Here is a 265,326-nt window from a genome sequence, read left to right as displayed (position 1 = left end):
AATAATCTGCAGCTTTGTGTGCTGGGTGTTTTCAGTAACTGGGATAGTTGCTTCTTAGTTCTGTTGGGCTGGCTTTTAATGGGCTGTGCTGTGAGCATTCTGTGTTTAGGGCTGCTTGCAGTTAGCACTGTTCTGAGTTTACTTTTTTTTTGCAAAAGCCACACTTACTTCTGTAATAAATTCCCTGTTTGAAGTTGATGGGGAGAGAGGCCTGAGGCTCATGCAGTAGAGCAAGCCTAGACATTACAATAAGAATGGCAATAAATGTAGCCATAAAAGGGATTTTAAATCAGCAGTCACATTTTTCCCCCCCTTCCCTGAAAACATTTTAAGTATTTTCTCAGTAGTCTGCCAGAACTGCTGTTCAGGTGCAGTTAAGGGCTTTACCTATTCTGCAGCTTGTTCATTTAAAATATAAATACTAAATTTTGTCTGAGAGGTCTGTTGGAACTCATTGCTTCACCACAAGGACTTAATGTTTGCAATAGCAATGAGAGTTACCCTGAGGACCCTTAAAAAGCTTTTTTAAATAGGAAAGTTGGCCCAAATTGGATGCTGCACCTGTTTTTCTGTGTTAGCTCGGCTTGCTTCTCTTGTTGTCCATCACATAACCTGGGCTCCTGTATGGCTCAGCTGAGCACAGCTTCCAATTTCATGTGCATTGTGCTCACTGGAGCCCATGGGACAGAGCTGTGCCTCATATTTGTATGAAAGCATACAAATATGCTTTCAAGTATTATTTAGTGCCAAGAGTAGAGCTTTGGTGAGAAGCTAAATAAGGTACAAATCTCCACTGAAACACAATTGGATTAAATACCAGGAAGATCTGATTTGCTTCCGAAATACTATACTCTAGGTGATGACCTCCAGCAGTGGGTGGGCTCCCCTTGTCTTGTGGTATGGGCCAGACTCTTGCAAAGTGGTTTTTATTTGTATGTAGAGGGAAGCTGGAGAAAAATGAACCTCTTTTTCAGAAGACACTGGTTCTTCCATGTGAGAAACTGATCCCCTTAAAATCACAAAACCAACTTTTCAACCACTGTCAAACTTGCCCTGTGACAATGAATACAAGTAAATGGGTGCTGAGGCTTTTTTCTGCTTGGGTTTTGCTGCAATGTAAATTCAGAGCATTCCTGTAGGTTTCTGGGAGGAAAATCCTAACTCTTCAATGTAATATTTCAACAACGGTGACAAAAAACTTAATGTTACTAAATCACACCTTTTCCCCCCAGCAATTCAAATTTCAGTTATGCTGGGCTGATGAAATTAAGTGCTCTGCAGTATTGTAGTGGTGTTAAAGAGCACACGTGGACTGTAGGTGATGCTTTTGAGATTAATGACACCGTGTGTACAGAAAGATACGAAAGAGGGCTGGAAAGTGAGGCTGATGACATGAACAGAATTCACTTAGAGCAAATGAAGCCTTCAGTGCAGCTCTTGTGAAATGTGAAAAATTGTGACGTTTCAGCAGATTCTGTTTCAAAATCTGTGTAATGATATTTGACAATTACATGTTTGGAGGCAATTTAGTCCTGGTCACCTCTGCCGTGCTGGTGCAGGGCCAAACCTTCTCCATTGTGTGTGTATCCATCAGGGTCACACATCTTCATAGGATTTCCTCATGTTGCCAATGACCTTATTTGAAACAGGGCTTGATTAAGGATTTGAGCCCTTTGCAGTAATTGCTTCTAGTACCAGCATATACTACAATTTCAATAAAAATAATATGATGACAGCCTACAGCAATAAAATAAATCCATGTGGGTTTTTTTTTGTTGTTGTTGTTTTTTTTTGTTTTTGTTTTTTGGGCTAAGTAATCAGCTTTATTGTACTTTTAAAATTTCTTTTTTTCTTCCTTTTAACAAATACAGTTAAGTCATCTCATGCCAAGACTGAAGAATAGCATTACCTATTTAGATAGCATTACCTATTCCTGTACTACCTGGAGGAACCATCTCAGTGGTATCAGGAGAAGTACTGTTTTATTTAAAGAGACAAGGTTGAAGCAGAAAATATCAAATAATCTCTGACACCTATACATCAGCTGCTGAACTGATGGGCTCTGCCAGCCAAAGGGATTGCAAGTGGCAAGCAGTGACAACATTAGGTGGGATCTAGTGGGATCCCCACTGCAGAAAATTTTATATGGATGCTTCTCATTAAAAGCAAAAGATTTTAAGGTTGTGTCTTTTCTTAGTTTGGATCTTTTCATAACTGTTTATCTGCATTTCAAAATGACTGTAGTTAAAGAAAGCATGGGACTTCAGGGATACCAGAACAGAGCTATCACCTGGTAGGAGCACTGGGCTGGGTTATAGACAAAGTGGACTCAAACTGTGGCTTGGTAATTTTAGTTCTGTGACCTTGAGCAAGTCATTTAAACTGATGGTGCTTTACCTGGTCTCCTGCAAGATGGGGCTGACACTCTCTTTTGTTGAGGAAGTGTGTGTGAGGTATTTGTGGGTACCCAGGAAACACCACGGCTCTTTTTGCACTGATAGCAGGTGGCCACCTCAGGGCTTGGGGCAATAATTCAACTTGTGAAAAGGGGAGCAGGCAGACACAGAAATGAACTTAACTGAGCAGAGGAAGAGGAGCCTGGAACTGCAATGCTGCACGTTTCTTGGCACTTCAGCTGATTGCAGGGATGGCAGTCTAGCAGTGCTTGCTGTTTTTACTGAAATCTGAGCTCCTGGAACCATGGGAATCTCAGCTTTAAATAAAAGGGGCAGGGGGGGGAAAGTAATCTAATCTTCATGGTTTCGTTCATGGTTTATAAATGCAGAGCTGGCTGTATTGAATTTGGTGTAGCAATATGTTCTCTTGTGAAAATGTATAAAACAAAATTTGCTTATCTTTTGGTAACTCTCCTATGTTGTCATAGTGTTGGAATTTTTTTTAATGTGCATGGGATTAAAGTTATTTTGGGACCTTAAACTGTTAATTTCTTCTTAAAAACTGCCAGAAAAACATAGGCAGCCTTTCTTTCTGTGCTGCCAGCTGAGAAGAACTGGGTTTTTTTGATAGTTTTGATAATTTTGTGGAAAACAGCCCCTTCTCTCTTGATGGCATTGTCTGGCTTCTCTCAAGGGTGGGGAGATGGTAGAGCAAGGGTTTGAGCAGTCCAACTGAATTTCTCCTCCATTTGTAGATGTGTGCTGGGAACAAACTCATGGATTGTTTGCCTTTGTATATCTCAAAAGTTAAGAGTAGTTATGCTTTCCTTAATGGCTTAAATTTCCTAAGGACTTTCCCACACACAGTCAGTTCTCTCTCTTCTGCTCTGACCTCCCAGCAACAGGGTGAAGAAGGGAAAAGAGCTCAGGATCTCTGAGACATGGAGAATGGACCTGCTCCAGAGTGCTCTGGGTCTGTTCCTTCAGGCACCTTGGTGGTACCACTCTGAGGTCTGGTTGATCAGGGATAGGGAAGGGCTGCCAGCAGGCTGGAAAATGCTTCTGAACTATACCAGCTCATAGTCCTCTTGACTGTTACATGGAGGTGTATGTCAAAAATTGTGGGGTCTGAATGCTCTTGAGTTTTGGAAAAAACTCAGAACCAGCAAATGTTGCATGTTTGAAAAAGCACCCACCAAACCATGAAACAAAGGCAAACATGCAGCAGCAATAGGCTGCCCAGCCAGGCAGCACAGGCTGCCTGTGGTATGTCTTCAGTGGGGGTATTGGACACAAATCCTGTGAGGGTGACCTGTGCCAAACTTCTGTTCCTCTGCACCAACAATCTCCTGCCTCATTGCAGAGATCAGACAAGTCAGCACTAGAAAACCTGTCACAGTTTCCAGGTGGTTTTAGAGCTCCAAAACCTGAGGGATCCCATCCTAACAGACATCAGTGACACAGGAACTGCTGAGGACTCTGCTGCTATTAGGCAACTACTTGTACAGTTTGTATTTCCTTGGAGTGTGTTGCTATGGGGATCTTTAATTGCCTTGATCAGGTTTTACCCCACCGTGGTTCTGAAGTTATAGAGGGTTATGGAGTGTTAGAAACCTGATTATACATGTAAGGGAGGCCCAAAGTGTTCAGGGATTTGACCAGTGGGGTACAGCAACCCCCCTGAGACATGAAAATGATTCTCCAGTTCTTGATCCCATTTCAGTCCTCTAATCCAAAGACCACATTTGGCTTGCAAAAATAGCTCCAGCAACCTGCAAGCAGAGATCTGCAACTCCCTTCTCCTTGTTGCAGCTGCTGCTCAGTCCTGGAGATAAAAGTGGCTGGGAAAGTTATTTTCTTCCCTGCAATAAAGGGGCATTTTATCCATGGAATTGAGGCAGCTTCTTATTGTGACCATTTGCTCAAAAAAATGTAGGGGGAGACTGGTATGTGAAATCTGAATGTGGTAAGCTTTTAATTGTGAGTAGGGGGTAATTTTCCCTGAATAAACACAAGTGCTGGGGAAGGCAGTGAAACTCTGTTCTCTCAGTTTCTCCTTGGGGGCCTGTTTGTTCTCCTGAGGGACTTGTGGATGAGGCTGGGGAGATAATTTTTGTGAGAGCAAGTTCTTCTGCAGCAAAGGCTTCTGATGATCTTTAGGAGTTGCTGATGAGCTTTTCTCTCTCCCTCTACCTCTTTAACCAATAAGGATTGCCCAATGCCATGTTATTTTTATTTAGATATGTATTTAATATATCTACCATATACATATATATATATATGCACATGAGCTGTAACCATGTTTTTAAAGCAGTTAGGGACTATTAGCAGTGGTGGTCTATTTTTCCATTATTGCTCTGCTGCTAATGTCTCCCGAGCACAACAAATATCAATATGAAAAACAAAAAATATCCAGCTGGGAATTGTCTGCATAATTTCACTCATGAGAGGAATTTCTCCTTCACAGTTTGGAAGAATTTTAATGTGTCCAATTCTGCTGGGCTAACCAAAAAGGAAAGCTTCAGAAGAGCTGAATCTTCTGTGTTTGTAATTTGTTTGCTCAATAGATTTGTTTTGATGAATGCAGCAATAATTATAAACCCTTTTACCAGGCATAGATTTGAGCCTCTTGTAAGGGGCTGTTTTAGTGGTTACTGCTGTTTTGCTAAGCTTTCATAAAAGGTATCATCACTGTTCCGGTTTGGCCAAATTTAGAAATATATCCTCTGAGAGAAGGCACAACTACCCCTTCCCCCCCCCCCAGGTTCGGGAAAAAATAAATTTTCCTCGAAGGAAAGTGAAGAAGATAAAACTATTTATTTACCAAACACACGGGAAAAGGAAAATAAGGCTAAATAATAAAATGTTTCACTGTGGAGGAAAAAAACCTGGGAAAGTGTTAAGAGTCCTCCCTTTGGTCTCCTCGGCGCTGGGGCTTGGGCCAGGGCCAGGCCCTCTGTGCCCGGTGGAAAGTCCTCCCGATGTGCTCTGAGGTTGAAAAAAAAACAGTCCAGTATAAAAGGGAGAAAATCCGGAATTCCAGAGAAGGAAAAACACAGTCCAACTCTCAGTCTCTCTCTCCGGAGAACAAGAAGCTGAAACAACTGGCCAAAAGCTGACTGGAAAGCAGCAAGCTGGGTGCTTCCTTGCTCTCCTCCCGCAGCTGAAAAAAAAACCTGCTATCTCTGTGTGACCTTGAACAAGCTGCAAACTGCCCTGAAAAAGTTTTGCTCAGTTTTTTCCTTCCCCCTCTCAGGCTCAGTTTAGAGGCACAGAAAGGCACAAAAATTAATTTTGGGCATAGGCAGCGATATGGGATACACATCATAACGTCACCCCAAGACATTCCACCCCTTATCCCATATTGTTGGCTCAATGCCCAAACTAAGATATTCTAATTCTACACACACATTAATACATACATATATATATACACAGCTATATACGAACAGTGACAGTGACAATCAGCAAGCAGGGGTATACAAGCATTTCACACAACAATCAGATCTCCCTGTGGTACACAACGTGTTGTTCCATCTTTCTGCATTACCCACCATGTGTAACCAGGTCCCTGAGCAAAGACCACCCCACGGGTGGGTTTGTCTGCACCCGAGGCAGAATTTATCCACACAGGCTTTCCTAACAGACCTCTGACATGCACTACTGGGACCTTATCTCCATCTGTTGTATGCAGGGATTCAGATTGGGCTGGACCAGCTCTATTGGTGGAACCTCGGGTGTTAACTAACCAGGTGGCCTTTGCTAGATGCTGTTCCCAATTTTTGAAAGTTCCCCCACCTAGTGCCTTCAAAGTGGTTTTCAACAATCCATTGCACCGTTCCACTTTGCCTGCAGCTGGTGCATGGTAAGGGATGTGGTACACCCACTCAATGCCATGTTCTCTAGCCCAGGTGTTAATAAGGTTGTTCTTAAAATGAGTCCCATTGTCAGATTCAATTCTCTCAGGGGTACCATGCCTCCAAAGGACTTGCTTTTCAAGGCCCAGGATGGTGTTCCGGGCAGTAGCGTGAGGCACAGGGTAGGTCTCCAACCATCCTGTGGTGGCTTCTACCATTGTGAGCACATGGCGCTTGCCTTGGCGGGTTTGAGGCAGTGTGATGTAATCAACCTGCCAGGCCTCCCCATACTTGTATTTGGACCACCGCCCACCATACCACAGGGGCTTCACCCGCTTGGCCTGCTTGATCGCAGCGCATGTCTCACAGTCATGGATGACCTGGGAGATACTGTCCATGGTTAGATCCACCCCTCGATCTCGTGCCCACTTATAGGTGGCATCTCTGCCCTGATGGCCTGAGGCATCATGGGCCCATCGAGCTAGGAACAACTCTCCCTTGTGTTTCCAGTCCAAGTCTACCTGTGACACTTCTATCTTTGCAGCCTGATCTACCTGCCTGTTGTTTTGGTGTTCTTCATTAGCCCTACTCTTGGGGACATGGGCGTCTACATGGCGGACTTTCACAACCAGCTTTCTTACTCGGGCAGCAATGTTTTTCCACTCTTCAGCAGCCCAGATTGGTTTTCCCCTACGTTGCCAATTAGCTTTTTCCCACTTTTCTAACCATCCCCACAGAGCATTGGCTACCATCCATGAATCAGTGTAGAGGTAGAGCTTTGGCCACTTCTCCCTTTCAGCAATGTCCAGGGCTAGTTGAACAGCTTTGAGTTCAGCGAGTTGGCTTGATCCACCTTCTCCTTCAGTAGCTTCTGCAACCCGTCGTGTGGGACTCCATACGGCTGCTTTCCACTTTCGTTTCATCCCTACGATGCGACAAGAACCGTCGGTGAAAAGAGCGTAGCGTGTGTCTTCTGATGGCAGTTGGTTGTACGGTGGAGCTTCTTCAGCACGTGTCACTTGTTCTTCTTCATCAGTGAGACTAAAGTTTTCACCTTCTGGCCAGTTTGTGATTATTTCCAAAATCCCAGGGCGATTCAGTTTTCCGATACAGGCGCGCTGTGTGATGAGAGCAATCCATTTGCTCCATGTGGCATTGGTGGCGTGGTGGGTAGAGGGAACCTCTGCTTTGAACATCCACCCCAGCACTGGTAGTCGGGGTGCCAGGAGGAGTTGTGCCTCAGTGCCAATTACCTCTGAGGCGGCTTTGATTCCTTCATAGGCTGCCAAGATTTCCTTCTCTGTTGGAGTGTAGTTGGCTTCAGACCCTCTGTAGTTTCGGCTCCAAAATCCCAGTGGTCGACCTCGAGTCTCACCAGACACCTTCTGCCAAAGGCTCCAGGACAGGCCATTGTTCCCGGCTGCAGAGTAGAGCACGTTCTTCACTTCGGGTCCTGTCCTGACTGGGCCAAGGGCTACGGCGTGAGCGATTTCCTGCTTGATCTGGGCAAAGGCTTGTTGCTGTTCGGGGCCCCAATGGAAATCGTTCTTCTTGCGGGTAACCAGGTAAAGAGGACTCACAATCTGGCTGTACTCAGGAATGTGCATCCTCCAAAAGCCTATGGCACCTAGGAAAGCTTGTGTTTCCTTCTTGTTGGTTGGTGGAGACATTGCAGTGATCTTATTGATGACCTCAGTGGGAATCTGACGCCGTCCATCTTGCCACTTCACTCCCAGGAACTGGATCTCTCGGGCAGGTCCCTTGACTTTGCTCTTCTTGATGGCGAAACCAGCTTCCAGGAGAATCCGGATAACTTTCTCTCCTTTCTCAAACACTTCTGCTGCAGTGTTCCCCCACACAATGATGTCATCAATGTACTGCAAATGTTCTGGAGCCTCACCCTTTTCTAGTGCAATCTGGATTAGTCCATGGCAGATGGTGGGACTGTGCTTCCACCCCTGGGGCAGTCGGTTCCAGGTGTACTGCACACCCCTCCAGGTGAAAGCAAACTGAGGCCTGCACTCTGCTGCCAGAGGAATGGAGAAAAATGCATTGGCAATGTCAATAGTGGCATACCACTTCGCTGCTTTGGACTCTAGCTCATACTGGAGCTCCAACATGTCCGGCACAGCAGCACTCAGTGGTGGAGTCACTTCATTCAAGGCACGATAGTCCACAGTCAATCTCCATTCTCCTTCAGATTTGCGCACAGGCCAAATGGGGCTATTGAAGGGTGAGTGGGTCTTGCTGACCACCCCTTGGCTCTCCAGCTCACGGATCATCTTGTGGATGGGAATCACAGCATCTCGAGTTGTCCGGTACTGTCGGCGATGCACTGTCGAGGTAGCAATTGGTACTTTTTGTTCTTCCACCTTCAGAAGGCCGACTGCAGACGGGTTCTCTGATAGCCCAGGCAAAGTATTCAATTGCTTACTGCCCTCTGTCTCCACAGCAGCTATTCCAAAAGCCCACTTGAGTCCCTTTGGGTCTCTAAAATACCCGTTCCGGAGGAAGTCTATGCCCAAAATGCACGGGGCCTCTGGGCCAGTCACAATAAGATGCTTCTTCCACTCAATTCCAGTCAGGCTCACCTCAGCTTCCACCAAGGTCAAATTTTGTGATCCACCCGTTACACCAGAAATAGAAACAGATTCTACCCCCACATGCTGCGATGGAATTATTGTACACTGCGCACCAGTGTCAACCAAGGCATCATATTTTTGTGGTTCTGATGTACCAGGCCAACGAATCCACACAGTCCAAAAAACGCGGTTTTCCCTGACCTCTACCTGGCTAGAGGCAGGGCCCCTCTATGCCTGGTTATCCTTCTTTCCCTGGGCCTGTATCTTAGAGGTTCCTTCATGGGAATTGGACATGCCATCGTCTTTTCCATCATTTCCAGCAGTTTGGCTACAGGCAACTGGAGCTACTTCCTTTTTGGTAGATCCTCCTTTCTGAGACTTGCGCTCCTTCAATTCACTCACTCGTGCTGCCAGAGCAGAAGTGGGTTGGCCACCCCACTTCCTCATGTTTTCCCCACTGTCACACAGGAAATTCCACAGCTCACTTCGTGGGATGTGCCTTCTCTCTGGGGAACGTCCGCGGAGAAGGCACTCTTTAATCTCCTGGTGATTCTTCTCCATCTTATCTTCCATTTTCTGCATACGTGTTTCCACAGCTGCGATTCTTGCATGTGTTGGGCCATGCACAGAGTCTGCATATGCTCGGAGCTTCACTGCCATATCCTTCACAGTCTCATTCGCACCGTAGTCCGGTTTCATTATTGCTAAAGCAGAAGCATATTCTGGTGGCCCAAGGTGTATGAGTTTTCGCCACATGTATGGAATAACTCTGGCCCGGTCTGGACTCCTCAATCCTGGGTCATTTGCAAAGACAACCTCTACCACCCCTAGTTCTCTCAGGCGTTGGATCCCTTGCTCTATGGTCTTCCATGGGGTTTGCTGCATGTAGAGATCATCTCCACACATATATCTTTCAGCCACGCCTGTTAAAACTCGTCTCCAGACACTGGTAGAATCAGCCCCCCTTTTCATCGCTTGGTCGATCACTGGATCATGTGACAGGGATCCCAAATGCCTTGCTTCAGCACCGTCCAGCATCACATCATCACCTGCCGCATCCCAAATACGGACCATCCAACTTATTATGGATTCGTCAGACCGTCGGGTGTAATCCTTTCTTAGGCTGTGAAGGTCCTTTATGGACATGGACTCAGTAATGGTTTCTGTGCCTGAGTCAGATGGTGGTTTTGAGGTTCCTTCCCCTGCATCTTTTGAGGCCCCTTCCCCTGCATCATCATCATCTTTCACTGGGCGATCAGTTTTGGTGGTGTGCTTCTTCCTCGTGACAGGAGCCACTGTCAGTGGCTTAGATTCTCCATCTGGTTTGGGCTTGCTGTCTGGTTTATCTGCAGCCTGAGTGACTGGGGTATCTGCAGGCTTTGCTGATTTATCTTCCTGCCTCTCTACCTTTACCTGCTGCAGTGTGCGATAGGCATATGCCAAAGCCCAACATATTGCAAGGAGCTTGTTCTCATTGGAATTGTCATTATATTTCTCTTTCAGATATTTTGCCACCTCAGCTGGTTTCTGAACTTGTTCAGGGGGAAACTTGCAAACCATTGGGTCAGAGAATTTCTTCAAGATTTGGCCCATATCCTCCCATTCCCCACACCACTCAGGATGTTCCACCTCTGGGTCAGGTGTCTCAGCAGTCACCCTGGAAATCTGAGCTCTCATTCTAGACAAGCTGCGAGACATATGGAGGAAGCTTAGAAGATACAATACCATGAAGATGATGTCTTTAACATCCAGGGGAAACTGAACATTCTCAAAAGATAACCTATCAAATTTAAAGGGAAGGGAAACCTCATCTCCTCCTCCTCTAACAATCTGGGTGCAATTACTAATAAATTCCCAAAACAGGCTACTGAAGCTAGGACTGGGGTTAGGACGGAGAAACCACTTATCATACACACTCCGAACAGCTGCCCGTACCTCTGTCAACTTCTTATAAATCATTATCACCGAGCACAGGAACAGGGAAATCCTGATTCGTCTCCCTGCTCTGTAAAATTTACATATCAGGGACAAGATTTGAGCAAGTTGTGGATAGGCAAACAACCCTAGGGACCAAAAAAAAACCAGTACCTCAATGAAGCCTAAGGACCAAAAAGACATGAGTACATCAAGCCAGAGAGACATTATGAACTCAACCACCATGGTGATTACTTTACCCCAACACAGAATAAGTAAATTCAAACCAAAATATAATTAGCACCGTTTTTTCACTTTCCTTCGAGCCACGCAGTTGGGCGCCACTAAATTTGTTCCGGTTTGGCCAAATTTAGAAATATATCCTCTGAGAGAAGGCACAACTACCCCTTCCCCCCCCCCAGGTTCGGGAAAAAATAAATTTTCCTCGAAGGAAAGTGAAGAAGATAAAACTATTTATTTACCAAACACACGGGAAAAGGAAAATAAGGCTAAATAATAAAATGTTTCACTGTGGAGGAAAAAAACCTGGGAAAGTGTTAAGAGTCCTCCCTTTGGTCTCCTCGGCGCTGGGGCTTGGGCCAGGGCCAGGCCCTCTGTGCCCGGTGGAAAGTCCTCCCGATGTGCTCTGAGGTTGAAAAAAAAACAGTCCAGTATAAAAGGGAGAAAATCCGGAATTCCAGAGAAGGAAAAACACAGTCCAACTCTCAGTCTCTCTCTCCGGAGAACAAGAAGCTGAAACAACTGGCCAAAAGCTGACTGGAAAGCAGCAAGCTGGGTGCTTCCTTGCTCTCCTCCCGCAGCTGAAAAAAAAACCTGCTATCTCTGTGTGACCTTGAACAAGCTGCAAACTGCCCTGAAAAAGTTTTGCTCAGTTTTTTCCTTCCCCCTCTCAGGCTCAGTTTAGAGGCACAGAAAGGCACAAAAATTAATTTTGGGCATAGGCAGCGATATGGGATACACATCATAACGTCACCCCAAGACAATCACATAATAAAAACTGAGCATTTCACAAGCTTTTATAACGCTGGGAAACGAGTTGGCTGCATTTCACTGAAAGAACTTTCATTAGAAGTCTGGAATAGAAACACAAAATTATTTCAGGGTTCATATAGGTCGGTAAACTCCTGGGAAGATTAATAATGTCACCATGTGAAATTAGGATTACCTAATGCCATGGCTGTTGGGAAACGCTCAATTAAGTGGGTTTTGCTTTCCTCTTGCTGTCCTGGGGGCAGGGTCAGCAGCGCTGTGTGATGGGGAGCTGCACAAGCTCCCTGTTCCTTCCACAAGCTGCATGTTTTGGTAAAGGGGAGGAATTGATGGCCCTTTGAGCCAGGAGAGGTAACTGATAATGCAGCTCTCTCTATGCCAAAACCCAATCCTTTGTTGTTCTGCTTCAAACTTGTAGGCACTGATGCAAAATCCATCCATGCTATGCTTGCAGTACTTGATTTTTGTGGTGATATGAGGGAACTGCACAGGGAGAGCTGAGCTCTCTGCAGTTCCCTGTGTTACCAGGGCAGAAATGTGGATGGTGAAACACATGTTGTGCTGTCCTAACCCATCACAACAGAGTTCTGAGTGTACACCCAGCTCTCAAAAATAAAAACCACTGATGTTTGTCTCCATGGAGAAGGTATATAACATCTTGAATAGACTTTTCTTCTATGTCCCTTCAGCCTCCCTGTACTGCTCTGTGGAGTTGTGTGCCTTAGGGAGCAGTGCTTTTCATGATTCCTGACTCAAAATTACAACTCTCAAAATTGACTCTCTTTAAAAGAAAAAAATAATCCTACTTACAAGCTTTTAGCTGACAATTCTTGGTACTAAGAAGATACTTAGAATTTTTCTTGCTGCCCTCCACACACCTGCATCCTTTTATGCTGGTATCCAACAGCCCAGACACATCAGATTTTCTGTGAACAATGCTTCCGATGTGATTTCTTTTTCTCTTTTTAAACTAAAATTCTTTCAATTCTTATCATACTGTCTGTTTTTCCTCTAGATATTACTGTGTATTGATATGTGATACACTTTAATATAGATGATTCAGAGGAGGTTAAATGTTTTTGTGATGTTTCACTAGTTGTTCGTTTCTGATCAAGAGTTTGCTCTGACATGTAATCAGGAAGGGTTTTTATACTCAAATTGAAGGCAGGAAATAAAGGATGCTTAAATAAGAGTATAGCTCTGAAAATGAGCGCACAGAACTTGTCTTCTCTACTCATAACCTCCAATTGCCCTGAAGGGATTGATTAAAATTCAAAGCATGCTGATGTGAAACTGAGGACTGATTTTGTTTATATTTATATATAAATGTATATCTAAAATGTGTATTTATATACAAATGAAACACTAAGCATTGCAGCGCAGGTTGGTCTGTGAAGCTCCATTCACTTACACTGAACCCAGCAGAACAAGACTTGCATTGATACAGTATTATAAATCTGGAGAACATGGACTAACCAGTTTTTAAATTTTGAGTTTCTTTAGAGTGTTTTAGAGCTGTTAAAAAAACACAGACTATTTTCTGTACATGTAATAGATTGTGGTGAGTGGAGCTCTCCTTCTCCTGATAGCTGCAAATGTGTCATGAATTGATGGAGCGTGAAAAAGCTATCCCATTTCTGGGAAAAACAAGCTCAGAAGATATGTTGAGTAGAAATACAGACTTGCAGAATTCAAGGTCTGCCAGTGGTGCTGATAAAGTAATGTTGCCATCTATCTGTAAGTCCAAGAGCAAGACTGGCTTAAAACTCTTAACAGTCTTCTATAGCTTCTCTACACTAAATTCTTCCAAATGTGCTCAGATGTGCTTCAGGAAGAGACTGAATCTGAATCTACTGTTCCATGGTATACTGAGAAGAAACAAAAAGTGTTTAAAAGGCCCTATGTATTGACTAAATCAGAGAACATGAAATAACACTGGTGATATTGAGAGAAATGACCACATCAGCCAATTGTCCCTTTTCAGAGTTTACTGTTTAAGCTCAGACGATTAAGAATCTCTTTGGCAAATGTTATAAACATATATTGTAATATTGGCTTCTCGCAAGTATTGAGGTAGATATTATATAATGTTAGAAATGCTTTTGCTGTGTGGATGTAGTTTTTGTTCTTTTTAGCAAGAATGTTAGCAAGTGTGAGCAAGTAAGATAACCTCCAAGCGAACAGAGGATGAGGCCCAAGGAGCTGCTGATCAACGCTTTGTCCAGGGAGCAAAAGGGCCCAAAGGCTGCTCTGCCCCAAGAACGGGGTCCCAGTGGGGCCCAGAGCCGCTCTCACCGCTCTGCCCGGGGGACAAAGAGGCCAAAGCTGCCATCAGCCCTGACTGTCTGGAGAATTGAGAGATCCACCCTACTATCAACTCTCACCTAGCGGGCCCAACCCCAAGAATCAAAAGAAATAAAACCACTAGGCAGAAGACTACGCCTGCTCTAAAAAGGCGGGACCAAGGAGTGGCCATGCAGAACAGCTCCGGGAAAAGTTTGAATACGAATAGAGAACAGACAGTAAAAATGGTATAAAAAGGACTCACCTCGAGCACCAGGTGTGCTCTTGGCAGAGCGCCAAGGCACCCGGCTGTTACCCCTTTGCTTTATTTGATGTGTCTCTTATTGTCTTTATATTAAACCCCTTAAATTCTCACAGGAGAGTGAACCTCGTTTTTCACAGCCAATCAGCCCAACAGACAGAAAGGACACGCGCTGGAGGCTCCACTCCCGCTCGTGTGTGGGCAGAGAAATCCCCCGTCCCCTCACGCCGCCTTTTATCCCCAGGGAGGCACCACCCCCTCCCAGCGCAGGCCCTCGCACCTTCCGCGGTCCCGCTGGCTCATTCAGGTGGCATCTCCAGGGGACAGCTTCTCCTCACTGGGGTGATTCTTGGGCCTCCAGTCATTCGCTGTCTCGCTCCTATCAGCAGGTGGCATTTATCCCCTTCTGATAAGGGCACATGACTGGCACAGACCCTCACAGCTTCTGGAACTTTCCCTCTTTACCAACTTGCGACCCCCCCACCATCCTAACGCTAATACAGAAAATGCTCCTAACACTACTTCCCCTTAACAATTGTTAATCAACAAGTTTCCTAACAATTAACAATCAACCGGCAAAGCCAATAATAAGTGGTTAACTAATTAACAGTTAACAGAGAACCCTTAACTATTCTCTCAGCTACAAAAACCAACTTAAGTCAGTTCAATTATAACAATATTCTCCTCCTGGCTGGTGCAAAAGTTGTTTAATAAATCCTGATTACGTTCTAAAACTTGTGGTTCCCATCTGGTGACAATGTGGTTGAAGAGAGCTAATTGTTCATTTTGTTTATATTTGGGTCTTAAAACATTTCGAAATGTTTTAAGACATTTCAAAAAGAGTTTCTCTCTTTTTGTTTTCCATTTTAGGAAATTTCCATTTCCATTTTAGACTAGTGACACTGAAAGAAAACCTTAATGGAACTGTGCATTTTAAAAATAATACAAAGTAAGGAAGGCAAATTTTCTCCCATAAGTTCAAGAGGGCTTAACTAACAAAGTTCTGTTCACTTCTGTTTGTTACATGTATCTTCCTGAGCAAGTTCACCAATTCAGAAGAATTTGTGGTGCCTAAATTTTCCAGTGCACAGGAGAAGCTCATAGCACACCTTATGTGACAAAGGTGTTTAAAATTCATCCTGTGTATATAATATATATACATATATATATTTATTGATGTTAAAGATTTAGCTGAATTTTAAGCTCTGACTCTGAACAAGAAACTGTAAACTGGACCACAGTTATCTGTCTGTAGTTCAAACAAGTCTACAGTTGGAAAAGTAAAGAGCAAAAGTTTAGGTGGCTCAGGTGGTGTCCATGTATTTATGGATATTATATTTGCTGACCCTTAACTAAAAAGATTTGGGAGGCATTCAATTATTCTGGCCCTAATCTGCATCTGGGTTTGTTTTCTACTTTTTAAAAATTAAACTTGTGAAGAACCCTTTCAAGACAGGGGTTATGCAGCCCCCTTTTATGATAATTGAGAAATATTGGTGAAAAGTACTTTGTGCCTGAGGGATCTGCTCCTTGCAAGAGGCTGTACAGATCAAACAAGTTGTTGTTAAAAACAGATTCTTGACTGATAATATCCACCATCTGGGAGCAGTGATTGCAGATACAAAATTGGATTCACCAGGGGAGGTGGTTGGTGCTGCTTGATGTTGAAATAGCCTTTGATAGAATAGGAAGAAGAGCTGTTTACAGGGGATAGGCTTCCACAAATTTCTTGCATGAATCCATTACAACTCTGTTTATATCCTGGGGCAGTGGGTGATAACGGAGTATTTTCTAATATCATTGTACATTGAAAATGAGGGAGAGCATTTATATAAAGATGTATTTCCTTATGACATTTCTGGGTTTATTATCCTCAAATCCTGGCAGAGAAGGTTAGAACAACCACCAGATTAATGACACTTAAATAGATCTTTCTTTGTAGACAAAATCTGATTTATTTTTTTTTTTTTAAAGCACTGACTACTTAGAGCTATCAACAGATGCTGAGCAAATCTTTGTGTGACTTATCCTTGTTTACTGAGCCACAGAAAGACTTTGTAAAAGAGGATGAGAATGGGGATTTTAGTATTCCTCTGCTGGCACTGCTAGCCCTGAAACCAATACCTTTTTCCCAGTGTGGGCTGTGTTAAACTTGGATTGGAATGACAAACCTCATTGCTGGGATACTCATAACTGTGAATACTTTGGTTTGGGTTTCTTCAGCTGTATTTTTATAACTAGTGCAGTTTCAATCAAACTTTTGCACAGACAAAACTTCTGCACAGGCCATTGGGTAATAAAACTTTTCCTGGGAGAGGCTGAACTGGAGCCACCAAGCACAAGCCTGTTCTCTGTATTAAATCCCTTTGTATGTAGAACTTTATTTTGTCAAAGTGCTCAGTGTTTTCCACCCCTGCAGTGATGCAAAAGAAACTTTTTGGACTTTGTGTAGAAATCAAGCACATCATCGTTTCCTAGTCCACGTTATGATGGTAGGTCACCTGCTCAAAGGCAAAATTATCTTAACTAACACATTACCAAAACACCTCTTGACTCGGAAGGTGATGATTGTGGGTGAATGTGTTAGAAATCCAAAGCTCTTTGGGATTGAAAGAAGGGGTGGGAAGGGTGCATGGAAAAGAAGATACTATTTAAAGATGATTCTGCTTCATTAAGCATTCAATACTCCTATACAGGACTTCTGCAGGAGAGCTGTACCTCAGAAATACCAAAGTATTCACTACATGTCAATGAGAAAAAAGAACTTATAATCACTGCTTCACCTGCAGATTGGATGATATCTGTCACCTTGCATAGATTGGAGTTTTCTGACAACTCAGGCTTCTTCGAGAATGAAGTTTCTCTATAAAGAGTTTTATAAAGAAATCACTATTTCCAGTGATGGATTTTTGTTATGATTTCATTCCTTTCTTTCATAACTATAACTGTATATATGTATTTTTCTTTCTTTTCATAACTGTCACAGTATGAAAGGCAAGGAAAGAGAGCCCACTGCCTAAGATGCACTGACAGGGGATTTGAAATACCTGGATTTGACTTTTGCTGGGCTGCAGATCACATGGATTTTTTAATGGATTAGATCAGAGAGATATTCCTGTGGATATTCCACAGCAGTACCCAATGTTTAGGTATCCTTCTTCCTGACTTGGGTGTCTTGACTCTCTTGTGTGGTGTCTGGGAATGTCACCTGCTTTATGGTGAGATGTCATCTGCTACTTTGCTCTTCATAATGGCAAATAAAATCTGCAACTGCAGATGTGGACAGAGATCAAAAAAGGGGTGGGGGGGGGAGATCAATGCCCTTTGTAAGGATCTGACTGAAAATGAGGTTTAACACCAAAACTAGTAAAGACATAGTAAAAGCACAATGATTTAAGAAGGGTGATTCTGTTCATTGCATAATTAGGAGCAAATTTGCAATGTACCAGATTTCCTATTCCACATTAGTTTGATGAGAGGTCTCTGTAGTTCTTCACCCCATTAAAAGCAGTGTTTGCTGAGCTCATACCAGGATGATGATTTGATGTTATGTGGGGAAAACAAATCAATCACAGTTTACTATTCATAAATTGCAACTTGTGAAACCCCGACCTATAATTTAAAGTTCTAAAGCAAAATGTGTTGCAATAATAATTCATGTTTTATTACTACTTCATGCTAGCAAGGTGCCTACGTCTCTATTCAACATATAAACCTCTGATCTTGTGAAAATGGAGCTCATTTGTTTGGTGTCTCAGAGCTGATCAAATCTGCCAAATGCTCCCTGCCCAAATTCTGATTAACTGTCAGCTCCACTGTGCACAGTGAGGCTGAGAGGGGGCAGATTTAAGGGAAAATGCTGGAGGAGGTTGTGTCTGGTCTGGGTCCAGCAGCCCTGGATGGTCACAGCAATTATAGGTGTCATTTACAGGTGACTCTGGAGACCTGATGTGCAAAAAGGCAGTGATGTGAAATACATGAGTTTTTGCTGATCGTGGTATATCAGGCTGAGCAGCTTCTTGCTTCCTTGTTTAGGAGCATTTAACAACTACTTCCTTACTCTCAGCTACTCTTTTGAATAATAATATATTATGGTATCCTGCAGTGGTAGGGAGGAGAGGAGATATCCAACAGGCAGGAAGATTGATTTATTTAATTATTTCACAAACTCTTTTATAGACTTTTTCTTCATAGTCTAATTGGTCAAAGGATCAGCCACCCCTTGGGGGTGATTGGCTAAAATACCAAAACATCCATTGTCAAAATATTTTTCTACTGTACCATAAACAAATTTTTGCAAGGTCTCAGGTGTTCATAGCTTATAGAACTCTGCTACTGTCTTTGTGAGAGAGAAAAGCATCTCATGGCACTGGAAAGAAGCAAGAGAAATTCTTGCTAGCTGTGTTTTTGTATCCACAATAATATATTCTAGTTCTTGATAGAATTATTTTATGCAATTTTAGTGAGCAGACCACATAGTGCTGACTTGTGTGAGCTGCCTGAAGTTGGATTTGCAGCTCGTAACCGTGATAAATATTTGAAATAATAATAGGTCGTGTAACAGTAGAGGACAGAGGTAGAGGGGGGCATATTCCTGACCTTCCCCTGGCTAAAATGTTTTTATGTTTTCCAAAGACTTGATTTTTCTGCATGCAGGACCATTCTTTAGCTTGAAAACATTGTGGCATGGGGGGAACTTGTGGTCCTTGGATATTTATTATTTCAAAACTATCACATAGGTACAAAGCCAAAAGCAGTTTCATCTGTAATTTCTTGCTGTAATGCTATCCAAGAGAACCCTTTTAAAACACATTTGTTAAAAATTTAAATATTGGGGTTTTTTTTCTGTTAGTCTGGTTTAGAAAATATGAAAAATTTGTAATTAAACCCATAAACACAAACCCCCTCCCAATGGTTATCAAGGCTAATATTTGGTAGGTATCTACCTGGGAGGGCCACTGTTAAAAGGCTGGGATTTATATGCCTTTAGAGTGTATCTATGAAGTGGTGACAAGCTGACAGCTTCACTAACAGTAACAGGATCTATTCAGACAGGAAAATGTAGGCCTGAAGTCAGTAAAACTATGTCCCCTCTTTGGTTGAAATACCTTGAAGATTTTGTAATGGGAGAACAGGTTTTATTGGAGATGGAGTTATCAATTATTCCATTAGACTTGTAGGAAATTAATATCTTAAAGGCTGCTACCCCTGTGCTGACTTTATTAAGGCTAGACAACAAGTTAAGTTGTTATTACAAGGACTGATGGACACATAGGTACAGTAATTGCTTAAGCCTCATTTCATTAGTGAATTAGGCAAAAAATAGAATGGAAAAGCCTCTGACTGGTGAGACTTGTGGAGCTGGAGTTTTAATTTTCCACAGGGCCCATTAGAAACGAACTGAATATGTCAGTGACTGCCCTTCCTTCCAGACCTACTGGTAAAATGCAGGTTTGTACCCCTGTTACCTTTGTGCAGTATTCCTAGCTCTAAATACAATGGATTTATGAACACCAGAGGATGTAATGAACTGAGTCTGAGTTTTGCTGTGCTTCTCATTAAGGGTGATATCGAGGCAGGTACATTGGAACTGCCCACTGATGTTCAGACCTTCCTTTGTGAGGAGGTTTCCTCTAGTAATATGATATACCTCCAGAAGGGAAAAATATGTAGCATTAATTGCTTTTGTGGATCAGCATCTGCAGTCTGCTTCCTCTCTCTCATCTCTTGTCATTAAAAATGGTAATAGTCAAGGACTGTGCTTGTCAAAACATTCATGCAAAAAGGATCACGTTAGGGAAATGCAGATGTTGTGTGGTTTTAGAGCATTCCTCACTCCAACTTTACATATGAATGAAGGCAAAAAATATCTTGTGATTGCTTTGTATCTGCTTTCTTTTGGAATGAGTTGCCAAAGCCATGAAGTTCCATTTAAAATGAAGTTATTTGCTTAAAATTCTCGTGTGAGTATGAATGAAGAGATTGGAATCAGCAGTGTGCTTCTATACAGACCATTTGTTTTGCACTGGACAGGTAATTAATGGTGTTCTAATTCACATTATTATGTAAATCCTGGAAATGATGGATGAAGCAGAATAATGCTTTGTTTTAAAGGAAGTTGGGCAAGTTTAGAAACCTTCTGATTTAAAGTTTCCATCTACTGTGTCTGGTTTACCAAAACCTCTTTATTTCTTAATGTTCTGAGGGGGTGGAGTTACAAGAAAGGGGTTTTGGTCATAATTTTGCTTCTGAACCAGCTGTGATAAACAAGCAGAAAGATTTGCAGTCTGTCTTTCTGAAATGTCTAGCAATCCATACTATTGAGTGAGTTGGAAACACCATGAAGATATTATATTATATTATATTATTCCTGGTTCTGGTTTGCTTGAGGCTAAAGGGATGTAGATGTGCCTAAACAAGGTGAAAGAGATGGGAATTTCAAGAGCAGTGATGTCAGTGTAGAGCTTCTTTTTGTGTCCAGGCTGATCTTTGTTGTTTATGGTCTGCTATTGCAAGGAAATAACTGGTTAAATTGGTACAAATAAATTGGTAAGGTCTTTGATTTAAAAAGAAATAATTATTTTTTCTTAGCTCTCAACAATAAGATGTCCAGTAGTAAAAAAAGCATCACATAGGAATTGTCAAATTGTGGTACAGAGATATCCTAACTCTTATTAGACTCTCAGTGTTCCCTCACTGCCCCTAACACTATGAGCATTTTTTTCCCCTCCTAAAATTCAAATCTTATCTTATATTCCTTTATCAGTTTTTTTTATCAATACCAATGTATGGAGACTGTGAAAACTTGAGTTCCACATATTTTCTCCCTCTGATTCCCTGCATACTTTTATTTCTCTAAAATAAACGAGAAAAACATCTGACACCAAAATGAAACAAAAAAACCAGGTCATTAAACATCACATTTGAAAATGTCTTTTAGGTAGAATAGAATAATAATTTAAAAGTAGCAGAAGTGTAGAAGGTATAAAGTATTTTGAGGATTCCTTCCTGATCTTGTCTCTAATATGTGTTCCTTGTGTTCAAGTCTGTCAGTGTGTTGTGGGTTATTATTGCAGGGAACACCAAGAAAAAAAAGTGGGAGTGTTTTCCTGTTTTTTTCTTTCATCTCTGCAGATCACACAGCACACTGCATGTTGCTTCAAGGACACAATATTGAAAAGGTTTTGGGCCTCACATTCTGCAGGAATTACTTGTCCATAGTAGAAATTTGCAGGTTTTACACAAATTTCTTTCCAGAGGTTCATGTCAGTGCCAAAGTTTTACTTGTGATGAGGAAACGATCTGAGGGAAATGATGTGACTTTGCAAGCACATCACCTCTCCCTGTCACCAAAACCACAGTCCCTTGTGTTTACCTGACAAATAAATTGTGATAACTCCAGATTAATGTTGCTCACTAAGAATTTATAAGCTCAGCTTCTGTGTGGCACATGGGTGAAATTGTGCCACAGCAGCTCAGACTGGCTGGAGAATGAGGGAACAGGGCCAGGAGTGCCCAGCCTCTGTCTGCCTTTGAAAGGCAGCAACTTAAACCTCTAGTTGTTTTGGGTAGGAAATTTGGAGTTTTGTTTTGGTTTAATTTTTTGAAATGTTTTTGTTGCTTCCCACATAATTCATCTCCATTTCAGTAAGTCACAGGGACACTGGACTGAACCTCTTCACCACCATGAGGTGCCTGTGGCTCCAATGCAGCCTAGGAAGGGTTTGTCCCCTCATGACAGAGCCACACCTATATTTTGCCAGCCCCTCCAAAAAATCCTGTTTAGGAGGAGGGCAGGCTTGTGAGGATGATGTGACCTATTTCACAAAAAAAAGTGTTTATTTGAGGGGAGAGGTTCCCAGGGCCTTCCCTGGGGGTCCTGGTTTTGCTCTCCTGTCCTGACCCAGCTCCCTGCTTGCCTGTGCCTGGAAGCTGGTGTGTCTATACCTGTATCTGGTTATATAGACACAAAGCTACACCTTTTTTTTTTGTTCATTTTTTAATATATAGGGGAAAATACCCTTGTGGCTGTTGCCTGGCAACTGGTGTGAAGTACAGGTGGAGGCTGGGAAGGGGCTCTGTGTGGGGGGGTATTGAAGCCCCCTCTCCCTGCTCCTGCTGCAGCCGCCTCCTTGGAGAGGTGAATCCCTCCTCAGAGAGCTGGGGCTCCTAAAGCCGGAAATTAGAAACCTTTGTGTACATTCTGACCCTCTCTGTCCTGGAGAGAGGGTGCTCATTATTCCCATCCTCTAAAGGAACAAAACACTGCTTTCATGCCCTCTTTCATGCAGAAACGTGGCTCTGTGGAGGGCAGCCCTGTCTCTCAGTGCCAGTGACAGTGTTTGGCTTTACAGATTATATTGATGTTTAGCACCAGCCCCTGCAGCTGGGCTCACTAAAAATAGCCTTGGAGAGAATTCAGTGAGGAAAGAGTCAAACTGTATAGAAGGATTTTATTTATTTTTAAGGGCTGAACTGGTGTTAAATTTCAGCCCCCTCTCTCACTCAGTAATGTGTATTACTGAGTGCTCTGTGTAAATGCTGTCAAGCCTCTGGGTGCTATCAGCTAATGATTCCTACCCAGCAGTGTGTCAGCTTCCGACTAGGTGGGATTGGTGTATTTACTGAAGTGGAAGAAAAAAATCCCAAGACAGTAGAGAAAAATTGCCATGAAAGGATCAGTGCTGCATCCTTAAGAGTTGTAGAGCCAGACCTTTCCCCACCTGAGGTTTTCCTTTGCTGTCTCCAAGCAGTCTCCTTATCCCTGTCCGCTGTGCTGATGAGAGTTCTGCTCCTGTATCCATCCCTACAGTGTGTAATCAGCGGTAACATCACCTTGGAAAGCCCTGGGCTGTGTGGTGTAGAGAAAATTTCAGTGAATTCTCTTTTTCTTAAACAGGAACCACCTGGAGGATGAGTAGGCAGAATCTAAGCTTCTCCCCAGAATTTTTCTAGCTGCTGTTAGACAGCTTTTTGTTAGCTTTTGGTGATGGGATTCAGGGAGGTTCAGCATCTAATAAGTTATTTTATTTGGTAAATGGGAGATTTCAGTGGTTACTCTGTGTTCAAGTTGTGAGTACTCACAGTCTCTTCTAATATGATGCATCCAATCAAATTATTTGCAGGGAACTGGTTTTTGCATTCCACAATGCTTGTGATATTTCTAAGTGTGACAACCCTACTGCTTTTGTTATGTGGGAGATCCACGTTCCAAGCCTAATTCTGAATAAAACAAGCTGTGGACACAGCCCATGCTCTTTAATTCCAAGGAAATGTCTCAGAATCAGACTACAAACAACATGATTTGGTCTCTGGTGTTAAATCCTCTCTGGATCAATTGCATTGATTTCCTTAAACCACAAGTCTGGCTGTTCAGTACAATATCTATTTGATTATGTTTTGTTGTTGCTGTATAGAGTTGTATCGAATATTCAGGCATTTCCTCAAAAGATAATGTCTCTCCTCATCTTCTGTTTGATACAAATCACTGTAGTGTGTGAATTATAATTGCATGAAACATTCAGGAGAATTACTTTACTTGAAGATGCCTCATGAGTGGCCAGTAACTCTTTTCTTTTTTGTCTTTTGATGAAATAGCAATTTATTTATTTGGGTATCTGAGGGATTGATTTAGAAGTAGCAAGCAGACACGAAAGAGCATATATTTCTCTCTTGACATTTGAGAAGAATTGGTGTAAATGAGTAAGTTGGGGAGGTCTCTCAGGGTTTGTTGTACTGATGGAGTGCAAAGACAGGGTTGTGCATTGAGCAGAAGGAAAGTTTTATGCTCATTATGTGAGAAATGTAGGATAAAGCTCAGGTTTGAGCCATAATGAGGTTCTTACTCTTGATTACATCGGACAGACACAGAGGCCAACAGGACTCTTGATTTCAGTGGGAGCAGAACTTGACATATGAATTACATTTTCAGCTCTAAGGACCTAATTCTTTAAGGAGTTTAAAAGCTGAGGTGAGAGCAGGCATATTCATTTCAAAGGTCTATTTTTGTGGAGTCCATTAACACTGTTGAAAGACAATGATAATGCTATTAAATGAGTAGATTTGAAAAATGCTTGGGAAAATTGTCTTGTTAACAGGAACCAATGAACTGGTAACCTGAAATTAGACCAGTGGGACTTATTATACTTTAGAGATACTTGGAGCTAGAGGCAGAGGGCTCAATATTTTAAGCACAGAGAATACATATTTTAAAATTCCAGGTTAAATTGAGAAAGCATGATTACATGTGTCTTTTAATATATCCCAACTTGCAAAAATTATCCTTTGTTCTGTAAGACCTTTGTGCCAAAATGAAAATCTTAACCTCAAATATTTTGTAGCCAAGCATTAGGGAGCTTTGATGTTTAAGAGAGATTATTGCAGGAGTTTGCTGACTTTTTTGCTCTGTCCTTTTAACTGTTGAAGGCTTTGCAGAAATGCAATGGGTACCTCCCTAAGTGCTTTTTCCAGGAAAGATCTGCTCTTCGCTAGTGGAATATTCTGCAAGTTTGTTGGTTTAAAAAAAATAAATTCACAATTATGTGAGATCTAGAAGTTGTCACTAATATATTGCACATTAGGGCAACTTAGTGCTTTAGAATTGTGCAGAAATAATGAGAAAATGTACTGGTTTTATGTAAGTGTTTCATGAAGAGAATCTAAAAAATATGATTTAGCTGGAACTCATTTTTTTTATGAACTGCATTTCATAAATGAGTGAATGTGGTCTAGGACAACTAGGGAAAAGTCCAGCAAACCAGCAATAAATAAATTATCATTTTTGTGGGGCTAGGGATGTTTAGCACTGTGTTTCAGCACTGGTTTTCTGGACAAAAATAAACAATTCTCTTAATCACAGGGAATGTTTGATGTTAAGTGAAAATTTCAAAGAAAAGGGACATGGATAATCTGCATGATTTTACTGATATTGTTCTGACACACTTGAATAATGAACATATGCTCCTAGCTAATTAATATTCTGATTGGCTTAATGAGACTTGATCTTAAATAGATAAGACCTCAAGATAATTTAACAATATTTTAATAATTTAAATATTATTTATTTAGATTTAATTTATTAGGAAAGAGAAGTTATTGTACTGGTTTGGCCCAGCCTGGTTTTAGGTAGCAGGGCAGCCACAGAGGTGGCTCCTGTGAGAACCTCCTGGAAGATTCCACCATGTCCGGCAGAGCCAATCTCTGATGGCTCTGAAAGATAGGCATGATGCTGGCCAAACCTGGGCCAGTGAGAGAGGTTGGTAATGCCTCTGTGATGACATGTTTAAGAAGAAAATCAAAACAAAGTGGGCACAGTTTTTTTCCTAGCCAGAGAAGAGGAGGAGGTGAGAACATGTGAGGGAAAACACCGTGGTGACACCAAGGTCAGTGAAGAAGGAGGGGGAGGAGGTGCTCCAGGCGCCGGAGCCGAGATTCCTCTGCGGGCCGTGGTGAGACCATGGTGGAGCAGCTGTGCCCCTGCAGCCCCTGGGGATCCCTGGGGGATGCAGAGATCCACCCGCAGCCCCTGGGGATCCACAGGGATGCAGAGATCCACCCGCAGCCCCTGGGGATCCCCGGGGGATGCAGAGATCCACCCGCAGCCCCTGGGGATCCAGGGGGATGCAGAGATCCACCCGCAGCCCCTGGGGATCCCCGGCGGATGCAGAGATCCACCCACAGCCCTGGGGATCCCCGGGGGATGCAGAGATCCACCCACAGCCCTGGGGATCCATGGGATGCAGAGATCCACCCGCAGCCCTGGGGATCCCCGGGGGATGCAGAGATCCACCCGCAGCCCTGGGGATCCCCGGGGGATGCAGAGATCCACCCGCAGCCCCTGGGGATCCCTGGGGGATGCAGAGATCCACCCACAGCCCCTGGGGATCCAGGGGGATGCAGAGATCCACCCGCAGCCCCTGGGGATCCCCGGGGGATGCAGAGATCCACCCGCAGCCCCTGGGGATCCCTGGGGGATGCAGAGATCCACCCGCAGCCCTGGGGATCCAGGGGGATGCAGAGATCCACCCGCAGCCCCTGGGGATCCCTGGGGATGCAGAGATCCACCCGCAGCCCTGGGGATCCATGGGATGCAGAGATCCACCCGCAGCCCCTGGGGATCCATGGGATGCAGAGATCCACCCGCAGCCCCTGGGGATCCCTGGGGGATGCAGAGATCCACCCGCAGCCCCTGGGGATCCCCGGGGGATGCAGAGATCCACCCGCAGCCCTGGGGATCCATGGGATGCAGAGATCCACCCGCAGCCCCTGGGGATCCCCGGGGGATGCAGAGATCCACCCGCAGCCCTGGGGATCCCCGGGGGATGCAGAGATCCACCCGCAGCCCCTGGGGATCCATGGGATGCAGAGATCCACCCGCAGCCCCTGGGGATCCCTGGGGATGCAGAGATCCACCCGCAGCCCTGGGGATCCCCGGGGGATGCAGAGATCCACCCGCAGCCCCTGGGGATCCAGGGGGATGCAGAGATCCACCCGCAGCCCCTGGGGAGGTGCCCGTGCCGGAGCGGGTGGATGCCTGCAGGAGGCCGGGATCCAGGGGCAGCCCCGGAGCAGAGAGGGCCCTGCTCCCCGGCTGGAGCAGCCTGGCCTTGGAGCCCTGCACCCTGTGGCAGACAGACCCCGGGGCAGCAGTTTTGGGGGGCTGTGCCCGTGGGAGGGGCTCAGGCTGCAGCAGGGGCGCTGTGGCTGCTGCTCCTGAGAGCGGCCCCGCGGCGGGGAAGTTCAGGAGAGCTCTCCCGTGGGAGGGACCCCACGGCCTCACAGGGGAAGATTCCTCTCCCGGAGCAGCGAAGGAAATCTCGGGGATGGACTGAGCAAACCCCCGTGCCCTGTCTCCCTGCGCTGTCGGTGGGAAGGAGGGAGGGGCTGGGGGAAAAGGTGTTTTTGAGGGGTTATTTTATTTCTCATTATCCTCCTCTGATTCTGTCAGTAATAAATTCACTTTGTAACTTTAAGTTAAGCCTGTTTTGCCCTTGAAGTGTTTTCTCCCGGTTCTTATCTCAACGAATGAAGCATTAGTTAATTTTTTCCCCCCTCTCTCCTCTGCCCAGCTGTGGCAGGGGAGGGTGAGCGAGTGGCTCTTGTGGGTGCCTGGGCTGGGCGAGTGTCAAACCACCACAGTTACAAACAGGGATGTTTCAGGCATGGTAAAAAGTAGACAGGAAATACGAGGTGTAAGGGTGGGTGTGTGTTTTACATTCAGCTCTGACCTGGCCGCTCACCTGAACCACAAAAGCAATTCTGGCCTCCCAAAGCCTCTTGTAACATCTTAGCACAACATTGCACCTACGGGCCTTTGGCAAAATGAACTGTTTTTGGACTTGTGGGAAGGAATTACCCTCTGGAAGGAGGTAGGAATATAATTTCTTCTGGAGTTGCCTCGTACCCTACTGCTTTAGGAATTATTCTGTGTTTTACCTAAATCTCACCAGATAAAGCTGTAACTCAGTTCTCAGCACAATTTCAGACTTTCATTTAATAACACATGTAGCAAATCTGTAATTTAATTTATGTACCTGTAGAGGTTGTTAAGCAAGATAAGCCCCCCACATATTAAAGTCATAATAGAATTTATGCAAATCCCATTTCCACTATTTCTGAAATAGTGGGTACTATTTGTCAAAACACTTTTTCTTTCCTTAACACAAACTCTGTGTTGCTGCTGTTTTTCATTTTGTTGTTTTAAACCAAAGTGGGAATCAAAAATAATTTCAAACTGATTTGATGCTTAATTTTTCATGTAAAAAACCCTCAACAAAACAACACCATCAACCCCAATGGTATGAAAACAGTAATTCTCAAAGCAGCAGCCTGAGCCTCTACTTGAATTTTCAGACTTTAAATCTGATCTGTGCACTCTGGTCAAGTTCTGGTTTAAAATGTTATGTCTTTATTGTATTAATGGAAGAATAATGATGTTCTGGCTGGGGAAATGCTGTATGGCTATATCCCAGACTTGGCATCCTTCCCCTTCTCTTTGCTTATGCACATTTTAAGACTGGGTTCTTTTCCCCTTTTTGGAGAGGGGGGCAAAACTCTTTCTCTGATGTTGTTTCCCTGGCTTTATTGGTAGGAATAACTTCCCAATTACCTTTTTTTCCCTACCAAAGTGAAAATTCACACAGTGAGTGGTGTAAGTGCTGTGACATGCTGAGATCCTTCTCCCAAGGTCCCAGATCCTCGTAGTTTCTGACACATGGGGTGAAATGTTTCGTTGGAAGGGTCTTTTGTTAACAGGAAATGCATGGAAGTGCTTTATTTTCTGTTTCCTTGTGTGCTCCTGTAGTTCTGCTGTGTGATTATCTGTCGTGGTTTGTATGAAGGCAAATTCTCACATTTGATTTGTGAGCTGTGGTCTCCTTAATCCTGTCAAATATTCCCTCTTTTGTAGCATGATCTCTAAAATAATAGGAATGTTTTTGCTCTAGAGAATATCTAATTTATTCTTTTCTCTGTGGCCAGGATGTTGTGGGAGCTTGCTTTGGGTATTGCTTTACAGTTCTGCACTAAATTGGCTGAGGTGTTTATTTTTTTTCCCCCCCTGTATTTAGAAGCTTTCAGTCTTTAACAACTGTTCTATTTATCAAACTTTGAAGGGCTCAGTTTCCTGTGAAGGTAGAAGAGTTAAGCTAATCTTTGCTGTATGTAAAAAAGTTTATAACTGGGAAATGCCCTCTGGAGTGCTGCTCTGCCTGCTTTGTTCTTGAAAAACTGTAACTACTATAGGGATTCTGTAAGCTTCTGATTTAATTCCTGGATTTTCATTGTAAGTGAGGGATGACCAAAACAAAAAATAGGTCAAGCTTTGGGGAAATTCAAACCTAGATTTGTGGAAGAAAATTCTGCTTTGTTCTGTGCATAGTTCCTGCTGATCTGCCCCAGGATTTGTGCCCATGCGAAGAGTGGGGTGGAATTGGAGCTCTGAAGGTTTTGAGGTTTTCCTCTATTTCCATAAGCATTTCTGGTGCTCATCCCACCTTTGAGTCAAGCCTGAAATGACAAGGGTTTATTTATTAATTTTTTTTTGATCACATTTAAAAAGGTGACTCATTGTGAATGCTTTTATTGTATGTTGGGCTGGGAAGGACAGATAATGGAGTTTTGATAACAAAATATCAGAAAGTAGAAGAGATCTCATTATTGCAGGAGTTGAAAAGTTAACATATTTATTAAAGTTCTGACAATTGTGACAGTCATCCTCGCCTGTAAATGTCAGTGCATTATAAATGTCCATAGCTTCCTCCTTGTTTCCCAGACTCCTGTCAATCACTGCAATTATCACGTAAATCAGAAGTCACAACATAAACTTTCTTTATTTCCCTGCTGCATCATTTTTAAGCTTTACATATGATGGAAGCTGTGATTTGTTTTTCTGGAATATTTGACAGCTGCTTGCAATTAATAGGATTTTTTTGGAAAGCACTGCCTTTGAACCATGCACACTGCTCTGAATGCCCAGCCACAGCAGGAGAACCCCTTGCCTGGGTTTATTGCTCTTAATTGCACCTGGATTTTAATGAAATACTGCAAGCAGGACTGTACACAATCTTACATAACTGACCCAAAAAGGGAGGTGTAAAAAGGGAAAAATATGCATGAAGGGAAGAAGTTATCTGATGGAAGCTTAGAGAAGGGGGAAAAAGTTAAATGTAAAGACAAACAAGTTGCCTTTTGGTAAAAGGTTGGACTTCATGGAATTGGAGATGTTTATCTCTGTGCATCCTGGGTACCTCAGTCTGTTTTAAAGACAAAGCTATTGTGCACCACGTTCTGGTTGCATTTTAATGCTCCAGATGCAAAATGCCAAACCAGAGCTCTGTTTTTCTTCACTGCTTTTGCAATAGTATGTTCCAAAATAAATAATTTTTGCAACTGAGTTGAGATGCTAAAGACAAAATGTGCTGGGGCTTCCCCAGAAGCTTCCAGCTGTGGCTCCAAGTTCTCTATCAAAGTGTGTTCCCACTGAACAGACTACAAGTTTGGGTTTTAATTTCTTCTTCCCCCTCACTTTTAAACTGCCTTTTATGCCTGTGCTGAATAATGCACCTAGAAACCTGAAATAAATGGGTTACGGTAGTTGAGTTTTTTAATGGTGCACAACTGAAGTCGATGGGGACTCACTGCTTATCTCAATGAGTGCAAGATCAAACCCTAAGGAAGGCTATTGCTGCTGAAACAATTCCGTGTGTTGGATCTATTTTTCACAAGTACATATGTATATACATATAGCAGACACTTAGCTGTGTTGTTAATGGCTTTTCTATTGCTTAATGCAATCTGATGTGTTTGCTCAAATAGCTCTCAGATTTAATTCTTTTCCATTCTTTGTTTATGATTTCTAAGCTTTAAAACAAAAATAAACATTCAGGACACTAATTAACAAGTCATTAAGTTACTGTTTCATTTTAGTGTTTGTTTAGGATATGAAAGGTTTTATGCTTTCCATAAATTGGTTTCCCAGGAAATGAGTCCTTCAGTGCTATTCTGGCAAAATCCAACTGGCAGGGATGTCTTGAATTGGCACTGTATCGTTCTGTTCAGAGCTGTAGCTATCTTTGTATCCAAAAAGGAAATGATAATCAGACGAGTTATAAATTACCTGAATAAAGGCTTAACAGACAAATCCCGTCCACTGCTTGGGTCTGTCAGGAGCTCAGTGGTGTCGAGTTCCTTAGAGCAATTTCCTCCTTTGTCTTCAAGTAAAGTTTGTTTCAGTCTGGCTGCAAGTAAAAAATGAAGTGATGGGGATTTTGTGTTTGTTTTTTTTTTTTTTTTAAATTTCAAACTCATGTATTTTATAATCTCCCAAATTTAAATGTACATAATAAGGCCTAATTTTCATGTAACAGTCAAAGTGATTAATCATTTGATTAGGTGTACAACTTGATTAAGGAAAGATGAATCTTTTCATCATGAACATGAATTATAAAAAGCTTTCTCCAAAGACTGAAATGCCTTTTCCAAAAATAGGTAGCCTGAATAGCATATCTGTTGTTTTGCTGGCTTTCCCCTTTTACAGTAATTGAATCATTTTTTGGGCAATGTTCTGGAAGTCAGTCTTTTCCTGTTAGCAGGAAAATCTATGACAATATCTCAGATTTCTCATTATTTAGGCATCCAACATCTTGTTCTGGGCTACGTGGATGCTTCCCTTGCTTCTTACAGTATGGCAGCCTTTCAACTTCTGGTTTGTTTTGAACTTTCTCAGGTTTTTTTGGGTTTAAGCATAATCTACCACAAAGTAAGTTTGTGTGCACAATAAATAGCTATCAAAATGCAGATAACTAAAATATTAAGTATATTCTGTGTCTAAAATAGATAAAATAACTACTGTAGATAAAATAAATAATACACTTCAATAGGAAATTATAATTTTGCCAACATCTTGTTCTTTTTGAAGTGTAATCTTCTGTTAATTGTCTTTGTCAATGTACCCAGCAACCAGAATTGCTGCTTTGTCATTCACCTGCAAAATAAAATTGAAAAAGACTGACAGCTTTTCATGTCCAGTCAGTGGCAACTAACTTAAATCTTTCGCTGGCAACTACTTGGTCAAAACCACTTTTTAAATACAAGCTCAGTTTGTACAAATCAAGAAAATTGTGGGTGAAGGCTTTGACTTACTAATGACAAAATTAGGCAATTTATACATCCAGTGAAGAAGCCTGAGCTGTGCTGGTGTTACAGGTGACAAACATTGATATGCCATGGTCAGGATGTGACCGTGGTGAAAAATGGTTTGATTACAATAGTGGGGCTGCTAAGGCTGTAATTAGTGCCACCTGAATACTGAATACCTGGGTTCCTCCAAGAGCATGTGTGCCTAACTCCTTGTGCCAAGCCTCACTATGCCCTTCACTGGTTCCCCAGAGCATCCTTTTCCTGGGCACTGTAATTTCCAGCCTTGGAGCTGCACATCTGAGGCTGCTGTGGTGGAGCTGTGTTGGTATTTTCCTTACAGAGCCTGTTCCTCTGTCACGATCCGCTAATGCAAGCGGGGGTCGTGATGGTTCGTTTATCGATCTCAGAGTGTAAAAGGACACAAGGGATTTAGGTTTTAATCAGAACAGTGCACCTTTATTAAGTGCCCACAACACAGTAATGCGATAGAAGAGAGAAAGAGAGAGAGAGAGAGAGAGAGAGAGAAACAAAGTAGAGAGGGGGGAAAAAGAGGGGGCAATAGCTACCAACGGATGAGACGAAGTCCTCGTGGTCTCCTGCCAATAGATTAATCTTCTTTCCGTGGGGAGATCTCAATCTCAGTTATTTCAGAAAGTCCCTTTATAGTCCTTTTCAGAAGCGAGGGGCAACTGGCCAAGAGGTGGGGAAATCTACAGCTGTTGTTATGGGGCCCGTTGCTTTGGGAAAACAGGTACAGGACAGGTGGACAGGACAGGCGTACAGGACAGGTGGACAGGACAGGCGTACAGGACAGGTGGACAGGACAGGTGGACAGGACAGGTTGTTCCTTTCCGCTTCAGCGCAGTCCTTCCCGCCCGGGCAGCAAGAACGGCGCAGTCCATTGTGACCTGCACTCATTTCCTCAGGAATGCGTCCCAGTTCCCAACGGGCACACCTGCAGGCAACACCTGGCAGACATCCCACCTCAGCCAGGCCAGGACTGCTGTGCTCAGTCTCTGTCCTTGGTGATGATCGTGAGGCAGAGGAGGGATCTTCAGACCATCTCTTACATCCTCTCAGCCTGGACACTCCTGTGTGAGCAGGAAAGTGCCATGGGCAGGTGTCCTGGCCATTGCTGTCCCCAGTGTGTCTGTTCTCAGCCAGCAATGCAGACAGAGCCTTTGGCCACCAGTGAGTTCACACTGGCCTTTAAAGGACTGGCTTCTCTCTGTTTGATGGGGGACTTCTGTGATATTTAGAATAAAAGTTAGAATCAACTCTTGCTTCATGCAGAATGCCTTTCCCTTAGGTATGTGCCAGTTTGTATGTTCTGGCTGTGGGGAGAAATACATGAGATGAATCAAACCCACCAGCCAGTTACAGGAAAGTGGATTTTCACGCTGCCATCCACGTCCTCACAGGTTCTTCTGTTCTTGCACAGGCAAATCAATAGCTGATAGAAATAATTTCTTAGGAGGGCACTTACTATTTATCATTTTTGCATGATAATCAACTATTGACACATATGACAGCAATGTGCAAAATTAACTTAGTCAACTTTGCATTATTTGATTGGAAATTTCTGGCTTTTTGCTTGAACTTCTGAAACAGAGCAGTAATATCAGTGACTTTTGAAAGATCTAGGTTTGCTTTATCAGAGTCTCCTTGCTACCCTAAAGGCCCAGCTTTGCTTGCTCTTGTTTTAGTTTGTCTACAAACCTGAGCAGATTCGTGGTCTCTGTGTTCTTGATGAACCATCTGGAAACTGTGAAGTTTGGAGAACCTGGAAACACTGGAAAAATTAATTATTTGTAATAGATAATTCTGCTAGCCTTTATGCCACTGTACCACTGATTAATAACCCTTTGAATCAGGTTGTTACTATGTAATCCAGGATTATTTATACCTAAAGTAACAACCTGATGTTTGATGTGATTCCCAGGAAGTGGCATCACCTGACTCACCAGAAATGTGGATCTTATTGATGCACCATATGGGACACAGATATTCTCAAATGCTACCAAAATAAAGACTGAAATATGTCTTTCATGTTTTCTCTCATCCACTCTTATGAATGGAGTTTTTAATTCTTTGCTTTCTGTGTTCAGCTGAATGAACTGAAGTCAGATTTCCTTTTTAGAGAGTATCAAGCAATCCTGTTCACACTCAGGCTCTTCTTAACCAATACACAACATATTTTTTTTTCCTGCCTGGATTATTTTTTATCTTCTGTAATTAAACAAAATGGTAAGTGCTTTGAGAGGATGATTAAACAGACCATTTTGGTAAATGACTCTGACCTTGTCATTTACTTTAAAATCAGGTTTTACATCCAGACCATATTCTTAGGGTTCTGTTTCACTGAGGATGTTCTCAATTTTCAGGCTGTGCATATGTTTGTTTTCAGATTTCCCAGCAGTTTGAAAGCTGTATGTAAATAGCTGCCTGTGGAGGAGAAAGATAAAACAAAAAAAAGAAAAGGAGGAAAAGGAGGCAATGAGTACTTTTGGGAAGGTGGATCATGGGCATAGATGCATACTGGAATAGCAGTGGCAGTTGTGTGATTCTTTCCCATAATTTTTTAAAATTTAATTTTACTGTTTTTATTCCTAAATCAGAATTGCTGCTGTAGAGGTGAGGAAGAGGAAAGGTGCCCACCACACACTTTCTGCAAGATGCCCATACTCTGAATGTTGAGCTGCTTTTCTTTATAAAGAGCTGCAATATAACTTTTAACTTTACTAATTGTATTTTGGCTTGAGTAGAATGACACACTTCCAAAATACACCATTTCCATAACTGCACAAACAAGTTGTTTTTATAGTGCATTTCCAGTGTGATTTACCATCCCATACATCATCTGTCAACGTGGCAGTGGCAGCATTTAGTGAAGAACAGCAAAGGGGTAAAAGTTTTAGGCTTTCCAGTATTTCTCAGTGTTACATCTGGTTTTTTTGGGTGTGTGTGTTTGTGTTTTGTTTTCATTTTTATTTTCCTCTTGGACTTACCACAAAACAGTAGATCATTTTTTGCTGAAGGGTTTGCTTGTTTCTGTGAGCCCTGGTCTCTCTTGGTATTGACCCAGCATGTTGTGTTTATTTTCCTCAGACTTGGAGAAGTATTTTCTGTGCTATTCAGTAGTGGTCTAATACAGTAGGATCTGATTGATGTAGGAGGAGCTGCCTGAGATCCTAGTCCTAAAGACTGTCTTAGGTGATTTAAAGGGTACTTAAAACTTGGAACAAGTCTTAAATATGTGTTCTGGGACCTTATGCAATTGATAAGAACAAGAAGTGGTACTTGGCAAAGATGTAACATTATTAAACTTTGTCATTTATGCTTTCTGTTTTCAGTCCATATCTGCCCTCATCTTTGCATCCCAAAATTTGAATTTCACAGTAAAATAGATTGTCATCCTAACCAAAAGCATGTGATATAGCTGTTCATTTTTTCTTTCCTGTCTCTAATTGCTACTACTGCTGTATGAAAATGTTCTGTCTGTAAATCAACTGGAGCTGGAATGGAAATAGCTCCCTTTCTCTGCAGCCATTGTAATAATCAAAAAAGAAAAGAAATTTATACAATTTAATAAAATTCTTTGAACAACACTGTAATGCATGTAACATAAAATATTTGAAATCATGTGGTGGGCTCTTTGTGTAGTCAAGGCCACAAGGAAGACTTTAAAAAAATGCCAAAAGGACCGTTGTATCCTCATAAAGACTTTTTTTCTGGAATTTATATATTTAAAATATGCTTTTTGACATAGGGTTTTTTTTGTTAATGAGTCTTTATTAGGCTGGCAGCCTATTTTACCTTAAAATCTGTACTGTAGATTAATACTGTACATGCAGCAAGTGTAAAGAGAATTAATTACCTGTTTGTGAGTGCATGCAGGCTGAGGAGCAGTTTGGTGAATTACCATGTGCAGAGCAGTCAGCAGGACCTGCAAGCAGCCAAGGAGTGCTTTCCACAAGTATTTTTACCTTGTACTTGTTCTCAGTTAATCACTGCAGAGCCAGGAGGGTTTGAGAGGCTCCCCTGAGGAACGACTTCCAAAGCTCTCCTTATCTCCTGCTGTTGGGAGCACTGTCAATGTGGAGTCAAACTTATACTTCCTAAGGAGCTTTTTGGTTAAGGAGCTTAAAGCAGGGGCTTCCTGACTCTTCAGCAGTGCACAGGAATGCTGGTGTTGCTGCCACTTGCAAGCAAAATGACAAATGTCCTGGAACTGAGTTTCATTTGGGTGCTGCAGGACTTGTCCTCTGCCCTGTCTGCATTTTTATTCATTTGTTAAACTGACTGGAATGTTAAAGAGAGAGAAGTCTTCATTTGAATGAACAAGTGTCCATTTTAATTCACCCTTTATTGTTTGGAAAGCATTAGTTGCAATTAAGGATGCTCCAACCAACCCAATTAAATCATCTGGCTGGAACTTCAGAGGCACTTACCATCAGTGTTCATTATTTTTCAAACTTCCTCCATCAGTTTCTCAAAATATAATTTACTTATTTATTTTCCTGAAGGGCTCTGATTTCGTCAATGAGTAAACATATTGTGGAAGCCTTTTGAATAAATAGTTAAATTTTTTAAACTCCATGGCTGCTTTTCATGTTACTTGCTGACCACTTCAGTTAAAATGAATGAGAATTTCTTCCTGAGCCTAGAAATCTAAAGTGCCTTTTTGTATCTAGTTTTTGGTAACAGTTTGTTCTACAGCTATATTATATTGTAAGTTCTTATTCTAATTAGCATAATCTGATTTTAAGAATGTTGAACCAGTAGAAATTCTCCAACAGCTCAAAAGATTATGTAGTGTATAAGCCAGCTGGCAAACACTAAAAATGGAATATCTGTTGTGATGGTCTTGGAAGCAGCAGAGTCCCTCTCTTGTATTTGGGTGCAGTTTTAGGATTCTGATTCCTCCACAATAAAGTGCACAAGCCATTTTAATTGAAACATTTTTAAAATTTGGAAATATTTTTATTTTTCCATCTTGGCACTTTGAACATTTGAGATGTGGAAAACTTTCAGCAGTTGGGCTGTATTCCCCTTGTTTGGCTGGTTGATTTGTTTTGTTTTGTCTTTCCCTGAAGATACCTCTGCATGTCCTACACAGAATTGACTGGTGTGCTGTTGTCTATTCAGGTTTTTCTGTTAGATAAACCTGGCAGAGCCAGCATGAATGAGACTCACTTGAGTTTGTGAATGAAAGGATATTTCATATCACAAAACCCAAGCCAAGCTGGGTAGCCCTGTTCAGCTCAGTGTAGGCACTTGGCAGGTAGATTTAGCTCACTGGTTCCCATTGTTCAGGTTTTGTTCATGGCCCCAGCTTCTTATCCACAAAGTAATTCCTCTGAAATCAGAACTATTTCTAGTCCTGAGTGTTCCCTCATTGTGAGAAGAGGTAAATTCTCAGTTCAATCCATTGCAAGAATAAAACCTTTGCTTATTTATGTGGGAGGGCTGGCAGTGTTGACTGTGTACTTATTTTATCCACTTGAATTCCTCTGTAACTTATATGTGTGAGTCTGATTATTTGTCAGTTGTGATCCAGGCAGGTCATGAGCTGCTTTTGTCTTACAGTCATGCACAATCAATAATGGAACGAGGAGCTCCTGACAAATATTAAATGAATTTTGGCATCTTTCTGTTGGCAAATTGCTTGTGAACAGATGGCAGAACTTTAAGGTTTAGTCAAACATCAAAGTTTTTCCTATTCTGCCACCTGAAACAATCAGATCTGAAGCCAGCTGAGTAAGTGTAAATTTACTGCCAATGTGTGGTGGAATAATTTATGCTCTTCAGTCTTGTAGATGACTTGAATGCATAAACACCAACTTTTCAGCAAAGGAAGATTTTCTGAGCGTTCTCTAGCAGTGTGGCTGTTGTGTTGGTTAGTTCAACCTGTAGTTTCATAAACTGTGGTTCCTAGTTGTATTCTGATCTAACTCTCACTGCATTAAAAAGTCATTATCTTTAATAAAAAATGCATTTTTTGTGTTCTCTAGTGTGTTTACTATCTCTGAGATGACACACCCCAAATCTCTGAGGTGGGTTTCACAGGCTGTGTGATGGAGGAGTAAAGCACCCTGTGCCCTGGAAGTCCTGTCATAAGCTGAGATCTATGTTTTAAGTGGTAAAATATTTCTTAGAGTGAAATATACATCAAGTAGATATAATAAGTTCTATATATATATTTATACATAGAAATGTTTTATGAATAGGATGAAAACAACAAAGATATTTATGTAAAGTTAAATAAACACTTCACCCTGGTTCTTCTGTAAATACTAGCATTTTAACCCTATTCTTTATCAGTGTATTTTGAGGGCTTCATTTCAGACCTTCATTTCCTCACCCACAGTCCAAATGGTGCTCAGGGATACAAAGGATGCAGATGGAGATCCACCACTATGTGATATTTTGATGAAAATTTTTGCTGTTTTGATGAGACTTTTGAATGAGAAGAGAAACAGTTCAGGTTGAGAAGCAAACAAAACATTGGCAGGGTGGTGTGTTGCATTCGAGGGTGTTATGGGGAAATGGTCATCAGGACCTGCGTTCTGCCTGAGCTCTTTCACTCACAGTTTTGTCCAAGACAACATCCAGAAAAACTCTTCAGTGAGATGATTTTAATTGCTAAGTATATTTGTGTGTTTTTTAGTGTGTGTGATTTTTGTTTGATTTTTTTTGTTTAATTAGTCAAGAGAGTAGGAAACTTCCAAGAAATATATTATGGTATAGTTAGGAGAGGAATTGAATTTAAAACCAACCAGCTTTTTGTACATTTTTGCATTTACATGGGCTTTTATCCAGGATCATTATTATGGTGTCCCACAGTGGTAGGGAGGAGAGGAGAGATCCAACAGGCAGGAATTGTGCAGCAAGATTGATTTATTTAATTATTTCACAAACTCTTTTATAGACTTTTTTCTTCATATTCTCATTGGTCAAAGGATCAGCCACCCCTTGGGGGTGATTGGCTAAAATCCTAAAACATCCATTGTCAAAATATTTTTCTACTGTACCATAAACAAGGCTTTGCAAGGTCTCAGGTGTTCATAGCTTATAGAACTCTGCTACTGTCTTCGTGAGAGAGAAAAGCATCTCATGGCACTGGAAAGAAGCAAGAGAAATTCTTGCTAGCAGCAATATTGTATCCACAGGTCATTGTCACCATTGCTGATTTATCAGTGAGTATGGAGTAATTGCAAACTAAATGTAGTCACTGAGGCAAAAGTAATGCATATGACAGGTGGATTTAGATGAGACCAGACTTAAAACTAGAGGCTGCCTTGGTAAACTAAGACACTGCTTCAGTGCTGAGGAGAAAACCAACGTGGAGATGTCAAGAGAGAATTACACAAAGCAGCTAATGATGTGCATTTCCATTCTCTCCTGTTCTTCTGTGGACTTTGAAGAATCTCAGTCTTTTAAAATTCTAAGGTATATCTCTGACTGTGCATGATAAATTTGTGATTATCTAATCCAATTTACATGGTAAGAGGGTAATTTCTTTATCCTCTGCATTACAATTCGTGTCCATGATTTGGGAATTCCCCATGGAGGACAGGTTCTTTTATAGGATGCTTAAATCTGATTCTAATTTAACGTAAAATCTAAAAGAATGGGGAAGCTTATAAAATAATGCTTGGTCACTTGCAATAACCACATGGATTGTTTTAAAGGGAATTGTAAACAAATTGTTTTCTTCAACACCATAATGTAATGCACATATGATAATGAACAAATGAAAAATTGTAATTTATCAAGCCTTGATGACTGTTCCAGGTGACCTGCCCTGTGCACAGGAAGGTTGTGAGAGAGTGGTGAGTTGTGTGTTCTGCAACACCCAGGAACAGACCTGGTATCTGTTTTTACAAGGAAGATTATGAAATAAGGACAGGGCATTGGGAGGCTGAGGAAATGGAAACATATCCTGACTGTGTGCATCACCTGAAGGTCGGGACTTTGGGTTTTGGAGAGAGAAAGAGGCAATAAGGAGGAATAATGTGAGGTGAATGTGGGGCCTGTGTTGACAAGACAAAGTGTTTGGAGAGGAGGTTGTGGAGGTGTTCTCACAGAACTGAAGGTGGGTGGTTTGGGGTTTTTTGGGGATTTCGTTTTGGTATGTGGGATGTTGGGGTTTTTTTGCTTGGTTTTTTGTGTTTTGTTGTTGTTTTTAAATCAACTATTCTTAGGGCAATTCAGAGCCCTGTGTTCAAGCCCTCCTTGCTTGGAGTGTGACTCTCTCAAGTCCCAAGTACAGCCAGAAACCAGTGTGTTTCCAGACTGGTGTCTGGAGCCTCTGCTGCCCACACCAGTGCTGTTTCTCTCTCTAGCACTGCTCATTTTCCTTACCAGGGCATGTTATTTCAGCTGTCAGCTCTAGCTTTCCTCTTCCCTTGCCTCTCTTCAGTTGTGCCACTGGTAGATTGTACAAGATTCATATTCAGGTTCTATAGAGTAGGATAAGGGATCTTCAGGGAATAAAGTGATAACACTGCTCTGTCTTTCTATGAACTCTAGAGGTAATAAGCATGGTCATAACCAAGTACATGTGCCTGGTATATCTTGTGTGCTGGGAGTTTCATAAAGCTCCCATTACGTGGGCTGTAAAAATAATTACATAAAATAAATGAAGCCGCAGAGCAAAAATGGAGAAAATAACACTCTTCAGTTCTTAACACAAATTCAGAGTCCACACTGAAAACTGCAATCATTTCCTCAATCTGGCTCTTAAAAACCACAAGGACTTTCAAAGCAGGCACTGCTCTTCCTGCTGTGATTCTGACCTATGGAGGAAGAAAGAGTCATCCTAGCATTTAATTTTTTTTGCAAGATCATGCTTTCAAGTGTTTAAAAGCTCTTCTGAAAGAATGGTGGGGTAGGAAGGCAAATGGAGTCAAATAATGTTGTAGATGTCTCTGCACCTATAACGAGAACATTTTCCCTGTCCTGCTCTAGCTCCTCATGCTGTTTGACTTTTCAGCTGTGTGCAGCCAGTTATGTGCTTAGTTATTTGTTTCTTAAAATATCCTCAGTGTAGTGGCAAAGCAAGTTTGCTCCTCTGTAACCTAAGCATATTCAGCACACACTTCTCTGCTGCCTTCTCTTTCTAGGTGTGTGCCAAAGGTGAATGAAAAATGGGGAGTTTTTCAGAAGTTTTGATGTTTTCCAAGAAGTTGCTTTCTTTTATCTATTTTTAAATCTGTTTTTACCTTACGCCCTCCCCCAGTATGTTCTATAGGTAGTTTAGCTTGCCACTGGTCTTTCGTGCTGGGGAAGAATAATGTAATATTTAAAATATGCCATCACTTCCATTTGTTTCAGGGTGCCAAGAAGCACTAAAATGCCCCCAAAATGGCCCTTTAAGCACCTTTAGTATTTAGTGAAGGAAATGTAATGGCACCCTGAAGGACATAATAGATTAGGGTTTAATAGCTCTTTTTTTTTTCTTTTACCTAGAATTTGTTAATCTAAAAGTTTCTATCACTGATGATTCCTTACAGCTCTTAAGCATCTCATATTTTATTTAGGTCCCATTGCTCAGCCTTCCTTATTTTGTCTGTTTATCTCATTGCAGACTTTGCTGTTATTTATCTGAACACCTGAGGAATAAATAAATGCTTAGGAGGAGTCCAGACAGAGTACTCTGCTCCATTTAATTCCATCACAATTGGAAAAACAAGCGTATTTGCTGTTCCTGTCAAATTTGTAAAGCTGTACTTTCATTAGTTCTGTGAGTGCTGGTCTTCTGGGCTCATTTGGCCCCATCCTTTGTGCAAGCAGAGGCAAGTCCTTGGGGAGCCAGGTTAAATATGTATTTTTGATAGACACATCTCAGTTTGGTTTCCAGATCTAATTCATATGTCGGACATGCTTCTTCAGATACAAGGGGTTGAAGCAAGGCTGATCAGTTTAAGGAGGGGGCAGCAGGAAAAAGGCTTTAATTAAAGCTAAAGGCTGCTTCCAAATTCAGATTGGCTTATGCAGTGTAAGGTGTTTGACTTCCAAAATCATTGCCTTTGCCAGAGGACCTGGAAAGAGCCAGGTTTGTCCTGTAGCTTCAGTGATGCTTGATAAAGGAGTAGAATGAAAAACATTTAAGTGAGAAAAAATTAAAAAAGAGTGCTTTGTAAACAGCTCTAAATGGATTCCTTGACCATTGACAATGAGTTCCTCCTTCCTCAATTTTTTCTGCTGTGGTAAGAAAACTGAAGTTTCTTGCACTACCAAAGCAATGCTTACATATACTGACTTGAAATCTAATCTGTGTGTTTTTTGTAAAACAGCACTGAAAAGTCTTACTGCACAGAACAGAAAACTAGACTTTGAATTATACCTAAACACTTAAATTTCCCTGTGCATCAATATATTTTAACTTCCCTTGTTGTATAATCTACTTTATAAATTATTTGCCTTATTAAAGTATGCAGATTTATATGAGTTTATTGGCTTGTTGTACCTGCTTTTGCTCATAAACAACAGTAAGCACACTGATTTACAAGTGCTGTTGATAGCTTATCAAGTACAAATGCAGATGTGTTTTTGTGGGACCTGTTAGGATGGAAGCAGGAAAATAGTTCATTTGAATACATTACTACAGTGCTATCAAATTTGTGCCGTGGTTGTGGGGTTTTTTTGCTGCTTATGTCTCTTTTCCTTTTCTTTATGTGCTACATGTAACCTCTGGTTGTTTAGGATGAGCTAGAAATGTATAAGCATAATGTCTTGGGGTGACTTTATGGTGTGTATCCCCTATTGCTGCTCTATGCCCAGAAATCAATCCTGTGCCTTTCTGTGCCTTTAAACTGAGCCCAAGAGGGGGGAGAGAAAAAAAACTGAGCAAACCTTTCAAAACAGTTGTTCAAGGACACACACACACACACTCTTCTGTGTTCTGCTGTGGCAGTGAGAAGAGCAGAGGAAGTGCCCTGCTTGCTTTTCAGCCAGCTTTTGGCTCCTTTTCTCTGGAGGGAGACAGAGGGTTGAACTTTGTTTTCCTAGGATTTCTCTTCTTTTCTTCTGGACTGTTTCAACATCAGAACACATTGGGAGAATTTTCCACCGAGGCCCCAGAGGTGGGCCCACATCGACCCAGCTCCAAGGAGGAGGAGAGAGACCACACCTGTAGAAGGACTCTGGAATCTTCCCAGGTTTCTCTCCACAGCGAGAGGTTTTATTATTTAGCATTATTATCCTTTTCCTGGGTGTTTGTTAGATAAATGGGTTTTTTAATCTCTTTCACTTTCTGCAGAGGAAAATTTTTTTTCCCGAACCTGGTGGGGGAGGGCTGGTTGTAACCTGCCTTCTATCAGAGGATATTTTCCTCCAAATTTGTCCAAACCAGCACACATATGTTCTTAGATGATGATTACAGACAATACTTTGGCAATCAATTGTTTTGAAGCCAGATGGCCATCAAAAATCCTAGCAAACCATAACACTTACTGGTTTGCAAGATGTATTTTCTAGAAACTAAACAAGCTGCATATTTAAAAATGAAAAAAATGTTGTAGATCTGCATATCTACATTTGTTTAGCTTGAGAGCAGCCGTGTGTTTCCGTGTGGAGAGTCCAGTGTGTCGGTGCTGCAGCAGATGGAGGTGCAGTTCATCACCCACCTTGGCGTGGGGAGTTCTGCAGGAAGTTGTGGTGCCCTGCTTGGTGTTCTCAGCTCATTTAAGGTACCCCAGGGGCTCTAGAACCTTACTCAGACTGAGTTTGTACTGCTGAAAGGAGCTTTATGTAGATCTTAGGACACTGAAGTTTCATTCTTCTGTTTCTGGGTACAATCACGCTTGGGAGGTACAATCACTTCTGGTGAGGTGGTTGTTTCTTAATATGAAGATTTCCCCTCTCTAGTAGTCAATTGAGTAATGTTGCACAGTGTGATACACAGAGTATCCCCAAAAATCACTTCTTTTGAATACCAAATACATCTATTTTCTGCTTAGTTTGATCCCTCTGGCCAGCACAAGTTCTGTAAAGCAGTGTGATGCAAAGTGATGGTGTATGTGAAATTTTAGTTTGTTAGAACACTTGCCCAGTGACTCATTTCTTCTCTCTCTCTAAGTATAGTCAAATGCCACGATCCCCTGACCAGAGCGATGACCTGTGCATTGGGCATGTTAATTCGAGGGCATGTTTTTAATAAGAGACTTCTTTAAATCCCTTGCCATGCTGAACCCAGTTATGGTTACTATTGGCTTTTGCAAAATTCAGAATTGTTAACAAATAACACTCAGTTTTGACTGCAGTAGGAAAAATATTTATACTTCTTGTTTACACAGCAGACAGTGTTTTAACAGATACCAAAACAGCAGCCACTTTCTGCCTCTTCCAGGTCACTACTCATCTAAACATTGTGTGAAAGTAGTGTTGTTTTTCCTAGAGTTTTAACTCTTCAAAAAAACCCCTTCTGGGTACTTTCCCATTACATTCTCCTCTAAGTAACTGATGTACATTTGTATTTTATCTTCAGTGGAAACTTTGAGGGGGTGACCTCCCCCATTGAACTCAAAGAAATAAGGATGGAAAATTTTTGGTATTGTGTGGGCTCCAAGCCCTTAAAACCTCAAAGAAACATGAAAGAAATATGATGTGTAGAGCTGAGCACCTTTACCCTCCCCAGCATAAATCTGAGGGAGTGTGAGTGCTGAGGCAGCTCTTGGTACCACAGTGTTCCCAGCAGGAGGATTGATGTTTTAGCATCATCCAGGTGTGTGCAGAGGGACATAAAGAAGCTACCGAAAGGGTGGCTTGGTCCTTTCAGCTTTACTGGGGGTTTTCTGGCTTGTTTAAATGAAGTGATAAACCATGTTGAGCAAGTGATTTATAGCAGGTGGGAGTCCAGCAGGGTGATTGTATCTAGCACTTGAGGGAAGCAGAGGGTATGGAAATAAATGTGTCAGAACTATAATTAAATGTTTTGTGCTGCTGCTGCTAGATGTATAATTGCAAATGCCACCAGCATCACATTCCTTCCTACAGGAGGGAACCACGAATGAGGCTACATTTGTGAACTTCTTGCTCTATAGAAATTTCCCAGCTTTTCTCTTCCCTCATGATCCTGCTGTTTTTCTTTGTAATTAAAGAGAATAATAAAAGGTTTTCTCTACTACAAATACAAAGTAAATTAATTCAAACCTTAATGTATTTTTTTTCATAAAAGAGTAAAAAAAGTGACAAGACCACAAACCTGAAATCAAGCTGTCAGCTGTGGTGCAGATGTAACTCACTGTCTGTTATTTGTGTTGGGATTATTTGCCATGGCTGTAACCTGAGCAGTGCATTTGGGTACTAAACTTGAAAAGTTCTCCTTGCTGAATGCAGATAAGAAGTGGTCCTGCCCTTTTGAACACTGAGTTAGACACCAAGCTGATCAGTGACCCCAAAGTGACCTGTACCTGGAAGCCCAGTCCTTTGGCTCACAAATACTTTGAATGATCTTATTCCAAGGTCTTTGCCTGAACCACAGACTACCAAAAAAAAGTTTTTATTCATAGCATAGCAGAGAGAGCTACAGTCAATACTCCAAGTGAAGACAAGATTTAGGCTTTTGGGAATGTCAGTGTGTCTGTCTTTCTCTTCACTGTCCATCACCTATGTTTGAAATCAGCAGCCACCCAAATCTCCTATTTGCAAATTTTTTTCTGTTCTTGATTTGAATTTTCCAATATGCTGGAATGAAGGATACTCATCTGCAGTTCTGGCCAATTAAAATGCAGCCTTTGTGTAACCTAAGCTCATCCATACCCAAGATCCATCAGACTTTTTAAAAATATCTTTTTGAGGTGAGAGTGAACAAGAAGCAGGGAGGAGCCTTTCCATGAATTTGAGTTGGGATCCTGGTAAATGAGCCAGAGCCACCTTGCCTCTGGTATTCCAGTAACTGCCTGAATCTTCTGTGATCTGACTTTGCCATTGTCCTTGAAATCCAGATTTGTGATTATACACTGCAAATCTATATTTAAAATATATTTTATGTGTATATAAAATACATAATGTTTGGCCAAAATGTATGGCTTACACTTTTTTTTTTCATTTTGCTGAATGAAGCCTTCAGTAAAATTGGGATCTGATCAGTGCCTATGAAGATTTTGAAAGAAGTATTATTTTTGCTGTTCATAATTGCTGAAGCAGTGACTGCTTTAGGGAATGCTGGAAAAATCTTTCAGTAGTTGTTAAATCCAAAACAAAACAAGAATGCAGCACACACAACCTTGATATTTAAATTACAATTTATGCTTGGCATGGCACCTTGAGTTCTGCATGAACAGTGATTGATTATATTTGAGATTATGGTTAATTTAAGACCTAAATTCAGGGGATGTGTATATATGGATCCTATATATCAAGTGTTTTAATGCCATATAGCAGAGGATTTAAACTGAAGGTTGAGAATTGGGCTGGTCCTGAGATCCTGTGCTGGAATTTCTCAGTGCTTTGAGGTAGAACAGGAAGACTGGTGCTTACCTAGCACGGGCTTTTTTTCTGAAACGTGTTGCCACATTGTTCTGTCTGAAAGAGAGAACAGGTGGGATAAAGAAGGTGTTTTAGGTAGCAGTACATTGCTCATGATACTTATGTTTTACCTGCTGGCTTACTTTTTAGGACACATGGTTATTTTACTTCTTAAAGAGTGCTTCTAGAAGGGTGAAGAGACACCCTAAACTCTCCTCCTCCATCATCTTCCCTTTGAAGAGAAGAACTAGATCCCTGCAAACTGTGTTTTATTTTCTCCAGTAATCATTTGTAGCAATACTTAGTGCTTTCAAACTATGCTTTTAAGGTGTCAGTTTTGCTGCAGTGCCTTTTGATTCACTCTCAGCTCTATTTACTGACTCCTTCAGTGCCCAAGAAATGCTGCCTTCACTATTAATTGTGTTATTGAGTATTACCCTGTACACTTACTGGTATCTTAAGCATAACATCACTATATCATACAGTCAGACAGACTTATTGTACTAATAAAAAATACATTGAAGTTGTGGTGTGCTTCAGATCCTTTAGTCACAAGAGACATTGCATTCAGAATGTGAAAATTAATATCCAGTCCCCATACCTTATTTATAACCTATGTTGTTCAGGTGTTAATACTTAATCAATAATTTTTAATAATGTATACACCATTGGAATTTACTTGGAAGGAGATGAAATTCCCCTTACCTTTCCTATAATAAAAGTATTTCTATAAATAAATACCCTACAGGTTTAATGGCTAAATGTGCTGTCTGTACTCAGCTGATCTGCTTGGTGAGTAGGAATATGGGATAGGAATTGTTTGATTTTCTTCCTTACATACTGAAATACCCAACCCATCTGGATTAAATCACTCGTTTTTAGCATTCATTAAAACAAGCCTGTGACAGGAATTGTGTAGCTGCTGAATTAAGGCCACACAGTTAGGTGCTGCTTAATGCCTGAGATCTAACCCTCCATTAGAAAAACCTGTGTCTGCCACCATGTTTGTGTTTAAAAGAGATAATATAAATCATCTTCTGTAGTGATCCTCCCCAATTATTCCCTAAATGCCTTTTATACTTTCATATTTGTTCCTGAAATAGAAGAGTGATTCTTAGTTCAGTAATATGGAATTATTCAATGGACTCTGCTTCTTGGAGAAATTATATGACCCATTCCTCTAAAAACAAACAAAACCAAGTGCTTACCTTGAAACAAATTGAAGAATGCTCTTTTTTGATCCTCCAGATTTTTTTCTGGGGAATCAAAAGTTGCACCCCATGGTGCTCAAACCTTAACACTAAAAAGATTATGGGCATCAAATCACTGGGGGAAATTGAGGACATGAACTGTTCTAAAAGGGAACAGACATAGAATCACAAGGAGAAAAAGGAGATAAGTGCAAAAACCACAGAAGATTGAAGGTCAGCCTGACCATGCTTTCAGAGTATGTAAAGGAAAAGATATTAGTGGTGATTTGAACTTTTCTGGAGAAATAAGATTTAAAGGCCTTAATGGGAACATCAGTTCTTTGTTCTGCACAGAGAGCATGGAAATCCTTCTCATAGATGTGCATAATGTCATCAAGGAAGGAGAGATTTAGGTATCAGCAGCTGTAACTTTAAAGGAACCTTTTAACTTACTGTTTAAAGACACATTGGGGATGGCTTAGTCCGGGGGGATTTTTAATCAAAAAGAAGAGATTCAGGCAGATGTTGATCCCAGCAAACTGCCCAGCCTGGATCCTCTGCCCTTCCCTAACAGGATCAGCTGCTGCTGCTTTGGCTCAGTGCAGCCCCCAACATGCTCCCATGGATGTCACAGCTGGCATGAGACCCAGGCCTTTAGGATGGATTTTTGCTGTTGTTTTGAGAAACAGTTTTGTTTTTCAGCAATGTGTTCAGCATCTTCTGATCAAAATGCGTGCTTGCTACATTTTGGGGGAGCTCCAGCCATTTTAGTTCTTGATACAACTTGATAATAGTCTTTAGGAGTGTTCCAGAAATGACATTTCAGTGCTGGGCTGCGGCCAACATGTGAATGGAATAATTCCCATTGAATTCAATGCATTTAATCTGAAGGAACTCACAAAGAGGTGTCCACTGCTATTTCTTCTAAACAGAAGAAGCAACAAATGATTGTCACCATGGGGTTATGATGGCCTGGAAATTTCTTCATAAATATCAGCAGCTGTTTATGACAAACACAGACATCTGTGGTAGAATCTGCTTTACATATGTGTACAAGTCTGCAGTGGTTGGTGGTTCCATGGTCAGAAATGAACCACAGTAATTACAGACTTCTTTTAACAGAGAGAGATGAGGACTGTTGAAGTCACTAGGAGGTGATAAATGTTGTTTAGAGCTGACAATTTTTGTGGTCACTGGAAATAAAGATCAACTTTCAACAAGCACTTCTTTTAGTGGGCTTATTCTGCAGCTGAGAAAAGGCTATTTCATAAAAATTGCTTCATGTCTGAAAAGCCCTACCCATCCATTTGTAAATAAGTGAAAGGAAAAAGGGAAGATTTGATTACATGTGAAGGCTCACCCTACAGGTGTTTAATATTGCTAAACAATCTGCTTGATTAGACATAAAGATTATTAACAAATTATGAGTGTTTAGTGGTTGTCTTGACAAGTTTGGTTTCAACTAAACACCTATTTTGTTAATGAATTATTGCTGTTATTCTCGAGTACTTGCCTGACCTCACTGATCATCTTGCACTAAAATCTCCTTCTCCTACTTGCACATCCTAGTGATGTGTGTTTTACAGCTCTGGTAAATTTGATATTTGGACTCAGGTTACATGTTGCAGTCAGTCTAAAGAGTTGGTTTGAGGAAATATCATTCAAATTTCTGTTTATTTGCTGTTCTTTCTCTAGAAATTCACCCATAGTATTTTTCATTATAGTGACATCTTCGATGGAGAGTAGTAAAGTACTAGTGCTAAGATACAATATTTATAATACATAATTATGACTTTGCTATGTCATGGAACTGCATAGAAACTTATTGAATAAAATCATCCTTTGAGTTTTAAGTGCTGGACCAAAAAGCTGGATATTAGTTAAAAGACAACGGACCGTATAAAGCTTCATTGGGTAGGAACAACTAATTATACTATAAGAGAAATAAATTTAATTGCATTGTCTCCCTTGGATTTATTTACACCATAAAGGATAAATTATCCTTCTTATAATTTGAAAGTCTTTGAATTAACTGAGGGAGAGAAAATAAATGCATAAAAGGTGACTTCTTGACAGTCTTGTCAATACATGCTTGGAACTGACAACAGGAGAAATTATGGTATCAACCTAAAAAATGGAGCTCCTCAGGGCTCTGAAAACATGAGATGAGATGATAACATCAGTATGCCAGAGCTGTGATATATGAATCCCCCAACCATTATAGAATAATCAATAACTGCCACATGTATGACACTTTGTATGTGTGTATAAAAATGCATAAATAAGTGTTACAATGCTCTGAGCAGTAGGGGAGAGAAGAGATGATAAATTTATTAACACTGTTTCTTGGCAAAGGAGCACAAAGGTAGATACAAGAAACTGAGAGAGTTAAGAGAATTCTGTAGTCAATTTAAACTTGCACGGGTACTTTAAGTGCAAGGCCATAACATAATGAGCTTTTTACAAACATGTTCATCTTGTACTTGAGGATAGTGGGCAAGATTGTGGAAAGGAACTTAAGTTTGATGGAATTAAGAAACAAATTGGAATATACAGGGGGAAGAAAACTTGTTACTAAAGAAACAAGTAAATGTGATTCTGCTTACAGTGCCCAGATAAACTTCAAATATGCTGCCTCAGGGGACTTTATGTGAGGATACAACACTGGTCTGGCTCTGGATGTTTTCAGCAGTGGACTGTTGTTGGGTTTGTGGACTGTAGTATAGGCATACTGTGGGGGTTGATGTGGGAATCTTCTATTTCACCAAGTCTCTGAGCCTTCACATAGGTTCTGCAAAGTTCGCAGGTGCTTGGGGTTAGTTCCACTAAAGTGTCTTGAAATAAGTTTTGGCTGACTCAGTAAAGGTGGAGAAATAAAAGTGCTTCTCTCTGACCTCTATTAATTTTTGGTTTCTGCCTTTAGGACTGAAGCTCCTGCCCACCTGCTTTGCATGACAGAGTTTCAGAAGGCTGAGGAGATCCTTCCTTGTGTCCAGACAATGCGGACTGAGGGTACCACGCTGATTCATTGGGATCCAGCTCCCTGCAGGTAACATTGCTCCTTTCAGCAGTTTTGGCACTGGGATTCATGAGACTCTGGGGTCAAATCAGGACCCTCTTGCTGGGGATTGCACAGTGCTCTGTGAATGGTGATGATTAGGTTATCATGTCTTTGCTCTTTGATCCCTTCTGAAAGAAAGGCCTGGCCTAGGATTTTCCTGTCTTACATAGATGAGACCACAGATATCCCATGAAAATCTGAGGGGAGAAGGGGGCATCAGGTTTGAGGCACTGCCTGTAACCCAGTCATTGGGAACACTGGCTAGTCTTGGCTCAGCAGGTTTTTCATGTTTTACTCCTAAACTCAGCACGCTCCTTCAACATCTGCCCATTCACAATGCTTTATGAATGAATATAAGCATTGTGCTGGCTTTGGCTCCAGTTTCAAGTATTAAATGAATGAACTTGAGTGAAGATCTTGCCTGACTTGTCTCCTTTGTGTTTGATATTAGTAGAGAAGGTGAGTATAGGACATCTGTGTCCTTTTCCAGGTCTATGGTTTTTTGTGAGGGAAGGGACATGGCAGTGCAATGCTCAGGGGATCAGCTGATGAGGTATCAGTGGTACAGGATACAGCCATGATGAGATTCTGTGTTATTTTTCATTTAAGAAGAGTGACAGCAGTGCATGAGATGAGATGCATTAATTTTAGCTTGTTTCTCAAGCATTTGCAGGCACACAGGAGGTTTGTGTGCAGAGTGTGGGGCCTTATTGCCAGTTTTTGTCACTGCCATTTCCAGGTGGGCAGGGAGGGTTCTCTCACAGCCCATCTCTCATGCCCAGGTCTTACATTTCTGTATCACCTTCTGTTTTTAAGAAGCACAAAATGGTTACTAATTAGAAAGGATTTATTCCCAGTGGAATCAGTGCAGATACTCTTGGGGTGCTGGGATGCATCTGGGAGAAAGGGGCACTTCATCCACTGTATAAGAAGAGGAATCAGAATGCTAGGACATGAATTTCAACCTTAAACAGCAATAGTCATTGCACAGCTGCTGACAGAAAATAGACCCCAGAGCAATTATGACAGTTTGTGATAGAAGGCTTTCTCAGTCTTGTCAAGGTGAAGTATTCAATAAATAATAAAGAAAATCGAAGTAATGCTTAGGGCTTTGGGGAGGGGTGCTACTATATAGAGTAGTATATCTCTGGTTTAGAATTACATCGTGCACATGCTGGATAGCATTAGTTAAGCAATTGTTCCTGCTGAGGCATTCTAACGAGCGTGGTGCTTCACACTTTGCTTTCCCCAGTAAGTATTGCTCTGTAATTTGTTTTTGCACTCACATATTGTGTGATCTCTGTAAAGTCACCATCAAAAATCGATCATTGTTGAACTTGGGCCTTCAAATGCATGCAGAAAAAAATCTGGCAACATTTGTCTCATGGCAACGGCTCTTCAGCACAGTGAAGGATGATGCAGGGGGCTGGAGAAGAGATTTCTTTGTTTCACACTACACAGGGCATTCATGCTTCTGTGTTCCAGCACCCTCAGGTAAATCACCTCTGACCTCTAAAAACTGTGTAGAGGTCGAAGATTTCTTAAAAGTATTATTAATTAGGCTGAATCATATCACTTGTAGTGGTCTTCTTGTTAAGCATTGAATTTGTGTTCATTTTCTATTTGCTGTCAGACATTGTTAGCTCTGCCCTCTCCATACTTTGCCAGTATTAAGCAGCATCCTGAAAGGCCAGTATTCAATGTTGATAGAGACATTTGTTGCTGTCTCACTTCAGTTGTTCTGATCCACATGATAAAAGAGTTGTTCCTACTTCTTTTTTTTTTACACTTGTTTCATTTCACTATTCTCTCTCTTATTTTTTTTAAATCCTTAACCTTACATTTTTGTTTTTAAAGTAATATTTTTCTTTTCTCATAATATTTTGTTTATCTTGCTGTTTGTGGAGTTTATGCAAGTCTGTTCTGAGCATTGATGAAACAGACCTTGGGCATCATCTTTTTTTTTTAACATGTATGTTTTTTTACACAGTCTGATCCTGCTCAGCAAGGTTTTCAGTGTGCTTGTATTTCTATTCACTGTGGGGAGTGGGAAGATGCAGAGAAAAATATACAAGGAGTGAAATGGGCTGGGAATGGAAAATAGCAATTTGAAGGGCAGCTTGGCCCCAGAACTTGGCATTTCACAGAGTCACAGAATCACCAGCTTGGAAGAGACCTCTAAGATCATCGAGTCCAACTCATGCTCTAACACCTCAACTAAACCATGGCAGCAAGTGCCACATCCAATCTTTTTTTAAACACATCCAGGGATCGTGATTCCACCACCTCCCTGGGCAGACAATTCCAGTACTTCACCACTCTTTCAGTGAAAAACTTTTTCCTAATATCCAACCTATATTTCCCTTGGCACAGCTTAAGACTGTGTCCTCTCGTTCTGTCAGTGGCTGCCTGGAGAAAGAGACCAAGCCCCACCTGACTACAACCACCTTTCAGGAAGTTACAGAGAGTGATAAGGTCTCCTCTGAGTCTCCTTTTCTCCAGGCTAAACAACCCCAGCTCCCTCAATCATTCCTCATCTGAGTGGAATTACATTTTTTTTGAGCAGCCCTGTACCAGCCACTCAAGTCCACCACTAGAAAGGGTGGTGTGTCATTTTGAAGGTATCTGGAAAATTCACATAATTATCTAAATGCTAAATATTGTTATCTAAACATTGCTGGCTGTAGTTTGATAGCTCAATTCCCTCTGGTCAGGCAGTCCTAACAATTCCTCATGGCACGGGAAGGGGATTGGGTTTCTCTCTCCCTATGCTTGGAGGGATCATTAAATAAACTCCAAACCACCAGTGATGGGAAATACTGCACAGTTCTGGCTGTGTCTGCACGGCAAATCCATCCCAAACTTTATAAGGGCTTCCATTGCTGCAGCATCTGAATTGTTTGTGGGGTGGTTCCCACATCAGCCCTTCCTTACTGTGCCAAGGCTTTATTGTGTTTTTTTAGGTGTGAGCAGAGACCTAAGAGGGGGCAGTGATTTGTCACAGATTCCAAGAGCAGCCTCTGGTGTAACAAAGGTCTCCCAGGCCCCCAGGCTGTGGGTAAATCCCAAAAAGCTGATTACTACTTCCCTTGAATGACCATATCGCCTACTGCAGTGCTTGTCAGCTTCTCATTCTGCAAAGTTCACACTATAAATAACAATGTAAATGTGGAATATTTTAAAAGATGGCTTCTCTTGTTGAGCTCTATTCCCCTGAATAATCCTGATGGCTACTGAGACAAGTCAGCACTTTCAGTTCATTTTTTAAGTATGGGTTCTTTTTTCCCCTAGATTTTTCTTTCATCAATATTTCTTTTTCTAAAATATTCATCATATTTGATCTTTCTGTAGCTTGTAAGTTACTTTACAGTTAAGAGGAAAATGATGAATATTTTCACGAGTGAATGTCTTGAATTAATGTTCTTATCATTAAAAAGGGTAACAGAGGTTTAGGTTAATGTATTTATCTGTGCATGAATGTAGCCTCAGCACTTATTTTGTCTGCCAGTGTTTCTAAGTATCAATTAGGAAATATATTCAAAGTGAACTTGATTTCCAGTGACTGTGCATAATAAATAGATGTTGGAGTGAAAGCTTCTCTGGACTCAGGCCCAGAGGGAAGCCAAAGCACAGGGGTTGAATTAAAACCTTTGGATAAGCTGAGATACATGAAGTCACACCAAAGTGAAATAGAAATATAGATTTTAAACTTTTAGTAGAAATACATGCTAAGTGCCTTAAACATTAAAAAGCTGCAGCAGAGACCTTAAACACAGTTCTTACTGCAGCAGTGTTACCTTTTCACAGAATTCTTTACTTTAGACAAAATATAGAAGGAACTGTACTGTTCACATTTTTTAGATGGAGTGTTCACATGAACAATAAGAGCTGATAGAAACTGCATCCACAAATCTGTGTAATACCTGTGTAACACTGGTGTAAGGCTTACGACTGTTAGAATTAGACCAGGATAGGTTAAGAAAAGAAAAACTAGAATCGTGTGTTGATCTTATTGGTCAGTTAACAAATATAATCCACAATTCTGTAAGAAAAAATACAGAAGAAACTAGAATTAGAAGAAGCAGCTGTTTTCTGCCTGCTGTTTGCTGTTGTTGCTTGGCCTTATCATGTAACCCCCTTGAACTCTGCCTTCAAGAAAGCTGTGAGACTATGAAATAAAGAACTTAGCAGAACAGCAGCCTCCTCTGCTCTTCTACCCTGGTCCAAGAAGGAAGGGTATCCCATCAAAAGCTCAACAAATAGATATATGCTAAACATAATTACATATTTAAATGTATTAAACTGCAAGAATGATTTGGGCTATTTCAGCAAAGCTCAGTGAAGAACTATCTGCAGTAATTGCTCTAGATTTAATTGTACCAATAAAGTCATGACTGTTTATATTGTAACAATACAATCTGATTTAGGAAGAACTTGCAAAAAACATGGCAAGTAATTGTAAGTTTTCTATTACCAGTATTATTTGTGTAGCAGCACAGTGCTATCCCTATTCTTGTGGCAAGAGGAGAACTTCTAGTAAGATATCATTTATATTTACAAAGAACTTATTTTCTGGAGACATAACATGCTTGAGATAGAATGGATTAGATTTTTAGATCTTCACATAAGCAAAATATCCTTGGGGGCTTTTGTTAAAATCATGTAGGGGAAGATGGTCGCAGAAGAAATGCTCTGTCTGACAAAAGTGTTGCTGAATAATCTTTGCGTGAAATTGGTGCTTTCAAAAGGTAAAATTTAGATGAAAAAGTTTCTTTTTGTTTCTTGAATTACCCAGGTGAAGTGCCTAAATCACTGCCCTAGGAACACTTCTAAGATTTCTGGGGTTTTTTTAAATGGATTGAACTGGAAAAACTGATGTCTAGAGATGACCCAAGGCAGCAGCTGCAGTGAGGAAATGCTGGTCAGTGAGAGGCTTTTGTACATCTGGGTTGGGAGGTTATCACAGCAGAGAGAGGGATTTCAGCTCCAGGCCATGCAGCATACAGAGAACTCCAGCGTTAGCCCTCGGAATTAGAGATACTTGAAACCCAGCCAAAGGCTGCTTGAAGTATTTCAAAATGCCCTTTTCTGGGTACATGGTGCTTTTAATGTGCAAACAGTCTCAGGAAGTAGATGCTGCCACTTGTTTTTCTAAAATAAGCTTCCATCACTTTTTTAAAATTAGATACAAAACTGGAAAGCAAAACAAACAGAACGACAAGTTGACATAATTCTGAATTTTAGTACTATGCCACGGAGCCATCAAATAAGCAATAGGGGCTTTGTTTCTGTGTTCTTTCTTGTTTTAAAAACCTATTCAAGGTCATGGTTTGAATAGAAAAGTAATTGGATTTGAGACACCATATGTTGTGGGATGCTTATGACATCCCTAATGAATGTTATAGGGTACTACTTCCAAAAAAATGTTGACATTAGCATTGGAATGACTGTTGACATGAAAACTTTCATTAAGAGAAACATCTTGAAGTCAATCTCATCTGATTTTTTTTTTCTTTCTCTCTTCCACCCATCATGATAAGATGCCCACTCCTGAGACACAAAGGGCTTTGCTTACCTTGCCAGGCTCCAGCCTGTCACAATCACTCACCAGACTTTACTGCCCTTTCACAACACCTCCTGATTCACAGTGACAAATCCTACACTATAAAAGCAACCAGATTCCATTGCTGTGTGTCTCTTGTTACTCATTTCACAGTATTTATGGTGCTGCTTGCACAGAATGTTATTCCTGTGCTCTGTTTTGTAAATCAACTACACGTAAATTCTGTTAAAAGAAAATATATTTTTAAGGCTGTAAAGTTTGGAGAAGTTTCTTTTTTTGTGTTTGTCTCTTTCAGTGTTTTTGTCTGAAAAGCATGAAGGTGATCTCAAATTAGTTCCCTTTTTGCTCTGCAGTGTAACTTTGAAGAATTCTTTATGTAAGGAACCTTAATAGCATTTGTGTAGGACTGTTCTTCTCCTAAGTGTCCCAAACAAGCAAATTTCTCATTAACTTGTGAAAATTTACCCTAAAACTGCAAATAAAGAACAAATATAGGAAAAATAATTTGATACTATTATTCTGAGGTGTTAACATAAAAGAGGTAATAAAACATAAAAAAATTCAGAGTCACCATGCAAACAAACATCATAAAGAAGCAAGCTGTTACAGTCTAACCATCCAACACTGTTTTGAGATATTTCCTTTCTCATCCATTTCATGTGGCTAGCAAGATCATAGTCCTTTCCAAATCACAGTGCAGCATCAAGGAGTTGTAAATAAAGCACACACAGTTTAGCTGTTGCTGGTTGCAGTTTCTCTAAATTTGAACCTGGCCCCAAATTTCTTCTGTTTCCATGGTTGCTTGCACTGACTGGGAATGACAATGATCCATCAAAATGGAATACTGGAGTCTGCACTTCGGCAGAAACACTTCGTGACAAAGGTAGGGAAGGCCAGACTGGTTGGCTTGTCCTTAATCCCTGTTTGACTGGGGCAGCACGACACACCAGCCATAATCATCTTGTGCATTTTGCTCTCTGCTGTGGCTGCTACTGAAATTCCTGTGATGAAAAGAAACAGAGAGGCAGGGCAGCACAAGGCTTTCCGTGTGTTCCTGGCACTCTGCCCTGACGGTGGTAGTTGGTGTGGTCACTGTTGCCTCCCGTGATGTGCGGGCTGGGAAGGTGGTGAATCCCAGCAGTGAATCCATGGATTGTCTGTGAGATGTGTGTCTGGGGGCTGGCACTCAGCCTGCTGGGGACTCTCCCAGGCTGGCAGCCCCAGGCTCTGGGCTGTGCAGACCAGCTCCAGTGAGGTGCAGCTCACACCGAAGCACAACCACCCTGAGTGACACTGGCATGGGGGGCTAGTGGCTTCCCATAAAATGTTATCAATCCCTTCTTGGAGAACTGAGCTGGAAGTTTGCCCTTCTGCTGTTTGCATGTGCATGGGAACCCAGACAATGCTGTAACTGCTTTATGAGCCAACCTCGTTTGTCTAGTTTAGAATTTAATTTATTTTTTTTTAAATAGGACTAATTGCTGCTTACAGGCTGAGAGAATAGTGCTCTAAATTGTTGGTGGGAAAATACACCTCTGCCCTGCTGGGAGCTCTTTTGTTGTGCACGGGAAGTACCTAGGAATAGGGGAATCTGAAAGACACACTAATAATTAAACTAAAGAGCTGTCTGAGCTGCCAGAATCAGAATGACGTGGGGAGGAAGGAGATGGGTGGGCTCTGAGCTGAAATCCAGCACCCAGGCTGTGCATCCTCAGTGAAGCCCCACATGGCACTGAAACCCTTGTGCATTGTGGTGAAAAAAGCATTGAATGATAGGTCTTTAGTAGAAATAAGCTGTTTATTAGAATAGTTGGTGGATTCCACCAGCTTTAGTCTTTTGTTTGTTTGTTTGTCTGGTTTTTTATTTTGTTGGCTGTATCAGCCTTCCAAAAGGCAGAGCTGTGATATTTCAGTTGACATCATTTAGACTCCCTACAGAAACCTGACCTGGGATAACAACCATGTCCTCTGACATTTCCCATGCTGACAGGAAAGTTAGTCCCCTACAAAGACATTCTCCCTGTAAGACAAGCAACATATAAGGAGGAGTGGAAAGAGTCAATTTCTGAAAGCTGAAACCTGGAATTATTCGACAGTTCTTCATTCTTTGTATTCAGAATTATGCAGGGATTCATCAAGACTTTTAAAAGTCAAAGTCCTGTTGGTCTGTAGTCTGGGCTACATGATTTAAGATCTCAGGAGGTGATGGTTGCCTTTGATAGTTCACATGCTTCCAGGAGAAGCCACTGCCTGCAGGAGGGCAGAGTCTGAGGGATTTAGTTTCAGTGTCTCAGCTGCCTGTCTGTGTGGGATGAGCACGGGCAGCAGTTGGGTGAAATGTTTGTTAATGAAGTTCCATTTTTGCATCTTTTTCTGCAGCTTGAGGAACACAGATACAAATAAATGTTTAATGAGCGAGGTGTTCCAGTATTGTGAAACTTTGGCATGAATGTCTGAAAATGTCACTATTACTCCTATTGCTGTCAAATTTAAATTATGTCTGAAAGGAGGAAGCAAGCTGAAATCAGCATGCTGCTGTATTGCTGCATCATTAAGGGGAAAATTCAGGACAGAAGGAAAAGATCAATCTTTTCCCCTTGTGATTCTCCCAAATTCTGTTTTCTGCCATCGTGCTTACGACTTTCTATGTTGTCTTAACATTCCTCCATAAGATTTTTATTGCCTATTTGAATATTAATAGGATATTTCCTCATCATGTTGACATATTCCCACCTCTTTACCATCACTTTACAATCACTTTCTCATCCAGCACATTAAATCTGGCACTTATCCAAGAGTCCTTTAGGGCAGCTTTGCAGGGATAAACCTCCAGGGAGTCTCACTAAGGCTTAGGTGGTGCAGCAGGACAGCAAGTGAAGCAGGCATGTGGCATTTCTGGTGATTTCTGTGCAGAATCCTTGAGGAGGGTTCACAAATCCTTGAGGAGGCACACCCAAAATGGCCCTCGAGCAATTGGGAAGGACATTCTGACCCTGACTCAGCATCAGCTTCCCTTGACCAAGCCCACACATGGTCCTGGTGCATTTGAACACGTGCCACGGGTGCAAATACCTGAATGCTTCAGCAAGCGGGATGTGAGGTGTTGGCTGTCTCCTTGTGCTGGGAATATGCACCATAGGATAAATTTCATAGCCTTGACCTTCCTTCTGGGGCAACAACACCATTTTCCACTGTAACTTTTCTCCCCTTGAGTTTACTTTTGGCTCCAGCTTTTTCTTCCCTTATGGGGTGGGAGCATCTGCCTAAATTCATAAACTGCATCAATATTTTTGCTGTTTTTCTAATGCTTCTCAGGAATTTTTTTCCCTCTATTCAAATGCTAAGTGTTATTTTCCTGTCCTTAGAAGATTTATTATCCTGTTTTTCATTTTCTGTTCTGAGTATGTGTTTGACACATCTTTAGTTATTAGAATAGAAGCCTGACACTGTAGGAAACAAAAAATGTTTGCCTGCATTACATTTCACATTATAAATGGTGCTTGTTCTTTGCCATACAACCAGACTCCTTGAATAATTTTATGGTGTGCTGTTGAGAACTGTGCTGAGCCATTTGCCAGTAAATCAGCATCTCTTACAGTAAACTCTCCATGCTTTGTCAGCCACTGTATCTGGGGAATAAAATCTAATAAAAAGAATCCAAACATGGAGCAGTTATAGCTTATCTCCCTGAAAAACTCACAGTGTTTTGAGTTTAGGAACCAAATATCTGCAATTTTTTGGGGTGCAATGTTCAGTACTAAAGCTTTGAGATGTAAAGTTCAACAAAACATCTACTTTTTGCTACAAATCTGTATCTGCAATAAAATACACTGACCATTTTTCCTGAATTTTGGGGAAGGTTCACCTCCTGAAAGCAGCAAAATTTTCAGCTTTGTTTTCAGACTTAGATGGAATTTTGGTAAGGTTTGACCCTGAGCACTTTATAAAGCAAAATAAAAAGATGGAATATCCTTCTCCTTTAATATGAAAGAGCATGAGGAACACTCAATGTTGGAAGGGTTTTATTTTCCTTTTGGTCTTGGCCTTCTGGGTACAATCATATCCTACTTTCCAGCTTGTCTTCACCAATTAATAGATGTACCAACTTATTTTATATAATTACTTGAATTTTTTTAATGGCTGCTGAAATGTGTTGATTCCAGCAGATAGCGTGTATCCAATAGTATAGCAAGAAATTTGCCAATTCTCATATATTTATGGCAGCACTGTGCTTCTGTGGCATAAACTACTGCATTCCTCAGAGCTGCTTTTGTAAGAGGAGGGTACTGGTGGAAGTAACAAGGAGTGAAATCCCCAGAAAATGAAAATAGGGAGAGCAAAGGTAGGGTCTGTCAGAAGCAGGAAGGATTCTGAAGTATTATCCTGGGTTTTTTTGTTTTATAATAAATGTCTTGAAAGATCCTACTGTTTGACATACAAAGTACTTTAAAATGATTTCCACCAGGCTCCCAATGTCTCTGGTGCCTGACAGACTAATGTCACACGAGCAGCAATTAGTGTTGGCATTTCTTAAGGCCAAGGTGTGGAACACTCAGAGCAAGCAGTGCTATTCAAAGAAACAAGAGTTCGCTGATTTTGAAGTTGTTCTGATCTTTGCAGACCAACTTGTTTTGATTGAGTTCCTTGTCTGTGTTTGAGTGTTTGGATCAGTACAGGGAGTACAACCTTGCACACCCTCACGTGTCTGTGCTGGCTGGTGAACATACATTACAAGGGACACAGAGTTTTCAGTACAAGTCCCCAGTACCACAAGAACCACTTCATGTTAGGGTGGCCAAAAAGGCTTCTCCCAGCACGCCTGTTCTGTTGTGTTAATCTATCCCAGTTTGGATTCCCCGGTTGGCCTCTACCCCTCGTCACTCCCCCAGAGCTCCCCATTGGTCCCCGTTCCCTGGTCCTGCCTTTTCCCCACCCCCGGGTAAAACTGTGAGCTTCGGGACCCCGTTGGTATTTGCCCCGTAACCTTGGCCAGTGTAGCAGCGATAAAAGCTCCTGCCGGAACGCACACAAATGCCCTTCTCGACTCTTTGCTACCGACTGCAACCCTGAACCCACCCGTGCGCCTGTGGGGGCACGCGGGACCCCACGGAGCCGGGCAGGGACGGTGTTACCCCTCTGCTTTCAGGGAATCTGCTTGATAGGAAAGGGAGAGGTTTTAAATGGTAAGAAAGGATGGTTTTTTGTTTTATAGGAGTTTGTTTTATAATAAAATATCCAAGCTTCGAGGTACATCCTCGATCTGTTTCCTGGCTACTTCAGCTTTCAAGGCTGGAACAGGAAGGTGGAAGGACAGAGGTATCTGTAGGTACTGTTAGGCTGAAGGCCTGTGCTTTCTGCTTTCATCCCACAGATCTCTTTTAGTTCTGATTTTCTGCATAGGAATATTTTTTATTTTTGGTTAAAGGAAGAAATGAGCTCATAAAACTTGGCTATTACATTTTTTTCACTGCTGCTTGAAGCAGAGGGGTTTAGAGTGTTGTAAATTTGAATCTTCTCATGTCTTTTATCATCAGATGAGCTTGATAGTTTGGTACCTGTTTTGATAGCATGTTCTTCACTGTGAGTGGACAGATCTGAGCATTTCCTCCCATTATTAGGTTCTTAATACCTGTTATCATCATGGCATGAATACCTGGTCCTGCCTGTGGTGTTGACTGTTCATCGAGGTCAACACCACAGGCTGCCATGAGTGCATCACCTGCCAGGTACCTCCCGTCTGTGCTGAGCCTCATCACAAGCAAAAAATCCCAGTCCTGATCTGAATGGCTCAGGCAGGGATGGCAGTGAGGCCACATTCAGCCCTTCCTAAGAATATTGGGCTCTGTGTGCAGCCAGACTCTGCTGAGCACTGCAGACAAAGTGCTCAGGTTGGAGGCTTTACCCTGGGCAGGTGTTGTGTGGGCTCTGAACTCGCAGCCTGTGTCAGCTGTTTGATCCTGCAACTTTTATCTTTTTGCTTAAAGGCTTTGTGATAAGATGTGGCTTTCTCTGGCTCCTCAGAGTCTCCTGACAGAGCTCCATGCCTGATCTGAACAACTGGGGCTGGATGTCTAAATGGCAAAACACTTAATTCTAAATTTTATTTGGGCAGAACACTTAATTCTAAATTTTATTTGGGTCTATTTCTGCTGCAATCTATGACTAAAACAAAAACCTAGGCAATTCATGGCAAGATACACTCACAAAATGGAGTTAGAAATGTTGACAAATATACTTGTGGTGGCCCAGTATGATTGCTCCCTTTCTCAATTTGCAGGGCTCCTATATTGCAGCCTAATCCAAAGTACAGCATGATTCCTTCCAAGGGCTAGTCCCTTCTATCATGTGTCTACCTCCCCTTAAATCCCTTCAATCAGCTTTCAGTAAAATAGAAAATAGGGTTTATTACTTATTAAAAGCTTTATGATGGAGGCCTGGCTTATCTTCCTTACCTTCTGTCACTGAAAAACTTGGACCAACAACTGCTGGATATTTGTCCAAATATAGATTAATGCATTGTGCATGTTATGCTCTCAGTAACTTTACTCTGCACCCTAAGTGAAGCTTAAAAGAACCCAAACAAGTAGGAGAAACAAGTTTATAAGTTATATATAGATCCCTCAAACATATTGAAAGCATGTGACTTCCATTGTTTTTCAGTTTTTTATTAGCTAGGTAAAACTAAGGCGGTAATTTTGCTGTTTTCAATTACAGAATTTGACAGTGTAGTACTTGCTGTGTGACATTTCTGTTGTGTTGTGGATTTTTCAGATTACTGCACGGTGTTGGAAGTCATTGGAAACGCTTAAAATGAAATAACTCGAGGATCAAGTATATTACAGATATACAAACAGGATCCTGGAAATTAAATACCTTGAGGATCAAGTAATTTATATGTGTGCTAACAGGATCCTGGGAATTAAATAACTTGAGGATCAGATATTATACTTGTGCTAAGAGGATTCTAGGTCAGGGTCACCTGCTGCAGACAGAGCACCTTTGTGCCAGTCCTTCTCACCAGAGCCTTCCCTGCTCCTTGCACTGAGCAACCCAACTGTTGACAGTTTTGGATTCCTCTCAGTTTTCCATCTCCATCCTGACAGTCCCCTGAATGCCAGTCCTGGCCTGTTCTCACTTTACAAGCTGTAATCTTTCCAAACCACACAGACCCTGGACTTTCCTGTCAGGTGCTCCTTGCACTGTTCTCTTCAGGCACAGATAAAATAACATTGTTGTCACATTAAAACTCCCTGGCAGTTCCCTCACACTTTGTATAGTGCCTGTTCTTCCATTTGGTGTAAGCACTTCCTTGCTGCCAGAGCATTTTCTGGCTTCATCTTGCTTTCTGTGAACTTAAATGTGGTACAAAGTGAGCATCAGGGATGGGATATCAGGAGGCCTGACCCCTCTCCACACTGAAAAGAAAACCAACCTGAAAAAGCCCTCAATATTCAAGAAGGTCAAACATGCGCTGTGTGAACTTGTTAAACACGTTTATTGAGTTCTTGACAGTAACCAAACACAGTGAATGACCATTATAAACTAGAAAAAAGGCATTTGCTTTTACTTGGTCAGCTCCTGCTTTATCTGTGAAGAAAAAGTATCCCTTTCACCACCAATTTACAGGATTGAATGTTTGTCCCAATAATGGCTTCAGCTAGGAAAATGGCAATTTTAAACTGAGATATGTTTCAACTGCTTTCTGCTTCTGAGCCCAGTTCCTGTTAATGATGGACCATAAAGTGGAGTTAAAGTTATACCACCTCTAAGTGCATTCCCAATTGTCATTAACTCACTTAAATGGGCTGCAAAGAAAGAAATGAAGTAAAAAAAAAAGAAAAAAAAAAGAAGAAAAAAAAGAAAAACACAAATAATGCATCCACAAGTGGTAGAGGGTTATTATTTCAGAAAGGAAAAAAGAAATCAAAGCAACTTTACTAAATTAATTTGTTAAACACATTTATTGAGCTGTTAATTGTAACCAACACAATGTATGATCTGTTGTAAAACAAGAAACAGAAAATGGATCAATTCTGATTTTGCCAAATCCTACTACAGATTTGTGACAGAGGGAAATATTTCAATTTCCTTTATATTCTGCAGTGATATATTTACAATACTTATCTCTCAAAGTCTGTCCCTTTTTAAATTAAATTAACAGAAAGATCATAACCTAGAAATAGGTTTCCTTTACAGTAGTCTTGTTCTGTCTTGTCAGTATCCATTAATGATAGTGAAATAATGAGAGCTTTCCAAGGATTACTTGGCACACAGAACACAACTCCACTTTGATGCTGTACCGAGCCACCTTTTTTCTTTTTTTTTTCTTTTTTTTTTCTTTTTTTTTTTTTTTTCAATTGGGGGAGGGGGGGAGCAGAGGAAGAATTAATTTCATATGTACAAAGGCTGAAAAGTCTTTCTGTGTGACTCTAAATTAGTTCAGGAAAATTGTAATCACATTTACTGTAATACTGATTTGGTTTTTTGTTGTTGTTTGTTTGTTTTTTAAATGGCCACCGATCATATGAATGAATTTTGAGGAGTTTTCCAGCACGGCAGCTCTTTTCCCACAGCACGTGGTGCACGTGAGCCCAGAGAGGGAGGTTGGGTGCATTGTAGATGATGTCAATTCCCAGAAGGAGCATTCCACTGAGGATTTGGGTTTTGCCTGCTCTGTCTCACTTACTTGAGGAGCCATTCATTTACTGGAAGAGAAACAAACAAAAACCATTATGCTTTAATAAACTCCAAATATGAAACTGGTTTAACACTGGGAATCAAATTATTTAGCACTGTGTTAGGCACTTAGGCAAAATGGCTTAAAAAAGCCAGGAGGTTCAGTTTCCTCCTCTTTCTAGAAAAGAATTAAGTCTGAATGACTGTTTCTTTGAAGTACTGCAACACAGTCATCTGCCTTGCTGCTGAAAATGTCCTTTCTTTACCAGCCTTCAGTGCTACTCCTTCATAATGATGATATTACCGCTGGGAGGGCACTTCAATACCATTATTTCAGCCAACACAGTTGTGTGCATGGGCTCAAAGATGCATGAGACACATTAGAGCTCAGTTGTGAGCCACAGCTGTGGCATTTTAAGACTCTAACTGCAGGTGACTGAGCTGCTTCATTGTTTAATATCAATGCTTGACACTACATGCAGCAATTTAGGTGTTTGTTATGGTGGTGCACCTCGAAAGTGAAATTAAGTCTTATAAATTATTAATTTTGTGTGAGATCAGTTGTCATAAAGACTAGCTCATCTCCCCTTGTGGGTGAGTAAACCAGAGCAAAATGCACTTTTTAAGGTGAGAAGACTTTAAAATGAGGCTAAAAAACCAAGGGCCTGTCCTATTTACTTCTAAAACACATATTAGATGTCCCAGGCTATTTTTTGTCATGCTTTTCCTGCACATTTCCTCATCTATTTCAAGTGTGTGGCATTTGACTGACACAGTTATTCCCCCAGATCTGGAGTTTTATGTGTTTTTATTTGTGTGTTTTCTCATGCCCTTGGATTTCTCAAAGAAAGGAGCTCAGTGCAAGCATGGAAGGGGTTATTCTGGAGGTGGAACGTACCTCTATACTGTAGTTTCTGTGCTCTATTGTTTGGACAATCTTTTCCCTGTAAACTAAAGTTGATATTGGTTCGGATACATCGATTGTTGAGAGGCTGGACTGGTCTGAAATTGTCGCTCATGCTCAGAAATATCTGTGATGGTTGATTCTGGCTTAGCAGTCGTAAAGAATGCATCTATAAACACAAAACAAGGGGTTTTTAGTACTGGTCTTTGCTGTAAGTAAACAACATACAACACTATTAAATAGATAAGTCAATATTTGGAAGTAAAGCAGAATTTCAGTAAAACAGAATTTAAGTTAACGCTGACAGTTTGTAGTCAGAGGGAACTTAAAACCATTCCTTGTGTGCTCCTCTGTTTCTGAGCTCCATTTTAAACAAGAGTAACCAGTTTTGTGGGGAGCAAATGAAAATAGTATTGAGGTGTCCTTGGGTGAGCAGGAAACAAATGGAATCCACAGAGCTGGATGGCAGCAGCTGGTGCAAAGCAAATGAACTTGATGAATGACAAGAGCTAATTTCCTGAATCACTGTAGCTTTCAGTTGAGAAGCCAGAGCTTTGGTTGTTGTTGTAACTCAAGAACCAGGTAGGGGCAGGCAGGATGGGAAGGAAAACTGACAGTGATGCTGCTGAAGTCGTGAAATTAATGATGTTAAAAAGTGAGAGCCTCTCTCTGGTGACAGGTCTGTCATGATACTGTCTGTGCTGTGACTGTGAGTGTTCCTACAGCAGACTCTGGCCTTCTTCTGAGATGGTTTCACAGCACAGAGGGAATTACTGAATCATCCTGTGCATCCAGCACTGGTTGGCAGAAATGGCTGTTATAGTGACTATGCAACTCTTAATTGATTCAAGTCAACCAAAATCAGAGAGGGAAGAAGTAGTTTCAAGTTATAAACCAGAAATCCTCAATATTTTGGTTTAAAGATATAAAAAGAAAGTATCTTCCCCATCAGTGTACAATTTAAGAGGTTAGTTTATGGCATTTAATTGGGAAATCCAGTAGATAGGTTTTATGTACTGGAAGTTTTAACAGCTTCTAGGGAAAACTTGAGCTGGGCATTGCTCTTTCAGTCTGAGTACACAACGTAATTAGTAAATTTCCACAAAATCCATTTGCAGCACTAATAATGGAGGATATAAATAACCATTAAAGCATGACAAGGAGCAAGTATCACGAGGTTATAACCCATAGGTAGCAGCACAGACCGGAAATATTCTAATCCTTACTTTGCACATTAAGGTTCTACCTAAAAATGTTGCTTGCAGGAAAATATTCAGGTCCTGTGTTTGAAAAGTTCACAATATTCAGCATTTTTGCCTGTGCCTAGCTGTGTTATTCTCCCAAATCACCAGTTTAGAAAAGAAACAAAGTGCTTTTTCTGCCTCCAGACTAAACTGGACACAAGGAATATCACAAAAATAAAACATCTCAGGCTTTTAAAAGTCATCTTATTTACAATATTAATATGATTTTAAATCCCAAAGTGATATTTAGGGTTGTTTTCTTGTTCCTCATTTCATTTCTCAGGCCAGATTTCTTCTGCTGCCTGCGTGGGGCAGGCAGATGGTGGTTCAAGTATTCCTTGGGGTTCCAGCACGTAAGAGAGGAGGTTTTAGTTCAGCTCACAGCTCTTTAGGCAACTCACTGAAGGAAACTCTGGAGAAGAGGGCAAAGTGTTAAATTTGCTGTTTTCTGATGCCAGGCATTGGATTGTAAGCGAGCTGTACAGAAATGTAGTTTTTGAGACTTTTCCACTGATGTGTTTCCTCAACAGCTTCCTTTTGGATGTGAAATTGTGTTTTCTCTTGCATAATTTCTTCTGCTTCTCTCTAACAGGGGCTTCAATATGTCAATCTGATTTTTCCAATGATATTTGTGGTGTATATCCTGTAATTTTATTCTATACCAGAAAGCATCAGCTTATTTTATTTCCAGAAGGCTCCAGATACTGTATCTCTGTCACATTAATGTGCTATCAACATGTATTTATTCAGACCTAGGAATGGCCTCTGTTATCCTTAATAACCTCAGTTATGTTTGTACAACACTGCTGTACTTGTTTTAGAGTCCCCAAGTAACAGTTCACAGCATCACAGAATAATGCAGTTGTGAACAGACTGCTGGAAACCACTTGTTTCAAACCCTCACTGAAAACAGGGCCCCCCCCTCAAAGTTTGAGTGTGTAGATACTGATGGAACTCTAAACAGTTAATATTTTTATTTGGCAAAAAACCTCTTTGATGCTTTTGCAAACTGTATAAATTGCATGCAGAGATCCCTACAGCGCAAGGCTTGAATCTAATTTGTTTATGTAAAGCTATAAATATTATGTTTAAAATATTATTTTGTACCTATCCTAGATTGAGTAATTTGTAAATTGCTTTACCTGCATCCTTGTTATGTAGACAGGTTTGTTCATTATTATCCAGCTTGCTGTTTCATAGCAGGGTGGAATTGTCATTGACCCATCATATGTAATGAAACTAGATGTCTCTGGATAAAGTTCCTCAATATTAAGCCCCTGTAGTAAATATGCATCATCTGGAGAACAAAGGAGGAAAACAAATGAAGTAGAACAGTAGCATCACAAAAAAACCCCAAACCCAAAACAACAAAAACAAACAAACCCTCCCCCCCACACTTCATGTCTCCTAGTTCCAGAACATGATGTTGAGTTTTACCAAAGAATGAAGTTTAACAGCTGCACATTTCTGTATGCTCCAGCAGATTAGACAAGAACAAGTAACACAGTAGCATCCCTGATCCTGCTTGGTGGAGCTGCACTGAGATTCACATTCACACACTGAGAGCTGAGCATGGGCACTCACAGGGGAATTCTGAATCACATTTGGGGACTGGAGTCAAAGGCTTCTTGAAGTTGCAGTTATTGACTGAGAGGCAGAAGCCTTTGGAGAATGCTGACTTTCCATCTTTTGGGGTGATTAACAATTTTTGCTCAACAAAGCCTTGGGAAGGCCAAGAGAGTTAAAACTTAATTGCCCTCCTGGCATGAGAGGAAGTTGCAGTTAATGTGTGATAATAAAGCTGCTCCATTAAACCTCCTGGCCTTGCATTTGTACAGTGGGGTGGGTGCAGTGCCAGCTCCCTCAGAAAGCTCAACTCTGGGTGGAAAGCTTGCTGGGAAGGAGCATCAGGGTCCCTGCCTTTATTGTAAGGTGCCCTGGGAATTAATGAGGTGTATTCCTCTCCAGCAGAATTTATTTTGTGGATATGTACCAAAATATAATGAGATACGGTTTTATCTTTCAAAATCCATCAGAGTTCCTCAGTGTTTCCTGCACTACCTGCACTATTTCCCTTGGGTAATGCTAGCCCTTACAGTACTTTTGGCAGTGCTGTCAAAGCTAAAACTCAGATTTTCCTGCCAAATCTTAGGCTGTAGGAGTTCATCCACTCAGGGATAAACATCTTTTATTACTGATACACTGCTGCCTGTGTGTATCTCGGAGGAAGCTGGGGTGGTTATGAGTTGTAACATGGTGAGATCTCTTTGAACCCTTTCACTCCTGTGTGGTGTCTCCAATTTGGTTCATTTGCAGAGGGAACATTAAAATGCAGGCAAGGAAATTGCACACTGAGGTGCATTCCCTCTTTCAGTGCTCAACAAGGGCTGGCCTTGATTTGCAGAGAAATCCAAATGACCAAGGAAATGTGTAAGAGCTAAAAAAGAAAGGCATAATTTAACTTGAATTTAACATATTGTATCTGAAGGACAAAACTTAGATGAGCAAAAGACTTGTCTCGTACAATCTAATGGAAAAAAAAGAAAGGCTGCAGACTATTGTCTTGGGCAACAGAAAATCAAAGAACACAGGCAGAGCAAATACGACCTTGTTTTTTATTTTAACACAGCACAGTCAACATGGTCCAGGGTTTTGGGGCAGCAATATTGGCAGTTACAGCATCAGTTAAAGTGTCAGGGTGAGAGTGTAATGTTTCTGCCTCATTGACCAGAGCCTTACTGTTATTTCATATTTTAAATGTGTTTGTTATTTTACAAAATAAAATCTTGGCAGGTCCTCTCATGTTTGTCAAAAATAGAGCCCTCTGCCCTGTCCCTGCAGCTTGAGCCAGGGTGATTTTCCTGCTGCATGGCTGGCTGGATCCTCAAGCAGAGGGGAAGGTGCCATTAGTGTCTGGTAGGTGGCTGACTGTCACCTGTTTTAACATGCCCAGGCTTCGCTGGCCCATGGCCTGTGATAGCCTCTTTCTAAACCCAAATTTTCCATGAAAACACTGTCAAAATGCAGTTATATTTGAACAGGTAGAGATGACTGAATACACCTGTGTCCTAGTCATTAAAAACATTATTTGCAGTGCACTGGTAATTTTGCTAGAATTGCATCAGAGGAGAAGGGATGGATTTTTTTCATGCCAGTGCCTGTTTTCATGAGTCATCACACACTTTTCCCTTTCCCACATGAACATCCTGTTCATTATTTATAAGCCATGGAGCATGGTGTGTTTAGCACCAAGTGGCACAGAGTCAGGCAGAAGAGATCCCTAAGGACCAGATCTGTTTTCTCACAGCCATATTGGCTTCAGCTGGGCTAAAATGATTTAAACCAGGTAGAATTTGCCCTGAAATGTTTACTAGGAGATGGAGAGCTAACTGAAGATTAACACAGATGAGGGATATTGATATGGAAAACTGGAGGAAAATACCACTTCAGGAGAAGTGGAAGATAGGGGTGAATAAACAAGAGTTTGTCTAAGAAAAAGCAGTACTTATCAATGCCTGTATATGAGTTACATTCCCATGGGAAGTCAGATGACTCCATGAGAGAAGACTACACAATAAGGATTTGGTTACCAACATTATTCCCATGAACAGGTCTGCCCTTATCCCACATCTTGGTAAGGCTTTCCTACTCCAGAGCTGAAGCAGACCTGGTGGGTCAGTATTAACACCAGACTGCAGCACTTCAAAGTCTTGCTTGTATTTACTGCAAATATGTTCAAAATGCTCAAAATCACCACATGTGATCTCCTGCCAGTGACAAACTTCTTTTCATAAACCCATTCAGCCTTTCCTAGATCCTCTGCATCATTCCTATCTACAGCCCACAATCTGTTTCTCTTGATCTGCTGGTACCTTAGGGTGATTTCCAAACTCAGGAACTGTTCTCTCTACAAATTAGATTTAATTAGATTTCACACTCATTTACATAAAGGCCTTGACTCTGACAATTTACTTAGGAAATTATAGAAATCCTTTTATCCCTAGATTTGTAATAAATGTATGGGGTTGGCTTTCACAGCAAATTCTTGTATGTTCTCTTTATAATAATGTTTGTTATAGGGAATTGAGTGGAGGAAGGTACATTTGATTTTAAAGTTCATGTCATGATAATCCAGAAGAGGATCTAGGTTAGATTTACAGGGTAAGGAATGTAGAGATCCTCAGTTTCTCTGCTTACCAGACAATGACAAGAGCAAATTTTTATGAGGAATTTTGTGAATCTAAAAAGTTACTTTTTTTTCCCTACATTAAGCAAACAGTGGGTGAAAGCTCATGTAGCAGAACTGTTTTGAAAGAAAACTAACTTATCCCCTCAAATGGCACACTTAATGAGCACTAATACAGCAGTTTTTCTTTTGAGATATCCACACAGCTTCTGACTAAAGGCTGCTTGAAAGAACCCTTGTTTCAGCTTGCTCACAGTAGATTCTTTGGGCTGCGATAACAGAATAAAATAAGCATTTAAAATCTCCTTAAAAATTCCTTGGAGTCCACTTTACTTCATTGTAGCCATTAATACCTAAGGGTAGAAATTTCCCTTTTAATGCATTTTGCCTGTGGAAATTTCATGCAGCAGGAGAGATAGCACTTAATGTTGTTGCTGTTCTTTAAACAAAAAAACCACCTTTATTTATGTTATGAACTGTCCTGACTCTGAACCAGTGTTCCATTTATCATTCCCTCCACACTCCTCTTGAGCACACTGGGCCTGGGCATTTTGTCAGCACCGTGCTGAGTATTGACTTCAGGAGTGGAGCCGTAAAGCAGAAGCTGAAAAACTCCAGCTGCTAAAGGCACACTAGAAATCCTTGCAGTGTAAGAGGTAAAATTAGTTTTCAGCAATGATGCTATAATCCATCATGCAAGACAACTGCAAAATTACTTTCAATAACACTTCCACGTTTCCAATTTACACTAAAAATTCCCAGTCAATACTTGTTACTACAGTAAGTAACCCAATGCCCTGTGGAATATTGTGTGCATTGTGTGTCTGCCAGGGGTTTAATTTTAACAGATAAACTTAGCAAAAACAGTGGTTACAAATTAAAGCACTTCTGTTAATCACTGCTTTTCCAGCCTGTGTTTCGTGTGTTCATCTTCATGTGAGATTTCATGTAGTAAACCCAAGTTAGGTGTGATTGGAATTGTCTTTCCCTTGTATGGAGATAAAACAAGCAGTGGGAGGTTGTGGGATGCTGACAGCTCCAGAGAGGAGAAGTTCTCACTGTAAATGCAGCATACAAATGAAATATTTGGTATTGGGAAGCTGTGGCCCCATGGGAGAACATCTGGTTGATCCCCAGACAGAAGCTGGGAATATGGAATTTGTGGGTGAAAGAGCTGGAAAAAGCACACATAGCCTTAACAATAATTCCCTGTTTCCAGGATGCTGCAGCAGCACTGGTAGGCAGGAAGCTCTTGCAGAACAGCATGGTTGTGTTTTTGCAAGGAATCAAGACAAGCAGTTTAAAAGTGAGACTGATCTGCTTCTTCCATGCAGAGAACATTTGATACTGATAGAACAATCTGGAAAAAACATTCTGAGGAGAACCCTCTGTTGCCTTCCTTCACATAGGTATTGTAGAGAACTGAGTTTTATCATCACAGAAGCCTCTTATTTGGGCCAAAGATGTAACAAGATTTGTTAACTGTCAGGTAAAATCAGAGAAGCATCAGTGGGGTGAAAGGTATGTGTGTTGTAGGAGAGGACAAGGAACTATTTGTGTTATCAGTTTGCTGTGTACTTTCTGAAAGTTAAATTCTGGTATTGCTGAACTTAAGAACTTCATGGCAGTTTGGAATATTTGACAAAGGAAATGAGGTTTTCAGGAGGAGGTTTAATTTGTTATACATGTTTTTCATTACTCTCTCTAAGATATCTTAATTAAGCTCCAGTTTTCCACAAGGTCAATATACGAACATGGAATTATTGAGGATCATCAGTTTAAGGCTTTCCAAATGTGAGTACAACAAATATACAAGCTATGTTAATGACCTCTTTCTGTATCTGTTAAATGCAGCAGTTGTTGAATAGGAATGTTGTAACTTTTCTGTACAAAAAGAAAACACTGATGAATACTAAATCCAGTTAATGGTGCAGCATCTTGACATAACCAGATCTGCTATAATCCCGGCTGCTCCACATGTCCCTTTTATTGCTAACAGTAGGCAGTTTCTCCTGAGCATTCTGTGTGAATACAGTATATGTATGTGTCAAATATAATTTCATTAATCTGTTGCACCTTCAGACATAAAACAGACTTTGAAATTCAAAATTCATTTGATAAAGTGATGACCGAATGAGATTTTTCACATTCCTGAGTTTATCTTGTAGAGTTGCTGGCAATGCAAACCTGAATTTCTGCCCATAATGAAGTGCCTCTTATTTCAAGATCACTAAATGTGTTATCTGATACTGAAAGAATACAGCTCTTACCAGAGGAAATGAAAAGAAACTTACTCTTATATGTTATTCTCGTTATGGTGTCTCTGTTAAGCATACGATTTAGAAATGGATTTGATGATTCAGATACCTACAGAAGAGAAAATGGATAATGTCAAAATCTTCTCACAAACATTTCCTTGCCAGAACTGCAGCTCTTCCACGTGTGCACACACACTCTCTGATACTCCTCCAACTGGGTTCTGCCTTTTTTTCATTGTTATGGGAGAAGGAAATAATTACTTAGTTGTTTTTCTAATGAAGCTTGATAGAAAGTTGGTAAAATAAATAAAACACAGGGATGGGAGAACAGGGTGAACAGAAATCACCGCCTGAATAAAAGCATGAGCACAGGTTTCTTCTCCAACAGCTTTGATGGAATTTGCAGGTGGTTGATATACTAGGCAGGATTTTAATTAGTATTCTATTATTTTATTTATTAATAAATATAATTTCCTTGCATCAGACTATTTTAATTGCAAATTAAAGCTCTCTTCTTCTGGTTTATGTCTGGGTAACATATGAGGTAACAGCTCATGTTCAGGTGGAATTTCCCATGTATCAGATTCTGCCCCCTTGTTGCCTCTTCCCTGTTGCTCAGCAGCCCTGAGCAGAGCCTGGTCCATCCTCTGACACCTCCCTGCAGGTACTTCTAAATATTGACAACAATCTCTCTGTCTTCTCTTTAATTTTTCCCTTTTTCATGAATTCAAGTCAGTTTTTTGGGTCATAATACAATACATTTTGGATTAAAAAAAAAAAAAAAAAAGGTAGCCTAAATATCTTTCTTAAATATTAGATCTGTATGAAAATTGTCCTTTTATATCTAATTATTCGGTATGCTCTGTGAAATGCATACTTTAATTCTGAGGCTAATGCTTTGTTAGGAGCTTTATGAAATGGGATTAGAGTACTAAGGGGAACTAATAGATATCCCATACCTAAGGTGTGATGAGGTGAATTTCAGCATTACTCAGAAATACACACTTTTTTAGACTGATGAAACAGAGCTACATAATGGCAGAATATTAACAATATTTGGAGGGGAGAAATACATTCTTTATATAAAATTAGAGAAAAGGTTTCTCCAATGTAATTAAAGAGGTTAGATTACTATAAATTATAGACATAAATATCTACCTTGAATGCAACAGGATGGAGACTAAATAAAATATTCACATGTCTTTGTAGTTCTGTGAAATGGAAGATATTAGAAGTTCTACTTTAACGTTCTTTCAGTTTTGATAGTTTAAGATGTTTTAAATAACTCTGAGAAAAACTGATTTTGCTGGCTTTGACACATCAGCATGATATGCCCTCTTTCCCAGGGCCTCAACCTACTAGAAGAGATTGGATGAATAACACTTCACGAAGAAACACAAAATCTGCAAAGCTAGTAACTTCTGTCATACCCAATAAAGTGTTATGAGTGATGTTTGTGATGTAAGGGGTTTTTTCCCCCTTCCTTAGCCCTTTTAATTTCCCTTCTATTGTAAAAGCTTTGGAGCAGAGATGGTGTGCTCAGTTCAGGATGAAGCTGTCTCTGGATTCCAGATCAGAGCCTCTGGGCATTGCTGTAGCATAATGAGGAGTCTAACTCCTACATTTACAGTTCAGGGAAGAGTTTACTGTCTATATATTAGGAATCTGTAGTACTGAATACTTACTTTCATAAATATGGAAACTACCACCAACCCATTAGGACTCTTTGCAGCTTCTGTGACATTTGTGTACAGCTCATGGTTATAGTGGATCAGCTGAACCTAGAAAAGGGTGAAGGGAAGGATTACAATTAACCAGTGGCAAATCATCCCATACAGTATTTGCAAATACTCCCCACACACCCCTCAGTTTGTATCAGGGTTCCATCTCTGTTTTGGGTACTTTGTAGCAGGGTAATTTTTCAGGCATTTGCAGCATGTGTGATTTTAATAATTTCAGTCACCCTCTGGCTCCAACTGGTACAGCAGCAGCGTGTCTTCTTCTGAATTGCCAGCCAGTGAATTCACCCACATCCAGTTACAGATTGCACTGCAGGGGCTGACATCATTTCCCTGTTCCAGCAGCACTTGCCATGGGCACCAAGTAATCTGTACTCTGCAGCCTCAAGCCAAGCACAGAGGAATCAGGGGTTGAAACATTTGAGGAAACATATGGGGATATGAGTTTGGAACTGTTAAAACCAGCACTTGCAGAATTCAAAATACTGATATTCATTGCCCCAGATTCTGCAAACTTGGTAACAAAGGCTCCTACAGGTAAGCAGTTACTGTATTATTGTTAACCAGGTTCTCCTTAGCTCCTGCAGCTTTCCTTCTGCTTTTTAGTTTCATGACTTGCTGGAACTTTTAAATTTCAAAGGCACAGTTCCTTTCTTTCACTGCTTTGTAAATACCTTACCCAGAACCTTGATATTTGATTTGGCTGGGATCACCAGCCACTGCTACCATTTACATTGCAATTTGTAGCTTTTTTAAAAAAAAAGATGAACAAATTTAATGAACTCTGGTGGCAGTTATGTACTTCTGAACAGATGAAAGTCTAGTCAGCTTTATTTAGCCTAAAGATCTTTCCTAGTTTTCAGATGCCAATTAGAAAAGGAAGGTTCTTGTTCTGGCATTGTCAGAATTGCAGCAGCCTGATGTTCACATTTAAAAATCAGGTCTGTCTTTCATGTGCTGATAATTCTAAAGGCTGTCCAGAGAAATTCCTGGACTTACATGCTGTGAACAAGATCGGGATTAATTTGGTTTATATCTGGTAATCTTTGTAACTGTACAAATGGTCCAAGACTAAGAGTGCCAGTAAAGAAATGTCATTATAATGTGCTGTCCATGTTTATAATGAGGGAAAAACCAACCCCTAAACCTCACTGAAACAGGGTTTAATGCCTGCATTGGTGACATTGTCTTTTGGATGAACGTGAGATCTGGTAATTCAGTAGTGAAACACAAAGGTGAGGAGTTTTCTGCAGGAATGATGTCCCTACAGGATCTGCTGTGCACAATCAAGTTACACAGACTAAACCTCACTTTGCCACTCAAAAATGTAAGTCCACCAATCCATGTGCTGATCTGAATTATAGCAGCATCCCAAGTTATGTGTAACCTACACCATTATTATCTCAGTCCAAGATAAGGTGAGAAATGAATGATGTGTTCAAACAGTTCTATTTCCCACATTCTGCCCTGGCTGCAAAATGTATTCTTCTTGTAAGTAAATTACTCAGAATCTGAACTCATAAGCTTTATATAAAAGTCCCCTAAGCATTGTCATCTCACCACCCCCCAAGTCCCTTTGTGATGCTGTTTTAGTGCTTGGACATTGATGTAAAAGGGGGCAATGGAAATTCTGAAAGAGAAAATTTGCATTGGTAAGATCAGAAGATTTTTGGTGCGTAGCTTTGCTATTTACAGCCAGCAGTTCACAGACCAAAAAAATAAGGTGAGGGTCAAAAGTACTGCTGTGATGCATTAATTTCAATTACTTTTGTCCCGTGTCAGTTGGGAATTATTGGTTGTTTTTTCTACAGTCTACCCAGTTGGCATTTTTTTAAGGCAAGCAAACAAATCAAACTGCAGTGAAAAAGTGAAAATGTCAAAGGAGCCAGTGGAGTCCTCTACCAAATCCTGACAGTCAGAAAGCAGGACAAGAGAAGGTCTCATAAAGAATTAATGATGGCATTTACTCTACAGCACACAGGAGTTACAATGCTTCTTAGTCATCAGTTTGTGGTACTACTGAATTTCAGTAACATCACTTTTCTGGGGACTGTGCACTCACTGAAATTTTTAGGTTTGGTCACATATTTTTCTTTTTACGTACAACTCTTCACCCAGGCAGCCAAAATAACTTGTGAATTATCAAGGAAATAAGTGATGAAATCTGCTTTAGACTAGACCTTCTTTTGTACAAAGTCCCAAAATAACAATGAATTAGATAAACTCATTTTACATAACAAACCAGAATGCTGAGTGCAGAAGTGGGTAAAGGCAAGGGCCAAGTTCTCCTTTCACCCAGGAAACTTGAGTCAACATCAAACTCTTGTTTTGACTGATGGAACTTATGGAAATAAAACCCCTCAGCTATATACAACCACATACAGGATATTTGTCCCAAACAAAGGTCTCAGTGCCTAATGAAGGGAGACTTTTTTTTTTCTTCTCAAACCTGTCACTTTCTCTGTGTTGGAATTGTATCCTTCTTCCTTGTACCCAAATTAATTTTAAAGCTGTTTCCATGGTACCATGGTTAAATTCATTAGGTTTATCTTTTTTTAAAAAAAGGTTGACCATCTAAGGAGACATCATTTTCAAAGTTTCTCACATGGAACAGGCTAATTTTAAAAGATTCAAATGAACAAGTGTCTTAAACACAGAATACAACAGGATAAAAACCATAATCCCCTATTAAATTCCCTCTGAGAAGAATTTCTTTAAGTTGCTTGAAATTCTTGTAAACTTTTGGTCTGTATAAAATATTACTGGAGTCTTCCACAAAGGTGAAGCCACATAAGTAAAATTGCTCATCTATGAAAATCTCACTTTTCAAATGATGACACTGTATTAAAAGCATATCACAACAAGAGCAGACTTACAATGCTGAAAGCACCCTTTGAGTTTAGGTTGGGTTTCAGGGCTCAAAGACAATACAGAATCTTGTTCTAACCTATTGATTTACTTTGGAAGATTCCCCCTTTAAGATTAATTTGCCACAGAATAACTGATAGCTCTTTGTTTTCCTCCAGTTACAGTTCTATTTGTCAGGAAAAAGAAGAGAATTAAGATTAATTACTCTCTTTTAGCTGGTGAAAAACCAGAATATGGCTTTGTTCCATCACCCAAGAATGTGCACTGGACCAGAACCAGAAGTTTTTAGCCTCTCAAGACTGTCCATGTTCTGCTGCAGCCAAACATGGAGCAATAGGAAACTCAGGGAATTTAGAATATTGCAGTACTTCACACACATTTTTCCACAGTCCTCTTGGGAATAATAGAATACCCTTTATTCTCACTTGAAGAGTTATAATTGAGTACATAAACATTTTTGATTTGTAAATGACAAGGGAGGTAAAGCATGAAGTAAATGGCAGCAAGGAACAGCTCATCTGTAACCATAAAATTTGTATTATGCTGCACTACCTGATAAACTGTTGGGATACCTCGCTGAGAGCAAGCACAGAGTATGTTTCCAGCACAGCAGGGAACAAAAGCAAATGAAATTGCTCAAGAAGACAGGTTAAATATTTGTTTTGATTCAGAGTTCCTGTAAGAAGTGTCTAAGATATCATTAAGGAAAATAATTATGCATTTTTGTTTATCCAAAGTTTAATAAAAACAACAAAAGAAATGTAGTTTCTGCATGGTGGGTGCCCAGTGAGGAAAATAATTTTACTGAGTTAAAAGCTAGTAACAACAACAGTTATTCCACTGTTAAAATATAGTTGGTCTTACAGGTCTTGTAAAACCCTTTGGAAAGAGCAGTAATGTCACATCACTCAAGAGTTATTTATGGCATTAATTTTGTGGGCATGAACAGGTATGAGATCAGTGCAATTTGTGTGACTGACAAAACTATTTTTAAAATTGTCCTAAATTAAATGTACCTCCTGCTTTGTGGAAAGGCATAGCATCAGCTGTGAGAGCATGGACCAGCTCCTCAGAACCTGTGGTCCTGATCTGTCTTGTTTTCCTGGACCAATCCCTGGCAGTGGTACAGGGGAATTTTCTTATCTTTGAAGAACAAACCCATCTTCTCATGCCCAGGGTACCCAACCATGGAATGTTAGTGTTTGACAAGGTGGTGTTACTCACATCCTGATTAATTAATCCACAGATCGACCTTTTATTCTTTATGTATGAGCTCACAGCAGTGAGGTGCTCTCGCTTTCTTTATACATTGGTAACATGATCTGTACGTGATCACCTGTACTTCCAGCAGTTTATTGCATTTTAGCAAAGTACTGCAGTTTTAAGATTAAAATTGGTTAAAAGATTAACTTTGCTATGTTAAACCAAGGAGAAAAACTGCAAAAAACCAGTTGCTTGAAATAAGTTTTTATCTCTGACTCTCTTTGATGTTCTCTTTATTAAAACTGCAGTTACTTAGGCTGTTGCTGACATGTGGTTTGTGCATTGTTTTGTGTTTTTACTGGTTTTGACAGTTATTTTGTGATTTAAAAGAAATGTATATAAACAACTGGTTTAATAGAAAGGCTTGTCATCCACACTTATAGCTATATGCCAGCAATTGTATCCTAGATAAATAAACAATATTAGAATTATTTTTTACTTAAAAGAATAAGACTAAGAATGCATGGAAGGGACTCATTTTTCTCCTGCTTCTGAGCAGACAGCTGTGCAGAGAAATGCAATAATCATGCAGTAAAGTGGAAATGCAGTTGGGTTAACTACACTTGGCTGCAGAATCGACTTTATTGGAAATAATGGCATGCTTGGAATTATCGCTGAAGCTACAAATGGTGTCTAACCATTTCATTAGAGCAGTTGGTAACAAGAACTAACTTGCAGTAAAGGGTTTTCAACAGTGAGCCTTACCCTCAGGTAACCCCAGGGTTCCTTGGTAGCTCATTAACATGGGGAGTTACTTTCAGCATGTATTATGGCTCCTAAAAATGAATATATAATATATATAAAAAAGGATCTGCCATAATCTGCTTCAGGGTTGAAGTAGTTATCTCTAGTTATTTCTAGATGCCATTTGGGCTGCTGACCTGGTATCTTACACTGATGAGGCTCTAACAGAGCCTTATTCCTTGTTTATATGCAACCACTGCAGCTAGAAAATGTTAAAAAAAAAAAATGACCTAAATGAAATGTAGAAGATTAAGTCTTTCTCTTTAATATTTATATATACTCTGATTTCTTTCCTAAGTCTTACTTTAATTTACTTGCAAGTAGGAAACAAGACTAGTTTAGATAGTATTTAAAACTTGATGTTTCTCTTAAGCATCCCCAGGACTAAAATAAAAACTACAAATTACTGGCTGAGGAGACCAGATTGGTTGTGCATATCTCAGAATTTGCTCTCAGGACTTTCACCTTTGTGCCAACACCAAAAGATTAAGTAAATGATCGGCTGAAAAAGTAAAAGCGAGAGGTGGTGGATTCCTGCCATCCAAATGCTGCTGGAACTGTTGCAAGTGTCACAACCATTTGTACTCTCTTCTGCACAGCAGGAAATGCAAGGAAGGAAGAATCCAAATTGAGCCCCAGAGGTACAGAGGAGTTCCTTGGCTGCTGGTTGCTGAGTGACTCGGGGAGGGTTTTTGACAGGGGAGTCATTGCTGAGCCAGTTGCTCCAAACATGGATATTTTTGGCTGACCTGCCACTCAACCACTCTTGTCACTCGTCGTTAGCAGATGAGCAAGAGCTGGGTAAACATAAATAAATGACACTGCTCTGCAATTCACTTTGTGTGAGGATCAAATTGAAGTTTGAGGCTCAAATGTTTAATGTTGATTATGTCTTGGCTGATGCAGAATTTCACTGCGAGCTGTCATTTGGCACAGACCCAGTCCATCATCTACAAAAGTTGTATCTTAAGAGAGAATAGGGGTAATGTAGGAAAAAAGCCACTATTAGATGAGTCTATCATCATTTCTGGATTCGTGCAGGATTTTCTGACTAAACACTGCATTTAAATTGTTTTCTCATTTTAAATACAACAGATGCTCAGACACCATGATGATGAACTCGGTATAAACGCTCCATTTGGTAGATTCTGTTACATAATGGTGCTCTGAATTTCTGAGAGAATTCTGTGTTTCTTTAGCAATCAACCCAGAAAGCAGCAGAAAATGGTTCCTGCATGTCAAGAATGTGGGGAAGTGGTGATTGATGCTATTTCTGTTGTTCAGTGCATTGCCCTGAGACATTGAATACAAAGGACACCAGAGCAGGTCACTGACAGAGGAATTAGCAATTCAAGCCTTCTCCAAAAACCACCAGAGCTCTCATCCACCTTGCCAAAGAACCATCTGTAGCTCCATTTCTCTTCAGGGGCTGGGCATGATGGGCAACAGCAGACAGAGACACATCACAGACTGATGAATAAAAGGATGAGCAAAAAAAAGTTAAGAGAATTTAGTCTAGTGAAAATCTAGATCTTACCCCTTTTGTCCTAATTTCATCATCTAGTAGGAAAAAATAAAGTTTAATATACCTGATGTTAACTAACAAGTAAAGGTTAGTGTTAGGATTCCAAACCAGAAGCAGAAATAAGGCAATTATCAGTTTTACCTGCTCTTTTGAGCATGGAAGTGTGTTGTAAATTCAGAATGTTATTTTCCTATTTGTGACAAAAATGAAGCACGGGATTTGATATTTTTAAAATGCCAACAATGTGTGTATATGAGGAAAGGACAGAATAAAACTGAGGATCTATTTTAAGAAGCTGTTGGTACTGTCCATTGGAGAGGATGCTGTAGCCAGGTGGGGTACAACGTACCTCTTCTCCCAGGTAACAAGCAACAGAATAAGAGAAAATTACCTCAAGTTGTACCAGGGGAGGTTTAGATTGGATTTTAGGAAAAAATTCACCCCCCAAAGCGCTGTCAAGCCCTGGAAGAAGCTGCCCAGGGCAGTGGTGGAGTTGCCATCCCACAAGGACGTGCAGAGTTGGTACTTGGGGCCACAGTTTGGTGGTGGCCTTGGCAGTTATAGGATAACAGCTGATTGAAAGGTCTTTTCCAACAATTCCATGATTTTTTTTTTTCTCATGCTCTTCTCTCAAGAGTGTCCTTCCACTTCAGTGACTGGGTTGCTCACCTATGACTTAAGAAAATTATGTTCAAGTCCTACCCTGCCTTTGAGCAGATCTCCCTCCCATCTCTGCCCAGCTCATCACCTCCAACATGGGAATAGTTGCATTTCTCCAGTATCAATATTGTGAGAGGCTCAGATGTAACATTAATGGTGTTGGGGAAAGCATCTTAGTAATGAATGTCATGTTACGGAGTTCAGTCTGTGTCATTGATCCATGACAACGACAATTTGTGACACATCACCCATAAAAGGCACAAAAAGACCAGAATCCAAATAGTTCTGGCAGGAGACTGTGGGATTTCCACTTGATTTCCAGCACTTCAAAATGTGCTAAGAGGAAAACTTTTAAAGCCTGATAGAAGAGGAAAAAAATTGAAATGGATATAATTGCTGGTTAAGTTGCTGTTTGAATGTAAATTGAGAGTTCAAACACAAAAGAGTTTGAGAAAGCCCAGTTTGATTCAAAATAGCCAAAAGCATTTTTGGAATGATGCTTTATTGAGTTTTCAGAGGTCTTTTAGGATATTAATGCTGTGGTAGGTGAGATGATAAATTAGAATCAAATTTTTTGAAACAATTCTGAGAAATTTAACACCTGTCAGAGGTGCAGTTTCAATGATTCAGAGAAAGTTGGCACAGATCTGCCCTGCAGGCAGAAGAGAAGTGGTTTTTTTTTTGTTTAAGAATATCCTGGAAGCTTGTTTTAAAGCTAAGGGAAGTGCAAGTGCCTTTTGCTGTTCATGTGAATTGCATAAGAGTGAGTTTCGTGTTCGTAATTTAATAGGCAAGTTTGAAGTTGAGAAATAGCAAGCAAGAAAAAAACAAGAGGACATGGATTATCTAAGAATATGAGATTGTACAGCTTAAGGCAGGCAAGTATAAAATTATCTTGTTTCTGAATGACTTGAGTGGTGTTAAACTCAGTAGGGAAGATAAGTGACACTTAGGAGCCAGAACTAAGCCAGTTATCTTTCAAGAGTAAGCCCTTTAGCTTCCTCTGAAGGCTTTGGTGAAAGAAGCAGCATATTGGCAAACACTGGTGAACAAATGCAGGATATGGATGTGATGGTGGTGGAAGGGGCCAGTAATAAAGTCACATTTGCATATTTTATCAGCTGACTTTCTACATCAAACAACAGAAGTCAAAGCTTTTTTTCCCTATTAGACAACACAGTCTGTATTCATTTGCAGGTTAGTTTAACAGCTGAAATGCTGGAAATCCTGGAATAGAAATACCTGAAATGCCAAAGAGATATTTTGCCTTAATGAAAAAAGATCAGGGAACATGCTATGCTCTAAAAATGCTGAATTCCTGAAGAACTGATCTTTGGTTTGTTGGACTTTCTGCAATTAGAAAAGGTCACTTTGGGCAGTGATTCAAATAGAAGTGTTTCAAATTTGTTTTGTCCTGTAGTAAACTCTATTCTGCTAGCAGGAAGCCTGGCCTCAGTCAGGCTGTGAAAGCAGCTCTACTCTGGCTGGCAAAGGGCCTTCAGAATGTTCCTGACTGCCATGCAAACAACACCCACTATTCACTTCTTGCTGCCACCAGCTCCCACTGGGAGAGCTACAGACTCCTGAAATACCAGCTGAGTGGGGATGTTGTGGCTTCCACGGGGGAATAATGTCTGAGTGGGGTGTGAAAGGTACAACCTGCTTCCATCTCCTCATGGAGCACCGTGTCCTTTGGTGACAACACCTCAAGGTGATGAGCAGTCAAAGGTTGGGCTCGGGGGTCTTTTCCAACCTGAATAACGCTGTGATCAGTGAGGAGGGCAGGCAGAGAGCAGCAGTGCTGCCTGCCCCTCTCCCACCCTGACAGCAGCCACCTCCCCCTTCCCGGACACCCTGGGGAGGATGGATGGTTCAAAGAGTGGGTGATGCTCCTGCTGTCCCCAGGTTGGGCACTCCTGGTGTGACTGGAGTGCTGTGCTGTGGTAAATACTCTGGGGTTCCCTTTGAATTGATGCCAATCCCATAAAATCATGCCAATATTTGACTGTTGGTGCACGGTGATGAAAATGTGTTGTTCTTTTTTAGCTGTGCAAGGAATGACGGCTGTATACAAGCAATGTGGGTTTTCTCTTAGTCTTTCCCCCATGCAATTACTATTCACCAATTCTCCCAGCTGTACTTTCTCCAGTTAGTTCTAGTGCTGTGCCTGCCACCTCTTCCTTTATTTAATTCCTTTGTTATGTACCATATCCTCTGGTATGGCTTTTGCACAGTGAAAAAACCCACGCTTTCTCAGTGCACAGGTGAAATGGAGCTGAAAATTACTGCAGATAAAAATCCAGCTCTTTGAACTGTAATGGTAAGAATTCTTCAACCGAAGTAGACACCTAATTGAAGATAATGTTGACTCTCTCTATAACTTTATTACTTTGTCAATCTTACATCATTAAGCATGTATTTAATTTCATTATCCTGCAGTAAACAGTTTGTTGTCGAGGTGATATAGGCTGGTTTGTGGTGTCTGTAGGCAAAGCTGTGTTTTACTTTAAATGCAGGTAGTGCTGTCTTTAGCTTTTGAGTTATGGAGCAACAGTGTAATTATCCTATTACCTTGCTAAAACATCTGATTATTTGTCAATGATGTGAAAACCTGAGAACTTAAATGTGAGGAATTCAAATAGGAATGGAGCTGTTACTTTCTTTCACTGACACTTTAACAATATCAATATGCCAAGCTGTTGTGAGGAAAGGATTCCATGTGGAACTGTCAGTGAGGGACTACATATCAGTAAAAGGATTCATAATAAAAGACTGATTTCTGGTTTTAATAAGCTTAATATATATGTAAAGAAAGTTTTTAGCTTTATAATTCATTTAAATATATATACATGATTTAGTTTTACTGCATAACAAATTATGTGTTCCTGTTCCTCTAGCCTTTGCAAAAGCCCATTATCTCAAGTTTAAAGGGAGAAACATAGAAAGAAGGCAAAGAAAAACATCTAGTTCTTCCTACTTTAAAAAAAAATGTTGTAGAAGTGTGAGCCCAGTATAAATTCAGAATCCTGTCTCCAGTGTTCCCTGATCTCCTCAAGAAGTCCCTGAATTCTATTAAAAATTGCTGGTTTCTCAGCAAACAGCATGAAGAGTTTTTCCTGGGAGAAAGGTTTTAATAATTAAAATTAGTCAATACTGAAGCACAGAAGGTTTTTTGATCTTTCTCAGAAACTGACAATTTCCAGAAGGGGGAAAAAAATGCAATCTCTCTTATAAATCACTTTGTGCAGAACTGGGAGTCAAGTAGAAGAAATTTGCTGCAGAAGAAAAGAGGGCAACTCACCAGGGAAATAGGTTTGCTCAAAACAATTGTGAGTTTGAACGTCAAGGTTGAGATTTTTAGGACATTTTCAGAAAAAAATCTGTAAGATTCTCAGGATGAGATGTAAAAATGCATTTGTTAGTACTTCAGGGCATTACATCTCTCAGCCACATTATATAAAGTTGCTGTTGGCTCCAGTGCTCCAGTCCAAATTTCAGTTTGTCTCCTTTCCCCCTGCAATTCCAACTAAACTCAGCTGTTTTATTGAGTCAGTCTGTATTTCTGTGCAGAATTGAGGCTACCCACGTTCATTTAATAGACTGAAATTTTGCTCCCACCACCCTTGTCAGCTCTGACAGTGCCAGCAGATGAAAAGATGAAATCAAAGCCATGCCTGTGGCTGTCTCTGCCCAGCAGGGCTGGATTCCCTTTGAGCCCTGCTCTTTTCCAGCCTTTCCTTTAATGCTGCCTGTGCCACTCAAGCCGTGGTGTTTTCCTTGCCCATGTTCAGACCCAAATATTCCCATTTCTATGAACACTAAACCTCTCCCCTGTCCTTTTCTGACCCATTTCTTCCTGTCACTTAAAATCTGTCATTCTTCCAATGTTAGCACTGCAATCCAGCTGTTCTGTCCCCCACTGTGCATTTCCTAGAGAGGCAAAGTGGTCCTTAAATACACCCTGGTTTCCTGTCTCAGTGGGGTTCAGGGGTTAGTGAATACAAGTCTGAGGCCAGGCCACTGCTTTTCCAGGGGGCTGTCACAGTGGGAAAGGGCAGTGATGCTGCTCTGCCACCTGCATCACTCTGGGGATGTCACAGGTAGCTATTGCAAGTGTTTCTGGAAGCACAGAAGAATCAATTCAGGTGCTCTAGCAGGTTGCAGTATCTCACCTTTTCTTTGTACAGCTACTGTGTCTTTGCATTCTGAATTTTATCTCTGTTGTTGCAAAATTAGAATAAACAAATTTCAGGGGAAAAAAAAGCTCCCAAATGTTGCATTAACTGCGTTATAAAAATATTATTTTATCATACAAGGGGGGCAGAATTAATGTACAACCTGAATGTACAGAGTGATGCTGCAATTCAGCAGAATTGATGTTGTAGCTGAGAAAAACCCCAACCTTCTGAATTACTTTGACTTGTTTGATTCACCCTGTTTCATCTCTCTCTGTGGCAGATCAGATCAGACAGCAGAGAGGGGGGACAAAAAGACTGGGCAAGCAAACTAAGAGATGCACAACCAGCTTTTTTGTTCCCACGTCCCAACTTTGGAGCACTAAACTTCTGCATTCCGTAATTTTTTAGCAAAGTTTATTCTGTGTAATTTGAAGCACCACAAAGTACATCCACTGTTTTGGAAAAAAAAAAAAAAGTTAAAAAGACAACAGAAGAACTGCCTTTAACTCAGAAGATAGCTGGGAGAACAGGCACAGGCTTAATCTGCTCATACGCTGACTAGGGAGGCAAAAGTACTGTATTTATACTCTTGATGAATGATTTGTTCTTGTTATATTTTATGGAACTTCTAATTTTTTAGTAGGGAACACTAGAAAAGAACATTTTTTTAGCATCTTTCATGTTTATACTGTACTTTACAAACGACGTACTCAAAATTCAGTAAGTAATAGAGGGGAACACCTTGGAGCTGGGCATCTGGCAGCTGTCACAAATCCTGGTATCAGGAGTCTCATGCTTGGGACAGGGACAGATTATTCTGCAGGCTGAGGCGATTGGAATAGTCTGCTCACAGACCTGTGCAGTTTTATACACTCATCATATTTATACTGTTACTGGCCAACCAAAGGCCTAGTAAATAAACAAACAATTTAATAATAAAAGTAGATCTAATTGGACAAGGTAATTGCTATGACTTGAAAAGACCCAGATAAACCCTCCAGTCCCTGGGGCTAAGCTTGGATTACAGGTCACTGTTGCAGGCTAGGTGAGAAAATGTTCTGAGACTGATGCTGTGGAACAGCTCCATTGCCAGTGACTTCTGCAGGATCTGCTTGTACCTTCCAGGAACTCTCAACAAAGTACCTTTGACCATACAGGTCAATCTGTATTACAGAAACAAGGTCCAATCTTAGTCCAGACAAGACACCAGAGCAAAGAAAAGCAGGAATGAGGATGATGCTGCCATTCCTCTGCAGGCAGAGATCAGGGGCAGGTGAACCAGCAGCTGGGGTTCTGGCAGCTTCCCAGACTCTCATTTCCTTCTGGTTCCTCTACTGCTAATAACAAATGGGGAGAAGGGTAAAGCTACCAGCAGCAATAAAGGGAAAAAGAATCTAGTGCAACCTATCTAAAGCAGGAGCAGCTCACATTGCTTCAGAAGAGGAGGAGGAGGAAAATTTTTCATGAATCAAAACACCAAAGACAGCTTCTTAATAAACAAAGGAAAATACTTTCACCTAACCAACTATTAATGGTTGGGCTGTTCATTCAAACCAGCTCAGCATTCACCTGCTGCTGGCTTTATCTCACGTTTATATATGTATGCACACTCACACGGTTTGTAGCTCTCACTGTGCTGATCATTTGAGAAAATTTGGCCCAAAAACTTGAAGGCTGATGCATCACAGCAGGTAACAGACTTCAGATTACAAAGGCTGTGCTGTTTTTTTCTCAAGTCGTTGGCAATAGTTTTACTGTCACCCAGCCATATGTGGCTCCTTACATACAGTGTCACTGCTGGGAATGAGATTTCCAATAGGAATTCCAATGAAAGGGAAGCACGCTGTTGTTATCACAGTGCAGTTTGCAGAAACTGGTGCAGCTCCACTACCCCACAGATAGATGGTGTAAGAAAGGTGTACAGCTGAAATGTGTGCACGTTAAGGATTGCTTTCTTTGCTTCATTAACAGCAATTTGATAAACAGTTGTTCAGGTACAGGTCTCCTGATTAGAATCAAAGTGTGAAGACTCAAAATAATTAAATGGTTCAATAAATCTGAGGTATACATCCAAAGAAAAATTACTATACATCTAGACACTTTTTAAGAGGTATTCACCCCATCAGCATTCCATGAACTTTGAAGACAAATCTTGTAAATTATTTTTCACTACTTCATTGATTTTTAATATTGTCAACTGCTTATGGCCCTGCAATTCAGAAGTACTTTGAGATCTACTTAGTTTGGCATATTTATTATGCTACAGTCTTCTCTACCTGGCATTGTTTTTATCTACCTCTTTTTCTATATTTACAAGTTTGGAAATTGAAATAGTTTAACAGGTGAGAGGCAGGTTCAGGTATAGATGATAAAAGGCTTTCTGGGTGGCAGAATATTGTGTATATATGATGGGAGGTTCATGACTGTTCTCTGATGCAGTTGGATGTTGCAGTTTGCACAGTGCAGTGTCTTGAGATGGTGAACTTTCACTGGAGCAGCAACACTGCAAGTTCTGCTTGCCTAAGGTGTCCATCAAGAATATAAATGGAATGGAATAATAAAGGAATGATTTTTGAGAAATCAGGTGGCCAAAATTTCTGGGTCTTTGCAAACATCACGAGCTCTCATGTCCTGGTCTTCACCCTGCCATGCCTGTTGTCTTGACTGCAGTTGACTCAGCCTCTGTCATTTGTAAACCTGGCACAATAATTACCCTGTGAGGTAATTGATAGTTAATGGAGAACGTGCTAATAGCTGTGAAGCCAAAAGCATTCCAAGGGCTGTCATTAGTGTCTGCTGTGTGCAGCCATCAGCAGTTCCCAATTTCCAAGGGGACCATGACATGACAGCTTCCAGCACTGGACATCTCTGAATTAGGATTTTGGTTCAGGCCCAGCTCGGAACAAAACAACGAACTAAAAGGAGACAGATGGTCCCTTCCAGCTCCTCACTGCACTTTATTTTCCTCTTCATAAACATTAAAGGACAGATTTTCAGCTGATATAGGATGATACAGCTCAGTAATTCTGTTGGTTTTCTAGAATTCTTTTTTTTATTCTTTTATTTTAAATGATGTACATCTTTAGATTTAATGATGGTCATTCACTTTGAGTTATAAGCTGCCACTTTCAAAGCACAAAATAAGGAATACTATCTCACAGTACACAGATAAAATTGATCTACTCCAAGCTGCCCAAAGGTTGTTTGATGATCACAACCAAAATATTGATGAATTTACAAGATCATTTGAAAGATGGATGGCATCAGAGAACTGATGTGATACTTTTTGCTAGGAAAGAAGCCTGTGTCTTAAAAATTCTCTTTTCACCTTAATCTTCTGGTAATTTCTTCAGTATTAGCAATTTCTAGGTATTTCTAGATGCTTTATTATTTGGTAATACCTTTTGTACACAAAATAAGAAAAAATGAAATTCTTATAAAAGCTCACGGTGGGGTCTGCATTTTAAATTTAGATGGATTTAAGTATTTTAAATCCTAGGGATTGCATTCTGTTTTTTCTTGTATTGTGACCCCCATAGTTTTTGTGCTTCTGACAGTAACAACTGCACTGCAAACATACATCCCAAATTACATCTGTCATCATCCCCATGGTTTCACTTATATCCAGGGGGTTGTTGATGTATATGAAGATTTGTGGGGATAAACCCCAAATATGCTGCCTGACAGCTCAAAATTCTAACAAAAGATTTCCAACTTTCTTTGAAGCATTCATCTTCAATACTGACTATATCTAAAAAATAGTGAGGTATTTTCAAATAGGCCACAGGAAAAAGGCTTTTGGAACATTTACTTTTTTTTTTTTTTTTCTCTCCCTGCCATTTTTCCTTTTATCATTTTCCTGGATTTCTGAAAGAAAATCCTATGAGAATAGAATAGACTGACATTCATTAGAATCTGGAAGAATAAGGGTGTTTTTTTTTTTTCTTTCTAATTAACTGCCCCAGGGAATGGCTCTACCAGTCAGGAGAAAGAACAGTTCCTCTATTGTGCCTTTTGTGACTTAGGAACAGTAGATGGGGAGGCTCTAAGCTATAAATCAAACAGTGAAAATCCTCTTAACTGAACACACCCTTGGGCTTCACACAGAATAAGGCCTTGCACTAATCATAAGCAGAACTAGTTGGGATTTTTTTTTGCTGAAACAGGGTTTTGCTGGAAAATGCTTATGTGTCAAAACCAAAGTACCTTGTGGAGGGAACTTGATTTCAAAGAGATTTTTTTCTGAAAGACAAGCAGAGACTATCAGAAACCTCCCTGATTTCATGCCAGTTCATCTTGTGATTTATCCAAGAGCCTGCAGACCCGGTGCCTTCAGGAACTGGCTGGTTTTCCTGTGATGTTCCTCCCCAAGGAAGGGCTGAGTGTGAATAAAATTATGTTTGTGAGTACAGACAGACTCTCAAAGGGACAATCTGGGTACCAAGAGCATGGGGGCTTTAAGGCTGCCGTAGAGAACTCTGCCTTACACTAGAATTCCTGGGGTTAGGCTGTGATTTGCAGCCTTGGATGCACATGGAAATATTCCTGCCTGATGCCTCTTTCATGGCACTAATTATGCCTGAAGCAGTAAGGGTCAGGGCTGGGTTGTACAGTTGAAACCACACCAGCACCACCCTCCCAGGCTTGTCCATGAGCCACCTCACTGGAAATATCTCACTGCCACCAAAATTTAAAATAACTGAAGCAGTCTTGGTGTAGTAACTTGTATTTTCAGTAAAATGTGCTTCACAGGTCAGTGCCACAATACTCTTCAGAACGGCCCCAAAGCCACAATACTCACAACTGGGATGAGAGCTCTGTCTGGCCCTTTGATTATTAGTTTTTGTCTTTGAAGTACAGGCACATTCTGCTAAAGGAATGTGTGGTAAAGAGGGCTTCAGGTTCTGCCCATGGTGGATTGTTCTGCAAATGTTTTATGTATTTTTGATGTTTTTATTGGTAGCATATTTTTGTGATATTTTATTGACCCTTCCCTGTTTTTTTATGTGAAGAGAACAAGCAATGAACACTAATGTGTCTTCTAAAGCACTTGACAGTGGTACACTTAGTAGTACTAAGAGGTCTTTTATCCCTTTCTGAATGAGAATTCCTTATTTCAGGCAAGTATGCTAATTTATCATTTATGCACATTATCATAAGCTTTTCTGTTCTCCCAAAAATAAAATAAAAAAGAGGATAAAAGTTTGCTTCTTCTTGAGAATCTTAGCAGAAACCCAATTTGAAAGCCATGCTCGTCTAATGCTTTATTTAATGAATTTTAGTGCAGTGCAAATACTGCATTGAGAGTTTGGTGGATTGGGGCAGAAGGAAGAAGTTGGGTCTGCACAACCTCACCAGGTTATTTCAGTCTTCAGGGAGGCAAAAGAGCAGCAGGTAGTGAGAACTGGGTGGCTGAGCTCCTGTAGCCATGGATGCTGTCAGATTAATTCCTGTGTCAGCATGGGAAGTGATGGGACCATCCCCACATGCTGTGCTGTGGACATGGACTTCAAAGCATCATGCTGGGCTGGAGGTGCTGTGTGGGACTGATAGCTCAGGCCTTGATCACTCTGTGCTTTGATTGTCAGAGGAAATGGGAAGGAAATTGCTAAAGGTGAGAAGAGCAAAGACTGATGTAACAAAATACACCAAATAGATACTGTTCACATTGAACATGCCTCAGAAAATAAATTTTAAAAAATCTGTTTTCTTTATTCATAGGAATTTTGCATTTGAGAGAATGTGACAGCTGTTTCTGGCCAGTCCTACACTGAAGGTTAAGCAGATTAAGGCTGTGTTGCCAACTGGTTCTGTTATTAGCAGAATTTCCAGGCACTATATGGTAGTGGCATGTTCATACTTAGATAAGAAAAAGTAAATAAAATTTGAGATGGTAGAAAGAGATGAACTGTAATGAACTTGCCTTTTCTAGCTAAAATCCAGAACCCTCTTTGCATTTGATAGAACTTTCAGAGTAATAACTTGTATATGGTGCTTTTCTAATGTGCCTATGGCAAATCGTCACTGACAAAATGTTTTCCTGGCAAGTAGATTAAAAAACCCCAACCAAACCACTGAAAAGTAGCTGAACATAATGAATTAATTCCTACTGAATTTTAAACCACCAAATCTTGGCAGGTGTATGCTGTAACATCCATTTAGTTTATACAAAGGTAAGAATGCAGACAGATAAAGGTGAGATATTAAAAGATAAATGAAAGGAAAATTGACTTGGAATAAATGCAGTTTAACTTTGTCAATTTTAATTCTTCACAGTGTTAGCACTGATGCCGTTGTGGCTGCTATCACTTGCATTCTATTTTAAAAGCAGCTATGCCTGAGAAACTGTTCTAATTATAATTTTAGAAAGACATGCTTCTGAAATGATAACAAAACTGAATTTTGCTTCCCTTTATTGTTTGTAAAATATCCCAATCCATTATCTATCACAATTTTGTCTAAAGAAAACAAAAAGTAGAAGTATTTCCTTCTCTGTCTTTATTGAAATTACAGATATGGCTAAAATGAAATAACTCAAATTTAAAGTATTTTGACTTTCTGGGAGGCACTGCATGCCAGGAAAGGTCTACAGTGATGGAGGAAGGTCAAGTCAGTATTCTAAATGAAAACTGTAACTCTGCCACCTCCCAGCAATCCCTGAAAATGTAATAAAAAGGCAGCTAGAAATTACATGATTTAGTTGGCTTTTTGCTAAGATATTAAAAAATGTGTCATAAGAAACTGTTAAACATAAAGTAAGGGACAAAGATCTAGCAAAGGAGTTGCTGAAGCTACAGAAATAATCGGAAGGTCAGGGAGCTGACAGTGAGTGTTCCCAGCTGCCACTGTGTATTAGGAAACAGGGATTATTACCAGGGAGGAGGGAGAGGGGGGAGCTGGAGCTCCTCCTGGCCTCATTCGGTCCTAGAGGGATGCAGTGCTCCCCCTCCCCATGCAGGTCCCAAGGCACAGTGACCAGCACATCCATTTGGGATGAGGAAAAGCTGCTGTGGCTGCCTCCTGTGCTGTCCTGGCTGTGGGAATGAGTCAGGAATTCCCATCTCCCACAAGAGGACTCCGCCAGTAAGTTCAGATTGTTCAGAATTAGGGTCACATCCATTGTCTGAAGCTCTTCCATTTTCATAGAGTAAAATAAAAATCACTAAAGATGAGTTTCCAAAATGACTCCCCACTGTCTGGGTGCAAGGGCTGGGCTTGCTCTCAGAATTAGTTGGGTTTGCTCCCACTTAGACATTTACTGAGACAGACACTTGTGGGGTGTGAGTGCTCAGCACTAAATGGGCTCAGGAGCTTCACTGGATCCTCAGTCCTGTGGCTCATCTGTCATAAACTCTGGACTCTCCTATTTATTATCTGACCACCAGCATCCCTCATCCAGCTCAGGGTACTATCAGTGAGGACAGACTGGCCTACCAGGGGTTTCTGCAGTCTACACAGGTACAGAAATACCAAATCATAGTTTTACCCCAGACCAAAGTCTGTTGCCTCCAGGAGGGTTTTGCCCAGGATAATGTTTACAGCAACTGCTCACTGTTTTTTATTGTTTTGCTAAATTATAATAATAAAAATGCCTATCATTGCTTTTTATTTTCTTCTGGGTTGTCCATAGTAGCTGCAAGAGCTTTTGTACAGGTTGTTAGTAGGATTGCTCCTTTCTTTGGAATGTTACATTGAATGTATTTGGGGAAAAAGTTAAAGCTTACAAAAAGTGTAATGGAAAACTGATTACCAAGTGACATAAAACAAAACCCATTTCAAAATGTGCATAGTTTTTTGCCTGCAGAGGTAAATTACTCTTTAATTAAAGAAGAGTCATCCTGTAGCAAGTGAAGTCACCCCAAGCAAATGATAATAATTTGGAATGAGGCAAAGTGAATACTTCAAAAGTGACACTGGAGGTTTAGAGTGCTGAATGTTTTCATGTCCCAGTGGTTTAAAAGAGCGAATCCTACAGCTGCTACTCCAGGCAGAAAAACTCCACCTTATTGCTTTATGATGCTGGATTTTAAAATTGAGGCACCAGAGGGATTTAGATTATAGTCAGTGACAGACTGTGCTCTCAGTACATTGACACTCTCTTCCATTTCTCCCTCCCCTCTTAAAAGAGAACAGTTGGCAACCAAAAAGTAAACACGTGCAAAAATACATTTATTACTAAAGGAATCTGTTTCGCTCAGTATCTAAGAAATTCAATATTTATTATTCCATGAAGATATTTTGCTGTTTCACATGCTACATTAATGAGCTGGCATTGTCATAAAGCTTGGAATTTGTTTGGACAGCTCCTGCTAATGGATGGAGAGTTCATAAGATTCAGAAAAGTAGTTTCCAACAAAGGGAAGTTTTCTGGCAAGAAATGCCCACATATGTGTAGATAGTGAAATACAACCCCTCAAAAATTCTGTCTGTAGAGTTTCTTGTAATTCAGTGTATAGCAGACAGTATCTAGGGGGGCTTGTATCCCCAAATCCTCAGAAAGCAAGAGACAGAAAGAAAAAAATGCTGGCCCCCAGAAATGGAGCTCCTTGTATCAAGCACCTGGAATTTGCTATGCAGAATCCAGGAATAATCATGTGCTTTGGTAAAACATGGAGAAATCCAGGGAATATGGATGCTTTCAGGCTTTAGTGAGCAAACAGAGAAACGTTTCTGGTTCTTGCTAGAACTGATTTGGGAGTGAATGTCCTGTTGCAGATCAGTGGAAATGACAAAGAGAACGTCAATGCAGTGTAGCAGCTGGTACCCAAATTCAACAGCCTGGCATTCAGTGCTTGAGGGGAAACTCCCTTAAATACCAGACACAAAATTTTCAAATATTTAAAGATGCTTTCTAGAAATCACCTAATGATCTACAGGAATCAGGAGGCTTCTGTATTGTTTGGTTGTCTGAAATTAATGTATTCAATTATTCAAAAAAGACTTAGTGCAATTTTAGCATGACTAAATAATCAGAATGATGATGTACTAAAAGACTGCTGTAAAGGTTCAAATTCCAGATGGTTTCCAATGATTGTTTGGGATTATAACATTAAATTATGTTCCTTTCAATTATATGTTATTGTCAGTCTTTCTGCTAAAAAGACATAAATATGTAATTCTGCCCCTGTATCTTTTTCTTAGTTTGTATCCAGGAAGCCACAGCTGCATCAGGTCCAATCCTGATTCCTGTTGGGGCAATAATTGAATTTCTGGGATTTATCCACCAAGAGAAACACCCTATTAGAAATTACTACAAATAAAACCATTTGACTTTTCCTGTTTTGCCAGAACTATCATGAAATGCACTTAGGCCTGTAGTATGCACTGTAACTTCTTCCCTTGAAAAGAAAAAAAGTCAAAAGCATTATTTGTATTTCCACTGCTAATCAAGTTTTAGAAAGGCGAAAAAATAACAGGAATGCTATTTATGATAGGAGAAGCGGATTATAGGTGAAGTAAAATTCTTTATTGCTGTTATAAAATTTGGTCATCATATAACTTGATTTGTGTAATTAAGGGGTTTTCCTAAGGGAGGGATAGAGCAGTCTATTTCTAGAATCTAATTTTCCTTTAAAAATGGCAGTGTGGCTACAGCAGCACTAAATGTAAACCTGTGACTGCAGGAGTACCCTGGTGCTGCCTGGCAATGTGGCCATTCCTATAAAAATGAGTTGTACTCACTATGTATTTTTTCTGTTTATGTATTTATGATCAATGATTTATAGTTGCTACACCTTTGGTTGATTTTAGAACTTCTCCTGGCTATTGAGGTTTGGGATTTTTTATTTAACAAGTGTGTATTACCCATGGCTTGAAGATGACTGTGTAGCCAAAAAATTACAGGAACATAAGTTAAAAGTCAACTACTCCAACAAAGTTAAAGATGAAACTGCTTTTGAAGGTCACTAAGGATTAAGATTTATTTTTAGCATGTAGTCAGTGCAGGAAGTTTACATCCTTTTGATGTAAAATATACCATAAAAATTTCAGCTCCCTGTTCCTGGAAAGTAATCTTTCTTGTGGGCTCCAGTAGAGTAGTTCAGAAGGAGAGGCCTTCTTGGTAAGAAACACCAGCTGCATTTTGTTATATTATCAAGCAGTAAAAGCCCATTTAACTTAAAACAAAAAATTGAACTTGGTTTAGAAAAACACAGTAACCCTGGATGGGCCATTCACTTAAGAGTTGGACTTGATGATCCTTGTGGGTTCCTTCAACACAGAATATTCTGTGAATGAGTGTCTTTTTGGACTTCAACCCTGCTTTTTGTATTGATATTTGTATTGATACAATTGATATTGTATAAAATTTTGGGTGAAGCGATCTGTAATCTTTAGGGAGGACAGAGGTGCATTCTTACAATGAAGCACATATTCATGTCCCAGTGATTTTGAATTACTCATGTGAGCAGTCTCCCTATACTTTAGTGATGACCATACTACCATCTCTCCCTGCTTTATATGCTGTTCCTATAGCAATTTAATTCATTACCCTATTGACTTTCTCCTTTGAAGCTCAGCATTAATCTGAAGGTTATAGAGATTTTACTAAGCCCCCCTTTCCATTAGACACACGTTCCCTCAGCTGGTACTTTTTTCAGAGGCTTATTTTCCAACATTAATAAGCATTGGAATACAGTAAACTTCTCTTTTGGCTGAAATACTTAAAAATGACCTGCACCACTTCCAAAAGAGGCTCCAAAATGTAATACCAGTGGCCTGTGGCAACTGAAAAATCTGAATTTTGAACTTCCTTCTGTGAGCTATTGGCAGCAGTGCTGGGGTTACCTGGTGTAGTAGGAGCTGCTCACAGCTGGCTCTGTGAGCACCTGGAGGAGAGGGGTTAGGAAGAAGCAGGTGATTCCCATCTTCCTCCTTAATGGCATCACTATCTGATTTAATCCTCCTCCCCTGAAGAAGAGGAAGGATGATGTGCTAGCACAATCTGATTTCAAGCTTTTCCTTTATAAATGACACCACCGTGAGGTGTTCTGGTGAGGCTGTTTGGAACCTCACATGCAAGTCAGGGGTGTACAGAAGATCTCAGTAACAGAGCCACTGTTTGTGATTTAACACAAAATCTAATTCTGCTGCAGGCTGGATTAAACTATCCCAGCTGGCTGGCTGGTTCTCATAGGCTGTCTATCTGACAGTCCTGCTTCTAAAAATATCCCAAGTTGGGTTTACAACACTGATCTCCCTGATAAGTAATCCTTTACTATCACTAGAAGTCCCCCACTCATACAGAACACACCTGCAGTTAAAGAAATGGCAGTAGCAAGAGGAGACTGGTGTTCCAGAACTTCCAGCTTCTCCCTTTTATCCCCATTTTCTTGTATTTTGGTGTTGGTTTTCTCAGTGGCTTTTAGCAGCAGCAAAAGTAAATCTCAGTTCCAAACTATGTGTACAGCAATACATGTCCATTTATTTAGATCCTGTTCTCACTTTCATTTTAACTCTTCTGAATCAAATGAAATAATTGTGTGTTTATAATTAGTCCATGGGTTTTTAGAAGGGTGGGCAGAGAAGAAATATTTTTTTTTCATGTGTTGTGGACTATAGTCTCTTGTTTGAAAGTCTCCAGCCACTGAGTTTGTGAAAAGTGCATAACCCCAAATAATTAAGCTCCTTGACTTTCTGCTGTGGCACTGATAAGGCTGCCAAAATGCACAGCCACAAAGTGATTGGAGGTCTCCTGCAGCACATTTTTCATTTTTATGCTTAGGAAAAAAAATTGACCATAAAAATTTTTTACGACTTTGACACATGGTAAAGTTAAAGGGTGCTATTTTCACCATGAACCTTTTGGAAATGGTTACCTTTTTATTTTAACAAGGCAGACAGTGCCTAAACTACAGCACTCAGGCCAATTCTGCTGTTTGAATGGAAAATGGTCTTTTTCATTAAATGATACAGACTCTGAAGCATTAAAACCTGTTTTGCATAGAGGCATTAGGCAGCAGACACAAATGACTGGTGTCTTAGTTGGAGACTTTGCCTAAGCCAAGACTTTCTTTTAATCATTATAATACAGTAGGATGCTCCTGCAAAGAATAGGGAATTAAAACTCACTCAAGTCCGTACCATAGGGACAAGTAAATGGTCCATTTATTTATTTAAGAATTCCAAAGCCTGCCTGCCTTTCCATGCTACCAGTGCCAAACATATTGATAATCTGATACACAGTTCTAAACTATTTAAACATTCGTTCAGTTATTCTGTCTACTAAAGTGATAATTGGGGGCTAAAAGGTAACCAGATTATTGTAGAGATCTCTCTTGACAGCCTTTAACACCTAGTTATAAGCTAAAGCCTGGAAATTACAAGCCTCTTGGTATCATTCAGTCCACAGGACATTCTGAAGCAATTTGCTATTTGTAGGCTGTTTTTCATGCCATGGTACCACTCCAGTGCTCTCCAGCTTGCTCTGGGTGCCTGCCCACTTGCAGAACTAGGCAATAAGGGACCCTAAAATAAACTACTTCCTTAGTGTGGACATCAGGTAGGATTTGTAAAGGACATTGCAGCTGGTTCAGGGTGTATTTGGGCTGTTTAAAGGCTTCTGCTTTGTCTGGACTTGGATTTAATTTAGGTCTGAGCCAGTCTAAGTTTGGCAGTGCTGGGAGGGAGAGGTGCTGCCCTGTCCCCTGCCCTCTCCCCAGGCCCCCCTCTCTCTTCAATGTCCTGACTCTAATATGACTGGGAGACCTCAGGTGAAAATGAGGGGAGAGACATGGATGGAGGAATGGAGGGAATGGAGGAAAGGAGCAGCAGGAATAATTCTGATTGTGATCTACTGGAATGGATCACCCTTCTTGGGTAACTTGGGAATTGTTTCCCCAGCATAACAGAGGTGTCTGGAAAGCCCACAGAGGGTTTGTCCAACACAGCTCGGACTAGCAGTAATGGGGTAGTGCCCTTGGAGCTCAATGTGCAATTAGCAGTCACACAGTGCAGTCCTGCAATGATTTTTCCCTGGTTCCTAAAGCGTAAGTCAGTAAATATTCACTGCTATTCTTACCTGCACCAGCTAAATTACACTAATGAACCTAGACAGTTATTTTTCTTTATCCCACCTCCACTGACAGCGTTATCCCAGGCAGGAGTGAATAGTAATTAGCAGCAAGCCTTGAAAGCATCCATGACATCACAAAGACACTCTCCCAGGAAGTCAGCTGGCTTGTTTACAGCTTTCCCCTTCTCATCGCTGGGAGATGTAGATGTTACAACCCCCAGTGCTGAGGGCTTGTGGAAGATGACTCATTTATACAGGCAGCACTTGCACGGGTGGACACTCAAATAACTCCATCAGCTGCTGCCCTTCCCTGGAAATCTGTAGCCATTCAGCACCATTGATTTGCATCTGGGCTTGCACTTTGGAACAGTGTGTTCTAGAAGTAAGACTTAATTGTGCAGGTGTAGGCTTGAATTAATAATTAATGCTTGACCTTGCTGGAGCTCACCTGTCCACCTGCCCAAAACAGCATTTGAAACCTTGAAAAACAAAGGACAGAATTAAGGTCAGTATCTGAAAGGAAGTCATTGAATCTAAACTCCTCTGCCTGCTCTTTGTCTGTGCTCTGCTGTTAGAGAGATGCATCTCCACAGAGTGATTTGTCCTGTCCTAAGAGACCCAGCTCTAGCTACCAGGACTGTTCAATCCTCTGAAGGTGCTGAGCTCTTTCTATTCACTGCAGGAGGAATTCAGACAAGAAGATGAACCCTGCACACACTGTAGATCCAGCTGTGCCTGACTGACTGACAGCAGTTTCCACTTAGCTCAGTTTTCTGCTTTTATTAAGAAAAACTTGAGGTCTCTGTTAGAAAACACCAAATATTAATAGTACTTCAGAACTCCTATTTTCAAAACTAGAAGAGCCTAGCTAATAACAATAAGTATTGCCAAACAATGTTCTACATTTTTACATTGTTATAATCTAGGACTGATGCATTAAAAACTTAAAGCTCTTTGTCATGGGTTAGCATAGCTCCGGAAGTGATTTTCTTGCAAAGGGGTGCTTACAGCTCCCTCCATGACCTGACAGAACCTATCAACTGGCTAGTTTGAATATTGACAATTTTTTAAGCTACTTAAAAATTTTGACTGCCTCTGTGGCCCACATTTAAGAACGGACAAACCCCGGGAAGCTCTCTCTTGCTTCCGGCTTTGGGACAGGTCACTGGGCCCGGCCCATGTGGGCCTCAGTCCTGGAGCTGATGGGCCCTGTTCCACCCGCGGCCCCCCCACAGCCCAGCCATGCCGACGGCGCGGCCCAGCTCCACACCCCCCCTCCAGTGTGGCCAAAGATTCAGCTGAAGCTGCTCTGATGTCCGGCAAAGATCATGTGAGCAACAGCAAAAGCAAACTCCAGTTGCGGGGCTGGGTGAGATTAACCCTTTTAGTGCTCTAAGTTTCCTCGAGAACAGATGAAGCCTGCAGACATTAAGTAAAGAAAGAAGAGCTGAAAACCTGAAGGAGAAGAAAGAGGAGATGCTTCAAGCTGAAATTCTGTTGTAAAGCTATGGTGGTGATGGACTATTATTACAGCTGGTGGTGAGGTCCGAGGCTCTGACCCAGGAAGAGGTGACAGGTCCGGGGAGATGGTCCCAAAAGGAATCGCCTTCCCGAGGCCCAGTGTCTTCCCTCAGCTGCTGGCAGGAGGGCCCTTGCAGAGGCTGTCAGCTCTTTAGTGATTATCAGCTCGTGATTCCAGCTCAGCTCTGCAGGGCACCCCCAGGCCAAGCCAGACCAGAGAGAGAGAGATGAGAGAGGTTCGTGTGGCTGGTTCCGCACAGAGGTAGCTTTATTGTGGGTCCCCTCCGGCGAAGGGGGGAGCCAGGGACGAGAACCCTCTCACCTAGGGGCCCCACAGAGCTTGCTTTTATAGGGATACAGGGGATCAGTAAAGGCCAATGGGTTACAGAGGATATGGGATGGGAACAGACCAATGGGTTTCAGAATGATCTGCATAGTGTCTCCCAAAGGGTTGTGGGTCTGCCTTTCTTTGCCATGACCAAAGTGGTTGCCTTTCCAGGGAGTCCTGCTGGGCGACTGCGAAATCTCTTACCTCAGCAGAGATCCCTCCAGGGCAAGGGCTGGGCATATCCTACAACTCCCCCTTCTGTATTTATTAAAAGGCATTCCCAGCAGCCTTTGTGCAGCAAGGAGGCAAGAGAGCATAACTAACACAGTAATAATTACAATGAATACCCACAAAGCTCCCTTAATCAAAGATGCAATCCATCCTGGTTTTCCCCATCGTCTAAAAAGGTCATTATCTACTTTTAGGTCATCGAGGCAGCGGTGAGGACAGCATCAACGCAGATACATTTCATTGGGCAGGGATGGGGCTTCTGAGAGGGAATATAAGTGAGATTTGTTAGCTTTGTGGTGAGAGGGGAGGTTTGACAAGGGTTGAGGGAAGGGGATATTTTGGGGGTAACAAGGGGTGATAACATATAAACTAAGGATCAGTTTTTTCAGGCTGTGTCTGGCCTACGGCCTGACTTTTTGCTGTAGCTTCTTGTTCAGCTTTCTGTTTTGTCTGCTGCTGTGTGGTGGGAGGATCTTTTTCCTGGTTGGTGGGCATCTGGCGACGTTTTCGTCTCCATGCAGAGCTGCTCTGGTTTTGGGGAGGTCCTGTATTTGTCTCAGGAGAGTTCTTGGTGTTTGTGGAAGCAGTGTTTGTAGGGCCTAAGTATGGTTTTATACTTTTTCTTGGGAACCACTTCGGGCTGGATGTAGCTGGACACAGGTGTAGCCTCTCCCCCAGGTAATCAGTACGAGAGTACCCATTGTAATTTCATGACAGCATGGGGGGTGGAGCTTTCAACTTGTACTTGTGAACAAAAGCACTTGTGCTGGAATAAGCAAATGCTGAAGCAGCTGTAATTTGATGAGAAGTTTGAACATGGAGAGATGGAAGTGATGAGGACCCTTTTGCTCCAAATCGGAAGGAGAAGAAGACCTCTGTTCCTAGAGATACTCCCAGAGATAGTCCTGGAGATGAAGATGATGAGGACCCTTTTTCTCCCAGGGAAGGGGGAGGGCCTCTATTCCTAGAGATGAAGATGCTCCCAGAGATGGGTGAAGAGAACCTTGGTTTCTGAACAGCTCATCCTTAAAATGGTACCCCAGTAGCTCAAGACTGGACCCTCGAAAGCAGTTGTGGGGAAAGCTGCAAGGCGGGGGAAGGGACTCTCACATGCGAGCAGGGAACCAACGTGGGCGGCTGTCTCACTGTGACACTGAAGCCATGAGAGAACTTCTTGTGGAGATGTCTCCATAGCATGAGCAAGAGAGACTCCTCTCCCTAAGTGAACTGAACAAGGTTATTATGGAAGTGATAAACAGACTAAAAAATCAACAGACTGAAAAATCATCTGAAAAATCTCTGTCTTTTTACATTGTCAGTGGGAGAAAGGAGAAAGGTGGGGGGGAGGAGAAGTGTTCTGAAGGTGTAGTCTGATTTTTTTTTCCTTCCTTTTAGGTCTGTCAATAAACTTCTTTATATTCTTTTAAGTTTTGTGCCTGCTTTTTTTTCTCCTAATTCTTATCTCACAGAAAGTAAATAAGTAATGAATATTTTGGACCAAGCCATTACACTAAATTGGTGTTTCCGCCTGGTTTTCGAACTGAACCCACTACACTCTTTTAAAAGCATCTGAAATGGTGGTCATACATCACAAGTGCCATGGTATGTTTCAAGCAGATTTTTGCTTTCGTGCTCAGTCAACATTTTTTTTGTTTGAATATTGGTCTTGTGTAAGTCTGAACAGCAAAGCAAAGACCTTGTTTACTACAGAATCCTTTACTTCCAGCCCTTAAAGGAGCAATACACAATGAGTTCACTTACAGAATTTAACAAAGGCAACCAAAATCAGTTGTCTAAGACATTAGAAATTTCACAAAAAAGCTGCCAATGGCTACATGTACCTTATAAAACAAAGCCAGTGATTACCATCAATTATAACACCATCATTTGACAACTCTGCAATTAATTTCTTACTTTTAAATAACTGCTGTTTCTCAGTGCCAAAGAAAATGCCACACATTACTGACTCATCACCAGTCTGCGATGCATAATACAGATGTTCATTTGATTACCCCTCTCTGAGAAAATAAGTGCTTTACAATGAAAAAGCTGTTCTTTTTTTGGTATTCTGAAGGAATGGTAACAGAGTGGCTTTAAATATAATCCCTACAGTAACACAGAGTTATTGTGAAGCATTATTTTGAGCTGTGGAGTTGGATGCTGGGTAGTTCACAGCCCAAGCTGAAGGAGGATGGGGTACTGCCAACTTCACACATCTCTTTTATGTGAAAATGTCCCTATGTAAGGAAAATGGAAAGATCCCACTTCGTTTGTCCCAGAAACTCTGCAAACTTTATAGTACATCTTGTAAAAGTGCTCCATCTAAGCCACTAAAATATTTTTTCAGCAAGAATAATGGGCCATTCTGGAATAGGTATCAGGATCATGAAATGATGGTCTTTCCTGGGACAGTTATAGATATGTATTTAATACAACATGAGTATTCTGCCAGGGACTACACATGCAGATAACATTATTTCTTTAGCAGAGTTCCGTGGAGTCATTTCCAGAATCAAGTATCATCTTATTTTTTCATGAATCAAAGGCAGAATGGTACTCAAGGTAAAGTGTTACACACCAGTGAGAAGCAAACGTAGCACTTCTATGGGAATTTGAAGCACTTCCAGCATTACTTTGTGGTTAATCTCGTATTTGCCTTTACAAGAGACACAAAGACCCCATCCAAAGAGACCTGATTACTTTGTAACTAGCACAGATGAGAATAGAGGGTTTCTCTATATACAATAAACACAGCAGTGTCATTTGCAGATATGAGTTACAAAATTTGCAGTGCTTGGTTAAAAAAAAAATAAAAAGCAATTCCCTGATTTTCAGAATGGCTACGGGGAAACCGTTTTTACAGCTTAACTTGCAAATACCTTCAGGCAGAAATAAGAGGTGCTTAATTGCTAGTGGTACCTCCCCCCAGCGTGACATACCTCCCCAGAGAAGGCCTGGCCATTGAGGAGGTGCTCTGATCCCTGGCTGTCCTCGCTGCCGAAGTGTAACCGGATTTCCTCCAGGCGGTGACTGTAGGTCATTGGGCCCCCAGAGATGTTCACCAGGTGCTCCTTGTCTAACCGCAGGGACACGTGTCTCCCTGTGTTGTACATCGTCCCACTGACCTAAACAGAGTGGAGGGGAGAGAAAAAAAAGGATTTTTTCAAAAGAATTTGCAAATCTTAGAAACTGGAGATTTTGCTCTTTGCACGCCTTCACTCAAATGCAGTGACGCATCTTGTGGTTGTGAGATGAAATAACCAACCTCAGGTCACACTTCAATTTCTGCTTTGAACTTTATACTGTGTATTCAAATATTTTGCTAAAACCCTATGTACACATTTTAGCCATGGGCTGATGTGGTGGATAGGATTGTTGCACTTCTAATTAAGTAGGTTTTTACGGTACTTTTCATGCCAGGTCTGAATAATGGCTTCATTTCAAAATTTCTGCACTGGAAATGGGAACATTTCAGCTGACATAAATTATTAAAGTACACTCGAACAAATCTGAAATTTAATTTTTTCCCCCTTCTTTTAATATTTATAACAAAGTTACTCAAAAGTAAAGGTGCTGCAAAAAGCAGAGATGCAATTATTCATTAATAGGGAACTCTACTCCTCCTGGAGCTGCAGGTAAAAACTTTCACTGTCTGCCCATGCAAGTCTCTTTGTTTTGTTATGAATATTTTATGTGTACAATTGCCAGATCTTTTAGCCAGAGAAGTGCAGAATTAATTCCAATTTGATTATATATGTCTAGTTCCTACTACACATCAAACAGCTCCTTGAGATTCATCTTTATTTTTAAAAAGGCTGAATGTTGTGCTTCATTTGCAAAGTGATTTACAGCTGCTGTAATGAAAAAGAAAATGATTTTGGAAATTTTTTCATATGGAATATAATTCTGTCATGATTTCCACTGTCTTAGAAAAAGTTTTTCAATCAAGAAGTTCTTTAATTTATGCCATTAGAAAGTCAAATATACCAGTTTGAGTTAAAGTAGAATTATGATTTATTTTAAAACATTCAGTATGGATACAAATGTACACTTGAATAACATTCATTTAATGTAAGAAGTAGAAGTGTAGCAATAATATGCTTTGTTGCACTTCAATTTAAAATTAAAGACATGACTGTTATGTATTATATCCTATACTACATCAGTACTATGGTAATTAACATTGCTGCAGTGTCATTTTATCTATAATACTAATTACTGAGCTTAAATGACCTGTTTTCTTGCACAGTATGCTGTGCATAACAACAACAGTGTAACAAAAAGTTACACTGAACAGACTGTGCACTAGAACTAAATGGAGGAGATTAAACAGCTTTTGATTGTTGTGGTTCTTTACACTTTGATATAGATGTTCTCTCTTTTTTTTTAATGTTTATTCCAATTCAAAATAAGTAGTAATAAATTTCTTATGAAAAGTCATAAAGACAGATATTCCTGTTCACTGCAAATAAACCACAATGATTTTATTTATAAATGATCCTTACTTTTTCTACTTGATTTTGCATGCATAATAATTAAATACCAAGTTTAGCTTAATAGGTGGAAGAAGGTCAGTTTATTGAACTCAGTTTGAGTACACTGCATATAAATGACACAAAATTGCTAATCATAAGTAACAAATGTAGTTTAAAAACAAACGGGAAAATGGTTGCAGCCTCTTACTCACATTCGGAAGCTCATGTTTCCCTGAACCCTCAGTTTAATTTAGCAGCTATGTGAAATACTCAGAATCCATTTTCTTACTTAAATTGGCATAAATCTCAAATGAGGTTACCATTATTTTCTCTCTCGAAGTAAAAGTGACCCAAATAACCTCTAATATGAATTCATTTTCCACAGACCAGAGAGGGGAAATGATAAGAGGCAAATTTACGACCAGGAGTAACATTTGTCTTTCTTATTTCCCCCTTCATAAAAATGCAGTGCTCATAATGACATAGTATTGACTTTCTGGGACCAGAATTTCCCTGCATACCTGTAGATGGGGAATACCAAGAAAGCAGTGAAGCATCTGAGGTGCCTCATTTCTGACCTGAGGGGAGGAGTGAACACTAGAAGTGAGACTAAAATTTTCCTGCATGGGCACAGACTGGGCACCAGGCAGGACAAAATCCAAGATCTTCAATATGAAAAATACAAGGCCTTGCCCTTTTATGTGCCTTCTTAGGTTTAAGGGAAGCACTGGTTTTACTGGTGTGTGTGCCCAGAGAAAGAGGATCTGCAGAGACCACTTGAGATTCAGCACCAACCTGCACCTTCAGGACATGCCCATTTCTGAAGTAGGGTCTTATATTTTCCATGTACTGAGATTACAGCTGAATGAAAAGGCTGACATACTGAGGAACTTTTTTATGTGAGGAGACTCTGTGACTTGCCCAGGCTCTATAGCTGGCTGTGCTTGATTATGGGAAGGACCATCATAACACAATGTGAATTTCTTTCTTGCAGTTCAGGATATCGTCTGGTTTATACACAACCATAAAATCTTACCACCTTTTCAGGTGTACATTTCAAATATAACCATTTGCAGTTAGGACACAGAAACACTTAAATGTGTTCACCCTCTGTTTGCAAGCACAACACCCACAAATGCCTTTTGCAGAGCAAATAATTTCTTTTCCCCATGTGCAGTTTTAACTGCTGCTGCAGTAAAATGAGGTTCTGATCTTGTTCACTAGGATAAGAGAAGGATTCTCCATGTTTATAGTACTGAGCCTTTAAAGTGATGGTGACTCAGTTTATAACATCAAACTAAGTTGGTTTTGGGGAAAGCAGACTTGCACGTGGCCTTACAAAAGGTTGCAGGTGCAAAAGTTAACAAGGAAGTATTTTCTGCATTTTGTACATTCCCCTACAAAATAAACAGTATGGAGAATGGGCACTTTATGGGAAAGATGGTGCCTTATCCTGGTACAGTCTACAGGTCTCTGCTACTCCAGAAAGCAGAGTGTTTATCTTTCACATGTGGACTGGATAAAATATTATAGGGTAGTTTAAAAGACTCATATAAAAGACCTGTTAAGAGCTATATAACTATTTCCTTAATTTGTCAGATGGCTCTCAGGTGCTTCAACGTGGTGGCCTTTGTGCTGCTTCTTACTCTGCTTTGTTCTCTGTGTGTTTGACTTGAAAGTTACACAAAGATGAAAACTCAGCAAACAAACCTGGGGAAGAAATAAGCACTAAATATTGACCTCCTCTTTTTAAGAAGGATCAATATTCACATTTATCTTATGCGCTAGAAATGAGATTGCAGTAAAGGAAACATATTAAATCATCCATAAAACTGGTCTGAGAAAACAGAGAAGTTCAAAATCATCCAAGTTAATGATCAGACCACATTCTCAGTTGACCCCATTTTCCTCAAAGATTTAGAAACATTTCCAAACAGGTAATATTACCTGTGGCAAAATCCCCAAGCAGAAGAGACCACTCTCATGGGCTTTAATCTCAATATGAAACACTTCAACTTTGGTAGGCTTTACCTAATTTATTAACATAAAATATAACATATTCCTGATGTAGTTATTTTCTATTTAATCTCATTACTTTTAATTCTTACTTCACAGGGCTTTGTGCACATAATTCCCCAGCAGCATTTTTCTCTATCTTTATCTTGATGCAAGACATCCACATGGGCATAGGCTGCTGATATATTCCATACTTCATTTCTCAGTCAGATCTGAATACTCCTGTGGTAGCTCTGTATAAGTTGGCTCTGTGACCACAAAAAAAGTCCAAATTCTGCTCTTTGAAAGGGGGAACATAAGCAAAGTCAGTAAAAATGCACACCAAAGAAACACAATCTCCTTGATGCACATTTATCTTGAAGTGCTACAGACCTTATGACCATTAGGAAAAAACCTACAATAATAAAAAAAACCAGCAACCTCCCCAAACCAAACAAAAAAAGCCACATACAAAACAGTCCAGAAACAATTTTTTTTCCCCAATGGTGTTCTTTAACCAGCATCTGTGGAAACATTTCTGTTTTGTCCCAGCTAACTGTGTATCTTCTTCCCTTCATCTTTTCTTCCTGAATTTTTCAGGAAGTATTTTTCAGAACTTCCTTTGCGGCCTACATCTTTACATTACAGCCTCTGTTAAAATAGCCTTCAAAACTCCAAGTAGGAGAAAAGGAAGCCTGTTTCAGGGTGAAGCCATGCTAGAAATGTGAGCAGGGAATGCAAGAGGAAAGGGGATGAATGCTTTGCCTTTCAATTCCATGCTACATCTGCAGTTCACTGTCACCTTCAAGAGGTAGCACAGGCCCTCTGCTTCCTGGGGCCTTTTCAAATAGTGAATAGTACATTTTGGATTTATTCTAGTTAAAAGTGGGCTGAAGATTAGTTCCAAGAACATTTTTAAACTTGTATCAGTACCTGCCAGTGGAGCACTGAATGTAAGGGAGCAGGAAAATCAATTGTGTATGGCTGCCTGCTCTGGTGTCCTTGGATCTTATCTGCAATATTTGATGTTCCTTTCTTTAGGATGAAAACAGATACAGTCCAAAGAAGGCCTAGTGCCTTGGAGGGAAACAAATCACCAAGGTTTGAGTGTGTTTTGAAGGAGTTGTAGTGCCCTGGTTTTATGTGCTGCAATAACCAGTTTTTGATCATTTGCTGCCTGGCCTTTCCATCCTTTCCTCCTGGAGTCCGGTGTTCCAGCAGAATAGGAAAGCAGCTCTGCAGGCTCTGGGAGGGGTAGAAGGGGTGGGCTCTCCTCCTCTGGGAGCAGCACCTGAACCACTTTGCCATTTACTGTTGCTTTCTGCCCCTCAGCAATGGCAGCAGTGCCACGGGGATCCCAAGGAACCTGAGATGTACCACTGGATTTCTGCTCAACTCCTCTCCGTGAGCAGCTCCACGGAGGGACAGGTGCTCCATGAAGCATTAAAGCATTAACACTAATATTAAATTGGTTGTAGCATCCCCCATCTACAGATCTCAAAGTGAAAAATTGCAAAAATAAGTGTGCAATTGTTATTTTGTCTCACTGGGGAATGTCAACATCTTTGCCAGGTGGGTTCATTTTCTTCCTGACAGTTAGGAAGAACTGTCCTATGGAAAATTTCACTCTCTGGCTAATGTCATCTGAACTTGAGTTTCTATGTGTAGTGATAAACTAAATCATGTTTTTCTGAGTCCCTCAAGCAAGTTCCTCTCATTTAATGGGGTTGTTTTGATGGTTGTTCACAGTATCTTGACCATATCCTGTGATATAAAGTTTTGTCCTCCCTGATTTAAATTGACTGGACTGTAGCAAGTACCTTCACCTTCCTTGTGCAAAGAAGAGGCTGCTTCAGGGCTTGAAAGCAGAGTTTACATAGACTTCAGGTCTGTGATCTGAAATCTGACTTTAGGGACAGTGAGGAAGCACTGCACCTAACCAGAATTTCAAAGGTAACCTGCCAGGGCAACCTGCTTTGCTCTCTGCAGCAGGATTATATTCCTTTATTTCACAGCAGTGGCTACATGAGAACATGCATTCTCTTAATATTGTGCTTATGGCATCCAGTCAGTTTTAGGAGTAGTTTTATGGTGTTGATTCCTCTGGCTGCTGTTAAGAGGGGGCCCAAGCTGGAAAATAAAATGGTTTTATAGAGTTGTTACTCTAAGTTATTTAATAGTTCTTTAAAGGGTGTTGTGTTTTGAAGTCTTCTCTTAAAGAGGAGATTGCCATATTCAAATAGGAGACAGTTATTCTATCGATTTTCCAAACCTTTGAGATCTTTATCCTTGTCCTGAGGTATTTTCTGGGTGTATGGAGATATATGTACAAAAAAGAACTTTCAAAATTGTATTTAAGCAATGATTTCCTACAGAAGATCCAGTTTTATTTAGGTGTTTTTAATGAATATTTGTACATTTGTAGAGTTATTTTATCCACTAGCTTTCCACTGCCTTTATGCTTAATCACTGTATGCAACATTATGGAAAGAAATTGTGGAAATGCTTTGTTTTTGAAGGTAGTCTTAGGGGAAATTTCCTGTTTCCTGCATGCTTTCCTTGCTGCCAGCAGAGAGCAGCGTCCACCCATCCCACACAGCCTTTACCTGTATCCCACAGGGACTGCCACAGCCAGGAAGAAAAGGAAAACTCATCTGGTTTATGTGGCACGGCTGTAATCCGTGGCTTTAATTCAGGAGTGGTGGATTCAGCTGTGGGACAGAACTGTGGGATCTATTCCACTGCTCAGGAAGGGTTTGGGGGATTCAGGCTCTGCAGGTTGCTTGGCCATCAGATAAAAACATCCAGAGTGGCCTTTCTGGCAAGAATTCAATGGACCTTACATTGTGTTTATGAAAAAAAAAAATGTGGAGAGAAGGGAAATAAAGATAAGAAAACACCACTTACTGGGAGGGAGCTGCAATCTAATTGCTGGGCTTTGAAGAACAACAGGCATCATAATCAATATTTGATTAAAAAAGGCCCGTGTGAAAAATGTAAAATGTAAGAGAGAAGTGTAAAGATTAACATAATCTTTTCATCTTCTCAGTTGAAAAGTTTTAAAAAGGAAATGATGTTAATGAGCCCAATTAACCCATTTACCTGCCTAATGTAATGTGTCATCTACCAGCATATGGCATGAGACACTTTTTTCTGCTTTTAAAGCACCATTTTCAGTAGGAACTTTTCCCATTCACTCCTCTGCAGTTTTGCCTGTTTACTTCCTGTAAGTGACTGGTCTGTAAAAAATGTGGCGTTAACCTCATAAATTAAATATTCAGGCTTCCTGGCTAATGAGCACAATATGTCAAATTTCAGTGATCAAAATAATGTGCTTCAATAATGTATACTCCATTCTATAACAAAATATAATTTTAATAGAGGACCTGCACGGGTCATGGTTAGTCCTGTGATAATTATATGCCACAGGATGTGAAGGAATGAAATTGCTCCAAGGACACTGGTAACACCCCACAGAGCCCATGTGCCACATGCTGCCTTTTAGGGATAATAAAGTGCTTCATTGTGTTTCCAATGCTCCATTAATGCAATGATTTCTGCTTGTTAGTAACTATGAAGCCTAAAGCAGATGTAGCCAAATTTATGGTGTCTTGCATTAATAATTGCTGGGCATGCTGACACCAGCTTTGCAGTGAAATCGTGCTCTCCTTAATCTAAAATATTCCATTGTGAGTAAAAAAAGATACTTTGGGGTATATTCTAAGACAGACTTTCACTAAGACAGACTGCAGAACTCAGCTGTTCACAATCCTGTGTGTCCACAGCCACTTTTGTACCCCTGATGACAGCTCTCATCCTGTGCTGTGACAGTCACAAGCATTATATGAAGGAGGGAAAAATTGCATTTGCATGCTCCTCTTAGTTTATTAACCTTAGTTTAGAAATAGGCTAAGCCAGTAAGTATTTAAAGGAATAACTGGGGTTTGGAGAACTCATTACCCTAATTTAGTCTTGCAATCTATAAAGAGATTTTAGTTTAGTTTTGTTTGAAGAATCTGCATTAAAAATTGTCTTAAGGATAATTTTTGTCTCTGCTAAAGAGGTGTCAAAAGAGCTGCCTTTTCAAACTCTGAAGGCTTACATAAATATTCAAACGTTGTAAATCATAGAGAAGCCAACAAATTTGTGAGAAATCCAGATCAATGAAAAAATGCTCTTTCCATTTTTTTATGCGGGTTCAAAAGATAAAATTGAGTATGTTAAAATCCAGAGGGCCTGGGTTCCTTTTTAGTGAGTTACAATGACATGCACTGACCTTTGGAGCTGCCTGATTTCAGAGCTCTTCTTTCAGAGAGGTCTTTGCTTGAAAACCCAGAGGTCTTCCAATGGAATCCAGATCAGATAGAAATTTATAGGATGTATATTGAAATTAGTGTGTTTTAATTTCCTTATGTTTACCATCTAGCAAGACAGACATTCAATGCTTAAATCTCATTAAAACTGCATATTAATAAATGTGTTCCAACTTTCTAAGATCTTGATTTTGCTTCTACATTTTCTTTAGTATGTTCATTCCTAACACATCCTTCCCTGCTGAGCGGATGAGATATAGCCAGTTGATTGATTTAAATTCTCTTTTAAACTGTTGATGCATCTTCTGCTTTACTATTTGTGCATAGCATTAGCAAAAAGGCTGTGCTAAATTAGTTTGAGAAGTATCTTTCTGGCTAAGTAATTAACACTGTAGTGTTGTGTAGGTTATTAATGCACTCACTGCTTTATTTACCTGCAGCTATATATCTTTACATGTCTGTATCTCTACATATACATCTACAGAAGTGAGTATTTTATTTTTTACTAACCTTGTTAATAGAAAGGAGGAAATAAATGTCCTCACACACAGGCCAAGAATAATAAAAAGCCCTTCTTGCAGTTGTGCACCCAGAGCAGCAGATCCGAGTGCCTGAGAATCACAGAGCTTCCTGCCCAGGGCAAAGGATGTGCCCTCAAAGCTCATCTGTTTTACTCCACAGTCAAAATCCACCATTATTAAGGTTAATGATTCAATTTTACAAAAGCCAGAAAACACCACTTGTAGTTAGTTATTTCCCTAGTTCCTTTGCTGCCAGGATGTTCTAATTTCTAGGCCTATTAAGTTTTCATAAACTCTCTAAAACAATGAAGGAACTGCTGCTGGTTTTTGTGATCCTGTGCCCACTCCAGCCATGACATCCCATGAACTGATCCTAATGAAAACTGCAGTGTCTGAGCTGTGGTGTAGCCAGAGAAGCATGGTGATGCTTTACTGAAATTAGAGTGCAAACATAGAGTTTATATATAAACTCAGCTTTTTAGCCATGAAAGAGACAAAAGTTTTACCAGCTTTTTTCAGCAAGTTTTTGAGAGCAGTGTTATTCACAATACTCACTGCTTCTCAAATCAGTGCCAAGGAAAAGATGCATAATTATTGCAAAATAATTTCCTGAGCCCTGTATCTCTGGAGGTAAACTAGTATTTAGATAACTTGAAATTTGACCTCAATAAAATTCATTATGTGTCAAAGCAAATCCTTTGTGGCATGCAAAATCATGAGTTATTCTGCCTAGTAGAGTATTTCACTGGGTTTTGTTTGTTTGTTTGTTTGTTTGTTTGTTTTTTGTATTTTGGTTTTTTTTGAGCAGAAGAGAGCTGTTTTGTCCTGGCTTGCTTTTTCTACTTCTTTAAAGAAGGTGAATAAATTAGCCTTTCCAGCTGCAAATATTACTGTTCCAGTTTAACAGAGGACTGTTTTACTGTTCTCATTTTGTATGCCTCAAAAGCATCTGTGTACTTTTAATGTTGAGAAAACAGTAGATCTGCAGAAGAGGTAGAAATAAAAGAAAAACAACCAACCAACCCCTATCCTGAACCTATCTTTGCTTTTCCTGACACTTCCCTCTCTGCCTAAACTTCATTTTTTCCCCCTGACAATGCACAATGTAAGGTGCATAGAAAAATAGGAAATTTGGGTTACAGCATGAATTTGCACTCCAGATTCACTCAGGATCACTCCTCTGCTTAACTTGGTCAAGAGATGTTGTGTTTATTCTTTCCTGTTTTGTTTTTATGATTGGTTGGTTTGGGTTTTTTTGTTTAGTTGGTTGTTTTTTTCTCCATTCCCTGCTGTGTTTATGGCTATGGGGGAAGAGCCAGGCTTTTGTTCCACATTCTGATCTCCTGTACAGCTCCATGGATGCTGCAGTTGTGTAAATCAGTATTTTTACAAGTAACCAAAACCAAGGCTTTGGATACCAAGAGGAACTTTTGTCCCCTTACATCATTCCCACACATGCCTTATTCCATGCAGAGTGAAAGACACTTTTCCATAAGCTCAAATACTAAAGAAATGGTGAGAAATTATTCTGAAAAAGGCTATTAGAAAATCAATTTTTCTACTGTGCCAATTTGCCACCAACTCCCCTCTGCTTTCTTGGTTGCTTTGCTTACAAAGTACAAATTTATCTGGCTCTGCAAAAGAATCCCTAAGGAAAAGAGGAAGGGGTTATGGGATAAAGTTAGCTAGGAATCAGCATATGAAAGTGCTTTTTCAATAGGGATACAATTTAGACTAGACAGAATCTCAGCTTTTCACACGGAAAAGTTCATTTTTAAGAAGTATTTTATCACCTATATTCCAAGAGTTTCAGGCATGTTTCACTTTTTGAAACTTGTTGGCAAGTTCACCTCTATTATCTTCCCAGGAAGGTTCTTTTAAAATAGTCCAAATTCAACTATGAATCCACAATCCTATTTATCAGCAATTGCTTTTCCTCCTCTTTTTTATACCTTTTTTCCTTCTTTGTGGCCAGCTGGGGCTGGATGCTCTCAAATGCCTGTGTAGGGAGATCCTCCCCAGCTCTGGGTGTTTGCACAAGCACTTGTGTGCTCACAGTCCTATTTGGGATTAGTTAAAGCTGAGGAGTTGAGAGGTGCTGAACATCTTACTGACAGTGTAAAGACAGCCTTCCTCTCTTTATCCCTGATGAAGATGAGTTTTAGAGTTCCTTCTCACACTCAGGTTTGCTGTTCTTGCCTGCAGAAGAGGAAAATACTTTAAATGTGCTTATATTCATGCTGATTAAGACAGTGCTTAGGCAGAAGCTGAACTGGAGCTTTCAGAAATTAACACCTGCAGATCAGAATAAATATTAATTCCAAGAGTCCAATGAAAATTTCAGCACACTTGGTATTTTTAATGGTTTTAAATGCACAGACCGCGCTGCCCCTGAGCCACTGGAATCTGTGAGGAGTACCAGGTTTTGGTATGTAATTGGTGACTAATATAGGCTAAAGTAAAGATAGGAAAGGCTTCCAGCCCTTTACTTAGAGAAAAATGTCCCCTCCCTGATGTAATTGAAAGATTTGTAAGTCTAATGTGGCTGATGTCCTATTATTTTCATACCAACTATTACTAAAGCCTAGATGATGCCTAATAAACAAGTCTTTAATCATATTTAAAACAACAAACCTATTGATGAATTGAATTTTCTCCAACAAGATATTGCTGTATTGATTTTAGCACTCTGTTTTTAATAAACAGAGAGTGTCCAGAATTGCTTGCTATGAGTCTTGAAAGTAGGGCATCAACAGACTTGGCAAAGGGCTGAATTTATAAGGGAAGTTTTTGCTGCAGCTCTAATCCATTATCTGTCCATTGTTGACATTCATTTGCAGTGAGGACACTGGGCCAAAGTGCTCAATCCTTCCAGATGACATTCTGGCTCACAGAGAAAATGTGGTGGGAACCCCACAGCCATGCAATCCAATGGGTCAACATTGGAACATTTAAAAAAGTTGCCTCTAATTGCAGAAATGTTTTTCATCACTGTTGGAATTTCCTTTTCTCTGAGTATATGAAACCTCTGCACATGTTCAGGAGTGTCAGGGTGTCTTCAATCAGTCTGCCTTACACAGCTCAGTGGCTGTGGATTTCTCTGGGCAGAAGGTTCATGTGATGATGGCACAGCTGTTGAAAAACCAAACAAGTAAAATGGAAACAACAGAAAATTCTTGTACACCTCAGACTATAAGAAAATCCATGTTGGGGAAAACATCCTAAAATGTGCCAGTTAGAATATCAAAAAGACTCTTCTGTTTCCAAGTTCCACCTCAAGAGTGAGTGCAGCTTGTGTATTAAAACTGTGGGTTTGTATATATATATGGATCCATTAGGGGACTCAAAGCATCTGTATAATTATCCAAGTACACAGATGGCTATTTGCATGTCATGTCAGAGATATGTATTCAGGGTATAATTCTAGCTCTTTAAAAAAAACTTTTTTTTTTTTTGGTTTGTTTTCTGGGTGTTTTTTTCTGTTGGTTTTTTTTTCCTCTTTTCCATACCAGCTTATGCTTTCATAGCATAAAAAACCCCAACTTGAAACACAAATTTATAGATGCTAAAGCATAACAGAAGCATCGAGGGATTACTGAATAAAATGTGCTACATGCAAGCTGATAATTGACAACTTAGTAATAGGTATTGAGTAAAAACCTGAATAGAATATTATGGCCAAATCACCTTTAAGGGATTTCAGATTGGTTTAAGTACTGTTGCTTGTTGTCTTTTTCATTTACATATTAAAAAGGTTAATACTCCTAAATCCCTGCCTTTCATTGTATGTCCTGTCTCACAAAAACAAAGCAAAGTCAAACCAGCAACCTTCTAAGATAAAATATCTACACTTGAGGCCAGTGTTCCTCAAAGTCTGGGCCACCACTCTGAAATGAGGCACAAGGGGACAGATGTCAGTGACTTAATTCCCCCTTGACTCCCAACTGTTTCCAGCAGCTGCCGGAGGATGAATCCCTGCCTTGAAAGCACATGACCAGGAGTGCTCCACGCATGCTCCAAGTCAGAGAAATCCTGATCTAGGACAACTTTTTCCCCTATCCAGGCACCTTAGCTGACATGACCTCCTTCTCTGAAGTGCTAAGTAAACAGAATTCTGTTAGTCATAACATTCTAGGTTTCTAATAATCCTCAGAAACTCCTAAATACGTCCCTTAGGCTATTAGGAAAATGTGAATCCTAATGTTTTTATCTGAAATTGTGCAAAGGGATTTTTCCTCCACCTTCCAGTGAATTGTTTAGTTTGATCTCTTTTTTTACTGTCCTATACATATGGGATAGTCATAATTTTAAGTCTGCTTTTTGTGTAGCATCTGTCCCTGTGTTCCTCACACGTGGGGAGGTCTCAAATGTCTCCTGCTCCTCTGGGTAAACTCATTGTCTCTTCTGTGTCTCTATCCTTGGTGTTTGCAGAAGAATTGAATACTTTCTGCAATTTTCTCTCTGAAACTCATCTAAATCTTGATGAAAGTGTGCAGCACAGGGATGTGTGTGTTCTACCCAACAGGAAATGCTCAGTGAACATCCAGCCTTTCACTTCCAGAGCACAGTGCTGCATCCCAGCTACTTGAATACATTTTTCTCCCCACCAAGGCAGTGGCACAGATTATAAGTTCTTATCTAAATGTGGATCTGGTAGTACTGCAAGAGCATCTGAGGCAGGAACAATTTAAAACACATTGTCAGCACTGACCTACCTTCGTTCCCGAGTTTGAAGGGATGAACATTCCGTTCTCTACTGTGGTTACAGCCTGGAACTCTCCTACTGGAAGTGTCAGAAGTAAGATCAGGTGATAGTTGTCCAGATAGTTAAATTTGACTAAGTCCTTATTAAAAAAACCTCTATCTTGATGGAAAATTCCTACTTAACCATAGGGAAATGTAGAAGCTTCTCTAGAATGCATGGAAAAAAAGCCAATTATGGTTCTGCCTTAGGATCCTGAAAACTACTTTGCTACAGAGTTTGATAGGGACAGACTTCTCTAACATACGTTTCAAATGTCCCAAAATGAGAGACTTCAGATTCTGCTCCAGGGTGGAGGAGGGTGCTTGGTGGCTAGGATTGCTTTGGTAAGGTGGTAGAAGAGGCCTCTCCACTTATTTTATGTATTCACAAAATAAATTAGAAGACATTTTATCAATTGCTAGTAAGGAAAATAAAAGCCCCACCTCTTGATTAACACTCAAAATATCTGTGGAATAATTTATTCTTATGCCTGGACACAAGATATTCACTCAGTGCTCTCCTGCCCCCCATCCCAGCACTGCTATTTTTAAGTCTAATTCTGGAATAAATGCACAAATAAAACAGCCCCAGCTATGGCAAAGGGATTGAACAAACCCTTGTGAGACACAGAACAAAGCATGGATTAAAATCCTGGATGACTTCACATATTTTTAATTTTAGCTGAATATGTCAGCCACAGAGAAGAATCCTGGGCATTCCAGCACGAGGCTGCAGTAAGAGCTAACCTACCAACATGCTGCTTCCAGCAAATCAGAGACCTAAGACTTAATCTACATCATCTAGAAAGCATGTGTGCAGAAAATGTGTAATGCCAGATCTTACTATAAAAAAGAAGATTAAGGCTGAAAAAGGATTAGAAATTAAGGAGCTTCTTCATGTTTCCTGATATCCTTCTGATCTGTGACCAGCCTATCTTCAGGGTCTCTGCTACTGATGCAGTTGTTAGTGATAGTTCAAATCACAAACACTACAAAGGATTATCAGTAGGCTTTAGGAAGAGCTGCAGCTTGGTGGTTTGGGGTTTATTTTCCAGTTCTACACTTGCAGATCTATTGCAGGGATCAGGGGGAGAGCTGCAAGGTTGGAAGCTCCACTCTCCAGGCTGACACTACCAGGAGCAGCAGGTCTTTGGTGGTGGCAGAGGTGGGATGATGCCCCACTGTGGGCTATGACAGGGAGCTGATAAAGCCCCTTCCAGAGGAGCAGCAGAGCCCTGACACAGCCCCAGCCAGGGAAAGGGGCCAACAAAACAAGGGGGAGGTCCGAGCTCCTCTCTGATCCATCTCCTCTGTTCTCCAAGGTTAAGAAAAATAATCCTGGGCTCAGTTTTGTGAGGGGGATGGCTGTGGGCTGGTTCTGCAGATGATGGTATAGACACACCATACAGCCACAAAAACAAGTTAGAAACTGATGACAGAAGTTACATCTTATGAATTTCAATTCAGCTTTGCAGTGGGCTCACTGAAAGTTTTAAACTGCATGTACTCCACTTACAGGTTAAGAATATGCAGCAGGGAAGAATTAATTCTGATTGATATTAATTAATTCCAGTAATATTAATCAATTTTTAAATTACAGTATTTACTATGCAGACAGTTTCTTACTTATGACACGGCGTGTTTCCATTTTCTGGAGCCTGATTATACTCTAAGATTCAACCTTCACTCCAGCTGGACAGAATGATTATTATTTTGTTTGGAATTCCCAGCTTAATTTCCACAAAATGGAATTAATGTGACTGTAGGAGATATTCTATAAACAGGCCCCTCAAGCTTGTTTCAGTGGAAATCAAATGTATTTTATCACCTTTGTGAACACACAGCTATAAGCAGGTTCTGAAGTAGAGAGGGTATCATGGGCACTGACAGCATTTATGAAAGCAAGTGATGATAAAAGAGTGGTAAACAATTTTTAGAGAAAGATTAGACAGTTTGGTTTCAAATGAAAGCTCTAGAAGTTAACAGGGAGGAGCTGGCTTGTCAAGAAAAAGATCTTTCCTAATTGTGTGTATTTGAGCCCAAACAAACATTGCCCCTAAGCCCCCCTAAACTCATGATACTGATAAATCAGACAAAAAAGAAACCCTGGATATTAAACAGTTGCTTCAAAAAAAGTTAATGGTATCTGAAAATTACTGTTACTGCTATGAGATGCAACATGATTCAACAGGAATTGAGACAAAAATCAAAGCGCTGACTTCTTTGTACAAATTGTTAATACATGAGTAATTCCACAGAGCTGTCGTGCTCATCCCTGTGGAATATACTGCATTCCCTTTTCCAGGATAAATTCACAGATGGAGCCTCTCCTTTCTTGCAAACATCTCAGGGGTTGCTTAAGTTTCCATTTTCAGCTGCAGGTTCCCACATTTCCATACTGCAGAGTTGAAAATTTCTTCTATTTTAACTCTCTTGGTGCAGTGTTTTGGGGGGATAAAAGAGGACGCTTTTTTGCATCCACATTGACACATCCTTCAGATCTCAAAGGCCTCTGTCCCCTCTTCCCTGTGCTTGGCTCCCTGTCACCAAGATGAGCAGGACGTCTCCAGCTCAGCCTTGGTGCTGAAACCTTTGTTTTTTCATGAGGTGTTGGTACCAAACCAGCTCTGCTTCCACTTAAACACATTCCAGGGAAACAAAATAAGATCAACAGTGAACCTGTCCCTGCTGCCTGATGTTCCCAGCCAGAGAACCTGGAGCTGCTGCAGGCAGAGACAGCCCTGGAGCCACAAGCAATGTGATCCCACTGGCAGGTAATTGGCTAAATCTATTTAGCTGGAGAGCTAAATCTAGAAAGTTGTTTTAAAATTGTCTTTGCTGAAGCCTGTGCAGCTGTGGGTTCACACTGTCTCTGACATGCAAGGGAGCTGCTTTCAAATTGCTGTCAAAGGAAGTTATTTTTGCCAAGAGCCCCAGTATCTGAGGTCTCTGCAATCCCTGCAATATGGTGCATTGATAACTAGGGAATTGCCTCTTTATTGTTCTACAGCAAAATCCTATTTACAGCAAAACCTGTCACTTCACAGAATCCACAGACTTCTAAAGAGAAAAACTTTTGCTTACTGCTAAAAAATATAGTGGAAAGTATAACTTCAGGGAATATTTAACAATTCCTGCAAAATACAGGAAAGGATTCAAATCTGTGCCATATTTAAATTCTTTTATATATATATTTTTTGTTTGTTTGTTTGTTTGTCTGTTATGGGAAATACAGCTAGCAGCTGTTCCTCTCTTCTAACATTGAATTAGTGACTATTGTGTGGCATGTGTGTACAAATATTTATTTATCATTAGCTTTATGATTCTCTTTCTCTTTTTTACCACTACAGCTATTCAGCTCCTCTAAGTATTCTAACAGTTATGTAAAGATGCCATTTGGGAACCCTAAATTGTAAATTTTCTCCATATGTGGCACATCCAACCTCCTGTTCTCACATATACATATAGATGACTGCACCAAAGTATGTTATATTTCATGCAGTAAACCAGTTTCTAAGCATTACCATATAAACATCAGGTGAAATGTAACACAGCCTAAACAGACCTCATTAAAATGTGTTTATCAAATAACTTCTGTCAAGTGGAATGGACTCAAGGAAGCCTCTTGCCATTTGTTTACATGGAGCCTGGTGCTCTTCTTATCAATGCCAATGGGGAATCCAGTGATTCTCTTCTCATGGTGGATTTACTGCAGTATAAATTCCCTGGCTTCAGCAGAGCTACTACTTCTGATTTACACTGTTGTGAGAGGAGAATCAAACCTGGAGTTTACAGCTGAGGATTTGTACTGGATAAAGCATTCAGAATGCACAGGGAAGGAAGGGCCCCTTGTGAAGATTAGTGGTCATTCTTTATGTATAGATCACTTGGTTTCCTGCTTTGAATACTCAATCAATGATCATTTATAGCAGAGTACATACAAACCAGGCTTATGAGGCATTAAATCACATTTAGGGTGAATTTTCAACTTGGCCTAAACAACATGGTTGAAAAATGGAGGGTGTATTTACTTGTACAAGTGGCCACTCACCCCTTGTTAGCACAGGCACATAGGAACTATGAATTTAGGCAAATGCATTTGCTTAAAAACAGTGGAGATCACATGGCAATTTAGTCCACATACCTGGAGTTTGATTGGAAATAAAATTTTCATGACATCCAAATATTTTTTTGTTCTTTATGATTCAAAATTCCTTGGTAGTTTATTTTTAATGAAATGTCTCCTGTCAGTACAGGAGATTTGGGGATTATTGGCAAATACAGAGTTTTGCAGATCTGTGCATTTACAATGAGCTAATTAACATGCAGGTTTTCCTGTAAAAAAACCCCCAGGTTTTAGACTTCAAGATCATCTGGAATTAGGATCTTTCTACTGAGGAAAGAGGCACCATCCTTCCCCAATTTCTTGTGAAATTCTCAGCTGTAAGCAAAGCTTAAGATCTTATTTAGTTTTGATGGAAGGACTGCGGTGAGACTGAAATGCCACCATGTCACCCCAGCAACAAAAGCCCACAGAGAGCTCCCAGCAGTGCCCCTTCCTGTGCCACCCTGTTTGGGGACAGCTTTAGTACCAGCCAAGGTTCCTCACATGCTTTGTGCAGGACATCACAAAATGCCCAAAGGAATGCCTTGCCTGGGCCCCTCTGGATGTGTTCAGGAGGATGACAGGCCTTGAGCTCTTATGCTCAAATGCCAGAGCTTTGTATTTAGAGTTTCAGGAAGAACAATACATTTATAAGCAAGTTAAGATGCAACACAGCTTTTGTTTGTAGTTTAGGATGGGTAATTTTCCACCACCAGATGTGTGAGCAGCACTGCACAGATAAGGCAGCTTCATCTCCAGAGCAATCTGTAATGAGCAGGGAGGGTGCACCAGGATTCTTGGGAAACAGGTCAGTCAGGCATCATTTCATCAGAACTCTTGGGAAACAACATTACAGTTTGATTTTCCTTTGCCCAACACTCTGCCTTCTGCACCCTGCCAAATTTAGAGCTCTTGGAACTCCTCTCCCTTTGAATTTTGCTCCTTGTGCACTCCCACCGTTGTTGTGTTCCTCATACCAAATGTGTATGTGTATCTGTATGTGAGAGACCTGGTTACTTCTAGATCAATTTACTTTAATTACCTCAAGTCTTTATCTGGAAACTGTGTAAGAGTGTACATGGATTTACTTTTAATTGATAGGGAAACTAAATACAAGACATGGTTTAAGAGGGGCTTTATCTATGGAACAAAGCTGATTTATTGTTGCATAAACTGATACAAACTGCAGTGTAGACAGGACCTTTGGATTTGGAGCTCTGCAAGCATCAGTGGGAGCTGGGGGAGTTTCAAACCAGGTCTTTTTCACTCGAATGATGACAGCATAGGCACATATCATTTATTTTAAGAGGCCTATTCACTCAGAAAATGCAGACCCCAGTCCTCAGCTCTCCTGAATAAAACAAGCCTTCCCTGAGCTGTGTAGATGGCTGAAGATTCCCCCCAAATGACCACAAACCTTTCAAATGCTGGCAGCTCACACCTGCTGCTCTTCAAGGCAGAACATTTGTGCTTGGATTCCCCCATGGTCCTTCCCTACTCATTCCCTTATTCAGGGTGTGTTTTGAAGTGCCAGCAATATGCACAAGGCAGCTCTCCCTACATCAATAGAGACAGTGCTGTTGGGCTATCTTTTCAAGTCCTGGGAGACAACAGCATCTCTGTCTTGCCTTGTTCCAGGCAGCTGAACAGAGGAATACAGCTAAAAAAGGAGAGTCAAAGAATCAGGATTTTACTAGCAAGTGAATGGCATTAGTCACCCCGTGTAGCAGAGGCTGCCTGCTCAGAGACCTTGAGGACACTGCCTCTGTTCCTGAACATTCACACAGTGTCAGGAACCACAACACAAGCCAGAGTGTCCTCAAGCATATTAATGACTTAAGGGGACATGCTCAGTGTGTGAAAGAATTCCCTCCAGCCATTCCGCGGGAAGAATTCACTAATGATCTGAGCAGTTCCAATTCCATGATTTTGCTAAGGTTCATATGGTCAAAATCTTGAATAAACATATGCTGAAACCAGCCAAGTAGGAAGGTGTGTAATAGCAGTGGTGGGGGCAGAGCTGAAGGGTTTTAAGAAAACATTGGTTTCTCACGCAGTGCAGAGAAGAAGCCTCTAAGGTCATCACCCTGTGCTCCAAAATGCAGCTTTTGGGCACATGCCCAAGGGAGCCTCAGCTGTTGAGGCCCAGCTCTCAGCAGGGAAAAGAGGTGGAAGGTGGCTCCTCTTTTGTTTCTGGAGGAATATTTCCCTTCCTGCTGTCTCCAGACTCTGGGAAAGATCCTGCTAACCTGCACTGGGCTGGCAGTGACACACAAGGACATCAGTCACAACAATGACTTCATCATTTCCTTTCCCCCTTGTAAAAGGATATTGTGGAAGAAAAGACATTTGGTAGATTATTTACTACTGAAATGAATCCAATGCTTTTTATGGTACAGAACTTGTACAGAATAGTCAGGTACACCTGACAGTTTATAAAGGTATAATTTTTTGCTCATGCATTTCCTTGGCAACAAACTATAATAATTTAGGAAATACTCAGGAAGTATCTAAGCAACAGAAGAGAACTTGAAAACATTTACTATATGACTAACTGCATCACAGTAATTGAATTTCCCTAAATCAAGAGGAAGAATTAAATTAATGGAGCAATAGTTTGACAAGTTTGGCTGCAGTTAATAGACATATGCAAAATCATTACTTAAGCATATTGTTAATTATGTTTGAATCAAGAATAAATTGAGTGATAGCTGTTAATTAGCCCTGTGTGCACAAGAAAATAAGTAATACCATTCCAGCAGGCTATAAATACTGTGTTTGCACAGTATGTAAATGTGTTTGCACAATGCTGGGAGTTGTGGGTGAGGGAACAGGAGAGCACGTGGGTGTGAGGCTGGAAGCAGGTGCCTTGCTCGCTTGGTTTCAGGTCAAAAGTTATTTTATTTAATTCAGATGAATGAACAGAGGCTCAGATTCTGCTGTCAGTTCACTCTGGGCCACTGATTTCCCCATTTTTAAATTAAACTTGCCAGTGAGAAAACCCAGAGAAGATTCATGATCCTGATGAAGTGCAATCTTCACACACAGGTTTAGAGAGCCAAGGATCTCAGTCCCACAGGAGCTGATGGCCCAGGCAGTGGGACCAGGGCTGGGTCATGAGGGGGTAGAATCTGCTGAACACCTTGGACCCTTACGTATTTTGCATCCTACAGACTGTAGTAAAAAGCTATGTAGGTGTTCTGATGGCTTTAAAGTCGTTGATAAAGGAAAATACTTGGTTCTGAAGTAGATCAAATTGTATGAATTGTCTTTGTACCCCTCTAATTCACTCATGTCCACATCCAGATGTGTCCATAAACAGCCCAGGAAATGAAAGGTGAACTTAGATTAACTGATTGATTCTGTGAACCAAGCTGAACTATTCTTCTATTTCTGTGTGCAGATTTTTCTCAATTCAACAGTTCAGCTAAAAGAACAGAACTTGTGAATGGGGTTCTCTGGGACATCAGAGTAACCAGGTAGGTGAGCTGACCTAAACCTGATGTCAGCATCACAGCAATGGGAACAGGACAGCTCTGTAGTTGACATCCCCTGTGAAAAAGGTTTTCGTAATTTTGCATTTAAATTGGTAAAATTTCAGCCTGGACTGGCTTGTAGTCAGTGTAACAGTAAATCAAAAAGTGATTTATCTGCACTTCTGTGCACTTCTTAACACTTCTGTGCCTTCCTATGTCTTTTTACCAAATTCTGCTCAGTGGAATCTCCCTCACTATAAGGGACCAGAGTCTTCTCACTGCCAGTTACAAAAATGCCCTCTGAGGTGTCCTGGCCAACACTTCTCCAGTAAGTTATACTTGAGAAATCTGAGGTACAGCTTGGACAGGCTGGACAAAATAAAACAAGCTTAAATACACAGATGGGCTGGTATCAGCCTTGGCAATGCACTCATGGTAAAAACTGTCTCCTTTGATAAAGTTCGTGTGGCCAAACCACAGCATCAGACCTAAAAAGCAAGCCCTTCACCTCAGTGGACCCCCCTGCCTGTGCAAGAGAAGGCAGGGTGCAAATTAAACCTCCTGGGCCAGCTCCTCCCATCTCCCATAACAGGAGAGACAGGACTAGCAGCATAATTTGAAAAGCAGCAAAATTTAGTTACTGTAAGGCGGTGCTTCGATTTATTTCTGAAGTTACAGGTTCCTGAGACTCTGATATCAGAGCTGCCACACTCCAGCAACACATAAAAACTGGACCAAGGGGGAAAAAGGAAAGCTTTGGCAAGCACTGGCTCCACATTAAGGAATGATTTGTTTTTGAAACACACGAACAATTTAAGATAAATGGAATCCAAAGCACTTGTAGTAGTGTTTCAAGTAGATATTTAATCACTTCTGCAGAATATCTTCTGCACTACATTATTAAACAAAGAGAGCCAGAAGCCTCATGTCATCAAACATACTGATGGAAACGACCCATAAGAAACTATGACAGAGCTTTTTATTGTGTGTGTGGGCAGACTAAATGGGTAAATGGGCACTCATAACCATTTTGATCTCATACAAGAAAGCTCAGAAACTTCAGTTCCCACTAGTCAGTGGGACATTAAAATTCTTAGTTTCTAAAAACTAGGTCTTCAGTCTAGGGTAGAAGAGATCTTCCATGATACAATAATAAAGATATTAATCATGAAGTAGTGCCAAACAGCAGTTATCATAGGAAAGAAAATGTTGAAAGCCATCTAAATTTCTCACAAATTACCATGCCTGAATGCACTTCTTTACCTTCTTCTGATAGGAAGTATTTATAATGTCTGTAATTTAGTTCTTACTATTTTTGCTGCTTCTCATTACATGGGTAGAAGAAAATTAGAGGTTATCATTAAATTGAACAAGTTACAATTTAAAGGAAATGCCAGTCAGTATTAAAGTAGTTTAAAAACTGAACAGATGTTGATAGCTAAATTATTATATGGAAACAGTCTATCTGTGGAGAAAAGACAGTTTCCTCCTCCCTGGTGTCACCAGACACTCGCTCCCTTTCACTTATGACTTCTTTTCTCCTGTCTCATTCCTGACCTTTCTTTGTCAAGTGCTCATTGAAGGTGAGGTTTGCATTTATCCACCCACTGGGCTCCCATCTGTTTCTGAATCATCTGAGACCCAGACATCCTCCTGGTCACCAACCTGACATGGGCAGGTTTTGTGTGCACTTTGCTCTTCACTGCAACCACTGGCAGCCTGGAACTCTTTAATGAAAAGTGAGCAGATTTGAGATGCCCCACACAAGATGTTCCATGGACAGAGTTCAGATGCTGGGATGTTCTTTTCTCTGTTCAGGTGACCACAAAACAGGTTCAAGGTCATGTTTATGTCACCTCCAGTACAGGGACATCACATGTGCTCTGATCAGTCCTGACACACCCAGTGAAGGCTGTGTTTGTCTTTTGAACCCAGGAACTCAACCTGAGAACAGCAGAAGCTACTGGGGTTTCAAAAGAGTGATGGTTCCCAAGCCACCTACTACTTTGAAAATCTCTCCAAAAAAGCCAAGTGCATCCAAAATATCTGTTATTATCTGTTAAGCTATGATTGATAATAAACATCAGAAATGCAAAGGGCTCATGTACACATATATAAGGAAAACAAGATACATATAAGCAGCTATCCTTGGTTCTTTTCTTTTTTCGGCCACTCCAAATTATTCCAAACTCTCAAGAAGCACAGTGAAATAATGAGTGGCTCAAGAAATATATGGAGGGATTCTTTTTTTTACTGACTTTTACTGTTTCCATGTAGTATTTCCAGATTTTTCTCATATATCCATTGGAAACAAGCACTTCTTCTAATACAGAGAAGGCTTCCTCTTTTGTAAATCCACTTCTTAGACCAAGCTGCAGGACTTGGAGCAATTACAGGAGCTGGGAAGTTGTGTTACCATCACACTGAAAATCAGGCTTATACACTGAGGCAGTGATCAAAAATTAACAAAATTCCTATTTTTACTCCAGATATTACTAGGAAAATTTCCCCATAAAAGAGGGCTTAACTTTAAAATAAAAATCTGAGAAAGGATGTGAAAACCCCCTTGTATATAAAGCACAACTTCCATAATTATAATTGGTAAAGTGAGGGAAAATCATTCAACCCCAAGCATAGATCTGTCTTTTCCCAAAAGCCAACCAAGCTCTGCACAACTGAATTAACTACACATGAGAAAAGAAAGTAATCTAAAGACTGAAGGAAAAAGTAGTAATAAACTGTAGGATATATTTAAAGTCAAATATAAGGAAACATAACTATGCTTTGAAAGCATTCAATAAAAATGTATTCAAAGAAATCAGAAGGAAAGTAGGATCCTGATTAAGCAATGTTAATTAATAATAATGGGTAGGTCTCTTCAGGAGGAAAACAACCTACAGTTAAGTAATGAAGTTCAATTAGTAATTACTATCCAGTGTTGCTAAATACCGTGCTGCCTTGGAAATGCAGATTCATGGATTCTGATCCCTCATACCCTGAGGTAAATAGACAGTAACTGCAGCAAAATTATGTGGACTCAGCCAGCCATAACTGAAAGCAGAATTTGGCTGTAATCTACGACTGGTAATTCCCACTGAGTTGATTATGCTATTTCAAGCTCAATCAATGATGTGCTAAAAGAAGAGCCCCTATAAAAATGTCAGTGCAAACAAAAGGGAAGATTAGGATGATTTCCCAAGTGTTGATGGAGTTCCTGGTGCTCCAGATGCTCCTCAGCTAAACAGCTAAAGGCTTTTCCCGGCTACCTGTAAAGGGATTTCTGAAGAACAAATATTTTGCTGCAAATGTCATTAAATTGCCTAGATTACAGGTGTTTTGAAGGCACTGTCCAGGATGCTCTCTCACCCTGGCAAGTCATAGTTTTCCACCTCCTCTTTGTTGTGAATGGCACCACACCTAAGGATAATAACAGCATTTGGGGGAATGTTTCCAGAAGATGTGCCAACTGCATGCCAGGTCTCCGTGCTGCTGCCTGCTGGAAGAGCTTCCCTTAGCTCAAGAAGGAAGTGGATGAAGTAACAGGAGATTGGAACTGGGCACATCTCTGTATTGCAGACTCCAGCATCTTGCCCAGACATGCCCAAAGATGGCTTCTGAAAACTGTCCAGCCACAGCAGCCTCTCCATGGTTATTTTAAGTGTTGTTTTCCAGTTCATATTTTATCCACAACACAGTTAAAATCCAAAACAAGGCACCAACTTAACCAACCCAGATAAAATGTCAGCAATAGAATTATGATGACCAAAAAAGAGAAATCAGAATACTTAAAAAATGATTCTGGCTCCCTGCCTTTGATACTCTCCAGCTATAGCAAACCTTTTCCTAACTACAGGACCTTGGGAGAGACACCACACTGCTCCAAATATCAGAAGTTTTGGGTTGCTGGACGAGGATCTTGCTGTGAGAAGTGTGTTTTTCAGATGTCTTTGAAATCCCCTGCACATCCCTCCACATCCCCATCCATGCTGCTGCCCACACACAGTGATGTCAGATTTATCCACCTCTGCTCTCACACTGGGTGGTTCCCCAGATATGAACTGAATCTCAGTGAGTGGAGATGAGGAATTTGCTTTGAAAGCACACCCGGGAGCTGAACTGACATTCTGAAGCAGATGCACATTTTCAGAACTCCAGATGATTTTATAGGACTGGGTTGTGAACACATGCACATATTTTTGCTGGAAATATTGACTTGCTGCTTATAGCCATTAGAAAGTCTAACCAGTGCAATCATAGCAGCTGCAGGTGATTATACAGTTACCAATGGGTTATTAAATCTCCTCAAAATCAATGACTGATCTCCTGGAAATGGATTTAAAAAGCTGGGGAGGTGCATAAACAGCCAGGGGAATTATACAGAAGCCATCTGATATTTTTTAAAAATCTAATTAAAGTAATTTCACCCCACCGAGACCATAATAGCAGGGATGTCAGAGACAGAGCAGTCATTTCCTTCCTGTTGATTTCTGGGATGTAATTGGAAGAGGCAGGTATTTTTAGTCCATCCTAAAAAAAATAGTTTATAAGTAAAGCTTTACTGGTGCTCGGGAGAAGAATCTAAACAACATTTTAATGCCTTGTTTTGCTGCACACTCTATTCACATGTTTTAGCAGTAAGTAGATGGTTAATAGCAGTAAAGATGGGCTGGTCTGTGCTGTGGATTTTTACCAGGCTGTGCTGAATTTTCCATGAACCTGTCAACACAGAACACAACGTCACCATTGTGGAGCTCCTCACAGACATAAATCAGCAAGACATTCCCTCATCATTTACTGCAGTGGTAATATTTTGTCTGGTATTAACTAAATTCTGCTCCTGTTTATGCCCTGTTGGTTTTGCTTTCAGAACATTTCAGGCACCTTGTTGTTACTGTGTCTGGTTCTGCTCTCAGAAATAGAGCAGCAGCATTAATTTAAACCGTGGTGTTCTGGCTTTCTCCATGTCTGAGGGCACACACAAGGGCTGGGAGTTCAAAGAACAGAATCCCAGCCTCCAAATAAATACAAAATCCCCACTGACTTCCTTCCGGGACTTTACAGCTGCAAAGAAGATGGGATGGTAAAGCTTAACATGAAAAATGGCTTAATTTTGCCTGGTGCATCTTTTTCAAGACATGAACCAGAAACCTGTTGTAGTTTCGGTGTCTTTGTGAAGACAATGACAGAATGGGATCTAGCCGTGCGGGACGGAGAAGCCCGGATCCCCAGCGGGGGGAGCGAGAAAAACAGAAGCCCAACCAATATGGTTGAATAAATGAACTCCCTTTTATTAGCAGTCTTAAGGCACTTATATAGTATACCAGCTTGTTAGCTCCTAAGTGGCTTAAAGCCTATCAATACACATTTCTATTTCTACATAATTGGACTACATTGGCAGTTTTCCACAGTCTTGTTATGATCAAAAGAATTTTGTGCTTGCCTCCCTCGTATCACGCCCGGATATCACACCTGCAAGTTCTTTACTCCCTGAATTTTCTCAGGCCAAAACTTTAGTTTCACACAGGGACTTTCCCACGGAAAATGTCTCTCACACACACAGGCCCAAAAACCTCCAGCCCTTATTGCTTGCACAGTTCTTTTATTGATCCCAATAATTCTATTCCCCAACAGGACCTGAACTGGTAAGAAGTGAGAAATGGCTTGACTCAACTGCCAGGTTGGTTTTCAGACAAAGCCTCTAATGTTGTGAGGAATGTGGTCCTTCTGAAACACCATGTAATGATGCAGGTATTAAATTGAAAATATACTTTGCAGAAATGAGAAAAATTACTTCTGTTCTTACCTGAATCATGTTAAAAACACAATCAAATAGTAAGATTTCACCAGGTTTTAACTGTCTCTCTTTTGGGTTGGCTACATCTAGTAACATACCAGATGCACTTTATCTTTGAACAAAATGAGCTTTCCAGCTTGTTGTCAAAGTACCCTTGGCTGTGCTCTAGCCCTTATTCCAGAAGAAAAATTTGGGTTTTGTGTTTTAAAAGTCACCTTCTCTCCATTGCATTAATCTGCCAAAGTCAGACAGCTGCAGTTAAACTCACTCCCACAATTTATCACACACACATGCAAACACAGAGCCTTTCTCTCTCTCTCTCTCCCTCACACTACTCCAGCTGGCTTATTTATGGCAAGTAATAGGTTTTCCTTCACATTTAAATCTGTGTTTTAATTTTGGTTCACTCTCTCTCAAAAGCAGAAGCCTATAGTCTCCCTAGCCCTAATTTTTATTCCATTTGCCTCTAAACTGCAGGGTAGATATTCAATGTTATGATAAAGGGAAGCACTTAAAGAAAAATTCCTGTCAAAAGTCTTGGTTTTAAGAAGTAAAAGCTAATACACGGTTTTGAAAGAAACACTGCAGTTGCAATCCTGTGCACATAATGCAACTATTTATCATTGTCAGACACTTTTAACTGGATGATTCAAGATTTACTTCATCGTTTCAAGACACTTAAAAGTAGATAAAGGAGAAAACATTTGATAAAAGATGATCCCATATGTTATAAATAATTACTTCTCTAGTGTCACCATAAAGTATCTTATAATAATGAAGCAAGGTGAATAATTCACACTATTTTCTATCAGCTTGAAAAACTGGATAATTTTTTAGGAGCGAAAGTGAACGATAAATTTCAGTCCCAAATGAGCAGCACTGCAGAAAGCCTCCAACCCTTATGCAAACACCTACATGAGTAAGGGAAGTAAGAGCCAAGCCTAGTGAACGTTGCCATTCTCTGTTCTCACATATGTGTTATGTCAAACCAGTATCACTGTAACACTTACTGGTAGGGTGTGCTCCACCAGTTTAATAATTTTTAAAGTCTGCTCAAGCCATTTTCAAATACCTCTAAAGTGGTTTATCAGTTCTGTTAGAATTACAATTATTATTCCAATGACAACTGAGTTACTACAGCAGCAATCAACCAGTTTGCTCCCATGTTCTGAACTTGTGCTTTATTTTTCCATGGAGGGTTTCTTCCCTCAAAAAATTGGGGCTGCCTTAAGTTCTTCAAGAAATCTGTAGATTTGTTACTGCATTCGGTAGCAAATACATTTCTTGTAAAATACACTGTGGGTGCAACTAAATAAAGGTAGAGGCTGAATCTCTGCTATTTCCTTGTCAGACAGGATGACACAGTGTGTGGAAAACTCAGAGGTTAACACTCTAATAAAATTCAAGTCAACCCCAGTGATTTGGTCTGATGCATTGTCTACTAGGTTTGGGTAACTCTATCCAGAAATAAATAGCCTATTTGTTGGAATAATGAGTATTCATATCAGTGTCCTTGTGAATTGTTACATGCAGACATGAAACTGCATGAAAAAGACAAACTAGGAGCCTAAGGAAGGAAAATTCCTCCCTATTTTAATAGTATTTTCAGGATTAAAACCCAAATAGGGAAAAATAGCCTATTAACAGTGAAGTGATTGTCTACAGAATTAAAATTCAAATCCAGGTATTAGAACATTTATTATTCTTTTAACCCCTTCCAATAGCATAAGGATTACTTTTCTCCAACTAAAAAAAACAATTAAAAAATGGAATTAGAAAAAACCTCTCAGATTCTAATCTTGCAAAACAACTATTCTGTCATGACAGAAAAGCCCTTGACGCCACGGTGCAATGGACAGGGAAAAAGATTATGGCTGTGGTAGTTGGCAGTGGTGGAACAAAAGCAGGTCTTGGTCACCAAACATGCCAGCTGCAGTTTGACATGTACAAGTGGCTTTCCCAGTAGGGCAAAAGGGTTTTCAATGCCAAATGGGTTCCTAAGAATGTGATTCTTCCTTGTGACTTTGGAATATTTCTGCTGTAATCTGGCTGGAGCTGCAGGGGGCAGGTGAAAGAAGGCCATGGCAACTCGGGGAGGACAACAGGCTCCTCCTCTACCTTCTCACTGGCACAGAAAACTGGATTTTATTCTTAATATTTAGCAGTTTTCCATGTAGCTGCAGATTATACCTGCTTCCCTCTTCGTGTCTGAGGGCTGCTTATCTTTGTGTCACATATGGGCTGGAGGAGGGGACAATTGGGATTTTTCTGGTGCCACCAGGACACTCCTGTGAATCCACAGCAGCTGAGACCAAGCCAGGAGCCTCCAGCTCCAGCCAGGCTGTTTAATGGCCAGCACATAAAGCTGCACACCAGGAGCTCTCCAGTTCTAATGTTCCATCCATGGCTCTGTCAGTGAGCATTATTTGGGTTAATAGGAGCATGAGCTGACCGCTGACTTCTCACAGATTTGGATGCAAACCCTTTCCTCAGGGCCTGTCAACAGCTCAGTGCACAACTTCATCAATTCTCCCCTTTCTAACAGCTTGGTTTCGCTTGCAAATTGTGTCCAAGTTGAGGTTTTTTTGCTGAAAAAGAAGCCTCATTTCCTTGGCATTAGGCAAGGAAAGTTTTCAAGTTTCTTTTGGAAATTAAAGGTGGAAGTGGTTTGCTTGAGATGAATTCTCTAGGTCTGGGATCAGTTACAGAAACAATTCCAGGAGAACCAGCCTCCTCCCACCCCAAATCAACACTCTTCAGTAGGAAAACAATTCTGTACAAACAGCAGCCTGGCAACTGCCAGGAGTGAAATCCTGGCTCTGCTGAAGAAAAAGAGACTTCTACCATGGATTTCAGTGCAGCCAAATTTTCTTTCCAGGTCATTTGAATCCCTGTCTCACAGCAGGTTGCCCAGGTCTAGAAGCACCAGGGAGTGGGTTCTGGCAGTCAGATGCTGCTGGAATACTGGAATCCCCACGCCTGTGTGCTGCATTTCCTCAGCCAAAGCTGGTCTGAGGCAGCAGCAGCTGCAGGCTGGCACTGCAGAGACATTTCCTGGGCAGAAAAGGGATTTTTCAGGTTTATGTGCAGTGCCAACCTGCAGTTACAGCTGATGGAGCCCCAGCACAGCTCAGTGTGCTGATGAACATCCCATCTGTGGGATTTTCGAGGAAACACCAGGTTCTGGTATTTAACTGACAGTAAAGGTAAACACAACTGCTCATTGCTCTGCTTAGTGACTATGGCATAAAAGAATGTCCTCATGGTAGGAGATTCTAGCAGGCTTCATGTTGATTAATTCTATAATCAGTCAGTGACTTTTCATTCATTTTTCAGCAAGAGAACTGGTCAGTGTTAGGCCAAGAAAGCCAACAAGTCTTCTGTTGCTTTCAGCTCTTCATGGTGTTAGAATTTCTAACCAGCTTTATGGGTATCAAAACTGAGTTTTTCAGAGAAGCCTGAGGAATTTAGACATCACTGAACTTCAGGAGAGATTTGACACCCAATTTTTAAAAAAATCTACCTAAATCTACCTTCACATATGAATTTTTCTGACTTAGAAGTAATGAGAAACACAGGCATCTCTTTTATCCTAAAAATAGAATTTTATTATATCCTTGAATCATCAATATATGAAGCATCAGAACAGACCTGATCACTTCAGTGGATGTTCTCCAAACCATAAAGATTATTTCCAACATAATTATTTCTTCTGCAGTATTTTCTCCTTTTGGACTTCACATCTAATTCACAAATCTTTCCTCCATACTGATATATTATCCTTCTTCACCTGAGGAAAACACCACCCTGACTTGTGTGCTATGACTAACATCAGGCACTTACAGATGTTCATTAGTTTTCCTTCCCTCGTCGTCTTTCTTGGCATTAAAAATACTGCCCCATTGTTCTGCAGCAAAAAAGTACATTTAGGATATTCATACATACATGGATACATGTTCACATTGTGACTGCTCTATATGGAATATCATGAGGAATAAAAATATTTTTCAATCATCTTCAGCCCAAACCCTTCGAAGAGATTTAAGGAAATGTGTGTGGGTGATCAAGCTACTACTGCAAGAGTCTGGAATGACTGTGTTTTGAATTTGTATGGATTTTTTGTTGCTACCTTTCAAGTTCAGAAGCTCTTCCACAATGTAAAGTCTTTAAATTTAGGACAGGGTTTGTATTTTTTCTTTGAAAACTCTTCAGAAAACAGGAATTGGAACGATCTCATGTTTCCATGTTAGGAAGTTTATGAAAAAATAATTTTTCCTTTATGTTCCACTTTGTTTGATGAGTTCTTGTGGATGATCTTGACAAATCACAGATTTTCTGCTCCAGAGCTTGCAACAGAAACCCATTTATCATAGAAAGAATTTAATCTTTAATGTAGTTGGATTCAGCCCTGCACTGGGCCTTTCCCTTCTTACTCACCCCTTGCCTGCAGTTTCTCTTTACAGCTGTTTAGAACTGAATGAATAAGCATGAAGAAAAGAAAAAAAGCACCTTGTCCAAATGTGAAGTTATTGTTACAGCCTGGTTTCAGCTGCAGAGTCCTTGCAATGCATTAGGATTTCTGCCCTGCTGCTGAGTTTGGAGGGTTGGGATGAGTTTAGACATGGGAGTGAGAGGTGACTCAGTGCTGTGCCAGGAGAATTCTTTGTGCTCATTTAGCCATCCCTGACTCCAGTCCTGGCTCATTAGCTGCTTGGTTGCCACTGAATTTCAATTAGGGAATGGTCCCCAGCACCACCAGGGACTTCAGACCCTTGCTCAGCCTAAATTGTCAGGCCCAAAGACACAGGTCAACTGTGCCTGGGCTGCTGTGGCAGCTCTGGGCACCTCTATGCATCCTCAAGTGCATTTTAATATTCTCCTTCTCGTGGACCTGTGGAGATGCAGAGTGAGCTGCCTTTATTTACTGGGTCCCTGGAGTGATTTGGGAATGAACCGCATTAAGAAGTTGCTGATGCCTTGTGGGATCTCTGAAACACATTTTGTTTGGAATCAATTCTTTATGTGCCCCATAGCATATTTTCTCTGTCTCTTTTCTTTTGCACTGGAATCCTTATGAGAGATTGGGGGCAAGATTTCCATTGCTGTCTCATCTCAGACTGAATTTCCATGTTTAAGTATATGCTGTTTGAAGCAGCAATTAATGCAAACTCTATTCCCCAGAAAGAAGAAGTTGGGGTTTTTTCTCAGGGACGATCAACAAAAAATAGGGGAGAGGTATTTGCTCAAAAATTTGGTTAACTTGCCTGATGAGGGTGCAAGAGGGATATAAGAGAATGAGAGATCTTTTCCCCTCCTATCCTAGCTGGAAATTTTCTAGGCAGGTCTTTTGTTTCTCCTCAGGATGACCTGAGAGGGTTTGAAACCAATGCCATGTTCTGCAGTATTAAGTATGACAGGAGAAGTGGCATCACTTAATTAATTTTAGTTTTAATTTTTTTTACAACACAGATAGCACAGCACACACAGTAAATGCATTGGATATTTTGGGACTCCGCCATCTCCCATTTCACTGCTGTCATCTCAGTTTGTCAGCAGAAGAGTATTTTAATAAGAATGAGCCAAGAATATTGGCCAGGATCCAGGACAATACCTGAATCTATCTATGATTCTATGAATTTTTCCTTTTTCACATGACTACAAACCCTGCAGGTATGGTCAGACAAGCTCTGTCTGCAATTACACATGAGCAATCTATTTCCCATAGATTATACTTTGAATTACTGCCAGAAAATATTAGTTCTCTTCAGTGTAATGTGTGAGAGGAATCAGGTGCCCACACACAGCAGCATTTCTTTGTTGTCAGAACATGGGGTTGGGGCAGTGGTTTGACAGCCCCAGCCTGGCCCGCTCTCCACAAGGGCTGGTGAGGAAAATGATATCATTGATATAATTGAATTACAGAATCAGTAAGATACATTTAAGTTTGGATTAAATCCTTACCACTTATGTTTCATTTCAGAGGTGAAACTCTGTTGGTCTCTTCCAACCCAAGCCATTCTGTAATTCTATGAAAATGACTACAGAGTGACACAGAGAACTGCAATTTCTTAACTTTTGGTTAACAGTGACCACTGCAGCTGCCACTGCACGTATTTCTGAAAATAAAACTTTAATGATGAAGGAAAGTCTTCACTTGCATGAAATACACAAAAGAATAATGATAATTTTTTTAATGACAGAATTTATGTTCTAGGATTAGATCCCAGTCCTAAATAAAGCTGGATAATGCCAGTGATTTGTATGTAATTAAAAGGCAAAAGATCTTCTCCTCCTCCTCCAATGGTTATTAGAGCAAATCCCAGGTGGGAGCTGGAGTACCAGCACTTGGCTCTTTGTAACTGAGAAGTCTAATAAAGAACTGCTTTATCCTGCCTTTGTACAGAGTTTCATGAAGCTGAACTGCAATCTCCAGTAGCTTTATGTTTGTTCAAAAATACCACACAATGTTTAAAGGTGTTTTACCAGGACTAAGCTGCCTCTGTTGCCTAATACTGGGCAATAGCTCCCATTGGAGCTACTACTGAAATAGCACCGTTTTCTAAAATAAATGAAGAAAGAAATGCATAAAAGACATTAAAGCATATGAAGCTAAACAGTTTATTATTGTTGGAGTATTACTTATATAGGTGATTGCCCAGGATTGCCTGTTAAGGATTTATTCCTTCATTTTGAGGATGCTCAGTACCCTAAGTGTTATTTTGTGTTTAATAACAAATGCCTAAAGCCACTGGGGGACCAATTTGCAGAGCTACTGCAGTGATTTTCTCCCCATCCTGGTTTTATAAGGATGCTGTTCAGATGGAGTGAAGTATAGCAGTGCCAAATTCAGAAAACTCTTATTTTCCAAAAGTTACATAAAATCCCTTTTTAGCCACTGCTTTTACTCACTGAGCACTTCTGCTAAAAATATTTACTGTTTTCAAACCATTACACTGCAGAAGTGTAAATGACAATTTTGAATCATTCACTTGCAATTAATTCCATATTTTAATTCCATCTTTTTAAAAAGGGTTAAGAGGCTCCAGTGGTCAGAAATATTAATTTTATTTATACATATATGTCAGAGCCTTTCCAGAACATGGCAAGTGCAAGGACCTCATCCCCTATGATCAATACCCAGGAGTTAAAACAAGCACTCCAGTGGTACTGAGAACATATCATCATTTACTATTTTGAAAACTCTTCATTAATAGGCAGATTGTAGGAAGAAAAATAGGGATGCAAAATTAGTGTAGCATTAAAAAAAAAAAAAAAAAGACTGTCAGAGAAAAATTCACCGTTGGTTTCAGAGCACAGAGGAAACAAGCAGGGTGAGTGAGGGAAAAGTGGCAGCAGGAGTGCCTCCTCTCTCTGGAACTACCAGGGAGACCAGGGAGACCTCTCTTGGAACAAAGAGCAGGTGCTTCACACTCATTATTTTATTTTCATCATTATTTTGAAGCAATATGAGCCCTCCCAGCATGTGGCATTGCCTTTTCTTTATTGCTACTACTACAGATATTTGCACAGAATTCAAGTGGGAAACTTGCAGAAATGTTTTAATGACTCTGAAACAAAGGACCTTTCTCAAAAATCCCAGGGATTTTGCAGCTGGGGCTGCACCATGTTCCAAACGTGGCCAGGTTTTACTGCTCCTGTGTTGTCCCCAAAGCACATCAGCCTGTTTGTTGTCAGGCACATCCTCCAGAATCCTCATTTTCTGCTGGCTCCCAACTGCCCATACAGTGCAACAGATTCCAGACCAGTGCACTGAACCCAGAAAAATGATACCAGCAATTATTTCTATCCTTTCACTCTGCTTTTTACTACCTTTGGATGTGATTCATGCTTTCATTTTGTTTTTACATCTTCAGGTATTTTCTTTGGCATGACTGTCTTAGTTGCTATTTTAGAAAAATATAATGGCAACATGGTTTTTGAGGTTATAAAAAACTATGCACAGTGAGAAGCCAGAAATAGGAGGCCAGGAAAAAAAAATCTTAAATACTATCTCATTTTAGAGTCCTGAATATTACCTTCAGTCAGAAGCACCAAGGCAAGACACCAGTGGCTTATATTTTTCAAATAACTGTTTTGAAGCAGGTCTTCACAGAAGAATAGTTTACAAATTTTTACTGATTATTTATGATAAATGTTAAGTGGTTTTTATCTCAGCAGGAAACTCACTCTTAACAGTTACTGTAGCATAATGTAAAATAATATTACAGTTTGCTGGTATTAATCTAACTTGATTATTCTAAGTATTTCATATTTTATTGGTATGCTGGATTGCAAAAAATGCAGTATAATTTAATTTTTATGATCATACGTGCAGAAAACACTGGAGGCATTAAAATGATGAAAGAAGAGTTATGCTAATACCACAAAAAAGGATGCAAAAATGATTTATGTTACTTTCTTCTCCTATTTGCAGTTCATTAAGTCACTGTCTTCTTGTAATGACCAAACGAAAATTAAAGAACTTCAGAGAAGAACTTTAGGTTCAAGCATCATTAGAGGAAGAGAAATGGGTTCTTTGATGAACTTGACTGCAGAAATCTATAGAGCACAACTTAATAAGACTGCACATTGATCTCTGATGCTAGAAGGCAGACCTATGATTGAACAAATCTTTTTAATGCATATTTTTCCTTTAAAAAGCAGCATATGATGCATGAGAATGATTTATTTTTAATATACTTCCAGTTTATAATGTAATATGGTATGCTGCACTTGCTTTTTTACTCACTGGAAACTGAAATCTAGAAAAAATAGGTACCTCTGAGGTTGTGTATCTCCTTTTACTCTATGTATTATGGAGGATTCGTGACTGGGAAATGGGATATTGTTTCTAACTAATGAACTCCCAATTCACTCAAAAAAGCATCATTTAAATTCCTTTGAAACATGAAACATGAGTTAAAGTTAGTCAATAACTGTAGATGGTAAACATATCTTCAACCTATTTGCTGTCTTTTCTGCAAGAGGAGTTTTTCAACAACTTAATGAGATGGTAGATTGAATTCCACTCAGATACTTGAAATGCCTCTGATTTTGTAAGGTTACTGCAAGGCTGTAATTCATAAAATCTAATTCATAGAATCTGATCCTCTGGAAAGAATAGTAAGAACTTGCATGTAACACTACAGTGCAGTGTAGCAGTGATTCTGCTCCAACAACTTCCATTAGTGTTCAGGAGAAAAAAAGCCTAAATCTGAATTCCAAAAGGAATACAGAAGGTTAGAATGGGAATCTAAAAGGTTAAAAGGAGGGGTTTTTCTCTCCTATTGAAATAACAAAGATTAATATCCCTTCTCTACCTAAAACTTTCTGTGCTAATAGGTCATAACTTATGTCTCACACTTAACAACAAGTTTTCGGACAGTTTTATTCCAGAAGGATCCCATGGTACCAACCCCTTTCTAAAGAAGTGGAATTCTAGTGCTGTATTCCACAACTTCCACTTGTTTCTTCCACTTACAAAAATATGATGTGCTAAACAGCAATAGCAAATTTTAACATTTCCCTTCCTTTTGGTGTTCAGGGGTCAACACTCTTGGAGTATCTTGACACTACTCCAAGTTCACTTTTTTTTTGGTTGGATTGGCTGTCAGTGCAGACATGGAAGTTGGAGCCAAATGTCACTGTAAAAGAGCTATACCAGGACAGGATGGAGCTTTCTGAGCCTCCAGGAGTTTGCTGTAGTTCCATGTCATGCATGAAGAAAAACCCTCCAGCACTTCAAGGTATTTCTGAAGGATACTCTCCCTTTTCTCCCACGAAACTGTTATTGCTGGTCGAATAAACTCACAGGGAATTAAAAAAGTACTTCTAAAATTACCAGCTTCTTTTTCACTTTCTCCAGTTTCCCCTATTTTATCTGCTGCTGAACTTGCCTGTTCAACAGAGCAATCCCTTCTCAGCGTAAACCAATACTGCCTCAGCAGCAAAGCTGCTGGGTATTAAATACAGGATGATGGAGATAATTTTTAATCAGGTTAATGTGCTTTAATTACTGTAAATTAGATTTTATTTCTCTAAGCAAGCAAACGGAATTATTTGAGCTATTTAAAACAGGAACTCTTTAAACAGTCCAAGTCATTTAGAAAACAGATAAGCATTTTCATCTTTGTTCTGATGTGACAGTAACCTTATGCCTTGAGAATTATTTTTCTGAGAAAATAGGTCTCACAAATGCCATGAAATTGAATTTAATGCTCGTTGATACCAAGCCTCCTAAAATCATAAAGAAACAAAGATTAAGCATGAAAAAAAAAACCCCAAAGTGACTTACTCATAGGGAAAATTCAGTTCTTAAAACAATAAATCCTGCCCGGGAGCCCCTCTTCTATCTTTTCATGGGATAAAGCTCTGTAAGCAGTACATTATCCTCATGTCAAGGGAATTAAGATTACCTTGACTGGATCTCTGCACCCCTGCACCCTCTTAAATTGTACCTGAGTTCAGAAAATGCACTTCCCACGACAAATTTTTGTGCCAGCCAAGGCACATATAATGAGCAAAGTGAGTTTATCTGGAATCATCTCAACAGCTGCAATTTCCAACAACATGAAAACACTTTGCAAAAGGCACTGCTGATCTGCCAGTGACACATTTTACCTGGAAATACCCTACATTTAAGGGTTTTTTATCCAAATTAGATGTTGAAAAGCGATTTTTTCCCCCTCAAAACGGTTATTCAAAGCTTGCCTAAATGTAAGACTAATAAAGCCTGCCCCTTAATTTCAAGCTAAGGGCCACATAATGGACATGAAAAACAAATGTGTGATGGGTCTGTGTGACAGAAGGCAGGACAAGCACCTTGTCACAGCTTCATACAGAAATCAGATGGAAAGGTTTCACATCTGGATAATGGGAAATCTTGATCTGTAGCAAACAAGACTTTGTCTTCCAGCTAAAGTAATTTTAAGTCTCAGTTTTATGCCCTCTGTTTTGTTTTATAAATGGAAATAACAGGTAACACTCTGAAGGTACAGCAAATGGGATGCCCCAGCAGCTTTCTTAATGGCTCAAGACTCTTCCAGACTTAAATTTATTTGGCACAGTGTTAAATGAACCTTTGGAATATAAACAGGATGGGAGCAGAGAGGACTTTAAAGCTCTTACATCATTCAAAACAAATCTAAAACAAAGTGCAAAGAGGGAGACAAAGTGATTTATAAACTGAGAAATTACTCTTCAGTTGTTTAATTTTTGCCAGTAGTGTTGCCTTTGTTTCCCTTCTTCTTCCCTTCACCCCCACCCCTTTGGTTTTGGGGAATAAGTAAAAAGATTCTATGAAAATCCCTCCATTTACAGTAAGTCTGAGGATGTGAAAACTTCAGGAAACTTCTCCTACTTTCTGTGTAAACCTCCCGACAGGCAGAAATGCTGAGAAGAGACCCTGCAGTGGAGCCACTTTCAGAGCTCTACTATTAAGAGACTGCAGGGATGCTCTTGGCCTCAGGTGGATGCTGGTGCTGTTGTGAGTAACTGGACTTGAGACAGAGTTAGCTGAAATCACACAGTCACCAAGGGGAATGCAAGAAGCAAATATTGAGGAGGCCCAGAAACTCTGGTAAGCTGAACAGAGTTTTTGTTTTCACTTTGGCAATGATGCCTCGAGGAATATCTGGAGTATTTCATGTCTGGGCTGAAGAGCACGTGAAATCAATAGACAGACTGTAAGATCCTCTTGATCCTCTTGTATGTTTAAATATTAAAGCCTTCACAATCTTGAGGGAAGGAACTCTGCCTCACGAGCCCTCTCTGTGATCCTGGGATTCCGTTTCACTGCTGAGAGTGACAATGACAAAGCTTTCCTTCCTCTGTCCTTCCCCTCCTTCCATCCTCGTGATGTGTTTGGAGCTCTCTTGTTATATTTCTGACTTATGTTTTGTTAACAGATTTTCTGAATGTTACTCATGATCAACTGAATTTGAAAGAATACAGTATTTGTATTGCATAATAAAAGAGAGGATAATTTTTATAGGTTTTATATGTTAGGTAATCAGCTTCACAGATGATCAAAGATTAACTTTAAATGGATGCTGCTAAGAAAGATCTTCAGTCTTAAATCAGCTTTTCTGCTTTAAACCTTTCTCTTTAATCCTCAGCTTCAAGTAATTTTATCAATAGATAAAATTGGAAAATATTTTAAACTACAGAAGAATAATATAATCAGATGAGCCTCAATGCTATCTTTTCTTTTCTTGGGATAACTGTAAGAAAGCATAAATACTTTTGTCTTCTTATAAGCTTCACTGTACATCAGCAGTGATATAAAATTATTAATAAAAAAAATCTGGATCATTTTAAAAACCAAACTGAATCAACCTAAGGCCTTTTTCTCAGTTATGTAATATTTCAGAGAGATTTCTATGTCAGGATTTAAGGCCAGGCTGTACAGTCCCAGCAGCAAGTGTGTGCAGGACTCATTAGGGCTGCAGTGACCACGTCCTGCACTGTGCTCATGGGAATGCACCTGGGCTGGAATGGGGGGTAGCCAAGAGAACCAGTTCCACCAGTTACTTTGTCTGCAGCATAAATACTTCTGCAGTGGCATAAATAACACACAAATGAAGGCTAAAAGATATTTTTCTGAAAAGATGGTTTGTGTCATCTACTTTTTTCTGAGTAATCTTATTTTTGTTGTTTAATACCTAATTATCTTGCTTTAAACTAATAGTCTTCTCTACCATTACACTTAGGGGAGAGCAAAGGGTACCTACAGTGTAAAATTTGTTCACTCATCTTTTTTGACTAGATTGCTTCTGGAAATGCCCATCTCTCTGCATTGATGCAGCCTCAGTGAAACTCAACACTTTCAATCAGGAGCTGAATCCCACTTTAGGAATCAGATCATTAACTCAGCTGCACTGGTACAAATCTGGAGTACTCTGAGCTGCATTGCTCAGTTTATGCTGAGTGACCCAAGCCAATCCCAACCTCAGCACACTTCAATTAACTCCAAATACCCAGCTTAGTAAGGAAACTTTAAAACCAGATTTGATATGAAAGCATTCCCCAACATCATTGCAAATTGGTACAGTATCATATCCATAATAATGAATAATAAATGCAATAACAGTAAAATGCTATCACTACTGAAAAAAAGAAAAATCCACATAAAATGAGAAAAACTGCTCGTAGGAAGTGTAGTGAAAGGAAAGAAAATAGCCTGGATTTGGAAAATATTTTATGCCAATTTTAATTACTTTTAGCCTTGCTGACAGCAAGTAAAAGGTAAACAGTTTTCAAATTAAAATGTCATCTTTAAAACCTCACTATTCTTGTATATCAGATAGGGAGATCTGATTTTACTGGTATTTAAATTGGGTTTGCAGAGATATTACTCCACTATTTCCAATGCAGTTACTCCTGACTTGTAGAGTGTAGGAGAGAATACAATCTTACACTCTTTGTTTTGACAGTGTGCATATTTTTCCATGCAATTTAAATAATCAAATCCATTTTCCTCCTTATGCATCGGTCACATCTCATGAAGTTGGTAAATACTTCACAACTCCAGTAAACAGCAGAAGTGGGGTTTGGAAGAAAAACTACACATAATCATTAAAAAGACAGAGCATAAAAAACTACCAGAGCTGCAGGGCAGCAGTAATGTTCCAGACAAATTCTACATTTGTATTCAGCAATAAAAGTAAAACCAGATAGAAACTGTCACACCCTGTGCTATGGAGGCTCAACCTGCAAAATCAAACTGCAAAGAAATGCATAGAGATGGTTATAAACTGCTTCTGGAATGTCATTAATAAGAACAAAAATTGCTCTGAAAAAGGCTACAGAGCCCACTTAAACATTTTAGGTTAAAACATTTGAGTGTTACAAGCCCTTTGTTTCTAGGAAGAACAAATAAAGCAGGGCTGAGAGAAATTCCTGACTGAAAAATAAATGCCCTGTGTTGTGTCTATCAGACACTGACAGGTACCAGTTGATGAAGACTTGATATAGTGAGAGAGCAACTAAATATTTCAGCTGAATATTTTTAACCTCATATAATAACAAACTTAAGGAGCATCACTGACAAGAAAAGGAGTAAGAAAAGGAAGCCCCCATTCCAAGCAGAGGAATGGGGGCTTCCTCTCAAGGCCAAAGTGCCTTTTGGGTACATGAGGAAAAAAAGATCAGCTTGCAAGACTTCTTCAGGATGTTCCTCACAGAACAGTTTGCCCAGCTCAGTTTTGAGACTCTCAAGTACTAAGAGCATCAACTGTTTCACGTGGGAGATTCCTTCATAGCCTACTAGCTCTCAGTTGGAAAGTTTTTCCTGATATTCAGCCTCAATTTTCTATTTATTTCTTCCCATAATTCTAGTTATATGGTTCTTATAGCTCAGCAGTGTAATCCAGGATCACAGTCTTAGTCTTTCCTTTTACAGTTTTACTGCCTTTTCATAATTTACAGCCTTCAAAGCTCTCTGAGGAGATACTCAAGTGGCCAATTGGAGAAGAAGAGGAATTTCCATGCCTTGGGACTGTTACCTGAGGGGAGATAACCTGTAATACATTACTCCTCTGAGCAGGATGTAGTGACAGGCACAGGATCTGCTATCCTGCCTTTATAACCCTACCCATGGGTAGCGTGATTTTTTTTTGTTAGAATACAAATCTAGGGCTAAATTGGACACTGGTTCCCCTTTTCTGAGCTGTAGATGAACATCCCAGGAACAAAAACACTTAGCAGCAGTACCTAGAGCTATTGGGATGGCTCAGAGCAGACAAGTAACATTTCATTTGACTTAAACTTGAATCAGCATTTGAAACAAACTCAGGTGCTCAGAAAGTTTTAAATTCCCCCTCATAACTTTCAGTGTGGGGATTTTTCCTTATCTTGTCCCAGCCCATCCAGTGTCAACTGATGAAATCACAGAAACAATAAAGGTGCCATGGCAGCAGTTTTCATTTATTGCTGGTGTTTGAATTCCACGTTGATGGTACAGAGTATGTTGGACTACAAGGAAATACAAACAAAAGCAGAATGGTAGCAATTATTCATTCTGCTGGCAAAGTATAAAAAATCAGGCATTAAAACCAAAGAGCTGTAAAGATTCTTGTGCAGAACTTGTGTGTTTTTCTGAAGTTTGCATTATCACACGAGCTGGAGACTAAACAAGTCTACACCATGTCACATTGGTCTCACTCACCCTCTGCATGCTGGTTTTATCCTTTCCATCAACAACAAAGTCTTCCTTAATAGAAACCTAGATTAATTATTAATGCTATGTGAGTAAATAAAAATGGAAATGGGCTCCTTTTTTCAGACCTAACATTTTTAGCCTAACACTAAACTCCTGGTACTCTAGCACTTTATTCATTAAAGTTTCATATGGTTCCAGTGCATGTTTCAAGCATTCTGTACTCAGCCATATTTAAAAAGCAAATAAGATAACAAAGTTAAAAACAGTCCAATAAAAATCCAGTTCTTTTTAAACAAAGAGCTAAGAAAATGTCAGTGAAGATAAGCTACACTTTTTGCTTATTAAAGCTAGATTTGATTTTAACCTGTTTAGACTTTGGCCTGTTTGACCTGAACAATTTGGTCTGGGGCCAAGTTCTAAATGAAAGAGAAAAACCTACAGATTCATCCAGACAACACATTGTCACTCAACTTTTCCAAAGCTCCAAACCTGTGTGCTCCCATCAGCAGTTTATTTCCCACTGAATCTTCCCAGCACTGCTGTTATTCTGCACTGCAAAACTCACCTGCCAGCTCTGAGGATGTCAGCCCTGAGCAGGGCTTCCTCCCTGCCTTGCTCCTGCTGTGCATCCCCTTCCCTCTCCCATTCTCACCACAGAAAAACATTGCCATCAGGTATCCACACTCTTCAGGGCAATAAAATCAGCATTACTGCTTTGATGTCTGTATTTTACAGCTCTGTGGAGCAGGTGCAGCCTGGAAACAATGGTGCTGTATCCTGGGAAGTTGTGATGCTTGCTCCTCCTCTGTTGCATTATCTGGACTAATTTGCTCCGAGGATGCAGGAGGAGACAGAAGGAGTAGGCAGAGCTGAGAAATATTTGCTTCTATTTTAACCCTCCTAAGATAGGAGATTGCCCCAGTTTAGGAATTTCTGAGAATCTCAAAAGGTCCTCCCATAAAAAAACCTAATCATCCATAAAGCTTCAGGTTCAAAACAGGATGTAAGGACAGGCCTTGTGTTCCTTACTTGTGAGAGTGAATGGGAAAAATTGGGCAAAACCAGTTTTGGACAGCTTTTTCTCACATATTTCCCTCTTTTACCCATAACTCCAAAGGAGATAACATGACCCTTAGATTTCAATCAGGCTTCCCAGGGTGTGTTTGCGTTGTTTCCAGGTGAGAACCCTCCCAGAGTATCAAACTAAAACTTTTGGGTGTTTTGCTTAGCCCAAGAGAAGCTACGGGACTCAAATCAGGCCAAGCAGCAGCCTACTTAAGGAGCCTGACTGCAGGGGGTTTGTGAAAATGGACCAAATATTGCTGTTAGGTCTGTAAATCTCCACTATACAACCCCTGAACTCTGTTTTAATTTTTGATGATGTATTTGTGGCCTCCACAAAGCAGCTGCTCACTGTTTGTGTTTCTCCTGTGCCTGGGGATTGCTGACATGGATTGGGCATCACCGCTATTAAGCCAGGTGCTATGAAATATGTAAAGCTATTTCCCAAAGAGAATTGCTTCCATCAGCTTTTTTTTTTTTTTCTTTAAACAATTGTTATAATCCTTCCTGTAGCTATCTGCCATCTCAGCTCACTCTGGAAATGCATTTCTCAAGCTGATGCTTCAGACAGCTTTAACGGATGCCAGCAGATGAGCACGAAGAACAGAGGACAGAGGTCACAGAACTGAAAATTTTACTTTTTCTTCTATTACTATAAATCTGGAGTAATCTTAATGTCCACTGTGCATGCACTGGTGTATACATGACTTATACATGTATAATGATTTGCTTTGCTCCCCTCTCCTTGCTCCTTGGGCAGCAACATTGCTAATGAGGCTATTGGGACTTTACAGCACTGCAAAAACCGAGATCATGGCTAAATTCAACTTTATTATTTAACTTTTTAAAATTTCAGATACTCTGAGTATATAAAGCAGCTATACCTATATAAATGCATAGGAAAGCATCCCAATATAAATGTATACTGACAAATAACCTTGATAAAAACAGACTGGCTTTCTGAGGAACCACTGATAAAGAAAATGCATATAAATGATGCAATGGCTAAAACACATTGCTGAGTGTATGTGGCTTTTCAAACCAGTTATTAGAAATGAAGCCTTTGTAAACACCTGCTTGGCTGTTTGAAGAACATTTCATGAAAAGTCTGATGAAACAAGTTCAGATGAAACTGGAAGGGCTACACAGGCAACACACAGCCACTTCCACTGAGAAAGGAGTATTTCTACAGGATGCCACTGGATGAATCACTGTTGACATTTTTATGTGAAGAATTCCAATTAATTTTGCTCTTTATGGAGGAAATACTTGTTTTTAAAATGGACAAAAATAAGAATATTCAGCCTATGTGTCATGAGCATGGCAAACTCCAGGGGGACAGACCCACGGCTTCATCTCATCAGCATTTCACCATTTCAAGACTTTTTACAACTACCTGTAAAGTTTTACACTGCCAAATTTATATAGTGGTGCCTTTTATTTTTCCAATTCAGCTCTGAAAAGTTCTCAGCAATCTTAATTTATCCCCTTTCTTTCTTTTTCTTTTTTAATCTGCCATCATCATATGTACTGTGGCAGCTGTGTAGTGTGTGAACTCATTACTTTATTTCTGAATTTTACACAGGGCTGTCAAGACAAATCTGCTCAGGAAGGTACTGATTTGCCACTGGTATCTCAGGGCATGCCCTTGGCTTCGGAGTCATTACAGTGAGAAAATATTCCCTTTTCCCTTATAAATATGAGAAACCCTATTGGCTTGGCTGGATTATAAGGAGCTGATCATGCAGGTGAAAAGGGATCCTTTTATCAGGACAATTCTTACAGTCCACTGTGAGGGGCTCAGCTGCTATGGAGAGAGGTCTGAGGAAGCACTTGAGAACAAAATAAGAAATGCACCTTGAATGTCCATCTGTGCAGGTGGGGAGTGTGTTATTAACACTGAACATTCTCAGCTGTGAGACCTGGTGAGCCCCTGAGTGGACACAGGGACTGGGAACTGGATGTGAGGTTTACAAGGGGGTCTTACTTGCCAAGTTATTTATTTGTAGCTGTGGTGCTCTGCTCTGCCAGTGGGAAATGGTATTTTCCTCAGGTGTCTGAGCACAGTTAGAGAGACCAGAAATTGTCTTCCAGGTGTCAGAAGGTCTGGAGATAAGGGGAAGCCTCTTACTCGTGAACTATTGGTGCTGGGTCTCTAAGCTTCACTGAAAAGAGGTGAAATGAAGGAAAAAATGGACAATTATCCCACAGATGGGTTTTCCATTGAGCTTCTTCTGATGTTTCTTCTCACAGCAGATAAAGATGCAGCCCAAATGAAACCTGAATGCTGGGTAAGGGGTGGGTAACAGCTCCATTTCCCCAAATCTGTCTATTACTGCTCTTCCTTAGTTTCCCCTCTGTTTTTCATAAGACCTCCTTTGTGTTGTTCTGCTTTCAAAGCCAGAGTTCTAAAAGCTGAACTGCTGATTAGGGCCTAGTTTGCCTTTTGCAGATCTGCACTGTGTCCTTAACCTTGCTCCAAGACAAAGCCAGGCAGGAACAGCCCCTGCAGTGAGTGCTCCAAGTGCACCTGGCACAGGGGCTGGAGGGAGCTGGGATTCCACCCTGACAGGGTTCTGCCAAGGCTGCACACAAGCACAGGTGCAACAGGACACTTGATATAGAAGTTTTATACAGGACTAGTTTGCTAGTCAAGCTTCTGCCCTGAGAAACAATTCCAAGTGCTCAGTGCAGTTCTCCACACAACCAGCAGAACGTTTTCATGGGCACTTCTTCTGTCAGCATGTCTGACAGAAGCTTTAATAACTAAATAATATAGCTTTGTCTGTTGTTATCTGAAAACCCATACTGTCTTTCCTGTTTGTCTGCATTTCCCTGAACTTCTGTTCTCCAGCCTTCTCATATGAAATATAAACATGAGGAGTGTGAAATATAAACACTGCATTGACATTCTCCCCTCTCTTTGATGGTCCCACTTTCTCTAGTCTGGAACATGTCTCTTCTAGAACAACATATTTATTGCTGACATGGATTTCACCATTTTTAATACAGAAAACTGCCACTCTGTCCCGTTTGAGCTCACAGTATTAGCGTGGCTATTTTTAAATGGGATAAAGTGGGTTGGTGGGAATGTGCATCAGGTTTGCCAATTTTAGACTGGAATATTAGGAAAAAGTATAAAATGGCAGAATATGCTGCTCTAAAAATGCCTGTATTTCCAAGAAGGCATGTTTGCAAGTGCCTCTCTGATCAGCAAATCAGTCAGTTGTCTACCAAAGAGAAGCTGAGCATAAAACAATGCATTCAGTGGTAGGATGAACAGAGAAGTGGAACAGGATCTTATGGGAATCCTCTAAAAACATAGATTTCTGCCATTCCAGACAGCTGTGAGAAAATAGGTTTGGTTTGTGAATGTTCAACAAAGCTGAAGTCTGTCAGCTCAGTAATGTGACATGTTTAACCCAAACACTTCTAAACAGATCTGCACTGAGGTTTTCTTAGCATTGTATTAATTCAGTGAACAATGTAAACTTGTAGTGTGAGAGTACAACTGTAGCTATGTATCCATGGATTTACATCAGTACATGTTTATACTTTGGGGATCTCAAATAGGCTTAACTCATATTATGGGTTGGTTTATTTTTTTTTCCTAATTAGTCATGTTCAACCAATATTTTAACAGTTCTTCCCTGAATTTCAGAGATGTGAAATGGTTCCAACTCACTATGAACATGCAATACAGTCAGCACACTTTTCATTTCTGAATAGAGTACTGGGCAGAAATATACCACAGCATCTTTGGAAACATTTACATTCTCTTGACAGCACAATTATTGATTTCTTAATCCTGTTAACAAGAGGTTAGTGGCACAAAAGGCACAGTCTGTGGAAACGTCTTGTTTCACAAGTCACCAAAGATGTTTAGTTTGTGTCAAATTATGTGTGGATACATTACAGGAACATTGCAGTTCTACTCGAAGTCTGTAATGCTGAGCAAATCACTTTATTCATAGATAATCGTTAAGATTTTTCTGGGTTGTGCCCTGGTATTTCATTATTAGTTTGAAAAATGCATTGAAATAAATGCAATAATCTGTATAAGGGAGAAAAAAAGGTGGTTTGGGTCCTATGTACACCATAAATCTTCTGCAAATCAAAATATGCTAGATTCAATGGAGTTTATATTAATGCTGGACCCATCCTTTCAAAATCTACCCAGAGGAATAGTTCTCCTAACAGACATTACCAGTGGTGCCAAGTGTGTGTGGGAGCCACAGGCAAAGCAGAACAGAATATGAATATATATTCCAGAAATTTCAAGAGAATACAGACATTGCTGCCCTGACCATCAAAAGCTGCTCATTCTTTTCATTTCCTAGTAAAATTGCCATTTTCAGAAGTGCTGACATTTCAGCAACATCCACTGTTCTGAAATCATAGGTGTTTAGAAAAATATTTATCAGTCATTTCCCAAATCCAGGGCCCAATCCCACAAACACTAGAAGGGTTGTGGGATGATTCCCTCATGTAAATTCAAAGCAGCTCCATCGTCCAACCAATTACGTTTCACAGCATGAAGCAAGTGCATTTCGACAGGTGCAAACGTCCACCTCACCCAGGTGGGAGTGGAAGATGAGGTCCATCAGAGAAATGCTGCCTCATAGGTAACAAAGAGTAACTACATTCCAAAGGAATACGTCACTCCTGATGGAATAAGAAGTGAGAAGATTTCCTTGCAAAACTTCCAGAAGTCAGTCCTAATGCAGAACTGTAAGAAACAGTTTCTGCCATTTATCCTCTGCAGGATGTAAATTAATTCAAAATCCTCTGCAAGTGTTTCGGCTATGAAGGGAAGAAAGGAGGGGAGATGAAACAAAAGAGAGGAACAGCCTTGACTCCTGAAGTGAAGCACAAACACTGCTCCAATTAAGCTCTACACTCTGAATTTCTGTACCAGTCCATGAAGCTGCTCTGTGCTTCACAGGAAAGTCTGTGACAGACTGGAAGCCACACAGGCACCTCCCCATCCTCAGCACTGAGAGCCTGCCATGAATATGCACATAGAACAAATAAAGTGACAGTGTTTATCCTATAAAGGATGAAACCCCATCCATCTTGTGCTTTTGCTGTGGTTTTGTGTATCCTTCTTAGCTCCTGCTCCACCTGTGGGTAGGTTCCATCCTTCCTCGCCCCATTCCAGCATCTGTGATCCTACAGCTACATCCCAGCTCCAGCCCCAGCTCCAGCCCCAGCTCCAGTCCAGCTGCCTCCCCTGTCAGCTGTAACACCAGCACTTGAAACACTTCGAGGGTGACAACTGTTCTGCTGAGATGGGGCCGATATTTATCCATCAAGGAGACTTCCACGGGGAAGCTGCAAAGCCCTCTTGGTGAGTTTTTAAATCTAGCCACTACACTGTAAGCAATTAATACTTCATCATCATAATTTGCTTGTAAAATAGGTAAATACTGTCATTTGCACCTTCCATAACCCAGCCTAAAACACTTCCGTGCCTTTAGATGCCAACTGGGCACCTCTGGAAAAGCTGGGCTGAGTCTGGGACAGAGAATTCCCTCTGAGGTGAGGTAGAGCTGGTATATCACTTCCAGCTCTCTGGCTGGAAAATACTTCAAAGTTTATACTCTCAGGCCAGGCTAGGTACCAAATAAACACTTTGATGTCTGCTGTGCTGGTTCCCTCTATCTCACAAATACGGTGAAGGAAAATCTGGGTCAAGTTAGATGTAAAATGCGCTTTTCCAAATTACACACCAAGTAAACAAGGGAAACTCCCACTTGCATCAAAAGCAGTTATGTTCACCTAAGCAAAGCTGTAATTTGGTTCCTCTGTTCCCAGATACTCATTTCTTAAGTAGCATCTTTCTAGAGAAAAATATTGGCTTGGAAAGCTGACAAAACAATAAAAATGCAAGGGCAGCTCACAGACAACATCAAACATATTTGAAAATATTAATTTCTCTCTAATTCACAATCAGGCAGCTTATTTACATAAAAAATGTAAACCAAACAATGGAAAAATACAGGTTAAACAAAAAACCAGAATAAAACCCAATTTAAACAATACTGAACATTGTTAACCATTTGAAAATCATATAAAGTAGAACTGCATGATGAATCACCACAAAACTCCCATTTAGAAGAATGGACTTTTTACCTATCTTCCCATGAAACTCTTGACTTTTTACCTCTGAAAATGTTTTAATGAATTCTATAAACTATTTACTCAGCAGAAAACTCTCTAAATGACTCACCAATGCTACAGAAAGGGGAAAAGACAATTTTAAACATGTTCAAAATACCAGAATGAACAGACTTGCAGCTGCTCAGGTAGAATACACACAGAGGAGCTTGGCTGGTTCCACAGCACTCTGTGTGCTCTCCATACACAGTCTGGTGTCACCAGTCTGTCCTAATGGAGGGCAGAACAGCCTTGGTGACACTGTGACACATTTCTGAGACATTCCTTGAACCAGGAGCTCTTTGGGATATTGCTCATTACAATTAACATGGAGGAGCAGTAATGGACTGACCAAAGAAGTGCAGTGAATGGAAATTTAAAAAAACAACAAACCCAAGTGCTAGACTGACCAAAATACATTGTTTTAAAGGAATTTATTCTAGGATGCAATTTTCCAAGAAAGTGGGAAATATCCAGGGGGCAAAGACTTGCTTTTCATCAATGACCTTGAATGTGAGTGCTGGTAACCCGTGGCAACAGCCAGTGAACAGCTGGGTTTCAATAAAAGGAAAATGCAAGGGAGAGCAATGTTGCCAGTGAGTTTAATTACCCACTTTCATGTTTGTATTAGCAAGTGGTTTCTGGGGTGGTGGGCTTTTCTAGTCTTTTATCCATGGGGATGGTAACACCCTGTACTGTTGCTGTTCCTTACACAGGGCCAAGTGTCTTTTTCAGGAACAGGAGGCTCTGGCAGTCCCTGCCCTGGATGGGGCAGTGCCCCACTCCTGGTCCCAACCCTTGTTGCCTCTCCTCTCCAGGAGGCTGCTGAGCCCACCATGCCATGGATCTGCTTTCCCTCAGCAGCAGTGTCTGATGTTGGCCATCAGAACAGAGTAAAACGTCCTGTATTTCAGGGAAATAACCAGAATATTTATCAGGAAACCCAGGGAGGGATTGATACCTGGTTTGGTAAGCAGGTACCGTGCTTTCCTTTCTTGCCCTCAAGAAATAGTCAAATTAATGATCCCATTTCCTGGCAAACCCAGACACTCTATTAATTTTACTGATGAATCCTAGTACAGTGATCACTGCCAAGAATTTATTTCAGTGTTTGATGTGTGGTGAAGCTAATGTAACTTGAAAATTATAACATTGTAAGATATGTAGTGACATAGGATTGATTTAAAACCACAATTTAAATGAATCACATGCTCAGTCCCCTGGAACGATTAGTTACGGACAGTCAAAAAGAAAGAGATGAGACCGAAAACAACAGGGGTGTGGACTGGAGGCAGCTGAGCTTCCCCATATTGGTTGTCACTGCTAATCCAGCCTGGAGCACACACTGGGATGCTTTTAAATCACTGTGCACGTCGGGTGAAGACATTTTTCTTGGCTATGAACACAGTAACATCTACAGGAGGTGTTCAACCAATCTGTAATAAAATCTACTCAATGAAATCACCAATTCTCCACAGCTACCAGCCCACAAGAATCTTGGTGATCTGCAATCTTCAAATTAATCAGCTTTAAGGAAAGCTGGAATTGTTTCTCCTAAACAATTCAGTCATGTGATTAAAAGGAAACAGGTGTAAGAAGCAAGAGTCAGTGAAGAGATTCTACTTTGAGGTTTTGTTTGATCTGAAAAGCCAACCATCTCATCTGTTGCATTCATCCTCCTTTAGGAAACATTAATCTGCACAGATGGTGAAACCCAGTAATCTCTGCTACCAGCTGCAGAGTGGAATTTTTAATGAAATGGGAATTTGAAGGTTTTCACAGAAAGCACTAGAATCACTCCTGTTATTTCCTGTGATGCCCAAATTACTTTGACTGTTATTTGACATCTCCTGTCCTGTAAATACATCCTCCACGTGGGTTCAGTCACTGCCCAAATACCACTTCAAAAAGGCCTTTGTTTGCCGAAGCCAGATGTTGAAAGCTTTCCAGTCAAAGAGAAATAAGCTCTCCACTTATAACCTGTTATTTGGACACTTTATTTTACCTTTTTCTGAGATTTAAAACAGTCTTGTCATGTTTATAAACTGAAGTGATGCCAGAAAATGAAACATAAAATAGGATTTGTAAAGAAAGGTGACACTTAAAAGCCACACAGTCACCAGCAGTTTTTCATCCTTGTGATGTAAAGATTTTGGCCAAACAATGTATGCTAGCACTTGGATTTTTGGATAAAAAACCACAACAAACCAGAAAAACAAGCAGAGAAATGAAACATGAAAAAGAATTATAAAGTAACAGTTTGGAGTAGAGTTCCTTGCCAATACTAAGTCAACCTACAACAAAGTATGTGAATTAACAGTTTGAAAATCATAAAAACAGAGATATATAAGTTTTACCTGGAAATTTAGATTATAAATGTGATTTCTTTATTAGCTGATGATACCTTTGAGAACAGCAGTAACTTCTATTAGAGAATTCCTCCAGTACTTCTTTTTATAGGACATTAGAATTACAGCGCAATTAATCAGATTCACTGAGCAGGACTTTACACACATGTGCAGGACAGGTGTTTCTCTTCCTAATGAAAGATGATGGATTTGCCTTTCTGATGTGGTTTTCTCTGCAACTCTGCCATTAAGCAAGTTTTGTTTCAGGGGTTGCAGGACTGTGACCTACTATAGGAACATATTTAAGAGAGAGTTTTGCATTTGTATTGGAACCACAAAGTGTATGTATGGGAGCAACCACAAAAGTAAATTTAGTGTAAATTTAGAGAAGATTCTGAATGAGCCATAATCTCAAACAGAAACACATTCAAAACTGTGAAAGCAGTAGGAAGTTTACTACCAGAAGGACCAAATCTTGTGATAATCCCCAGGTAAAACAAAACTGTCTTCACTGTTTTTTCCTGCATTGGAACGGAGGAACACGGAGAACAGAAAACAAAACAAATAAAGGGAAAGAAATCTTAAAATATACCCAGACTTACTTTGCTATTTTCTCTAAAAATACTTTAAACACTTTTTAAGAATTGATATCTAGGCCGCATTTCCAAGTCGTTTATTAAGGCTTCTTACTGATCAGTGCAGCAGAGTTCTAAACTGTTTCAAATTGAGGAAGGATAATGCAGAATGCCTGTTTGTAGGAGCAAAGATTCAGGATCTGTTTCTGCCTCACCATCACAGCTACTTCATATAATGCAGGAAAACCAAGGTTTGGGGAATAAAAACTTATCTTGCCTTCCTGTGTCCCAAAATGGGCAAATTCAGACAGGGGCGAGAGTCAATATTGTTCATGTGACTTCAGTGGAGATGAAACCTGGTAGTCCAGATAGAAAAAAACAAGGACCAGGAGGTGCTTTGGAAATTAGACAAATTTAGGGCTAAATTCTGAAGTCTTTGCTGCATTAGAATGAAAACAATTGTATTGTACAGCACTGCAAATATGACGATATAAGTGAGTAAGTAAGGATTTTACTCCTGGGGACTGGGGACTTGTGTTATTTACCTGCCTTTGTCTACTGGTTAATCTGGTCAGAACCAAAAGGCCAGAAGTTCCTAAAATAAACCAAGGTTAAGGTAAATAGTTTTGAAAAGAATCAAGTAAATTATTTGTGTTATGTCTGTGCAGCCTCCATGGCAAAGGTGCCATCAAAGTGTTGGGTCAAATCAAATCAATCAGTTAAAGTACTATAAAATATGAATGCAGAGGGAATAGATGAGACCTTGATGTGAATAATAAAGTAGTGTATAAAGTACCTGAAATAAATCAATCTTCCTGTCATGCAGCAAATATGAAATGCAGTATATTTCATATTAACTCTGGATGAAAAGAAAATCTATTCAAATGCAGATACAATATCAGAAGTCTATTTAATCTAGCAGAGGACAACACTGCCCTAAGTGATCATTTACCTCACAGAAGTTTAAGAGTCAGAGTTTTAAAACTAATTCAGTCCTTGAGATACAAATAAATACGTGAAATGATTTTGAGAGGCAAAGACATATTCTGGCACTAAGTTCTGTTGATGAAAATGGGATTCAGAACATTCGTAAATCTTCATTAGGTATGGAACTATGTTGAAAATATGGTCCCAGGAGTCTTGCAAAGTTTCCTCTGAAAATTTTGAAATGGGAATGATTTTATGTTTCAGATTTAAAAAAAAAAAAAAGGAATAGCTTTGTTTCTCTTCAATTAGTCTTTACTGTGACATTTATCCCCATAGTGCAGAAAACCATAGAATTTATGTTTTTTAATTACAATGAGTAACAAACATTTTGATGGAAAGTACAATGGGGGGAAAAAGCCCCACCAAATCTATTTCAACCCAAGAACTCTCACTAAAAGCATCTATCTTTATTGACTGCTCATCAGGAAAACATTCTTTTAGTTATATATAATATACAGGTGAAATTCATGAATGAAAAATGTAACATATTTGGCAAAAAAAAAAAAAAAGAAGAGAAAATCTATTTACAAAACCAGTCTTGCTTAACTCAAAATGATTGAAAAATTAGAAGAATAAACATCCTATTCTATTTCTCCAAATCTGTTCTTTGTATTATTCTGACTATATTTGAAGGTACACAATAAATATCAAAAGCTACCTGAGAATGTTGTTTACATCATATTCATTACAGAGCCTGACAAGAAAGCAGTAAATGCTGAACAGTTTGAGGATTAACATTTGTAAGAAACAATCCCAATCAGTCTCTGAGAGCTTCTTTCCCAACCTGAAATGGGAACAAACAACTCATATCCCTTTTAGAGAAAAATGAGATTCCTAAAATATGTTTTCTATCATTAGCTTTAACTCCCACTCTGAATGTGACAGCTGAACTCCTTGGCATGTTTTCAAGTAACACCTGAGGATTTTCTGCCTTCCCAGGAAGCAGTCAGTTGTCCTCTTCATCGTTCAGGATGTGACATCTCTGCACTCCCTGGAAAGGCACAGCACAATCTGCCATAAGCAGAGCAGTTACCCTGCCTGTATCCCAGTGACTGCAGATGCAGTACATTTTTCCTGGGTGTGTTTTTCCTTATCACACCGGTGCCTGCTCCGGGTTTGCCTTCCCAAGGAGTCAGCACAAGCCCTGCTCATATCTGCAGGTAGTTCTTGCAATTCCCCATGGAGCTGCTGTGCCAGGAACGCCCTGGTTGCCTCTCCATGAGGGTAAGGAATGCCCCTCTCCCTGTTGAGCTGTGGTTTTAGTGGTTCAGGATTTGCCCTAGATAAACTTAACAGGGCACAATGGATAAAGACATTCAAGGATAGATTTGCATTTCAGTAATACTGGTGCAAATCCAGAATTATGCTGGATTTGTGTTTATCTGAGACAAGAATGTAACATACACAGGGTTTATACAATGCTACTGTGATGTTTTTCCACGTATAAATGAGTAAATATCAGTTTCCCTAAAACATTGCTCTTGTAAAAATTATTAAAGGACAAGACGAAAGAAGAAAAAACCTCAGCCAACTCCTACCTGGAATTACCAACCAGATTTTTTCCTGATAACTGTATCTATGAATTCTGTTTCACAGCATACAGCTTCAGTCTCAGCTGATTCCAAACTTCCATTATTCCTTTCATATTTTGCTTTCATAGAAGATACTGCCTCAAGATCTAATTTATAAATGAGGAAGACTGTGCTGTAATTCTCAGCAATAAACAGCAAAAATGTTGTCTTTGTGAACCACTACAACATATTAAATATTCTTTCATGAGACTCTAAGTTCCCTTCCATTGATATCCACAAAAAATTACAGTCTTCTGTGAGGGTTATTGGCCTATGACAGATTTATCTGTCATGCAGTTTGTGCCAGCAGCTAACTGAAGTCTGACTTGCACAAATAGCCATGGTGGTATCTACTATTGTAATTACCAGTAAATTGGAGCTGGAAAATAGTAAATGCAGTTTTATTCACTGCATTTGATAGGAAGACCCACAGAAATCTGCATGAATTTATCAAATGTTCCTCCATTGGAATAAAAAGTCTCATCCTGTTTTAAAGAAAATACTCTTGAAGATCACATGGTTTGGTAAATTTTAATTGCTAAAAAGGGCTGTTTGGTTTTAGATAGCTCATCATTACCAAAGCAGTGCTATTTGTGGAACAGAGATTCCCTGACACTAGAAATGTTGTGACTCATAATACTGCAGCTCTAACCTCTTCCTTTAAGTGGCTGAATGTTCCAGCCTCAGGCATTCTTGTTAGGAAAACTGTGTGAAGTGCGAGAAAAGTGGAAGTGAAGACACCACTGAATAGAAAAAAACCCCAAACCAAAATAAAAGAAAATAAAAACTAAGAAATTAAATGATGAAATGGACAATGGAAGTAGTAGCAAGAGGGGAAAAAGAAGCTGGGAATAAAAGGGGATTCTTGTGGGGCAGAAGAGGAGGCAAGGACTGTCATCAAGAACCTCCACAGTGATTTGAAGAAAGACATTCTGCTGCTTTTATCCCAAGCAATTACTCAGGAACCATCTCCTGTTAAACCATATGTGACACAAAGAAAGCCACCCACACCATTAAAAATGAGAAGGAAAGATCTATTTGGTGGACAAAACCTCCCAGCCTTTGTAAGACAAGGCAGAAGCTTTTATTTAATGTTGTGGCTTGTTGAACACAGCTGACGTGTTGCTGTGCTTACAATGAACAGCTTTTGGGGTTTTCAAATGCCTCAGCTTTGCTTCAGTGTGTTTAATCACCTGCAAAAGCTGTTTATTGCCCTGTATACTTCCTCCATCATGAGCATTATCCTTTAAGTGTGAGGCTTTATGGTGGGTCTAAGCAGGGCAGGGTACAAGGCACCATCAAAGCTCTGTGCAAGCACAGATGAAATAAATCCATATGAGGACTACAGACCATGAAAGTAGAAAGATAAGCTATAATAATGCAGTGCAATGATTTCACAGGCACTCTGCTGATCCTTTAAAATGCGCTCTTGTTTGCTGAGAGCCACTCTGGCAAGCCCATCTGCAACTGCCAAAGGAAGATGCATGCATTCCAAGAAAATTATTAGGGATGGTGAGAGACAAAGCCAAAAAGGCTCATAAAGGGCATTTGTGTGTATTTTACTTCAAAAGGTTTCAGCTAAGGTGCTTTAAAACAGCTGCAAACATAAAAGAGCAGAACACTGAGAAAGTATTTAAATGAGAAAAATGTGGTATTAAAGAGAGCACTTCCTTTGGCAACAGAGAAGCACTACCTGCACTTGCAAGGAACCTTTCCTAAAAGGATATCAAGAGCAGGCGACGGTAATCAAGGCTTTATAGGATAAAAGAGTGGTTTTACTTCCTGCAACAGCCAGAGATAGAAAAATTGCGTATTCAATGCAAATATCTTTAAAGTTATTTTGGAGGTATTTTAACTTTGCTCAATACACCACAATACCAAGGTGTGCAGGAGCTGGGTTTGAGAACAAAGACTCAAAGTGGAGTCCAGCATAATATCAAAGCAAGCAGTGACAGACACACCTCACTACTGCACAAAAACTCCAGTCTCACTAGAATTCCTGACTTCTGTGTAGCCTTGTGTTACAGAGAAGAAGGAGAAGAAAGGCTTACTGGAAAATAGAAAGGTAAAGCTGACATAAACTGTGTATTGAATGCAAAGGCATAGGGCCAAATACCTTGCCTTGTCTTTAATGTCCTGAAGTATTTCTGCATATAAGGTGTTTTACAGTTATTGACAAGAAGTTTGCCAAGTCTTACTCAGTAGAAATTATGAATTTACTACTCCCCCGTGGGGTTTGCTTTGTGGTTTTTTTAAATAATTTCCTTTTATTTAGAATTTTGGCTGTTAAGTGGCTTTTCTATGCCAGGAAAATTCTAGTGACTATCTTATTTTTCAATCAGGCTCATTCATTAAATCATGGTATTTGACTAAGTAATAATTTTTTAACTTCCAGTGATTTCTCAAGCCCACACTCAGCATGTTCTAGTGTAGAAACATAGATTTGATAATTAAAATTATATTAAAATAATTATAGCTTCACTATGTTATGCCAGTTTTTATGCATTAAACTATTTTCTGTTTCAAATATTCTGGCAAAAATCAGGAGTTTTTTACTCCTTAGCAGCATTTATACTATTTAACATATTGTCCTGGTTTAAAGGACAGGTGTCTGCCAGGGAAGGCGGAAACCTGCCTTGGAATGGAAAATGGGACCCCCTTCCCTCTAAATTAATATAACTTTGAAATTAGCGGGCTTTCAGGCAAAGACATGGGAAGGGAATAGCAGTTCCTTACGTGTATATATGTGCATATGTGTGTATAACAAGGCAAACAAACAGCAGCAACGGCAGCAACAACCACCAGAACCAGGAGCCGGCCGCAGCCTCTCCCGGCCGCGGGCACCTTCCCGGCGCTGCAGTTCCGCTCGCGGCCGCCAGGGGCGCTGCTGGCTCCCGGCCGGGCAGGGCGGGCGCGGCGATTCCCCCGCGCCTGCAGGGGGCGCTGTGCCGCCAGCTCAGGTGCTTCTCCCTCACGGCGATGGCGGCCGGGCCGGCGGGAGAGGCAGAAAAGGAGCTTCCTTTGCAAAGCCCCGCGGCAGCCGGCCCCTGCCCCTCCGGATGGCGGAATGAGCTGGAGCAGGAAACCTCAGAGAAGTGGCTGAAATGGCGGAGCTGGGCACACCAGGGGTAGCAAACAAATATAGCAGAAACTCCGCAGCCCTAGCAGAAAGCCACGGGGTGTCCGGGCGTCGGGTTAAAACGTAGCAGGAATCCCTGAAGCAGCGGCAGAGCAAGCGGGGCTGGGCAGGGAATCGCTCCCCTGGGAAGCTCACCAGCGATGCCTGGTCCCAGGGTCAGGCTGTGCAGAGGGGGCGGCCCCGGCGGGGGACAGCGTGCTCCCTGCGGCACGCACTGGCTCTGGGCTCCCAGGCAAGCAAAGGAGCAGAGGAGCAAGCCAGCGAGCCCCAGTCACAGTGCCGAAGGGAAAGGAATAAAAAAGAAATGGGCAAAATCCACACAGCAGCAGTACCTCTCGGCAAAGGCGCTACGCTGCCTGGCTGCTGAGAGGATCGCCCCGCCAGAAGGAAGCAGCCGCCCCCCGCCCCCAACCCTCACAGCAAATCCCAGGCTGGCTCTCACCCATCATGATGCACCCGAAGCTGCGGCGGGGGGGCTGCAGGGGAAGAGGACGTGACCATTCCAGACACAGAAACAGAAAGGAAACCAAAAAATGGATACGGGATAAAAACCATCCCCAAGACACATAGCCACCAATTCTTCAACTAGAACAAAGATTGTTTGCTATCCACTCCCAAATACTTTCCTTTGATTGCCAAAAGCTGCTCCACTGACTGCAATGAGATTCTGTGCTAAAGTAAAATAAGCAAAATGTGGTTAATGAAAAATTGAGCCAGTGAGATGTTGTTATAGGCGGTTTGGCTTTCACAGGCTAGTTGCATGTTACAAAGTTAATGAGTTGCTATGTTGGGGGCTGAGTTTCCATAATTGGAAGTTAATATTAATTAAGTCATATTGCATGCTGATGTGCCGGTGTAATGCCTCGATGTAACCACTAGATGGTGGTAATACGTGAAAGGACTAATGGGAGGAATTTTCTAGAACCTCACCACAGGAATAATGACATCATTCCAGACCTGGACTGGTGAACAAGTCAACCAATGGGATGGACTTGTTAACAAATGATTGGTCAGAAATGCACCCTGGGACGAGCCAATCAGAGACACGCTGGATGGACCAGTCAAAGAATGGACTGAAAGATGAACTCAATCCTGTTTGAAGAGAGGCTCTAAGAACTCCTCAGGTGCTCCCCTGGTACTTGTCTGCTGAAGGAGCACCCAGTCTTGTGCGCACTGTTTACAGTTCTGCTTTGTTGTAGGGATCTCTGGGCTTATCTCAGGGTCCCGTTCTCAGTTGTGCCTAATAAATCAGTTAACCTGCTAAAGGTGACTAGGGCGTTTATTACTATGTGCTGCATCCTCAGCTTCAAAAGGTTGTAGAGAAACTCAAATAAATACACAAGAGTGTTCAAAAGTTCTGAAATTAAAGTTAATTGCAAACACCAACAGGCCAGAAAAAAAATTCTCACTGGTCTCTGTAAGAGTCAGTGCAGAAATGCAGAAATTGAAGCAGAGCAAAAGGAAAAGGACTAAACCTTGCTGTTTCAAGGAAAAATATTACCCAATTCCTTTTAGAAAAATGATGAAACATTCTGTAGGTAGGCAGGGCTTCTTAAAATATAAGTTGGGCAGTTGTGGCATAAAAGACCTACTCATTTCAATGTGTTACTGACTTCCAGGAAAGCAGCATACTTACAAGTGTCTGGTTCTGGCTCTTTACCTGCATAGAATGACATGGGCTTTATAATCAAATACTGCCAGCTGAGCCAGTAAGAGTCAAAGACATAATGCTTGTGATACATGTTTATGTTGCACAAAGTTGCAAAAATAATTAAATAATCTTGATTGTTAAAGAAAAAATATTAAGTATATTTCACTGTGCTTCTAAGATGAATTAGTAAGATAAAAATGAGGACTACTGAAGCAAGAAATATTGCAGATGCTAAATAACTGATTTAAATATGAAGTCATTAAGGGTTTCCATAAATTCCAATCTATTATGAAAAAATATATTTCTAGTGAATGCTTTTACCCTTTTACCTTGTCAAATTCACTGAAAGTTTTTCTCGCACCTTTAGTTTATGATGCATGTACTGTGAGGTGTCAGAGACACTCTGAACTGCTTTATATTCAAGAAACAAGGGGGGAAATTATTTCATTAAACTTCAGGCATCTAAAAGCTAGGTTTTTCTTACTTAAGAAAAGCAGGCATTTCCACAGGCTGTTCATAGATGCCTGTGTTAAGCAGATGAATACGAGTTAATGTTTCTGGAGAGAAATAAGGATTAAAGCAGACAGGTTCTGTTCAACAGACAGACTCAAGGCAGTGCTGACTGACAGAGCTTCCTGTCAGTCCTGCATAAAGCAATCCATGGCTTTATCCAGCTCAGCCTCCCTTGGATTTTGTGATGAAAAAGAGGGTGTCCCTTGCACACAGTCTGTGTTCAGACAATTCTCACTGACTGGGCAAGTCTTGTGGAAGTGCCCAATTGATGCACACACAACCAAGATGTTGAATTTCTGGTTAGCAAAAAGCCCTAAGCAGCCACAAGTCCTTTGCCCAAAGAATCATCTGTGTCGTGAAGCCACCAAAAAGCCCAGAGACAATTCCATTTTATCCAACTAACCGGGACTGCAATGTATTCCCAAGACTCAACCTATGCATTACAACTAAGTGACAATTTTCACAACTTTAGATGGAAAAGTTTCTCCTGCACTTTTAAATCTATGAGTAGGAAGTGCTGAAAACCAACCAGTGAGTGCTCAGCCAGTTCAGAATTTCTGGGTAGCTACAACTGCCTCTCCTGTCCTTGGAGTAGCACTGGTAGTATCATATTTGTTCCTAAATCTTGCTAGAGAATGAATTAAATTTACAGCTTAACCAAGCATGAAATTATGTTTTCAATAATAATTCAATAAAAGCTGCATAAGCTGGGAACAATTACGTATCTCATTGAAGAATCCAGTATCACCAAAAGTGTCCATTTGAGTCATTAAATAATGTGTGAGTGCCCATCTGTAGTGCACCAGGACAGAAAGCTGATAGCTCAGTCAGCTTCAATGAGCCAAGAGAGGATACAGGTCATAAAGCTTATTGACTGGGCTCAAAATACCATAAAAAGCCAAAGAAATGTAACTTTCATTTTGCAAAAAATTGCAAAATACATCTCTTTAATGCTTTGTGGACTCTTGCTACTATGGCAGATCCTGAGATGAGAACTATCTTTCACATTCTGGAATTGCTGTTCCAGTTCCCTTCTTGTTTGCAGTTAGTTTCTGTCTGCTCTAATTGGGAGCTCGTTCTCTTGCTCTCTGCAGCAGCATCATTCTTTTTCATAGCATTTGATGTGCAGAACTGCCCTCTCTATCTGTCTTCTCATGCTATTAAAAAATGATTGCAGTCAAACTAACAGTAATATTTATAAAGTTTGTTGTAATAATTTGACATACTCAATATTTCATCCAGCACAGCTGGTTTATTCTCCCATTACATCCACCAGATGCTGTAATACTGTTCCTAATTTCTGTGTGGAGTGTTCGGTTAAATGTTGCTGCATGTTCCCACACCAGCACAGCTCTCTCTCCAGCAATCACCTCCACAGGAGTACCAAACCTTCTGAAGAGAACAGATGGTATCTCGCAGAGGCAGGAAGAAAAGTTCAAGTTTTTCACTGCTCCCAGTAGTTCCTCTTTTTAGGAATCTCTTCAGTTCACTGCACATCCCTTTGCTTGTGATTAGTTATGCAGGGCACAGTGGGGCATTTAAAAAAGGACCAATATTACTAGACAAAGGACTAAACAATATGTGGTTTTATACCTAAAGGGCTTTCAGTAAAAGACAAGTCTAAGTGGAGGAGAGGATACGAGCAAAATCCATTGGTCAAAGGAATACGTAATCCTTTAAATGAGATAATCAGAGAGCCCAGAACTAGCTGAGAAAAGATACTGTGAAATACCTCATTATTAACTGCATTATCAGACATCTGGGAATGAAACAGGTTTTCACCCAAAGAATAATGGAGATGCAAGTGAAACACTTCCTGAACTGTGATGATTTCTGGGTTCTGACCTAGTATCTTTGTTGGGGATTAAGATTTTTCCTTTTGTTTTGTTCTCTCCTGGAATTTTTGTCCCATCTGTTGCTAAAAGACAATAATGACCAGTACTTAAGAGAAACAAAAGATGTGGCCAAGAGGGAGGGGGAGTAGTGCAGCTGGCTGCACTATCATAGCAGAGGGGTATTCTCTTGGGAAGGACAGAGATACTGCGAGATTTTGGCTGGGGGTGAGGGGCTGGGCTCAGCTCCTCTTGCTCTCTGGCTCTCAGCATCAGAGGAGGACAGTGGAGCTGTTGCTTACTGCAGGGAGAATCCACTGCCACTGCCACAGCCCAGCCCCGGACTGCTTCTTCCTTACTGTGGATGAGCCCTTGCTCACGAGAGCAGTCATTGCACTGGGACCTTTTTGATGTCTGATCTGACTGGAAAGGACCCTCACCATCTGCTCGGGTGCCTCAGGGGAGGAACCCGGGACCCCAACCATGTCCCCTTCCCGTGCATCGCCCTGGCTGCGTGCAGCAGCTGCAGAACAGAGGCCCAGCTGCCGCTACCCAGCTCCGCTGATTTCTGCCACTGCCTCAGGCCTTTTAGCTACACTCTAACGCAGCACCTAGTGTCCGCCCAACCCCCGCGGCTCCTGCTGGGGCTGCGGAGTTTCCCGTTGCATTTTGTTTGGCACCCCGGGGGATGTGCCTGCCTCTGCCATCCCAGCCGCCGCTCAAGGTCCCTGCTGCAGCTCATTTGTCACTGTCCGGCCCGGCCGCCATGGCTGTGAGGGAGAAGCACCTGAGCTGGCGGCACAGCGCCCCCTGCAGGCGCGGGGGAATCGCCGCGCCCGCCCTGCCCGGCCGGGAGCCAGCAGCGCCCCTGGCGGCCGCGAGCGGAACTGCAGCGCCGGGAAGGTGCCCGCGGCCGGGAGAGGCTGCGGCCGGCTCCTGGTTCTGGTGGTTGTTGCTGCCGTTGCTGCTGTTTGTTTGCCTTGTTATACACACATATGCACATATATACACGTAAGGAACTGCTATTCCCTTCCCATGTCTTTGCCTGAAAGCCCGCTAATTTCAAAGTTATATTAATTTAGAGGGAAGGGGGTCCCATTTTCCATTCCAAGAGAGGTTCCCACCTTCCTTGGCAGACACCTGTCCTTCAAACCAAGACAACCTTGTAGAGGTTTTCATTAGCACAGCCTTCAATGAACAAACATATTCTAGAGTTTGTGGTGAGGAAGTTACTCATACATGTGTTTCTGATTTTAGATTTTTGGCTTATTTTGTAGGGGATGAGGGGTAACCATCAGCAATCCAGGCAGCCATACACACAACAACACAACAGTCACTGAGAATGAAGGATTGGTCCTTTCATGAGGATATTATGCCTTCCCTTGCAGAGGTGAGCATTCATCATGAAAATGGTTTCAGACTTCTCCCTGCTAAATATTTTCTCCTCTTTCCTTGCATTCTTTTGGGAGCATAGGAGAAGGAGGCGATGAAGCAGCTGGACACATACAAACATCTTGGCAATATTTGCAGTGACATTCTAAGGGGAACTGAGCAAACCTTCAACTTCAAACAGCATTTAAAGAACATGACATTTGAAAAATACCAGTCCATACAAATATCCTGCTGTTTGGGCAGAGGTTTCCCCCAAGCCATGGGCACGAATGCAGAAATGGCCACTGTGGCTGGCTGAGCTCCAGAGCAGCTGTGCAGGCCCAGCTCAGACACCCTGTTTTCATAACTTAACTGATTCCTCTGCTGGTTCTCTGAGCTGGCTTTGGTACTTCTGAGCAGATTCCCTTGTGCCCCTTTGGCCTGTGAGCCTTGACCATGGATCTGGGGAGGATTTTGGCTGTGCCCTTGCTCAGGGTAAGTCCCACAGTCCTTACAGTGTCTTTGCACTGCAGTTTGCAGCAGCTCTCAGAAGGCTTTGTGCTGCTTTACCTCCCTGACTAACATTTATCACAACTGTAAGGAAATAGCAGATCATTATGAGCAAATGCTGTAGGATCTTCTAAAGCAAGAAGGAAAACTCCTTAGAGTGAGAGATTCCTTAAGATTTTTATCCAAGCAATGTTACATTTTTATTAATTTATCAACTTCATTTTGCTTATGATGGTGAGTCCTCAGTGCTGTGCTACCTGAAAGATATTGAAAATGATGCATTTCTGCTGGAGCAAACAGCAGCCAAACACTGTTGTGGTGATCTGATCCGTGGCAATCTGCAGGATATGCAATTTCTTCCTTTAATATACATCTACCTGTAAAATTCCCTGTTTGTCACTTAACTCCTTAGTTCCTGTCTTCACAGACACTGCTTTTAGTAAGTGCCTATGATTAAATATACTGCAAATAATTCATTATAATAGTAACAAACTGTTTTGGGAAGAGTTTCCTATTTTCCTCACCCAAATTCCACTATCTCCTGGCCAGTTCATCCAGCTCTGACAAAGAAGAAATCTCAGTATTTTGTGAAAATTGGCTAGAAGAAAAGAGCAAACCAACTTTGTGCTGAGGACCAGGCAGGTAAAACTCCATAATACAGAGTATTATAGAGTTCCTGTTAGTAGCAGTCAACTGGGCAGTCAGCAGGAGCATCCACTGGCACAAAGAACTTGGAAATAGCCACAGCATCTTCTGCCTTTGTCATTTAATGAGGGGATCTGTGGAGTAGTGGAGAAGTGATAATGGGAGACAGAGGCTAAAATGAAAGAAGCTAAAATGAGATTCTGTAGAAAACCACACTGCATTATTTCTTCTGCTTATGGAACACTTTGTGTTAACAGAAGACTCATCACAAAAAGGCCTCTCAAAAAATCAGACAAGATACAAAAATCACATGTATCTAGTTCAAAGACTTGGGAGATTAGGTTGAGACAAATGGGTAAGTAGGTGGCACAAAACTTCGCATGGTAAGAGGAATATTCTGTCCAAAACTGGCATACATCCCTGTGCTTCTGAACAATATTATTCTGTAAGTATACATCTATAAAAGAAATGTGGTGTAAGCACTGTGAAAAACCTGGATGCAACATCCATCTGGTCATGGGTAGCCAGTGGTTTACTTGCACTGAGGTGGTTTCTAATAGACAAGACAAAGTGCCAAAGTTTTAAGCCTGGAGTTGAGATTTAGAGGCATGGATTTCCTGTTGTGGTTGATGAATCCAAGGATCTCCAATATCACTGCCTTCTGTCCATGCCAAATCCATCCTGGCAGGGAGGTTCGGAGGGCAGAGTTTCTGTCTCCAGCATTCAGTATGTCCCTGGGCAACATCAAACCAGGAGGGCTCTTTAACAGTGTTTCTGTGCTTCTAATTGAGCAATACCCAGTAAATAGCCCCATATCTGTCCAACAGGGATTTACATCCCAATCTATCTTCAGGCTACGGAAACCACGGCAGCCCTGTGGTTTTTAGTCCCGCACTGAAAGAAGAGATCACAAATGTATATCTGCATTATTTGAGTCACTCAGAAGTAGCTATTCATGTCCACCACATAAATAATATGCTTTACCAAACAAAACACACAAATACAGTTATTTGGAAGGGCTGTGACAATATCATAAGTACATCTGTATGATTAAAAATAATCCACATTTTAATCCTTTTTTTCCCCCTCAAAGGCTTCTCTGCTCAGTACATTTGAACGCTGTTTTGAGTAGAGGTCTTAAATAGTCCTACCTGATACAGGACTAGATGAAATACATGGTTAAGACTAAATACTTAGTGAAGGCAAAGGATCTTCAAAGGAGCTTTTAAGTGCCTCCTCAGCACAGCTGTGCTGCCATTGGCATAGCCCTGGAAGATGCTGGGATTTAAAGTCATATCTGCGATAGGTTTCTCTGCACTCTTTGCAGAGTGGCAGGAAAAGGGGGACTGCAGAAATGTGAGTGCACAGGTTTAATTCCATCAGCAGCAAATTACAATGTTGATGTGCTGCCTCCAGCTGCTGGTTGGGGCACAGAAGAAAGGATAAAGGAATAAAGGCTAAAGCCATTTCTTTTTTCTTTTTAAGCATTCCTTTGTAAACATCCACAGAGAGCAAAGAGACACAATTTGTCCTCATTAGCCCTTGCCCACTCTTCTCCTTCCCCTTCCTCCTCATCCCAGTGTATATCCCAAATGTGTCTATGTGGCAGCGTGACGTGTTCTGTGAAACATCCTCTCCTGCTGAACAGCCTCCCTGAGACAGGTGGCACTGAGTTGTTACAGTGAATAAGAATGCAGAACACATTCTTCTTCTATGCAAGCTTACAAGAGAAAATGTTTATTTTCATCACCTTCTTCACATTTTCCAGTTAAAACAAGCTGCCCAATGATTTTTGGCAGTCAAGTTAAACTTTCTTCTCTTATCTTCCCATCATAAAGCTAAACTTTCCATTGTCAGACCTACCCTGGTAGTTTGGGTCTGTTTGTTGCTCAGGGACACAAGCAATGACTTGATAAAAAAGCTGGAGGTAAAAATGCTTATTTCTAATTGATTCAGTAGGAAATTACATAACACAGACAAAGAGTTATTGATTTAAACATTTACCTAAGTGACACAGGGCTACACACACCAACAGTACCACTACGAGCTCTGAGTCTCTGTCACTTTCTGTACAGGAACAACACATCCCAAATAAAAAAGGGTACATGCAAAAGGATTATTTCATCTTTCCAGTTTTCTTCTAAGGTCTATAAGCCCCTGTAACACACACTGTTATAGTAAGAACAGTTTCTTACCCCCAATTTATGTACATTTTCCTCCTCTGCTGCAGAACCATGTACTGATGGTTTCCCTCAGCCTGCTGGATGACACGCAGCTTAAATGTTTCCACTGCTCCACCCTCCAGATCCCAATTAGATGAGGAGCTGCTGATCCACAGATTTGTTTTTGATTATTAGATACCATTCATTGACGACAGTTTTTCAGTTTTTCCCTTTAAGCTCCTTTCTAGCATCTAATCCTAAAATACATAGTTTAATTCTTCCATCTATAAGCAAACTGTGCCTGCTTCAATTTTCAACCATCACAGATTAACAGTTCTGGGAGGAGAAACAATGAACTTGCACTTCTATCCAAAGCCAAACTGCTACTCAGAATTGGGAATGGCACCTTTTTCACCCTGGCAGCAGTGTCATTTATCTCACAGCACAGCTGACGTGTGTCTCACACAGTACCTGCTCCAGCTGCAAGGTAGAAATCCCTGCTGAATATCTGGTGATTTCTTGATTTAACCATTTTGGATGAAAGTGAGAAAAAAAAAAAAAAAAAAAAGAAGCTTTTCCCTCACTTCCTTAATGGCTACGTCCAATTTGTCAGGAACTGAGGCCCTGACAGCTCCCACTTCACAGCTGCCACCAGAAATCCCTGTGCCTGCTGTTTGCCGAGCTCTTTGGAAAGCTGGATCAGCACCTTGCTGCCACAAACAGCTTCAGTCAAAGTGGCACCTGCCCAGATGGGCAGCTGACACCTTACACACATTATCAAGTCCCCACTTATGTGCTAATCCACACTTGCAGAATTCCAGAGCCATTTTAGACACAGGGGGTGGCAGCCACATAGCAACGTAGCTACTTAAAGTCCTGAATGGCACCGTCCTAAAGGATGGACTGACCAGAACAGGTAACCAACAGTTGCCTTCTGAGAAGAAAAAGAAATCTCCAATGTACAGAAATTGCAGCCTTTTGCCATTGAACTGCAGACACAAACTTGTAAATGCTGAGGTCAGGATTTACCAGGAGGAGAGGGATCTGGATTCTTACTAATTCTGTTTGGCATGGCAAGGGTTTTGCCTCCTGAACTGGTGGCAGCTGAGCAACAACCCTGGACATGCCTGCACCCTCCCCAGATATCCTGACCTTGATAATATGATTCAAATTCTGTGTACAAAATGACATGGAACATGCCCATCCATTACAGTGGGCTCTCAGTTAACAACATTTCATTGATATTGTGTCAAAAATACCCACTTTAAATAACATATTATTATATATTACTACATTTCAATATGTCATACATTTATTATGTTTGTAACAAGAAAAAAAAGCAAAGAATCATCATTTTGACTCCAGGAAATGTGTTTTAACAGTGCTAAAACACAAAATTATATTTCATTTAAAGCATATGGTGTGAGGAGACTTGCACACCTTTACTATAACAACAGGATCAGTGTGAGAGAAAAAAATCTTCAGCCTTTTTCGTACCAGTGACTACAGCCCTAAGTAGAGAATCACATACACAGACAAGGTATTATGTTACTTTTACTTCTGCAAGGCTTGAAATAAATATCTAGGTTTATAAATAGACCTAAGTGCAGGATGAAATAAATCCAAATAAGATACTATCAATGCAGCACACAGTGTCTATTAGTAAAAAGGAAAGGGGCATTAAGAACAGTGTGGGCAAATGTGAAAATTCCTTTGAATATATCAAACTGTAGCTAGAGGCCAGCTGCTGCTCCAGTCTTTTTTTTCTAAGTCTCATCATTAGGGACTGAAAAGTAGAAAGCAACTTATTGAAATAAACATGAAGAGGGAGAAAGGATGGGCAAGACCTTTGGCTGGGATCTGTCAGCTCAGCTTCAATAACATCTTTAACCTTCTAATGGATCTGCTGCCCAGTGGCCAGAAAAGCAGATCCTGTTGATGCTTCTGATTACATCCACTGAGTGCATTTCCAGGGACAGCACAGGCACCTCTGCTAGGACACCATGGACTGCTTTGAATCACCACACAACTGCAGCTGAGAGACAGTAACACGTGATTTGAAAGGTCCTGCTGCCAAACTGAAGTCATATCCCGAGTGCAACATGAGGCTACAGTGCTGTTTGTGGACTGAATCGCTCTCCAGGTCTAGGATCTCCCAGGAAATTTCCCATGACAGAGCAGTGAGCTTGTTTCATGGCACCAGACAAGATAAAATGTCAAGCAGAGTAGTTACACTGGAGCAAAAAACCCCTTTATGCTATGAAGAAGCTGCAGATGTATATTCTTGTGCCTGTTCAGGACTCATTTCATGGGTGATCTGTGTCAGAGACAACCAGAAAGTGAGAACACACCAAGATGCCCATCTGAGACCTCACATACTCCGAACTGATGCAATCTCAAGGACAACTGAAGCAATAAGGAAAGTGACATCCCAATATAGGGTAAGATGTAGACCCTGAATGTGTTTTTCCCTATGCACAATCTACTAACAGCAAAATCTGCAGGTGCCTCTGAAACAAAACACAGCATTTTTGTCCTGTTCTAAATGCCATGATGAGGGTGAATAAACAAATTTCTTTACCCTGCTGGTTCCACTACCAGGTCACTCACTAACACATTCCAGAACATGCAGAACTGCAGAAGCATTAGAAACGTTAAAAAAATATTTGAGCGGCAGTACTATGTTTCATTTTTTATTCATTAAAGTTTCTGATGTTTGCATCAGACTTTTGACTTTCCAAAGCCACTCTAAATCAAAAATCATATTATTAAGACCTCTAAAAATTTATCACAAGTCAGTTTACAGATGACATTGATGTCTTATTGCTATCCATTCCTCCTGGACCATTTCTAACAATTCATTTTTTATATTCCTGCAGTGCTGAAATATGGTTCATAGCAGTATCTGTCCTTTTAGTAATCACCAAAGCAAAGCTTGGCAGTTTTCATATATTGCACTCTTGAGAAAAATGCTAGTAATACTCTGAATTGATTGAACAGCATGGAATCAGAACTAGCTGGCACAGAAACCATTTAACTGATTTCAATCCATAAATCTCTTTTCTCCTACCCTGTTTTAGTTTAGAAGCTGCTAAATGTTCCCATTATATTGTGATGCATAGAATGAACCAATTATTTATAAAGATACTAATTTAAGTAATACGTGATTGCATTCATTAATACTCCATGTGAGCAGGCAGATGTGTGGATCTTGCTGAGTAACATCCATTTATGCACACTGAGCTATAGAGAAACAGTCCTTAGCCAGCAGACATCAATTCCTTTTATTTCCCCAGAGGTCAACACCAGGTATAATGTCCTTGCCTGTCTTAAAAATCAAGTGGTTTTAAATAGAACTTTACCTGCTTTATGCAACAATTTCAGTTCTTGAGCGTGACCTAAAATGATTCATAAGACATAAGGTCACTGATGTGGCAAGGTTTAATTAACTGGCAGGGATGCACTTGGTGTCTAAAGCAAATGCTGCTGCTCAACATGTTTTTAGGAGAAAAAGAAAAAAATAAGAATGGCCAAGAACTGTAGTTCATTCTTAAAAGAATTTTAGAAATGGGGCTTTTGAAATTAAGTCCAAAGGGAACCAGGAGACCAAAGACAGATGGGCTACAGAAAGGCAAGGGACAAAATTTGGGGGACCAAAGGCAGAGCTGTTGCAGTGCTGCACAGAGGAAGGAATCCCAGCAAAGGACAAGATCGGTGGGAAGGGGTGGTTTGTTCATCCACCACAATCATCCATGACAGGCTGGAAATCCCTGCTTTGGAGACTGAAACCCACTTCCTGCCTAAGTGTAAGATACTCCGTTGTGCTGATTGCTTTAGTGCTTAAGTGAATCCAAGGCAAAAAGAGCAGAGAAAGTAAAAGGGTGCCATTCTTTGTGACATGGAGGAGTGTGATTTGCAAATGAATAAGGGTTGGCATTGTTTATCAGAAAGGGCTGTTTATCTGAAACGGGCTGCTTGCTAAATTCATTAAAATGGATAACCAAGAGACAAAGCTGGGTCTGAGAGGGAACTGGAACCTGGGGAGTTTCCTCAAAAGCAGCATTTCTTCTGGGGAATTTATCTGCATGTAAACTCATTAAATATCTTGTGCTGAGATTCTGGATCTTGAAATCCAATTATCTGTATCAATGACACTCAAGACTTCAGGACCTGAAAAGCCACTTTCTCAGGAAATGAAGAATCACACATACAGAATAAGTCAGAATAACATCCGATAGTGCTTGAATTGTAAATGTGTGAACTGATACTGCCCTGCAATCGTTGGGCAGCACAAAAAGCAATATATCACTGCTCCCCACAACCTTATTGCAAAAAACTGGATCAAAGAGGTCTAAGTACTTGGCAAATAGCACTGCCATCCCTTTTACTCCTGAATAGAATGGGAAGAATTTTCTTCTTAGCCTCAGACCAGAAGTAACCATTAAGTCACCTGCTGTGTGACAGGCCACAGACTGGGCTTTCCTCCCCTTGGAGGCTGCAGGGTAGGAAAACAGTGATGTTGTCCTTCATACCCTCCTGTCAGACCATTTCTTCTCTTCAGGAAAAAGAAAAATATTGCTTTATTTCCAAGCAGTCTAAAAAATTGTAGGAAAGTCTCAATCTGGTTTACTAAAAGGCTTCCACTACTAAAACTGAAATAAAATAAACTATCTAAAGGAACCAGAAAGGGATGTGCTTAAGTGGAAACTTTAGACACAAACTCTGTAGTGGAATGGAACAGTTTTGGTCTGCCAAGGTGTGAGAAGGGAGAACTAAACAGGTAACCGATTTACAGAAATTAAGCAATGCTCCCCACTAAAAATAAAGCCCAGAGGAAATGAGTGGCTAGGACTGAAAGGGGTAAGAGGAAGTATTAAGACAGTGATCATACATTGGTCTTGGATTCTGTTCCTGTGAGTGAGCCACTTCTGTTCCTCAGAAGTTAATTTCCAAAGTGAAGCACACAAAGTAGAAATGTTGCTTTCAAAATTAAATAAATATTTTTCAAACTCAGATAAAACTGAACTCCTAAATTAATAGCAAAAAAATTTTTAAAGAATTTAAAGTTACTGTTCCAAGAACAACTGAACTGAGAAATATATTTCCTTCCATCTTGCTCTCTTAGAGCTTGAGTCTCCTCCCATCCCCGTTTCCAAAAGAGGTTTATAATTGTGACTCTGTGTGCAAGTAGCTGTCTCTCTTGTTCACTGTGCATGTAAGCTAGCTTATTATAACTTTGATTTGAAACCACATCAAATCCCTTTTTTATTTATTCATCATTTTTCTTAGGATCAGTTCCACAAAATCCTTTCATGTACAGCATAATCACAGTTAAGTCTTGTCTAAGAAATTCCCTGGCTACCATAGCAATTGGTTCAGAGCTCTGAGAGCTGAAGTGCTTCAGCCCATATGAAACACACCTCTATTTTTAACATACAAAAAACATTACTGAGGAAGAGAACACAAATATACTACCTGCCAAATCAAATTCTCACTGAAGCCTTAACTATGAATGAAGAATTTTTATTAAGGCATCGAAATTGCAATCTTTTTTCTCAAAGCAGAATTTGGATTTAACAGTTTTGGAAACCTCTCTAAGACAAATCACACCAAGAACAAATCCTGGTCTTGTAACATGACAGAAGGTCATCAGTGGCACTGTTTGTGAACATGGTAAGAACCTCATTACTGATACAGCATCTCCCACCTTGTTAGTGCCTCCAAATTTTATCAACAATCAGACATTTGCTTCACTCTGAGCTGCTACAAAAACCCAGCTGAATTCTTAGAATTGCTGGAGACACTGAATATTCTGAACCTCCTGCATTTGACTCACTGACAACTTCCACATTCTTGAATTTCATGTTTGTCATTCTGTAATTTAGATATATAATGTGAAATGTGTAAGCCTTTACGTAAATAGCAGAGTCATTAAAACTCTGAGGTTTTGTTTTTTGGGTTTTTTTTCAAAACTAAAACCCTCCACACATTTCTGTTTAAAAAGCAAAATGTATGTATTACCTTGAAATTTGGGCCAGAGTTGGAAGCATTACTGTCCTTCAATAATAACACCACCACCATTTCATGATTTCTGTGGGGAAGCCCACATCAATTCTGATGTATTTGCACATGTGCCACCAGAACCTCCATGTACTTCTACAGACCAAATTCCTAGAATGTCACGCTGTTTCCAGCAGACATCTTGTTTGTCATGACAACAAGGGAAGAGAAATAATTTTCAGATAACCTTTTTTTGGAGTCTCTGCTTGCTCTGATATTGTAACTCATGGTGCCTCTTTACCTGCATTGGTCTGTACCACAGATTGGGTAAGAGACAACTGCATGGAACGAGCAATAAATACTTTAAAATACCATTTTAAGCACCCCAACATAAGAAAAGCAACACAAAACCATTATAAACTAACGACTATTGCCAAGACTGCTAACAGGTTCAAGATGTTTCATTTATAAAATAATTTCAGAATTGAAATATCAACCCTTCAGCTGGATAAACAGAATTGATTCATTCAGTTATTTCAGGAGTATCTTTAATAAAAACACACGACATTGTTATTCTGCCTCGGAGCTGCCAGATAAAAGTAAATGCTTTAGAAATACAAAATATATCAAAGGTTTTTTTAAATCTACCAACTCCATTTATTTTGTACACCAGAACAGGACAAACCACCTACCTTTCTTCCCCCTGTGTTTAGGCGAAGAGGAGTTAGGAAGGGATCAAAAATCATATGGCTGGTTTCAATATTGACAGGTGACTGTCTTTTCCCAACAGAGCAAAGATTCCAAGCTGAGTTCACCAAACCCCAAAAGGAGGGCACTGCAAAATATAAGAAAGTGCAAGTTTAAGGGAAGGCTGGAAAGACTGGAGCAGTACATGCCAGGCAGATGGCCAGGTAATTAAACTTGTCAGATTATCTGCACACACACTTTGAAACTGAAAACAGGCAAATTCATTTTGCATTTGAAATTTAAAACTTCATACACAAAGACCAAAACATACGGTTTCATATAGTTTTGTATCAGGAAAGAAGGTGGGTTGGTTCTTTTCCTCTTAGATATAATCCCAGGTTCAATAATAAACAGCTCCTTTGCTATTACAGAATATTTACTGAGCAATAATTCCTATTGCTCAGGTCTGTTAATAAACTTCCTTGTATTTTTTCTAAGTTTTGTGCCTGCTTTGCTTTCTTCTGCTAGTGACTCACTAGTCCTTATGCTAACTTTGCATATATTCTATGTGTCCTTGGACTGAAACTCTTCCATTCTACTCAACTTAAAAAAAAATACTTGATATATTTAGAAAAATTCATTAAAATACACAGAAATGTTGTAAGAGAAACACACACTGTGATACTGGAGAACAGGACTGCTCTCTAGAGGTTCTACCTATTTCTGTTCACCCAGATTTTTCTTTACATAAAGTTTTGATTTAAAAAAAATCTTGCTGGAGAAGTCATGCTGTGGTGGTGAGAAAGGGTAAGTTCCTTCCCTGGGCATGCAGTGGCCTGGAACAAGGAGGAAACCCTGACTGGATAAACTGAGTTACTTCCTGCTTTTCCTAACTGGAAAAAAAAAAAGTAATGTAGCTACATATTGCTGCTTATCAGGGAACTGCAGCTGAGGGCTCCATTGCATCTCACCTGCAATTTACAGACAAGATCATCCTGGACTTCTCTTTGGGTGCTGAAAACATTTCTGTAAATGAGTGGAGTGCAACCACAAGATACACAAAGGACACATTTAGATTTGTGTCTGCAACTTCAACCTTATCAGAACTGTTCTGTAGTTTTGTGTAGCAGCTGGAAATTTCACAATCTTGTTGCGAGTCTTTTGACTTCAGTTTTTTCTTTTTACATGTTGCTAGAAGTTTCCATAACCTTTAAGCCTCAAAGCATTCTTCTGATGTCCAAACTGTGTGTGACAAAGCCTCCAAACCCAGACTGGGGAAGGCTGGGGCCCTGGGGCAGGATAGGTGCTTTGCCTGGTGGGTGGAGCTGAAAATAACCCACCTGGGCAATAAAAAGCTTTTTTTTGGTGCTGTGGTTAGTTGGATGCAGGACTTTGTAGTGTGAATGTTTGCTTCTGATTACAGTTTTTGGCTCCTCTAGTGGGAGCCACATAGAATTTTGGCTGGATTTGAACCTCACATTTACGTTTGGCTTGACACATTGAGAGGATAGTCCTTGGAGGGGAGAAAGGTGGAAAACACGTCTGATAGTGTAGTCCTAGGAAAAGGGTGATCTTGGTGAGTATTTTCCTAATGTGTTTCATAGAACTCAGTTCTTTTTGCCTTCAAAGTTTGGGTGTATGTAGGTATAAAGCTTTAGTTGGGTTAATCTATGTTTTATGTCACTTTTCTACAGAATTAGATATACTTTCTGGGGAATTCTTAGGTTGCTGCTTGCACAGCAAAACCTCCCTGTTAGTGTCTGTGCAGGAGTCATGGAAAGTGTTTTGCAGCTGTTGAGTTCTGCCTGCTCCAGTAGCTGAGGTGTTATCATCTACAGATGTTAACTCTTATTACAAAATATCTGAAAACTCAATTTTCAGGTTAAACTTTTGCTTTCTTGGTGCCAGCCTGTCTGTGCCCACACAGGGTGCTCCAGGTGCAGGTGAATTCTAACAGCCATAATCGACATGGTGCAGCCAGCAGAGCTTAAAGCTGCCTTACATACAAATTTTATGTGACTATGTGCTACTAATACCTTATATTTGCTGGTGAGTTATCTTTTTTTTTAACACTTGAGAAAGACAATCAACTCAGCAACTCCTCTTAGGATGTACTGCATGAAAATCTCAGAGGAGGGATGATAGTGGAATTCTTTACAACCATGGGAAAGCAATGGTCAGGGAATAGCACCCAAAATGGGTGTAATTGCAGGTGCCCATATCAAATTGTGTCAGCAGTCTTTTATTTGAATAACAAACCCTGTGTGCCACCAAAGAAGGTCAGATGGAAGGTCCTTAAAGTAAGTGAAACTTTGTGTGATCTGAAAAATAAATTGGCAGTGGGGTCTTAAAAAGTTTTCTGGCTCCTTTGTTTGCTCTCCCAGTCAATTCCCATTTCCACTCTGGACTGAGAAGCCTAGAGAAGCTCACAGAATATACTAAAAAAATAGTGCTAATGCTCTGAAATTGAATAAAATTAGTGTAATTAAAACCAAACCATCTCACAATGACTTGTGCTTTTTCTGAAGAGAAATACCACAGCAGCTCACTTCAGCTTTTGTAAGAGAGAAAATCCCTTTTATACAGATGCCTAAAATAAAAGTTTAGGTTAATTGAGAGACCCTGGTTTCCCCTGATAAATCCTCCTGTGGTGTTATTTAAAAAAATGAGTTAATGAAACTGTAGAGTTGTAGAATCAGGGGAGAAAATATTACAAGGGGAATCTATTGCTTCAGTGGTTTCCAGTATTACTAAAAAAAAAACCCCATTCTGGTAAGAAATATTCCTGGAATTGGTCAAAAACAAGTCTTCAGCAAGTTTTTAAAATAAATAAAAAACCTAGACATGGGTAAGTCCAGTAAAACAGCAAACCAAACAGGTCAGCCCATTACCTTTAAGTTGATAATAGTTAAACAATCTATGATGTAACTGGGATTGACCTAGAAAAGCTGCACTGGAAAAGAGCTGCTAGGAGGGGATATTTAATAATGCTATTCCTGTTCCTGACAGGGAACCCTGCATTCTGTGCCCTGCCTGTCACAATAGCCTGGAACTTGAGGAGAGGGAGCTGCAGAGTTGTGGTGTTGCCCTGCAAAGGTCACAGCTGTCACCAGACATGTGAGTCTGAGCTGAAATTTTTGATTCCTCTCTAAACACCCCAGGCAAGAGCTCCAGGACCTCTCCAGTCCTGCTGCTGTTTCTGGGCACACAAAGAGAAAAGTTCCCCACTGCTGCACTCACCCCACTGATCAGAGTGCCTCTGCCTGTGCTTCAGCCCACGGTTAATTAAGGATGACTGACTTAGCACTGCACACCTAAGTTAACTAGAGGATGGGGATATTAAGCAATATTAATGTCTGATTACATTTAATTAAAGTAATTAGTGCTGCTGCTTAGATGCCTAAAGTGATTTAAAAGTATTCAGAACTGTAATAGAAAAATCTAAGAAGGTTCATGTAAGAAACCAAGGCTTAAATTAAACATACATACTGAATTAACTGTTTAGTCTGAAGAAATTTGGTATATGAATGTAGGAAAGCATATAAAATTATTAATTATTTTTTATTCCAGTTTAGCAGACAAGGTTTTACTTGGGATTAAGTCATTAATGAAACAGTGTCTCCTTTCCCACAATTAGGTTGTATTTCCATAAAAATCTACTCACATGTGGAATATGCTGCTTTTTTGTGCGTGGACCTCTGAAACATTTTAGACAGTTCCTGCGCTGTACAGGAGCTACTGTGACTCCAGTTTGCATGCAAGCCACATACCAGCTCAAAATCTCATTTAACAAGGTGCTCCAGCTCCTGGTTATTGTACCCAAAGCCTGAATATAGCAACTGTGTCATCTGCACTTCCTCTCTAAATCCCCCTAAACTTGCATTGCTTGGGAGCTGAGTTGTTGCAAACATGTTCCACACACATCAGGTCATAAGTTTGTGTCTGACCAATGCCTTCAACCTTCTCCTAACAGAAAATTCAGAGTTTATTTCCTCTGTATGCTGGCACACTGGGGATAACAGATTTGTGTGTGTGTGTGTGTTATAAAGTGAGGAGAATTACTTATATTTTGTACCTGTGCAGTAATCTCTGACATCTTTATTCAGTCTGTATCTTATTGCAGCTGCGCTCTTTTCAATTTACTGGGAACAATTTATATTGAGATAAATGAAGACGCTTGAGTATCAGCATGACACAACAGGATGAGAGATTCTGATGGCTTTTACCAAACCTATGCATAACAGCAGTGAAATAAAAGCAGCTAGAACAATAAAACAAGGATTGAGAGCTATTCTGGTGATGAGTACCAAGGATTTGCTGAAATAAATATGAGCCTCCCCTCTCCAGAGGAAAGCAATGAGGGAATGGTGTCCCAGAAGGATGTCCTTCCATTGGGACAGCAAACTTGCAGATAAGCAGAATGATATTGCCTGCAGGGAACAGTCTGCATTTGTGCTGAGGGGAGCCAGCAGTTTCCCCAGGATGGGAACAGGGGTGTGCTGTGTATTTATTATTATGTATTTTATTACAATCAAGCAATCTGAATTGCTTGATTGTAATAAAAAATTATGCTGGACTCAAAGGTCTGGGTCCTGGAAGGACTGTGGACAAGCATCCTGTGTGAACTGACTGGGTCTGAGCAAGGCAAGGACTCTGCTTTAGCAGCAACTATAGAAGCAACACTTTTTGCATCCAAAAGATGTGTAGACTTGGTGCTTGGGGCCATGGTTTAGTGGTCAGCCTGGGGTGTTTGGTTAAGGGCTGGACTCTATGACATCAGAGGTCTTTTCCAACCTTAGTGATTTTCTATGATTGTATAATAAGTATCCCACTACACTGAATTCAGATCTCTGTAGGAAGGAAAAGCCTTGTGTAGTTGATTTTTATGTAACCCAGTGAAGAACTAGATAGAAATGAAGAATCTTATTTAAATGGACATCAGAATTAAGGTGTTCTGGGTTGTTCTGAGCCTTTGTTTAAACAGGGAAAAGAAGCCAGAAAACTTCAAATTCAGGAAATAAAGGAGGTGGCTGGAAGTAAGGGAGCATCTTTCAAAAAATTCTGTCCAAATAAGAAACATGGAAAAGGTGATAAACTCTGACCAGTTAAATATAAAACTAAAATAAGACATGCCAGAAGAACAATTTTCTAAGGTCTTAAAAGCCACCAATAACTTTTCTAGGAGTATGAGAAGCAAGGACACTGCCTGAGTGTGTAGGACCAGCTGGTGATCAGGCTGTAAGAGCAGCACAGGGAACGTTATGTGGCAGTAAAGCTGTATCAGTTCTTTTCCTTACTGCTCACAAAAAGGTGCCAAGGGATGTTCCCACAGCTTCTTTATGGGGAATGAATCTGAGAAACTGTCTCAGAATCAAGCATCAGAAAAGTGACTTCTAGTATAAACAGATAAAATGAACAAATTAATTCAGGTCAGACAGAACTCTAGGATGAATATCACAGTGATGTGAACTGCCAAAATCCTTGCTTAAAATCTGCATCAGGCTTGGAGAGACAAAAGTGGCAAATGTGACCCAATTTTTATGGTATTTATTTTTATAGATGGTTGTTTTTCCCAAGATACCTGCTACTGATCCCTGTCAATGACATGAGGTGGAGTCTAGGCAAGACAGTCATGTTATTTCTGGTTTACTGCACCAAGCCTGTAACTTTCAAGAGCACAGATTCTCTGAATTTAAGTTTCTCCAGAGTTCATGAATTTAAATGAAAGGTGTCAACTTATCCATGCAGCACATCTTTGTTTATATTTTTAAGCCTTAGCACTGGCCCTGGCAATGGCATAAAACAGCATTAGATTGTATTTGTGCAGTGATTATTCTTGCCCTGTGTAATTACTGGTCCCTCAGATAAAATCTCAAGCTACTTTATTGAGGCTGGGAATTGGAACCACAGAGAGAATCAGTAATCTATGTACATCAATAAAGCAATCCATTAATTATTTCCACCTACTCAGCTTGAAGAAAATTATCATACTAATGCCTCTGGATAGCCACATGACCTGCTCTGCCTCTACATAAAAGCCAAACGTAAAGTCATAAAGGCATTGAGAGATAAATCAGGGACACCAAAGAAATGACAGAGCATAGAATGGCATTCATCTCAGTAATTGGTCACAGAAATCTCCCGACTGCAGTAATACTAGACAGTGTCACAATGGCTTCAAATTTGAGAACTGAAAGTATTCTGATTTCTTTTTAAGCAGCAAAGGGTTGATAGCTGAAATATATCCTCCAGAGTAAGACAGCATTGCCATTATTCAAAAGATAGTAAAAAATTTAAAGATTTTCATCCCTACATCTTGAAACATATAAGAAATTAAAATTTTGAAGAACTCCTGCAGCATCATATTACATACTGCTAATTCCATATTCGTAATTCCATACTGATCTGTTCAAATGTCATCTTCCCTCTGTATGAAGGATTCTCAATGACAAGAGAAGTTCAACCACTCCACTGGTTAAATGAGTGATAACAGAAAACTGGAAGGGGAAAATGAGGATTTAAGATTCTGGAAAGATACTGTCTTTTAAAAAGTGGTAATTTTCTGCTATGCCTTTAATAGAGACATCATGCAATGCCCTCTTCAATTTAACTTTTAAATTATGGCTGCTTATTTATGCCTAATTAAGCATTTTCTTAAATTAAGAGTATTACCTGGAAAAAAAGTATTTAGCAATCACAATTAGTGACCTCTGGCCCTACAAAGCTTTTGCTTATTTTTATCTACACATTTGGGATACAAGTCTAGGACGTGGTACCACTCCTTTCATTACAGTGATTAAACCAGACTAATTCACTTCTACAAATTATGCTAATCTTGTGGTAAAGAGTAGCTGTATAACAGTATGTAATTACATTTTTCTCTGCCACACTGTGGTGAGTTCACACATACTAAAGCTATACAATCAAACACTACTTTAATGCTTCTGAAAAATATAGGTCAGCTGCTTACAAAGATGTTTACAGATGCTTTTCATATTGTCTTTTCTCTATTGCATCATTCATATGGCAGGAGTAGGAAGGGGCACCCATAGGGAGAGGTATATCCAGGTCCAAAACTAAGCAGCTACCAATCTTCTAGGGCCAGGGTTACTGAAGTTCTGAAAAGAGAATGTGTACCTCTCTCAATTCTAGTCAAGATACTACAGTCTTGGGGGAAATGGGATTTTCCATGTAATGTGAGTGGAGTTCCTGCTGCTGAAAGATTTAGCACAACTATGGCAAAAATGAAAACAGATTAAAGAACACTTTGGTTTAAAGGTTAAGAAGCAACTGGGATGTTTAGTGGAGCTGGCACAGATTGCTCATTAAAGTGTCAGTCTTGGGTAAAGAAAATCCTCCTTGGCAAATGAGCTAAAAATGAGAAAGGGGAGGGGAGGAAGGCAGCATCCTCTCCCTCTTTTCCATCCCCAGTTCCTGTGGGCTGGGTCTGTGCCCTGCCTGCCTTTGAGTGGGACACTGGGCTCCCTTCCTCTGCCTGCCAGTGCCCGGGCTCTGGGTATGACTAATGAGCTGCCACCAATTACTGCCACTCAGCGGTCAGTCCCTCAGCCATCAATCACTGCCAGGGGCCAAGAGATTTCCCTTGAACCAGGCACAATCACAACTGAGAGCATTTGCCTGGCCCTCCCTCTAATTTGGGGGGTGGAAAAGGTGGGGGGAGAGTTTGGCCTGGGGTTGAAGCACAGACTGAAAGGGAAAAAGATGAAATGCAAAAACGAAGCTGTGATGGTCGTTCTGGACTTGAAGCAGGGCTTTGCATTAAAATGCAGGAAACAGATTTTGAGCTATCCTATGATCTCTAATCTTTCCTCTTCATGTTCTTCATCTTTGGGTTTTCTGTGGCTCATGCTGTAAAACTGGGGACTATGGCTGTGCTGTTAAAATGAGTGACTGTTCTGAGGCAGGATGAGTGAGATGTAAGACTTTAAAGAAGATCCAGAAGAAAGGTGAAGAAAGCCTCAAATAGACGAAATCAAATAGAAAAAGTTGTTCAGAGAAAAGTAATTCGGAACTTATTGTTTTAAGGGAAGACAAAAGACTGCTTATCCAGCAGATACCTTGAGCTCTATTCTGTAGATTCAGCTTTATTTTAATGTCTTTGGGATACTATCGATCCTTCTGCTGAAAAATACAAATGAAAGTAGGAACACAAAAAACCCCCGAAAAGACAGCATATTTATTCTACCTAAAGTGCTTTTTCTGGGTATCCCAGTGCCTCACAGTACACTGTTACTAAAATAACCGTAACTCTCAGGTAGTAAGTTGGAATTTAACTATTTATTGCCAAATCCAGGGCATGCCTGCTAGTGCTCCCTTTATTAGGATGGGTTTAATGAGCATCTCACTCTGGAACTGCAGGGCATTAGGAGATTTAGTTTGGAGAAGGCAGGTGTGAGGGGCAGGTGTAAGGAGCACTCAGGAGGGGTTAACCAGTCCCATTCTCCAAGGCATTTGTTTGTGTGATAGCAACCCCGCAAGAATTGCTTGTAGCTCTGCACTCTTTTGGCTTCCCACAAGACTCCTGCAGTTAATGACAGCCAGGGAGACAGAAATGTCCCAGACTCTGCTGACTTGCAAAGACAAGTGAGGAGCCAGCACAGAGTTCAGCACTGAGTGCTGCAGTGTGTATCTGTAATGACAGTTCAAGACAGGAACAGCAGTGTTCTCTGCTCTGGTGTTTAATTGCATTCCTCTGACCCCATCCCACAGGGCTCTGGCTCTGCCTGGGGATGCTGCTTCTGTAGTGAGATTACCAAAACTCTGTAACTTTGATTATTCTTGGAAAGGCCAGAAGTGAGCACAGCTGACTTGATGCACTTACTCACAGGCTGGAAAAAATGTTAGCTGGGCAATTCTGATCTCTTAGAAGTCTGATCCTGGTGCTGCCAAGCCACAACTCTAAACAGAGCCATTACTACAAAATATTTTGGAATGGAAAGAAACCTTGGCTTCCCCTCAATGGCTACATCAAACTATTCATCTAATTGCTGTCCAGTGATTGATCTTTCACTGAGGGATCCATTTTCCTTTGTGTGGTGAAGACTCTGAAGATCTGATATTTCTGCCTGGGCAGAATCCAGTCCCTGCTTCCCTGACAACCTGTTGTACACACAGTATGTGGCACCCAGCCCCTGCAGACAGGCTGCTGAGCACAGCAACCAGCTTAATCCTTATCTAAGGAAACTTCCATGTTCATGGAGAATACAGATCTCTTGTACCCAGAGATTCATTTGAAATACTTTTCCGTGTTTCTCTGTGTGCAACAGGCAGAAGCACAAAAGGCTTTGTGGTTGCTCTCAGTTGGGATGAATCTGGTTTTATGGGAGTCTCAGTAACTAAGGAGCCTGTAGGGAAGTCTCACTTCTGTTCTCTCTTCCTCCTGAGCCATGTTTGTATCTTACATGTCTCTAAAGCATCTTTGCACAGGAATTACTCTCTGGGATGTAATGGGATAGCTGAGTGCAAGGATATTTCTTGCTTCATGCCACATTATCTGATTTCTGTATTCTGGACTAACACACTGCCTAGGAAATAGAACTGTTTCTTACCCAAGAAGTTCCTGCATCACCAACCAGCTGAATGTCAGATGGTCACTACTATGACGGGTGTAAGGCTGGTCATTATTTACCTGATTTTCAGAAAGGCTGAAATGTGTTGTCTGAATTATCTGAAATCAGGTGAAAATAAGGGAAGATAGGAAATGATGCACTTTTTCTTGAAAAAAATGGGCCTATTATATAATCTAAAAAAGTCTGTCAGTGTGGTTACTAGTCCAGAAAAATTGTTTATAAACAACATAAATACTGAATAACTTCTTAAAGAGGAAAGAAACTGCACTGCTGCAAAGCTATCTGTAAATCCCCTGCAAACTAGAGAATAAAAGAGATTATTCACCTTCACCAAATAGCTAAAATGTGACACATAGATGGGAAGACATCTCACATTACACATAAACCTACTCTTTGAGTTCCAAACCTGCTTCTGCTTGTTAGAGCTGTTCACATGGGTCTGTCCATGGCCCTCCTGCCTTTTCTAGAAAATGCAAGGCAAATACTACATGTTTACACGTTTTACATGCTATCTAATTAAGTTTTCTGCTTTTAATCCTTGATGAGCTTGCCAACATCAGAAAATCCTCTACCATTGGATTAATTGCCATACATGATGCTCAAGTATACTGCAGGTTTTTTATTGACAAGGTCACATTTCAAACCTTTAGGTCCATTAATGCATTCAGTTTTGAATTGTGCAGTGAATCTGAACTTCCAAACAAACTTGCTGATCTTGCTGAGGCTGCTTTTGGACAGAGATACAGCAAATGCTGCTTTCTGCTGTCAGTGAGGAAACATTCTGAAAATATATTTGTTTTCACAAGGTTGTGAAGGTTCTTAAATACTCACCTAAATGTGTATTTAATGACAGTAGCAAGTGTGTTTCCATTTACTTTGAAATTTCTGTCTTGGCAGTTGAACACAAAGGAATATTATGTAGCTCTCCCATCGGACAGGAGAAATGGGAAGGTTCTCAAGCTGGTTTTGTCTGAAAACAAACCAACCAATCCCTTCCAAAATCCCTCCAATCCCCCAAAAATAGAATGGAGGTGGGGAAGGAAGCAAAAAAATACTTTAGGCATCGTTTGGGAGTGGAGAAAGGGAGGAGAGTGCTGGATGTGAGGGGACAGTGCAAGCAGGGCAGTGAGGTGAGGAGGGCATAACTGACCCACTGCTATCCCACACCCTTTGGAAAAAATGATCACCTGAAAATTTCAACAGCAAGATTCAGACTGTAGAGCTGAAATTCATGTTGAATTTAGCACAGATTACAGATTTAGATCTCTACTCTCACATCCTTTTTCTGTCCAAATTTCAAACCCACTCTGCAAAAACCAGGTAAAAGTGTACGTCTCTATCTACCTTTAGTTCTGTTACAGGGACTACATCTTAAGTGCTAAGAAACTGCAGGAAGACCAGGACATGAATGATTTTTTTATTTTTCATGCTTGAATTTAAGGAAAGGCCTTTTCAAGTTCTCTTTATTAAACAAGAAGTGCTGAGTTAAACCACGCCAAGGTATTCCCTTAACTATTCCACCAAAAATTAGCCAGGAGAAGTGGATCATGTGCTCTTAAAGGGTTTGTGTGTTGTGCCAGGGCTCTGAAATGGGCAGGACCAGCTTTGTGCTTCCCCCGAGTGCAGAGTCTGCAGTCTCCCTGGAAATGGCTCGTGGGGTGGATGGGGGAGAACAGGCCAGAGGTGACACAAAGGAGCCAGAGCAGGACAATGGTGGGGGCTGTGCCCTAAAGCAGGGCTGAGTTCCAGGGCAGAGAGCAGACCCCCAGGACAGGCTGCTCAGGGGATGGCTTGAACACAGCTCAAGGAGGCTGCAGGTGTGAGCCAAAGGGCCAGACCAGCACAACTCTCAGCAGCAGCCGAGTCACAAGATCAACTCTGCTCTGAGTGCAGCAGCAGGAATGGATGCAGGGAATGGTCAAGGAGTGGATGGTCCCTCCTGGATGTCCGACAGGGTTTGGGAATGTGCTGCTGTGCTGCCCTCAGTGCATGAAAACACCCTGGCACAGGAGTAACTGAGCTGTGGATGTCAGGTGTGTGCTCAAGGTTAGCTCAAACAGCACTGCAAACAGAACCCTCTATTATTTCCAACCAGCAACTCCACAAAGTGACTGAAGAACTGTTTAGCACAGCAGTGATCTTTCCAGGGCCCGCCCTACCCAGCTGTTTCCCTAACCTGTGGGTTGAGCCGTCTTCACGGCTCAGTGTCAATCACACGGCATCACAAAAAATGCTGCTCATCTAACCAGTGCTGGCAGGGGCCCCGAGTTTCTAAGGCAATAACCATGTGACATTTTCTTTCTGTGGGTTGTAAGGACTTATTTCAGCTTGTGCAAAGTGCCAGTAGCCAGCAGGACATGAGCATCTTTTGAGCTGCAAGGTAACTGCTCCACCTCAAAGAACACCTCAGCAGCACCCAACATCCTCCAGCAGTGCAATGGGACACTGGTCAGAGGGGAAATGCCAGGATGTGGAATCCTAAAATCTCTTGGAGGCACGAAGAGCAGGATCTACTCTCTGTGTGTGTGTGTCACAGAGGGCCCATAGCTCTGGAACACTCCCGACGGCCCACTCCTGCCAGAGACTGCATCAGCTCAGAAGGAATGAACATCAATTGCTTCCAAGGGAGATGTGTAAAAGATAGTGGATGTTGCCTTTTTGGCAGCCAAGATTCACTGTAAGATAGCGCCTTAGAGGCTTTATTACTTGTGACCTTCACACAGAACAGAATACATCTTATTTTGTGGATACAGCATTTGATGGTCTTTCCAGCAGTAGAAGAATAAAACCACGCCTGCCGTATGAAAAGAGGTGTAGCAAGAGAAGTGTTAAATGGTTACATCCAGATTGATTAGAAAATTTTTAACTATGTACATGGAAAAGACTGCAAAGATGCCAAGAACCTTATGGACCCAAGCTTCTAAATAAACTCTGAAATTTATTACGAATATCAACTACACCAGGTAATAAAAAAAATTGCCTAGAGGCAAAATCTGTGGCTTCATAATCACTGAAAATATAAATTTTAGTTGACCTCAGTGTCACAGGCTAATATTTTTAGAAATTAAAATATGAGCAGAATAATCCTGAAAACAGAACTGACTGAACTAGTTCATGGTAATTCCTTAGACTTTGGAACTACCAACTCTTAACTATTCCTACATAGTTTTTTATTAAGAAAAAATTCTTCTGACTTAGGTTTCCACTTGATTTTTTAAGTTTTAATTTGAATTGGCTGAATAAACCTACAGTTTCTCTGCACTTGCCAAAGGGCTGTTCAGAGCAAACTGGTTCCATACACTGACCAGTACCTTCCATCAGTGTACCAGTCTGGTTTTAACACAAGCAAAAAATAAAGTGCTCATTTTCAAACACAAATTGTATTAACTGACCCAAATACATTTAGTGTTGGTGGCATGATTTCAGTTTGTGCTCTCAGTGAAAAAGAGAACACAGACTCTTACTCATGGCCACAATGTTTATTTTCTATAAGAGCCTGGTGTATTTCAGGTATCTGGCAATGTGATTTATTTTTATTTATACATTTCTAGTAGAGGTAATATCCAGAAGGCTTAGTAAGTACAGATTAGCTCTGTTTAGTGTTCTTACTTCTGTTTAAACTTCTAACACAAAGCTACTGAAGTTAGTAATCATAAAATCCAGTAAAATTGCCATATGCAAATTCACTACAGCTGTTTACTATCAAGAGGTTTTTTCAGTATGACCTGTCCAAAGAAAACATCAGTCTTGCCAACCAAAATTGTATTTTTCTGATTTATTTAGCCAAGTTTCAGCACTGCCCCAGCCAGAGAGGAAATGGAATAAGTTTTTTAAATTTTTGGGACAAAGAGAACTTTTAAAGATAAGCTTTCCATCTTGATCTGTGACAATACATAAAATAACTTTTTGATCTGAGCTTTAAGAAAGGTATTTTAAGAAGTTCCTATCCTGCTTTTCAAACAGCTGTAGAAATGTTGCTGAATGGGAGTGGTATACATGGAAATAAAATCCCTCTTGGCCTGAACTCATCTAGCAGAAGAGCAGCAGGAGTTTAGCAACTATAAACTACATGTAGTGACTGAACTTGCTCCACTCTGCTTTTCTTTAACAGAAAAGAATGAACATGTTATGAGGAAAATGTGCTTATTTCAGAAATATTTTCAAAGTAGAAAGTTGAATGTGAATCACAAAACCTTAGCAAAACAAACAAATACTCTCATGGCTGGTATTAGCTGCACTATTTTCCTAAAGTCTGGACTGTACTACCCCAAGTTTCCTTGGCAATTTAACTTTTGTGCGAGAGGAACAGGGGAAAGTCTGAGTCTCTGAGGCAGGCAATTGTCATTGGAGGCTTCACCTCCATCAATAGTGATGCCTTTTCTTTGTTCTGCACTATTTGCTGTTGTCAGCTGAGGTAACAGATATATCTATTATGCTGCCAAAGGAAACCGGCAGAGCAATAGAATGACAATTCCTGGACCACTTACAACCAGCCTGCTACAAGAGAAGTACCAATTTAGTTTCTGTAGCATTAACTGTGGCCAATTTAATAGGAAAAAAAATGGTCTTTATACATAATTTCTTGGGATTTGGCCCAGTGATTTGCCTGTCAGTCTTATGATGTGAAATAATACCTTTTGCTGTATTTGCGTGCAAGTTATTTCAGAAACTTCACAAGGCCTGGTGTTCTTGTTACACCACTGATTTGCTATGATTGTGATTTTTAGTAATAATCACTCATTTGAAACCTTCAGCCTCAGCACAGAAGTTTGAAAATCTTAAAAGCTTTAGAAGAAAACAGTACAATTTTAGTGCTTACAGCTAAGTGCTTCTCTGAAGCACAGATACATTCTGAATACACAGCACTTGCCAAAAGATACTGAATAAGCTGTCCACATCTAATGCCAAATTTATGCCTGGTATCTCTTAAAATCCCTGAAATTCCCCCTTTAACTTCCACATATTTCATGCATGTTCTGGTTTTGCTGTGTAGCCTATAATAAAATCAAAATGGGCACAACCTTTTAAATGGAGGGGATAATTTCAGGTGTCTGAGGAAGAATCTCCGGTTTTGTTCACACAATTGACTTGGCCTGTTTTCCCTTTTCTCTTCCTTCATAAAATACACTTCCAATCTGTGAGAAATAAAACTCCATGAACTGTAACCTCTGGGAAATGTCTTCTCTGATACCATCTGAAGCTGCTTCTGCTGGTGGAAGGATTTTTGTGATGCATTTGAAATCAAAAGTTCTTATGAAATGTTGTCTGGATAGAGCAGTTCAGATGGACTGACTAATGCTCCAGTCCCCAGCACTCATCACAGACCTGCCTGGGCATCTCCACAGATGCCAGTGATTAGGAAGCCTCCAGTTCTAGAAATTTCTTTGAAAAAGTAGGAAGCACAGTTTTATGCAGCCTAGTGAGGTTTCTTTAAGGTCCCTTTTTCCCTGAGGTAACACTTCCTGTAACTCCTTAAAAGTCTGAAAACACTCTGTAACTCATTAAGCAGATGAGCCTCATTTTCTGCACTCAAAACAAACAGATCAACTTCCAAGGCAACTGCTGCTCTCCTCAGGCTGAGGCTGCATTAGGCTCACGATCAAAGCAGGTGTTAACAGTATTAAAAACTCTGCATATTTTGGTGAGCTCAGTCTTTTCCTGGGAATTATTCCTGATGTAGATGTTACAGGTGGCTCTTCCACACATGTGTGACTGATCCACTTCTACCTGCTCAGGAGCTGCACTTTCTGGTAAAATCATGGTCCCTCTCCAAGCAGAAGGGGCTTCTCCTCAAATCTTTTGCTGAAGTTTTGTTCACCCTCAGGTAAAACCACCTGGACGGTAAATCCTAGACCTTGGGATCCCTGAAAACTTACTTGGGTACTACAAACCCTGTGGACACCCAACCAATAAGAAAATCACCTAATGAGGACACCCAAAGTTAGGAGAAGATACTTGTGATGTCCCACCAGATCCCTGTCACAAAGTGCTTTTAGGTAACAGTTAAGATTTAGGATAATTACTGCAACTTGCTAGCATGAATACCAAACCCTCCTTAATTTGAGATACACAGCCTATTCCTATTTGGTTTATTATTAAACTGAGTATTCTATATTTAACTTCTTTTTGTAGTCTGAGGTGCAAGAAAATTTGATTGTAGCAAACCATCTGTTAGATGAGTTTTGGTGCATTACCTTCATGTCAGATGTCACCTTGTCTTGTTCTCTCTGCTCTCATATTTCCATACTAATCTCTCTCCTAACTCAGCTGTGTGAAGCAGTATCTGATGGGATGCTCCATGGTTCACATTTAATAACTCATAAGTTAAAAATCCCTCACAATATTGAAGCGTGGAAACTCAGAAATACATTTAGCTTCTTAATCTGCACATACAGATCCTCATATTTTGTCATTAATGAGGTTTAATTAAATACACTGAAATTCCTGAGTTTATCAGAAGTTTTTAAATTCTTCCTTCTTTTTTCTAGTTCTCATCCCTTGCACATTAGCATTTCTAAATTGTATAGGAATCTTAATAAATTTTGCATTAGAAAACAAATTCCTCAAATTGGCAGTGCTAGTTCTGGCTGCTGACTGTACAGGACCATGTGGCAGTGGGCACAATAAATAGGTTTAAAATTAAGTAAGCTTCTTTCCACTCTTAAATGATACCCTTATTTTGGACTTAGACTCAACCTTAAATGAGATGTAAGTTTAAGGCAGCTTCCCTGAAATTCTGCTATAAGATAAAAGCACAAAACACCTACCATAGCTTTTAAGAAAGCAAAATATGCCAAGCTTCATAAGCCTATTTCTAATTATCAGTTTTACCATTTGCCTTGACTTTTCCAGAAGGAAAATAAATTGTCATTTCTAGTTTTGTTTCTAATCCCTGAATCTGGACATCTCTGAAGGGTGATCACCCCCTCTTAGATGCTAACAAAATCCATCATTTTCATCTGCCTGCTCTTCACTGTGCACATCCTGCATGTTAACATTAACACCAACACTGGCTTGTCCTTCTAACACTAACATGCAAGCTTGTCACTTCTTCACATTAAGACATGTTTTCTCTTTTCAAAATACGTTTAAGCTGACTACTAATTCTCCAGTCCTTGACTTCATAGGCAGTATAAAATTTTAAATGGTAACTGAGTCATCTTTTGATGGGCTGAAAGGGAGAGCAGAGTATGATGTTGCCAATAGCATGCTGTTTGCTCAGCAGTAAAGTTTATGGAGTACTGCTTTATTCAGACAAATTATTAGGTTCAGTACAGGTGGTAGCTGGATGACACACAGTCATGATGTACAGAAAATCCATACCCATTATCTGGCAGCGTCTTCTCGCCATGAGAGCTGTGAATTTACAGCTTGAGCTCTGGCCAACAGTGACATTCAGCAGGGAGCCTGTGCCACTCCCTGTGTGCAGGGCAGAAAACTCACAAGCAGAAAATGCTTGTCAGGAGGATCTATTAGCTTTTTTTCTTTTTTTATTATTAAAACTTCTGACGTATTTTTTTTCTTTACAATTACTAGCAAGACTACACATGGGGGAAGAATACAGTTTGCTAATATCCCCTCAGTGTAAGCACCACATTTTCTTTTGCTACGGTGAATTGCATGAGCTCCTTATTCTGTTGTTTTTAAACTGAGTCTGTCCCCATCATTCATAAGTCAATATGTGTTGTACTTGCTGCCACGTTTTTATCTCACTGACAAACACAGCCACTGCACAGAAACATTCTGGTGCAGCCCATTCATAACCAACTCTTCTGTGTCCATTTTGCATCACTCCTTGCACCAGCACTTTCACATCATGGGTTGTCTGCTGATTTTCTGGATAAATTTCTTGTTTTCAATGTCACCGAAAGTGCCTGAAACTTAGAAACTGATTTAGAAAGTGGTTCTCCTTCTTCTGTTAAATGGCTGAAAGCCTGAGCACCTCTTTATCAGTCTAAACCAGATTTTGGGTAGACACTGTACTTTTCCCTTTAGATGGTCTTTATATCTTCTATTTTGAATAGAAGGCAAAAGGATAAAGTAGGATTTCAACTTTATCAGCAGATTCCAACTGTTTCTCTAATGTGGACATAGCTTATTTTATTCTCCTCTAAGACAGAAACTTTTACCACCTGCAAGGCGTTTGCACCCCTGAATCCCTGCTGAACCCCTGAAAATCTGCAACCCCTATAGAGGTTCTGATGAGGACATGGGGTCAGGAAAAACTTGTCAACTTAGCATTTCATTTGCTGCTGCTAACACTCCTACCAAAACATGGTAAAGGACAAATACTAATTGCAAGGAACGGATTCTGAACTGGTGAGGCTCTGGTCAAATTAATGGAGTTATGCTGACTTTATTAAGAGGTGAGGGTTTGATTCTCCACTATTTTCCATTTCTAAAATATAGCCAACTTAGCCTTAACCTCTAATATTTTTTGGATGAATTGCTAAATCCTCCGATGGCACTACTTGCTGAACATACAGCATAAACAGCATTCCTCCTTATGTAGTTCTTGACTGACCCAGTTTCTCTGTTCTGAGAAATTCTGGCTGCTGTCTCTTGCTTTCATGTATTGTGCTGCATTCTCTAATCCTCACTTGTCCTCAAGAGACTTGATGCCAAGTACAGGGCTGCAGCTCCCAAAAGAATGACGACACCACTTCCAATTCAGCCTCCACTGGTTCCACCTCGTGGATTGAGGAACTGGATGGTTATGACACCTTTGATTTCCTTGGATTTCACATACTCCAGGTGACAGGAATAGTATCAAAAAGCCAAGGTAAAAGGGGCAATCTATTAAGGTGGAATACAGTCAAGTGTGACTTGTACATGCCTTTCTGTCCCCCCAAAATAGGTTTCTGAATGTTCTGCAGTTCTAAATTACTTTCCAACAAAATTTCCCTCAAACTCATGGTGTGGACTCCTGAACTCTCAGGCCCTTGGCTGTACCCAAAACCCGTAACTGACATCTTCATTTTTTTTCTTCTGGTGAGATAAGAAAGAAATATATAAAAAAAGCATGCTCTTCTGCCTTTTCTCTGTAATGTCATTTATCTTGCTGTGATTCTTATGACAGCTTGTAATGCTTCCAGAACTTGCATTTCAAAGCACTTTTCAAAACTCCTTTTGGATGCCAGGGTCTGCCCTCAATTCACCCAGCTGAAAAGCAGCCAAGGGTTTTGAGGAGCAGCAGAGATTTATTTCAGGAGAGTTAAAGGTGGAATAAGCAGTGTCTGGTTGCCTCCCTTCCCCTTCAGCAGTTCTTAAGGTTGGGCTTAGCTCTTCCAAAGCCTCGGGGGTGAGGTTGGCCCCAGGTAGGACAGGACAGGATATAAGGCCAAAGCATCATTCTCTCAGCTTCTGCTGAGGAAGGTTTATCAGCTTCTGAGACTCAAATCGCTCAATGGCAGAAAGGAAAATACTTTGGAAACCTTCATTGTCCCTTCTCTCTTCCTGGAGAGAGAGAAAGCATAAGGAATAAGAGCCACAGGAAGTGGCACAATCAGGGCTGTTCATGGGAGCTGAGGGTGAGATCTGTGTTACACGTAGAAAACCAGACACTGCAATAGGAATGTTCTTTAGAACCAAAACAGAAATTAATTTAGAGTCTATCCTTTTCAGACTAGTAGATATTCGGCAGTGGCAACCCATGTTATCTGATTTAAGTCATTATTTAAAACATTGGGGGGGTTGAAAACACATGGCTACACCCTTTATAGTTATTGCTCAGTAACCTGGATGATACTAAAGATGTCATCAAGGAAGGGATAAGAAGTTTAACTTCTTCTACCACTGTACACTAATTAAACTGTTTAGTGCAGAGATCAGCATAAATAAGGAATTAGCAAACAATGCTGTGAGTAAAGGATAATTTGTAATATCAGCAATTTGATGCACTGGGCTCAGATACTGTAATTTGACTGGCAGCGCTTATATTAAGTTTTGGCAGCATTTAAGCAGACTGGGAGTGCTGTGATGAAGCTCAAGCGCATTAATCCAAGCTCCAGCTCTCGTTAATACTGATGAGTGAAGGCAGTTAATTGAATTATGTATGAAGTACTGCTGATTAAATATTTCACTCCTTGCTATAGAATTAACTCTGCTTTATTAACAGCCACTGTTGTCTCTAATAGTGAATGTCAGAGGGACCTTTTCTCAGCCATCCACTTTCATTTTTTCTAACCATCTGCTCAGGTTGCTTATCTATGTACACATCTATTCCTGCTTGCATTGGTCCTTGAAAGAAGCATTTTTCTTCTCCCAAATGGTTGTGTGATAGTGTAGAAGTTTTATTTCCTTACAGAACAGGTTTCAACAAAGCTTTTAAATTAATTTTTCTCATTGTCAATAGAATGGGATTTATCAATTACATAAACACAGACTTTTGATTTATACCATCTCAAGAATGAAATGCAGCATTAATAGGCAATTTTCATTTTGCTTTGATGCTGATTTCTACTTCTAATTTTTATAACATTTTAAAAAATTGTACATAAAACCTCTGTTAATGAGGAAGAGAAAGGAAAAATCCAGACACATAATCTGAAGTTACAAAGAAACTGAAAAGCAGGGCTTTTACAAAATAAATAAACCAGTGTCCTTTCAGGAACTCTGCTGAACAACTACAAGAATTACTGTCCTCACCAGCTGGCAGATGTTTACAATTAATCTCAAAGACAAGACAGCTGAAAGAGACCTCAGTTATTTAGCTGTTCAAAGACAAACATAACAAAAGCTAATTAGGACAGTGGCAGTGGTTTAGCAACAAGTACAACAAAAGCCTCCACATTCTTTAGACACGAGGGTTGCTGCTGGACCACATTCTCACAAAGCCAGGTCTTTCATCCTTCGCTGAGATGTGTGAAAAGTTGGCAAAACACAGTGAAATCTGGTGCTAACATTTATATTAAAAAATATGGAATATGTGAAGTGAACAAAGCCACAAGCTTCTACTGCTAAAAAATAATGAGGAGCATTTTTAAATTATGCCATGTTGGAGGTCTGACAAAGAGCTACTCTGTTTTATTTTGAACACAGAGCCCCTTCAGATCAGCCTTGAAATATTCTAAAAATAAGCTTTCCGGTGATGGTCCTATTCCTGGCCATATGTAAGAGGTTTTCAGGGACATGAAATGAGACACTGTAGTGCACAAATGACAGAATACAGAAAATTTATTTAAATAGGAGCAGAGATCAAGGATAGTAAGTTTTAATACCCAGCAAAACACAGAAATGCTGCACGTCCACTTCTCCATGTTACTTTGTAATCCATTTATTTCGTAAAGACAAGTGAGGAACAATCATTTTAAAATGTCTTTGGACAACACAAAGCCCAGAACAAATACTTTTGTATAGATGTTTTGGGACTGCTGTTTTTATTTTCATTGGTTACACTTCTGTGTCCCAAGGAAAAAAAAAATATAATTAAGTTGATGTAGTAACATGAATCAGTGAAGGAAATGCTTATAAAACATTGTTTAATGAAAGTGAATCAGGTACTTCTTAACTTGAACTGCAAGAATACCTTTACTTAGGGTCTGATGGTACAGCAAGGCCTCTACTATTGCCTTCACATTAATGTTCCCTTGGTATTCTTTTAATTACGATGTTTTAAGACAAAATTTCCAGTGTGCAAATACTGTTATCTGAAACCCTGCTTCATGATATAAGTTTCAAGATAGGATTAGTCTTGATTTTTCTTCTACTCAAATATGATGGTGCCAGACTAAAATCCTGTGAAAGACCAAGGATGTTCACTAACAGAAAACAGGAGGTCCTCTCTGAAACCACTGATCCTCTCTGGATGTTGAAGGATGAGTTCAAGTAACTCAGAACAATGGCCAAGGGCAAACACAGAAACTAGAGCTAGAAAGTTATTTGTTCTTCAAGTTAGAATCTGATCCAGTTGCCATTGCAGTTACTTTCTTTTGCTTTGGTAGATCTTTAGAGGAGAGCAGGGTTCCCTGAAGACAAACTGCATGATGCCATAACTTCCTCTGGGAAAGTGCAATCCCTGGTGATTGGGGGTTAAGACTCCCAACACCAGAAACCCCTGGCTAAAGCCATGTGAAAATGGAAGAAAATGGTTACAAGCAGAGGCTGGAGGAGTGCACATCCACAGAAGGTCCAGCTGGAATTCTGAACTGCCTATGAAAATATTGATTTGGGAATCACAAGCTGTGGAGCGGATGAGGAGGAGGCTGATAGCCATCTGTGGAGGAAGCTCTGCTTGTTTCTCAGGGGTTCTAGAGATCATGGAGTGCTGCTGAGGGTGCCAGCTGGCCTGCTGCCACGAGGCTTCTCTGTGCCACCAAACAGTCTCTGGGAAGCCTGCCCATGGAATCACAGCACATATTCCAAACAAGAATCACTTGGTATTTCTTCACTACGAAAGCTGACGAGCAGCCGATTTTCTTTCCAAAGCTCAGACTTCCAGGGTTTCTCCCAACTGGTTGTGGTGGGGGCATGGCTGGGTGAGTCTCAGGAGAGTTGCTGACAGCAGAATGGGAAGTGTTTACTTAAGACTTTTTTCTTTTCTCCAATCTTTTTGGCTTGCTCACATGAACACATCCCATGACCTATTCCAGAGACCGTGGCTTAAGAATACCTGATTTACTAATTTTCCATACTCTTGTATCTCTTCAGTTTCTCGAGGACAGATGATGGTTTCTTATGTTACCTTTCTGTTCTCTCTCTACTTTGTCCAGCAGACAGAAATGGAACCCTCTTCTTTCTTGAAGCAAGAACTGAACCTTGAGGCTCCCTATTGATTTTTTTCAGTCACGTTTAACACTCTGAATGGCAATGCTGTGCAGAGCTGAGGAACAAAAACCTCAAACATGCAGGATGCTGGTTATTGCTTTAAGACTGACATGCTTTGGTATGCTTTATAACAAGGAAATCTTACTTCATTTTATTCAGTTAATTATAATCAGCTTAAAAATGGAGATTAGAACAGGAGCTACATACCAGTCTTACATAATGATACATAATGTGTACCTACAAACACATGGACTGTAATTCTTCCTGATCAAATTCTAATTTGTACCTCATTACTATCATTTTGGTGTGGTAGAATCCAAAAGCAATTCCCCAAACCCAGATTATTCCCCACACACTTTATACTGGGGCAAATCTGAGGTAAAAATGGTAAGAGAGGCTCAGTCCCGTAGACTCTAAATTTAGAACAAGAAATACCTACAGAACACGGTGAACTCAGTAGGTGATTCATTTCCTGTTGAAGATGTTTCCTAAAAACTCAAGTTTATCTCCAGAAGGTCACTCCCACCTTCAGAAAACATACACAACAACTTATTTTTAGAGTTGTGTAGAAATGCCTTGCCCACACAGTAAATTGGACATATGTTCTTGGATTTAGCTGCCAGTTCTATGAAAGTTAAAGAATTCTGGGCTCACTGTTTTTACTAAATAAAATTTTGCATTTATTTTGGTCAAAGCAAAAACCAATTCTGCATAAAACCATTGCTCATGGACCTTGCAATGAGAGCTAAGTCTGTTGTTGACATTCTTATGCTTGCTTGTGGGTTGCTGCTCCTCCTCCAAGTACATTCCTAACTTTAGATACAGCAACTGGAAAGGATGCTGGATTGAGCACATGCTAAGCGGCATTGCTAAATCAGAGTGAAAGTGGTAACTCTTCCTTTCTGCTGCTATCCTTTGCACAATATGGAAATGTTGTTCCTCTATCCCAAACATCCTCCTCCTTTGCTGATTGGCCCCAGCAGCTTCTTGTGTCTGCACAGAACACTGCACATTCACCAGGCCATAAATGAGAGAATGAAATACTCAAACTCCTGTGATCTTTAATCAAATTTATTACCTGCAGTAGATCCCATACTAGAACTGTGCACAAAATTTCTCATGTGTAAAATTGGGATGTATTTTTGTAGGTGAAAGTAGAATCAGATTGGTTTGAGGGTTCGATGATTCATGCTGTATTTGAAATTTAAAATAAGTTCAAATCCCCAATTCAACTATCACTGAAAACATTGGTTTGGATAAAATACTCTACATCATTTGCAAATGACAGGGTATACAAGCTATTTAAAATAATAGTAAGAGTATTCTGAAGGTAAACTAGAGCTGAGCATTGTGTACAGTGTAGTACTTGGGGATGGTGAAATTTAAAAAAAATAACAGACTAAAAATTCTTTAAGAATAATAAGAAACAGGGTAAAAATGCCAGAGAGACATTAGAAACTACCAAGATGATCCACCTTCTGTATCTACAAATAAGACAATAGGTTTTCACAATATTGGTTGGCTGATATTAATTTAGAATTAGCTATTATATCCTGATTTCCTATGGCTTATTTCTAGAAAATTGATTTTTAAAAGCCCAAAATCAGCACAATATTCACAAAAAAATGTTCAATGTTAAAAACTATTAAAAAATGCAAAAATAAGGGGACAGACTCTGAAAAGACAATGCTGGGAAAAAAAGGTTTTTCATCTAATGGTTGTTTCAATTCTTAAAAGCAATTAAAAAAAAAATCCAATCTGAAATTATTTGTGCATCTTCATGCAAAGACCTCGGCATTCAAGGAGCACTTTATCCATCTCCACACATCATAAAATTCCACTAATTAAGTTCTCTCTTGTAAAATAATTTATATTTGCTGTTCCTCAACCACTAGATTAATTTTTTTTACCACACATGTATTGCTTCCTGGTATTACAGAAAGAATGCTGTAGATAAACATTTTGTATATCAAACATTTTAATCTTAAATGTGAAAAATCTCTATAGATGTAGGCATATAAACAAATCTAAATTTGTCTGTATGAAGCTCAACTGAAGAGCCACATAGGAAGGAAGATGGTTCTAAAAAAGATGCTTGAAAAAAACACCAAAAACCCAGTATCAGCATGAATAGAACAATGACCTTAAGCTGTTAGAGGCTGGTGAAATGTGCTCCTCTTTTGTGATCTTCTCCCTCTGGCCTTTGGTGTTTTGGTTTGCACTGCACAGTGGCTGGAGGTTTGGAGGTTTTGGTTGCAAATACAGGAAACAGAATTTGATCATTTGTTAGTGCAATGCCTAAAGATACAGGAATTTCTGCTTGTTCTTTGGAGCAGGTGGTTTTATGTAGCTCCCCTGGTGGCTGAATGTCTCTGCTGAAGCAGTAGGGTTTAAGGGATGAAACATCCAACTGAGATCATGAAAAGGCTAAAGTTTGATCATTTCTGTTAAGCTTCTAGTGAATTCAGACTCTGACAATGAACAAATTTGGGCATTACCTCAGACAGCCAGTGAGGAGACGTAAATATAGTTGGGATTATGTCCATCCATAATGTGAAATTCTCTGTATATCTGCAATTCTGTGCATTCATAGTATGAAATTCTCTCTATATATTCAAGTTACTTTCATGCAAAGTATGGCAGGCAGAGAACAGAAAATCAAGTTGTTCTGTGACAAGATTACCCACAGCCATATGGAGGTGAGGCGCAGTATCATCTTGGTTTCTCTTAAAATATGTCACGTAGTGAAGAGGCAAGTTAGGGAGTGAAAACACCAAATTTAGAGTCTCTGAATAATGACACTTGAATCTGGTTCTATTTGTTAAACTCCTGCTGTGGAAGGAAAGTACTTCCCTAAAATATGAATTTCTTGCATATTTAACACTACAATATGGAGGACTCCTGTGCAGCTCAAGACAGTTTTAGAAGTCACATCAGTAAGAGCTTTGGCATAATCACAGAAGAGCATGTACTGGGCTGGAGTGCCCAGTGCACTGTTTTTGACTGCAGATTCTGGCTGTGAAAGCAAATATGTCAAGCCACAGAACAGGACATTTGGAGGGAAAGTGGAGCTTTGCTTTACTGACACAAGACAGAAGTTTTTGTGCCAATCCTTTTGCCTTTAGTACAGAAAACCATGACAGAAACATTCGCTGCCCCTCTCTGCCCAGGGATGGTAAAAGACAGAGCTGCTGACAAACTCTTTAGTGTATAATAAAGGGTATGGAATTCAAGGAAGAACCCAGTGCACCTCTCTCCCCAGACCCACAGAGATGCAGACAGGTCATAGTACAGGATTTAGTGCCCTGTTCCTCTCAGAGGCAGATGTTACTGCAGTTTAATGCAGTTTAGGAAAACTGTAGGTGTGTGATTGGTAAGCAAAAACACATCCTTAAAACACTTGTGAAAACATTTTCTGATGAAAGCCAGCTGGCATTATTCCAAGAGCTTTGTATTTAAGAGCCTGCACCTCAGAATCCCCTCTCCTCCAATTAGGATCAGCACGCTCCACAAAATCCTTGCTGTAAATATATGGCCCAGCAACGCTGTTATGTACTGAGTAGTTGAAGGTGTCTTTATGTACATTATGCATGAAAACCAATGCAAACTCATGTTGCAGAACAAGGTCAAGCAGGAAATTGAAAATTAAATGCCAGTATCTCAGTAATAGCTTCCTGAAGGGCACATTAGAAACAGTTTACCAGAAATCCTTCCAGAAGCAGGCAAGAAACAAGAATGTCTTTCACTTGAACCCATTTCTGTTGCCAATAATTCTTTCAAGTCATTTAACTTCCTCTGGATTTCCATTTGTGGCAGGGTTTAGGGGGTGGGGGGTTAACTGATTCTTCAGTTTTTTATCCCACTTTCAACCCCTAAGAGAACAGAGGGTACTCTTCCAGGCACTAAAGTTCTTACTTAAAGATGGTTTAAGTCCTTTGGAACTTTACAGACAGAATTATGAGGGTCTTCAGGCCCTAAATGATACAGTAGGTGCCTCCTGGGATCTTCTTATCTTCTTGCCTAAGCAAGATGGATGCCCAACTCCCTTTTTGGGAGTCTTTTGGGAGAAGCTGTGTATCTCAGGTACTTACCTTCTTTTCCTTGGCCAGTCATTTGCATTTTAAAGCACTTAAATAAAGTTTGCAGATCCGGCCACCAGTCTTGAAAAGCCACTGGGACTTGGACTGCTAAACCAGTTCTGAAAGTGAAAACTGTTAGAAAAAATATTCTGTGTTTCAACCTGCACTTTCTAAATCAAAAAGTCTTGTCTGTGAAACCAAGAAAGTTTCTTTTTCTTCTATATTTTATAATATTCACATTCTGGAGCTCCTTCATGTCTTTATGTTTACAATCTAATGGTATTTTAGGCAGAGTTTTAATGCAAAAACTATGCAAATGTAGTGTTTGTTATGAGAAATGAATACCAATAACTATAAATATTCATGACTTGATGTAACAAGCTGGGAGAGTTTCTGTGTCATCTTCTACAGCAATTACTTGGAGCTCTGTTTCATTCCCTAAGCAAGGATCTGTGCCTGCCCAAATGTAATTACTTAATGTATTAACTGAGAGAAGGCTGTGAAAAGAGTAGTTACAGAATCAGCAACAAAGGACAAATAATGGTAAGGCAGACAGAAACCAGAGCATAGGAGAAGAGCTTCATGTCTTTTAATTCAAAGACATTTTTGCCACTCTTTAATTACTACATTTCCTCTGGCCCTTTCCAGAATTCCACCGTGGTTGCCCTGAGAGGTGTAGGAATTGAGTCGTATCTCTACACACAATGTAGCGACTGGAAAAAACATGGACCCTGCTCTAAGTCGATAGAATCTCTTTATCAAGCACACACCAGTATTTTTATGTTTTCTCAATGTACAAGTTTAGGATCAAACTGTGTAGCCAGTGATTGGGAGACCAACCAATCATGCAAATAAATGGTGGAGCAGATGTTTCTTGCTCTTTTATATCGGACACTCTCACACATCCCACACAGCCTTAGCGGCCCAGTGCTCTGGACCACTTAACTGAAGCATTCTCACATAGGTATTTATGGCTGCAGATGGTCTTTGGTATGCACTTTCTCATGGGAAAAAGGTGCTTGTTAAGGTCGACAGGAGCAGCTGCTTCTACACACAACTCTTATGTCACAGTTCAACAAATACATAATATTTTTTTCCCTCTTAGTTGCTTTTTTTTTTACTAAACCAGGCATAGGGGGTTGCATGAAGAATAATGTAAAATAAGTTGAGATAAACTATTTAAAATTCTATCTAAATATGAATTTATGTGGACAGTGTTCTTAACTGGGAAAGTAAATCCAAGTCTTTGGCAGTGAGAATGATGTGACCATGGCCCCGAGAGAGTTAAATGGAAGCACTGCCATTGGTTTCACCATGCTCTGGGTGAGGCACCACCTTCTCCCTACTGCACTCTCTAAAACTAAACCAATGCAAGTCCTGCCACAAAGCAGCGAGCCCATAAACATAACATTACAATGAGCAATAAAGCCTTGAGAGACTAGTTTCACTATTGCTTTAATTTATACTCCTGTTAACCAATTTTAAATGCACATTAAAATACCAAGTAATTCTGAAGATGTCAGTGTGTGCATAATAGAGCCTGCCAAGGCCATGCAATGTAAATGTTTCAGCCATATCCTATTAGACTTCAGTCATTTATTCTTTATTTTAGGAAAGCCTAATCTGAAGGAAGGAAAGCCATTTGAAGATGTCCAACTGCGGGACAGGAAAAGCAAAATGGAATCTGAACTCCCTCTGGGGAAATGCCCTGACAGGCACTTGTGAAAGGGAATTCTGTAGCCATGACCTACGCAGCCCAGTCCGGAAATACAGAAAGGCTGACTCCACAATCTACGATGTTCTCTCCTATGTCATATGCTGTATTCTGAGTCATAGAGAACACAAGTCCTGCAGTTCTAAACTGGGACTAAAGCTGGGAATTAGCTATCACTCCCAGCTGCATCCTGATACGGCTTTAACTGCACCTCACTGAGATTTGGAGGAGCAGCTTCTCTCAGAGCTGAGCATCCTGTTCATCCTGTACTTGTCAGTGCTGTGGTAGCACCAACATGATCCCCGTGCATAGGTTTAATCCTCCCATTCAGCCCCTCTCCTCCACGAGAAGCAAGGATACACTATTAAAAACTGATTTCCTCAAAAAGCACATTATTAATGTAATTGCAGTGTGAACACTCTAGAACAAAAGAGATGGAGGATACACTGCACAGCTGTGGAAATAAGTAATTTCACTACACTTAAAGAACTTGGAAAGAGATGGTTTTAAATAAAACCATTGTAAAGGGAATACAATCTTGTATTTTTTTTTTTTTTTAAGAATCAGCTTCTGATGGCCTTTATTCAAGGTATGTAGCATTTGTCTCAGCAAGCAAATCCCAGTGTTTCCAGTGTGACCTATTTTCAGACAAAAGTAATAACCCAGGATTTTCCAAACTGGCAGCAGCTCTTGCTTTTGTAGCAACTACTTCAGCCAGACTTGCATTGTAATTATTCTAGTGTAGGAACCACATGATGCCTGATTTCAGAGACACAACTAAACCCAACTTGACCAATTTTATAAGCAAGGAGGAAGAATCCCATCTCTTCAGCTGTCGATTGAAATGTCATTGTTCTACTGCAAGTGCTTTCAGCCTTTGGGTTTGATTTTGAACTGGAACAAGTGGCTGTGGAATGGGGCTGTTCCTCGGCCTGGACACATCCACCCTCCTTCCTGCCTTGCCTCTTAAGTTATACTATGAGATAGTGCCAAAATGTCACTGCAGATAATCATTTGCAACATTCCTCAGCTCTGTTAATCCAAGGCTCTGCAGTGGCAGCTCTGGTGATGCCTGTGCAAGAGGTGCCAAGCCTTTAGTGCCCATCCTGCTGCTTCTCTGCTGGGGCAGCTGCACTGTTTCATGTCAGTCAGCCAAAGCATGGGGCTGATCCAAAGGATCTGCAGGAACATCTTTTTCTTCTTTAATCAACAGCACAGGGATGCCAGGCAGACCAGCCTGATGGCACAGGCATCTGAACTGGCTGCTTGATTCTCTCCCAGCCTCCAACTGCTGCCTTGAACTCAGCTTATCTATTTTTCCGTACCTACATCTCATGTAATATTTGTAAAATGACCTCTCTGAATAAAGACCTCCATTCTTCACCAAACCCCCCACAACAAACTCACAGATATTAAAGACACAGGAAGAATAAATTAGAGGAGGTCATACAAGGGCCCTGAAGAACCACCTCCGTGTTGGGGCGGAACATCTGTCAGCTATGTGCTCTGGTGTCAACTGAACAACTTCCAGTGTGACCTGGTTATTTTGTGCTCCATCCCTGAGTGTTTTTCTCTGTCGTGCAGGCTCTGAAAGGCTGCAGGCCCTGAAAGGCTGCAGGCCAGGCTGTTGTCTACAAGCACTTGTGAATTACAGCAGTGCCATTTGCACCGCTGTAGTTAACGACCTGTCAGGTTTCCCATTATGATGTTATGCTGTTATTTTCAGGGTTTATGTCCTGACTATAAAGTTGGTGACTGCTTGGTCTGGAAACACTAATGCCTTTTTTTTGTACGTTTTATAAATACAAAATGAAAAAGTGCCCTGACATAAAATCAGTCTCTATTCAGAAAGGTAAAAGGTGACAATTTTAAGTAATATTTTCAGTGCTAGAAAAAACCAATCAATAAGTTTCAGGAAGGTTCCTTTTTTGGGCAGAGTCATTAAGCATAATAATGCGATTTACAGCTCGCAGGGGCAGCAGGTACCCGGAAATGCATTAAGTAGGTGACTGTATTTTATGGTGAGTTCTGAGAGGATAAATCTTTCACTGACCACAAAAAGCATGTGCCAGAAATGCCATGATGGGGTGATGGTATAGGATAGCTATATTTTAATCTGTGTAACTAACAACAGTAAAATTTCTCCAGATAATAATTCCACGTCCTCCTAGACAGGCAGATGTGAATGGTGAGCATGGATTTTGCTCCTGAGCATGTTCAATACATTCATGGTTCAGTGAATTCACATGTGACCTTTTTAGAAAGGTGTTACGAGAGGAGGAAATTTTCAGTAAGTACAAATGAGTGGTTTCAGACTATCAAGTCTCCAGCAATCCTCTAATTGAGGAGTCTAAGGAATCCTACACATATACAAACATGGACTTTCAGAAACAAAGTCAGCTCAGCAGGTTACTGAAAAAATGCTATGATCAAACAACCCCCTGAATCTCTATGTACAAGTTAAACCATAGCTGTCTATTAGGAAAATACTTGCATACCTTAGGATGTATCCACCTTTAGGTAACAGTCTCATTTCCTTTTCTTTTTGATCTCTTTATTTGATTTTGATCTCTTTATTAAGCAGGGGACAGGATTTGACAGGGAGGTTTTTTGTTAGTACCAGTGAAGCTTTCAATGACACCAACAGGCAGAGTTACTCTGTGTGACCATGTACAGAACAGTGGTGTGATCTTATTTCACAGGAGTTTATTTTAACCACAGATGAGGTTGTAGCTGTAGTGACCATATTTTCCTATGTATGACATGGCAAATTATCCACGAAATTGCACTAATGAGATGTACAAATTAAAAGCTGCACACTGTGTTTATTATAAAGTTCTCAGTGGTGCTGGGTCCATCCCCAGTTTAACAGGAATCATCTTCCTGAAGTCACTGTAATATCCTGATAAGAACCGTCTCAGTGAAAGAGGAGGTGAATTCCTACCTGACAACCAAAACTGTAATTGTACTACTCTTAAAATGTAATTCTTCATCAAGGTATTTTACAACAGTAATTTTTTTTAAGTGGGATAATGACAGAAGTAGCAGTGAGGCAACATCTTAGTGCCACTCATTATCTCTGTTTCCATGTTATATTGCAATCCCTTCCAGTTCTATCTCATTCCACACAGATTTATGGCAGAAGTACCTAAGCAAACATAAGCTAGCACTGTAAGCCGCCTTCTCTGATTAAGTTCAATTACATTCCATTGGGGAAGAACGTTATTAGCACAGAAAAATACTATTCCTTATTATTCTCAGTGACTTCTTTCTCCAAAGGACACTAACTTATTTTACACTTTATCATGACAATCTACAAAGAGGGGTTTTTTACATAGGAAGTAATGATTGCTAGTTTAGTACAAAAACACATGCACACCCACAACAAAACTACTACTACAAGGTAATTAATAGCCAGAGCTCCAAATCCCCTCCTTACATAAGGAACTGTGGCAGATGTCATTCTCACTTTCAGCTTGGATTATTAGCTTAAAAAAGGTCCTTGAGTCGCTGAGCAGCAACTAACTCTTCTATCAGATTTCTTTGTGCTTCAATTCCACACATCTAAGGCATGGATACCACCAGTGCAAAGGGTGTCAAAAACTCCTTAGATACCTTGTGAAGATTAGCCTGTCAAGGCATAAGATAAGATAAAACTTCTTGAATATATCAATACATACATCCAGCATTGTACAGGAGCCTTTCTGGCCCCTGGAACTTTCCTGAATAATCCTTCCAAGTAAGGGGTTATGAGGTTTCAGTTATTAATGATTTAGTCACAGGCCACTGTTCCAACTGCTTTTATACTCAACTTGTCAAGAATATCACAGAATGCTTTGGGTTGGAAATGATCTTAAAGATCATGCAGTTACACCCCCCTAAACCTTTTCCAGTATACACCAGTATTTATCCTTGGAATTCCTTCCTTTGCTTTTAGGTGAAGAACCTAAGAAAAGAAAGATTCCTAATACTAGTCTTACCCTTTTTATCCCAAACCCCAATTTTTGATGGTAGGGAAAAATCTGATAAACTTCCTAATCTGTCATCCCACAGGGATGATCCTTCCTTTTTTTCAGTAAAAGCTTAAGAGGATGTGCTCATCATGCAATGGAGAACCCTTGCAAGATCACAGAGGTGACTTGCTGGCTTCTCACTTTTAACTGGTTTAAAGTGGACTTGGATAATATTAGAAAAATTATTGCATTACATTTGCAGAAAGGGCAGTTACTTTCCCAACAGTACAGGTCTTCAAGGTTCTGTAGTGATTGTAAACACACAGTGTGTAGGACAGCAGATATTTTGGATACTGCTCTCTGAGGATATGACAGTCCAAATCGTATTAAACCTCTTGGACTTCCTCCCAGCTAGAAGCCATCATCCATGCAGGTTTTGGTAGCTACAGCTGTACCAAAAATTCCTGGCACTTAATTGTTCTTTGTGCTTATAAGTTATATTTAGTGTCTGTGAAGGGTAAACAGCATCCGCTTCAGGGTAGTGGGAAAGAGGATTTTCAACTTCATCAGAAAGTATCTGGAGTACTCCTATCCCAAAAATGTTATCTAACCTAGCAGCAAAGTGTGAGGGACAATAATTGACAAGGATCTCCAGATCACTGCCATCAAGGTCTTCCTTATTTGCACATTCCTGAAGTAGAAGAGGGGACACTGCTCATGTCCTGGTGGGGGAACCTGCAGGTGCAGCGGGACAGGCCCAGGACAGCTGGTGGCACAGCAAGGTCCAACCTGCCACTTCATGTGCTGGTTATAAAAAGGGAAGGCTTGACCTTTTCAGTGCCTGGTGGCACTAGGAACAGACAGGTAGAGAACTGGAATCATTCGGTCACGTCAGGATAACAAAGCAAAGGCCAGGATACATCTGCTACATGCAATTTTTCTTTGTGGATACCAATCGTAACTGAGGAGGAAAAGCCACAGCTAAGAAAGATAATTAAGCTGTTAAAAGAAAAGGGATCTGAGACCACATTAGCAAAGAACTGTGTTTCAGTCACAAGTTTGTCAAAGTTTTTAAATTTTTGGTCTTTAGAGCGCTTTACTGTGGTTAGTACACATTGCTGGCCCCCTAAAATTTATTTTTTTTCTTTCATGGAAGGACTGAATTAGAAGGAAAAACAAAAAGGTAAAAGGTTTGCAAAATGGCTGCAGTTACAGGCCATATGTAAAACAGTAACTTTATTGAAAAGGCCCTTTTAAAAAGGATTGATGGATGTTCAAGAGAGAAGGACCTGAAGACAGCAACTTTTTGAGTTTCATGGAGGTAACAAATGCACCTGTAAAGGGTGATCCCCAGTCCTGAGCTCCTTGGTCAAGTGAGAAATGGGGCTGTGGGAACCAAATCATGGTGCCACCAGGTGTTGTGACAGGGAAAAAGGCCATGTTGTACTATATTTAACTCTCACATAAAAATTTTTAAAAAAAAAATCTAGTTTCCTTCCTAGCTACATGATTGGTAGAGAGTCAATTTTTGCAGAATCACCAAAGGAAGTGAGAAACCAAGAAAATATCTGGTATGAAATATATTTCATTCAAGCTATCTTTAACCGACAACCAAAGCTGAAGTATTATATATACTAACCTAAGTTCAAATCAATAAGTGAATGATTTCCAGAACCTATGCTCTATCACCCTGAAGAAATCAACTGTTCCAATAGATTGCTTTCTAAAAGAAAAACTGCTATTATTGTTCCAATGAATAATTACATATGGCTGGTTAATTCCTTAGGGGCAGCAGCAGACTGCATGATTTTGAAGGGTGTGTGCAGACTGTTTAAAGCACTGCTGTAGCTCAGACAGCACCACTGTTTTCACTGATAAGCAAAATGCACCAGATGGTGAGTGATGCTGCAGCCTCCTGAAGTTCCAAAATAAGACCAGGAGAGATGTTATAGTTAGAAAAGGGAGCAGCTCAGGAGTAGTAATCAGCAGGTTTGGTTTTTGCTGTTCAGGCAGCCACGCTAAGTGATCACCATCTCAACATATGACACAGACCCCTCTGTGACTGCAGGGTGGCACAAACTGAGAGCTGAAAGTTTAACAAGTGTGTGGGTTTGAAGTTTTGCATCTCTCAGTTCCAAGCCATGGACAAACAGTTCATGGTTCTTACAGTGACTTGCCCATCAAAGGTTATTTTTGAATGTGTACATAAAGAAATTTCTAATTTTAAAAAAAGCTTAAAACTGTAATAAAAGAAATCTTGAAGCATAGACAGGAGAAACTAGGGACACTTGAACGACCTCTGTGGGCCATAACAAAAGCACATGGGGATAGCAGAAGTTTAAAATAAGGGCTTGGCACTCATGATCAAGCTTGTCAATTGTTTCAGACTTCTTTTCCCTCGTAAATCATTACGAAATTCATGCATCTCCTCCTTGGAGGCAGTTCCTCAGTGCTTCACAACCACTGCCCATGTTTTTGAGTCAGTGCAGTGTTGCCAGCTGGTCAATGTTAGGGCATAATCCCACCAACAGGATCCTTGCAAAATGCAGGAAGAGCATTACAGAACTCCAGCAGTCATTTCCCTTCTAGGGTAAAACAAGCTGTGAAGGAACTATGAACTGGGGATTTCTCATCTCATAACCTCAGGGAAACAGGTGGGCTTTGACTGGTGATCTGTGGCCAGTAATGAATCCTGGTGGATGTAGATCTTCATCTGGAATTAGAGTTCATTTACAACATTTATTACAAGGAAGGAGAACACCATCTGCTCCTTCAGTAATGTTCACTCATTATTTGATGGATTTCCTCCTGTTAGCTGGGGTTGGCACTAGCACCCTGTAAAGTAACTTTAGATTTGGTATAATTCAGTAGGGGGGCCCGAAGACAGTGTCTTCCCTGGGAAAGAAACACTTACATGCTTGAACTATCACACAGTCCAGCATTTCCACAACAGGATGGAGGTTTGGCAAGTGTGTTCTGTGATCACAAATTAGATTTAACCACCTTTATATTTTATGCTTACCAAAGCCCACTTTCATAAATGCTATGAAAAAACAGGACCAATATGAAAAGAATCAATACAATCACAAAGATTGTCAAAGGTTATGCACATCTGTTTGAAGTAACAGTTAATTTGGAATATGATTGTCTTGGCCACCTGGAAATTGCCTGCACCACTTCAGTGACACAACATGTTCATAGTCACAGCCAAAGGAAAAATATGAAAAAGGTTATTTAAAGGTGTTTTAACCCATCAAGAACTACTCTGATATTCCACACCAGAAAAAGTCTAGGTAGTAGAAGTTTGTAATAATGTAAATTATTTTATCATTATGCAAATCACCATGCATAAAGGAAAGTATTCCTTCTTCATCCTTGAACATTCCCTGAAGTTTAATTTGGAACCTAATTTGCATTCAATTAACATTTTTAAGTTCTACTTACTTTCTACTTTGTTTGCCTACATGATTTAAATCATAAAAGTAATTCTTTGCTTGTAGAACAGGTGAGAGATGGAGAGTGGTTTCTGCACCAGTAGCAGATACACAAATCTAGCCTTGATGAACCTTTCCTCCTGCACTTGAGAACTCTGCACCTCTCTTTCAAGGCTGGGCACAAGGACAGACCTGAGCCACAGTTCCTGTGCTGACTGCAGCTCAGTGGCTTACAGCAGGAAAAAACCTGTGTCCAGATGAACATTAGAAAGGGATTTATAATATTTTTTTCTAAAATCTATTGCAGAATATGGGGAGTCTGGGATTTGGGAAATGTGAAGTATGGCTTGATTTTATGAACTGCTCAATGGCAAACCTGCACAGGATCCAGTGTGGTTTTTTTTTTTTTAGGCTTCCAAAACAGATTAAGCAGAAAAACTTATGAATGGCATATTATAACCCAGTCATATTGTGATACACTCCTAACTGCATTCTTACACAGCTCTCCACAAAAGAAGTGAGAGTTCAAAGAGAGACAGTGACTTTGCTTTGAAGTAGGTGAAAAGTACTCACCCAGCTAAAGCTGTGATAGACAAACTCTGACAACTCCTCCTGGAGAGTTTTACAATGATATTGCCCCTAATTAATCATCTCTGCATTTGTGGCTGCTCCCCCAAGCAGCTCCAGAGCTGGATTCATGTCAATTATATTAGCTGAGATGCCAGCTCTGAACTGCAGTAACAGGCTCTTGGACAAACACTCCTTTCTAATATCTTTGGGGGCGTTCACTTCCAGCCCTGGGTCAGGACAAACAGCTGCGGAAAGAAAACATCCTGGCAGATGGCTGTAGCTGTTTGCTTCAGTGCACATCAGTCAGCAACTCCAGCAATAGCTCCTCAGCCTGCCTGGCAGCTCTCACCTCTCAGGTGCTAATTAGCATCTCGTGTGAGATCTGATACGTGACTGCCACCGGCACGGATAAACTTAATATGCACCAACAGATCCTTTGTGATGTGTTAGTCTGAGAGCACAGCCACAAATGCAGCCTTGAAATGCTTTAAATATGGTTTTCAAAGGCTCCCAAACCTAGGTGCTGCTGGAAAAAAAAATTAGTTGTTTGTTCTGGAAGGTCTCATGGGATTTCTCTCTTCTGCTGAGGCTGACAGGTTGCAGAGTTGAATTTGAAAGAAAGGTGCCCCCAAATTCTCCTTGCTTTCTTCATGGCTGCTTCAGTGAGCTGTTCATTACTGACTTTCTGGACCGGTTCTTGAGGATGTGTGCTGAGTTAGTCAGATATTCAACACATGAGTAATTCAGGTTTCCCTCAGAAAGGAGGTGTCCCTCCACACCACTCTAAGAGGTCTTCCCTCCTAGAAGTTTTTGAGCCATCACTGTTTCCTCATTCACCTTCCAAAGATGTTCCTAAGCCTAAATTTCTCACAGTATTAAGACAAGAACACCACAAGCATGAACTGATCACAGGTTTCTTTACATCCTGACAATTATATTATTTTTCTCAGTAACTTTAAATTTAGGCCTGTTTAGCAAATATTTTTTTCATTCATTTTCTGCTGGGTATCTACCTGAGTCGTGCAACTCAGGAAAGCTGAAATACCTTGAGAGCAGGTGATTGTATTCTCCAGGTTTCTTCCCCTGCTGTCACTATGAGGAACTAAACATGCACAACAATACACTGGAGTGTCTGTGACAGCCCAAACCAATCTCAAGCAAATCTGAAAAGCTACTTTAAGCTACATCAGTATGTAATTAAGCTCCAGGCCTCTAGATTTTCACAACCATTTCAGTGCCAGAAATGTGTGGGTTGAAATATTTCATCTCATTTGCACTAGAATTCTTAACAAGACAATCAGCATTTTGGGAATTTCAGATGACTGTCAGGTTGTAACAGCTCTCACAACAGTACAAGCAGCTGATGATAGGTCAAATCTACAGATCCTCAGGAACAGCTCACACGACAGCCAAGCAGTATTTTCTAGTATTATAAGGAAATGAGGATCACGTAACAGTTTTCCTGGTGCATTCATGATAAAACTTATAGCACTACTTTACCTTATAAGAGATGGCTAATATACATAAATTAATGCATATTTATCTCAATTGCACTGAAAAGATGCTGCACAGAATCCTTTTAGCTGCCTCTTGATTATTTATCGTTTACTACATCTCAATGAAGCCCAGTTATTTCTTTTTTTTTACTCATAGTTTCTTGTTTACTAAACAAAAATCAGTGAAAATTGCATGCAGTGGGTTCCTGTCCTACTCATAAAATTGTAGAAATGCAATTACCTAGAAGTGCTGCACCAGATAAATAAATTCATCCACTTATCAGTAATACTTTTCAGTTCCTTTCCCTTTTCTACACACAGAACACACACACTCACAAAATAGCATCATGTTGGTTTCACTGAGAGAAACCTGGAATGTTATCAAAGTGATTTCTTCCCTGAAAAACTGCCATGATCTTTGGATGATGGATTAACAGAAACCTTTCTGTGCTTCATTATAATGTGATGTTGAGTACTTGTCAACTAAAAACCTTTGCAAGGAAAACAAATCAACCCGAAATATTTTCCCCAAATCCAACTATATTAATTCCAGTGAAAAAAAATATTTAAGAAAGGCTAAAATATTAAAATTACACTTACCTGGAACAAAGCTTCCCTGGACCACCTCCTTATAAGCCCACCAGCCTTCATGGATTTTTGGTGAATTTTGTTGAGCTAGAAAGAAATAATCAAAGAAACTATAAAATTAGAGGAAAACATAAGACTTAATTAGCTAAACTTTAGGAACTCTAAACAGGGTACAATCTTCTACATAAGAGTCACTCAGGTTCCCAAGTGATCTTTATTCAATTTATAGAATCATGCTATGCATATGTATCTTGGAGAACCTTATCCCTGTTCATCACACAGTAAAATATACTCTGCTTTGGAAGACTTGATCACTAAACTTAACAATTCAGGCAGAAAATGAAGATTTATAGCACTACCAGTGACTTCTGTGCCACCAATAAAGTCAATATGGGATAAAAATGCAGAGAAAAAATGAGTGCTCAGTAGTCAGTACCTGAGTCTAAGTTGTCTGACTGAAAAGCAGTTTCTCCCCTTCCTTTCCCGAGTTTCCCAATAATCTCTCACTTTGCATGGGAAGAAGTGGCAAAGTGAACCACAGCCCATAATATCTGTGTCTGTCACTGCTTCACCTCAACCCACGAGCTCTGAGTTCCAAAACCAGGCCAGAGAGGCACAGGCCACAGCTTCCCCAACACTGGCTCAGGCTCCAGTGCTGAGGCAGGAATGTGTTTTTTCCATCTTCTCTGTCTGCAGTGGAGCACCCACTCCTGCTCCCCCCCTCAGCCACCCGAGTAGCTTGGCAAAAACATGCTTGTGACTGGTGTCTCTGACACTCTTTCACTGTGTGAGAGCAGCTGGGAGCACAGTGCAGGAACACAAAAAAAAAGGTTTCTTTGATCAATATTCTGAAGGTTATAGCAACAAAAGGCCTAGGCTTTGGATGAGGTTTGTCCCTGATGAATCTTGCTGCCTAAGTGACTTCTCTAAAGTCCTGAAAAGCCAAGAGCAGAAAGGTCTTGATTGGTGAAGTTTGCTGCTCTTTGTCATCGCTTCTCTTTGTCTTGAAATTGGAATTTGAGCAAATTTTGTGGTCAAAATGTAAAGTCTCTATTAATTGGAAATATTTTCAAAGGGCACACAGACACACAGCAAGACAAACAATCAGCTGATCTCCATTAAGAGGGAAGAGCTGATATACAAAAGTTCTGCCTTCACCTGTCTTTTTCTTGGTATGTTCCTATTTAGAGCAACTCTCCCTGAGCTGCAGAAAGCTCAGTTACCTTGTGCATAATTTGACTTAAATTTTGGGGTTGTCTTCTTTTCAAGACACTTTCAATCTCTTTCACTAGGGCAAAGATTTTTTTTACATAAATATGCAGCTACAGAAGATGCTGGATTTAGCAGCTTTTTGCTGCCATTTCACTTCTAAATCACGTATTATTTATAAAAAACAACTACCGTGGGAAGAGTTCCAGCAGTATAATAAAAATTGTTGCTGTCATTAAAAATTACAGAGAATATGTGAAATTCAGGCTAAGAGGGATGCAAGGTAAGGACCATTACATACTGTTCTATCAAGTTACAGAACAGTATTTATGATTTAACTGAGTGTAAATTGCAGGAACAAAAGTAAAGCTGAAGTTAATTAAATGTAGGGACAGAAGGACCAACACTCTGCCTTACCAAAATCCAGCTATGCCAGTGGGATGGAGCACCTGTAAATGCAGCTTTCTCCTTGCAGGACTGATGTTCCATTAGCTGAGTGGTGATGTGTTGTTAAACTGAAGGCACAGTTCCACTGTGCACCCTTTACAGCCTGCAGATGAAACTGTCCTCATATTTTAGTTTTTATAACATTGTCTGGAGAACTCCAACTGTGCATGGCTGGGTTGTGCTGGACTGCACTGTACAAACATTTGGAAAATGGCAAATCCCAACTCACAATCGAAATATATGAGCAGAAAATTGTTCCTATCCAGTCTGAACTGCAGTTTTTTGGATCTCAATACTTGCCTTCATGTCCTCAGCAGGATAAGTTCTTAAAGATTTCAAAATGGCAGTAAGAGAGGATACTAAGGAGTCCCAACAAAATAGAGCCGTAATTCTTCTACTCTAAAATTTTCCAGGGAATTACACTGCATTGAAGTGCATCTTGTAGTCATACACACAGCTCAAGTTGGTTCAGCCAGGCAGAGGCAGACGCATTTTAGAAGTGGCTGAAAAAATTATCTATATTTATATAGATAAAAGCAAGTTAACGCTTTGGGTAGGATGGGTATTTTCAAATGCAGCTGCCTAATGTTAGCATTCATCAAAATGTATACAGTTGAAAAATACATTGCTTTTTCCCACTCTGGGGCCAATCTGAATGATACATGCCAGGTCCAGAAGAGAAGTATAATCCATTATTCGGAGTTTAAATTAAACCAAAATCAAAAGATGCTGGCTCTGCAGCTCTGCTTCAGTGGGTTACCCCAATACTTAGTATAGCTAATTCCAAAAGGAATAGCAGGAAAATAAGATTTTGATGACATTTTTTCAAATCTGCTGCTTTAGTATGGAACAGACTGCATGAGATGAGCAAGAAAACTAGATTATCAAAGCTCTGTACTGAATAATTGGATGCCAGTGCAGTTGGTTCAGCTATCAGAGAGGAGCATGACCTGGCATCACTCTGCACATTCCACAGATATCAGATCCTTATCTCTTCAATTCACATGAAAATGAAACACAGAAAATACAATAACAAACTAAGGTGTCATGCCCTAGCCATATCTAAGGTAGAGCAAGAGTAATGCTGGCAGCGCTGCTGGTGTACAGAAAACTGAGGCCACTGAAGAAACCATGAGGCAAGGCAGGTAGGGTTGTGAGGGGACAGTTAGGGTGACAATCCCCAGTGCTGTGCTCTTTCCTGAACCCTGAAACCTCAATGCTTTATAGCAGTCCAGGCAAAACATCCTGCAAAGTAGTGCAGAGAGTGACTGAACACAGATTTCCACTCTGCAGTGCATGTGAAATCCAGCTTGGTGTCAAAGACTTACTTGGATGGAGCCTACAGGGACTTTACTTAAAAAGGGAAAGATTTATAAAGCTCTCATTTCTCTGAATGCAGAAGGAAGAGGTCTGGTAAGGCCAGGGAGGAAAGTTTGCCTTCCAGAAACTTCTCCTAAACCATCACTCCAATCTGTGTTATGCAAGTGGGCAAGAGGACTTATGAAAGGAGAAAAAAGCTGTTCCCTATTTTTGAAACATGATCAGACCCATACCTGGATTAGTAATGGTACAAGGGAATATAAAATTAGAAGGAACAGCCATATGGACAATCCTTGCTGGGAATCCTATCTGGGACACTCACACCTGATGCACATACAGCACGGGCTCTCTGCAATTGGTGTATTAATGCCCATCTGACAGAATGGCTCCGTGCCTGAGTAAACAGGTTCAACCTTATGGCTCAAGGATTGTTGCCAAGGAAAATGATTCTTCATATGTGCCACCTCATGACACACGAAAATAGCAAAATTCTCTCAGCATCCTTCTGATTTCAGTTAAACTATTGTACCTCTTCCTGCAATTCTCCCACTCGAGGATCATATAAAGAGACACGTGGGCTCTCTGTGTGGCCTCTGACACTGCTGTGGTCCTACCAGAACACTGCAGCTCCTCCACAGAAGCTCCTTGTTGGCAGGGGGAGACAAAAGGTCTAGAAAGTCATCCTGTATTCCTGAAGAGGGTTAAATATCTTAAAAAACAACTTCCATTTGTGATACCTCCAAGGCTCCTGCTTTTACCACTGAAACCCAGAATATGGCTTTTGCTTCCTAGAAGCATTGTTGGTTCTGCAAGGCATGAAAATAAACAAGCCCCTCTGAACAGACACTGCAGTTACCTGCACAAGGAGCTATGCAACAGCAATTTTTAGCAGCAGCACTGTATTCTGCCATTAGCAGGGACAGTCCAAAATGCCACACTTATCCAAGTGCTCGAGGATACTGAATGACCTCCATTTGTGCAGCGTTCTCTTCCCTAGCACTGAAATCTCTGGTATCTGAGATTAGTAGCTCTGCTGATACAACACCATTATGTCAGATCTCTTTCAGTGAAGCTGCTGCAGAGGAGACAGGATATTTATTTGGAGCTGATATGACACGTGTTGCTTTCATTCTGTCAGATTATTGTAGGTATGTCTCATTGTGGAGCATAATATTGCAGGCTAAATTCTGCAAGTTGTTGTCCATTCCTGTTTCCTAGTGGCTTCCATGCATAGGGAAGCAGCATCGTACAGGATCATAAAAATGCACAGTAAATGCAAACAGAGAAGATGCCAATGTCCGATAAAGTCAGCAGTTAACACTCTCTAGCTTAGAGGCTAAAATGAGTAGCCTCATGTTTCAAAAAAATAAAAGCTATTACTGGGTCAGTAAATCTATTTCAAAATGATCAGGTAACATTGTACTGGATACCAGGTACTACGATGCAGATGCTGGAATACCTGCACAGCATTTGCAGTGCTAAAAGGTCTTCATCTTGCTGGTATGCTGCTAGTGACATAATATAAAATGCTGCAGCAAATACAGAACACCCCTCAGTGAATATTCCTATTTACAAGACGTAAACATGCCATTCTACAATTACTTATTTACTTTTTGTATTTAAATGAAGCATAGAAAGGCTCTTATCTGATGGCATCGTTTACGTCATTCACATCAGAGCTTGAGCCAAGAGTAGAATCCTGCCAGATCAGAATTCTCCATTCACTTTACTGCCATTTCACACACATGAAAAATGCTAGACTGGGGAGAATCAGGCTTACAGCAGTTAGGAAAAAGACCTGGATTTTATTGATCTGAGCTCTTCTGATTCCTGTATTAATTACTCTGCAAGTTTATCTCAGCTTACACCCTAGAAGTCTTGCTTGTGATAACCTGACTGATATTGCTCTGGCAATATATATATGACAACATTTTTATCATTGTTACCCCTTCTACATCGTTATGAGATTAAAAAGAAAACCAGCTTCAACTATGAGCCATTAGTTTCAAATAAACTTAGTGTAAGGCATTAAGTCATTGCTAATGCTTTGATAGGAAACTCACAGGAAAATGGCAGAGGGTCTGCTACAAGAAAAATAAATCCTCCAATCTGTGATTACAGTGGTGAACACTGCAAATGAAAGATGTATTTACAAGGTATTAGATGCTGGAGTGATCTTCACTTAGACACCTTATCCTGGTTCTCTCCCAGGCAGCATAAGCCTATTGCTTAGCTATTTAATGACACTCGATTTTCCATCAGAGTTCCACAGTTCACTCTGAGCAACTTCATCACTCTCAAGGTGTCTTAGTCAGTCACTGACACGTAATCCAAGACAACTGTGCCTAATGGCAGAAATTAAAATTAGAGGAATTTCCCTGTAGTGCTTCAGAAGATCATGAGTCCTAACAGAAATGCAGTCCCACAGAAAACAGTACAGGGTGGTTTAAAACAAAAGAAAAATAAAAGCTGTAAGAAAAATTTTAATTGTTTTTGCGAAACTCCATTTCCAGAATCTTATGTAACACACCTGCTTTGTAATTATTTTAAGTAGTTCTGATTACTGAATTTTATATGGTTATTTTCTGCACTGTTAAACCCAAGCGTAGGTTACCTAAAATCTGGAGGAAGACAGACTTATTCCAACTAAAACATAAGTTTCAACACCTTCAGTCATACAAGTACCAGCTTTTGGCTCACACCAACAAATGCCTCTTAGAGCAAATAGGATACACATGTACAAAGTGGACCTGGCAGCAGGGGAACTAAGCAGACGCAATTAGCTGAAGATTCATCCCTCTGTAATTAATTAATAATAATTAATATTTAGTTTGTTTAAAATAAGACTGTACGTAATTGCAGCTGTATTTAAGAGGATTTTTATGCAGCCTTTTTATATTAGAAGACCCTAACAACAGACACTTCAGGCACTAAATAGAGCATCATTTATAGATGAGTAACTACAGGACAGGAAAGGTTGGCCTGCTTATGAATCCCACAGCCTACATTGTGAGCATCACCATATGCTGAGGGAGGAAAAACAAAACAAAGGATTATAAAGGAATCAATAAATAAAATGCTTTCATCAGCTAGGCCAGATTTTTTTTCTTTTTTCCTTTTTTTTTCTGGATAACGTTTTGCTCAGAAAACATGCAAATGCTCTTTCATTACGTTAATACTTTCCAATTCCATAAATCCTTCTTCCTCCATCCCATGTGTAAAAGCTCTCACTGCTGCTTGAATTCCAAGCAGTATTCAACACAAGAAAAGCGGATATGACCTGATTTTATCACATCTGAGGGCAAAAGTAAGGCACTACCAAGGGAACTCTGCTCTGGCACAGAGACTTGACTATTCTGTCTATTTTCTATTTATTGTGATACTGTTTTCTGATAAGATTCTAATTATAAACCTTAGCCAAAGGTTTAGATTTCATACAGGCAGGCTCATATGGATGCAGGGAGCAGTGACAATGGTGTGTTATACTACAGCAAAGCAAACTGTTGCACCTACTGGTCCCCTGTAGCTGGCTTTTGAGGAAGGTAGAAATACAACTATTTAACAACTTCTTTGTCTTCTGACTGCTGAGTATTATCAAAAGTGTTGAAATAAGCTTATGTGTAAGCAGGAATCATTCCCAATAATGTTTATGAAGAACACCCAACTGGACATTGAACACTCCACCACTAACTCAATTTGTAGAATAGTAAACATCCCTATAAAGCTGCTTTCCTTTTAATGTGACTAACACACATGTCCAGGAGTTAGACCACATAATGTAAAGGATGGTGTTTGCTCTCTCCAAGTACTTTCTGGAGTACTAAAGCAGCATTACACTTAATGTTATTTGCTTCAACTTTTAAAATAATACATGTTTTGTGTTTTCTTCTTTGGCAGAATTTCACTTCTGAAACAACTGAGAGACAGGGAACTTCTGTATGGCCCTCTCTGCTGTCTGGGGAAATTGAGCAGCTCTGAGTGAAAGAATACCAAAGGTTTTACCTACAAATTACTATCAACTAGGGATGCAAGCCTCTGCTTCCTCAGGTCTCATTCAGATCTATGGGGTTCACATTTCTTTTGCAGGAGATACTGCTCTCTTCCTTCTCTAGCACAAGAGTCAGAATTTCACCAGAGCTGAAGTACTGTAAGAAATAAAAGCAATTAAATTATTGCTAGGAAAAAAAAATAGCCATATAGCAGCAATTGGAACATAATATTGATTGCAAGGAGTGAGAGACAGCACCTTTCACCTCAGCCACTGATGGTACACTCAGGGCTTTGGGGGCCCCAAACCACATTAATACAATTTAGCTGTCTTGGTGTTTCCCCGAGACTCTGATGGGAGCATCAGCATACCCAGCAGCCTACTCTGTGTTGTGTTAGATGGGGTAGTTCCTCTCACTTGAATTGTTTAATTATTTCTAGATATAGAGTCTGAAAAGCTCTATAAAATAATGCAATAACAAGCAGCAAGGTATCTTGTGATATCAACTTCAGAGCAGCTTACTTTCCATCACACTGCACACCCTCCACTCCCATCAATTATCAATTTCAGTATGGTTTGGGGACACTCAGCAACTTCAAAGAAATGGCCTCAATATCCTTGAGCCTTTAAAGTTCAATGCATTATTAATGCTAAATTAATAGGGCTTCCTCTAAAAGGAAACCACCAAGTTCCTTCCCGAGCAGCACATACGGTATCAACGTCTCATCAGGTTTCTGACCCCAGCTGCTCTCTGCACTCTCTGAACACAAAGTTACTCATCAGGAGTAGCACAAACAGTTGGGGACTGTCCTGTTAGCTGCCACGGGCACTTTTTTTTTTTTGTTTTCCCAAATCTCTCACTTCAGGAAAGAGAAATTACTTCTTTGCCAGTCTTCCCAAGAAGGGGCTGTGTCCAGAATTTAAGTACTCACCACCGTTTAGGCAGACTCAAGGGGTACAAATCAAGGTCTTCCAATTAATCTCAAGAATAACGGTACAGCATCAATATCAAATGCTTGAACCTAGAAAATACACATAGCCTCAAATCCCATGGAATTCTACAGCCCATGGAAGGTTGCACTCCAGAACCTGATACGGAAACATTTCAAAGAGATTCATACTACATGGTGAATTCAAAATGCTTATGAGCATTTCCTATGGTTTTGACAAGGGACATAAATGAAAAAGGGGAAAGGCTGGCTTCAATGTCCCTTGAGGACTCAGCAGAATTAGGAGTGGCAGTGTGTGGGTCTTGTACAAATTTCACTCTACCTTGAGTCAACACAAACTGATGCCCATTCCTGAGACAGGCAGAGTCCTTTTCTCCTGGCTGACACCTAAACAAAAGCAATGTGACAAACAACACCATCCTTCAAAAGCTAGTGGCAAAGGGGACGCAAAATTATTTTGATTATACTGAGTCCCAGATTTCCAGCCATCCTGGGGCTGACAGTCAGGGCACTAATCCAGATCATCTCACAGCTCACTGGACAACCTAAATCCTCAGCACTTAAACTTGATGTCCTGCAGTTTTCTGAGATCACCAAGTCAAAAAAAATGTTTTTCTGGCCATGTGAGAGGGACCAATGTGATTTTTATTTACGCCTCAACATACGTTACACATGAGGTAAAGAATTCCTGTAAGGGGCTGTACACGTGCTGGCAGCCCTGTCCCTCGGGAGGCTTCCCTGAGAACCAGGCAGGGGAAATAAACCTTCCACGCTGGGCACTTGCCAGCAGCGTCCCGGGTGCCCGGGAAAAAATGTGCGGGAAATGGGGCAATGGGAGGAGCTTTAGCCCGTAAAAGCGGTGAACTGCCTCACAACCGGGGCCATTTTCTCCGCGTTTCTCGGAGGGTGCGGGGCACACCCGGAGGGTTTGCTTGGCCCGCCTTTCCCCCTCGCCTTTTCTTCTCCGCGGTCCTGCTTCTTCCCTGGCTGTTTTCCGTGTCCTCACCTGTCCCGCCCCGTTTCTCCGCTCCCGTGAGGCGGCAGCTCGGCCCCGCCACAGCCCGGTGCTGGCGCTCCGCTGTTCCCGACGGGGCGGGCGCTGCCTGCAGCCAGACCACGGCCACCGCCGCCCTGCGCCCCGGCCCTGCAGCTGCTGCAGAAGTGCCCGTGGCCACGGCGGTCTGTTCTTGGGCCACGGCGGTCTGTTCTCGGCCCACGGCGGTCTGTTCTCGGCCCACGGCGGTCTGTTCTCGGCCCACGGCGGTCTGTTCTTGGGCCACGGCGGTCTGTTCTCGCCCCACGGCGGTCTGTTCTCGGCCCACGGCGGTCTGTTCTCGGCCCACGGAAGGGACACGCAGCCCGCTGCTGTTCGGAAATCGCTCCCAGCCCGCCGCGGCCGGCACGCAGCCTCACTGCAGCTCGCAGCAGCGCGCTCCGTCTGCCGAGCTGACAGGGACACAGCGGGTTCTGTGGTAACGCTGTCCCTGTCCTCTGTTCCTCTCTCCGTCTCTTTTTATCCTTCTCTCTTTTCTATCCCCCTTAGGTAGGAACACTTACCCTTCCTTATCAATAAACAGTTCTCAGGTGTAATATCGCCACGTTTGCGCTTTATTTTTGTCCAAGAAATCTATCAAAAAGAATCCTCCCCGACTCCCCTTTTACAGCGGGATTGGACACCATATAATAACACCTTTTCCAGCATCCAGAAGGAATCTAATGTTAGAGGATAAACCCAGATATGGATCCACTGAGGCAGTGGCATTATGACAGAAAATGGAACCATCACGGCGAGGTTTTATTGCAATTGCTCCTCACCATCACCACTGCAGTTTATCAGTTTCTAGCTGTTACAATTGAACTGACTTAAGTTGGTTTTTGTAGCTGAGAGAATAGTTAAGGGTTCTCTGTTAACTGTTAATTAGTTAACCACTTATTATTGGCTTTGCCGGTTGATTGTTAATTGTTAGGAAACTTGTTGATTAACAATCGTTAAGGGGAAGTAGTGTTAGGAGCATTTTCTGTATTAGCGTTAGGATGGTGGGGGGGTCGCAAGTTGGTAAAGAGGGAAAGTTCCAGAAGCTGTGAGGGTCTGTGCCAGTCATGTGCCCTTATCAGAAGGGGATAAATGCCACCTGCTGATAGGAGCGAGACAGCGAATCACTGGAGGCCCAAGAATCACCCCAGTGAGGAGAAGCTGTCCCCTGGAGATGCCACCTGAATGAGCCAGCGGGACCGCGGAAGGTGCGAGGGCCTGCGCTGGGAGGGGGTGGTGCCTCCCTGGGGATAAAAGGCGGCGTGAGGGGACGGGGGATTTCTCTGCCCACACACGAGCGGGAGTGGAGCCTCCAGCGCGTGTCCTTTCTGTCTGTTGGGCTGATTTCCCAAAATCATCTCAAACAGTAAATTCTGAAAAGGGACGATTGGTTGATGCAGTCATTTGTCTCATAGCAAGAGTTGGTTCTCAGCTACCAGACATTTCCTAACACAAGGGCGAGAAAAATCCAACTTTGTATTACATTTTTCTGAATTGCTAAGTACTAAGTGGCAGCTTTCCTTCCAATGCTTTCAGTGGTGTTAACAAGACTGTTTCTCAACATGAAGTACTGTTTCAGACTAAAGCAGATCACGACTTGTTCAAAATAATGTTAGCACATCATGCACATTTTCAAGAGGGACCAGTTTATTCTTAGTCCCATTTCTATACATGGCAAGTGTAGCAGAATCTTGAATAGCAGTGAACTTCCGAAATGCCTTTTAAACTGACCCAAAGGGTCAACATCATCGGGTTTGTTTCTGTGTGCTACCAAACAGTGAGATGCCACAGGCTATAAAAGAATTCCAAGGTCTATGTTAACAATACCGGAATTTGATGTAAGCTTCCTTCACTCACATTCCTGGAAAAAACGTGAAAAATAATTGTTTATCACTGGAGGCAAGAAAAAGGACTAATGGAGAATATTTGCTTCTAAGATAGTTGGGGGAAGTTAAAGCAACAAGTCTTAAGAGTCCTCAAAAAGCCAGCAGATAATCTGGCCCTGCATCATCCAAAACTGTGCCAGGTTTTAAAGTGCCCTGATACTTCCCCACCACATCATTAATGAACCCAAAATCATTTAATAAAACAAAGAGTAAGCTCAGAATCCCATTTGTATTAAACTGGCCCCAAAACAAACTTGAACACTGTGCGTCACCAGCAGTAACTTCCTTTGCTTAATTTAAATTTACAACAAAACACGAAAATTAGGAAAAGAGAATTAAATAACCATATCAACACCTCAATCCACTCACCAACCTGTAGCCCAAATGAAGACTAACCCTGATGAATAAAATGGAGCACACTCTTCACTTCTACCTGTTTACCCTATACAACCAGCAATGTTAGGGTGAGAAGTTATCGAAACCCAGAAGGAAAGGGAAGAGCAACTTTTTTTTAGACATCTAAAACCAGAGATGGGAAATCATAATGGAAAAATTTAATCTGTAGTAGAGGAACTAAGGAGCAGGAGGAAAAGTCATTCTAGTCAGAACCGCTGCCAGGATAAGGCGAGAGAGATACGAAAACAACACGGTTTGTTCATCTCAGCTGCCAGCCATGTTGTGTATGTGTCAACATTCCAATTCATTAATTACTGCTTAGATATTACAGTGACAGCACCTATACCAATTACCTGAACATACAGCATTTAGTGGTTTATTTGGGTCTATTTTCAAAAGACATTCCTAAAAATTGTACCCGTTTGGAAGCACTGTTTGTGTATCCTGATTGTCAGATAATGATGGGAAAGAACACTTTTAAATTTTTTTTTTAATTTGTCATGTTCCCAACTGTGCCAAGAGACAAATCACTCTCCATACCTCCCCCCACCATTCCTGCTTCCCTGCAGTTCTGTGCACTATCCTCCAGAAATTAACTTCTACCATCCATCTGTACATATAGTTGTGTTTATCCACTCATCCTGGAAGAAATCATTCCCTTCCCCCTCATTGGGCTGATTCCTGAGGCAGCAGTGCTACTCTGGCACCCAGATGCAGCTATTCTGTTATCCCTATCCCAACTAACAATATTCCTGACTAGAAATAGTGCAGTTCCCTCTGAACCCAACTGCATTTCTTGGCTTCTTGGTCCTTGCAAGGGTGTCCCCTGTTCATCCTTCTCAACCACTTAAGCCATGAGTCAAAAGCAGTGATTTGGATTTGCTTCTTTCCTCTCTTCCTTTTAGTTCTGAAGTTAAGATGGAAGGTGTTTCATGCTGGCTGTGATGAACCTGCCTGCTTCATTTTTCTGTTCTGGAATTTTAATTGCTTTCTAAGTTATTGATGCAGAAATCCTAGGCAGAAAAAAACCATCACCTTCATTTAGCTATCTGTTGTTCATTGCTTTGTCTTCTAGTCTTTTGAGATATGAGACTTTGGATACAGATAAAAGAAAAAAAAAATTAAAAAGCCACTGAATGTAGGAATTTTAAAAAGGTATCTATTTCAAGAGAACTGAAAGAAGAAATATGCCACTGCAGAGATGTCATCAGGGGGTTCCGAGCCTTCCTTCTTTTCATCTGTGTGGTCTTGTTTCTTCCAAGTCAAAATCCACTGAAGTCTCAGGCAGTCTTTTATTCTTGCCAGTAGCAAGAGGAAAGAATTTTTTTTTTTGTGATGGCAAAACCAAGGAACTGGAAATAAAAGTCACAGATTTTAAATGTATGTGTTTCCTTTCTTATGAGCCTGGTGTGTCTAAAGCAGAGACACCTAGTAGTTTCCAGTGTCCTTTGAAAACTTTGAAAAAGTTTTTCAAAAAGAGAGCTTTACATCTCTTTTTCAGATTTCTGACACCTGCCCATCAATAATACTCACTGCCTACCTCATTTAATTTATAAAATTACTAAACAGTTGTCCATCTATTAATGTAACTAGATTTTAACCTTAAAAACCACAACCACAGTGCAGCTGTACAAAATAGTATACTCTAACAGCACTAACTCCCAGAGGCCCAGTACACCAGCTTTCAAAATATCTGAAATAGAGGGAAACGTCCTTGAATTGAGGCCAGTTCAGGGTAGTGTTGTTTCTTCCAGTTAAGATTCCTACTGTACTGACTTCTGATCAGAGGACGCTTCATTGAACAATGCAGGATAATAACCCTGGCAAATTCATTCCTGTGCAGCTGCCTGCAGAACATTCTACAGACCCTGGAGACCCAGCCAGCCCACACCTGATCATCCACAAAAGAATGGCTGCTGGGTCTCCCACATATGCTGAGAACACACAACAGTGGGATATGCATATCTACAGATCTGTTTCCTAAACAGAGTTCTCCTGTACCCACCTCCTTCCCCATTTTTCAGCCTTTCCCACTCAAGCCTTGGATTTACAGATGAAGAAAAAGTTACAGGTACAGATGGAAAAGGCAAGGAAAGGGTGAAAAGGCATGCAGAAGTCAGCAATGATGCTGACAGGAGAAGTCTGACTCCAGTTACTTCCAGTCCTTTGAGCTTCCAAATAGAATATACTGAATTTTATGCATAGCATCTCAGCCAGCCTATAAAATCTTCAAGTCCACTTGAAATAACCTCCTGAATGCTAGGCAAACTACTCACGAGATTAGCAGTTTTTTAAAAAAAAATATTTGGAATACTGAAATGAATCTATAGTAAACAAACTATTGCTTGTGTTAACACAAAATAAGGAAGTTTGACATTAGCCTCACAGATACTAAAACTGTCAGGAGACACTGAGCTAATTCATTTTGGTTCTCCCCTTGGCATAAATTCCTGCTGAGCTGTTCATGAAACTCTACAGTGACCACCAGGGAAACCCAGTGAGGGCTGATGAATCCTGGACACAAAGTGAAGTCCACCATCTCTGGCTCAGTGACCATACAATTACGCAACGAACAACACTATTGTTTCTGTAAATTTGCTTTTGAGACCTGCTAGGCAGATTCTTAGGGTCAAAACTGGATAACTGAACTGGCAAGGATCTCTCACTAGGGTCATTTATCCAATTTTCAACTTCATCCCAGGCCAGTTTCACTGCAAGTGGTATGAGGCAAAGCCAGGTTTCCCCCTCAGCTACACAGGAAACTCAGCTCAGTACCAGAAGATGCCAGCTGATTTTACACTACTCAGACTCATCCCCACCCTTCCACACATGCTTAGAGTTGATTCAGCCACATACCTAAAAGGAATCATGTGTTTCTTAAACCCTTATGGTACTGTGTACGTGGCATCTGTTTGTTTTTTCCCCAACACAACTTTGTGCAGCAATATGTTGATAAGAATGTCTTTTTTTTTTTTTTTTTAGCCCCTCCAGAAAGTTGTTGCAGTCGTATGGTAGAATCAGCGTAAAATACAGGTCACTTGAGAGACCCCATTGTTGCACTGGAGAACAAACAGTTTAATCAAGGCTGCATCTGCTTCAAACTATTCTGACTGTCAGACTTTTGGCCAAATCCCTTCTGTGCGTGTCTCCAGCTCACAGAGTTAGATCATGTCCTCTTTCCACCTCATGGTTCTCCAATTCATGCATGTTTATGGTCTTCTTACTGGCACAGCATAAGGAGTTTGAGTCTATAACTCTCAGTAATGCCAGCAGCCCGTGTAACTCCAAGAGTTTTCTTGTCCAAGTGATGATTAATCAGATTTAACAAGACTGACGCAGCACTCTGCAGAACACGACACTTTGATAAATGGTGCTCTCGCAGCAGCTTACACCAGGCGCATTCCAAAGCACTCAGCACTCAGGTAGGAATTCTCCTGAAGACTTCAAATATGCACCCAGTACCAGTACAGAACAAGCACAAGGATTTTTGTGACCCATATGTATCAGAATCTTTCTTTCTGAGGAGGGATTTCTCTAACTCTGACTTTCTCAACCCTCAGCTGGGTTGAAGAAGATCTGAAGAATGTGGCACTGGATTTGTGCTGCTGCTGCCCAGCTCTGCTGGTTGGATGGATACAGGGCTATGCCAGCAGCACATTTACACAATGGTGATACTTTATCTCATTCTTTTCTGCCAGTGGGAGATGTCTGGACAGTGCACAAAGCAACCTCTGATAGTAATGAAATAAGTAGTATCTGTTTACTCCCAAAGAACCAGAAGACTACCCAAAAATAACAAATTTGGGTTCAGCCTTTCTAAAAAAACGCTTTTCTTCAGTGGCAATGCAGTAATGCTCAATATTTATCCCAGCAGTTGTGAGGCAGTATTTATTCTAACAGTCTTTGTAGGGGTAACAGTGGATTGGATTTGAGCAGAAAGGAGATCCACACCCTTCCCTCTCCCCTATCCCAGAAACAGCTTGTGGTAAAAGAACAATTTTTCTCCTTTGGGTGGTATTTAATTCAATCTCACAACTTTTCGGTGAATTTGGCATGAGTAAAATGACACTTTGGCATGACAGGCATTTAGCAAACTATACCACATAAGGATGTCAATATATTCTTTCCTTTAATTCCTTAAGTAGCTATTTTACATCAAAGAGTAAAAGAAAAAAAAAAAGTAGGGTTTTGTGGGCCATCAAGCTACATTACTGAGTATTAAAACAAACAAACCCCCAAAGACTAGACATTCCATTTTGGAAATTAAGTCGATAATCTAAAAGTGATCACTACTCACTTTTCATCAGACATCTTTAAAAAATTTTCAATACACAATTACAGACCTGTCAAAGATCAGAGGCTAAGCACACATTAAAATGTTAGGCATTCCCCATCCTGTTGCTATGAAACACAGTGGGAATCCACAGATAACTCTGCTGGAATTTGAGTAAATGTCAAGGTGATCCGGAAGCTCGGCAAATTTCAACTGTCTCAAAAAGCACAACAATTCTGAAATCCTGCCACCACTGATGGTAAGTGCCAATCTTTCTCCTCTCCCCTGAACAACTTTTCATTCACCCTGGCTGTAAAAAAACTGACAAGAAATGCTAAAGACAGACTAACTAAGAAAAATAAATTAACCCTAGACTCCAAAAGCCTGCTTAAACAATAGCACCACTTCCTTTCCATCTGCATTCAGCAACATTCTTGGATTTAGTGTGGCATGATCTGCCCTGGTGCGGTGGTGAAATGTGGTTGACAGTAGTAAATGACATGAGGGACATAGAATGGCCTATCTCCTTTGGATAATTATCATCCTAAACAGGAATTTTGTATTAATCATCATATATTCATCATCATCCTTCTCCCTGGCACTGTTTCTCATTAAGTCAGAGTCTTGTGTGGACACCCAGAGGGGCTCCATCAATTCATGTGAAGTCACTCAAAAGAAACCAATACAGTACTAGCAGGGTTAATGTCACAACTCTAAACACAATTTCAACCATAAATCAGCATAAATGAGGTCAGAATCCACTTAAAAAAAGAGACATTTGTATTGGGTTTAAGTAACATGATAAAACGTGGTGTAATTTACCCTATTTGAGCTCCAAGCTGCCCTGCCTCACATAAATCTGCATTAAGAACGATACAAGATTTGGACCTGGAAGCCTCCAGACCCTCAAGGAAGCTTTTTCATTACTTTATAGTTTGTCTAGGCAATTATCTCTGTGAAATGCAGTGCAAAGCATGACCATTCTGATTTGGCAGTGAACTGTGAGCCAACCATCTCTGACCTAGCCAGAGAGGTGTGTGCACCCTGAGCAGCAGCATCTCTTTATTTCTGTATAATGAGTAGTGGAAAATATTTTGAGATATTAGACTAACAGGTATTGTAAAGCAGGAAGTACTGCTTTAATAGCTTACATTTCTCCAGGCTCTGAATTAAGAACCACAGTCACTCCTAATGGATGAGAATAGAACATGTCTTACTTACCTCCTACACGTGCTGGTATCCTTTTATAAAACGCTAACATAGAAATTTGTTAATACTCTTCCATGCCTTAGTGGAGCTGGATGGTCTATGATCTTCAATACACAAATTAAACAGCACTTTAGGGGCTGGATGAGGCCCCTAACTTACTTACAGCCCACAGTCACATTGGCAGTATCCTATAGTAACGTGACAAAAATGAGATGAATTTTAGTTATTTTCTCTTTCCTCTCAAAAAAGATACCAAAAGACCTGTCTGGACTCTAGGAAGGAAAAGGTTTCCAACCTTCATTCTAAGCCACAGCGACCAAGAGGACTGCTGTCCTTACAAGGCTGTGATATCTCTGCTGAGCAGGAGACAAAAGCTGTCTTGTTAAGGGTCTGATCTTCTTTCTCCTCTGCTGCAGTGTGGTCAAATCCACAATGACTTCAACGGAACATGATCTGAACCCAGATCTGCACCCAACAATTATGGAAGAACCTAATGGTCCCTAGGTCAGATGATCTGTTAGAAATTCAGCTGAGGCTGGTAGCTCTGAAGTAGAAGTAGAAAAGCTGGATAAAAGGAGGGGACTGGCTTTGTTTTATGCTTTCCGTAAGATGGCTGTTTGAGGTTTTTTTCCCCTCACCCTGTCACTGAGGACTGAGCTAGAGAGAAAGGGCTGCTGCTGAGACCCTCAGTGCAGAAGAAAACCCTCAAAGGCTCATTAATTGAAGCCAACCAGGCAGTGCCGTGAAAGGCTACGTCAGCCAGGCTTCCTGGCACTTCAGGGTAGAAGTATCATGGATTTTTAGCCCACAGTTCAAACTCCCAAAATGTTTCATTCCCTGAACATTCCCGAAGAGGTGGTGTCCCTTTTCTTCAAATGAATGCCAGAGTCAGAGAAAGATTCTCTACCTTTTAGTTAGACAATTGATAGCCCCAATGTACACTTTTACAGGATTTAGACTTGCAGATCATTTGGTACATAAAAAATATTTCTCCCATTGAACTGTTTCAGCTGTAAATACTCAGCACTTCTCCAAATCAGGCCTTGGAGGAAACTAGGAACACACAATTAGTGACCACCTTCAAAAAGTTTGATTAAAGTGTGTTGCCAAGCAACACAAATTCTGCCAGAGACAGTGATAAAATTCTATTCTCTAGATAAGCCTTAAATTCCTTTGTGACTATCTTTTCCTCTTCCTGCAATCCCTTGCTTTATTCACTGCATCCCACAACCTCTGCATTAAAACAAGAACGTGCTAAATTGGTGTCTTTTCCACACAACCTTTGCAATGGAATTTCTAAAGTGCTAAGACAACTTTGGTTCTGAAGATGTACAAATTCCTCAGTTGCTTCTCCTCTAATTTTTTAAGAAAACTAAAAAAAACCACAAAAAACCTTTAGCAAATAGCCTAATTCAGTTCCTACCAAGAGATTACAAAATGAGGTCTTTCCAGTCTTTCTCCCTCACCTCACTACTCTCTCAGACTAATTTTCTCCCCTCTTTCTGCCTCCACCATTCCAAAGCTTCGCCTTTGGGCACAATCTCCTCCACAGCAAGTGTCTGCTCATCTGCCCACCCCTGTCTTCACCCAGCCATTCCCAGTTATAGCAGATCCCAAAATCTAGCCCAAAGCCCTTCATTTGATAAGACGTAGGCTTTTGGAACTTATTTTGAGCTTACCAAGGAAATCTGTTTCCCTCAGATGCCGACTCCATTTTTATCACGCTCATATATGCAAATCTATGCATGTGTGTGATGTGGTGTGCATCTGTGGGCATAATATTTGCAACCATAATAAGTGTGAATGTGATTTATATGAAAGAACAACAGCAGATCAGATCAAGCAACCTGGGAAGAACCCAGGAGATGAGACACGAGTGCTTCCTTTAAGAGTGGGTTACTGAAGAGCTCCTGGGAGTAGGAGAGGGGATATGCCTGAGGAAGTGAGTCCCTAGATCTGCAGTTACAGCAGTGAAAGGACACTTGAGGAGCATGGACAGAACCAGGGGACACAGGAGCTGAGCTTTTTCAGCTTTTTTTCCTCAAAGCTGCTCCATCTCCAGTTATTCCACGCCCTTGATGCAGGTGGAAACAAGTTTGGGAACTGCACTAGTAAGCAGCAAAATGTTGGAAAAAAGAACACAAAAATAGGCAGGAAAGGGAGATCCTTAATTTTAAACGTTCCTGCCATTACAGCTAGAGGTTTAGGAATCTCCTGAGCCAGAGGTTCCACTTCATCAACTTAGGAATAACTGAGAAGAATAATCCTCACAGCTCTCACCTCTAGGAAGAGGCAGCCTCCAGCTAGGACAACTCAGATATATATTTAGTAAGATCAGTGGAGCTGTGCTGACTTACTGTGCAGAATATCATTTAGGCTGTAGTAGCATCCAAAAGCTCCAATTAGGAGGAGAGTTCCATCCTGTCAGGCAGCAGATGAATACCCACAGTCAGGCATGCCCTATTCCAGGGAGACAGGCCAGGCTGCCTTCATATGCTTCTAATTGGGCTCTCCTTGAAACTCATCCTGATTCTGCAACATTTGCAGATTGCAGCTCTTTGTTTACTCCATTGGACTGGAACATGAGAATTACTTTAGTGCATCCCTTGTGGAAGGCAGGCCTTGCCAGTAGACTAAAGGATGGAACTCAGAGCCTAATAATAAGTTATAAAACATACCATTGTCCTCCAGGCTCCAAGTATTTGACAGGATCATCAATTTCTGTCTATCATAAAAAAAATTTGATCTCAGCCCTGTAGGTTCAGTAAATAGGACATCCATGGTTCAGACATCTTTAACTGCCTATGGGAGGTTGATAGCTCCATCCAGATCTTTCAGGTGACATTCTGACCTTCCTCTCCTTTTAGGGAGAAAACCAGTGGAAAGAGAATAAAAGGAAGAGATGATGTACATACATCTTCCTCCTTTTTCGTTCTGCATCTGACATGAATTAAAATCAGCCCTTCCTGAAATAGCCTTTCCTAGTGCTTTTTTCATTGGGATATTTACATGTTATTTTAAACACCTTGTCTAAGAGTCTTCAATAATGCAGAAATGCTGAGTCCCTAAATATGACATGAGGTCCATACTGTCACTTTTATCATAACTAAACAACTCTGTGAGAGGGATCATTAAGCTCATCATAGACATATTTGAAAAAAAAAAAAAACCAACTGTTTCGAGGCTGGAAAAAGAACAAAAGCAAAGTCAAGCTCCCAAGTTAAAATAAATTCCACCCTGTAGATAGCAAGTAGAAGATTCTCTTGGGGACAGTGGGAACTAAAACTAACTGTTGCCCTTCTTCAGAAACATGGATGTTAGGTAAGGCACAAGGGAAAGGAGGCCACATAAAACACTTGTAATATTTCAGCATCACCAGAGTTTAACCTGGGAAGGCTTTTACTGGCAAGCTTCCAACTCTGCCAGCTCTTTGTTACATACCAGATTTTATTCCACAGCTGAAGACCTTCAAATAACAAAACCATGTGAAGGAAAAGCAGATTGACTTTTTGGCAGGAAGTCAATGTGCAAATACTAATGAAATAATCTCAGTAAGCAGTCAGACTCTTCGAAGGTCAACAGCAACACAGCGGAGAACTTCAGCATTTAAGTTATTAACAATTCTGTCTTCAAGGATTCTGGCAGCTTCTGTGCTCAAGTTAAGGGTTTTAAAAAAATAATCAAGATTTGATGACTGAACAGTCAGGGTCTCTACACCTCTTATCTCTGTGGTTCTTCAGACAAAGGGATTGTCTTGTTCCCATAGGAGCTACCAATCCAATTCCTTACTATTTAGTACCAGAACCAAAAGCAGTTAGGAAAGTGGACTGTCATCAATGCTCTTTCTTATTTGTTTCTGGCAAAGTGCACTATGGAACACCCAATCTCAGTGCTATCTTCCATTACCTGCATTCTCCCTATTAATCTATATCAGTCCCACTCTTCATTTTTTGGATGCTGGTGACTTAAAAAATCTCTTATTTTCTTGTTGCTACTTTAGATGGCTCCTTCATATTGCAAATCTCCCTGAATATATTGTAAATTGCCAGAAAAAATGGGCATATAAGGTAGACAATCCTCTTGTCTATGGTCAGAAATTGTACTGGATGGATTTATATTGGTTTTATTGGATTCACTTCAGCATCTTCCAAATAAATAAACTAAATTAATACAAACCAGGCTAACTTCATCCTAGGAATGCTTATACAGTATTTTGTAGCCCTTTATTGAAACTGATTAATTTAAAATACCTTTTCATTTAGACTTTGCTTTCAGAACATGAGAAAACAGAAAATCATAAACAACAAATGCAAAATTCTAGAAGACATTACTGGATTTCTACTCCTTGCTGTGCCTACTTCAAACACAGAAGGGTTGTTTTCTTTCTGTAAACACGGTAGGGGTAGATTTCATTTCCACTTAATGCAGTATCCACATTTGAGCTTCCTTATCCTTAACACAGGTCAGCTATGAAATGAACAGGAACTAAATCTTAACACTCCATGAACCATGGAATCAACAATAACTTAACCTTTCTGATCCAGCACTTTACTAAAGAAAAGAAAAGCTTAAGAGGAACAAGAAGGGAGCAGCCTATTTCTGGTTATATTGATGTGTTTGGGATTGCCAGTCAAACCCCATCAGCTCCAAATCAGAGCAATCAAGAAGCCGAAATGAGAATTCTTATCTGCTAGTTGGGTTTCTGCATCTCTCCCCACCAATTTAGAAACATATGGAAAGTGAATTCCACACTGGCATGACACCCTTTCAACTCACACAGCAGAGCCTCTTCAGCAAAGGCACATGCAGGGCGAGGCAGATGGAAGATGTTCCATGGAACACCTCTTGATTTCATCTCTTCAGTGTGTCACCACTGGGGACAGGGCAGCAAGAAGAGCTCAGCATTACAGAGAAAGTGACCTCAAGGGAAAGGAAAGGCAGCTCAAGTAACATGGAAATGGAGGTGGGCCACTAAGGGTTACACATATATAGGTTTTATGTCCAGCATAAAGTCATTTAGATAAAAGGGAAGAGCTGTTGACTACGACACTGCCAAAGCACAAATACAGCAAGTATGGAAGAAACACAAGACTTTTTACCCAATCTGTGAGGATTTGCTTTTGTTCTTTATCAGCCTCAAACCAGGTTTTTTTAAAAGATGTCTATGATGAGCTTAATGATTCCTCTCACAGAGTTGTTTAGTTATAAGTGACAGTATGGACCTCATGTCATATTTAGGGACTCAGCATTTCTGCTGAAGACTCTTAGACAAAGTGTTTAAAATAACATGTAAATATCCCAATGAAAAAAGCACTAGGAAAGGCTATTTCAGGCAGGGTTGATTTGAGAGCAGATTCACTACTAGTGGCCACCAGGAAAATGTCAATTCATTTCAGATGCAGAACGAAAAATGAGGGAGATGGATGTACGTATCTGCTAAGTTAGAATAATTTCACCAATATATTTATACTCTATAGCAACAGCTCAAAATCTATTGATACTGAAAACTGCTTAGGAATAGCACAGTTAGTTCCAGGCTTCTAAGCAATCACTACAATAACATGGTCTGTTTCCCAACATCTTTGCAGTCCTTGGAGAGGTGTAGACGCAGATTTAATGAGCAATGCCTACCATCTGTTAATACTGCCTCTAAGAGCAACTGAGAAAAAACCAGCAATATCAAAAGTGCAAGAGATGGCAGAAGCTTTAGAAAAATGGACCATCAATAATCAAATTTTCTGTGTATGACTGCTGTAAAAACAAATCCCCAAAAACGAGCAGACTACATGTTTATTTTGCAAGAGTTACAATATTTAAGTCAGTCTTGAAACTGGATTACAACCAGGCAATAAACAATTCAGGTTAACAGAGCTAGTGAGCGTATTCTGATCAAAAGTCAGGCTCACCAAAATGCCTCATCCCAGGATCTGAACCTGCTAAGCTCTTGGCTTGCTCCTTTGTTAACAAACTAGAACAGCTCTTTTGAGTTATGCTGATTTACATAAAGTATTTCCTATACAGGAAAGTAGGACAGTATTTCCTAATAGCTGATAGGACAAAAACTTCATTTTCTTCATCCAGTCATATACATTTCAGTCTTTTATTATTAATTTTTTCTTCCTCAAGAAAGCTTGCCAAAAATTCATTTAAGTGCTTTGGGTTTACTGCCATAGTCCCAATTTTACCGGAACACAACATTAAATCTGGAGGGAAGGACATAACTGGAGGTCCATAGTTTGCATGACGAGGTATCTTTGGCCTACTTTATCCTACAGAGCTTTGTGACAAGAACAGATGTAAAAGCTCCTTGCAGTCCTTAATCAAGACATACTATTACTGAGATAACCAGAAGGCAAAAGAATAAGCCAAGTCACCAGGGTTCAGAAACAGAGATGGTTGCATGAAATAAAGGGTTTATTTTAATCCCAGGAATTCCCTGGCAGAGTTCAAGTCAATTATAATGTTAAAGCCACATTACCTTGCTGTATGCTAGTATAAACATGTAGAATGCATTTGTAGTAATTTAATAATCATCAAATGTTATGACATACTGACCCTTTAAATCAGAAATGCATTATTTTTCAGTGATTTTAATGGATTATTAATTTATGCAAGTTACAAAGAGAGATTACTTCCCTTTTCCAAGCAGATTATTTCAAGTACAGTTAAAATGCAAAAATATACTTTCTTCTGACTGTTTCTGCAGTGAAAACAGAGGCAAAAAAATTCTGCTTGTTTTCATCACAGAAAGACAGGAATCAAAACCCCATTCAGAGCAAGATACAATTAGGTGATAATTCAACCGTGTCTCCTCTTAAGGAGATAGTCACACTGAAGTTTAAATAAACACCCAAACCTAGTTGTTTAGATATAGACTGTCATTATTTGTTCAATCAAAACAGAAATAAAAAACCCCTTCTGTATGTCATGCAGACATTGTGTATGTCCACACCACTCTGGCAGGCACCAGGTACTCAGCTCCCTTCATCAAAGGAAGTAATTTGGAAGAGTGCATTTTGCATTCTTCTGGAACTCAAAATTAAATTCTTCTTTCTTTAATTTTACTTTTAGCATGGGGTATTCCACCAAAGTGCAAACACATGAAAGCCAAAAACCAATTCCAATTTGAAGTCTTTCATACAGATGTGGTAAATAGAGCCCAAAACATGCACACAAGGGGCTCCATCCCTCTCCTTACCTCATGTAAAACCATTCCTACAGATTAAATGCCCCCCAAACTCTCCCAGCCGCAATCACAGGCTGGTTTCTTCCACAGCCTGTTCCCTTTGCCCTAACTTCTGTCTCTCCCACACTGTACTAATGGAGACCTGTTAAAACTCTCTTTTACAGACCCCTGCTGAAACCCAAACCACTGCACTGTAGTGTCCAAAGTTACCTCATGTCTCAGTAGATGGATGAATTGTTTCTTTATTTCTTTCCTCTGTGGTTTTTTTTTTTTAATTTGTACATTGTTTTTTACCTGGGGAATTTTTTTATACCTGCACAGAAGTACTGAAAGTCCAGACATTCTTGTCTCATGGTGCTAGATCTCTGAGAAAAGCCCTGGGCCCTGACACTCCAAATACTCTGACAGTTTAGAAAACATAATTCCTCAAAAGCTTGAACAGCCATTTTGACTTTGGCCACATCTTCAAATGTCAGTAAAACCCACCTGTTGGGAAATAGAATTATTGGGATCAATAAAAGAACTGTACAAGCAATAGGCCTGGAAGCAAAAGGTCTGTGTGTGAGAAAAAACTCTCCATGAGAAAATTCTTGTGTGAAGAAAACAAGCAGGGCTGGGAACAAAGAGGGAGTTTTGAAACGATGCAGCTGTCCTGATAAGCTGTGCTAACCGGGAGAGAAGGAGGGTGAACACTGAATTCTTTTAATCATAACATAACTAATAGAAGCTTGCCAATGTAAGTCCAATTAGGTAGAAGTAGAAATGCGCTTTGATAAGCTTTAAGCCACTTAGGAGTTAACAAGCTGGGATACTAAATAAGTGCCTCTGGATTGCTAATAAACGGAGTTTTGCTCTTATCAACCAAATTGGTTTTGGACTGCTTTTCTCCCCCCGCCGGAGCCGGGCCTCTCTTCTTTTTACAATTCCAACACCCATCTATGGTGAGAACCACCCCTGTAAATGGCAGACAGACTGAAGGGACCTAGGGGCAGTTAGGGACAGTGGCACCACAAAGTAAAACCAACATTTAATTTCTATAGTTCTTATTTTAGCTTCTACTAATGCCAGCTCATATATAAACATAGTAACACTTTCTTCATCCACATTTATTAGAAATGGTATACACTCTCAGTGTGCTATAGAATAGGGGAAATAAAGTATAAAGTTTACTTCCATTCAAGAATAGCCAAGATCAGTCTCAAAGAGCAATAAATAAATAACAGGATACTGCTAACACCAAACATGAAGAAAGACAATTAAAACCATTACAAATCCGTATCTCTCAGTTACTTAACAATCTATAGGTTCAGTCAATTTAAAAGATCCAGGAACAGGAGTTTAGTGGATTAGTAACAACAGACCATTAATCTCTGCAGCCTCAATTTTAATCCAGCAATAACCAAAGTGATTGAAAATCATTCTGACATGCGACCAGTAAAGCTCCTGAGCACAGTTCTCTCCCATACCTGAATCCCCTCGGCAGAGGTCACAGCATCTTTCCAGTGGGACTATTTACCAAGAGACCTCTGCTTATGCCTAACTAAACTCTAGGCCAGCATTTTTGGCTGAGCAGTTCCACTGCATATCACCTCCCCGAACTAACAGCTGATTTAGAAGATTTTATTTTGCACTTTTTATTAACAAAGCTTGCTTGCTTTCTTTCTTTCCTGGCAAAGTGTCCAAAACAAAGTTGTCTAAAACAAATACTTTTTGTTTCTATGTAAGATTTTAAATAAACATGTAGGAATTGATGACTGTCATCCCACGCAAATACCAGGAGATTATTTCTGTGCAGTTTATATAATACCAGTGAAAGTTATATCCAAAAAACCGTTAAGTTTTAAAAGTAATGCAATAGTATTACATCATATACTCTGGTTTTAAATATAAGAATGCTTTATTTCAAAGATATTAACTTCTGGAGTATTCAGTGACTAGAATCAATTCTTAAATGACCAGTAATATGATGATATGAAGTGATCAAGACACATTTCATCACTTAGTCCTCCACAACAATTATCAGCAAAGAAGCCATTAAAAGAGAGACCTTGCAAAAAGGATTCAAATTCAGCTGTTGCTACCTGTGGTCTGAAATCTGGTTCCTTTTCAGGAGCATTAAAAGGAAGATACTGACTACCTTGTAGTCAGAAATGCTCTTTTATCACTGCAAAGTAAATAAATATTTCAAGACATAAAACCACAGCAGACACAGAAGGTCCCAGTTACATAGAGCAGGGATCTAAAAATGGGAGAGTTTTGAGAGTTACTTGCTGCTGTTTAGTGCCAAAGTAGGACTCGGGCAGGAGGAGGGAAAGGAGGAAGTCTGCAAGCTCTGTGCCCTTTGGTAGATAGAACCAAAATACACAAATATGATGTAAATGTATTGCAGAGATGTCCAGCTGTTTTTATAAAGAGTACAAAACTTTTTTGCTTGCGGTAGAAATTGATTCACAATATTATAAATGAGCCTTACCTCATTTAAAACATGAGGAATTCTTCTGCTGACACAGACCGAATATGCCACTAGCAGTGGAGAGGACTGATCCCAGAGAGAGGGACAGACTCAAATATTTTTTTATATTCCCCCCCCCAAACAGTTTTCTCTCAGTCTGACTAAACGCTGCTTATCCAATCTAAACTCTGCCAGCTGCTTGCACAAAACTGGCCTGTCGTGTCCCAAACATCCCAGTAGGTACCACCTGGTCCACAGGTGTGTCCCCATCCCACTGGATGTCCTCTTTATATCAGAACCTGAGGTCAAATCAAGAGAAACTTAAAATTCGTGCTGAGAAGAAAATGGAACAGAAATTCACATATGAAAAACATTGTGTATTACCACTCACCTCTTGTAACTTCACTTTTTAGTCTTTTGGTTGTGTTTACTATTTTGGAAGATGGTGTTTGTTTCATTCAGGGCATCCATACAGTGAGAATTAACAAAATACAATCCAGTTTATATGAATTCTAATTGTACAGTTTCTCTTGCTATGCCAATCACTGTAGGAAAGTCTGCATATCTTTGCTTTACCACACAAAGAACTGAGATTATTTTACTCAGATAAAAACCTATTTTCTATACAACTGGGTAATTTAAAGAGAGATTATGAAAATTTTTGCTCAGCTGGGCTTTTCCAAAGATTTTGTGTTATTCATGTATTATACCATTGCTACTCCTTGCTTCAGCAAAGCACTTCAGCACATCCTTAATCTAAGTTGTTTTATACAATTACATATTAAGACTCAGATTCAGCAGAACACTTAAACATGTCTTTTAAGTTTTGCATTTTGCTGAATCTGGCTGTTAATGTATCAAAATAAAGTGTAAAGAGGATGACTCAGTTTTTAGCTTGCAAGTATGGAAACATACTGATGTTACCTAATAAAATAAATCATATTATTTATTACTCTATTTTCCATCCTGTTTCACAGTGAGCTAAATACCTGTGACTCCAGAGCAAAGGCACAATTACAGACTGGCAAAGATGAATTGTTAATAACTTAGAGAGAGTGCTAGGGTGGCTACTGAAGATAAAAATTATGCATCTGCAGATAACTTTAAATCCCAGTTGGAATTACTGCCACACAGTACCCTCAGGATTGTCTGGGCAAGCAGGAGAAGAGAAGACTGTGGAGTCCTTGTAGATTACTTTGTTTTCCAGCAAGCACAAAAATCACTATGACAATAAGATCACACTTATACATATGAATATGAACAAAAATAACCCCAAAACACCACAAATGTTGAAGCCAGGTGAGTATAATGCAAAATAAAAACTGGGAGGAGTTCAGACAGGATGGGCAAAATGCCCTGGGGTGAGGTTTCACCCCTCAAAACAAATTCACATATGTGTTCACAGTATATCCAAGAATTCCAGTATAGAAAGGCACCTGTTAGCTGCTGAGAGCAAACTTCAAAGAGAAAATTTAGGACCAAAATCTCTGGTGCCCTTTACTGTGTGTTGTCACCTACACCCACACTGAGGGGATGTGAAACACGAGGCAGAAAAGTGCTGTACTTGGAGGAACCCACTCGTTACTCACAGCCCAAAGAGAACCAGAAAAAGGCCAACTGAGTGAATGTTAATAATTTAAACAGAATTTAAGTAACACACATTTATGGAGGAACCTTGTCTGGATCTGAATTTTACCTTAATATCATGCTAACTCCTGGAAACCAATTTAAGGTAAATTTGGATTGATTTAATTCTTATGTATGCCAAAACTGTATTTCACAATAACTTCACTGCATGTATGCTAAGGAGAACAAACACCTTGTAGTAGAGAGGCACAGAGAAGGAGGATCCCGTGAGGGGACACACCAGGGGCTGTTCTGTGACCCGCACTCACTGAGGGGATCCAGCCCCACACCCCAGCCAGAAACACGAGGTAAGGGCAATCCTTGTGCTACAAGGCAGAAATGAGAGTGAAAATGGACTGCAACTACTCAAAGTCTTGCTGACTGACTTTCCACATGACATTTTACCTCAGCTTTTCCATCCGTGAAAGTGTGGCCAACACTGTGCATTCCCCAAAAACTGACACCAAAATTCTTTTTAACTGAAATACAATGCAAAGCTCTTCTCATTCATACCTTCCATTCATAGAAAAACGCAGACAAGCAGTCCCATTCAGAGAACTCACCTGTCAGTCAGTGTTTACCCACTCCCCAGCAGTAGGATTAGGACCAGTGTGGGTCACTCAAGCATGTCTCCCTTCCAGCAGTGGTATTAGTACCAGCACAGAGTCAATCAAGCACCTGTCCCTTCCAGCAGTGGCCTTAGGGCCACCACAGGGTCAAACACCTTTCCCTTCCAGCAGCAGCAGCTTCCTATGTGGGAAATAGCAGACCTCAACTCCAAGTGGCATTCCACTCATGTAGAAACAAATACCTCATTCTGCATAAAATTTCCCTCCCAGGAACGCTACTGAAGTATTGTTATCCTTTCTTACCAGCACATATAAATATATAAATATATTTATATACAAATATATAAATACATAAATATATAAATACATAAATACATAAATATATAAATCTTCAGCACCACCTTTTTCCTGAAGCTTCTTTCCTCTGCCATGATGGCAAATCCAAGTTAATGCTCTTTCTAGCAGCCCAAGAATATCACCTTGCCAAACAAACTTCAGCTGTGGCAGCAGGAACCCTTCCTGACCTGCTCCCTTAGCTACCCAAGCACCATCCTACCGGGAACAGCAGGGTTTGCTGGAGGACATAGCCACTTCAACATCACTTCCAACACTTGTTTTCCATATTCACATGTACAAAAGACCCTTCACTAGCACTCATTATCTTTTTCTTTTAGCATTAATAATCCGTAGAAGTCCTGCTGGCAAAGCAAAAAATCATCTTAGAACTATTCCTGAAGCAGAAGAGGGCTCTATAGTAGTTAACAGCAGGAAAGAATTTCAGTTGGAAACAACCCACAAAAAGGACAAGAGATGATTTTTCAGAAACCACGTTTCCCTCTAAATTAATCTACTCAACTGCTACTTCCAAAACATAGAGATGCCAACACATTTAGAGGGGAAAAAAAAGGATAACGTTGCTTAGCTGCCTCCTCCATGCATGTGCTTAGAAGCCACTTTGGTCGAGTCAGTGCACGATTCTTTCCATTCCATACTTAAAGCTTGACCAAGTTAAGGACTAATGATGAAGGGAGAAAAAAAGACTGTCCAAATGAACAAATAACCCTATGGATATAATCTTAGCTCTATGCTTATTTTAGTATCTTGCTAAAAAGTACATCCTAATTAGTTATTTGTGGCTTACAGCTGCTGTGGTATTTTTCTGGAAACTATGTAAGAAAAGATAAAACTGTGGGGCATTTAAGTTTAATGCTATTTTTACTACAGAAATACAAATGGTACAGATCCATGAAATCAAAAGAAAAATGTTTTCATGTGGAAACATACATCTGACAATGGAAGTATTTCTTTTCTTTAGTTCTGACCACTGATTTCAGAATGCAATGTATGTGGAAACTTATCACCTTCCATTGTTCAAGATGAGTAAAAGTAAATTAAATATTTTAGGGCTGTGATCCTGATGGGCTGTGCCTGGCACTCCACAGGAGCACAGACATCTGTCATCTAAAGCTTTTCTAATTGTTGACAGTTCAATTTTTGCAATTTTTAAGGCCCAAGTTTCATTAACACCAAAACCCTTTGTAACATTTTTGGGAGTTGCAAGGACTTCTAGGGTGGGTGTAAATCTAGGTTACCTTTACCTCAACTGTCACCTGCTAAGCACTGCATGACAAATTTTGCCATCTTGGCAAATTGGAAGTTTGCACTTATGAACACCCATGCACATGAATGAGGTACTACATCACCAGAAAGGCACTACACAGGATACAGCTCTACAATGTTTCAGTCATCTGTTTTCATGACAATAATAACTTGCCATTTTATCTCTAAGAAATTCCATTAAAAGACCCTTAGCTTTTTAACTATCAGTGGTTAAACAAGCAATAAAATACTCTACTACTCTCTACTACTCTAATACTCTACTCTTTGAATTCAACTGTAAATAGGTTTGGCTATAAAGCCTCCCCTCTCTCAAATGCCAGATTACTATCCTTTGAAGAAAATTACTTCCTATTTATTTACCATTAATGTTTCGATTTATCTACCACAGTGCAACTTTTTTTGCTAACTGATACTGTCCTGGCCCTTTTGTACTTTCTGATGGCATTACAATGGAAATGCAGTCCCATTGTACAGTGTTGCCTCTGAACAAGTCAATTCAAATTTGATTGCTATTTCCTATTCCTTCCAACCTGGTGTAAAGTGACAATAAAAACAAAACAGGAGCAAAATAACACTGATCACAGTATTTCAGTGTTGTCCATAACTAACTGCCATGTAGTTTTGTCTGCTGCTTGAGCTGGTAATGAGATAATGATGGAACAGTTTTATATAGCCCTCTATTAACAGCCCAGATGGGCCAATCATCCCCTTCACTCTTTGCCATGTTAAGTTTAGCCATAAACAATCAGTAACGATGAAAACAGCAACTTCCTCCTCAGCTAAATTACCACCTTTCAACCAAGAAAGAAAGTGATACTTCGACCAGTAGCAACAGAGAAAAAAACCAGTCTTTTGGAGAAAGCATGAATTCCTTGTTCATTCATATACAAGAATATTCATAATGCAAATGGGAAGCCACTTCAATCCTTGCTGTATTTAAAATCTAGCTGCTGTAGAATTAAAAACTGAAAACTTTCCAAAAATATAAAGGGTAAAACTTCTCTATAACCTCAGTTCCATTTTAAAGAGCACCCTTAAATTGAGAGTGCTTATTTGAGTTAGGTTTGATCCCTGATTTTAATAATTTTGTCTTGGAGGCTTGGTGTCTAGTTCAATTGGATTACAATGAGGCAACACAACAGGGTGAAGAGGTTTGAAAATTGGGTATCTACATCACTGAGATTTGGAAAGGAATAGCAGCAATAACCAGTTTCTTTCCACCAGTTTATTGGATGGAAAATAGCTCAGCACAGTATGTGCAAAAACTATTCATCAACGTTACCTTCTACTACCTTTACATAAGCTACAAATGTGTGTGTTGTTTCAGCACTTTAGCGCCTATCTGGTCACGCTCCAGCTGTAAAACTAACAATAAAAATGAAAAAAGATGAAAAATAAGACACGCACAAAAAAAGGAAAAGTAAAAGCAGACAATTTACAGGAGACTATAAGGCTATTTCCATAGAATTTTCAAGCAGAAACATCTTCACACCTTTTGAGAAGGCAGAAAAAAATCCCTGAAGTGAGAAAGCATTCCAGAGCTGAGGAACTGAGAATCTCTGGATCCAACCTATGGTCCCTTCATTCTGTGAATGTGAACAGGCAGACTGAATCCATGTGGATTTTCAGTAACATCAACAAACTCCATGCAGGCATGAAGGTTTGCCTACAGACACAAAGCTCTGGAGATGGTATTAAAGCAGGAAAAAATAGGGTAAAGTTCTTTGTTACCAGAAACCCTCTGCATGTTACACCTTTCTTTATGCCTAGTGCTCACTTTCATATATATATATATACACACATATATAGATATGTATGTATGTATATATCTGTGCTATGAATAATTCCTTCCCCTAGAATATTCCATATCTTACTTAAAAGTGACAGAAAAAGCTATTTCTGTGAAACTATTTGAGGATAATTAACACGGTTCCAACATTTTTGTCCTAACATAACGAACCATTCACTGTTCTAATGTTGGACATTAGAGATTTGATATTCTTCTACAAGAGAATTTTAGCTTGAATTATCTCAGGTTGTGTGATGCTATGAGAAGAAGAGTTATCAGACCTTACAGACCATGATTCAGCAGGTAATTCCAGCCCTGGCATAATTTAGAGTTCCTATAGGACATTTCTGTGTTACGCCAGGTAATAAGAGCTCAGAGACTGCAGAAGCAGCAAGACAGAAAATGCAGTGCAAATGTGCTCCAAATCCACCTCTAGTCCCCAGTGCCAGGAGATGCCGCATCAGATGCTCAATACACAGTGGAATTCCTGGATAGACGAGGGGCTTTTTACACCATCTCTGTAGTTCATCATACATGATTTATGGTACTTGTGTCCTGCCAAACAGGCCACAGAAGTTGCCTCATAAAAGGGATACAGCCCCCTGTGCCTTGAGGACATGGCAAAGGATGAAAATACTTCCAAATAACAAGACAGCTTTCATCCATATTAGCTCCCAGAAGCCAAACCAATAAGAGGTAGTATTTCAATTCATAGGAAGGCACAAAGATGACCATGCAGATTTTATAAATAATTTTGTTGATGTATTAACAGAAAATGTACATGGAAACCTTCTTAATCAATATCCACAACAGCTTCATTTTCTTATTTAAATCAAGTATCCTGCAAAGTTTTGAAAACAACCTCCTAGCTTTTTTGCTTGAAATTGACTGTTAATATCTAAATTCACAAAAAAACCTTCCTCATGGTTCATACAAATGACTGTGTAAGGCAAGGTGACAGCCATTACGGGATCAACAGCCACCTGAGAACACTGATGCAAATTCGTCTTTGGTGGTATTATTGCTCAGGAAGGAAATTCTGGACATCATACAAGACCTGTTATTTTCTTTGTATATAGACAGTATAAGCCCTGTGCCAGGAGTATCTGCATCTTCACAGGAACAACATCCAATGAGGGCTTATTCCAGCATTCTGTCTACAGGACACCTTCACTTCCTCTGCTCTGTGCTCCTTCTATGCTGAACAGTATCATTAAAAGGACAAAACCTCAAAAGTCATAATACAAATCATTACTATTTTTCCTCAGAGATTATAACTCAAAGGAATAATTATGACTTTGAAGGAAAGCAAGGGCTTTCATTTCTGTCTGAAGGACAGAAGTGGGTTTCGTGGTCCTTCAGCCTGTTCATATTTCTCATTTACATCTGGCACAAGGAAACTAGATTCTCTTTTCAAATGAGCAATTCCAAGTAGCAAAAGCCTTAATTTAGTATGCCAAGAAAACAAAAATATTCAGTTCACAGATAAATTACTTCCCAAACACATGGAAGAGCCAGTAATTAAAAAAAAATAATTTCTAAATCTCAGTATCATTTCTTCCAAAACAATCAATCTCTCATACACACAGGTAACTGAGTGATAAAAAATGTTATGTATAAAATATTTTGAAAATATATACACACCTCTTTTTAATAGATTGAACTGTTTTCCATGTATGAAGTCTCCAAGAAATTACTGAATGTGAGACACCAAAAAAATCAATTGTCTAACTTCATCATTACTTGTTTTAAATAAGAAACACAGCATAAGTGCTACATTCAGCAGAGTTTATACTTAAATGTTATGTAAATACACAGCAAAAGACATAACATTGAACTGTGTTTAGTAAGTTTATTAATAATGATTAAATAACTTAATAGTCTGCTCAGTTCAGTGAATGACATCATCCCTTTGAACAGCAGCCCCTAATAGGCCCTAATCCAAATAATGACTGGAATTAGCAGGAGGAAGATCACAGGTTTAAAAAGACACTGAATCAAGCATTTGCTAATGTTCAGGAAAGATCCATGTAGAGCAGACCTGTCTTGAGTCTTCACTGCTGAAACAACTGAATGAATAAGAAAGAAAAAAAAAAGAAAATACATACTGCCACACTCCTTAATTCACATTCCAGTAATGTGCAGCGCTAGTGCTCAACTAGTGGGTTTTTTAAGTAAAATGTTGAATGAATGACCAGTGCTCAAGTGCTAAAAATACAGTGTCTCCAATCCTGTGCTGAGGTAATACCTTAACAGGCTTCATTACACCTTCTCCTACTTGCACTGTTATCCAGACACCCCAGCTAGATAATATTGCTACAAAACCCAGTGTAAAAAGGATGGCAGAGGCAACATTCAGAGCATTACTGCCAGTCAGATATCTACAGATCTTAATCCTTTTTACTAAAACTACAGATAGTGAGGATTCCTGAAAAAAAAAATAAAAATCCCCGTGAAGAAGAAAAAAAGAAAACAAGGTTGAAGCGTGTACACATCCTCTATGTGTCAAAATTATTTGAAACCGCAGCTTTGACCATGCTGCAGAAGCATCCCACCATTCACTTATTCCCTTTATTCCCTCCAAAAATAAAAGAAGAAAAAAGAGAAAAAGCAAGCAGACATGGTGTGAGTGTGTACAGTATCAGGTATTAGTGCTAGAGGGAGATGGAGAGCGATGGGAGCCCCTGCAGAACTGATCCCACTGGTTCAGAAGCCTGGGCTCCCCTGTCTGAAGAGCAGGAAAGGAGGGTGGGAGCTCAGGGAACACTGACAGCTAAATGCATGGCATAAGTAGCTGCACAGAATGGGACAGCTTCTTTCTGTCTCAGGATATTACTGTCACAATGGCCAAGAGAGCGACGAGCTGCAGTTTGCCATTCTCACTGTGGTACTTTAAGAAGTGCCTGATTTGAGGGGCACTTGACAGGTGGCACATCATGCTGAGGTAAATAGATAAGTGTGAGATTTCAACGACAAGAGGCAGCAGGTTTTGCTCTTCTAAAAAGCGAGAGAGCAAATTTTTCTGATGGTACCAATGGGCACAAGAGGAAGGTCAGCCTGGGGTGCTGGCAGTGTCACCCGGGTGCCTGGTGGCAGATGGTGCCAGTCTGCAGGGATAAAAGGAGGGCTGACGCACACCGTGGGCCGACAGCAATGCTGTTTGCTCAGGAATAAAGGAGCTTTGGGACAGGTGCAGGCAGGACAAATTAACAGGGGTGCCCAGCCTCCCTCGTTCGTGTGTGCCCAGCCCAAGGGCCGGAAGGGTGGATAAACCGGGAGGTGCTGCAGAAAGAACAGTGGGGCTCAAATTGCCAGGGGGATGCTGCAGGTGCTGCTGCCTGGGGGCTGCGGCTGGGACACAGCCCAGGCCAATCTCTGCATGGTCCCAGGAGAGCTTTGCAGCTGCCTCTCCCTATGGACATCCAGGCTGAACACTGAGATGTCCATCAGGACCCTGGATCTCCCCCCAGCAGTGCCTTGCCTGTGCTGCTTGTGTTCCCATTTCTGGACTTATGCAATGGCTGGAGGGCAGAGGCAGCCTTCAGGGAAGTGGAGCAGCAGGAGATGCAGGCAGCTTGCATCCCCATGGGGCTCCCTGGAGTGTCCCAAACTAGAAAACTGGCCACCTTCCTGCTCCTGCCTCCCACAACATAATTATTCTGACATGACCAACATGACAAATTAACAAGGGAGCCAGGGCTTTTGCAAGGGAGTGTTTTCCCCAATAATAAATTGTTCCAATCCTTTACACTAGACACCTGGCCATGCCTATTCATTAATTGGACAAGCTCTAGTGACAACTGGAATTACCCGACTTTCCACATACTGAAGGGAGAGAGATCTTTGCAAGCTTAAAAATTCCAGCCACCACAGAGCTCTCTTAATGGGGCTTTTTCTTTTTTCAGAAAAAAAAAAACCCAACATTTTCAGAGCACAGCCACAGAAAAGCTCATTTTAAAAGCAGAGGCACATTCTTTACTGTTATCCCTCCCTTTGCAGACCCTGAACTGTGGCACCAGAACATGACAACTCCATCAACAAACCACAAACCCTTCCAGATCTGCACATCAGCCGAGTTTAAGAAGTCCAGGAGCTATGAAATTCTGGGATTATGGCAATATTGCAAATAATTATCACAATCAAGTACGCTGGGAATTATAAGCATCTCCTTTATCAGTACACTGTGTTGTCTATTGCAACCAATGTATTATAATTAAGACACACGTATTGGAATTAAAGGGGGAGAGGGAAGTGATGAGAGTCGATTTCTGTCACAACCCACTCACAGTACATCATTCATGGATTTTTCAGCTACAGTTTTTATCTGGGTTTAACTGTACCTCTTGCCCCTTAATAAGGGCAAGCCTGGGAACCCTGTACGGTATCTCTCCCACTCCCTCGCCCTTTCTGTGCTTGCTGCATACCTGAAATGCAGACGATGAAATTCGCTTGCAGAAGAAAAAGCACCTCCCAAACAATTTCCATCCTCCGATTCTCATGCCAAGTACATCCCTCGGCGAAAAAAAATAACAAAAATCAATATCGCAGTTTGAACGATCCCAGCAAATTTTCTTTCGGACTTGCAGACTGTATTCCCCAGACGTGCTGACAACACATGTCCGAGCTCTATCTCCGCACGGCTCAAGCGAGATCCCGTCCCCTCCTTCGCCCTCCAAAAAAGACCACGAAGCCAACTGCCAGCACCGGGCTCTTCCTCCACGAGCGAGAAAAAAATCCACCAGATTTCCCAACACGACATAGACAACAAACCCCAACCGATCCGATATCCGGAGAGTCTCTATTCCAGGGGCGGCCAGGCGCAAGTTAACCCCAAAACTCTTGGCACGTCTCAGTGGGGCAGTGCCGGCATGCCGGGCAAGGAGGCGGCGGAGGGAGGGGGATTCCCCTCCTGCTGCTGCTGCTGCTGCTGCTACAGAATGAGCGGAAAGAGATTAATACCCGCTGCAAGCCCCGCCACCCCCGCCGCGCTCGGAGCGCGCAGCCCCGGCTCCCCGGCCCCGCCGCAATCCCGGCGCGCCGCGGCTGCTCCGCCGCGAGACTGCAGGGGTCGGGCTTGCCCCGCGCGCCGAGCGCCTGCCCCGGGATGCGCCCCGGGATGCGCCCCGGGATGCGCCCCCGCAGCCCCCCGCAAGTGAGAACGGGGCTGTGTGGCAGCGGAGGAGGGGTGGGGGGTGTGTGTCCCCCAGTGCGAACGGCACAAGTGCGGAGTCTGCATCAAGTGTGGCTTGTGCGCATCGCCGGGTGGCTTGGCTGAGGACGCCAGTATTTTAAAACTTATTTAAACAAGAAGAAAAAAAAGATTCAGACCCGAACTTCTGTCGGGTTGGTGGCGGAAGGGCACCAGGAGGCTCCAACCGAGAGTTAGCGAAGTGCCCGCGCTGCAGTGCACATCTGACAGCATTCCCCGGGCACAACAGTTCTGCATATCTTCCCCTCCCTCCCCCGGTCAAAAATAAATAAATTTAAAAAAAAATATATGAAAAAAGCATTGCCAGTTTTGAGGCAATCCCTTACTTACCCCCAATCCTCCTGCTTTTTATCTCTCCCAGCTCATCGGACGTGCCGCTCCAGCCTGCAGTCCCAAAAACAAATCGAGGTCACGCTGCGAGCCGCCGGCTGCCACCGCCTCCCTCCACCTCAGCTGCCGGGAGGTACCATAGCTGCTCGGAGCTCCCCCTGCTCCCCGGACCGCGGCTACTGGGCCACGTCCCCGGGCTGCAGCCGGTGCTGCGGGGCCCGCGGGCGGCAGGGGCGGGCACGGCGGGGCTGGGGCGGCGGCGCGCACGGGCGCGGGCCGGCGGGCGCGCTCCGCCGCGGAGGCGGTGCCTGCGCGGGCGGCGGCGGCGGGGCCGCTCTGCGCCGGGACCGGGCCGGCCGGAGCGGGGCCGGAACGGGGGCACGCCCGACCGATCTCCCGCGGGCGCCCGGTTCGCCGGGCTGTCTTCGCAGGTGCATTCCAGAGAATGCCGCTTACTTGGGTTCAAATGTACGGCCAATTTGATTTTGCTCTCCCCCGCCACCCCAGGGAAAAAAAAAAAAAAAAATTGAAAAGAGGCGCACCTAGCTCGGGGAGAGCCTGGTTCCGTGGCTGCGGGTGCGGGAACTGAGCGCAGCAAAGCAGCGCTGGCAGAGGGCCGTGGGCTGGGGTGCTGCGCGGCGCGGGGAGGTGCGCGGGGGCTGCCCCGGGCCGCGGCGCCCGGCGGGATGGCTCGGGCTGTAGTGGAAGAAGGGAGCGGACAGGGGCTCAGGGCTGCAAACGAAAATCCCGGCTCAAGGCAGGTGTGAGAAGGTGCAACCTCTTCGACTGCGGATGCCTTCGTTGATCACGGCAAGGCAGAGGGAAGGGGGAGGGAGAGAGATGCTTTGGGTATCAAACTGATCTCCCAGCTCTTGGCAGGTGTGCAGAGGTCATATTACAAACACTCCAGCGGGGGATGCATGCAGAATAGGTTGAAAACAGATTGGTTTGTAAACAGCTCTCAAACCTGGGCATACTTGGGGCAAACAAGGGCAAACTTGTAAACTACAGCTTTGTATGCATTCTAGCAAAAGGAGGATGCCTGGATCTCTGAATGGGGAAGGAAAACGTCTTAAAGAGAAGAAACCACAGGGCTACGTTGTTATTTCCATCATCTCTGAGACGTGTGTAGACCTCCCAGGTTTCAAATACACCTGATGGTATTTAATTGTGGCAGATAAGATTTCTTGAGTGCTTCGAAGCAACTGGATGGGACAAAATCATCACTGTTTGGAAAGGAAGAATTGGACTGCAGGCAGTTAATAGTGTCATGCTTGTGTTCATTTTTCTGGTTCCCAGGGTAGTGCAAGTGCTCTTTGCACTGCAGTAGTCTCTGCTGATGTCTACTCCATCTCTTCTTACAGCTTACGAAGAGACTCGGGATTCATCAAATTAATTGCCATCATCTGCCCAGTGAGAACAGTGAGGCTGGACATGAGAGACTGTCAGTCAAGGCTTATGGAAAGGAATCCCTATATATATTGGTGGAATTTTCGTTAAACAATGGGGCTGTGCAGCAGGAGGGAATCCTTTCCCTGACAGGTTTGCAGAATGCTGAGTATCATTTGAATACTTAAGTTTCAACTATTCTATGCAATTCTATTCTCTATGCCTTCCTAAAATAAAACACAGATTGATATCTCCTGGGATTATACAAGGTATGAGTGGCAGTATCTATCTCTACTCTAGATGTATGTAAGCACACTCTAGGAAATGCTCAGTAAAGATTTCCATTGATGTTTACTAAACTCCTTTACTTAGAAAGATTAATGTTTTCCACAGATTTGCCTGTAAATTCTCTTTTGGGCTTTCCCAAACAATTTCTTCCAATAACATCTGAATCCAGAGCATAATAAACCCCCAAAGAGATCTTGTCTTTTATATTTACACAGTCATCCTTGTTCCCAAACTAGTCTCCGTGAAATTAATGGCATTACATGTGGGGAAATAAATGTGTCAAGCAAGTGAGATGACCTGTTGTAAAAGGCTGTTGACCACTAGGTCAGCAAAGAACTGAATTGGTGATGAGAGAATACCAAAACCTAAGGGCAAGCTCATGTTTAATTCTTACTGATGATCAGTGGGACTTTAATATGAGTTTAATGGCAGGAAAAAATTAGGTAGTTGATGTTGGCTGCTAGCAGGTAGCTAAAAGTCCCAAATATATTAAATTTCACACATCTTTTTAGTAAGCTTATCATGCTCATGCAAACTTCACAGTTTTTTCAGTGGCCTGTGATAAATAAGTAGTTTGTGACTCAGACTGAAAAATCTGTGAGGGATCAAAGGCAAATAGGAAGTTTCCTTCTCCTGGAAAATACAGTAGTGAGCTTGGAAACTTGAGGTTTTTTAAACCTAGGTAAATAATAATGAGTTCATTCAGCTGTCATTTCCTTGCTGTGATGTGATTTGACTGGCAGTGGCCTTCACGCTTGGCTTTGAAGTCATTATGGCCATATTGGTTCCTGAAGCTCCCCAGGAAAACTTAGTTCAATAAAGTTGAATGGATGTCAATATAGGCCTGTTCCAAAGCCCACTGAAATCAATTGGAATATTTCTGCAGACTGAGATGATGTTTGGATCAGGCTTTCACTGCAGAATTTGGCACAGTCTGTTTGATCCCAAGGGAAGTGGTTTAATATAGCAGGGTGTACTTGAGGCAGGAGCAGAACATCACTCTGCTGTGTACATTGCAGGGACGTTCCAAACAGACAAAATTCTGGCTGCAGCACCCATTTTTGATTGTAGGGGTTTCCATTCAAAACTCCTGTAACTCACTAAAATGAAGTGGGTTGATATTAACTGTCCTTATTTGAATTCCATTCCTATTTACACAGTCGGCTAAACTTCTTACACTTCATCTTGGCAACCTTTAAGCTGTACTGGAGTCATTGGACTGACTACTCATGTGTCTGGAAGTTAAACTGACTGCAAAGTGGATTCAGACAGGTCTCTGAAGCATGTTTGTGTAGTTCGATTGTGAGGATCTTACTGTCTCAGATTTTCAGCTGGGATTTCAGGCAGCTAAGAAGCACTTGATGTATTAATTACAAGCTGGACACCCAAGTTTCTTCAGGCCAGATTTACATAGAAACATACATAGAAACTCTGTGAACAGAGTTTAAAAGGTGCTTACTAACTCCACATGCTAAAAGGTTTTTGTCCCAACATAACATAGGTTCATACCTGCTCAGAGGAGCCAGCATTGGACTCATTTAACCAAAATTAGCTTGAATCAAGAAAGATCAGTTGTAGAAATTATTCTGAACTGGACAACTTCTGAGCAAAATGGGTTGAACTGTGGCTTCCCCCGTGTCACTGGAAGAGGTTGCTACCATTCCTCATTTCTGCCCTGCTGAAGGTTCCCCCAGTCAGGTACAGCAGTTTTCCTGTGCATTCCCTGGCTAAATCCTGTTAAAATAAGTCCCATCAATAAGGGCCTGCTGTTGAAGTTGGCTAAAGATTCTGGCATGTTTCCAGCAATTAAGGTGGCAGAGCTGGAACAGTTCCTGCTCTTTCTTGTGGCCCCATGGCACGGATGATGGAAGGACTTGTGAGTCAGCATCTGAATTACTACTGGGAGTAGCCTGGGATACAAGCATGAACCAAAATCAATGTTACATCAAAATCAAAGAAAGGGCTAATGCTGCAGTTCACTCAGGTGGAAGGATGCTCACAGGTCCCCAAATCCAAATGGGCAGTAGAAGATCACCCAAACCATCAGTCTGCTGGTGTCCAGCTCAGGCAACTTTACCAGTCTGTACCAGAATTGGACCCTAACCACTACTGAGATGGAAGTGGTTGCCTGGAATAAATTATCATAATGATAGCATTGAACCTTGCTGTCATAAAGCACATAAATGCTACACCATGCCTCCTCGTCTCAGGGTTATTCTTTATTTACACTTATACTCAGGTAGAATTGCACTAGTAGTCTTTTATTGCAATTAAATTAATTGTTTCTAGAATACAGAAAAGGCTTTTGTGTTCAGACTGTACATATGAATATCTTTCCATGAAAGTTCCAGTAACTTCAGAGACAGCAAAATGTCATAATAAATAGTCAAAAACCTACCTGAAAAATTCTGTGCATTCCATGAAAACATTTAAAGCTATGATAATTGCATACACATTTCTTTTAAAGTAAGAAACAAAAATTTGTCTACTCAAACTTTTGCTGCTTATTTCTTTTCTGTTTGCGGAACTCCAATCTCAAGGAATAAGTGTGGGATTAAGAAACAATTTAAAGTACTGATTGTACCAACATTGTGTGGTTTCTGCTGAGCTGCCTGTATCTCATTAGCTTGCATTTATAAAATGGGCTACGATTCTGCAGGGAATTCGGGTTGATAATTTGCAGGGAGAAAGGCAGGATTGACTTGGGCTACTTCCAGAGTAGCAATGGCTCATCAGTGCCCCAGGTCTGAGGTGATTCAGCAGCACTGGCCAGCAAGAGGTGAGGGAACACAGGCAGTTCCAACCCTCCCTGCTCGGCTCCCTGGATGTGTGGGATGTGCTGTTTTAGGGGTCCCAGTCACCAAGGAGGAGGGGGCTCAAAGGCTTGGCTATAATGTTTGGAATTCATCCTTGTCAGCAATCTTCTGCCCACAACAATCTTCTATTTGTCTGTGTCTGAGCTCAGCCCTCTTAGTCACGTGTCTCATTTTAAGCTTTTAGGTAGCCCCACTCAAATTACAAAGATGCTTAAGTAACTTCTTGGTTCAGAGGTTTAAGAAAGTCAGCACTGAAAAGCCCCTGGTGAATTGCTGAGAAGGTAGCTATAAATACTCAGTGGTAATGTTGCCACATCATTTCTAGTGCTCCTGTTCCACATTTTGTTACTGCCATGCTTGTGTTTTCTGATGTCTTCAGTGCTTATAAATAATGCTGATCTCACTAGGAAAACTGATAAAAAATTTAACATATCATTATAAAAATACAGCCTTCTAAGAACCCATCTGTGCAATGGGCATTAAGGCAATTCTTTTCTTGTATTGATAGTCCTTATCAAAACTCAGATGGAATTTCCATTTTGCTGGTAGAGATAATGATGCAATTTATTTGAAGTTAAAAACACCCCCAACAGAGGAAGAAGGTAGTTGACTGACACTTAACTATGAAGTCAATCAAAGTGTTTTTCCTGTGAGCCAGTCTATTCATTATAATAAAGATTTCTTTTCAGTCCAACCCCCGTTTTTCATGTCAGAACTCCAGCAAACAGTGCTAAGGCATCAAGTATTTGTGAAATAACATTCTTCTAATTCAAAAAGACATATGTAAAATGCAGTGATTTAGTTTTTCTGGAACTGAGAAGTCAGTCACAAAGTGTTTAAAATGTTATGTGATCCTGCAGTTCCTCAACAAACCCCAGTAGGTTCTCTGGGATTCTTTTCAGTTTGGCACCCACAGAATTGGGGTTTTCTGAGTAGGCACATAGAGCAGGAAAACTGTTGGGTTTTTTTTCTGGTGTCAAAGCCACCAGATAAAATTGTCTTCAGGTGGTTACAGTCCTTGATTACAGTCCTTGTAGTATTGTATTTCCCACAGCTGGGGAGTAGATTAGGAAACTTGCCTGTTAAAAATAATTAAAAATATGAAAGAACAGGATTTGGGGGGAGGGTTGTTTTTGTACTAACTGACTGCAGTATAGTCCAAGAGAGGGGATGATGAGAAGGGACATTCTTCCAATCCAGCTTTTGGCTGTGACTCACATCAGAGATTATGGGCGGATGGAAGTTGTGCCAAACTCCCAGTGTTCCAGCAGCATCTTTAAGGCAAACAGGGCTATTTGGCCTCTACTGGTGCCTCTTCTATGACCCTTTCTTTTATCAATAGTCACAGGTGGCTGGTTTCCCACACTGCTTGTAATTGCATCTTGCCTCAGAACCTGTGCAAGACCATTTCTGCCACATTCAGGCAATTTCTGTTGGTGTGAGGGAGACTATTTCTACAGCCACCTGCAGTAGCTACAAAGCAGGAAAGAGAACTTTGTCCTTTCTGTTTCTCTGCCTCCATCCTTGTCTCTTGTAAGCTTGAATTATTAAAAGATCAAAAGCAATGTGTGTTTTTTGATATTGGGAACTCTTTGTCATCTCACTATAAAAAAAAGAACACGCATCTTGAAAAATTTTCTGAAATGGATCTCACTGGTTCCGCATTACAGACTTTGACAGCCAACTGCTGCCTGGTGCCTGATTGTCTTGGTTTGAAAGACAGGTGTCTGCTAAGGAAGGCAGGAGCCTCCCTTGGAATGGCAGATGTGACCCTCCTTTCCTCCAAGTTATTATAATTTTGAAATCAAGGGCTTTCAGGCAAAGATATGGGAAATAGGAATAACAGTTCTTTACTACTATATATCTCTATGTGTATAACAAGGCAAACGAACAGCAATAACTATGGCAGTAACAGCAAACAATCCCAAACCCAGTCCCAGCCTTCTCGGCTGTCAGGCCCTTTCCCCTCGGGTGCAGTTCCGCTCGCAGCCAGCAGGGGCGCTGGCGGCTCCCGGTGAGCAGGGCAGGTGCGATGGCTCCCCCGCGGCTGCAGGGGGCGCTCCGGAGCGAGCTCGGGGAGCACGCGGCTCTGGTGCCCTGGGATCCCGGGGAGGGATGGGACAAAGGAGCTTCACAAACCCCTGGGCAGCTGATCCTGGTGTCCCGCCGGACCCTCGGGAGCAGCAGGCTGGAACGGCAGGCTGGAACAGCAGGCTGGAACGGCAGGGATGAGCACAGATCCTGGATGGCAGACACGATGTATCCAAACGGGAACCCCCCGGAGGTCTGGGCAGGCAGGGCAAGCACACCTACAATGTAGAGAAGGCTCAAAGCAACGGCGGGGGGCAGGGCGGCCACGGCCTGGCTCCCAGCAGGGCAGGGAAGGTGGGCTGGGGATCCCGGGGTTTCTCTGGCAGAAGGAAAAGCAGCTGAAGAAAGCAGCCTCTCTCTCCGTCGACCGACTGCCCACACACACCCAGGTGAAACAAAAGAGTAGCCAGATGCACCCCACCCTCCCATAGCCACTGCTTTGTTTTTCTTAAGTACCCAGCAATTTGTCCCCCTAGCAACATGTATGGGGAAAATTCCTTTAACAGAAAAAAAAGCCAGGAGAGCTCCTAAAACCCCAACACTGATTAATATAATTTTTTAGGGAAATGGTGATTGCAATATCATAGTAATATTCTGGATGTGTGAGTCAAGGTAGCTATGCTGGAAATTTTAAGTCCATGTTGCTTTTGGGGTGGTTTGAGTTGAATACTCATGTTCCCACTAGAATCTAAGAGGTATTTTGCCACTTTTCCCATTGTGCTAAGGTTTGCCACCAGGACATTCATCAGGAAAAAGGTAAACTCTGAGCACACATTGATTCCTGTGTGACTGCCCAGGGCGAGGTGCATGAACTCATTAGGTTTTCTCTCCTGAGCTTTGCTCTAGAACCTAAAGGAGGAGCATCTAGGAAAAAAGTCACATTCCTTGGCTTCGCTCTGTGTGGAAGGTTTGGTTTGTGCAGCTGTGGAATATGAGGCACAGTCTTGTTGAAATTGTTGCCTGTTTCTAGTTGCTATTTTTCTGTATTAGTGCATGAACCATTTTGTTTTTTCTGGGAAATACACTGTCTTTTTCTGCAGTTATGAATAGCAATTAAGAAGGAAGGGAACCATGCTTAGTAGTTAGTATCCTTCTTGTCTCTCTAGATTTTTAACATTTTGTAGTCAAGGTTTTCTTTAAACAGATTTTTTTTTCTGCAGGAAAATACCTTACTTACTTCTCTGGTATTATTTTTTTAAGCAAAATCAGTTAATATGAGAACTGTGAAACCAGAGATTAAGATGCTCAACTTAACATTACATGTTGTTCCCTGCAACTTCTCACTTGTTGCAAATGTCCATAAAGCAGCAATTATGGGCCTGAGCTTCTCCCCATTAAAGTGAATGGGACTTTCACCCTTTGATTTTTGGCACGTTTCATTTGAAATTAAGCCTCAATTCAGCCTTTTGCCAGCTGGATAACTTTAATCACAAAAGTAATTGAGCAAATGGAATTATTCATGTGATTAAAAGAGACCATGCACTCAGGTTTTGGGGTTTTTTTTTAAGTTTTGGAGAGACACAGTGTTGTATGCAGCACAACTGCAGTTTGTAGCCAATAACTGGAATAGCTGCAGCTGGAATGGCACTTCTCAGCTCCTGTGTGAACTGAACTTCTGTGTTCATTTGCAGAAGAAAACAGCTCTCTCCTAACTCCTTCCTGTAAATCTTCCAAGTTCCAGGATGAATTGCTTGTACTGATGCCTGGTTCTAAATCGCTTCATCTCCCTCACTTTTCCTCTGTAAAATGAGGCTACTCCTCACAAAGATGTAAAAATACAGCAGTTAATGCTCGCAGTAAGCTCTGGTGATAAATACCACGTGAGTCCTAAGAAAAGCTGTTGCTTGAAAGAAGTCCGTGATGACTGATCTGCAGGTGCTACCAGTGGATTTATGGGACGTGTGAAACTTACACTTTGTATTTTTCTAGAAGGAGAGTGGAGGAATTGGCATCTATCACAATTCAAAAGGATAAGAACAAGCCCACAAAAAGAAAAGAAGACTCTTCTGACTTTTAGAAATCTTCATAAACACCATTTAATGTCATTTTCAAATACCTTGAAGGGATCATAAAACTTTGCTCTTCTCTGATCATTGTACCATTTAGAAGTGGAGAGGTATGAACAGCCATAACCCTGGCACATTTTTTACAATACTCAGGACCAAAGGCGATTGTGAGATGGAAGCTTTGATAACCAAAACATAAAGATGCCATTGTCAACTATCTCAAAATATACACACTTGTTGTAAATGTCACATAAGCCCACAGCTAAGTGATGGATCAGAATTTCCTGTGTTTTCAAAGTGCTCCTTTTGATGAACACTTTTAACTCCTTCATGAACAAGTTATTTCGTGCCCCACAATTTGCTTTCTGTCCTTGTGCCTTTAATCACTGAAATGAAAAACCTCATTTAATATGAGTAAGCTGTATATACAGGGTAGAATTTCAGTTATAATCTGCATCAAGAAAATAAAATACTTGGAAAATGTTTGGAACTAACACGCATAATATTGTAAATCACTTTATTGGCAACACTATGAATTTTTTCCTCTTCATTAAAATAATAGAAGTGGTAAACTAAAGTAAGGGTTAGAGATGTAAGGACTCACTTGGCCCCAGTAGAAGTCTTCATTCAGTGAAATACTTCATTCAGTGAAATACTTCATTCAGTGAAATACTTCAGCATATGATTAAGATTAAGCATTTGATTGTGTCTTGGATCAGCTCAGAGAACTTTGCTGAGAGGAGAAGAGGCAAATGCCACTATTGAGAACTGTTGATCAGGTATGTTAAGACAGATTTTGACCCCTTAGGCCCTGCCCCTTTGGTCACTCATGGTGACAGGACAGGCATGACTGCAGTCAGGCCAGTTTTGGGGAGCTGGAGGTCCCAGAGGTTGAGATTCCGGAGGGTTTCCACCTTCTGGCACTGCCAATCCCTGCCACACACAGCCCCTCACCGTGGGACAGGGAGAACATACTGCCTGTTTTTCTGCACATGAGGTAAATCCCATGGGCTAGAGAAGGAAGAGGCAGTATTTTGGGGTTTTTAAAATTATCTATCCACACTATTACTTCTTCATGTCAATCATCTCTTATACACTCACCTTTACCAAAACCAAGAGCCACCAATCTACTCTTCTTGTATGGTTTGCTCACATAAATTTGTGTGGGTTTTTCTGCAGAGCCATTGGACTTTTATTTGGGATTAGAGATGTTTATACTATTTAAGTGCCCTGCTATTGAATAGAATCATCATAATAATTTCTCCGTTGAGCTGCAGGTGCAGAATACAGGAACCATCTTTTGCCAAAATTTATTAAGTGCATTAGGTGTTCATCCCTTATTAAAATCTGTAATCGCAGTAAATAAAAGACAATTTTAAAATTACAGGCTGGTGGGTATCCTCACTCAACTATTAAAAATCTGTTTGACAAGTTGCAAGTCATTAATAATTAGTATTACAAAAGCTATTACATCTTTGATTGGGGAGAAATGGACTGAGGCTAGTATTACATTATTCAATTAGATTCGATTCTATTTGGTGTGTGTTTTACTTTATTTGAAGTTCAGCCTGTAAAAGGATCATGGTAGCAACCATCCAAAATGTTAATTTGTGTATAGAGCAAATAGCACACATAATAATTTCATCATGTAGTGCAGCTTTGTTGACTGACAGTGGAAGTGCTGCTAGACTCACTATGGTTAATTAGATTTCTTTATGCACTGTACAGCAGCATTAAAGACAATCATTTATAAATGAGTTTATTAAAATTTCTATATTCATATAGCGAAAGCACGTTAAACTCTTTCTCTTTTGCCTCTTCAGTAGAAAAATGTAAAATGTCACTAGGAAAAAGTAGAATGAAGCAAAATCCTAAGTCACAGCCATCCGTGAGTTAGCAGATCAAGTCAAAAGAGCTCAGGGATCAGTGGCCTGCTGACTGGAGAAAAGGTTACTAAAAGCCTTGTCTTTTCTAGGATTTTATCTTCTGCCAGCTGACTGGAATTACATACACACCCAATTTATAAATATTAGTCATCTCTATCTGAGCAGCTGAGAAGTTCAATATTTATTTCCCAATTTGTTGTATTTTCTACCACATTTCATCCAATCTGTTAGCACTGCCATAAATCTATCTTTGCATCTATTTCCCAGTCTTTCTCGTCTGTTTCTCCCTTGTTCCTCATTGGGAATTCCTTGGTATTATGCTCTTTCCATTACATGGATTTCTTCCTCTTCTCCCAAAATACGACTTGCCACCATGAAGAAAACAGCTTCATAATGTGCATTTCTGTGGCAGTATTGCTCTGTGAAACACCAAGGAGAATATATTCTGTATTTCTAGCATGTTACACAGAAATCATCCATTTTAGAACCTCCACCACTGGACAAGTCACTTCATCAATATCAATGTCAATGCAAAAGTAAATGTTGAGGTTAGCAGGGATATCTTTAAGATGTCAGGCAGACAGTTCTCCTTGAAAATTCTGCCTGCAGCTGCTGTCCTGTCTGAGCTGAACAGTTCAGACACATAAAACAAAGAGGAACTGACCAAAAAGTTTAAGTTACATCAATTTCTTTCAGCTGCTTTCCCTTGTGCAAGGCGTTCTTACATAAACTCGCTGGTTACTTTCCCCCAGAGATCCAGGAGCACGTGGAGGGCTTGGTAATTTATGGATGTAGTTGGGAATTACTTTGAAATTACAGTATTGTGGGGAAGGCTCTGTAACAATTTAACTGAGTCACAGTGACAGGAATTGGTAAAGAAGGGGACAACTGGAAGACCAGGGCAAGGAGGCAGCTCGTTGTTATTCCAGCCATGTGTATTAATAGTGCTCCAGCAAGGGAAACATTTCTATCTTTAGTCTGTTTGGGGGAAGGGAAGGGGGGGAGGGGGGCAAAAAGGCAGTAGAAGATTTAGTAACCATAATAGCAACCATTTTCAGTGTGATTCATGCATCCAAATCCTTTGGTTCTTGTTCAGCACTCCTGTCTTTTTTTTTGTCCTACCTATTAAATGTGTCATGCATGGTGCAGCAGTGATATCATCCTTGTAGACAGCCTTCTGCAAGGGAACTGGTAACATATTTTTGTTGCTAAATTAGTATTAAAGAGTTGAAACATGTAGGGAATCTTTTGAACTGAGTCCTGTCTTGTGCTGTTTGATCACGTTCACAATAGTACAGCACAGGAGAGCTCTGGCCTGGACTAGGAACATGTTCAGGATGAGAGACTTCCTAAGTGCCACAGGAAATTCTGGAATTAACATGATAGTTCCTTGCAAATTCCTATCAGCCTAAGAAGGAATGACTGGAGCTCAAACCTGTTGAAATGTCTGCAGTGAAGGCCATTGCTCCTGATTTTTCTGCACTGAGAAACAGTCTAGATGTGAGAACATGAAATGAAACACCAAGGCATGGAAGAGAGTATTTTTTACTGCCTGCCTAAGATATACTTGTAAAATATCTGTACTACGTATGGAACTTATATTCACTTTAACAGAGATAACTCTGAATATTTTTTCTTTTTTTGTTGGGTTTTTTTTTTAATTGCTAGCTCCTCACCAGATTGCCTCATAGATGTGCTTTCAGGGATGGTGTAGTATTAGAAGATGTACTTATGAAGTCATGGAGCATTTACATACTTAAAAGTAATATGAGACCTAAGGCAAATCAGAATAAGGAGCTACCAACAT

General features: G+C 40.6%; 1 protein-coding gene and 1 long non-coding RNA gene across 4 annotated transcripts; one reads left to right on the top strand and one right to left on the bottom strand.

The window, feature by feature from the left end:
* Positions 1-63,707: 63,707 nt before the first annotated feature.
* CA10 (carbonic anhydrase 10) lies at positions 63,708-253,267 on the bottom strand. Of its 2 annotated transcripts, XM_069032538.1 has the most exons (11): positions 253,181-253,237; positions 253,044-253,097; positions 251,929-252,434; positions 215,564-215,638; positions 177,368-177,510; positions 104,508-104,693; positions 75,185-75,280; positions 73,536-73,608; positions 68,198-68,352; positions 65,806-65,980; positions 63,708-64,936 (listed from the first exon to the last, which is right to left on the bottom strand). In XM_069032538.1, exons 3-11 carry the CDS (start codon positions 251,987-251,989, stop codon positions 64,914-64,916), a joined length of 987 nt encoding a protein of 328 aa, XP_068888639.1. In that variant the 5' UTR covers positions 251,990-252,434; positions 253,044-253,097; positions 253,181-253,237; the 3' UTR covers positions 63,708-64,913. The 2 variants fall into 2 exon arrangements, with proteins under 2 accessions (XP_068888639.1, XP_068888638.1); XM_069032537.1 differs by having other exon boundaries at positions 253,044-253,267.
* LOC138120209 (uncharacterized) lies at positions 178,746-181,863 on the top strand. 2 transcript variants are annotated; one of them, XR_011155782.1, is made up of 3 exons: positions 178,746-178,938; positions 180,372-180,479; positions 181,486-181,863. It is a non-coding gene; the product is annotated as an uncharacterized lncRNA (long non-coding RNA). The 2 variants fall into 2 exon arrangements; XR_011155781.1 differs by having other exon boundaries at positions 181,000-181,863.
* Positions 253,268-265,326: the final 12,059 nt, after the last annotated feature.

This window comes from Aphelocoma coerulescens, chromosome 18, assembly GCF_041296385.1.
Source record: "Aphelocoma coerulescens isolate FSJ_1873_10779 chromosome 18, UR_Acoe_1.0, whole genome shotgun sequence".
Classification (NCBI taxonomy): Eukaryota; Metazoa; Chordata; class Aves; order Passeriformes; family Corvidae; genus Aphelocoma; species Aphelocoma coerulescens.
Note: the sequence above shows the minus strand (reverse complement) of the source record. Positions and strands in the feature narration are given on the sequence as shown.

Bases quoted from the DNA above. Each gene is read 5' to 3' on its own strand.
- CA10 (XM_069032537.1), bottom strand. From the start codon at position 251,989: ATGGAAATTGTTTGGGAGGTGCTTTTTCTTCTGCAAGCGAATTTCATC. The intron at 215,639-251,928 runs GTATGCAGCAAG...ATTTCTTTCTAG, and splicing joins TTTCATCGTCTGCATTTCAG to CTCAACAAAATTCACCAAAA. The intron at 177,511-215,563 runs GTAAGTGTAATT...TATATTTTGCAG, and splicing joins CCAGGGAAGCTTTGTTCCAG to TGCCCTCCTTTTGGGGTTTG.